This window comes from Bos javanicus, chromosome 8 (assembly GCF_032452875.1).
Source record: "Bos javanicus breed banteng chromosome 8, ARS-OSU_banteng_1.0, whole genome shotgun sequence".
NCBI classification, from domain to species: Eukaryota; Metazoa; Chordata; class Mammalia; order Artiodactyla; family Bovidae; genus Bos; species Bos javanicus.
This window is the reverse complement of record NC_083875.1, coordinates 85,435,728-85,724,085: the sequence shown is the minus strand read 5'-3', so window position 1 is coordinate 85,724,085 and position 288,358 is coordinate 85,435,728. Positions and strand designations below refer to the sequence as shown.

Here is a 288,358-nt window from a genome sequence, read left to right as displayed (position 1 = left end):
CAACCATCTGGTCCTCTGTTGTCCCTTTATCCTTCTGCCTTCAATCTTTCCCAACATTGAGGTCTTTTTCAATGAGTCGGTTCTTCGCATCAGGCAGACAAAATATTGGAGCTTCAGCTTCAGCATCAATCCTTCCAATGAATATTCAGCGTTGATTTCCTTTACGATTGACTGGTTTGATCTCCTTGCAGTCCAAGGGACTCTCGAGAGTCTTCTCCAACACCACAGTTCAAAAGCATAAATTCTTTGGTGCTCAGCCTTCTTTATGGTTCAACTCTCATATCCATACATGACCACTGCGAAAACCATAGCTTTGACTGTGTGGACCTTTGTTGGCAAAGTAATGTCTCTGCTTTTTAATATGCTGCTACGTTTGTCAGAGTTGATAAGGATAGCTGATAAAGAATTCAAGGATAGTTGATATACAATATTATAGAAGTAACAGATGTATAATATAGTGTTGCACAATTTTTAAAGATTATATTCTATTTGTAGTAATCAAATACTTGCTATATTCACCATGTCATACAATATACACTTTTCTAAATTTATTTTTATTGAAGTATAGTTGAATTACAATGTTGTATTAAGTACTTATATACAGTAAATTGATTCAGTTATACATATATACATTCTTTTTCATATTCTTTTCCATTACAGTTTATCACAGGATATTGAACATAGTTCCCTCGTGCAACAGGATTTTGTTGTTTATCCGTTCTATATATACCAGGTGCTGCTGCTGCTAAGTCGCTTCAGTCGTGTCCAACTCTGCGCGACCCCATAGACGGCAGCCCACCAGGCTCCCCCATCCCTGGGATTCTCCAGTTAGCGGCTGCTAATCCCAAATTTCCAATCCAGCCCTCTCGTATCCACCCACCTTGGTAACCTCCAGTCTCTTCTCTGTGTCCCTGATTCTGTTTCTGTCTCATAGATAGTTCATTCGTGTCATGCTTTAAATCCCAAGCATAAGTGACATGTATAGTATCTGCCTTTTCTCTTTTTGACTTATTTCATTTAGTATGATAATCTCTGGGTCGATTCATGATGCTGCAAATAGCATTCCACTGTACATATATACCACAACTTCTTTATTCATTCATCTGTCAACAGACATTTAAGTTGTTTCCATATCTTGGCTGTTGTGTATAGTGCTGCTATGAACATAGAGATGCATGCATCTTTCTGAATTACGGTTTGGTCTGGATATACGTCCAGGGGTGGGATTGTTGGATCATATGATAAATTCTATTTTTAGTCTTCTGAGGAACCTCTATACTGTTTTCCACATTGACTACACCAACTTACATCCCCAAAAGCAGTGTGAGAAGATTCCCTTTTCTCCACACCCGCTCCAGCATTTTTTATTTGTAGATGTTAAAGATGGCCATTCTGACCAGCATAAGTTGGTACCTCATTGTAGTTTTGATTTGCATTTCTCTAATAATTAGTGATATTGAGCATCTTTTTGTGTGCCTAGTGGCCATCTGTATTTATTCTTTGGAGAAATGTCTACTGAGGTTTTATGACCATCTTTTGATTGGGTTGTTTGTTTTTTGCTGTTGAGGTTTATGAGCTGTTTGTATATTTTCAAAACTAAGCCCTTGTCAATCCCTCCTTTGCAAATATTTTCTCCCATTCTGTAGATTGCCTTTCATTCTGTTTTTTTGGTTTCCTTTTCTGTGCAAAAGCTTGTAACAACATACTCTTGTAGCTTACTTTAAACCTAATAGATCTCTTACTTTCCTACCCCTATATTGTCCCTCCCCTTCCCCCTCCCCACTGGTAACCATTAGTTTGTCCTCTATATCTGCATGTATGATACAACTGGTGTGTTGTATTTTTAGATTCCATATATATGAGATGTTATACAGTATTTGTCATCATTAATCTGACTTACTTTACCTGGCATAATGCCCTCCAAGTCCACCCATGTTGCTGCAAATGGCAATTTTTCATTATTTTTTATGACTGAGTAGTATTCATTACTTTGTGTGTGTGTGTGTGAGAGAGATGTACCACATCTTCTTTATCCATTCATCTGTTGATGGACATTTCGGTTGCTTCCATAACATGGCAATTGTAAATATGCTGCTATGAAAATTGGGGTACATGGGTGTTTTTAAATTAGTGTTTTTATTTTTATTTTTTCAGATATATACCCAGGTGTAGAATTGCTGGATCATCAATTCAGTTTAGTCGCTCAGTTGTGTCTGACTCTCTGCCACTCAATGGACTACAGCACCCCAGGCTTCCCTGTCCATCACCAACTCCCAGAGCTTACTCAAACTTACGTTCATCAAGTCATTGATGCCATCCAACCATCTCATCCTGTGTCATCCTGTTCTCCTCCTGCCTTCAGTCTTTCTCAGCATCAGGGTCTTTTCCAAGGAGTCAGTTCTTTGCGTCAGGTAGCCAAAGTATTGGAGCTTCAGCTTCAGCATCAGTCCTTCCAATGAATATTCAGGACTGCTTTCCTTTAGGATAGACTGGTTTGATATTGCAGTCAAAGGGACTCTCAAGAGTCTTCTTCAACATCACAGTTCAAACGCATCAATTCTTCAGTGCTCAGCTTTCTTTATGGTCCAACTTTCACATCCATACATGACTACTGGAAAAACCATAGCTTCAACTATACAGACCTTTGTCGGCAAAGTAATATCTCTGCTTTTTAATGTGCTGTCTGAGTTCATCATAGCTTTTCTTCCAAGGAGCAAGCATCTTTTAATTTCATGGCTGCAGTCACTATCTACAGTGATTTTGGAACCCAAGAGAATAAAGTCTCTCACTGTTGCCATTGTTTCCCCATCTATTTGCCATGAAGTGGTGGAACTGGATGCCATGATCTTAGTCTTTTAAATGTTAAGTTGTAAGCCAGCTTTTTCACTCTCCACTTTCACTTTCATCAAGATGCTCTTTAGTTCCTCTTTGCTTTCTGCATAAAGGTGGTTTTATCTGCTTATCTGAGGTTATTGGTATTTCTCCCAGCAATTTTGATTCCGGCTTGTGCTTCATCCCAATGCTTGTACTTCATCTCAATGCTGAATTGGTGCTGAAACTCTAATACTTTGGCCGCCTGATGCAAAGAATTGACTCCTTGGAAAAGACCCTGGTGCTGGGAAAGATTGAAAGCAGGAGAAGGGGACGACAGAGGAAGAGATGGTTGGATGGCATCACCAACTCGAAAGACATGAGTTTGAACAAGCTCCAGGACTTGGTGATGGACAAGGAAACCTGGCATGCTGCAGTCCATGGGGTCATAAAGAGTGACTGAACGACTGAGCAACTGAACTGAACTGTGCTTCATCCAGTCCAGCATTTTGCATAATGAACCCCGCATATAAGTTAAATAAATAGTGTGGTGATACACAGCCTTGATGTACTCCTTTCCCAATTTTGAACCTGGATCATATGACAATTAAATTTTTAGTTTTTGAGAAACTGCCATACCATATTGTTTTCCACAATGGCTGTACCAATTTATATTCCCACCAAGACTGTAGAAGGCTCCCTTTACTCTCCCTTTATCCTCACCAAAATTTGTTATTTTTGTTCTTTTAATGATAGCAATTCCGAGAGGTGTGGTTTTGATTTGCATTTCCCTGATAATCATGCTATGCTGAGCATCTTTTCATGAGTCTGTTGACCATCTGTATTTTCTCTTTGGAAAAATGTCTGATTGGTTCTACTACCCATTTTTTAAATCAGACTGTTTGTCTTTTGATTTTGTTTTATGATCTCTTTGTATATTTGGCTATTAACCCTTTATTAGTCATATCATTAGCAAATACTTTCTCCCCTTCTGTGGGTTGTCTTTTCATTTTGTCTATGATTTCCATTGTTATGCAAAAGCTTTTAATTAGGTTCTATTTGTTTATTTTTGCTTTATTTCCTTTGCTCAAGAAGATGGATATAAAAATAGTAATACAATTTATGTTAAGAAGAGTGTTCTGCCTAAGTTTTCCAGTAAGAGTTTTATGGTGTCTGGCTTTACATTTATGTCTTTAATCCATTCTGAGTTTATTTTTGTATACAGTGTTAAAAAAAAAAAAACTTCTAATTTTATTCATTTACAGGTAGAGTTCAATTTTTTCAGCACCACTTTTTGAAGAGACTATCTTTTCTCTATTGTATACTCTTGCATCATTGTCATAGACTAGGTGACTATAGGTGAATGAGTTTATCTCTGAACTTTCTATCCTGTTCTATTGATTTCTATTTCTGTTTTTGGGCCAGTACCACACTGTTTTGATTACTGCAGCTTGTAGTCGAAAGTCAGGGGGCATGATACTTCCAGTTTTATTTTTCCTTCTCAAGATTGTTTTGGTTTTGAAGGTCTTCCATGTTTTCATACAAATTTTAAAATTATTTGTTCTAGTTCTGTGAAAAATACCATTGACACTTTGTTAGGGATTGCGTTGACTCTGTAGATTGCCTTTGATAGTACGGTCATCTTACTAATACGTTTTCCAATTCAATAACACAATGTATCTTTCCATCTGTTTGTGTCATCTTCAATTTCTTTCATCAGTGCTCTTACATTTCCAAGTACAGGTATTTTTCAACACAAGGTAAGGATATTCCTAGATATTTTATTATTTTTTGATGCAATGGTAAATGAGATTGTTTCCTTAATTCCTCTTTCTCACAGTTTTTTTGTTAGTGTGTAGAAATACAACAGATTCGTGTTTATTAATTTTGCATCCTGAAACTTTACTCCATTTATTGATGAGCTCTAGTAGTTTTCTGGTGGTATCTTTAGATTTTCTATTTATACTATCATGTCATCTGCAAACAATGCCAGTTTTACTTCTTCCTTTTCAATTTAGTATTTTTTATTTCTTTTTATTCTCATTGCTGTGACTAGCACTTCCGAAACTATGTTGAGTAAAAGTGATCAGAGTGGGCATCCTTGTCTTGTTCCAGATTTTAGAGAAAAGTTTTCAGCTTTTTACCATTGAGTATAATGTTATCTGTGGCTTTGTCATATATAGCCTTTATTATGTTGAGGTATATTCCCTCTATGCCCATGTTCCAGAGAGTTTTTATAGTAAATGAATGTTCAGTTTTGTCAAAAGCTTGTTCTGAAACTACTGAGATGATCATATGATTTTTATTCTTCAATTTGTTAATGTGATGTATCACATTCATTAATTTGCAGATATTGAAAAGTCCTTGCATCCCTGGGATAAATCTCATTTGATCATGGTATATGATTCTTCTAATGTATTGCTGGATTCAGTGTGCTAATATTTTGTTGAGGATTTTTGCATATATGTTCACCAGTGATATTGACCTGTAATTTTCTTTTTTTGTGTGATATCTTTGTCTGGTATTGGTATCAAGGTGATGATGGCCTCATAGAATGAATTTGGAAATGTTCCTTCCTCTCCATTATTTTGAAATAGTTTCAGAAGGATAGGTGTTAACTCTTTTCTAAATGTTTGCTAGAGTTCACCTGTGAAGCCATCTAGTCCTGAAATTTTGTTTGTTGGGAGCTTTTAAATTATTGATTCCACATCTTTACTGATAATTGGTCCATTCATATTTTCTATTTCTTCCTGGTTTAGTCTCGGGAGAGCGTACATTTCTAAGAACTTGTCTGTTTCTTCTAGATTGTCCATTTTATTGGCATACAGTTGTTCATAGTAATCTCTTAAGATCAGTTGTATTTCTGTGGTATCTGTCATAATTTCATTTCTGATTTTATTGATTGGGGCCCTCTCCCTTTTTCCTTTGATGACGCTAACTAGAGTTTATCAGTACTGTTTATCTTTTCAAAGAATTGGCTTTCAATTTCATTGATCTTTTCTGTTTTTTAAGTCTCTACTTCATTTATTTCTTCTCTCATCTTTATGATTTCTTTCTTTATACTGACTTTGAATTTTTTTTTGTTCTTCTTACTCTAGTTCCTTTAGATGTAAGTTTAGATTGTTTATTTGAGATTTTTCTTGTTTCCTGAGGTAAGTTTATATTGCCATAAACTTCTTTCTTAGAACTGCTTTTGCTGTCTCTGATGGCTTTTGGATCACCATGTTTTCACTTGTCTCTAGGTATTTTTTTAATTTCTTCTTTGATTTCTTCAGTGATCCATCAATTGTTTAATAACATATTGTTTAAACTTCCATGTATTTGTGTTTTTGCAGTTTTTTCTTATAGTTGATTTCTACTCTCATAGTGTTATAGTTGGAAAAGATGCTTGATATTATTTCAATTTTCTTAAATTTACCAAGACTTGTTTTGAGGCCTAATGTGTGATCTATTCTTAAGAACATTCCACATGCATTTGTCTCTTGTAATAGTCTTTACTTTAAAGTCTATTTAGTCTGTTGTAAGTATTGCTACTCTGGTTTTCTTTTGATTTTTCCATTGCATGGAATACCTTTTCCTATCCCCTCCCTTTCGGTCTGTGTGTGTTTCTGATCTGAAGTGAGTTTCCTATAGGTAGCTTAGATGCAAGTCTTAGGTTTGTATACATTCAATCACTCTGTAACTTTTGGTTGGAGTATTCCATTTACACTTAAGGTAAACATCAATATGCATGTTCTTATTGTCATTTTTCTGCTGTTTTTGGTTTGTTTTTGTAGGGGTTTATTCTCCTGTTTTCTTGTAATTTGATGACTATTTGATGACTATCTTTAGGGTTATATTTGGGTCTCTTTTTTATGTATACTAATTATAGATTTTTCATTTGTGCTTACCATGAAATTTTTATGTAGCAGTGTATGCATATATGTGTGTGTATGTGTGTGTGTATATATATATATATATATATGGCTTCCCAGGTGGCACTAGTGGTAAAGAATCCATATATATGTATGCAACCCCATAGATGGCAGCCCACCAGGCTCCGCTGTCCCTGGGATTCTCCAGGCAAGAACACTGGAGTGGGTTGCCATTTCCTTCTCCAATGCATGAAAGTGAAAAGTGAAAGTGAAGTCACTCGGTCATGTCCGACTCTTAGTGACCCAATGGACTGCAGCCTACCAGGCTCCTCGGTCCATGGGATTTTCCAGGCAAGAGTACTGGAGTGGGGTGCCATTGCCTTCTCCGATATATATATATATATATATATATATATATATAAAATTGCTGTTTTTAATATCATATTTTGTATCTAATTGCTTTCTGTATCCCATGACTGCTTATTGTTGTTACAGATTATTTTTATTACTTGTGTCTTTTAACCACCCTAATAGCTTTGTGTGTGGATGATTTCCTACCTTTATTATATGTTCACCTTTATAGGTGAGCTTTTTATTTTGTAATTTTCTTATTTATAGTTGTGACCTTTTCTTTTTTACCTAGAGAAGTTCCTTTAACATTTGGTGTAAAGCTGGTTTTGGGGTGCTGAATTCTATGAGCTTTTACCTGTCTGTAAAGCTTTTGATTTCTCTATCAAATCTGAATGAGAGCCTTTCTAGGTAGAATATTCTTGGTTGTAGGTTTTTCCGTGTTATTTTCTGCTTTTCCTCTGCTGTCCTCTGCTGTTTTAAACATTTTTCTTTATCTTTAATTGTTGTCATTATAATTACAATTTGTCTTGCTCTTTTCCTCTTTGTGTTCATCATGTATGGGACTTCTAGTCAAAGACACCAGCCTGTATATTCAAGGTGAGCAAATATTAAATAAGGTAACCCTAAGGAAATCCACTCTAAGACACAACATACTTAAAATTCTGGAAACTATAGGTATAGGAAAAAAAATCTTGAAAATGACCAGGAGAAAAGACACATTACTTATAAGAAACATAAATTTGAATTATAGCAGATTTCTCATCAGGAACTATGTAGGCACAACATTTTTCAAGTACTGAAAGAACTGTCAACAATGAATACCAAATTCAATGAAAGTATCTTTCAAGCAATGAAGGATAAAAGAAATTTAAGAAAATTTATTGTTATAAGACATTCTCTTAAATGATGGCTAAAGAAAGTTCTGTAAACAGAAAGGAAATGGTGAAAGAAAAATGTTTGGAATGTCAGAAAGGAAAGAACAACATTAACATGGGTAAAAATAGGAATGAATGTAAGAGACTATCTTACTTCTCATGAGTTTTTAAATCATATTTGATGATGGAATCAAAATTATAATGCAATCTGATGTTGTGCTCAAAATAGAAAAAAAACCACAAAAGATATATTTGTAAATGGGGAAGGTAAAGAACATAAAGTAAATTAAGTCTCCCACACTGCCCAATATACTGAAAAAACACTATATACATGAATCAAAGGAGAACGCTAAAAATTGTTAAGAAATCCATAAAAAGATATTAAAAGAGAAACAGAGGACTGAAAAATAAAAGAAACTAACAAATGAAGCATAATAAAGTGTTAATTAGACTTTAGTCATAATGTTATCAATAATTACCTTAAATGTAAATAGTCTAAATACACTGATTAAAAGACAGAAATTGGTAGACTGGATAAAATTGTGATTCCAACAATATTCTGACCACAAGAAACTCAATTCAAATACAATAACTTAGGTAAATTGTAACTTAAAGGGTAGAACTAGATGGACCATGAAAATATTATTTTCTAAAAAGTAGGAGTGGCTATTTGAACATTAGCAAAGAAAATAAAAGTACTAAAGAGAGAGACATTACATAGCAACTAAAAAACTGACCTGCCATGAAGTCATAGCGACCCTAACTGTGCATGCGCAAGACAACACAACCAAATTACATGAAGCAAAAAACGACTGGATCTTTACTTCCTTTCTTTAAATATTGGCAATGTTTATTCTGATGTTTACAAAGAAGGAACTAGGTCTTGCTGCCTGGAAATTTAAACTTATGCCCATTTGGAAATGAACAATAAAAAAAAGACAAAAATATAATACCTCCAACCTCAATGATTTCATATATATATTTTTTAACTTCAGAAGGATCTTTTAGGAACCCATAATCTGATGTTCAGCAATTTCTTCATTCTACTACAATATCTTTTTTTTTCTGTTAAATTTAAAGTTAAAATAAAACTCTGTAACTTTTAAATGTTAACAGTGATTTTGTTTTTCAGTTGATATTTATCTAGGTATTCAGTCATTGTTGGTAGAAGTTTGTTTTGTTTGATGAACAAAACAGATGAAAACACTAGGAGAGTTGTGTTCCAGTAGGAAGGGATAATAAGCTAAATTAACCGGGTGAAATAAGAGCAAGGTTAGTATGTAGATAATAATGCAAAGGAGAAAAAAAAAAGTCAGGGATGAGAAATAAAAAATGAGAATCAAAGAGATGGGTTCAAGTTTTAGTTAGGACATCCTGGAAGACCTCCTGAGAAGAACTTTTTCTGTAGGTCTTTTTCTTGTTTTGTGTTTCCTGCCTAAAGAAGTTCCTTCAGCATCTGTAATAGAGCTGGTTTGGTGGTGCTATATTCTGCTTGTACGGAAAGCTTTTGATTTCTCCATTAAGTCTGAAGCAGAATCTTGCTGGGTAGAGTATTCTTGATGATAGGTTCTTCCCTTTCATCACTTTAAACATATCGTGCCATTCATTCTCTTCTGGCTTGTAGACTTTATGTTGAGAAATCAGCTAATAATCTGATGGGAGTTCCCTTGTGTGTTATTTGTCATTTTCCCCTTGTTGCTTTTAATATTTTATCTTTGTCTTTAATTTTTCTCAGTTTGATTACTATGTGTCTTGGTATGTTTATCCTTGGTTTTTTCCTGACTGGGACCTTCTGTGCTTCCTGGACTTGGTTGACTATTTCCTTCCCCATGTTCAGGAAGCTTTCAGCTATTATCTCTTCAATATTTTCTCAGGTCCTTTCTCTCTCTCTCTTCTCCTTCTGGGATCCCTATGTGAATGTTGGTGCATTTAATGTTGTCCCAGAGGTATCTTAGGCTGTCATCATTTTTTTGATTCTTTTTTCTATAGTTTGTTCTGTGGCAGTGATTTCCACCATTCTGCCCTCCTGGCCATTTATCTGATCTTCTGCCTCAGTAATTCTGCTATTGATTCCTTCTAGTGTATTATTCACCTCTGTTTGTTTGTTCTTTAGTTCTTGTAGGTCTTTGGTAAACATTTCTTGCATCTTCTCCATTGTTTTCCTGAGATCCTGGATCATCTTCACTATCATTATTCTGAATTATTTTGGGGGAAAGTTGTCTATCTCCACTTCATTTAGTTGTTTTTCTGGGGAGTTGTCTTGTCCCTTCATCTGGCACATAAGTTTCTGCTTTTTAATCCTGCGTAACTTTCTGGAATGTGGTTTTTGTTCTAGCCACTGTGGGATTGTGGTTCTTCTGCTTCTTCTGTCTGCCCTCTGATAGAGGAGGCTAAGAGGCTGGTGTAAGCTTCCCGATTGGAGGGACTGGTGATAGGAAAAACTGGATCTTGCTCTGATGGGAAGGGCCTTGCTCAGTAAACTTTTAATCCAATTATTTGCTGATGAGTGGGGTTGTACTCTCTCCCTGTTAGTGGTTTGGCTTGAGGCAACCCAGCCCTGGGGTCTACAGGGTTCTATGGTAGGGCTAATGTTGACCTCCAAGAGGCCTTACACTGACAGGGACCTTCCAGGACCACTGCTTCCACTGCTCCAGTCCCTGTGGTGAGCCACTGCTAACCCACATCTCCACAGGAAACCCTCCAACACTAATAGGTAGTTTTGGTTCAGTCTCCTGTGAGGTCACTGCTCCTTTCCTTTGGCTCTTGTTGCATGCAAGATTTTGTGCCCTCCAAGACTGGAGTCCCTGTTTCCCCTAGTCCTGTGGAAGACCTATAATCAAATCCCACCGGCCTTCAAGGTCAAATTCTCTGGGGATTCCCAGTCCCTTTGTTGGATCCCCAGGGTATGAAGCCTGACATGGGGTTCAGAACCATCACAACAGTGGGAAATCTGGTATTATATTTCTCCAGTTTGTGGGTCATCCACCTGGTGGGTATGGGATTTGATTTTATCATGATTATGCCCCTACCATCTCATTGCAGCTTCTTCTTTGTCTTTGGACATGGTTTATCCCTTTTTGGTGGGTTTCAGCATCCTCCTGTCGATGGTTTTTCAACAGCTAGTTGCAATTTTGGTGTACTCATAGGAGGAGATGAGTGCACATCCTTCTACTCTACCATCTTGAACTGGAAGCAAAAAACTACTAGATCTTGAAAGAGCAATGGGAAAAGCTGGAATTACATCTGAAAACTTTAGCAAGTTTTACTCAGCAATTGATATGCTACTAGACAGGAAAACAGCATGAATACAGAAGAACTTGACAGTAAAACCAACCAACATAATCTAAATGACATTTATAAACCACTCCACTCAACAAGAGCAGAACAGACATCTTTTCAAGCACCTATAAGACAGTCACCAAAATAGACCATATACTGGGCCATAAAACAATCCTCAACAAATTTTTTTAAGACTAATATCATATATAATGTGTTCTTTAAACAGAATGGAATCAAACAAGAAATCAATAAGAGAAAGACAAGAGAAAAATCTCTAAAGGCTTAAAAATGAAACAATACACTTCCAAATAATCCATGGGACAAGGAGAAAGTCTCAAAGGAAATTCAAAAATACATATAACTAAATAAAATAAAAGCACATCATATTCAAATTTGTAGGATGCAGCTAAAATAGTGCTTACAGCAAAATTTGTAGTATTGGAAATATAGTGCCCATCAGTGGATAAATGGGTAAAAAAAAAAAAAAAGAGGCAGAATACATATATATATATATATATATATATATATATATATATATATAATGGAATATTATTCAGCCATGAGAGAGAAGGATATCCTGCCATTCGTGACAACATGGATGGAAATTGAGGGTGTGATGCTAAGTGAGATAAATCAGACAAAGAAAAATACATACTGTATGATATCATTTACATGTATAATCTAAGAAAAATCAAACTCATAAAAACAGAGAGTAAAATGATAGCTACCAGGGACAGTGGGTGGGGGATAAGATAGTTTCTGTTTAAGGGTACAAATTTGTAATGAATTAGTGCTATAAATAAGCCCTGGAAATCTAATGCACAGTGTAGTGAACATAGACAATGCTGTATATAATACGATTGTATAGCACAGGGAACTCTGCTCAGTATTATGAAAGTGAAAGTGAAAGTTGCTCAGTCTTGTCTGACTCTTTGCAACCCCATGGACCATACAGTCCATGGAATTCTCCAGGTCAGAATATAGGAGAGGGTAGCCTTTCCTTCTCCAGAGGATCTTGCCAACCCAGGGATTGAACCCAGGTCTCCCACATTGCAGGCAGATTCTTTACCAGCTGAGCCACAAGGGAAGCCCAAGAATACTGGAGTGAGTAGCCTATCCCTTCGCCAGTGGATCTTCCTGACCTAGGAATCGAATTGGGGTCTCCTGCATTGCAGGTGGATTCTTTACCAACTAAGCTATCAGGGAAGCCTGCTCAATATTATATAACAACCTAAATGGGAAAGAATTTGAAAAAGAATAGATACATGTATATGTATAATGAATCACTTTGCTCTACACCTGAAACCAACACAACCTTGTTAATCAACTAAGCTCTAATATAAAATAAAAGTTTTAAAAAATAAAATAAAATATATTTTATTATATTAAAGAAAATGACCTGAGGCAAAAGACCTATATTATGAAAAATATAAGGCACTGATGAAAGATATCAAAGGTGACACTAATAGATGGAAAGATATATCATGTCCTTGGATTGGAATAATTAATATTGTCAAAATTACTATACTACTCAAGGCAACCTACAGATTCAATGCAATCCCTATCAAATTACCAATGGCATTTTTCACAGAACTAGAACAACAAAAAATTTTAATTTGTATGGAAACACAAAAGACCCTGAATACCCAAAGCAACCTTGAGAAATTAAAATGGAACTAGGGGAATCAGGCTCCCTGAGTTCAGGTTATACTTTGAAGCTACAGTCATCAAAACAGTATGGTACTGGCACAAAGACAGAAATATGGATCAATGGAACAGAATGGAAAACCCAGAGCTAAACCCATGCACCTAAGGTCAATTAATCTACAACAAAGGAGAAAAAAACTATACAATGGAGAAAAGTCAGTCTCTTCCATAAACATTGTTGGGAACACTAGACAGCTACATTCAAAAGAATGAAATTAGAACATTCTTTAACATCATACACAAAAATAAACTTAAAATGGATTAAAGACCTCAGAGTAAGACTCAATAGTATAAAACTCTTAGAGGAAAACATAGACAAAACACACTTTGACATAAATCACAGCAATATCTTTTTTGATCTATCTCCTAGAGTAATGGAAATAAAAACAAAAATAAACAAATTGGACCTAGTTAAACTCAAAAGCATTTGCACAGCAAAGGAAACCATACACAAAATTAAAAGACAACCCACAGAATGAGAGAAAATACTTGCAAATGATGTGAACAACAAGGGATTAATCTCCAAAATAAGCTCATGCAGCTCAACATTGAAAAAGCAAACAACCCAATCAAACAATGAGCCGAGAACCTAAAAAAATATTTCTCCAAAGAACACATATAGATGGCCAACAAGCACATGAAAAGGTGCTCACTGTCACTAATTATTAGAGAAATGCAAATCAAAACTACAATAAGGTACCACCTGACACTGGTCAGAATGGCCATTGTTTAAAAGTCTACAAATAACAAATACTAGAGGTTGTGTAGAGAGAAGGGAACCATCCCTCTTACACTGTTGGTGGGAATGTAAATTGGTACAGCAACTATGGAGAACAGTACGGAGGTTCCTTTAAATGCTATAAATAGAGCTACCATATGATAGCTCCTGGAGAAATCCCAGGAGCTGGAGAAAACCATGGTTCAAAAGGATATATGCATTGCAATGTTTATGGCAACACTGTTTACAATGTCATGGAAGCAACCTAAATGTCTATGGATAGATGAGTGGATAAAGAAGATGCGGTACACAAACAACACATGCTGGAGAGGGTGTGGAGAGAAGGGAACCCTCCTACAGTGTTGGTGGGAATATAAACTTGTATGACCCCATGTTGAACGGTATGGAGGTTCCTTAAAAACTAAAAATAGAACTACCATATGACCCTGCAATCTGACTCCTAGGCATATATCTGGAGAAAAACATAATCCAAAAGGTTACATGCACCATAATGATTACTGCAACACTGTTTACAATAGCCAAGACATGGAAACAACCTAAATGTCCATCAACAGAGGAATGGATAAAAATTTGTTACATAGATACAATAAAATATTGCTGTTGTTGTTCAGTTGCTAAGTTGTGTCCAGCTCTTTGCTCTCTCCTGGGCTGCAGTACACCAAGCTTCCCTGTCACTGTCTCCCAAAGTTTGCTCAGATTCAAGTCCATTGAGTCGGTGATGCTATCTAACCATTACACAGCCATTAAAAAGAATTAAATAATTCCATTTGCAGCTATATGGATGGACCTAGAGAGTGTCATAGTAAGTAAGTCAGAGAAGGAGAAATATGGCATGACATCCCTTATATGTGGAATTTAAAAAGAAATTATACAAATGAACTTACTTACAAAACAGAAAGAGACTCACAGACTTAGGAAACTAACTTACGATTGCCAGGGGGAAAGGTTAGGGACCTTGGGAAAGTCATGTACACACTGCTGTATTTAAAATGGGTAACCAAAAAGGACCTATTGTATAGCATATGAAATTCTGCTCAATGTTATGTGCCAGCCTTGATGGGAAGGGGAGGGGGGCTTACAGGAGAATGGATACTTGTATATGTATGGCTGAGTCCTTCACTCTTCTCCTGAGACTACCACTACATTTTTAATCAGCTATATCTCAATACCGGAGAAGGCAATGGCACCCCACTACAGTACTCTTGCTTGGAAAATCCCATGACGGAGGAGCCTGGTAGGCTGCAATCCGTGGGGTCGCTAAGAGTCGGACACGACTGAGCGACTTCACTTTCACTTTTCACTTTCATGCATTGGAGAAGGAAATGGCAACCCAGTCCAGTGTTCTTGCCTGGAGAATCCCAGGGATGGGGGAGCCTGGTGGGCTGCCGTCTATGGGGTCGTACAGAGTCGGACATGACTGAAGTGACTTAGCATAGCATAGCATACCTCAATACAAAATAAAAAGTTTAAAGTTTGTATTAAAAAAATGTGGTATGTATACACCATGGACTATTACTCAGCCATTAAAAAATAATGAAACAATGCCATTTGCAGCAATATGGATAGACCTGGAAACTACCATACTAAGTGAAGTAAGTCAGACAAAGTAAGACAAATATATGATATTGCTTATATGTGGAATACAAAAAATGATACAAATGAATTTATTTACAGAACAGAAACAGGCACATAGATTTAAAAAACAAACTCTGGTTACCAAAGGGGAAAAGTGGTGGGGAGGGATAAATTGGGAGTTTGAGACTGATATACACACTACTATATTTAAAATAGATAACCAACAAGGACCTACTCTATAGCACAAGGAACTTTGCTCAGTATTTTGTAATAATCTAAATGGGGAAAGAATTTGAAAATGAATAGATACAGGTATATATGTATACATGTATATATGTATATTCTAGGGCTCCCCTATAATGAAGCAGATATGTCTCAGATGGTAAAGAATCTGCCTACAATGCAGGAGATCTGAGTTCAGTCCCTGAGTTGGAAAGATCTCCTGGAGAAGGAAATGGCAACACACTCCAGTATTCTTGCCTGAAGAATTCCATGGATAAAGGAGCCTGGTGGGTTACAGTCCTTGGGGTCGCAGAGATTGACACAGCTGAGCGACTAAAACAAACACACACATAGGTCTTTCCAGGTGGCACTAGTGGTAAAGAACCTGCCTGCCAACGTAGGAGACGTAAGAGATGTGGGTTCAATTCCTGGGTCAGAGAGATCCCCTGGAGGAGGGCACAGCAACCCACTCCAGTATTCTTGCCTGTAGAATCCATGGATGAGGAGCCTGGCAAGCTATAGTCCATAGTGTTGCAAAGAGTCAGACATGACTGATTGACTTAGTGTGCACACAAGCACGTATATTATAAATATAGTAAATAATATTTATAAGAAAAAATTTTAATAGTTAAAACTCAGTTAAAAAAAAAAACAAAAAACAAAAACTGAAAGCCTGTTAGGAAGCTGATCCCAAGGAAAACATTAGAATCTGCTCAATCAGGCTGATCATCATTGTGGTCACTAAGAAGACAATCATGGGGACTTGTTCACAAATCTCTGCTGCTGCTGCTGCTGCTGCTAAGTTGCTTCAGTCGTGTCGGACTCTGTGCGACCCCATAGATGGTAGGCCGCCAGGCTCCCCCATCCCTGGGATTCTCCAGGCAAGAACACTGGAGTGGGTTGCCATTTCCTTCTCCAAGGCAAGAAAGTGAAAAGTGAAAATGAAGTCGCTCAGTCGTGTCCAACTCTTCCACAAGCCCATGGACTGTAGCCTACCAGGCTCCTCCATCCATGGGATTTTCCAGGCAAGAGTACTGGAGGGGTTGCCATTTCCTTCTCCAACTATCTCCCAGCGTTTGCTCAAATTCATATTCATTGAGTTCATGATGTTATCTAATCATCTTATTCTCTGCCATCTTATTCATCTTACACCTTCAATGTTTCCCAGCCTCAGAGTCTTTTCCAGTGAATTGGCTCTTAACATCAGGCAGCCAAAGTATTGGAGCTTCAACTTCAGGATCAATCCTTCCAATGACTACTCAGGGTTGATTTCCTTTAGGATTGACTACTTTGATCTCCTTGCAGTCCATGGGACTCTCAAGAGTCTTCCCCAGCACCACAATTTGAAAGTGTCGATTCTTCAGCACTCAGCCTTCTTTAGGGTCCAACCTTCATATCTGTACATGACTCCTGGGAAAACCATAGTTTTGACCATACAGACCTTTGCAGGCAAAGTGATATCTTTGCTTTTCAATGTATTGTCTTAGTTTGCTTTCCTTCCAAGTAGCAAATATCTTTTAATTTCGTGGCTGCAGTCATTGTCCACAGTGATTTTGGAGTCCAAGAAAACAAAATCTGTCACTGGCTCCACGTTTTCCCCTTCTATTTGCCATGTAGTGATGAGATCAGATGCCATGATCTTAGTTTTTTGAATGTTGAGTTTCAAACCAGCTTTTTCACTCTCCTCTTTCACCCTCATCTGGAGGCTCTTTACAGCTGATCTCTAGAACTTATTTAAATTGCATAACTCAAAACTTTACCTCTGTTGAATAGAAACTCATTTCTCCCCACCCCACCCCTGGCAGCCTCCATTCTCTGAGTCTATGAATCTATTAGATATGTCATGAGAGTAGAATCATGAAGTATTTGTCCTTTTGTGACTGGCTTCTTTTGTAGCATAATGTCCTCAATGTTCATCCATGTTGTCACATGTGGTAAGATTTCCCTCTTAATTTTTAGCCAACATTGATTTGTTTATTCTCTATTTCATTTTTCTCTGCTCTAGTTTTATTATTTCCTTCCTCTACTAACTTAGGAGGGCAGAAACCAAAAGGAAGAAAGAATTCAAACTTGAAGCCTGGGAAAAGGAGACCTCAAGCACAGTAAGTAAAAAATAAATAAATAAATAATGAAAAAGCAGAGAAATACTACACAAATGAAGGAACAAACTAGAAACACAGAATTCCAAATAAATGAGGAAATAGGCAAACTACCTGAAAAAGAATTCAGAATAATGATAGTAAAGGTTATCAAAAACCTTGAAAACAAAATGAAGAAAATACAAGAATCAATTAACAAAGACCTAGAAAAATTAAGGAATAAATATACGAAGACAAACAACACAATTATTGAAATTAAAAATACTCTAGAAAGAATCAATAGCAGAATATCTGAAGCAGAAGAACGAATCAGTGAGCTGGAAGATAAAATAGTGGAAATAACTTCTGAAGAAAAGAATAAAGTAAAAAGAATGAAAAGAACTGAGGATAGCCTCAGAGACCTCTGGGACAATATCAAGTGCGCCAACATTAGAATTATAGGGGTCCTAGAATAAAAGAGGAAAAGAAAGGGTGTGAGAAAATTTTTGAAGAGATTATAGTTGAAAATTTCCCCAACATGAAAAAGGAAACAGTCAATCAAGTCCAAGAACCACAGAGAGTCCCATACAGGATAAACCCAAGGAGAAACATGCCAAGACACATGCTAATCAAACTGACAAAGACTGAACACAAAGAAAGAATATTAAAAGCAGCAAGGGAGAAGCAACAAGTAACATACAAGGGAAACTCCATATGCTTAACAGCTGATCTTTCAGCAGAAACTCTGCAGGCCAGAAGGGAATGGCAGGATATATATAAAGTACTGAAAGGGAAAAAATCTACAACCAAGATTACTGTACCCAACAAGGATCTCATTCAAAATGGATGGAGAAATAAAAAGCTCTTCAGACAAGCAGAAGTTAAGAGAATTCAGTACCACCAAACCAGCTTTACAACAAATGTTAAAAGGACTTTTATAGTCAAGATATACAAGAGAGGGGAAAAGATCTACAAAATCAACCCAAAACAATTAAGAAAATGGCAATAAGAACATATATATCAATAATTACTTTAAATGTAAATGGATTAAATGCTCTAACCAAAAGACACAGACTGGCTGAATGGATTCAAAAACAAGACCCATTTATATACTGTCTACAAGAAACCCACTTCAGACCTCATGACACATATAGACTGAAAGTGAGAGGATGGAAAAATATATTCCATGCAAATGGGAAGCAAAAGAAAGCTAGAGTAGCAATCTTCATTCAGACAAAATAGACCTTAAAATAAAGAAGATTACAAGAGATAAGGAAGGACACTACATAATGATCAAGGGATCAATCCAGGAGGAAGACACAACAATTGTAAATGTCTACGCACCCAACATAGGAGCACCTCAATACATAAGACAAACACTAACAGACATAAAAGGAGAAATTGACAGTAACACAATAATAGTAGGAGACTTTAACACCCCACTCACACCAATGGACAGATCATCAAAACAGAAAATTAATAAGGAAACACAAGTCTTAAATGATATATTAGATGAGATGGATCTCATTGATATCTTCAGGACATTCCATCCAAATGCAGACAAATACACCTTCTTCTCAAGTGCACATGGAACATTCTCCAGGATAGACCACATCTTGAGTCACAAATCAAACCTCAGTAAATTTAAGAAAATCGAAATCATATCAAACATCTTTTTCAACCACAATGCTATGAGACTAGATACCAATTACAAGAAAGAAACTGTAGCAAATACAAATACATGGAGATGAAACAACACAATTCTAAATAACCAACAGTTTACTGAAGAAATCAAAAGGGAAATAAACAATTTCTAGAAACAAATGACAATGAAAACATGACAACTCAAAATCTATGGGATGCAGCAAAAGCAGTCCTAATAGGGAAGTTTATAGCAATACAATCCTACCTCAAGAAACAAGAAAAACATTGAATTGACAACCTAACTTTACACCTAAAACAACTGGGAAAAGAAGAACAAAAAAAAATTAGTAGAAGGAAAGAAATTATAAAGATCTGAGCAGAAATAAGTGAAAAAGAAATGAAAGAAACAATAGAAAATATTAATAAAACTAAAAGCTTGTTCTTTGAGAAGATAAACAAAATTGACAAGCCTTTAGCCAGACTCATCATGAAAAAAAGAGAGAAGAATCAAATCAACAAAATTAGAAATGAAAAAGGAGATGTTACAACAGACAATGCAGAAATACAAAAGATTATAAGAGACAATTATGAACAACTATATGGCAATAAAATGGATAACCTGGAAGAAATGGACAGATTCTCAGAAAAGTTCAATCTTCCAAGACTGAACCAGGAAGAAATAGAAATTATGACCAACCCAATAACAAGCTCTGAAATTGAAGCTGTGATCAAAAATCTCCCAAAAAACAAAAGCTCAGAACCAGATGGCTTCACAGGAGAATTCTACCAGACATTTGGACAAGAGCTAATGCCCATCCTTCTAAAACTCTTTCAAAAAACTGCAGAGGAAGGAACACTTCCAAACTCATTTTATGAGGCCACCATCACCCTGATACCAAAACCAGACAAAGACAACACAAAAAAATAAAACTACAGGCCAATATCACTGATGAACATAGATGCAAAAATCCTCAAAAAAAATTTAGCAAACAGAATTCAGTAATATATCAAAAAACTAAAACACCATGGCCAAGTTGGATTTATTCCAGGAATTCAAGGGTTCTCCAATATATGCAAATCAATCAATGTGATACACCATATTAACAAATTGAAAGATAAAAACCACATGATAATCTCAATAGATGCAGAAAAAGCCTCTGACAAAATTCGGCACCTATTTATGATTAAAACTTCAAAAAATGGGCATAGAAGGAACCTACCTCAACATAGTAAAGGCCATACATGATAAGCCTATAGCAAACATTATTCTCAATGGTGAAAAACTGAAAGCATTCTCCTTAAGACCAGGAAAAAGACAAGGGTGTCCACTTTAACCACTATTATTCAACATAGTTCTGGATAGCTATAGCAATCAGAGAAGAAAAAGAAATAAAAGGAATCCAGATCAGAAAAGAAGAAGTAAAGCTTTCACTGTTTGCAGATGAAATGACACTATACATAGAAAGCCCTAAAGATAGTATCAGAAAATTATTAAAGCTAATCAGTGAATTTAGCAAAGTTGCAGGGTACAAAATCTATACATAGAAATCACTTGCATTTCTATATAGTAACAATGAAAAATTAGAAAGAGAAATTAAGGAATCAATCCCATTCACCATTGCAACAAAAAGAATTAAATAAGAATAAACTTAACTAAGGAGACAAAAGAACTGTACACAGAAAACACTGATGAAAAAAAGCAAAGATAACATAAGCAGATGGAGAGACATTCCATGTTCCTGGGTGGGAAGAATCAATATTGTAAAAATGACTATACTACCAAATGCAATCAACAGATTCAATGCAATCCCTATCAAATTACCAATGGCATTTTTCACAGAACTTGAACAAAAATTTCACAACTCATATGGAAATACCAAAGACCCTGAATAGCCAAAGCAGTCTTGAGAAAGAAGAATGTAGCTGGAGGAATCAACCTTCCTGACTTCAGAATATATTACAAAGCTACAGTCATCAAGACAGTATGGTACTGGCACAAAAACAGAAATATAGACCAATGGAACAAGATAGAAAGCCAAGAAATAAATCTATGCATCTATGGGTACTTTATTGTTGACAAAAGAGGAAAGAATATACAATGGGGCAAAGACAGCCTCTTCAATAAATGGTGCTGGGAAAACTGGACAACTACATGTAAAAGAATGAAATTAGAACACTTCCTAACACCATACACAAAGATAAACTCAAAATGGATTAAAGACCTAAATGTAAGACCAGAAACTATAAAACTCTTAGAGGAAAACATAGGCAGAACACTTGAGGACATAAATCAAAGCAAGATCCTCTATGACCCAACCTCTTAGAGTAATGGAAATAAAAACAAAAGTAAACAAGTGAGACCTGATTAAAATTAAAGGCTTTTGCAGAACAAAGGAAACTATCAGTTCAGTTCAGTCACTCAGTCGTGTCCGACTCTTTGTGACCCCATGAATCGCAGCACGCCAGACCTCCCTGTCTATCATCAACTCCTGGAGTTTACCCAAACTCATGTCCATCGAGTTGGTAATGCCATCCAGCCATCTCATCCTCTGTTGTCGCCTTCTCCTTCTGCCCACAATCCCTCCCAGCATCAGAGTCTTTTCCAGTGAGTCAACTCTTTACATGAGGTGGCCAAAGTATTGCAGTTTCAGCCTCAGTATCAGTCCTTACAATGAATATCCAAGACTGATCTCCTTTAGGATGGACTGGTTGGATCTCCTTGCAGTCCAAGGGACTCTCAAGAGTCTTTTCCAACACCACAATTCAAAAGCATCAATTTTTTGAAAGGCGGTCAGCTTTCTTCACAGTCCAACTCTCACATCCGTACATGACCACAGGAAAAACAATAGCCTTGACTAAACGGACCTTTGTTGGCAATGTAATGTCTCTGCTTTTCAATATGCTATCTAGGTTGGTCATAACTTTCCTTCCAAGGAGTAAGCGTCTTTTAATTTCATGGCTGCAGTCACCATCTGCAGTGATTTTGGAGCCCCCCAAAAATAAAGTCTGACACTGTTTCCACTGTTTCCCCATCTATTTCCCAGGAAGTGATGGGACCAGATGCCATGATCTTAGTTTTCTGAATGTTGAGTTTTGAGCCAACTTTTGCACTCTCCACTTTCACTTTCATCAAGAGGCTTTTGAGTTCCTCTTCCCTTTCTGCCTTAAGGGTTGTGTCATCTGCATATCTGAGGTTGTTGATATTTCTTCCGGCCATCTTGATCCCAGCTTGTGCTTCCTCCAGCCCAGTGTTTCTCATGATGTACTCTGCATAGAAGTTAAATAAGCAAGGTGACAATATACAGCCTTGACGTACTCCTTTTCCTATTTGGAACCAGTCTGTTGTTCCATGTCCAGTTCTAACTGTTGCTTCCTGACCTGCATATAGGTATCTCAAGAGGCAGGTGAGGTTCTCTGGTATTCCCATCTCTTTCAGAAGTTTCCACAGCTTATTGTGATCCACACAGTCAAAGGCTTTGGTATAGTCAATAAAGCAGAAATAGATGTTTTTCTGGAACTCTCTTCCTTTTTCCATGATCCAGTGGGTGCTGGCAATTTAATCTCTGGTTCCTGTGCCTTTTCTAAAACCAGCTTGAACATCAGGAAGTTCACGGTTCACATATTGCTGAAGCCTGGCTTGGAGAATTTTGAGCATTACTTTACTAGTGTGTGAGATGAGTGCAATTCTGAGGTAGCTTGACCATTCTTTGGCATTGCCTTTCTTTGGGATTGGAGTGAAAACTGACCTTTTTCAGTCCTGTGGCCACTGTTTTGTTTCCAAATTTGCTGGCATATTGAGTGCAGCACTTTCACAGCATAAGCAAGGTGAAAAGGCAACCCTCAGTATAGGAGAAAATAATAGCAAATGAAACAACTGACAAAGGATTAATTTCCAAAATATACAAGCAGCTCATAACAAGTTAATGCTAGAAAAACAAACAACCCAATCAAAAAATGGGCAAAAGACCTAAACAGACATTTCTGCAAAGAAGACATACAGATGGCTAACAAACACATGAAAAGATGTTCAGTGTCACTCATTATTAAAGAAATGCAAATCAAAACTACAATGAGATATCACCTGACACCCGTCAGAATGGCCGTCATCAAAAAGTCTACAAACAATAAATGCCGGCAAGGGTGTGGAAAAAAAGGAATGCTGTTGCATTGTTGGTGGGAATGTGAAATGATACAGCCACTGTGGAAAACAGTATGGAGATTCCTTAAAAAACTAGCAATAAAACCACCATATGACCCAGCAATCCCACTCCTAGGCATATACCCTGAGGAAACCAAAACTGAAAAAGACACATGTATCCCATTGTTCATTGCAGCACTATTTACAATAGCTAGAACATGGAAGCAACCTAGAGGCCCATCGACAAATGAATGGATAAAGAAGTTGTGGTACATATACACTATGGAATATTATTCAGCCATAAAAAGGAATGCATTTGAGTCAGTGCTGATGAGGGGAATGACCCTAGAACCTATTACACAGAGTGAAGTGAGTTAGAGAAAGATAAATATCATATTCTAACACATATATACAGAATCTAGAAAAATGGCACTGAAGAATTTATTTACAGGGCAGCAATGGAGACACAGACAGAGAATAGACTTATGAACATGGTGAGAGGGGAGGAGAGGGCGAGATATATGGAAAGAGTAGCATGGAAACTTACATTACCATATGTAAAATAGATAGGCAATGGGAATTTGCTCTATGGCTCAGGAAACTCGAACAGGGGCTCTGTATCAATCTAGAGGGGTGGGATGGGGCAGGAGATGGGAGGGAGGTTCAAATGGGAGGGGATATATGTATACCTATGGCTGATTCATGTTGAGGTTTGACAGAAAACAACAAAATTCTGTAAAGCAATTATCCTTCAATAAAAATAAATTAATTAAAAAGGGAAAAAATGTTTTTAGAAGAAATGAACAAGCCAAACTCACTATTTGTAGATCATGTGATTTTATATATAGAAATCCTAAAAAAACCCATCAATAAGCTAGTAGAACTAATAATTTAAGTAATACTGGGAGATACAAAAATGATACACATGAATTGGTTGCATTTCTGTGCACTAATAATGACCTGTAAGAAAGAGAAATTTAGAAAAAGAAAACAATCCCATTTACAAGTGCATCAAAACTAATTAAATACCTAGGAATAAACTAAATTAAGAAAATGAAAGATCTATAGTCTGAAAACCTTAAGACCCTGATGAAAGAAACTGAAGACAACACAAATTAAAGGAAAGATATACCATGCTCATAGCTTGGAAGAATTATTGTAAAAATGTCCATACTACCCGAAGCCACGTACAGATTCAATGCAATCCCTGTCAAAATAACAGTGATATTTTTGTCAAGAACTGGAATAAATAATCCTAAAATTTTTATGGAATCATGAAAGACCCCAAATCACCAAAACAATTTCAAGGGGAAAGAACAAAACTGGAGGTATCATGCGCCCTGATTTTGAACTATGCTGCAAAGCTATAATAATTTAAAGCGGCATGATACTGACACAAAAATAGACAATGGAATAGAACAGAGAGCCCAGAAACAAATCCACACTTGTACGGCCAATTAGTTTATGGCAAAGGGACAAGAATAAAAAGTGAGGAAAAGAGAGTCACTTCAATAAATGATGTTGGGAAAGCTAGACACAGTTTAATGCAAAAGAATGAAAGTGGGTCACTTTCTTATACCATATACAAAAATAAACCCAAAATGGATTAAAGATCTAAACATAAGACCTGACACCATAAAACTCCTAGAAGAAAACCTTGGCAGTACTGTCTTTGACCTTGATCTTAGCAAAGTATTTTTTTTGGATCTGTCTCCTCAGGCAAAGGCAACAAAAGCAAAAGTAAACAAATGGGACTACATCAACCTAAAAGTCAGATCATTATGTTGTACTTGAAACTAATATAATATTGTATGTCATCCGTAAGTGTTTGTGCTCAGTCACATCTGACTCTTTGCAACCCTCAAGACTGTAGCCCACCAGGTACTGGAGTGGATTACTATTTCCTCCTCCAGGGATCTTCCTGATCCAACCCATTTCCCTACATCTATTGCATTGCCAGGAAAATTCGTTATCACTGAGCCACCTGGGAATCCCCTGTATGTCATTTATTCTTCAATAAGACCAATAACAATGAATACTGTAATTCTAGTCAGATCAATTAAGCAAGAAAAGGAAATAAATGTTATCCAAATAGGAAAGGAAGACGTAAAATTATTTCTGTTCAAATATGACATGATATTATATGTAGAAAACACTAAAGAATCTACACACACATGCAGCTATCAGAGCTAATACATGAATTCAATAAATTTGCATGATACCCAATCAATAGGTTCAAATCAGTTGCATTTCTATACAGTAACAATGAAAATGGAATTAAAATAATCCTATTTACAATAGCATCAAGAAAGAATAAAATACTCAGGAATAAATTTGCCAAAGTGACTAGAGATCTCTTCGAGAAAATTAGAGACACCAAGGGAACATTTCATGCAAAGATGGGCTCAACAAAGGACACAAATGGTATGGACCTAACAGAAGCAGAAGATATTAAGAAGAGATGGCAAGAATACACAGAAGAATTGTACAAAAAAGATCTTCACGACCCAGATAATCACGATGGTGTGATCACTCACCTAGAGGCAGACATCCTGGAATGTGAAGTCAAGTGGGCCTTAGAAAGCATCACTACGAACAAAGCTAGTGGAGGTGATGGAATTCCAGTTGAGCTATTTCAAATCCTGAAAGATGATACTGTGAAAGTGTTGCACTCAATATGCCAGCAAATTTGGAAAACTCAGCAGTGGCCACAGGACTGGAAAAGGTCAGTTTTCATTCCAATCCCAAAGAAAGGCAATGCCAAAGAATGCTCAAACTACCACACAATTGCACTCATCTCACACGCTAGTAAAGTAATGCTCAAAATTCTCCAAGCCAGGCTTCAGCAATATGTGAACCATGAACTTCCTGATGTTCAAGCTGGATTTAGAAAAGGCAGAGGAACCAGAGATCAAATTACCAACATCCGCTGGATCATGGAAAAAGCAAGAGAGTTCCAGAAAAACATGTATTTCTGCTTTATTGACTATGCCAAAGCCTTTGACTGTGTGGATCACAATAAGCTGTGGAAACTTCTGAAAGAGATGGGAATACCAGACCACCCGACCTGCCTCTTGAGAAATCTGTATCAGGTCAGAAAGCAACAGTTGGAACTGGACGTGGAACAACAGACTGGTTCCAAATAGGAACAGGAGTACATCAAGGCTATATATTGTCACCTTGCTTATTTAACTTCTATGCAGAGTACATCATGAGAAACACTGGGCTGGAGGAAGCACAAGCTGGGATCAAGATGGCCGGAAGAAATATCAATAACCTCAGATATGCAGATGACACAACCCTTAAGGCAGAAAGGGGAGAGGAACTCAAAAGCCTCTTGATGAAAGTGAAAGTGGAGAGTGCAAAAGTTGGCTCAAAACTCAACATTCAGAAAACTAAGATCATGGCATCTGGTCCCATCACTTCCTGGGAAATAGATGGGGAAACAGTGGAAACAGTGTCAGACTTTATTTTGGGGGTCTCAAAAATCACTACAGATGGTGATTGCAGCCATGAAATTAAAAGACGCTTACTCCTTGGAAGGGAAGTTATGACCAACGTAGATAGCATATTCAAAAGCAGAGACATGACTTTGCCAACAAAGGTCCGTCTAGTCAAGGCTATGGTTTTTCCTGTGGTCATGTATGGATGTGAGAGTTGGACTGTGAAGAAAGCTGAGCACCGAAGAATTGATGCTTTTGAACTGTGGTGTTAGGGAAGACTCTTGAGAGTCCCTTGGACTACAAGGAGATCCAACCAGTCCATTCTAAAGGAGATCAGTCCTGGGTGTTCTTTTGAAGGACTCATGCTAAAGCTGAAACTCCAGTACTTTGGCCACCTCATGCAAAGAGTTGACTCCTTGGAAAAGACTCTGATGCTGGGAGGGATTGTGGGCAGGAGGAGAAGGGGACGACAGAGGATGAGATGGCTGGATGGCATCACCGACTCGATGGGTGAACTCCTGGAGTTGGTAATGCACAGAGAGGCCTGGTGTGCTGTGATTCATTGGGTCGCAAAGAATCGGACATGACTGAGCGACTGAACTGACTGACTGACCAAAGGCTTATACATTGAAAACTACAAAACATTGCTGAAAGAGATTAAAGAAGACATAGAGCTAAAGACATCCTGTGTTCATGAATTGGAAGATTTAATATTGTCTAGATCATAATGCTGCGAAAAGTGACCTACAAATTTAATGCAATCTTTATAAAAAATATCTACAGCATTTTTTGTAGACACTGAATAACTGTCTCTAAAATGTAAATGGAATCTTAAATAACACAAATAGCCAGGGGAATACTGAAAAAGAAGAGCAAAGTTGGAGGATTCGTACTTTCTAATTTCAAATTTTACTTTTAAAAAAACACAATAATCAAAACAGTGTGATCTGGGCTTCCCTGGTGTTCAGTGGTAAAGAATCCACCTGCCGATGCAGGAGACACTGAATCAGTCCCTGCATCGGGAAGATCCCACATGTCTTGAAACAACTAAGCCTGTGTGCCACAACTATCGTGCCTGTGCTCTAAAGCCCATGCTCTGCAAGTGACTTCAAGAGAAGTCACTGCACTGAGAAGCCCATGCACCGCTAGAGAGTAGCCCCCATTCTCTGTAACCAGAGAAAAGCCCGAGCAGCAATAAAAACCATGCATAGCCAATAAATTAAAAAAATATTTTTTTAAAATAATGTTATCTGGCATGATGGACATATAGACCAATGGAATAGAATGAATACCAGAGAAATAAACCCTCATATATGTGATTAAATGATTTTCAACAAAGTTGCCAAGAACATTCAGTGGAACAAAGTTTCTTCAACAAGTGGTACTGGGAAAACTACATATCCACATGAAAAATAATGAAATTTACCTTTACTTTATCCCATATACAAAAATTATCTCAACATGTATCAAGACCTAAACATAAGCATTAAAATTATAGAAATCATAGTGAGAAAAATAGGGAATAATCTTCACAACATTGGATTTATCAACGATTCCTTAGTTTTGACACCACAAACATAGACAACAAAAGAGAATAACACTGAAACATATACATTACCATATGTAAAATAGATAGCCAGTGGGAGTTTGATGTAAGATGCAGGGAACCCAAAGCCAGTACTCTGTGACAACCTAGAGGGGTGGGATGAGGAGAAAGTGGGAGGCGGGTTCAAGAGGGAGGGACATATGTATACCTAATGCTGATTCACGTTGATGTATGGTAAAAACCATCACAATATTGTAAAAATAACTATCTTCTAATTAAAAAAACAAAATATAAGAACAGAAAAGTAGATGAATCAGATTCATGAAAATTAAAAACTTTTGTACATCAAAGATCACAACCAGGAGAGTGAAAAGACAATCCAGAAAACAGGAGAAGATATTTTCAAATCAGATATCCGATCAAGGATTAATATTTAAAATATAAAAACAACTCCTACCACTCAATAACAAAAAAACATAAAGCAAAAATAACAAGTGTTGATAGGATGTGAAAATCGCAAATATTACACATTATTGATAGGAATGTAAAATGGTCCAGCCATACTGGAAAACAGTATGGCAGTTCTTCAGAAAGATAAACATAGAATTACCGTATGATGCTGGAGAAGGAAATGGCAACCCATTCCAATATTCTTCTGGAGAACCCCATGGACAGAGAATCCTAACAGGCTACAGTCCATGGGTTCGCAAGAGTTAGACACGACTTAGCAACTAAACCACCAGCACCACCATATGGTGCAACATTCCCACTTCTAAGCATATACCCAGAAGAACTGAAAGCAAAGACTCAGACATTGTACACCCATGTTCATAGAAGCATTATTCACAATAGCACAAAGGTAGAAACAACCCAAGTGTTCACCAACAGATGAATGGATAAACAAATGTGATATGTACATACAATGGAATATCATTCAGCCATTAAAGGAATGAAATCCTAATAACGCTACAACATGAAGGAACCTTGAAAACACTATGCTAAGTGAAATAAGCCAGACACAAAAGGGCATATATTGCATGATTCTACTTATATCAGATTCCTAGACAGAGAATAGAAAGGTGGTTTCCAGGGGCTGGCAGAGTGGGGAATTGGGGAGTTATTGCTTAGAGGCTATGGAGTTTCCGTTTGAGACGATTTTTTAAAAGTTTTAAAAAATCACTACCACTAGCTATCACCACAGATGGTAGTGATAGGTAGACAACATTATGAATACACTTAGTTTCATCACTTTAGAATTATGTATATTTTAAAATGGGTAAAAAGGTAAATTTTATGTTATATATATTTTGCCCAATAAGATATAATCAGGAAAGGGAAGGAAGGGAGGGAAGGAGGGAGGAAGGGAAGAAGGAAGGGGAAGGAGAAGGAAAGGAAGGAAAGATGAAAGAGCCTGGCTGTTATCCGTGCCTGACGGTGCCAGTGGACTGCCTTTCCTGATCCAGCCTCCTTACAAACTGTCCTCTTAGGCTGGGTATGTATACTTCCAAAGTAAACAGAAGGATAATTTAATCCCCAAAGAAAAGAGTTGAAGGAGGGGAGAAATTTCTCCTATTTTTGCAGTCTTAATTTTTCAGGTGAAGAGGAAATACTCATTCTGTTTCCAGATGGAAATCCCAGCATTTCACAAAGGGGACTCTGCGTTCCAAGTGGAGTAGCTCTAGAAATATCCCAGGGTTATGAGTGATAGGATAGAACTAATCACACATGAGCCTCCCACAGTCAGAGCTAATCCGCCCATGTTGTGAATGGAGTGTGCTTAGCCCATGTTATTAACAAAGAATCCCAGGCTCAGAGAGGCATTGAGATTTGCCCATGTCTCACAGTTACAGTTACAGTACATGGAATAGTCTATAACAAAATCCAGGTTTGCTTGAATCTTTTCCTCTGATTTCTAGGAATAGAAGGAGAATTTATCAGACCAGAGGTGGCGAAATGCAGGATTTGAAAGCAGAAGGTTTAGCTCAAGTCTTTGCCCCCCAACTCACTGTATGTCTTTGGTCCAGTTGTTCCATCTTTCTGTGCCTTGTTTTCCTCATCAGTAAAAGGAGGATCAGAATCTGCCTCAATGGACTTATAGCTGAGCTCTGCTGAGTTGCTGTGGTGCATAGTCTATAAGCTTCTTTGGGGGAGATTTACTGGTGACTGGCCTGATTCCTTCAATGTGTTTCACATGGACACCTTGAAAGAGGCACATTCTCTTGGTCTGATATATTTTTCCTCCAGAAATGTTAAGATGGAAGTGTAAGAAAATAGGCTCTCAAAGCAGAGTGATCACCCAGAAGGGAAAGCAAGGGATTTGCTTGTAACTGGACAAGCAGCCACTTGACGGAATGCACAGAGGTGATTTCTCCTCTGGAAAGGAGTAAGACTAAGTTTTTGGAGACCTTACAAAGCCTGATGACCTTTGAGGAAAGTAAGTGGAGAAGCAGGAGTGCTTTCCGTTCCCCAGGGGAGCTGCACAAGGAAATCCTGTGAGCAAATGTAAGCATTGGCTTCTGGCCAGCCGCATCCTCTCTGCACTAACTGTGTGGCTTTGATCAGGTCACCTAGGAGCCTCTTATTCCCAGTGTCTACCATCTTCCTCTGAGCCCTTAGAATAGAATCTGCGCAGGCTGACAGTAGAGTAGATGGCCATGGGTGTGGTCAGACTTCCACGTGAGGGCAACTCCCTTCCACTGATTTTGTCATTTCTTGAGCGCAGGAGTTCGTTAGTAGCAAACACAGTATAAGCATCTACCATCCCAAGCTGCCAAGCACTGGATGCCAAGGTCCCTAGAGGGTAGTTTTCCCTCCCACATGAGGATGTCTGAGTCTCCAAGCATCTCTTTGGAGCAGAGGTTCACAGTAGTGGGAGACTCAGAGTGACGGAGGCCTATAGCGTGAGTGAGTAAATGGGAAACTGAGGCAGAGTGGGACAGTCTTGCCCTCCAATAAAGCTGTCACTCAGCCCATCCCCTCAGGGCCATGTGGGAAATTTAGCCTCATGTGGCCAGAACTCCCAAGTTTTTCTAAAAATTCAGACATCTGGATAATTATGTAAAATATCTATAGCACACAGGACAGTCTTGGTTCTGCAGCACTAGAAAACAACCTCAAATCCCAGGGGCTGGAAACAAGAGAGCTTTTTTTTCCAGCTTGCTCACTCATTGTCTGTGTCCCACAAAATCTTCAGGAGCCCCTCATTCCCATTGTTTACCATGATTTTTGTCCTGTGTGACTCTTGGAGAGGACTCTTTCTGTGTGGCTGGAGGAGCCGCCTCCATCCCAAATGTCTCCACACCAAGGAGAAAGCACTGTAGAATCACCCTCCCTTACAGTCAAATGCTCAGACCCAGAAAAGACACATCACCTTTGCTCATCCACAGGGCCCCATGGGCCATGGGGTACAAGTCAGCCACAACCTTTGGAGGCAGTCCCAGCTAACACCACAGCTAGCCATCCCATCTCCTGGTGAGTCAAGTCTGGCATCAGCCTGCAGGCCACACAGAACCCATCTCAGGTAGGATGTGGCCCAAGCGCATGGGGTTGTGTCCAGGGACTATGAGATAGTAAGGAGAGGTGCTGGAAGCCAGACATGACAGATAGCCAAACACAGAGTCTGCCCACCCCACGTGTGCAGGGACTGGTAAACACCATCACCTCCTGCCCTGACCATTCCTCCTCTCCCCTGAGAAGGTACCTCTCAAGAATCCCGTCCCTCGGGCCTGTGAGTATATATTCTCAGCAGGCTCCCTCCTGCCCTTTGACCTTTTTGTCTGGGATCATCCCATTGTTCCTCTCCTCCTAGCTGAACTGCAGCCCCCAAGAAGGGCCAGCCCCGTCCCAATTTCAGACTCACAGGAGAGGTACTCAATAGTTTGGAAGAAACAACAAATGAGCACATGGGATCCCCATCTTTAGATAAAAATTATTGTAGCCAATACTGTTGCTCATTTGCACATGTTGAGTACTGAGGCAATTAGTCAGTCATTTCAGTCACTCAGTCGTGTCCAACTCTTTGCCACTCCATGGACTTCAGCATGCCAGGCCTCCTTGTCCATCACCAACTCCCTATGTTTACTCAGACTCATGTGCATTGAGTTGGTGATTCCATCCAACCATCTCATCCTCTGTCCTCCCCTTCTCCTCCTGCCTTCAATCTTTCCCAGCATTAGGGTCTTTTCCAATGAGTCAACTCTTTGCATGAGGTGGCCAAAGTACTGGAGTTTCAGCTTTAACATGAGTCCTTTAAAAGAACACCCAGGACTGATTTCCTTTAGGATGGACTTATTGGATCTCTTTGCAGTCCAAAGGACTCTCAAGAGTCTTCTCCAACACCACAGTTCAAAAGCATCAATTCTTCGGTTCTTGGCTTTCTTTAAAGTCCAACTTTCACATCCATACATGACTACTGGAAAAACCATAGCTTTGACTAGACAGACCTTTGTTGGCAGAGTAATGTCTCTGCTTTTTAATAAACTATCTAGGTTGGTCATAATTTTTCTTCCAAGGAGCAAGCGTCTTTTAATTTCATGGCTGTAGTCACCATTTGCAGTGATTTCGGAGCTCCCAAAAATAAAGTCTCTGTTTCCACTGTTTCCCCATCTATTTACCGTGAAGTGATGGGACCAGATGCCATGATCTTAGTTTTCTGAATGTTGAGTTTTGAGCCAACTTTTTCACTCTTCTCTTTCACTTTCATCAATAGGCTCTTTAGTTCTGTTCTTCTTCACTTTTTACCAGAAGTGTGGTACCATCTGCATATCTGAGGTTATTGATACTTCTCCCAAAAATCTTGATTCCAGCTGTGCTTTATCTAGTCCAGCATTTCTCATGATGTACTCTGCATAGAATTTAAATAAGCAGGGTGACAATATACAGCCTTGACCTACTCCTTTTCCTATTTGGAACTAGTCTGTTCCATATCCAGTACTAACTGTTACTTCCTGACTTGCATACAGATTTCTCAAGAGGCAGGTCAGGTGGTTTCGTATTTCCATCTCTTGAAGAATTTTCCACAGTTTGTTGTGATCCATACAGTCAAAGGCTTTGACATAGTCAATAAAGCAGAAGTAGATGTTTTTCTGGAACTCTCTCACTTTTTTGATGATCCAATGGATGTTGGAATTTTGAGCATTACCTTACTAGTGTGTGAGATGAGTGCAATTGTGCATTAGTATGAGCATTCTTTGGCATTGCCTTTCTTTGGGATTGGAATGAAAACTGACCTTTTCCAGTCCTGTGGCCACTGCTGAGTTTTCCAAATTTACTGGCATATTGAGTGCAGTACTTTCACAGCATCATGTTTTAGATTTGAAATAGCTCTACTGAAATTCCATCACCTCCACTAGCTTTGTTCATAGTGATGTTTCCTAAGGCCCACTTGACTTGCATTTCAGAATGTCTGGCTCTAGGTGAGTGATCACACCGTCATGATTATCTGGGTCATGAAGATCTTTTTTGTAAAGTTCTTCTGTGTATTCTTGCTACCTCATCTTAATATCTTCTGCTTCTGTTAAATCCATGACATTTCTGTCCTTTATTGTGCCCATCTTTGCATGAAATATTCCCTTGGTATCTCTAATTTTCTTGAAGAGATCTCTAGTCTTTCCCATTCTATTGTTTTCCTCTATTTCTTTGCACTGATCACTGAGGAAGGCTTTGTCATCTCTCCTTATTATTCTTTGGAACTCTGCATTCAAATGGGTATGTCTTTCCTTTTCAGCTTTGCCTTTAGCTTCTCTTTTTTCTCAGCTATTTGTAAGACCTCCTGAAATAACCATTTTGCCTTTTTGCATTTCTTTTTCTTGGGGATGGTCTTGATCACTGTCTCCTGTACAATGTCACGAACCTCCATCCATAGTTCTTTAAGTACTCTGTCAGATCTAATCCCTTGAATCTATTTGTTACTTCCACTGTATAATCGCAAGGGATTTGATTTAGGTCATACCTGAATGGTCTGGTGGTTTGCCTTACTTTCTTCAATTTAAGTCTGAATTTGGCAATAAGGAGTTCATGATCTGAGCCACAGTCAGCTCCTGGTCTTGTTTTTGCTGACTGTATAGAGCTTCTCCATCTTTGGCTGCAAAGAATATAATCAATCTGATTATGTCCATGTGTAGAGTCTTCTCTTGTGTTGTTGGAAGAGGATGTTTGCTATGATCAGTGTGTTCTCTTGGCAAAACTCTATTAGCTTTTGCCCTGATTCATTCCGTATTCCAAGGCCAAATTTGCCTGTTACTCCAGGTGTTTCTTGACTCCCTATTTTTGCATTCCAGTCCCCAATAATGAAAAGGACATCTTTTTGGGGTGTTAGTTCCAGAAGGTCTTGTAAGTCTTCATAGAACCATTCAACTTCAGCTTCTTCAGCATTACTGGTTGGGGCATAGACTTGGATTACTGTGATATTGAATGGTTTGCCTTGGAAGCGAACAGAGATTATTCTGTCATTTTTGAGATTGCATCCAAGTACTGCATTTCAGACTCTTTTGTTGACTATGATGGCTACTCCATTTCTCCTAAGGGATTCCTGCCCACAGTAGTAGATATAATGTCATCTGAGTTAAATTCACCCATTCCAGTCCATTTTAATTCACTGATTCCTAAAATGTCGATGTTCACTCTTGCCATCTCCTGTTTGACCACTTCCAATTTGCTTTGATTCATGGACCTAACATTCCAGGTTCCTATGTAATATTGCTCTTTACAGCATCAGACTTTACTTCTGTCACCAGTCACATCCCACAACTGGGTGTTGTTTTTGCTTCGGCTCTGTCTCTTCATTCTTTCTGGAGTTATTTCTCCACTGATCTCCAGTAGCAAATTCGGCACCTACCAACCTGGGGAGTTCATCACTCAGTGTCCTATATTTTTGTCTTTTCACACTGTTCATGGGGTTCTCAAGGCAAGAATAGTGAAGTGGTTTGCCATTCCCTTTTCCACGGGACCACATTTTGTCAGAACTCTCCACCATGACACAGCGTGGCTCATAGTTTCGTTGAGTTAGACAAGGCTGTGGTCCATGTGATCAGATTGTTTAGTTTTCTGTGGTTGTGGCAAGCACTAGCCTAATAACCCAGCACTGGGTACTGCGTGCTTCCTGTGTGGCAAAACCTGCTCTCATTTACTCCTCACAGCAGCCCTTGAGGTTAGCATCATCTTCCCGGTCTACAGATGGGGAGACTGAGGCATGTAGCTTGCCTTTAGCCACTGCCTCCACCAACTCCCAACAGCCACCTGAGAGCCCTAGAGTGAGGAGGGGGCTGGGCTGGACCACTGTGGGCCACATCAACCTCTGGGGCCATGTTCCTCCCACCTGCAGGCTCAGAATCCAACCCTGGGTTCCACCTTCTTCACCCCCTCTAGAAAGCTCTTGATGCCCTAGGTGTCAGCAGCGGGGATCAAACTCCCGGAAGCCAGGCACGTCCAAAGACAACGTCCACTCAGCTCAGTCCTTAGTGCCCCCATGTTGATCCTGGACACCTGACGGGATATCTGTTCCATTGTCTCATGCTGAAGAGAGGCAACGTCCCAATCTACAGATGAGAAAAAACAAGTCCACAGGGCCAGCAAGCATGGGGGCGCATCCCAGCCAGACCACCTCCCCCAGGGGACAACTTTGGATAGAGCCACTACACCAGACGGGACAATTGATTTGGCAACGTGGAGATCACATTGTCAAATTATTTTTAATTGTGGTAAAATGTACATAAGAAGAAGTTGACCATTTTAACCAATTTTAAGTGACAATTGAGCAATGCTAGGTACCTTCACTGTGTTGTGCAAACATCACCACCATCCATGTCCAGAACATCTGCGTCTTGCATAACTGTAACTCATTGTTAAACACTAACTCCCCAGTCCCTTCTCCCCCAGCCCCTGGCACCCACCTTTCTACTTTCTGTCTCTGAGTGTAACTACTCTAGTAACCTTGTATAAGTGGGATCAAACAGTATTTGTCCTTTTGTAACTGCCTTATTTCACTTAGCATGATATCCTCAAGTTCCATCTGTGCTTTAACTTGTGTCAGAATTTCGTTTTTAAGTTTGAATAGTATTCCACTGTATGGCTATACCATATTTTGTTTATCCATTCATACATCAGTGAGTTGCTTCCCCTTTGGGCTTGTGAATAATACTGCTATGAATATGGGAGTGAAAATATCTCTTCAAGACCCTGATCTCAATTCTTTGGGATATATTTATCCAGAAGTGGAATCATTAGATATATGACAATTCTATATACATTGTTTGAGAGAGAGAGAGAGATTTTTAATGAATTTTTTAATAATTTACATTGATTGTAAGAAAGTGGGAAAATATAGTTGAGAAAAAAAGAAAATGAAAAATGATCGCTTTTTTCAATTTTGTGGAAGAAACCCACTTTTAACATATGTGTATGCTTTCCTCCAGAGGTATCAACACGCTGTCAATCCGTCCCTCAGTTTACCTCCTGTAGGCGTCGTTTGCAGCTGATTGCCCTGGGCTCAGCTGCACTGGGTGGTTCTGCTACCTCATGGGTGGACATTAGAAAGAGCACCTTGGCCTCCAGGTGCCACACCAGGTCTTCCCCCAGCAGAGGCCAGTGCTGCTCAAGGGCATCCACCCACAGGGCCTCGGGTCCCCAGCACCTCCCCCTCTGCCCACCATAGGCCAGGCGCCAGGCTCCGCGTGCCTTGCAGGTGCTGGGGGCCCAGCCTGCCCAGCCTCCCAGCGGCTCCAGAGTCATCTATGGAGTATATTCGAGCTGTCGTGTGGAGTTGAGTTTCTCTTGGCAAACGCTGGAGACTGACAAAAATATTCACGTCAAAACATTTCTGGTGCAAAATTTATGAAAGCATTTGAATTTGGCTTGGGCATTTTTTTCCTTTTTCCTTCTCCCCCTCCCCCGCCTTGTCCTGAGTTGGGGGTGGGGAGAAGAGATAGAGTCCAGATGTTGGTGGGAATTAACTTCTCTTTTCTCCCTCCCCCCAACCCCTCTGGCCAGAGGGACAGTGGAATCAATGGCCGCTGTGTGTCCACACGGCACAAAAGGCCGTGTGGCTGAGACCTGGGCTCTCCCTGCCTTGCGAGCACCGAGGAAGTGCCCCGGCCTGGAGTTTGCCCCCTAACCCCAGGGTCTGGGGTAATTGTCTGCAGAGGCAGCCCGGGGCCGGGCGGGCCATAATGATTTAGGCAGGATCTATTTCACTTCAAGCCTTTTCTACTCCGAAGAGGCCTAATCGAAAGTAATCTGAAAATTAGGGAAAATAAAAACCATGCCCACCGTTACATAAATACCCATTTCCTCGCATCGGCTGCTCGAAATCACCTCATTCCAGAGCAATGTGATGTTTGCCTGATGGGCAAGGCCGAGCCCCCAGGGGGCTTTTGATCCACACCGCCTGTGCCCTGCTCCCTGACAGGGACCCCAGAACAGAGGGTGGGAGCGGGAGAAGGAGGAGAGCATCTGGCCACAGGGCTGGCCCAGTCCCCATGGGGCCAGCCCTGCAGACATCGAATGTGGCCTGTGGGTAAAGAGGGTTTGGGTTTGAGGTAGCCCCGTGGACTGTTCATGTATTCCTCCATCCCATTTCCTCCTCAAGACTCAAGACTTTGCAAGGCCCTCATGACAGCTCCATACCTCTGCACTCATACCCTCTCCTTCTCCTGACTCATTTCTTTCAGCCCTCAGATACTCCCAGCTCTGCTGCCCTCTAGGGCCTTTGCACAAGTTGGTCGCAAAGTCTAGAGAGCCCTTGCCCAGGTTTTCACTCACCTCAGGCCTTCTTTGCTCTGCCATCTTAGATGGAAAGTCACTTTCTCAGAGTCGCCTTCCCCGGCTCTTTGCCACAGGACACCTCCTCACAGCACCCTCACTCACTCGACCCAAGCCCAGCATGTCGTTGCTGGGTCCTTGTTTTCTGAGCCCTGTGCGTGAACTCCAGGAAACAGGGGCCACATCCAGCTTGGTCACCATGACTAGAACTCAGTAAACATTTGCTGTCAGAATGAAGAAGTTTTTCATGCAAGAATGAAATTCAATGTTTACAGAAGTGGGGCGGGGGAGGGATCTAGAGCTTAGAAGGAAACCAAGTTAAATCTACCTGTACCACCCACCTCCTCAAGGGTCTGGCTGGAGACAGCAGCGTCCTGAGCCTGCAAAAATTCCCAGACCAGCATCCAACACTTAAACGGTAGTATTCAACATGGCTACAAAACCTCTGACATTTCATCAAAAAGTGAGGTCTTCTCTTGGATGTGCTGGGCCTGTGAGGAAGAATCTTCCAGATGGTTCTGGAGGTCTGCAGTCATTTGAGTCTTCCAAGTTAGGCCCCACATGGAATGTGTGGGCTCCATCTCTGGGCCAAACCAAGTGCTAGGCATGGAGATGTGACAGGGAGCCAGATTCTCTGTGTCCTTGAGAGATGGACCAGGATCAAGTGCCCCTTTGCTGACAGGAGTGGCAGTAGATGTGCCCAACTCACTCGGGTGGGGAAACTGAGGTTGGAATTGTACGTGAACACCTACAAGGGTGCTGGCCAGAAGACACATGCTTTGCTGGGCTCTTTCCTCCCTGCCTCCCTTCCTCCCTCTTCTGGCATTTCCTGGGGGCTCCTCCTACTCATTGCTGCACTCAGACCCTTGATTGAGGCTGACTGAGGAGGAGCCAGCTCCTCTGGGCCTCCATCTCTTCACTGAAATGAAGGACAATTGTCGATGGTAATGGATGATGGGATATCTGTAGACCAAGATGAAGGACATGGACTGCCACAGCCCCACAGCCAGAAAATCAGCCATTCTTCCCCAGCACAACTATCTAGCTGGTTTGAGTTTTGCTCCTGGCAACACTTATAACAAAAATAAGGTGACTGGGGTTCCCCATAATAGAGTCAAGTCTGCTCCCTAAGGCCTTGTCTGCCCTAAGCTGCAAAGATTCCAGAACACTGTAATATCAGGGGCTGAGGGCCACCCAGTGCCACCAGGCAGGTCAGAGTCTCTGAATGCCTGAGAATGAAAGTGAGCCCCTGCATCTCAGGATAAGAGTCACCAGGACCAATGCCCACAGCCAGCTGTACCCATGACTTTTCAAGCCCCTCAGTCCCACGTACCTTAGAGGTGGGGCCCTGGCTCGAGAGTGAGGGCATTTCTAGAATCGATAATTGTGTCACTAACTCATATCCATCACATGCTCAGAGGTGGTAAGAATTTCCCATGTAACTATCCTTAATACTCAACACAGTCCTACAAGTTCAAGACAAACAGCCCCATCTTTTTATAGATGAAGAAACTGAGGCATAATGAGGCTGAGTGACTGAGTCCATTGTGACTCCCGAAGCCACAGAGAGGCCTGACACCCAAATACTAGCAGTTCCTTTTCTGCCTCTCAAGACCCATCTCTGCACTATCTCTGCCTCAATATCTGCCCAGTTGAGACCTCAGTGGTTCTGTGGGAGGCACGTCCTCCCAGCTCAGGCAGGATGAGGGGAGATGTCTGGGAAGGGGTGGGGTTGTGGCAGGTCACCCTGGAGCAGGACAAAGCTTCCAGTCTTGGGTGGAGGCTGGACCAGGGGGCCTTCAAACCCTCTGACCTCCAAGTTCCATGGGCCTGTGCGCCATAGGAAGAAGAGGCCCCTCCCCTGGCCACATGCAGCCCCCACCTACACCACTATCATACCGAGGCCTTTGTGTTGTCCCCCACCTGGAGCACAGTATCACCCACTGCACCACCCCCCACCTGGCCAGCCCCCTCTCAGGTCCTACCTGGGCTGGGCCAAGGGTTCTGCTGGACTCTGAAGCTCCAAAGTTCCTCTGGGGTTGCATGCATATCTGCTTCAGCCTCCCCACCAGCATGGGCCCCTCAAGGATTCACACTGGATCAGAGCAATGCCCAGCAGAAGGTGCTGGTGGACAAGAAGGGGTGACTAGTGAATAAATAACAAAAGGGAAGGACTCTTCTCTGGGTTCTGGTGTCCAGCTCCTCACAATGTTATGGGGGTACAAACACATAGCTCCCTGAGGCCATCTCATACAGGCACACTTGCCCCCTCCATCCCTTTACATGTGCCTCGTGCACCCCCATGCCTGCCCGGGATGGACACCAGCCTATCCAGACTTCTCCAGGTCCTAGAGGGTGAGCCATCATACAGTTACTCTCATTTCTAATCTAGAACCTGATGCTACATAGAGTGTGTGGCAGGGCAACCATCAGACCCACCCAGAGTATGGCCTAGGTTCCAGGAGACAGAGTGTGGTCCCCATGCTAGTTGCCATTGCAGGCCCAGAGATAAGGCTTTGTCCAGCAACCCCTGGTGACCCTCTCTGCTCCTCCAAGCTAGGGGTCTCTCAACAGAAGAGACAAGTCTCTATAGGTCCCACAGGACCCTGACCCCATTCCCTGGACCGTGCTGGTCAGAGTTTCAGAAATTCCAAATCTGCCTCTGGAATGTTCCACTTAATGTATCAGGGGACTTTGATTGAAACTTCCATTTAACAGTACTGAACCCTGGCCCCTAAAGGAAATCAATACTGGCTATTCATTGGAAGGCCTGACGCTGAAGCTGAAGCTCCAATACTTTGGCCACCTAATGCAAAGAACTGACTCATTGGAAAAGACCTTGATGCTGGGAAAGACTGAAGGCGGGAAGAGAAAGGGATGACAGAGGATGAGATGGTTGGATGGCATCCCTGACTCGATGGACATGGTTTGAGCAGGCTCTAGGAGTTGGTGATGGACAGGGAAGCCTGACATGCTGCAGTCCATGAGGTCGCAAAGTCAGACACAACTGAACTGAACTGAACTGAACCCTGGATAAGGCTTCTCAGGCAGGCATGGGACCCAACCCAGGGCCTGGATATGCAGGCAGAACACACACAAGACCCTGAGAAAGTTCAGGAAAGCTGTGAAGCAAGAGAAAGTCATGTAACTGGGAGCACTGGAAGGGCTGTGCTGAGGTATAGCAGGAGGTGAGATTGCAAAGAATTGCAAATGGCCAGTTCCAGGCAACAGCCTCCCCGGGAGCTGGGCAAGGAGAGCCAAGCAGGCTGGGGGCACATCGTGGGAGCACCAGGCTGGAGTGTCCTCCAAGCTGAGGTCGGAGGGGGCAGGCCCAGCTGGGGAAAGCTACAAGATAGACCTGCAGGAGTGGGCCTGGAGGCTGGACACCATCCAGAAGCTGGGCAAGAGCTGTTCAGACCTGAGCCAAGGCAGGAAAGGATCCCCAGGACTTGACTTCGTGGATTGGAGTTGAGGGGTAACAGAACTAACCAGCAGAGGTGGGGAGACAGTGCTTCCCGAGGCCAGAAGCCCCAGGAAGGTGGAAGCCTCCTTTCCCCACAGAGAGAACCCTTCTAGAAGCCCTGCCTCTCAGACTAGGGTGGGGACCAAACTGTCTCATTTTCGACCCTTGAAGCTTTTGGGAGGTGGGTGCTTTGGGGGCAGGCAGGGGCTCCCAAGGGTAATGTGTGTTTACCCGCAGTAGTCGGGGAAGGCAGGCCATGTGAAAGCTCCCGGAGTGGAGCCGGTGCTCTGTTGCAATTACCCGTAAGCCTGGTGTTTACATGGGGGTTTTACAGAGAATTCAAAGCATATCTTCCTGTTGCTTTGGCAGCAAAGGCGTATCAAGTGAGTGTTCAAAAGGGCCGAACTGCGTTTGCAAAAATAAAAACCAAATGGCTGAGTAATTTCCACCAGAGAAGGACTTACTCTCACAATTCCACGGTCTATTTAGCATGCTTTCATAAAACCTTTTAACAAATCAGCCCTGAACTCGAGTACCAGCCCAACCCACCTGTCGGACTTGCATTTCCAATCACAGGTATGGGTGCTCAGGAGAGAGGATGCAGGTTTCTGTCTCCCACGTGGAGTAGAAGCCTGGAGCAGGAGGCAGGCTCTGCGTGCCCAGCAGTAAGCATGTGAAGACCCTGTGCCAGCCAGGGACAGAGGTCCTAGCCCAGAGGGAATCCCAGGAGAGGGGGAGACAGAGCAGTAGGTCAGTGCTGTGACATTGCATGGACACGGGGGGACCCACGGAAGACCTGACTCAGCCTGGGGAATCAGGGGAAGCTTCTGGAAGGAAGGACTCCCTGAACCAGACACTAGAAGGATAAAGTAGGAGGCGACAGACCAGGAGTGAAGGAAGGCCCTGTGAGAGGAGTGTACCCTGAGAGAAGGCCAACCAGGACCAAGGAGGGTCAGTGGTTTGTATGTAGTCACCTAAAGGAGACAAGAAGAAAAATGCTTTCACATGGAAGATTCCATTCCAGAAGTACACAGTGAGCCATTCAGCCAAGCTGAGCCAATGGGGGCTGTTAAAGGAGCAGGATCTCAGCCTCCGATGAAGGGAGACATGTAACATGTTACTAAGTCAACCTTACTGAGGTATTGGGTCTTAGGGTAACTATGTGTTCAACTTAACAAGAAACTACCAAGATGTTTCACCCAGGGTGACCCATTTGATATGCTACCTGCAGTGTATACGAGTTCCAACATGCTCCACATTTTCTTCAAAATATGGTATTGTCAAAGTAATATCTGCATTCTAATGGATACCTAGTGAGTGACAGCTCATTACAGTTGTAATTTGCATTTCCCTGCAGAGACATTACTTTGCCAACAAAGGTCCGTCTAGTCAAGGCTATGGTTTTTCCAGTGGTCATGTATGGATGTGAGAGTTGGACTGTGAAGAAAGCTGAGCGCCAAAGCATTGATGCTTTTGAACTGTGGTGTTGGAGAAGACTCTTGAGAGTCCCTTGGACTACAAGGAGATCCAACCAGTCCATTCTGAAGGAGATCAGCCCTGGGATTTCTTTGGAAGGAATGATGCTAAAGCTGAAATTCCAGTACTTTGGCCACCTCATGCAAAGAGTTGACTCATTGGAAAAGACTGATTCTGGGAGGGATTGGGGGCAGGAGGAGAAGGGGACGACAGAGGATGAGATGGCTGGATGGCATCACTGACTTGATGGACATGAGTCTGAGTGAACTCTGGGAGCTGGTGATGGACAGGGAGGCCTGGCGTGCTGCGATTCATGGGATCGCAAAGAGTCGGACATGACTGAGCAACTGAACTGACTGACTGATGAATAATACGGGCTTCCCCAGTGGCTCAGTGGCAAAGAATCTGCCTGCAATGCAGGAAATGTGGGCAGGAGACATGAGTTCTCCTACATTGGGAAGATCCCCTGGAGAAAGGAAATGGTAACCCACTTCAGTACTCTAGACCTCTCCAAGTGCTTACTGGCCATCCGAATATCTTCTTCTGAAAAGGATCTTTCAACTCTTCTGCCTATTTTTGATGTTTGTCTTACTACTGATGCGTAAGAGTTCTTTGTGTGTTTTGGTTACACACATTCTATTTAGATTTTTTTCCCTTCTGAATTTTAGCTTGCCTTTCTTTTATACCTTTTTATTTTGAAATAACAATAGATTTAAAGCATGTTGCATAAAAATGTATGAGGAGTCCTATACATTCTTCACCTCACTCCCCCGCAAACGTAGGATATCGCATGACAATAGTGCATAATCGAAACGAGGAGATTCACATTGATCTGATCCATGGAGTTTATTCAGATACCTCCAGTTATAGATACACTCATGCGTGTGTGTGTGTGTGTGTGTAGCTCTATGCAATTTTATCACATGTAGCTTAACGTAACTGTTACCCAGATCAAGATACTCCGTAGGACTACCTCATGCTACTCCTTTATAGCCACTCCCATCCCATCCCTACCTCATGGCAACCAGTAATCAGATCTCCATCTCCATAATTATGTTATTTAATAAATGTTATATAAAAGGAATCCGCAGTATGTGTCCTTTTGAAGTTGGCTTTTCTTCACTCAGCCTTGTTCCCTGGAGATTCATCCATATTTCTGTGTGTGTCAATATTCATTCCTTTTTCTTGCCGAGCAGTGTGTTTCATGCTATGGATGTACCAGTGTTTCCATACTCACTCACTGAGGGTCACTGGATCCTCTCCAAACTTCAGCTATTACAAATAAACATTCCTGTCCAAATTTCTGTGTGAAAATACATTTTCATTTTCTGGGATAAATGCCCAAGAGTACAGTTGCTGGGTCTTCTAGTAACTCCGTTAATAAGTTTAAAAGGAACTGCCCAAGTATTTTACAAAGGGGCTGCACCATCATGCATTTCAACCAGAACCATAGGAGGGATCCAGTTTCTCTGCATCCCACAGGATTTGGTGTTGTCACACTTTTTTGTTTTAGCTGTTCTGATAGGCATGTAATAATATCACAGTTCCCTAGTGATACTGCCTTTGAGTATCTTTTCACAACCTTATTTGCCATCTGTGAATCATCTCTGGTGAAATGCCTGTTTATGTGTTTTTCCCATTTCCTAATGGAATTGTTTGTCTCTTAGTGTTAGATTTTGAGAGGTCTATATGTATTGCAGGCATTAGTATTTTGTCATGTATGTGGCTTACAAAATTTTTCTCCCAGTCTGCAATTTATCTTTTCATCCTCTCAATAAGGATCTTTCACAGAGGGGCAAAATTTTTTACTTTTGATTTATTTTCCTTTTATGGATCATTCTTTTGATGTCAGGCCTAAGTAGTCTTTGCCTAGTCTAGGTCCCAAGGATTTTGTCCTGTTTTTTCCTAAAATTTATTTAGTTTCACATTTATATCTATAATCTGTTTTGAATTCGTATTTGTACAAGGTGCTACATTTAGACTGAGGTTCACTTCTTTGAATTACGGCCCACCTCAGTCACCTCATTTTGACTTGATTACTTCAGTAAAAACTGTCTCCACTGAGACTCGATTACATGAGATCACTGAGCAAGCCACTTGGTGTAAAAAGGCGGCTCTTTCAATGGGGTCTTTCTTTGACATTTGATTTTGATTGGTTTGGGTCTTGCAGACCATGGCTATAAAGTAATCTCCAGTTCCCCTTGACGTGTTAGATGAGATGCTGCCTGATTCATGAGTCGTTCAATAAAGCCAATTAGATCTTTTAAATTAAAATAAAAAAGACTATATCACCAAATAAGGTCACAAATCTCCAAATACAGGGAGAACTGACTTGTTTACCATGTTAAGTCATGCAGTTCATGAACATGGTTTGGGCCTGCATTTGTTTAGGTCTCCTTTGATTTCTTTCATCAACATTTTATAATTGTCAGCTTTTCAGATTCTGTACATGTTTTGTTACACTTGCACCTAAGGGTTTGATTTTTTTTTGGCATAAGTATAAATGGTATTATGGCTTTAATGTCAATTTTCAAATGTTCATTGTTAGTGTATAGAAATAAAGTAAATTTTTGTTTTTTGATCATTTATCTTTTAACCTTGCTGAACATGCTTGTTACCTCTAAGAGCTTGTTCTCATATTTTGTAGATTTCTTTGGATTTTATACATATACCATAATGTTATCTGCAAATAGGGACAGTTAAATTTGTTCCTTTATAATTTGTGTGCCTTTTCGTATCACAGTGGCTAGAATTTCTAGCACTATGTGAAATAACAGTGGTGAGAACAAGCATCTTTCCCTTGTTCCCAAATTCAGAAAGAAAGAATTTAGCCCTTACGTGGGAAAACAATCCAAAAAAGAGTGGATATATGTATTTGACAACAGATTCATTTTATTGTACACCTGAAACTAACAGAAAATCGTAAAGCAGCTGTTCTGTGTGTGCTTAGTCGCTTCAGTCGTATCTGACTCTTTGCGACCCTATAGACTATAGCCCATTAGGCTCCTCTGTCCATGGGATTCTTTAGGCAAGAATACTAGAGTGGGTTGCCTTGCCCTCCTCCAGAGGATATTCTTGACCCAGGGGTCAGACCTGTGTCTCTTATGTCTCCTGCACTGGCAGACGTGTTCTTCACCACTAGTACAACCTGGGAAGCCAAAATCAACTGTACCCCAATAAAATTTTTTAAAAAGAAAGTATTTAGTTCTTTAACATTAAGTATAGCGTGATATTAGCTGTAGGTATTCAGGTAGATTTTCTTTAGCAAGTTGAATGAGTTTACCTCTCTACTTAAGTTTGTTGAGGCTTTTGAAAATAATAATTGGCTATTGGATTTGTCACATTCTTTTCCTGCATCCATGGATATAATCATATTTTTTTGCCTTTGACCAGTTGATGCTGATGGTATTGGTTGATTTATAAAATATTAAACCAACCTTGAATTCAAAATAAATTCTACTATGAGTATATAAGGTTTTGCTTTATACTCCTGGATTTGATTTGCTTATAGTTTGCTGAAGACTTTTGCTTCTAGGTTCCCAAAACATATTAGTTTTTCATTCTATTTCTCTCTACTTGTACTTTCTCTGGTTTTGGTATAAAAATAACATTGGTCTAATAAAATAAGTTGGCAAGTGTTCCCATTTTTGTATTTTCTGAGATAGATTTTGCAGAAGTGGTGATAATTCTCTAAATGTTTTCTAGAGCTTTCCACTGAAGTAGTTTTGGCCTGCAGATTTCTTTTTCAGGAGTTTTAAATCTGATTCATTTAACAGTTACATTACTATTCAGTTTGTCTCATTCACCTTGATTGAATTTTGGTTGTTGTAATGTTTGAGGAATTAGTCAATTGGTTTTTTCTAAGCTGTCAAATTTATTCTCATAGAGTTTATTGTATTATTCCCTTACTATGTTTTAAACGGCTGCAGGATCTCTTGTAATATCTCCTGTTTCATTCTTGATATTAATGATTTGGGTCTTTTATTTATCTTTGTCTTGCTAAAAGATTATCAATTTTAATGATATTTTTCATTAATTTTCTGTATTGTTTTATTTCTTTTCAGTGTCATAAATTTATGCTCTTATCTTTATTAGTTCTTCCTTTAAATTGCATTGGCTATATTTTGCTCTTTTCCCCCTAACTTCTTGAGGTTTGAGCATGTATTATTGTTTTGAGAACTTTCCTCATTCCTAACATAAGCATTTAGGATTAAACTAAGATCATGACATCTGATCCCACCATTTCATGGCAAATAAATGGGGAAAAATTAGAAACAGTGATAGATTTATTTTCTTGGGCTCCAAAATCACTGCAGATGGTCACTGTAGCCATGAAATTAAAAGATGCTTGTTCCTTGGAAGAAAAGTTATAACAAACATAGACAACATATTAAAAAGCAAAAAGATCACTTTGCTGACAAAGGTCCATATAGTCAAAGCTATGGTTTTTCCAGTAGTCATGTATGGATGTGAGAGTTGGACCATAAGGAAGGCTGAGCACTGAAGAAAAGATGCTTTTGAACTGTAGTGATGAAGAAGACTCTTGAGAGTCCCTTGCACTGTGAGGAGGTCAAACTAGTCAATCCTAAAGGAAATCAGTCCTGAATATTCATTGGAAGGACTGATGTTGAGTCAGAAGCTCTAAAACTTTGGCCACCTGATGCGAAGGGCTGACTCACTGGAAAAGTCCCCTATGGTGGGAAAGACTGAAGGCAGGAGGAGAAGGGGGCGACAGAGGAGATGATTAGATGGCATCACCAACTCAATGAACAAGTGTTTGAGCAAGCTCAGGGAGATGGTGAAGAACAGAGAAACCTGGAGTGCTGCAGTCCATGAAGTTGCAAAGAGTCAGACACAACTGAGAGACCGAACAACAACAAGGGCTATAAATTTTCCTCTTGGCATGGCTTTTGCTGTATCTCACAATTTTTGATATGCCATGTTTTGATTTTTATCCAGTTCTATTTATTAGTATGTTTTCTTTGAAATTCCCTTTTTGCTCCATGGGTTATTTAGAAATATGTTGATGATTACTTTCCAAGTGTTTGGAGATGTTCCTTTTGTCTTTACCTTATTGATTTCTCTGTATGATTTCAGTTCTTTTAAATAAGTTGAGGTTTGTTTTATGGCCTAGATTATAGCCTGTCTTGGTAAACATCCCATGGCTGTTTGAAAGGAATGTGTATTCTGTTGTTGCCTGGTGATATGTTCTGTGTTCTCTCACTTGCTGAGAGTGAGATGTTGAATTCTCAAGCATAATTATGGCTTTGTCTATTTCTCCTTTCATCTCTATCAACTCACATGAAAGAATTGTTGTTTCATGCATAATATTTAGGATTGCTGCATCTTCTTAGTGGACTGGTGCTTCTATTATTATGTAATGTTCCTCTTTGTTTCTAGGAATTTTCTTTGCTCTAAATTCTACTCTATGTGATATTAACATAGCCACTCATCCTTTTTAAAATTGGTGCTTGGAATGTATATGTCTTTTTCCATTCTTTCACTTTCAACCTATGTATGCCATTATGTTTGAAGTGATTTTTTTTTTTTTAATTCATGAGATAAGTTTTACTCTGTTTGCTGTGAGAAAAAAAAGAAAGATCAGCTTCTCTGAAACCCAAATCATTATGGTGGAAAGATTATACTGAATATGTTATTGGCTTATAGATGACCCTATAGGAAGTCAATATGTATACAGTTCCCATTAACCTGAAAAAAACACATTATTTAAATTTAGTGTCTCAAAGAGACTTCTTTTTTCCTCTTTTTTTCTTTTTATGGCTCTGATCAATATTTTATGGTATCTGCTGTCTTGTCCTCCAGTGCAAACGAATGCATATCAGTCATTTGTATATTTAACGTGATAAACTCAGAAAGGTTTTCTGAACAAAACTTTGGTCCTGCTTTCAGATGTTTCATCTACCAGAAGTGAGGTGGTCTTGTATTCAAGGAGGTATCTTGTTTAGGTAAATTGTTTCTTAATTTCATAGAATATTCTCATCCCTACCTTCTAATGTTTATGGTCAGCCTTTCACCAGAAACATATATGAAGTGAATTTCTTGATGAGAGCCTATAATTGGAACATTTTTAATCACTTTATCAATATCTGTCTCTTAATTGATGTACTTGTATCATTTACATTTAAAGCAATGATTGACATGTTAGTGCTTAAATCTGTCATTTTATTATTATTTTCTGTTTGTTCCTTTTGTATCTATCCCTCTGTTTATTTTTTCTTGGCTTCCTATAGGTTATTTGAACATTTCTGAGATTACTTTTTTAAATAATAAGGCTAACCAGACTTATTTACAATAGTTTTAAATAACTAAATACACTGATCTGTATAGTTTCATTAGTGGTTGCTCAAGGTATCACCACACCAGATACTGCTCATCACAGCCTAGTGGTATAGCTATTTTACCAGTCTGAGTGATGTGCAGAAGCCTTTCTTCCATCTAAACTTTTAAAATATATTTATTTATTTGGCTGCACCAAGTCTTAGCTGTGGCACCTGGGATGCCTCATCATGGTGCATGGACTCTAGTTGTGGCGCACAGGCTCAGAAGTTGCAGCACGTGGGCTCCAGAGCACGTTGACTTCAGTAGTGCTGCCAGAGGGCTCTCTAGCTATGGCTTATGGGCTTAGTTACTCTGTGACACGTAGGATCTTAGTTCCCTGACCAGGGATCCCCAGCATCCCCAGCATCCCCAGCATTGCAAGGCAAATTCTTAACCAATGAACCACTGGGGAAATCCTTAGGCTTTCTTTATTGTATTTATTTTTCTGAATTTTAAAATTATTTTTTCTTTAGGGAATTCCCTGGTGATCGAAAGGTTAGGACTCTGTGCTTTCACTGCTGAGGCCTGAGTTCAATCCCTGGTCAGGGAACTTGGATCCTACAAGCCATGCAGTGTGGCCCCCAAATAAATAAAATTTTTTCTTTGTCTTTGCTTTTCACAAATTTAACTCTGACATGTTTGGTTGGTGTGGATTTCTTTGGATTCATATTGTTTGGAAACACTCAACTTCTTGAATCTGGATGTTTATATCTTTCATGTGGCTTGGTTTTTATTTTTTAAATGGAAACTTAGAGAAAACAAAACATTTTTATTTTGATATAATTCAATTTGCCAATTTTTATTTTTGTCCATTCTAAAAAATCTTTACCTATTCAATGTCATGAAGGTTTTCTCCTATGTTTTCTTAATGATGTATGTGTTTTATCTTTTTAAGGTCTCTAATCCTTTTGACCTTAATTTTTGAGTGTGAATGAGATAAGGATCAAAGCCCTTTTTTTCCTGGTAGACATTTAGTTTGTCTAGTTTTCATTTGTTGAAAAGAGTTTTCTATTCATAGTGAATTTTCTTTTCATAGTGAATTTGAATTCATATCAAAGCCTTGGTAACTTTGTTGGAAATCAATAGACCATATACATATGGATAAATTAATTCACTAGTAAAGCAATCTGGGCCTGGAAATTTTTTTTTTGAATGGGGGCTTTTTAATTATTAATTCAAAAAAATTTACACACAGAAGACTATCCAGATATTCTCTTCTTACATCAATTTTGGTTGATTGTGCCTTTCAAGGAATTTGTCCATGTTATGGCACTTGTCAAAAATTTATATAAAGTTGATCATAATATGCTTTTGTTGTTTTTTTTAATGACTGAAAGATCAGCAGTAATGACCACCCTTTCACTCTTATATTGGAAATGTGTATCTTCTCCATTTTCTTATCTGTCCAGCTAGAGATTTATCAATGTTATTGATCTTTACGAAGAACCAAGTTGGGAGTTCATTAATTTTCTTTATGTTTTTTCCATTTTCTATTTCATTGTTTCACATAGCCATTTAAATGTAAACTTAAAAGTAATTAAAAGTAAATAAAAATTAAGAATTCAAAACTCAGCCACACTAGCCATATTTCAAGTGTTTAACTGTACTATATGAACATTTTCTTCATTGAAAATAGTTTATTGGTCAGCACTGGTCCAAAGGGTGGAAGGTCTTTTTTCTCAGTTGATCTCATCTCTCTTAACTAGACATTTTCTAAGCTTCTTGAGGGTCTTGGGAGGGCCAGGTGGCTCTTGAAACCACCCTGTCCTCTTGATGACTCTGGCCTTGGTCCCATCTCAGGCTTTGTGGCCACCTCCCTTCTTCTTGATCCCTTTTCCTCCTCTCATTCTCCACCTTTGCTTCCAGAGGGAGCCTCCAACACAGTGATATGTCCCTATACCACATTTCTCAAATCACAGTGCTCCCATTACCTGGGCCCCACAGGACTTCCCAGCAGAGCATGATCTGTTTCCCTTATAGGCCTGAGTTATGCTTTCTAGGAGCAGCCCCCACTTTTAAATGGGCCACCAAGAACATCCATGTCACTTGCACCACCTGGCTTCAGTCACCCAGTGGACTACCAGAAAATGGAGACAGGGAAAACTGCCCCTGAGCTGTAGGGCTCCTTCTCTTGGACCTGGTTTATGACATAGGCCCCAGAGCACCTCCTCTCCAGGGCTTCCAGAGCCAGCCTAAGAAGGCAAGTTCCAGATCTCTGAGTTCAGCCAAGTTTAAGAGTGAGACAGAGAATCCAGGAAGATGTGCGTGCCCCACCAGAGGTATCAGGGGTGTGGGGTTAAAGGCCAGACAGCACTTGTCTGAAGTGGGCTCCCAGGCTATAGCTAGGGGATCTTGCACTCTGCCACCCAGGCTCCCAGGAGCCTGGTCCTGCCTGCACAGGTCAGGCCAGTTCACCACAATAGGAATGTCCATGACCCCTCCCTGCTAGTCTAACCATGCCCCTGACCACCTGCCCATCAGCCCTCAGGCCATGAATCACCAGCAGCCTTACAAGAGGAAGCAGTGATAACCCCAGGTCCCAGAAGGGCTGCCCTGGCTGCTTGTCTGTCTTAAACCACCCCTGCAGGGCAGGAATTAATAGCCCTGTTCCACACACTCCATGAGTTTCTCTATCTGGAGCTCTCTTCCTTGTAAACTCCCTCCCCCTATTTGAATATCCCTCTTCTCAAAGTCCCCTGTTGTCTCCCTCCCACCTCTCTGTTCCCTCCCTTCTCTGGGGTCCCTGATCCACCTTGCTTTCCCACCATGTACCAGTCACTGGTGCCCTTGCCTGCCCTGGACCAGGGGCTTCCCATGGCTCCAGGGCCCAAATCAAGGACATAAACTACCTTCTGGAGTGAAATAGGTCAAGAGGGGGTCCATTTGACCACACAGAGCATCCCCTGATGGGGCTGTAGGAGTTGAGCCATGAAAGAATAGAAGGCCTGGGATGTGGGGATACTGCAGGCAGTTAGTGGCTAAGCTGAAGAATGACCAGAGGAGGTAGTGTTTGGGGCTGAATTTGGGGACTGTGAAGAAGGGAATCAGGGAAACAGAGTCAACGCAGGTCTAGTATAAGGCATTCTGGGGAAGGCTAAGATGCGGCCAGCAGGGCCATGAGACCTGACGAAGCCAGAACCAACCCATCTAAGTGTGTTGGCAGAAGGACAGAAAGGACCTCTGAAGCCCAAGGCAGTGAGAAATGAGTCTGGAGCAGCTGAGTGAGCACAGCTGAGGGTCCTCCAGAAGACTGCAGAGTGGAGCCTGGAGAGCTAAGCCCAGAGAATGTCAGCATCTGGGGAGAGGAGGAGGGAGGGTTTGAACAGACAGGGAGGGAGCCCCTCCTTCCTGAGTGGAGACTGTAACTGGAGCACAAGCCCCTTTTCCCCACCTTCAAAACTGCTTCACACATTGTAGCACAGTAATTCAAGAAGCAAAGGGAAGGTCTGATAGATTGGAAATACATCCTAAAGCTGCAATCATGAAAACTTTATGGTCTGAGTCAGAACAGATGAAACAGAGACAAAAAAAGAAAAAATTCCCTCAAAAGCATCCTTATTCACATTTGCCACACACCCCCAGATGTCTCCTTCTCAAGGAACCTCTCCCACCACACACACACACACACACACACACACACACCCCTAACCCTAACACTTCTCCTGGTAACCCCATGGGAAGAGCAGAGAACAGACACCAATAAACTTTCCAGAGCTTAATCCACAACCACTGAGAGACAGCCACCAATAAACTTCTGTGTGATATGGGTCACAAATTCCTGTATGTCGATGGAGGATAAACTCAGGATCTTAACTCTTGGCCATTACAGTTCATCGCAGGGGGTCACAGTTAGGTGGTCTAAAAAGAAAAGGAAAAGAAAATAAGACTGGGTTTTCCCCCAGGTTTGAAGATGAAGTAAATGACATTTGAGAGAAGATACTGACCTCAGAACCCATTGCAGGAACCCATCGGTGAGCCTGGCATTGGTTTACCCTATGACTCCATCAGAGGTAAGATATCTGTCCCCATGTTGCAGCTCCCAGAGGTGGCATCTCCATCAGCTGCAGGTGCAGAGCAAGGAGTTCCTGAGGCCCCATCACAGGCAAAATCATGCAGTTTTCCTAAACTCTAAGAGAAATGAACCAAAAAGGGAAAAAGGAAGGAAAGATGAATGTGGCAGACCAAAGCTTACTCTACAAAATGTGTAGCCCATTTATATGGTATTTCTCTTTGAAAAGCAGAAGTATTTGTGGTGTACCTATACACACTGATTGTAGACCACATTCTAGAACAGCAGTCTACAAAAATCCTCCCTCTTCAGGCTAAAAAATCACATGTTGTAACACATGTGGCTTTACACACTTACTAAATCAGTCAAAATGAGTAGAAAAGATAAGCGGCAATGCCAGGCGCGTTGAGCGCACATCCGGGGCGTGGAGACCCCATTGACCCGTGGAGGCCGCTCGCTTAGCACCTGATCCACTCGGGCCAGGCAGCAGAGACAGTGTGCCTGTGGGTGTGCGGATGCTCGGCCCAGCCTGAGCCAGGCACAGGCGCCCCATTCCCCTGACTGTCGAGGAGGCCAGGACGACGCCTCTGTTTTGCAGAGAGGAAGTCGAGGTCTGCAGAGCCAAGGCCATCTCCGTTCTCCTTCCTACAAGCTCCGGCACAGCCGCCGTTTGGTGAATGCAGTTTGGGAGCGGGGGTGGCAGGAGGGATTGAAATAACACTGGCTGGAGTGTGGGTTCAGGCCGGTGGGCCGGCAGGCGGACAATTAATTACGAGGATCCCGCTTTGAGCCGGGCGAGGGCCCAGCTAGGCCGGGTGTTTACATGCACGCTCGTCTGTTTGGGGCCTGCAAATCCGTGTCAGATGTTAATGGAACAGCATCATTTTTCTGCCGAGGTGGCATCCCCTGGGATGTTTGGATGAGGCAGCCGATGGGACTCGGCCTGGGAAAGGCGGACTAGCGTCTAAGGAGGGAGCCCATTTGTCAGGCTGCCCGACAGCCCACAGAGCACCCCTCCCACCACCTCTCCTCACGCAGCCCTGCCCGGCGTCCTTCCATCCAAAGCACTCTGGGGACGCAAAGCCCTGGGTCGTGAGAAGTAAGGATTCACTCCAAAATATGGGAGGGAGACTGCAAGCTAGAAGTGAGTAAACATTTAATTGAGCGTGGACACAACCACCTGGGTTCACACCCAGCTCAGGGCGCAGCCTCTGCTCCACACACCTCTGCAAGTTGGGGTGTGCATGGCACGTCCATTGGCAGACCTCTCGGGCCAGGCCTGGCCACCTGAGGCCTGGCTGTGTCTTGTGTCCTTGTGTCCTTCCCTCCCGAGTGGGCAGGCGTCTGCGGGCCATAGCAGAGAAGATCTGGGGGAGACCAGGTGGGGACATTCCACCCCTTTGTCTCCAGCTCCCTGCTTCATCCATCTCCTCCTCATCAGGAAGGCCGATGGAAGAAGAGGCCCAGAGAGGGGAAGTGACCTGTCTGAGATAACACAGCCAACAGGCTGTCAGGTCAGACAGGTGGAAGAGAAGGTCCAGCAGAAGGTCAGGTGGGAATGGTGACCCATAGGGAGAAGTTGGCCCCATAGAATTTCTGTGGGTTTGAGATATCAGTCACTCAAGATGAAGAAGCTGAAGCCAGCCCCAGGTTTCCACAGCCAGGCAAGGTGAGGCCTTCCACAGGCTCCTTGGGTCGGGAAGGGGCAGGGGACACAGCCCGGACCAAGGATTGGGGCAGAAGAAGCCTTGCTGGAACCCTGGCCCTGCCAAGCTCTCAACTCACACCATCCCCACTGTTCTTCACAAAGCTTGATCCTGCCCCTGGGCCTTTGCTCTACTGTTCCCTTGGCCTCGGCACTCTTCCCCCACGATCTCTGGGGTCTGCCCAAAGGTCACCTCCTCAGAAAGGCCTCCCAGCTCCAGGACCCAAACCTGAGGTGTAGGGGGAGGTGGCAAGTGGCAAGCCTTGGGAAACCACATGGCACTCTGTCCCGCACACAGTAGGCACTCAGGAAAGTGTACCACACTGGCAGCATAATCACAACATGAAACCCATGGAATTTAGCACCAGCATCTAATGTCTTTGACATGAATTTTATGTACCATTATCATTACTGCTAAGGAGGTTTTTTCCACAGGGCTGGGAACACAGTCTTAAGTTTTATATCAGCAGCATCTTTTTCTTTAAACCTTGGATGGTAAGCACTCTTCACTCTTTCTCCCACACACTGTGCAGCCTCTCAGAACCATGGGCAAGGAAGCAGAGACCCCCGGTAGCCATGTGTCCAGCAGAAGACCTGCCTCAGGGTCTTCATCTGCAAAGAGGGCTCCTTGTTCAGGGCTGTGCACAGAGGGAGGCTGGGCTGGGTCCAGCGGGGAACGTGGGGTTTGGGGAGGGGGGATTCGAAAGTCTCTGTGCAGCCTGGGAAAGGGAGAGACCCCCGTGATGGAGCGGAGAGTCAGGCAAGAAAACTGCTGCCCTGCCTGACTTCTGTCCCCTCCCCTGTGCTCATCCTCTACTCCAGCCATCCTCAAAGATGGCACTTCACCTTGTCCCCACCTCAGGGCCTTTGAATGGTAGCTCCTTTCTGCTCTGGCACAGCTCTTTCTTCTGCATCTTGGGGAGTCTGCAGCAGGGTGTCTCTCACAAGCTCAAGGGCCCTATAACTGTCCTGCCTAGACTTGACTTGCACCATAGCTCCACCAGCTGTGAGAGTCTGTACCTCAGCTTCCCCCTCGGCAAGACAGAGACAGTTGTAGGACCTTCATCAGAGGGTAGTTGTGAGGCGTGAATGTGCTAATAATATATGCCAGATACTTAAACAGGCCCTGGCACACCCAGCGCTTAAATAGTTCAGGACCAAGGTGAACTGATTATTATCATCTCCCTCCCAACCCTCACAGCATGCTGATGACTTCTCTTTGCCCACATCAGTCCCTTCTGCCCTTAGCCCCAGGGTCTTGCCCGAAGGACACCTAGCACAAAATGAATTCAGGTTGCTATCGCAGGAGGACAAGTCGTTCCTGGCCCTCCCCTGCCCCCTGGTGGTCACTCTCAGTATTGCCCCAAGGCACCACACGGGACCCTTTCCTGCAAGTTTGGGGACTGGCCCTTGGGTTGGTTTAAGGCTCTGAGCATCTAAGCAGCACCATGCAAAGCAGACTGGGCTGTTGGTGGTGCTGAGCTCCCTCTCCAATTGCACAATGGTAACGTGTGCCTGATGGGCATAAGGGGTGGAGGGAATAGGGGGGCAGATGTCAGAAGGGGAGGGAGCCCTAGAAGGAGGGGGACCCTAGGGAGACAGGACCCCGGGTGGAAAGTAATCCTCTTTTCCTCAGCCTATCCTGCAGCAGGCTGCTTGCTCACCTGCAGGGGCTCCCCAGGGCCTGCCACATCCCTACTGTGTGGACACCCTCTGTGGCTCAGCCAGCTGCTACCCCACCTCCCACCATCTGATCACCCTAAGGTCTGGTCACCTGCCCTGAGGCCTTTGCTTGTGTTGCTGAAGACATTTTCATCTCATGGGTTGCTCCAGGGAACTTCCCAAACTCCCTTCTTTCACCCGGAGTATAAGACGACACGATGGATGTCTCATCACAGACTGTCCCACCGCACAAGGGAGCAGGTGACAGTGAGCCGCAGGTGAGGCAGAATTTCCCCTGGCGAAATCGACCCTGAGGAAGCCTCTGTAAGTTTCTCAACATGGAGCCTGGAACTCAATGGGTGCTCAGGAAAATGACTGTAAAATTCAGCTCAACTTTGTAAGCTGAGTTGAGGCAATTTGTTATTTATGCCATGTTCAATGCACAGGACCCCAGCCACTCATGAGTCGCAGGCAGAGCTAGGGCAGCCTGCAATAACAAACAAACAGCTCCAGCATCTCAGGCTTAACATGCAACCCTTTGTTTCCTTTTGAGAAGTTGTTGCTGGTCAGATGGCTCTTCAGGACCCTGCTGCCAGCATCCTGTGGCCCCCTGGGGCTGCCTTGATACGATGGTGGTGTTCCACTTACATGGCCAGCCACCTGTTGCCAGGAGGTTGAGAAATAATGATTGAGCAAGGGATGATCCCGGAGCACTCAAGTCTCATCCACAGAGGGCTTCAGTCTGAGCCTTAGTTTATCTGTCAAATGAGGGCTTGGGTCCGTAGGGCCAGGCAGGGAGCTTTCTCAGTGGCCTTGCATGAAGATGAGAAGACCCCGGAAGGGCCACAGTGAGCACCAAGCATGGAGCAACACAGGCCCCTTGCTGCCCCTGCTACAGGCATACCGAGAAATGCACAGCCTGGGTCCACCTATAGTCATTCCTGGACACCTGGACTGCTGGGGTCAGAGCGAGGGCCCAGGGCTCAACTAGGCCAGGCTGCCCCAGGATGATGTGGGTACAGCCCAGGACAGGGCCTAGGGCCAGGGAAGAGACTCTGGGCACCTTCTGGGAGCCCTCACCAAGCCCAGGGCCCTAGGTCCCAAGTGGCCCTCTGAAGACACAATCCCCACAGCCATGCTGGGGTGGGGAGACCCAAGGAGCACCCAGATAACTCAGCCTCAAGGACTCCAACTCAGAGGCTGGGCAGCCAGAGCCAGTCCTGGCGGGCAGGATGCACAGAACAACCCAGGGCTCAGCCCAGTCCTTTGGCGGCTATGGGATGAGGGTGTGGGGACCCCTGGAGGATCCTCAGGGCAGAATCTGGCTGGATCTGGGCAAGGACAGGAGAGCTGCCAGACAGGGTGAGTGCCTAACCTGGGAGTGTGCAGAGGCCCCAGCAGAGCAGATTCAGGCTGTGCAGCTGAACACTTTATCCCAAGGCCCAGCAAAGTCTGAGATGCCAGGCAGCTGGGGCAGCCCCAGCGTGGGCCCAAAGTCTCCTCTGGCGGGCCCCTCCGGCTAGCTGCTCTTTCTCCCTAATCTTTGATCTTCACTGTGCCCTTCACTGTGCATCTGTTAGGGTGGGATGGGGGATCTGCTTTTGTTCATCTGTTGTAAATAACATCAGATTTAGACTGAAATCCTGCACACATTCTCGGGTGCCTATCACTGGACTCGCTAAACTGCACGCCTGTGAACACTAAGACACCAAGAATGTTCTACGGGCACCTAAGGATGCTTGGTGCTGGGGCTGGTATTGCCAGGGTCTCAAAGGCTGCCCACTCTGACCAAGGGTCTCTTCTGCCTGCTCCTACAGGCTGGCTCAGGGTGCTGTAGCTTTGGGGTACAGGGAAGTACCTATGCCCTGTGGGCAATCCAAGGGCTTTCCAAGGGGAATGTTGGCAGCCAGGGCCTGGGCCTTGGTAGGGGGCCTGGCCTGACTGCCCACCCTTAAACCCAGCCCACCACACTGGTCCACTCCTCTCCCCAGTGTCCAAGACCCCCACCATCTTCACTGCAGAGTGGACAACAGTGAACGAGGCAAAAACGACAAAGACGTGGTTCTGTACAAAACCGGAAATATTTTTACTCTTTTAAAACTTTGATCTAAGTTACCTTAGACCTCATGGACTCGATACAAGAGTAATATGAATTGGGAAATAAAACACTTTAATAGCCACAATAAACTTTGTTAGAAATGTACATGTTGCCAAAATAATAATAATAAAATTAAAAAAATAAAAGAGAGGAAGAGAGAGAACAGCTTGATGGCCAGGTTAGATTATATAAATGTTCAACAAGGACAGGAAAGGAAACCTTCAAAACGCTGGGTCAGAATAGTCAGGGCCCCGTGAGGCTCGCCCCTTCCAGCCTCTGGGCCCCGGGGCTGTGTCCCCCAAACAGGATGAGCAAGGATGGCAAGGCCCACACAAAGCTGCCTCTCCTCATGGACAGAACACCCAGGGATGGGCATATAAACAAAGCTCATAAGAAATGTACAAATATAAAAAGCTACAAACATTAATAAATTACAGCATCACAAAACACAGAAACACTTCACAAGGTGCTAGTAAAATAACTGTACCCCACCCCCTTCATCAACAAGAAGGAAAGAAAGAGCTGGTATTCAAGTTGAAGATTCCTCTTCAAATGTGTCTGAAATAGATCTTTTGTGTACTGTTTGCTTCTGTCAAGACAGATATAAGGCTGCACAGACATCACTTGTTTTTCAGGCAATACCTTAGTTCCTAAAAGAAAAAATAATAATAATAACCATAATAATACAAAGAAAGAAGGAAAAGGAAAAGCATCGGAAACCCAACTGTTCATCATACTCGGCAAAAAACTCGTATAAATGTTAATGAAGGACTCTATAGAAAGAAATTCCTAAAGATACTTTTACTCTTATAAAAAAGAAGTTATTTAAAAAGCTATTTACACGCTACATTCTATGAAAAATATGCTTCAGGAAATACATCTAAAATTAAAATACAGGATTGCCTGAGAAACAAATCCAGCCCCTCCATGTCGATGGGCAGACGCGTGGTCCAGGAGCCACCCGTGCACTCGACAAGTGACAAGATAGAAGTGCCTGGCCCCAAGTCCTCGGCCACCCGGCCACCAACTGCCCCACCAGGCATATGGCGGAGTGCTTTGGCTGGGAAGTGCTTCTCGGAGTATAGATGGTCAGGCTGGATGAGGCCCACCCACGTGGCTTAGCCTGGGCCCCCGGGATGCCACACTGTGGCTGGGCCCAAGCCCTTCCCCGGGGACCCCATGATGGCTCCAGTTCGCCCCCACTGACACACTGACCCTGCTGCCAGCCCCAGCCGGCCCCAAGAAATGCCCCAGACATTCAGGGCACAATACCCACCATCCGGCCCACCACCCACTATCTGGAGAGCACAGAGGCTCCTCTCCTAACCGGACAGAACACTCTCTGGACTTGTCTGAGAATCACTTGGGAAGAAAAGGGGGGCACATACACACCCCGATTTCTCCTCCTCTTCCTCTCTAGTGTTCTTTGCCTTTTTTTAAGCCTCTGGAGGCTACCAGTCTGTGGCCAGCTCAGACTCTGGGCCTGGTGAGCATTGGCTCACTCCTCCTTCCTTGAAGGACTCATGCTCCCAGCAGAGCTGCAGAGGCCCTGCAATCACACCCATGCTCGGGGATGCCTGGAGGCTGTCCTGAAACTGGAATGGTCCTCAAACGGGCAGGGCCACGTTTCGGGAACTGGTCACTCTAAGCAACTTGAGAAAGGACGTCTGTCCACATTGGCAAGCTCCGCCTGCTGAAGCAACAGATGCTCATGTGAGGGGGGTGGTTGCTGGGAGGAGGCCAGGCCCTCCCTGGGTGAGGCAGCAAGGCCACCCTCCTGGGGGCTGATGTTCTAGCGGGGCTCCGGGGGTCCTGAGTGGAGCAGAAGGATCCTGGCTTTCCAAACTTTAAAGGAGTAGTTTTCCATTCCGATGAATTTTCAAAATTTTCCCAAGCCTCTGTTTGGCAGTGGCCATGCCCTTTTTTGTACGTTTTCCTGGTGGAGGTGGAGACACAAAAAAGACAGGTGAGTGAGAGGAGCAGCATATGGGGGGGTCTGTAATCCCTCACTGAGCCCACATCCTTTCTGTAAGATGGGCGTGCAATGCCCAAGCACAGTGAGCTCTGCATCCCTCCAAAACCATCAACTGTCGACAAAATGCCCCACTCAGAGACTGTGTCGACAAGGGGCTGGGGCATGGCGTGTGCAGCAGGGACAGTCCAGGGATGGCATTAGGGCAACCTGGAGCTACCCACCCCCCCCATGTCCATGGCTGGCTGGGGCTCACGGCCGGGGCACAGTGGGCCTGGGGTGACAGTGGGGGTACCATAGGACCCAGCCAACTGTCCCACCCCTAAATCACATGGAGGAGCCTGGGTCACCCTAGGCCACTCCCAGTGAACCCTCAACAAACCATCAACCACACTCTGTCTCCAAGCCAGGACCCAAAGCCAAGGCCCTGGTAGTCTAAAGGAATGGACCTAGCTCCAAGGTACCCAGAACCAGCCCCCACCCCCCACCCCCCGGCGAGTAACCAGAGGTCTCAGTCTTGAAAGGAGCCATTTCTTTCACACACTGACTGAGGGCCTGGCCACAGAAACTCATGGCTGCAGGGACAGAGACCTATGGTCACTCACAGGCAACTCAGGGTCAGCAAGCAAGGTACCTTTGGCAGCGGTGTTGTTGGGGGATGATGAGGAGGGCCTCCTCTGCGTGAGGAAGACCCCGGGGGCCATGGGCTGAGAGGCACGGCCGGCTTGGGCCCCAGTGAAGGTGCCAGCTGCTGTGTACTCATGGTCGACCAGGCTGCTGCTGTGGGACTCTGGCGGGGGCTCAGGTGAGCTGCCCTCCTGTGAGGCCTGGCTGCTGGCCGTGCTGGTGGAGGCCGGAGTGGTGGAGGCCGGGGTGGTGGAGGCCGAGGTGGTGGAGGCCGAGGTGGTGGAGGCCGAGGTGGTGCTGGCTGAGGTGGTGCCGGCAGAGGCGGAGGCAGAGGGGGAGGTGGTGTTGGGAGCCAGCTTCCTTTTGGTGTTCTTTTTCTTTTTGCTTTTCTGCTCCTCCTTTGAACAAAGCATGCAGGTGCGTCACCGCACAGGGCTGGCCAGACCCAGACCCTGGGGAGCAGACTGCAACCTGGGAGCAGCCTGGTCTACTGTGGACAAGGCTTCTCCCATGGAGCCGAGCAAGTCAGCACTGCAGGAGCAGAAAGGGCTGGACCATGCCCAAGCCCATCTCCAGCCACCACGAGCCCCGCAGAACAGTTCTGGGGTCTGTGGAGGGACCACCAGGCCCCGCTCTGTGAGGCCAGCCATCCTGGACATGGGGACGTCCAGGACACAGCATCAGCACTCAGCATCAGCACTCAGCTGTAGTGTGGACAGACCCGCCCAATCTGAGCTCACCTACTGGAGGACATGTAGTATGGGCCCCTCCCCCATCTCCCGAACCCCCCATTCCCCACCACCCCACTGTGAGCTACCATGGGACTTCTGACACCAGTTTCCAGCTTCTCTGCTTCCCACTAACATGGACCTGGGAGCCTGAAGGAACCAGGCCGTGACAGCCCCAGCCTGGGTGATCCCCGTGCATGACAGTGGGGGGAGCAAAGGCATCGGGGAGCCTAAGCCCAGGGGGACGCTCCCCGTGCATGAGAGTGGGGGGAGCAAAGGCATTGGGGAGCCCAAGCCCAGGCGGACGCTCTCCTCACCTGCTGCGACAGTTTGGCTGCGGCAGCTGCCAGCCCAGTCTCAATGGAGGCCACTCTGGTCCCCTCGCGCACAGGCCTGTCTTGCCTTGGCACCGATGGGCCAACCCGCGCTGTAGGAAAGAAGGTCAGCCTTCCTCGAGTCGCCACCCAGTGCCTGAGCACCCTCCTGGATCTCCCAGCCTTGCCCTAATCTGTCCCTGAATCCCAGGGACAAGTCACATTTGGGGGAAGGTCAGCAATAGCCCCAACCTCGTGTGGGGGTGGTTGCCCTCCACCAGCAGGACAGGATGGGTCAGGAAGGGAGTGTGTTAGGGGAACCAGACCCCACTCTGTTGGCTGCCATGATGGGGGCCAGGGGCAAACGGGACCTGCCCAGGGATGCTCGTCAAGGAGAGTCAAGGCAGAGGGCCAGCGCACCACAGCGACATTGCACTGCCCTACTGGCAGGAGCTGGGACGCCTTTGAGTGTTTGCGAGAGCACTTGGCTGAGGTCCTGGGATTGAAGTGGAGCCCCAGTCGGGGCTCAACAGACACCCTGTCTGAGCCACAGAGCCAGTGGGTGTGCAACACGACTGCTGGCATTCCGTGTGGACAGAGCTCCCCTCCCAGCCCCCAGCGCTACCTGTCGGGCTATAGGGGGCGTCATCCGAGCCTTTCCTCTTCTTAGACCGGGACTTGAAAACAGGACTGTCCTCATCCGACTCCAGGGAGGGGTAAACTAGAGGCGGAAAGAGGAGGAAGGACTGAGCTGCTGGTGTGGCCCCAGCAGGACGGGAGCGGCAGGCTGCTGGCAGACCCTATGACTGGCACCCCTGGGGCCGTCTTCAGGCTCCATAGCACCAGCCCTCCCGGAGTGGCTGCCCCGTGCACAGGCACAGCTGGCCTCTGAAATTGTTCAGCCCAGGCACCCCTTGGGGTCCAGAGAGGCCAGACAATGGGTTCCATCCAGCCCCCATGGCCACCCAAGCAGCCATGCCTATGCCAGCCTGGCCGCCACACCCACTTGAATGCCCAGTTCTCAAGACATCTCTTCTGTTACTGTCAGAGAAGGGAACCTCTGATGTCCATGGAGCCAGCTGGCTCTGAAGGACCCCAGACTCTCCTCGACAAGTCTCTAGAGCAGGGAGACCCACACAGCAGTCCTGGGTGACTCACTGGGTGCCTCCTCCTATTATCAATAGGTTTAACCCCCAGGACCTGACCCATGTCCCAAGGGCACCCCCAAAATGGAGTTCACCCCACTGTCAGACCATGACAGCCCCCGCCTGTGAGGCCTGAAAGTGTCCACCAGATAGGACAGGCCCAGCGTCACTGCGGGAGGGCTCTCTAGGACAGAGGTGCAGCCTCACACCATCAGGACTGCACTGAAGACAGGCCCTGCGCCATGCGGGCAGCACATGGCCCCTCGCCCTGAGAAGCACACCACAGCCCGTGGGGACTAGGACATCCCGGGCAGTGGGCCAAGGCATGGAGGTGGGTCCTTGCTCCAAGTCTCCTCCCAGGCAGCCAACAGCAACTCCTTCAGATCGTATTGGAACCTGAAGCGCTGGGCCTGGAGGGGCTACGGTGTGAGGTGAGGGGCCATGCCCCTGAGCAGAGGCCACAGCTATGGCCCAGTTGCCAACTTACTGCCCACCTCAGACTCAGGCCACAGAGCCACTCTGGGCCTTGGTTTCTGTTTACAAAGACACAGAATGGATGTGGTCTCAACGTGTCTATGAAATGGTATAGCCACTTCATAGTGGCTATACCTTCTCAGAAGGTGCCTTAGGCAGCGACCCAGGCAGACACCACAGATACAGGCCACACAAAACCCCCCGCAGTAGCACTATTCACAGCTGCCGAAAGGTGGAAGCCATCCAAGTGCCTGGGGATGGACGAAGGGATAAACAAATGTGGTGTGTCCACACAGTGGAATGTTATCCAGCTAGTAAAAGGAACAAAGCTGACATGTGCTACAATGTGGATGGAGCCTAAAGAGTATGCTAAGGAGGACTTCCCTGGTGGTATAGAATCCATCTGCCAATGCAGGGGACACAGGTTCAATCCCTGGTCCAGGAAGATTTCACATGCTCTGGAGCAACAAAGCCCGTGTGACACAACCAATGAAGCCTGCACGTGCCAGAGCCCACACACCGCAGCTACTGAGCTTGTGTGTTGCAAGTACTGAAACCTGTGTGCCTAGATGAAGCCTGCGCGTGCCAGAGCCCACACACCGCAGCTACTGAGCTTGTGTGTTGCAAGTACTGAAACCTGTGTGCCTAGATGAAGCCTGCGCGTGCCAGAGCCCACACACCGCAGCTACTGAGCTTGTGTGTTGCAAGTACTGAAACCTGTGTGACTAGATGAAGCCTGCGCATGCTAGAGCCCACACACTGCAGCTACTGAGCTTGTGTGTTGCAAGTACTGAAACCTGTGTGCCTAGATGAAGCCTGCGCGTGCCAGAGCCCACACACCGCAGCTACTGAGCTTGTGTGTTGCAAGTACTGAAACCTGTGTGACTAGATGAAGCCTGCGCATGCTAGAGCCCACACACCGCAGCTACTGAGCTTGTGTGTTGCAAGTACTGAAACCTGTGTGCCTAGATGAAGCCTGCGCGTGCCAGAGCCCACACACCGCAGCTACTGAGCTTGTGTGTTGCAAGTACTGAAACCTGTGTGACTAGATGAAGCCTGCGCATGCTAGAGCCCACACACTGCAGCTACTGAGCTTGTGTGTTGCAAGTACTGAACCTGTGTGCCTAGAGCCTGTGCTCCGCAACAAGAGAAGCCACCACAATGAGAAGTCGGTGCACCGCAAGGAAGGGTCGACCCCGCTCACCGCAACTAGAGAAAGCCCACACGCACCAATGAAGACCCAGTGCAGCCAAAAAAAAAAAAAATGCATAAATAAATGAATAATGTGTTACTATAAGTTTAAAAAAAAAAGAGTATGCTAATGAAAGAGGCCAAGCACCAAAGACCAAGTACTGTGCAATTCTGTTCACATGACACATCCAGATGAGAAAAATCTATGAGTTGGCATAAATCAGTGTAAATCACGGAGAAGGCAATGGCACCCCTCTCCAGTACTTTTGCCTAGAAAATCCCATGGACAGAGGAGCCTGGTAGGCTACAGTCCATGGGGTCGCTAGAGTCGGACACGACTGAGCGACTTCACTTTCACCTTTCACTTTCATGCATTGGAGAAGGAAATGGCAACCCACTCCAGTGTTCTTGCCTGGAGAACCCCAGGGACGGGGAAGCCTGGTGGGCTACCGTCTATGGGGTCGCACAGAGTCGGACACGACTGAAGCGACTTAGCAGCAGCAGCAGTAGCAGCAGCGTAAATCAGGGGAGGCAAATTGACTCTTAATGGACAGAGGGCAGGGTTTCCTTTGATGAAATGTTCTCCAGTTGGGGGTGCTGACGGCAGCAGACCCATCCCTCTGAATACACTAAGCACCACTGAGTTGCATGCTTCTAAAGGGAAACATCTAAGGCCTGTGAATTATATCCGCAAGAGGGTCTGGCTCCCAGCACCCAGGACAGGCACCTCTCCCTGCACAGCAGCACTCACCATAGTCCGAGTCCTTGAAGCAGGCGTCCAGGTGGTCCTGCTCCTCCTCATAATCGTCCAGGTCCACGCTGTTCTTGGCCGCCCTCTTCAGCAACCGCTTGCCTGCGCTCTTCCCACCAGCCCCGTTCTTCCGGGCACCATGGGCGGCCAGCGAGCTGCCCTTGGCCTGGCCAGCACCCCACGTGGTCTGCAGGCAGGAGTCGGAAGCCTGCAGGTTGGCCATGGACAGCATTCCCTGAATGGCTTCCTGTGTGCTGGGGGAGGCGGGGGGCTGGCTGGAGGCACAGAGAGACAGGCACTCAGCCCATGGCCCACACATCCTCCCTCTCAGCAGCCAGCAGAGGGCGTGGGGGGAGGACGGTGGGGGCTGATCATTTCCCCATGGAAAGGACCAGCTACCCGCTTCCTCTACCCTCTGCCCCCCATCCCCCAACATCGAAGGGAGAGCTGGAGGCCTTGGGACAGAGAGGGGCATAAATAGAGAAAAAAGGGAGGGGGAAGTGGAGGGAGGGGACGAGGGAGAGGCAGACAAAGGTGCTCCTGATCTCTCCCATCATGAGGTCAATAAGCAGAATCCCCCCAAGGACCCAGGCCACCTCTCCCTCCCTCTTCCATTCTCTGTGCACCCCTGCGCCCACCATGGGCTCCTGCACTAAGCCCCAGTCGTGGGTGCTTCCCCCACATCTCATCCAGCACCTGAGATGGAGCGGCTCAGCCGGCTCCCTCCCATGGCACTCGATCTCCCCAGGTGACCCACACCATCTTTTTATGACTGCATCTGCACCCACACCCTCACCCTTGCCCATCACCCCAGACATTTTTCCACCTGGGTCAGGAGAGTCCACCCCAGCCTCTGGGGAGCCTGGCCATACCTCTCACTGCCCCCTGGTTCCTGAGGAAGCAGGGCCTGGAATGGCGCAACGCTTGGCTCTCCTCCCTGGTCACAGACCCAGGAGGCCCAGGAGGCCCAGCAGTGGGCCCGTCTTGCATGTGTGACACTCAGGCCCCCTCCAGCCTGCCCCATGTGCCCCTGGGGGATGGACACACCCACAGACCTGCCAGAACACAAAAGCAGCACCCAAAAGTGTACCCACAGAACCACGCTGGTGGTTCTGCATGGTCCCTGCCCCCTCCCCAACTTCCAAGAAGTGTTTGAAGCATCTCTAGTAAGACATTAAAATGAGAAGAAATCCCTGCTCAGACATAAAGTTCCCAAGACTGAGGTTGGAGAGTATAGGGAGATAGAGCTGGCCCCAGGAAGCACAGACACAGAGGGTGGTCCCCTGTGTTCCTGGGGGCCCACCGAGACAAGCTTGGACAAAAGTCATCCTGCGAGGGGTACTGCTGGGCTCCAGGCCAGGGACTCTGCCCTAAGCCAGGAGGCAGCGACGGGCGGGCGCCTCTCTGGGCAGTCCTCCATGAATACCGCTTCCCCCAGCCCCACCCAAGACGTACTGGACCGCAGTGTTTTGGGCTTTTGCTAGAAGCGGATGGATTATGGTTCCAAAGCCACAAACAGTGGGAAAAATCAAGTATGATCAGACCGCTGTGGAGAGTTAGGAGCTCTCCACCAGACCTTCCACCTGCCCCAGTGTCCTCCCAACCCCCACTGTCCTGTGCCATGAAGGCAGAGGGATACCCAGACCCAGTCAGGAGCACATGGCGTTTGGGAGCGGTAGTATCATTGCTATACCATCATCACTGATGCTTTCTGAGCAGGGATGGACCCCCCCCACCCCCAGCCCGGCCAAGTACGAGAGCCAGCAAGAGCTGATAGATGGCCCCCCACGCTCTGCACCAGGCTCTCCAGTGCTCTGCAGATGAGGCCCTGAAGGTCCCAGGCATCCTCACCCAGCCTTATGGCCTGGACAAACGCCAGGCTTCCTGCAGGGATGGCAGGGTGGGGGCCAGGACACCCACCACGAGGGTCCTCCGGGAGCCAGCATGGAAGCCAGCCGCCTGCCTGTGCCATCTGGACGTCGTGGTCCCAGCCCAGCTCCGCTGCAACTGAGAGGGAGGGGCCTTGGAGCCCAGGGCTGCAGACTGGCCACGTGGGCCGGCAAATCAAGGAGCAAAGTCTAACCAGTGTGCATGGAAAATAATACCTTAATCCTCCAATTATCATACCAAAATCCTCTCCTTCCCCCCCGGCGGTAAACACTAAGCAAACCATCCACAAGAAATTAACATATTTTCCTCCATTTTCTTCAGCTGTTTTTTTCCAAAAAAGCAAATACTTAAAACAGAGCAAATGGACCATCAAACACTGACCTACACTCCAAATGGGAGACTTGGGAAAGGAACTGCCTGCGGCGGCCAAGGAGGCCAGCCCCGGCAGGCACACGTGCACGTGTGCAGGCGTGTGTGAGCACACACGTGTGTACCTACAGATCAGTTCACAGCGCGTCCACAGACTGGCCGCCCTCTCCCAACAGGCCATGCCCTTGCTCAGTCAGGAGCCCAGGCTGCAGGCCCTGTGTCCCAGCTCCGGGCAGAGTTCTGGCACCAGCCTCATCTGCCCTCATCCAGTTTTGCGGGGAGCTCTCCATGGAGCTCACAGGGGACCCGGGTGAGCATCATTCCGTCACTGAGGTGCCAGCTAGCCAGAGCATTCCCAGAAGAGAGGCACCTCTGAAGAGATGTGGGGCCAGCCCGGGCACCAGCCCCTCCAGCAGAAGGGGGCTCACAGCCAGGCTTCTCCTCCCGGCAAAGGGATCTCAGGCCAGGGTCCCTCCTGCCACCACCGAGGCATCTCTGCAGTTGAGGGGCTTGGGTCTGCCTTATCTACAGAAACCACTTCATGCTGAACAGGAAATCTGTACCCCACAGCTCTGTAGCAGCCTCCAACCATACTCTACTCCCATGAGAAAAGGCACCTATGGCTATCTGTGAGCATAACACTGCACAAAAAATGATAATCAGTGAAAGAAAATACAACCATTTGATTTAGGAAGAACGCTTTTCAATCAAGCCCTAATCCTCCTGCTGGGGCCCCACTGTCTGAGATGGGGCAGACATGTGCCTCCACTGGCCCAGGTAGCCCTCAGACCTTAATCCTGGTAGCACGGGCTGAAAGGCAGATCTGGAGGACCAAACCCGGATCAGACCACGTAAGCCCTGCCTCCCTCAGGCCAAGTCACCCCCCCTGGCTGGATGACACCATCTAGCAAGGTCAGCCTTCCAGAACCCCCACGCTTAGGCTCCATCATTAGCAAATGGAGATGCTAGTCTTGCCTCTGCTGCCTCCTAGCTGTGTGGCCTTGAGCAAGTCACCTAAGCTCTCTCAGCCTCAGTTTCCCCATCGATGCAGCAGGAATCTCCTGATGACTCAAGAACTAGGAGGGGAGCCAGCCCTCACCATGGTAGCAGACACTTCCAGAATGGGGAGGCTGCAGGGGACACAGGCCCCCGTCCCTTGGTCTGTCTGTGGTACTTGTAGAAATTCCATGTGGGAAAAAAAAAAAAAATGTCCCATGATGCTTAAAAGCAAGAGCCAACTGGGGCCAATTGGGACCAAAAGGGAATTTAACTGGGACCATCCTGAGAAAAGGGGCTTCCCTGGTGGCCCAGTGGTAAAGAATCCACCTACAAGGCAGGAGACTCGGGTTCAATCCCTGGGTTGCGAAGATCCCCTGGGGAAGGAAATGGCAAACCACTCCAGTATTCTTGCCTGGGAAATCCCATGGACAGAGGAGCCTGGTGGGCCACAGTCCATGGGGTGACAAAGAGTCAGGTATGATTGAGCAACTAAATAACGACAATCATGAGAAAAACAAGCCCCATGGCCTCCCATCCAATGCAAAAGCCCAAGAGAATTAATCCATTTCTCTCAAATCAAAGGATTGAAACTGGGCAGGCCTAGGCAGGGAGGACTACCTGAGCTGAGCAGACACATGTCCTGGCCTGCCTGATCGCCTGGAAGCTCAGGGCCTCCAGGAAAGGGCAGCATATACACCAGCAGTGAGTGGGCTCCTGAGGCCTCACATGTGGACTCAAACAGGTCTCAAGGGTAGCCTGGCTTAGCTCCCACACACTCCCAGTTGGGGTGGGAATCTGGGACCCTGGCCTATCCAGCCCTTTCTCATGGAATGGGCTCTCACATCCCAAGCTCTGAAGCCATCATCTCCCTTGCTGCAGATGACGGCTCTGCAGGGAAGCCAGCTTGGAGTCCCAGAGAGGCCCATGAATGCTCTTTACCCTAACACCAGGCAGACACTGTGGAATTTTCTTAGGTCATTTTTATGGCATTTGGGAAATGACGAGGCAGAGACAGCTGGACGTCCCAGTCTGGAAAAACCCTGATACCCTCCAGGTACCCAGCCTGGCCCTGCTTTCCCGCAGGCACACAGATATGGAGGCCCCACAGACTCCTCACACAGGAGGTCTGCAACACGAAGGACCTACATAGCCAGCCCCCGCTCACCTCCCTGGCAACCTGGCACCACCTCTGCCAGGCAGGGGTCCCACTCTGACTGTCCAGCCTCCAGGACATGGGCTGATGGAGCCCTGTTTGGCCCAACTCTGTGGAAGCACCCAGTCCCCCCAGTTCCCTGAGGGCACTAGGCCTACCTGTTGGGGTTGTACTCGAGTGCGCCAACCTCCTCACTGGCCTGAAGCAGGTCCAGGATGCCCGCGGCTGAACCCCCGCTGTCCTTCTTCACTTTGGCATTGCGGGCGGGCTTGGTGTCCGTGTCTATGTGCAGTGAGCCCTCATCAGAGGAGTCATCGCTCTGCTGTAGGGACAGAGCAGCCAGTCAGAAAAGGGCTTGGGGGTAGGGATGGGACTGTTTCACTCCAGTGAGAAAAAGAGGTTTTTAAAGAGCTTGTCCTTGTGCTGAGCACCGGGAGGCTGACTGACCAGACACACACTGCAGAGCATGGGCGCCTGAGCTTTGTGCTGGGAGCCTGCAGCCCCAACTGCACCACTGTGCCAGATGAGCCCTGGTTTACAGAACCTTATGTGAGAGCTCCAGTATTGAGCACAGATACAAGAAGAGTTGCCGTGGTTGGACAGGGATCAGGTGGGTGAACCTGCGCCTGAAGGACACCTGTTAACAGCCCCTGGCAGGTGGCTCCGCAGGGACACCCTGGGCTCTGCAGGTATGGTATCACCCATCTTCCTGGAACTTGGCTTCCTGGGAGATGGCCATCACATCCTGGGCTGGACACGCGTGGCCTTGGAGGCCATCTAACTTAACCACCATACCTCAGTGCAAGACCCACCCCCCAGCAGCCTGGCCTGCTACCCTCTGTACCACCATCCTCAAGCATCAGGGAAACTCGTGGATCTGACTGAGGAGCGCAGCTCCAGAGGCCCCACCACTCAGACACCTGTAGACCTTCCACGAGTCCCGACTTTGCTTCTGCCCCTTTGTGCAGGGCCCCAGGGCTCACAGTCCCACATCTGGAGCCCAGCCAGCTTCCCCAGGAAAACGTCCCCCTCTGCACTCCACCCAGAAGGCTCAGTCAGAGATGCCCCACCAAGTGGTAGGCGGGCCACTGACTCAAGAACAGCCAGACACAGAGATGGCTATCTTGCTCACTCCCGTGACCAGTGTCCCAGAAGGCAGTCGCTTACCTTGTAGAGCGCCGAGTCCAGCTTTGGCTTTGTAACGGGCGTGGGCAGCGGCTCCTTCTTGTCCAGTAGGACTGAAAGCAGAGCAGATGGGAGTCAATGGCAACTTTGGAGGGGCACAGGGGGACCCTAGTCCAGCCACATCCAACGCCCACTCCACATGCCCGGGATGGCTCCTACGGGGCTGGGTCTGCCCCCTCCCCGTATTCCCCCAACTCACAGGACAAGTCCCTCTTCGGAGCATTTTTCTTTCTCCTAATAGGGAATTCGTCAATCTTGAGCTCCCCATCATCCGACACATATTCATACTCATCCCGCACCGGCTGGGGCTTGTCCTCCTTGAAGTTCTGCAAGGCCCCGAACACCCCTGGGCCGGGCTGTGGCTTGAGGGCCTTGGAGCTGGGGTGGGAGAAAAGGGCTGGTCAGTGGGCATCTGCACAGCCTGGCCAGTGCCCCCAGCACTCCACCCCTCAACAGGCCTTGGAAGACCAACAGTAAGCGCTGGACTCCTCCCAACCCCACAGCCTCCTCTCCAATGCCATGACCCCAGCAAGGACAGCACACAACCCACGAGGTACATGCCCGGCCCTTTCTCAGGCTGTGTGAGGTTGTGCCCCTAACTGCCCCCTGATCCTCGCTGCTGGACGAGTGCTGGACTTCCGTCAGCCTGCTCTGGGCCTGATACAAGCTCAGAGTCAGACACAGCCGGTGCCAACTGGCCTGGGTTTTTTATTCACACAGTTATTATGGAAAAATAATTTCAGGGCTGAGGTGTAGGAACAACATAACAAATCTCCCTCCTGGGGCCACAGGGCTACTGCAAACGAGCAGAGTCTGATGCTCCAGCTGCTGCCCCCGGGGTCAGCTGAGGGCACAAGTGCACACTCAGCAGTGGGGAAGAGCAGGCAGGGCACAGGCGTCTGCAATTCCCAATGGGCACAGCTCCGGTTCCCAACAGTGGAAATACCGAGGACAGCTGGCAGTGAGCCCTGCTGGGTGTGGGCATGAGTTACATCATGCAACACACACACACGTGTACACACACATACCCGTGTACACACACATACCCGTGTACATACACATACCCGTGTACACACATGGTTATAGAATCATGTCTCCTTTTCTCCCTTCCATTTCTAAACTCTAGCATGGTCAGTCAGTCATACAGTTAATGCTGTCAAAAGCTCCCCGGGACCCACCAGCTGAGCTTCAGATAAGTCAAGGACATGCCCAGGGCCGTGAAGTCATGGCAACAGATCCAACCCATCTGTTTGCCAAGAGGCCTTGGCACACTGCCACGAGCTCTTGGGAAAAGCAGGCCCACCTGTGCCGGGCCCTGCACGCACACCAGACACTGATGGCTGTGTCCCGCAGCCTGAAAGTGGCCTTCTCCCATTTTGCAGATGAGAAAACTCAGATCCACAGGCGTAAAGTGGCCCCGTTCCCACTGGGATGTGTCTACCTCCTGTTTGTTAGGCACCCACGCTGCACTTTGGATTTAACATACAACTGCCAGACCAAGGCCAGCGAGGGGCTTCTCGGTGGGTACAGGGCTCCTGGCCCACCCACCTCCCATCTGGCCAGCCCACCACACTGGTCAGCCGACCGAGATCCCTTACACAGTCTGGGACCTAGACACACCAGCTCACACACACAGACCCACCCAGGCTGGGTGCCCCACCTCTCAGCTTAGGGCCATCTCCTCCAGGAAGCCCTCCCACCAATTCCCTTGGGCACCCACGGACTCCATAGCACCCCAGGCCCCACAAATCCTCCTTCCATGGCCCCAATCACAGCCATAATTTCAGGTGGATTTGAGAGTACTGGGCTCATACCAGCCTCTCCCCACTGCCCTCTGGACTCCTAGGCCAAGATCCTGACCCCTACGATGTCCTCTGTGACAGCCCAGGACAGCACTTGGCTAATATCTGCCCAATCATACCCTCCCCTCCTTGCCGCACACACCACTGCTCCCTGCCTACCTACCTGAGCTCTTTGGTTTAGGAGGCAGGAAAGGGGTCAGCCTGGTGAGGCCCTCATGAGGGGTGTGCCTGTCCTCTAGCTCAGGACAGAGGCTCATCTGCAGAGTCCTCCAGGCGAGTGTATGTGTGTGTATGAGGTGTGCACAAGCAGGGCATGTGTGTGTGTGATGTGGAGAGGAGATGCTCAGGGTATGTGTGGCAACATGTGGTGCGTGTACAACCAACCCCTCCTGGCACAAGCATTCACGTACCCAAGCAGTTTCTTGTTGGAGAAGGAGAAGGAGAACTTGGTGTCCTTGTTCCCTGACAGAGGAGACTTCTCCAACTTCTGCTCTTCCTCCATCTTCAGCAGGGAGTCAGGTTTGCTGTTCTGAAAAGCAAACCCAGGACCGTCCCTGAACCCCATACAGGTGCCCAGTGGGCAGAGGCAGCAGGACAGGCCAGCCTCCTTCCTCTGACATGTCACCCGAGGACCCAGGCCCACCACAGCCCCAGGTCCACAGGAACTGCCCTTGGATGCTGACCAGCTCCAGGACTGCCAGCTAGAACCAGGGCAGGCCACTAAGGGCAACAGCGTCCATCCTCTTAGGCTAAGATGTGCCCACACCAACCCTCAGAAGGTGGCTCCAGGAGGCCACGTGCACACCCAGACCCTCAAAGACCTTCACAGCACACACCCTGACACACCCCACACGCGCCACCAAGCCCACACCTGCCTCACACACCACCTTCTTTCACTAACAGCCCTCCCTGAGGGTAGACTCACTCACCAGCACACCTGCACACACACACACCTCACCTTATACTTCCATTTGGCCTCTGACTTGCTCTTAGTTTGCTCTCGGATTTCCAACCGCTCCACGTCATTCTGCGTGCTGATCACCTCCTTGTTGGGCACACTCAGGACATTCTTTGTGGCCTAGAAAATACTAGCCATGATCTAGTAGCAGACATGGGAGGGCAGCAGGGTCCATCAGGCTACAATACAAAGTCCCTACAGCACAGAGTCCCCACCTCCTGCTGGCCTACATACATCAGTTCATCTATCCATCAATATACCCAACCACGTATCCAACTAGCCATCCGTCCATCTGCCCACCCATCCAATTATCCCCCATCCATCTATCTACCACTCACCATCCACTATCCACCCACCCACCATCCACTATCCACCCACCCACCATCCACCCACCCACCCATCCATCCACACCATCCATCCACACCATCCATCCACCCACCCACCCATCCAATTATCCACCACACACCTATCCACCACCCACCATCTACCTATCCACCACCCACCATCCACTATCCACCTATCCACCCACCCACCCATCCAATTATCCACCTCACACCTATCCACCACCCACCATCCACTATCTACCTACCCACCCACCATCCATCCACCCACCCATCTAATTATCCACCATCCACCTATCCACCCATTCACCATCCACTATCCACCAACCCACCCACCCACCATCCACCCACCTACCCATCCATCCACACCATCCATCCATCCACCCACCCATCCAATTATCCACCACACACATATCCACCACCCACCATCCACCTATCCACCACCCACCATCCACTATCCACCTATCCACCACCCACCATCCACTACCACCTATCCACCCACCCACCATCCACCCACCCACCCATCCATCCACACCATCCTTCCATCTACCCACCCATCCATCCACCCATCCATCCAATTATCCACCACACACATATCCACCATCCACCATCCACCTATCCACCACCCACCATCCACTATCCACCTATCCACCCACCCACCATCCACTCCACCTATCCACCCACCCACCATCCACTATCCACCTATCTACCCACCCACCATCCACTATCCACCTATCTACCCACCCACCATCCACTATCCACCTATCTACCCACCCACCATCCACTATCTACCTATCCACCCACCCACCATCCATCCACACCATCCATCCATCCACCCACCCATACACTCATTCATTCACCAACCATTCATCCATCCACTCACCCACTCATAAATCATTCACCCACCCATTCATTCAACCACTCTTCCTCCTCCTACCCTTCCTTCCTCCCTCTCTTCTTTCCATCCACTCATCCATCTATTAATTCATACATTCATCTGCCCTCTTTGCATTGAGAAAAGGAAAAACCATGTGCCCCACTTAAGCCCTGAAACATCGGGTAATGATGTTCCACTAGCAGGAAACCATTCAGTATGGCCTGCTTTCAGAGACTCACTGTTCCCAAAGTCCATACCTAAGACCCTCTACTCACACTGATGGGACTTCAAGGCCAGGCCTGCTCTCTTACTGCCACAGGGGCTCAGGGCCCCAAGGAAGCCTGGCCCATCATCACCTCCACTCCTGCCTCCCCATTGCCCTCCACTGGGTGCCTCACCCACCTTTAGGTTTCAGCCAATGTCTAGGCCCCAGGGAAGACTCAGCTGGCTTGTCCCCCCAGGTGACCCTTGATGGTCTGACCCACCCTGACCCAGGTGGGTCTGACCCACCCTGACCCAGGACAGACTCCGCTGCCTTTATCATGAGGGTCTCTCCCCAGCTGCCCACTACACCAAGCTTGCTGGGGCAGAGCCCAGCTGCCCTGGGTCTCCAGCACCAGTCCACAGGCCCGCTCCACGGAGGTGTCTGCAGGCCCACTGACTACAGGTAGGGAGGTCAAGACCACCCACCTTGCCCTTCTTAGGAGGCTCGATCTTGGTCAGTGCCTCCTTGGTGTGGGCCTCCAACAGGTCCAGGTTGGGGATGGTGGGTGATGCTGAGCCCCTGCACTTCTTCCCTTTCTTCTTGCTCCCATCCTTGAGCTTCAGTGACTTGGGAGGCTTGGGGGGCTTGGGGGGCTTAGGAACTTTGGACGGCTTGGGCATCTTCACGGTTTTGGGAGTCTTTTTTTTGGACACTTTCTCCAGGAAGGACCGCGGAGGGCTGGCCTCAATGGGGGATGGGGGCTCCTCCTTTTCCCGGTCCCCAAAACAGACCTCGTCTGAGGAGACAGCCGCAGTTACTTCAGGTCGGGAGGCCTTGGAGGCATTCTGGGAAAAGGACAGGAAGAGGTGACCAAGAGTGCCCTGCTAGGAGGGTCTCACAGCCCCAGGCCGTGGGGAACAGGCAGAAAAGGAGCATCTGTCTGCATCACTGGTGACACGCTCACACGTATCCTACACCATCTGTATAACAGGCTCACACCCACCTACACTATCTATGAACACAGTCACACCATCCATACCATCTGTGTGACAATTTCACACCTGTCTCACACCATCCACATCAGCAGCCACTTGACCCCTCTACCTCCTTGGTGGGGACTGCTGTCCCACCCCAAGGCACGGGGAGGCTGGGGGCTGGACAGGCTCGCACAAGCTGAGCCTCAAGGGGCTAAAGCAGTCCTTGCGGCAGAGTCATCCCCCCGCACAGGGGGCTACACAGCATCCCCACACTCTCTCATTCCCGAGGATCCCACCAGGAGACTGTGAGTCTGCCACCAGGGCCGAGGATCCAGCGTCATCGTGCAGCTGACCCTGCCCCAGAGGGCTGGGGGAGGGGATGCTTCCCATGTGCCCGACCCTCACAGGATAACCAGGGAAGACAGGCAGAGACATCCCTCAAGCAGGGTCAGCAGGCCACCAGGGTGAGCCCTACCTCACTGAGCCGGATCTCTTTGGCGAGGTCTTTGATGAGCTGCGAGGGTTTGAAGTGCTCTGGGAGCTCGTCCTCATGTTCTGCCAAAGCCTGCAGGACAGCCCATGCACAGGGTCAGCTGCCAAGTCTGGGCACAGATGCCCACTCCCTCTCCACTCGCAGGGGCCCCAAGCAGGCTCAGCTTCTGTGGTTCCTGACTCATGCCCTCTGTCCCTCCAGGCTGTCCCCCATCTACCCAGCCAGGACCTCCAGCCCCACTGCCACCCAGACAGGCAGAAGGGAAGGCACTGCCACAGGCCTGGACTGGCTGCTGGGGGCCCCAAGGGCGTTAGCCCACTCTAGCCAGACACTGTGCTGACGAGGAGGCTCTGCCACGATCCCACTCTTACAGATGGACAGTAAGTCCCAGAGGGGAGGGGGTGCCCAGTGCCACTACCAGCTGTGACGTGAATGTAGGCTATCCCTTCTTCCTGGGCGTGAGGCCACTTCACCTGGCCAGACAACTGGTGTGAGTCAGGGGGCACACCCTGCCCCACTCCAGGCTTTGAGAACCGAAGGACGGCCCTAGGAGGGTACCTACTGCCCCACCCCACCCAGCTCACCCGTGAGAGACGCACAGTGCTCCCCTCTTGGACTCCCCACTTCCTCAAGACTTTCTGGGGGCCTGGTGGGATCTGCTCAGACTATGCTGGCACCCCTGACTGGCAGGGGTTCCCAAGGCAGTAGACAGGGAGCCCTGAGGCTGACCAGGCCTCTCCCCTCCCTCTGTACCAACAATCCAGGCAGGATGCCAAGGGAAGTTGGAAGTTGCTTTTCTGGAGCCTCCCTGAGGAGAAGTAGCCACTGCATGGACGCTAGTGAGGGTGCCGATGCTTTCAAAGCGGGGGGACCCAGAAATGCTGCTTCAAGGGAGTCAGGAGGGGCACAGGGCAGTGCTCCTATGGTCGGGGGGGATGGAGGCACGTAGGGCAAAGGGACTGTCCTAGTCATAGAGCAAAGCCAGCTCCTGAGGTGACGCCTGCACCAGTCAGTGGGACAACGAGGACATCTCCACTCTCCTATTCAGAATGTGACCCTCCAGCCAGTCACTGAATCGAGTCCTCCCCGCTCCCTGGCCTTCAGGGTCCACGCAGTGCCATCTCTACCACCTCACCTCTCACTGAATCTCCCTGCCACCCAGCCCCCCCGCTCAAGCCAGGTCCCGAGGTGGTGGGCCCTCTCCCGCATCTGCCCCCACCAACAGATATGTGACTGGCCAGGTGCCCTCCACCTGCCTCTCACATGCTAGTTCCCACCGAAGGAAGGACAAGCCCGAGGGATGACGCCCCGCCTGCCGCCCTCCCTTCTGCCCTGGGTCATGCCTAGCACACTTCCCTACCTGCTTTCTCGTCCATGATCTGAAAGCACCATTGAGAATTTTAGCTCCTTGGACTAAATGAGGGGGCAGCTGCTTCCCAGATTTGTGAGAACCTGGGGGAAGACGGACGGGTTTGCTCAGGAGGGTACCCACTCTCCCCTGCCACCTGCAGGTGACTCAAAGCCCCGGTGGTGGGGGATATTCAGGGCCAGAGCTTTCAGAGGCATGTGCCCACCACCACCTGCCCAACTGCCAACGGTTCCTCTTGGAACCCAGGGGATGCCCATCTAAGATGCTCTGCAAGGGGCAGGACTGGCCTTCCCACTGTCCACCCACCAGGCCCCTCAGGCAGTGGGCTGGCTCCCCCTCCACTGGGCCCCAGCCTGCGACAGTGAGGGACCACAGTCATGCCCCAAACCAAGCGTCCCCGATGCGGATCCCACCCGCTCACAGCCCCCTGCATAGCTCAGGCAGTGTGCCCACTTCCCACTGGGGTGGCCCAGGGCAAGCACCACCTCAATCACATCCTTGGGAGCCAGAGCTGCCCCCAAACAGAAGGGACAGAGCATTCCCCCTTCAGGCAGAGAGTTCACCATGGAGGCAGAACAGCCCTGAGCTCTGACACCACCAGATGACCATGTCTGGCCTGTGGCAAACCCCTGGGCCCTCTCAGCTCTGAGGCTGCTGAGCTGTCAGCCCCATCACAGAGGAAGGCCCAAGGCAGAGAGGCAAGGGCATCCCAGCAAGGCCCAGCTAGTCAGCAGTCACCCTAGCCAAGCCGTCCCCAGGTCCTTAGGGTGTGATTCTGCCCATACAAACCCCATTCCATCTCCCCAGCAAGAAACCCCAGAGCAGGGCAGTCCTTCTGCCTGGAGTACAGGGCTGAAGTTTAGAAAATGATGGATGAATTTCACTGAAACCTAGCCAGCCCAGGTTAAGAACCATTTTCAGCCTTCTGATCTCAAATTAGAGTCAAAGTACAAAGGAGTCCTGATAAGGAGGTCTCTACTTGAGACTCTTATCAGAACACAAAAGAGCAGCTTCCTGGAAGGCAGGTGCTGCTGAAAAAGGAAGCTCTCCATGAAAGCAAATGCTCCTCCTGCATCCCTCACATGGCTGCAGAAAGTCTGGAGACCTGAGCAGGAGCTGGCCACCTCGAGTTGATCCCAAAGGCAGGGCTGGCAGGACGTAGGATGGAGGGCCATGTTCATGGAGGGCAGGGACCCAGTAAAGCCCATCCCTCCCCACGGCCTTCCCCGGGGGACTCTGGCATCCTCACTCCCCCAAGCACAGCAGGGGTGCTACCGGGGTCCCTTGGCTGGTAGCCAGGCAGACCCCAGGCCTCTCGATGTCCCAACTGAGCCCTGTCAGTAACCACACAGGGCCACAGGGACCAAGCAGAACACACACCAGGTCTGGAAATATGTGGCCAGAGCTCCTTCTGCAACACCAGACAACCCTGCAGGCAGGAGCCCCCTCCAGCCCCATAGCACACAGACAGGGAAAGCAAGGCCTGGGAGCTGAGGGGACTTTCTGCTCAGGCCCCATGAGGGCAGCGCTCAGCCTGTGCCCCAGGGCCCAGCCGCCCTGCTGCATGATGGCAGACCTGTGACCACTCTCCGGCATCCCTGAGCTCCGCCCGCAACTAACTGCCCACAGCCACAGGCAAAGACGCTGACCAGGAGATGACGTACTTTTGAACGCCTCCAGCAGGTGCTTCCCCATGTACCAGCAGGCAGTTTCGAAGTTGGGAAACTGAGTCAGGCTGCCCAGTTTCAACCTTCTTTCCACTTCGTATGCTCTGGAAGCCACAGCAAAGAACTATTCAGTGTATGAAGCTCTGAGCAGGTAATGAAGGAAGGTGAACCCACGCCACAGCTGGAGGCTACACTGCGGCCATGCCCACTCGGGCCTCCCTGCTGGGCCTTAACAGCAAGGTGAACCAGGGGACCACCTCAGGATGACCGCTTGGTGTGAAGGTGAGCCCCATGGGCCACGGCTGCTAGAGCTCTGGGTCAGTGCTCAAGGAGTAGGCGGCTCGGCCTTTAAGTTCCCCCCAAGTCTATTACAGGCCTGAGGCTGTCCAGCAACCAGGCAACTCAGGGGCCCTGGTAGGATCACAGCTCATCTCCTCCTTCCTCCCCACCACGCGGACGCCTGGCTAGGCAAACAGCCGTGCCGAGGGTCACCCATGGGCTGGGCCCGGCCAGGACTCAGGGGAGGCATCATCATACCACGGTGGAGCCGGGGAGTCAGGTGAGGCCCTACCTCATCTGCATCTCCACACTCAGGCTGTGGAGGAAATGTCCCGCGAAGGCCAGGCAGTCCACAGGCGTCAGAGTGGCGTAAATCCAGCCTGTGGGGACAGGGATGAGGCCACCTCTTCACAGTGTTCTCACGCCAGGCTCTTGGCATACCTGGCCTGACTCCAGCCAGCATGGGCTCAGGCTCCTACCAGCCCTTGCTCTGTGCCCCCATCCATCCGGAGCCCTGGAAGGTGCTCCGGCCCTGGCTTCTATGTAATGATTGGGTGCGCCCTCCCAGAAGGATGGCCTATGTTCGAACTGGCCCAGTCTGTTCTATCCAGCCCTGTGCGGTATAGACAGGGAAACTCAGGCCCAGGAGCCCAAGAGACTTGCTCAGACCCAACCCAGGGGTGGGCTGCCTGGCATTCCTGATCTCCACATGCAGGACGGACGGACAGGCAGAGCTGCCACAACTCCCAGGAGAGCTGGGTTTGTCCCCCCAGACTCTGAGAAATAGCTGTGGTTGTAGGAAACAGGAGTAGGGGCTAGACCAGGAAGGACTCGGAGGCACCCAAGTCAGTGGAAATGTGAGGGCCTCCATATATGACAACTAGAAAATCTGAACACTGATTGGCCATTGGGTAATACTGGCATGGTTAACTGTTCATTTTTAAAGCATGATGATAGTATTGTAATTATGTTATTTTTAAAAAGAAGCCTTACAGAAACCTTCACCTTAAAAGGTGAAGTATTTACAGGTGAAGCAAAGCGACATCTGTGAAGAGCATTATCTGCTCGTATCCTGCTTTCCCCTTTGTGTTTGAAATGTCCAGATCAGCAAACACCACTCTGACAGTGTGACTGGGATCTCTGGGCTGGGCTCTCAGGGCCCCATGCAATCCCACAGGCCTGGCCTCCAGAAGCACAGCCAGGCTGGAGGCTACAGGGCCTCATGGCCCCGAGGTGGCCCCAGAAGTAACCACAGAGCAGGACTGACCCCAAGGCAAGGCAGCACACACCCAGGGCGTGACCTCCCAAACATCAGAGGTGGGGCACACAACACAGGGGCAGGCACTCACCCGAGGGAATGAAGAGGGTCTGGCCCTGTTTGAGGGTGCACTTGTAGCATTTATCCACCTGATCGGCAAAAAACATCTCGCTGTGGTTTGAGGCTGACTGCCAGCGCTCATACAGGGAGATGTTGGCTGAAGCTGGCTTGATGAGATAGAAGATCTTCTCCCCCTGCCAACAAAAGGCCATTGGCAGAAACTGTCATATGCTGGGATGCTGGGGGTGGGTAATGCCCACCATGTCCCTGGCTGGGTCCCAGCTTCACCATTGTCCTCCCAGGCCCACCATTCCTCCCCTGAAACACTGGGACCACATGTGCTTTGCAATCCAGAAGTGTGCCTGTCAGGAAGATCCTGGGCATCGGTGCCTCCAGCACGTTTGGGGCAACCCCTGCCACTCCACACTCCATATCTTTGCAGCACTATGGATGCTGTACATGCCAAGGGGAACAAAGTTGTGACCTGCAGTCTGACGAGTTATAAGAAAGCTCTTCTCTTGAGAGTAGCCTGGGTCCCACTGGTGATGGAAGGATGGTACCCCCTGCCAGCTATAGCCCAGCTCTACGCTTGGTCTAGGGAGATCGACAGGTCCTCACTCCCAGGGCAGACAGGCTGAGGGCAGGAGATGCACAAAGGGTGGCAGGAGTGGGTGGCAGGACTTGCTCAGAGCCTCAAAGGGCTGGGACCAGAAGTTGAGCCACCTATCCTAGCCCAGGCTCCAGCAGGTCTGGTCGGGGTGGTGAGCCCAGTGCTCAGGGTCTCCTTTTGTGTGTCTTTTTACATCTCCCTTTCCCTCTGGCTGCCCTATCTGTTCCCAGCCAGAAGTCCCCTAGCTCTCTCTGCTGCTCAGATGCCAGCCACCGCAGCCTTGCTCCCTGGCCCCCAGCCAACCCCTCATTCTCCCCATGGGGGATATTCCCTCACCCCCTCTTTCAGGATGGCTCCCCAGCACTGTTCTCCCTTCCCCAGACACCGCATTTGGTCACCACTACAGTGGGCCTCCTCCGATTGCTTCATGAGCCTCAATCTTTAGAAAAAGCACCACACATGCGCTGCTCTGGGCCTCAGTTACTCCCCAAGGGCCCAACATCTGTGTCCTTCCTGTGAAGAAACATCTTGTCCCTCCTCCTACCTGATGCTGGCCACTTTTAAGGCCTGTGGGGATACAGACGGTCCTGCCGGCTCTGGTCAAGAGCAGGTCTTGCCTCGGGCTCAGACAGGGTCCCCGTGGGGAGCAGAGGCCCGCGCTCACCTTGAGCACATGGTACCAGGCAGAGGCGCCCCCGGAGTCGATGTGAAAGTCGGTGTAGCTGTCCTTCACACAGATCAGGCAGTACTTGGCCACCTTGGGCTTGGCCAGCAGGGCATCGTCAGGCCAGTAGTTTTCCACCCAGGACAGTTTCTTCACGATGTCAGGAGGGTCCACAAAGCTGGACATTCTGGGGTCAGGGACAAGAAGGGCGGTCACAGTGACAGGAACCATCAGCACATTTGTTATGCCCCCTGGGGAGGCAGGGCAAGGTGCTCTGCGATATGAGTCCCACACCTATTTCTCCACCTCAGGCTACATGGCATTGCTCCCATTCTACCGGGCAGCAAACCGAGGTCCACAGAGCGGGCAGAAGGAGCCCAGCTGCTAGGTGGAGCTACAGCAGGCATCTAACACTGGGCTCTCCTCCCGAAGAGAAGGCCCGAGAACTATCTACCCCAGAAACAACTCCCTTCTTGGAGAGCTGGAAAGAGACTTTTCAGGTGGGCTCATGCTAGTGTCACTGAGCACGATGGGGCCTTGAGAGTAAACGTCATTGCTCATAAACAGCCCGGGCGAAGGGAAAGCCACTGCCCTCCAGAACAGACAACAGGGTGCAGCAACTTCTCGCCATGCTGGGCCATGTCAGACCAGATAACTCATCTCCAGGGAAGATGAGACAAGGCAGAGACAGCCTGTGATTCTATTAAATGTCACTGTCCTGGACAGAACGCACAATACTGCATCGAAAACGCCCAGCTCAGCAGCACCTGTGCGGTGACACTTCAGCCAAGCCGAGAACAGGGCTTCAGTGTTCCTGCTGCCTTGGGCACATCTCTGCCTTCAGGGTCATGCCTGCTCAGACAAGACAGTCACACATCATAAACTAGGCCACCCTGACCTCAACAGCCTCAGTCACAGGCCCTCCTCTTTAAATCTTCAGCATGTTCCAAACCAGTGTTTCTATCCCTCCGCCCTGGCCCCACTCACCTGGTGTCAGAGAACTCAAGGTTGGTGAGGTTGAGGACCCGCTTGCGGTTGGTGCTGTAGTAATAGTCCACAAACTCCTTCAGCTTCATCTTGCAGTCCTTCTGCTTGGTGACGTCTGTCACATCCACACTTCGCTCCGGGCCTGGGGAGGCAGCAGGGGAGGGTGAGTGCAGCCAGGATGGTGACGTGGCCTCCCATGAGGTCGGGGGCCAGGATGTGCAGAGAGAATGCTCACTCACCCTCTGAAGACAACCGAGGGAAGGGCAGAAAGCTGAGGCTCTAGGCTCTGAGATCTGACCCTCCTCCCACCTGTCCTGCCCACTCCTTCCCCTGGGTGACCATGAAGATCCCCTGGTGCAGTGGGGTGGCACAATCAGGACCCTCAGCTAAGCTGGCCAGATAAGCAAATAAAAATACAGGACACCACATGAACTTAAACTTCAGCTAAACAATGGAGGTGTTTTTAGTGTAGATATGTCCAAAATAATACATGGGACATATTTACACTTAAAATTTTTTTAAATCAAAAAAACTGCATTTCTAGGACATCAACTCCACATTCTGAAGGTTGATAAATAAAAGGAAAAACATTTTTCCTACATTTTCTATAGTTGATGGGGCAAGTTCAAGGTAAAAATATTTTAGTGATAGACATAGCATTCTGGATAACCAAGTAAAGAGGAAAAGTTCTTTACAGAAGACTCACAATAGAAGAAGAGAAAAGGACAGAAGTAGTCAACTCTTCCTTTGCAACAGTCCTCACCATGGCTCAGCCAATGAGCTCAAAGGCTGATGGAGCTTTCTGTGGACAGTTGAGGCTGCACTGCCTAGACCACTGAAAAGAAGTGGGTGGCAGCACCCCTACCCTAAGGAGTCCTGCCAACAACATGAACTCAAATCTAAGCAACCTCCAACCACCTGTTACAGGAACTACTTGGGACAGAAGAACACGTTAAATGACACCACAAGGATGCTGTTAACCAAATCCCCAATATAAGATTTTCCCAAGTCAAACATGAAAGACTCTCCAGGAGAGTCTTTCTCCAACAGACCAAGGGAATGGGAAAAGGATGGGGGCTGATACAGAAGAGACTACTGCTGCTGCTGCTGCTGCTGCTGCTGCTAAGTCGCTTCAGTAGTGTCTGACTCTGTGCGACCCCACAGACAGCAGCCCACCTGGCTCCCCCGTCCCTGGGATTCTCCAGGCAAGAACACTGGAGTGGGTTGCCGTTTCCTTCTCCAATGCATGAAAGTGAAAAGTAAAAGGGAAGTCACTCAGTTGTGTCCGACTCTCAGTGACCCCATGGACTGCAGCCTACCAGACTTCTCCATCCATGGGACTTCCCATGCAAGAGCACTGGAGTGGGTTGCCATTGCCCTCTAAAGGGATATAAAACCTAAAATCCAGTGTGAGGGTCTTGTGCAGATTCAAACATCCAAATACAAAAAAAGGTGTTTTTGAGGCATGTGGGGAGAATGTAGGTGAGCCTTAGGTGATTTTGAGGAATTATTATTAGTGTAATAAAGGGAAATAATGGAACTGTGATTATACATTTTTGAAAACTGTTAGTGCTGTGTACTGGAATCTTCATGGGTAAAATGATGTTATGTACCAGAAATTTGCTTTCAAATAATTGGAGGAAGACAGAGTTGGGGAGATGAATTAACACCTCAAAGCTGGTGGGTTCTCTGACCAGTACTGGATACATAGGGGTTCACTGCTTACTTCTCTTATTCTGTGTGTGTATGAAAAGTTGCATTAAAAAAAAAAAAACCCAAGAAGTGAAAGAAAGACCTTTAGACCTCTGGACCATCTCCTCCCTTATTCAGTAAGCCTCTTCCCACTCCTGCAGGCACAGCTGATCGGGCAGCAGGGGAAGCAGCATCCAAGGCAGGGCTGGCCCTACCCTTTGCAGCTGGCTGATCCTGGGGCCTAGGGACAGAGTTGTGAGCAGGACAACACTAGCTCCTACGTAAAAATAGCTTATAAAAATGCCTGATACCTGGTAGGCACTCACTAAATATTATCTGTTATTATAGGTGCTACGACATGGCAGAAACTCCCCTGGACAGCTGTCGCTGCCAGAATGAAAATGTGAGTCCTTTCTTCCTCCCCAGCACAAGCTGGTCATCCTTGGGCTCTCCCCTGGTGGGCTCCAGAGAAAGGGTGTTTCCCATCCCAGCCCCATTCTCCAGAATGCCACTGACTTCCTGAGTAGCTTGTACAGATGCTCTCCCTGAATTCTCATACCCATCTGCCCCCCACCCACAACTCACAGCATTAGGGATGCAGAGGCTCAAGAGCTCATAGACTGAACAACTTGTCTGAGGGCCTCAAGTTCCTGTACCCTCCCATCCGGTATGTGGCCAGAGCGGGCCAGGGCATTTGCCTTTTCAGGGTCTTTCCTTTCCCCTCTCCGCACTGGTCACCCAGGCATCCCTGTGACCACCCCAAGCCCTGGCAACCATGAGAGCCTCAGAGCCAGGGCAGTGTGGCCACCAGCCCCTCCGAGGTCACTGCAAGTGCATGCTGGCCTCTCTGTGCCAGATGATGCTGGGCTACATGGAGAGAGGCTACATCTGGCCTCTCTGTGTCAGATGATGCCAGCATGTACAAGCACCTGCTCCACCCAGAGGTGTCCTGATCAAGTGGGTCCATAGCACTGAAAGCTGCGGGGAACACAAGACAGGGCACCAAAAGTACCAGTGAGAACCCAAAGGGGTCCAGAAGGACAGGAAGCCCTGGGGCCACGGGAAGGCATGCCTGGGGCAAACGAGGGAGGTCAGCTGGGGAGGACATGGCACAAAGCTCAGGGGCAGAGGGCCACACAGTCGAGGCCCTCCCAGGCATGACTATCATTAGCGCCCAACAATATCAAAGCCAGGGGACGCCATGCAGCCTCCATTCTGTGGGCACAGTAACTGAGAAGGGAGGAGGCCTGGGTCACACATCATTTGCTGGGGCATGGGGTCTCGTTCTAAGAAGAACCCCCCTAATGGAGCCTGGGAAGGGACCGGGAGTCATACCAGCTCACAGTGTATACAGCGACTCCTGGCTCAGGGAACCCATAACTCACTTGCAGGAGAGGACACTTACCCACGTAGTTCTCGACGTCACTGACGTAGAAGGTGGGGGCTGGGACCGCCAGGCCCAGCCCCTCTTTCTTGGGGACAAGGATGGGCTCGGTGAAGCCATGCTCTTCCATGTAGCCCAGTGTGAGCTGGCTGCCCGACACGCGGGCTACCACATCTTCTGCACTGCAGGGAAGTACAAGTCGGAGGTCACGTCAAGCCCAGGTCCCAGCCTCCATGACAGGCCTGGATAGGGCCTCAGGGCTGGAGACATGGAGCCTGAGCTCTGCCCCCACGCCCCAGAAGGAACGCCTCACTCAGTGGTCACAGGGCAGCTACAGGGTAGACATGGCAGAGTCCCACACACACACTCATCACAAGACCCTCGAGGTCCAGGAGTCCAGGGCCGTGGCGAGTGGAGAATGGGGACACGCCACACCTGTCCCTCTTACTGTGACAGAGTGAGGCTCGAGAGGTGTGAGCAAGATCCCTCCTCAACCTCCCTGCTCTCCACTCGCCCCTCATTCAATAGTACTCTTCTTGAGTGCTCAGAGGTCAGACCGCTGCACAGGGGTTAGATCCTAAGGGCACAGCTGATGGAGATAAACCTCTTTTCACAGAGAACCTACCCCCTGGACAAGCTAAACACAGGACCCAGGGTGGCTGAGGTGTTGTGGTCAGCAGCTCTCCTGTCTCCTGTGTGCTGGATGCCACCCTGGGTGCCAGGGACCTGTGGGGCCCAGCTGCAAAGACCCCTGTAGGCTGATGCTGGAGAGGGGTTTTCATCAGGTAAGCATGAAATGCCATTAACCCACAGCTGAGAGCAGTGCTACAGCGGAGAGGACAGGAAGCAGGATCAGACTGGGCCTGTTGAAGCCTGGGGGAATGGGAGTGAGAGGGGCAGGGCTCCGAGTAGAGAGTACGTACTAGCAAAGGCCTTGGGGAGAGGAAAATGTGACAAGTGTGATGAATGAGAAGAACCAAGGTGGCTGGGGAAGGGAGGCAGAGGGAAGCACCCAAGTCAGTGGTAGGCCAGGCCACCTCATGCCAAGAGCACTGGGGAGCCACTGGACAGCTTGAGCAAGGCAGTGACAGTCAGAGGTTCATCTGGCTGCTCTGCAGACATACAGTGGACAGCAGCAGGACCAGGGTGGGGCAGGTGACCACAGAGGAGGAGGCTCAGCGTGCAGTGCCTGGACCAGAAGGTGACAGTGAGAGGGAGGTGGCAGACTCAAGAATCAGATGATGTCTGGGCAAAGGTGAGCAGCCGAGGGACTGGTCATTGTGATCAAGGGACTGGGGCAGGAGTAGGGTTGGAGCAGACCTAGAACTGAGGAGGGACACACTTGTTGGGACTGGCCAGTGGATGCAGGTGCACATCCAGACAGGTCAGGAGCTCAGAAGGACCAGTGGCTGGAGAAAGAAGCTGAGGAACCGCTGGCCAAGGGACAATCTATGAGGCCAGAGAAACAGATAGTGGGGACTGAGAGGAGTTCCCAGAATCCCTCAGAAGAGCCGTGAGCAGGGGAGATCAGGCAGGGAGGACAGCCAGCACGGCATGGTGTCACGGCCTCTACGGAGGACATCTGACTCCAGGTGGGGGGCCCGCACCACTGCCATGTGTTAACAAGGGCCAGTTAAGTGAGGACTGAAGAGTGATTCTGGGGTTTGGGCGGAGTGTTAGGGATAATCCAGAAGGACTGAGCAGAGGGTGAGGAAGAAGGAGGAGTGTGCTGGGCAACTGCTGTGAGAAGCTCTGGGAGCACTGGGACAGCAGAGTCAGCCACGGAGGCCAAAAGGCAGTGGGAGGTAGAAGGCTGCCCTTGACAAGCTGGAATCCCAGGCTCTTTTCTAGTCACTAGTGAGAGTTCTGGATTCACACAATACCCAATGGATTGGGTCTGGAACTACAAAACCCATGGGGGCCCAGCAAGAGGCAAATATGAACCATTGTGTGGGGATACCTCAGAGCCCAGGGCAGACTGGCTGCCATGGGCATCTTGCCCCACACAAGGAGGTAAACCCCCAGGAGGAAGGGCCAGCAGCCTCATCTGCCCAGAGAAGTAGAGCCCAAGGACTGAGGATAATAGGATAATCGTAAAGAGGATTTTAAGACAAATACATTAAACCCATTCAAAGGGATAAAGAGAAGATAAAGCAAAGATCAGAGAAGGAGGGGAAAGAATAGGCAACAATGAAAAGGAATAGGAATTATAGAAAAGAAAAATATGATGATTGAAATGTTTACAACTCAGCAGATACATTAAATGGTAGCTGGCTAAACAACATTGAATTTGATTTAAAAAAAAAAAAAGATTTCAAACAGTAAGATAGAATGGGGAAGAAGTGCTATTAAAACAGAAAACAGAACATGTTTCAGAACTTAGATAAAATATGACACCTCAAATTAAAAGTGCTTACTGAATCCTGAGAAGGATAAATAAAAGCAAATACACATTAGAAGCTCCACAGTATACTTATGGTATATCAAAAATAAATTAAAAAAAAAATCTCAAAAGTTTCCAGACAGAAAAACAGATTATTCACCAAAAATGAAAATGAAACAAAACAAAAACTCCAGCAACTAGGCTGATAACAGTAGCAAGAAATGTCAAAAGAAACACAATATTATAATATCTCCGGAGTTAAAGGAAAATAACTTATAACCAGAATTTTAGATCCATTTTAGAAAATTAGAATCATGTAAAAATAAAGATGAAATAAAAATATTGTCAGACACAGAAGATATTTTTATAGAGCTTTTTTGGAAGAACTACTAAAGGATATAACTCAACAAGGAGGAAACCAAATTTTGAAGGAAGGAGTGGGATTCAAGAAATAATGGAAAACTGATCTCCAGATTCCACACAATCCCTCTCTTAATACCACCTGACTACTCTGCAGAAACCGACACGATGAACTTGAAATACTGAGGAAATACAAGGCACACAGATGACCACAACATTTTTTATGAAGAACAAGTTGGAAGGTACTTTCCAATTTCAAGATTCACTACAAAGCTATAGTAATCAAGATTGTGTGGTACTGGCATAATACGAGACATATGGATCAGTGGAACAGAATTGAGTGTCCAGAAAAAACCTAAACATCTATGGTTAACTGCTTTTCATCAAGGGTACCATGATAATTCAATGGCAAATGAATAATCATTGTAATAACTGGGAGAACTGGATATGCACATGCAAAAGCATGAAGTTGGACCCTTACCTCATACCATATACAAAAATTAACTCAAAATGAGTTAAAGTCCTAAATATAAGAGCTAAAACTACAAAACTTTTAGAAGAAAACATAGGCATAAGTCTTAATGACCTTAAATTTGGCAATAGTTTCTTTTTGTTTTTGTCTAAAAACACAAGCAGCAACAGAAAAAATAACTTGGACTTAAAAGCATCACTACGAGCAAAGCTTGTGGAGGTGATAGAATTCCAGTTGAACTATTCCAAATCCTGAAAGATGATGCTATGAAAGTGCTGCACTCAATAAGCCAGCAAATTTGGAAAACTCAGCAGTGGCCACAGGACTGGAAAAGGTCAGTTTTCATTCCAATCCCAAAGAAAGGCAATGCCAAAGAATGCTCAAACTACCGCACAATTGCGCTCATCTCACACGCTAGTAAAGTAATGCTCAAAATTCTCCAAGCCAGGCTTCAGCAATATGTGAACCGTGAACTTCCTGATGTTCAAACTGGTTTTAGAAAAGGCAGAGGAACCAGAAATCAAATTGCCAACATTTGCTGGATCATGGAAAAAGCAAGAGAGTTTCCAGAAAAACATCTATTTCTGCTTTATTGATTATGCCAAAGCCTTTGACTGTGTGGATCACAATAAACTGTGGAAAATGCTTCAAGAGATGGGAATACCAGACCACCTGATCTGCCTCTTGAGACATGTGTATGCAGGTCAGGAAGCAACAGTTAGAACTGAACATGGAACAACAGACTGGTTCCGAATAGGAAAAGGAGTTCGTCAAGGATGTATATTGTCACCCTGTTTATTTAACTTATATGCAGAGTACATCATGAGAAACGCTGGACTGGAAGAAACACAAGCTGGAATCAAGATTGCAGGGAGAAATATCAATAACCTCAGATATGCAGATGACACCACCCTTATGGCAGAAAGTGAAGAGGAACTCAAAAGCCTCTTGATGAAAGTGAAAGTGGAGAGTGAAAAAGTTGGCTTAAAGCTCAACATTCAGAAAACGAAGATCATGGCATCCGGTCCCATCACTTCATGGGAAATAGATGGGGAAACAATGGAAACAGTGTCAGACTTTATTTTTTTGGGCTCCAAAATCACTGCAGATGGTGACTGCAGCCATGAAATTAAAAGACGCTTACCCCTTGGAAGGAAAGTTATGACCAACCTAGATAGCATATTCAAAAGCAGAGACATTACTTTGCCAACAAAGGTTCGTCTAGTCAAGGCTATGGTTTTTCCTGTGGTCATGTATGGATGTGAGAGTTGGACTGGGAAGAAGGCTGAGTGCCAAAGAATTGATGCTTTTGAACTGTGGTGTTGGAGAAGACTCTTGAGAGTCCCTTGGACTGCAAGGAGATCCAACCAGTCCATTCTGAAGGAGATCAGCCCTGGGATTTCTTTGGAGGGAATGATGCTAAAGCTGAAACTCCAGTACTTTGGCCACCTCATGCGAAGAGCTGACTCATTGGAAAAGACTCTGATGCTGGGAGGGACTGGGGGCAAGAGGAAAAGGGGATGACAGAGGATGAGATGGCTGGATGGCATCACTGAGTTGATGGACGTGAGTCTGAGTGAACTCCGGGAGTTGGTGATGGACAGGGAGGCCTGGTGTGCTGCGATTCATGGGGTCGCAAAGAGTCGGACACAACTGAGTGACTAATCTGATCTGATCTGAATGAAAATTTAAAACTTTTGTGCTTCAAAAGACAGCAAAAAAGTGAAAAGACAGCCCATAAAATTGGAGAAAGGATTTGTACATCATATATCCAATAAGGAGTTTGTATCTAAAATATACAAAGAATTCTTACAACTCAAAAAGACAAAAAACAACTTTCACTGGGCAAATGACAGATACCCAACAAGAACATGAAAAGGTTCATGTTCTCAACATCACTAGTCATCAGGGGAATTCAAATTAAAACCACAGTGAGAGACCACTTCACACCTGCAAGTATAGATAGATAGAACCACCCTGAAAATGAAGGTCACTCAGTTGTGTCCAGCTCTTTGCAACCCCATGGATAATACAGTCCATGGAATTCTCTAGGGCAGAATACCATAATGGGGAGCCTTTCCCTTCTCCGGGGGATCGTCCCAACCCAGGGATTGAACCCAGGTCCCCCAAATTGCAGGCAGATTCTTTACCAGCTGAGCCACAAGGGAAGCAACTCAAAAAGTCAGATAATAGCAAATTCTAGTGAGGACACGGAGAATGTTTTAAAACCCTCAGACACTGCTGGTGGGAATGGAAAGTGGTGTGGGAATTTGCTGTATGACTCAGGGAACTCAAACCAGGGATCTATAACACCTAGAGGGGTGGGGTAGGGAGGAAGGTAGGAGGGAGGTTCAAGAGGGAGAGAACATATGCAGATCTATGGCTAATTCCTGTTGACGTTTGGCAGGAACCAACACAGTTCTGTAAAGCATTTATCCTTCAATTAAAAAAAATTAATTAATTAAAAAAAAAGAAAACAGCCTGGCAATTCTTCAAACAGTTATATATTGTTACCCCTAAAAAAATGAAAATATATGTCCAAACAAGGTATTTTACAAGAACATTTATGGTAGAATTCTTCACAGTAGTCAAAAATCAGAAATAACTCAAATTTCTATCAGCTGATGAATGAATAAACAAAATGCAGTCTATCCAAAGGGAATATTACTCAGCCATAAAAAAGCAATGAAGCACTGACACTTGCTACACTCTGGATGAACCTTGAGGATATTATGCTAAGTAAAATAAGCCAGTCACAAGGACGACATATTATATAATTTCTTTTAGATGAAATGTTCATAATAGGCAAATCTACAGTGATAGAAAGCATGATTAGTGGCAGGACTTCTAGGAGGAATGTGGATCATAAATTTATTTTTGAGGTGATGGAAACCCTTCAAAATTAACTGGTGTGGTGCACAGAGCTGTGAATACACTGAATTGTACCCTTCATATGGATGGATTATATGGTATATGAATTATATCTCAATAAAGATGGGAAAAAAGAAAATAAGAAAGAAGCCAGAGAGGAAAAATACCTTATCCATAGAGGAGCAAGGAAAGAAGTTGCACTGAATTTCTCACCAGAAACCTTGCACTCAAGTAGAGAATGGAATGAGTCATTTAAAATGTTAAAAGAAAAACCCCGCCAACTTAGGAATCTGTGTCCATCAAATTATCCTTCAAAAAAAAGGAGTAAAGACTTTGTCAGACAAACAGAAACTGTCTTCCAGCTGTGAAGGGCCAAGGGTGGTTCAGAGCCGCTGTCTATACAACCACTTGTCCACACAGTCAGGGTGCCCCCCCCACCAGAAGTGATTTCCGTGAGCCTGATCCTGCCCTCTGCCCTCACAAGGACAAGGGTGTACAGGGGGAGGGGCAGTCTAAGAAGAACCAGGGACACCCCACCAGGACATGCGCACAGAGGAAAGCCCATGGCTATGATACCAGGACCCGCCACATCCACATCAGGCTGGATACCAGCCCCCACTCCTGGTCCATAAAGTGGGGACAGTGGCTCTCTCTCAGGAATGTGCCGTCGGAAGGGCCATACCAGGTGGGGGAGATAAGACTCTTCCCTCCAGGGCTGTGAAGGTCACAATCACCTATTTGGGGAGGTGCTGAGAAGGGAGAGATCAGCTCCCATACTGGGAGCACCTGGAGTTTCTGGGACTTTGCTGCTTCCCCTGGAGGGAAGCCCATGGCCCTGGAGCCCCAGTGCGGGGTGCGTATCCAGCCTCAGGCTGGAGAGGAACAGGCTGCTCACCTGGGAAAGGTCCGGCTCCGCAGCTCCTTGATGAAGAGCTGGCTGCCATTCTGCACGGGTTTCACTTCCGGCGTTTGCCCGGGACCATGTTTATGCCAGGTTCGCTTCTTCTTCACTGTGGGGGAAACAGGAGGCAGGTCGTCACCTGTAACACCCTCCCCTCCCCATTCCTGCAGAGACCCAGCCAGGAGGGCAGCCACCATGAATGCTGCAAGACTCAGACCTCTCAGAGGCAAAGAAGTTGGGGTTCCCTGGACCCCGAGTTGACACATGGTCAGGAACTCCCACCTCTCACATCCTGAGTCACAGCCCCCACCTCACCTCTTACCCCATACTTCCCAACCTGCTGGCTCAGTCAATGGCACTCAAAGCTGGGGCTTCCTAGGCCCCCACCTCACTCAGCACTTAAGTCTGCTGAGAACTCTTCAGAGGCGCCCCCTGAGAAGCTCCCACCCACGCTCATTTTTCAGGACCCTTCTCACCTGTCTTACCCTCAGACTTGCCCTCAAATAGCACAGACCGCTGTCCTTCCCCACTGGGATCTTAGCTGCCATGACAACCCACAACTCACAGGCAGAGCAGCCCAGCCCCATCTTCTATGCCCACTGCCCTCCCCACTCCCTGCCCACCACTGCCTGCCCATCCTCAGGGTATCGTATTGTCACACCTGCTCCCAGGGCACTGGACACACACTTCTTGGACTTTTACACGTGAGAATGCACACCTGTGCCTCCTGGGCTGTGACACATGCTCACGCACATACACACATGCATATCCACACGCAACCACACATGCCCTTACGGGACCAGGACAGGCACGTGCACACTAGGACACACACACACATAAGAACAAATATGCACACACACTAACATACGCTCCTACTGGACTTCGAGCTCCCAGAGGGAAGGAAGCTATTTCCTTGATACCTTCGGCCCCATTCAGGGCAGCCATGGATAACTCAGTGAGTGAAGATGGGCCAGGCATGGAGACCCATCCTGGGGGGCTGCCTCGCAGGCTTTTAAACACGATCCTCAGGCAGAGATGTGACTGGAGGTGAGGGAGAGCTGGCAGGGCCCTTAGAGTGTCTGTCCTTCACAGACAGGGATAGGGTAGGGGCTGCAGTCCTCCTGCATTTCAGTGGTTGTGGGGATGAAGGGAGCTGACGACTGCTCCTGGGTGGGACCTGCCTAAAGCAGGAAGCGGAAGGCACTGGGTGCGGGGTGGCTGAGCTGACCTCTGTTCCAAATTGCCACCTCGTCCCTGTCTCATCAAGTCATAGTTCCTTGAGACTGTCTCCTAAAACAGGTGATATATATATCTTGCTTGGTCTCCCAGACCAAAGTGCAAGTGCATATTATGGAAATCAGGCCAGGTCCTACAAAGGAGGGGCTGGAGCTAGAACTTCCGGTGGCAGCACCAGACACAGTGAAAGTGAAAGTCGCTCAGTCGTGTCTGACTCTTTGCAACCCCATGGACTACACAGTCCATGGAATTCTCCAGGCAAGAATACCGGAGTGGGTAGCCTTTCCCTTCTCCAGGGGATCTTCCCAACCCAGGGATCAAACCCAGGTCTCCCGCATTGCAGGCAGATTCTTTACCAGCTGAGTCACAAGGGAAGCCCCACCAGACCCAGAGAGGAGTCCAAATCTTTCTTGCCCACCTATCCTGTAGCTGTGTGACTCTAGGCAAGTTACTGGGTGTCTCTGTGTCTCATCTTTAATGCTGGTCCTGGTTTCCTGGGCTCCTCTTGAGTATGGAAGACCCTGTGCCAGGAGACACATGGGGTGACCGAGTCTTGGAGGAGACATACAGCCCAGAGACAGCAGACATGCAGGGCAGCAGTGGGCAGCAGAAGAAAGAAGCAGCATCTCCTCTGCTTGCCAGGAGCCGGGCCTGGGGCCCCTGCTGACCAGGGGCCAGTGGCAGTCTTGGGCCATCTGGGCTTCCCGGGCCCTTACTCAGGACTGGGCAGCTTCAAGCACCTCGTGTAGAGGCTGGAATATGCCTGATACTGTGGCTGGGGCAGGTATGCTGGGACAACAGCCAAAGATGAAGCTGTGAGGCAGGTCTGAGCTCACAGGGGCTACTCTTGAACCCCTCTGCAGCCCTGACTGGTGGGCTCCTCCCCTCTCCAGGGTCTAAGACCCTCCTGAGCTCTAAGGCTGAGCCTTCCCTGCCTATGGGTGGCCGAAGACACCCTCTTACAAGGTACCCAGGGGACAGCTGGAAGCTGGCGGGGACTCAGCAGACCCCTCTGGGTTACAGGGGCAATATGTATCCCTAAGACATTTGGTAACACAGCTCAGCCCACCCTCCTAAGCGTAGCTTGCCCCATCCCAAAGGTGTGACAGCAATGCTTGCCTCAGGGAGAAGGAAAAGATAAGAAATTAGTAAGTAACCTCTTAAAAGTCTTTTGGACTCTGTGGGAGAGGGAGAGGGTGGGATGATTTGGGAGAATGGCATTGAAACATGTATAATATCATATATGAAATGAACTGCCCATCCAAGTTCGATGTATGATACTGGTTGTTTGGGGCTGGTGCACTGGGACGACCCAGAGGGATGGTACGAGGAAGAAGGAGGGAGGGGGGTTCAGGATGGGGAACACGTGTACACCCGTGGCAGATTCATGTTGCTATATGGCAAAACCAATACAATATTGTAAAGTAATTAACCTCCAATTAAAATAAATAAATTTATTTTTAAAAATTTTCCTTAAATTCTAAAGGAAATCAATCCTGAATATTCATTGGAAGGACTGATGCTAAAGCCGAAGCTCCAGTACTTTGGCCACCTGATGAGAAGAGCCAACTCATTAGAAAAGACCCTGATGCTGGGAAAGATTGAAGACAGGAGAAGGGGATGACAGATGATAGATGGTTGGATGGCATCACCGACTCGATGGACATGAGTTTGAGCAAGCTCCGGGGGACAGTGAAGGACAGGGAAACCTGGCGTGCTGCAGTCTACGGGGTCGCAAAGAGTCAGACTCGAATGAGTGACTGAACAACAAAACCTCTTAAGCAGTCATGGAGCCAACAAGAGGAAACACTAGGATTCAGAATCACTTTAAGGGTCATGTCACTTGCCTTCCATGAGCCTTCATGGGAGCCTGTGGGCCTGAGAGTCACAAACCAAAGTCAGTCCAAGGGGCAGATGGCAACAGCATGGACAGGGAACCCTGCGAGCTCGCAAAGACAAGGCAAAGCACGAGGGGTGTGGCCTCAGGTCCAGCTCGCTCCGGGAGCCCCGCCTCCATCCATTCCCAGGGCTCCATCCCCCGGCCCCACCCTGTCCTGGCCCTCTCCCTGCTGTCCTCACCTCACTGTGCCCACCACAAACCCCACCCAGGCCAGGACAGGGAAAGGAGGCAGGCGCGTGGGCTTGGGTGGTTCCCAGGGGGCACAGGGTCATCAAGGGGCCTTCCCGCAGAAGGTGTGACTGGAGTTCATGCAGCAAAAACCAACCAGTGTGTCACAGACAGGCTCTGGTCAGGGCACACACATGTAAAATGATCGGTGATAGGCAGTGTGGGAATGCCCACTGGCGGAAGCTGCTAGAATCTGTGCTTTCATCCCTGATGGACACACAGCCCATCAGTGGAGTCTGAGTCACAGAATTTATAAAGCACATACGCACGCACACACACAATGCACATATGCACACACACAGTCAGGGAGGGTTGGGTCCCCCCAGGCGGCAGTCCCACACTGCTGATCTAGGACAGTGCTATAGAGGCATCCTGGCCCCCCAGCCTCCCTGAGCACACCCCAGGGTAGTGCCTATCATCAGCTGGGTGGTGTCTCCCAGCTCCAGCCCTTATCAGCCCCCCATCCCACTCCCGGGGCCACGAGGTGCAGACCCGGGTGCACACCCTGTTCATCTACCCTAGCCTCCTGGAAGTTCATGAGGTATTAGAAATGTAGACTAAGCCACGGGGCGACAGGCATCCTCCTGTGTCTGCTGTGAAGCCATTACCAGAAGGATCGGGTACTTTAGGGCAGACATATTGTGAGCAGCGGTGCTGCCAGCCTCTAGGGTTGTGAGGGTAAGTTAGGAATTTGAGAACCTTCATGCCTGGGAAGTTCAGAAGCCACCAGGCCTTCTTGTCTTCTTCTCATGCATTTACCACATGCCCACAATGTGCTGGAAAGTAGGGCACAAAAGCCAAAATAAATACAGTTCCTACGGTCACTCAGTGATGATGGAGCACAGGCTAGGCAAAAAGAGAGGCCCAAGAAAGGTCGAGGTGAGGCAAGACGACTCTTCACCCAGCTTCCCAAGGGGCTAGGTTGGGCTTGCTTTGCTGGCCTCAGCCTACAGAATGGGACCGCTGGGGATGGGCTCCGGGTGGGCTCCTACCCCACCCTGTGCCAGTGGATCTACAGGACTCCATACCTCTATGCCCACTGGATCCACTGGGTTACCCCACCAGGGCTACAGGGCTCCAGCCCCGGCAGATCATGGTTCTTCTCCCATGTGGACCTGGCCTTGGAACTTGCCTCCCAGCCTTGATGTGGGGCCCTTTAGAGCCACCCTGGATGAGCCCATGCCTTGGAGAGCACCCACTAGGTGCCCCCCACACCCTGAAAGGGCCACATGGAAGGGGAGGGTGATAAAGTCATTGTGATGTACAAATAGTAGTGTGAGAATGAGAATTCTTTTGCATTTCAAAAATACAAAACTCCTTGGCCATATACTTCAATTAAGGAAAAAAAAAAAAAACTATTAGTTGTCCTCTCTGTACTCTTACTTATTAATAATGTAGAACTGACAAGAAATAAAATGCTTTGCATTGCTGAAAAAAAGATAGAGAAAGGGGATCACCTAAGATTCCAAGCAAGGAGTTCTGGAGATAGGAAGGAGAACAGGTTCCCAATAATGCACATTCCTAGAGCGCTACATAGATAAGAAGCAGCCAGCTGGGCAGAGCTGCGATGGATGGCTCCTTGGACATCTCCCAGGCTATGTCCCCATCTCGCATTGCCTGGTCACTGCGAATGCTAGAGTTTGCAACCCCTGTCCTGGCCTTTGGAGGCTGGTGGGCTCTCTGCAAAGGTCATGAGGGGCCCTAGATGCATCTGCAGGCAGGAGATGATCAGGAGGAGCCACAACCAGCCCACTAAGGCCATGAGGGGCAATAAATGAGACAGAAGGAGGTCTCTAGGCACCAGAGACCCCTGGCTGCAACCACACAGGGCAGTTGACTCCAGCAAGGTAGGGTCCAGTTGGGGCTGGGATCAAGGTCAAGCAGAGACCTCACCCCCATAGTCAGATCCAAGGGGCAGCAGAATGGTGCTATACTTACAGGTGGACTTCCCGTGGGTTTTCTCACAGTTTGGGCAGTGGTATATGTCAATGTCTGGGGCCTCCTCCTCTTCCACTCCAACACAGCTGAAATGGAGGAGAAATAGATTATCACCAGCAGTCAGCAACGCCTTAAGTGCTTCCCCTGCAAAGCTCGGCAACACCCTGGGAGAAAGGGAAGGTGGTATGAGGGCAGTTGGGGCAGAGTATGTGTGACGACAGTAACTCACAGGTATGGGATGGGGGACTCAAAATGGAGAGGGAGGGTCAAGGAAGGCCTCACCATGTGTGACTGGGAGAGGCAGAGGGGACTGGCCAGACTTTAGGCTTGCCTCTAAGAAAGCCATCACTACCTGTCACCACAGAGTCCAGAGAGGCTGAGGCAGGAGGCGGGAGATGGGGTGTCTCACAGCCCAGGCACTCCCATCATTTCACCACAGACAGTCTGCAGCCATGGGCAGGGCCCCTGCAGACCCCAGGGAGCTGTACCATGGTGCTAGGACAGCTAGATATCAGAAGGGTGAAACTGAACAATTACCTCACACCACACATAAAATTAACTCAAAATGGATTAACAATCTAAATATGAGAGCTAAAACTATAACACTCTTAGAAGAAAACACAAGGGTGAATCTTCATGACCTTGGATTTGGGCACAAATAGGACATCAAAAGTACAAGCAATAATGAGAAGGAAATGGCAGTCCACTCCAGGATTCTCACCTGGGAAATATCATGGACAGAGAAACCTGGCAGGCTATCTCCATGGAGTCACAAGAGAATTGGACATCCAAGCCAGGCTTCAGCAATATGTGAACCGTGAACTTCCTGATGTTCAAGCTGCTTTTAGAAAAGGAAAAGGAACCAGAGATCAAATTGCCAACATCTGCTGGATCATGGAAAAAGCAAGAGAGTTCCAGAAAAACATCTATTTCTGCTTTATTGACTATGCCAAAGCCTTTGACTGTGTGGATCACAATCAACTGTGGAAAATTCTGAAAGAGATGGGAATACCAGACCACCTGATCTGCCTCTTGAGAAATTTGTATGCAGGTCAGGAAGCAACAGTTAGAACTGGACATGGAACAACAGACTGGTTCCGAATAGGAAAAGTACGCCAAGGCTGTATATTGTCACCCTGTTTATTTAACTTCTATGCAGAGGACATCATGAGAAACGCTGGGCTGGAAGAAACACAAGCTGGAATCAAGATTGCAGGGAGAAATATCAATAACCTCAGATATGCAGATGACACCACCCTTATGGCAGAAAGTGAAGAGGAACTCAAAAGCCTCTTGATGAAAGTGAAAGTGGAGAGTGAAAAAGTTGGCTTAAAGCTCAACATTCAGAAAACGAAGATCATGACATCCAGTCCCATCACTTCATGGGAAATAGATGGAGAAACAATGGAAACAGTGTCAGACTTTATTTTCTTGGGCTCCAAAATCACTGCAGATGGTGACTGCAGCCATGAAATTAAAAGACGCTTACCCCTTGGAAGGAAAGTTGTGACCAACCTAGATAGCATATTCAAAAGCAGAGACATTACTTTGCCAACAAAGGTTCGTCTAGTCAAGGCTATGGTTTTTCCTGTGGTCATGTATGGATGTGAGAGTTGGACTGTGAAGAAGGCTGAGTGCCAAAGAATTGATGCTTTTGAACTGTGGTGTTGGAGAAGACTCTTGAGAGTCCCTTGGACTGCAAGGAGATCCAACCAGTCCATTCTGAAGGAGATCAGCCCTGGGATTTCTTTGGAAGGAATGATGCCAAAGCTGAAACTCCAGTACTTTGGCCACCTCATGTGAAGAACTGACTCTGGAAAAGACTCTGATGCTGGGAGAGATTGGGGGCAAGAGGAGAAGGGGACGACAAAGGATGAGATGGCTGGATGGCATCACTGACTCGATGGTCGTGAGTCTGAGTGAACTCCGGGAGTTGGTGATGGACAGGGAGGCCTGGCGTGCTGCGATTCATGGGGTCTCAAAGAGTCGGACATGACTGAGTGACTGATCTGATCTGATCTGATCTAGCGACTAAAGAAGACCATGCTAAAAATATTTCCAAGAGTAAAAGATATTTTCTTACCTCCTCTGTTGCTTTAAAAATAGCATTAAAAAAAGGTAAAATTAATATGCCCAAACATTGTGAATAAAAGACTAAAAGTTTAAAAAAAAAGTACAAGCAACAAAAGGAAAAAGAGATAAATTGGACAATATTAAAATTTAGAACTTTTCTGCATTAAAGGACATCAAGAAAGTGAAAAGGCTTTTCACTGTACAGAATGGGAGAAAATATCTGCAAATCATATTCCTAATCACTGAAATGAATAAAGAACTTCACAACTCAACAACAAAAATGACACATCAATTTTAAAATGGTCAAAGGTCCCAAATAGAAATTTCTCCAAAGAAATACAAATGGCCAACAAGCTCATGAAGAGATGCTCAGCATCGTTAGTCATCTGGATGCCATGAAATGCAAATCAAAACCAAGAGATACAACTGCACATTCACTAGGATGGCTGTAGTTGAAAAAAAGAAAATGGGAAAAGAGCAAAGACTGGTGAGGATGCAAAGAAATTAGAACGCTCTCGTATCACAGGGCTTTCCTAGTGGCTCAGACAGTAAGGAAACTGCCTGCAATGCAGAAGACCCGGGTTTGATCTCCAGGTCAGGAAGATCCGTTGGAGAAGGGAACAGCAACCCACTCTAGTATTCTCACCTGGAGAATTCCATGGACAGAAGAGAATGACGGGCTACAGTCCACGGGGTCACAAAGAGTCAGACACAACTGTGTGACTTTCACAGTGGTTTACATCTCACAGGTAGGAATGTAAAATGATACAATTTCTATGTAAAAACAGTATGGCAGTTCCTCAAAAAGTTAAACATAAAAGTATCAGATGATCCAGCAATTCCACTCCAAGGTATAGACCCAAAGGAACTAAGAACAGTTTCTCAAACAAATCCTTGTACACAAATACTCACAGCAGTGGTAGTCGCAATAAACAAAAGATGGAAGCAACCCAAATGTCCATTAACTGATGAATGGATAAACAAATTGCAATGCTGCCATACAACGAAGTACTATTCAGCCTTAAAAAGGAACGAAGTGCTGATACACACTACAGCAAAGACGAACCTGAAAAGCATTGTGCTGAGAAAGGAAACCAGATAGAGGAAGCCACATACTGCGATTCCATTCAGATGGTCACACCCAGCAGAGGTAAATGTAGAAAGACAGAGACCTACTGGTAGCGCCACTGCACTTCCAATTCCCAGCTTCCTCCAATGGACTCTGTTAACAGCAGCTCCTCCCAACTCCCCCTTTTCCTCTATAAAAGAATGGTCCTCTCCTTTGTTCCCTGGACTTGCCTGTGCTCACCAGAGACCATGTCTCAAACCGTAATTCTTTGTTGTGCCTGAATAAACCCATTTTGCTGGTAAAATAGCTGGCTGTGTCATTAGTTTAGATGAACAGTGCATACTGCAAGTCCACACCGGGCAGTGGCTCTAGGCTACTTCTCATTGGCAGCTCCTGGAGCTCACAGACACTGAGGATGGCAACCTGCCCTGAAGGGCTTTCCTCTGTTCCAGCAGAAGTCATGCATACCCACAGCCCACTGGGAACCCCTGCCTGCCCCAGGACCCAAGGACAAACGAGAAGGGCTGTCATGGTTCTGCTGCAAGGCCTCTATGTGCCAGCACTGACCCTGCAGGCAGGCAGAAGGTCTCAGGTCAGATGACACAGGGCCCATTCAACAGGTCGGGAGTAAGGTATACCGTGGAAGGCCCAAGGGGCTTCTCCAACGTAGGCTCTAAGGGCACAGGGGGGACCACTCCCACCCAAAGGCCTCATAAGGGTTGAGTTTCAAGTCAATCAAAGGGAAGGAAACCAAAGCACCTTAAAATACAAACCCCCCAGTTGGCATTTCTCAGGCCTAGTTCCTCAGACTGGCTCCCCCAAATACCACCTACTGGTCCCACACATCCCTGAAGCCTCATCATGCTCTGGAAGGCCCACAGCAGGGGCCTCTATGACAAATGGGGAAACTGAGACCCAGAGGTCACAGCCATGTGCACTGTGCATGCGGATACTCCCACCTCAGCCCTGGGAGCTCGCTCTTTAGAACACCACCATCTGGGGGGCACAGGGCTCACATGGTCCAGGATGGGTCTGGCTGTTTGCTGTGTTGTGCAGGAAGGTCCTGGGACTGAAAGGGAAAGTGAGAGACAAGGAAGGTGGGCCCCGTTCTGCTGGGCACACCTGAGGGCTGCCCCTCACCCAGGAGAGCCACCCAGGGCTTGGGGCTCCCAGGGAGGTGACCCCAGGCAAGCCTGCCCTCTCCTAATGGGAAATACCAGCAGCAACCCCCCTCAGAGCGATGCATCACCGCCCTGTCTGTGTCCATAACCCTAACAAGGCCACCTGTGGAAATGAAGTCCCCAGATCCAGCCCATTGGATGTACCGTGTGCAGGGGGGAACCACCCCAATCCTGTCTTAAAGATCCAGTGACCCACTGCCCAGTTCAAGATCCTGTGTGCAGAGCACTAGACCACACCTGCTCACTGCCATTCTGTCAAGGTTGCTTACTGAAAGCAGCTCGTTTATTTTATTATCCCAACGTTAAGCCTTTCTGAGTGCTCCTAAGAAATTATTTGAGATATTATAAAAAATCAGAACAAGAGAAACATCAGAAGCATTTTTCTTGCCCCAAAGCCAGAAGCAAAGACACTGCGGCTCTTAGGGAGACTGTCACCCCAACATGCATCTGGATCAATCACCTAGGTGATCGTTTAGTGTGCGTGATCAACGCCATCCATGGTGAGAAGAGAAATGCAGATGTATTCACATTAAGTGGCTGCTAGTGTGATGAGTCATCATTTAAAGACAAAAAAAGAAGCACACATTTCACATTAATACACACCAATCCCCTGCCTTGCTGTACTTAAGTACAGTGGGCAAGTATCAATAGTTAAAGAGCATCCAGCCTGGACGTTAAGTCACTTTGGTTTTGTCTGACTCTTCGTGACCCTATGGACTGTAGCCTGCCAGGCTCCTCTGTCCATGAAATTCTCCAGGCAAGAATACTGGAGTGGGTTGCCATTTCCTCCTCCAGGGAAGCTTCCCAACCCACGGATCGAACCTGAATCTCCTGCAGCTCTGGGCACTGCAGGTGGATTCTTTACTGCTGAGCCACCAAGGAGCATAAGTTTGAAGAAAATTCCAATTATGCACGTGTCTGCACATGCATGCCCTCTACAGGCACCCTGTTAAGGGCCACCTGAACCCAAGCAGCCAGACTGTACTGAATACGGAAGATACTCTCCCCACTGGAGACCCCTGCTGGCTCACAACAAGAGCTGGACACCCAAGGACTTCTCTGGATGGACACTGGGGGCTCAGCAGGCCCAGCCTGCTAGTCCTCCTGCATCCACAGCAAGGTGCCCAAGGTCCTCACCTGTCCCTGCCCCTTGTGGGACTGCAGCAAAGGCTCTCTGCGGACACAGTGAGCCAAAGAGGCAGGTGAGAAGGGTCCTCACAGCAACCAGCCCCAGACTCAGGGGCTTCTCAATGGAAGGTAGGTATTGCCCTCCTGGGAAGTAGGCACTGGAGCTTGCCACACACTCCAGGCCCAAGCAAGGGTTCAAAGTTACCTGCCAATGGTCCAAGAGAAAAAGGAGGATGAGGGGCATCAGCTACAAGCTGGGTCCTGGACATGGCCAGGCCCAGCTGCATCCATGTCCCCAGGATCATCACAACCACTCAAGGCAGTCCCAAGTGCAGCCTGGGAGGGTCAGCTCTTTGGGCAGAGCTGGCCAGGGGAGCACACTGGGGAGAGCATGAGGGTAAGGTAGGGGAGGGGAGCGAGAGAGAGGGGAAGTGGAGGCAGGTAGCTCAGGGAAGAAGAGGGAAAAGACCAGAAGCTGGGAAAGGTGCTGTGGGACCAAGGCAGGGGAACCGTACATAGACCTCAGAGGCTAGATGGGGACAAACGTCATCCAGGATATCCGTTCAAGAACAGAACGACAATTTCAACAGCTCTGACACCTTGGCAAAGACACAGGCAGCCAGATAATTGTAGCATTTGTCCTTTTTAATGGAGAAGGCAATGGCAACCCACTCTAGTACTCTTGCCTGGAAAATCCCACGGAAGGAGGAGTCTGGTAGCCTGCAGTCCATGGGGTCGCAAAGAGTTGGACACGACTACGTGACTTCACTTTCACTTTTCACTTTCGTGCACTGGAGAAGGAAATGGCAACCCACTCCAATGTTCTTGCCTGGAGAATCCCAGGGATGGAGGAGTCTGGTAGGCTGCTGTCTATGAGGTCGCACAGAGTCGGACATGACTGAAGCGACTTAGCAGCAGCAGCAACAGTCCTTTTGAACTCTGATGAGAATGCTGCTGCTGCTGCTAAGTCGCTTCAGTTGTGTCCAACTCTGTGCAACCCCACCGAGGGCAGCCCATCAGGCTTCCCTGTCCCTGGGATTCTCCAGGCAAGAGTACTGGAGTGGGGTGCCATTGCCTTCTCCATCTGATGAGAATAATGGTTCCCCAAGCACCCCACAGGCCATATTTCTTAAAGGACAGGAAGTTGTGAGGGCCAAATCCAGCCTGCCCAGCCCCAGTGCCCAGGGTGGAAAGCTGTGGTCCACCCAGGTGGTAGGCAACAGGCAGAAGCACAGACTGCCAGGACCACCTAAGACATCAACATGGACCCTGTTGACCCCAAGTTCCCTACATTGGAGAGAATCCAGGTCATCAGGACCCAGGACCCCAGGTCCCTAGGAGAAGGCTGAAATGAATGAGTGATGTTTCTACTGCATTTTCAGGGGCTCATGACCTGGTGAGGCTGGGAACTGGTTTGATCTGAGCTCCCAGGGACCCCAGCATGCCAGAAAGTCTACCCCAAACAAATGTTAAGTTCATTTGGTCCCCAGAGCCCAGTAAGTAGAAAGACAACAGAATTTTCAAAGACAGAAGTGAGCGGGAGATAAGACACCAAAGATAACCAAGAAAAAGAGAACTGAGGATTTGATGCTGCAGATTTCAGACACTTGCAAAGGTGGCAAAATCAGGTCAGAAATGCCAAAGCAGCCATCCACCCTCCAGGAAGTCCTGCTTGCAAGGAAGCCTGGGTTCCCTGTTCTTTGTACAAAATCCAAACCTACCCCTTGGAGATGCTCCGGTTGTGAGACCAAGGGCCAAGGGGGATCAAGAGAGGAATAGCTCTTCTATGGCCATCCCACAGGAATCCCAGCTCTGCCAGCCAGTAGGGTGACTTTCAGTAGCACGTTCTAGAATCCTACCCCCAAGCATGCAGGGTACAACCTCATGGTAACGGCCCTGCCAGAGGAGCTCCCCAGAGCACAGGCTCCTGGCACGGCCTGGACACCCCACCACTCTCCTCTGCTCAGTCTTTGAGAATCAAGGTTGGAATTTTCTCATGAATCCAAAATTAGACTGCATTGTGGTTTTTTCCTATTGTGTTGTCAAGGATGTTGATTTACCATAAATCACAACTTCTGTAACACTGTTTTGATTTTTTTAAGTTAGAGGAGGAGCCTCAAAAAAAGGAGGTGGCCCCTTTTAATTCCAGAGGGAAGGTGGAGCCCCCGCACTGTGAAGCACCGAGGAGGTCAGAGGTGGCACAGCTGATTTGTCAATAATGGTCACGGCACATGGGGCCACTTGGACTCATCCTGCCCGTGGAGAAACTAACATGGGAAGAAGCCTCCCCAGATACAGTCGTGTTGCCCAGGTTTAAAAAAGGTTTCCATCCTTTGGGCCAGTAATTCCACAATCTCAAACCTAGTATAAGGCAGAAAGTAGAAATGCACACAAGATTCACATGCAAGATGGTCCACCCCATGATTATTCACAATAGTGAAAAATTAAGAACAGTAAACTTTTCCAGCCAGGAGGTCAGAGACCCAGGTCATGCTTTGCTCACACAGCAGGATATCACACAGTCACCAAAACTCAGGTTTTACACATTTTTGAGTTTACGTGTTTACAATGTGCAGACACTAAACTACAGCCCTGGCACACAGTGACACAAGAGGGCTCCACCCTGGTGCCAGGCAATGGCATGCTTGTTTTCTCTTTACACTTTTCTGTACTTCCCTAAATCACTGAAATGAGTGTGTATTTCTTTTCATAACAAGTAGCAAAAGTCTTGCTTTATTCAGAAGATCAGAACGATGTCCCTTCCTAGCTCATCTCCTCTACATTTCTCAGGTCCTGGTATCCCACTGAGAAGGGTTCCTGAGCTGTCCACCCTGCCACAAGGCTAGGACACTCATCTCAGGGCCCCTGGGTTTCCCCTGGGAGCCTCGCAGAGGGATGAGTCCACGCTGCAGACAACAGGGAGAGGCAGGGTGGGTGGATACTGTATGGAAGCCTGGGTGGGCCAGGGAGCCCCAGAAGGCCTGGGGGTGCCCAGCAATTCCCCTCATGATGACTTCATCCCATGTCAAGCCAGCCCCACTTCAGGGCCATCCCCTTCTTCCTGCATTCTCCCACATTTCTGCCTGCAGTCTCCAGAAGGCGCCCAGAAACGGGTCACTGGCACATTTCCACATGACAAAGCCATAGGGATCACAACGCAGTTACAACTTTGCTTCAAGATGGTCACCAGCCACATATCATCAAACTTAAGGTGGTCCTTTAGACCCTAATCACGTGAGCAACCACTCACTGAGTGCCCAGCCACTAGTCCAGGAGCCACACAACCTCTATACGACAGGGGAGAAATCACAGTGGGAGAAGGGATTTGACCCCTTCAGAGCCATACAGGGGCTCAAGACAGTGTGTCTGGTGCTCCCAAGATGCTCCCAGGCAGCAGCTGTCCACAGGTTTTGTGGTTTCACCCTAAGACCCTCAGGTATGGTGTGCGAGGGGAAAACGAAGGCCCAGAGAGGCCCACATTCACCTGGACCACATAGAAGTGGGGCAAGAGCAGGTGAGGTCAGCCAGGTCTGTCTGCACCCCACACCTCATATGCACCTCAGGAGCCCTCACAGCTCCCAGTCAGCCAGCCTGCTGTGCAGAAGCGGGTAGCAAACACTCTGCCACAGAAGGAGCTGGGGGTGCAATAAGGATTGGACCCCTGGTGCAGCTGAGCCCTCAAAGGACAAGTTCATAAAGAGGAACAGGAAACAGGAAACCACCAGACCTGGCCCAGCTGGATGAGCCTGCCAGTGGGTTGCCTGGATGCCTGGGATGACAGAGTGCCAGCCATGGCCTGGGGGGGCAGCGGAAGACACTGAGCCACAGAGGAGGGTCTCACTCCCAACTCTGGAGGGTAGTCAGCCTGAGGACTCAGTATATCAGGACCCCCAAGGGTCACACATGCAGATGACACCACTCTAATGGCAAAAAGCGAAGAGGAACTAAAGAGCCTCTTGATGTGGGTGAAAGAGGAGAGTGAAAAAGCTTGCTTAAAACTCAGAAATCAAAAAACTAAGATCATGGCATCTGGTCCCATCATTTCATGGCAAATAGAGGGGAAAAAGTGGAAGCAATGACAGATATTTTTCTTCTTGGGCTCCAAAATCACTGTGGATGGTGACTGCAGCCATGAAATTAAAAAATGCTCGCTTGCTCCTTGGAAGGAAAGCTCTGACAAACCTAGATAGCATATTGAACAGCAGAAACATCACTTTGCTGACAATGGTCCGTAGAGTCAAAGCTATGGTTTTTCCAGTGGTCATGTACGGATGTGAGAGTTGGACCATAAAGAAGCCTGCACACGGAAGAACTGATGCTTTCAAACTGTGGTGTTGGAGAAGACTCTTGAGAGTCCCTTGGACTGCAAGGAGATCAAACCAGTCAATCCTAAAGGAAATCAACCCTGAATATTCATTGGAAGGACTGATGCTGAAACTCCAATATCTCGGCCACCTGATGTGAAGAGTCGACTCACTGGAAAAGACCCTGACTGGGAAAGATGGAAGGCAAAAGGAGAAGAGGGTGGCAGAGGATGAGATGGTTAGCATCACTGATTCAATGGACGTGAACTTGGGCAAACTCCAGGAGATAGTCAGGGAGGCCTGGCATGCTGCAGTCCATAGGGGTGCAAAGTGCTGGATATCACTTAGAGACTGAACAACACCAACAAGGGTCACACAGACCATGTGGCTTCCATCCGGACCTTGTGGGGACCCAGTTACAGAGCAGTGACAGAGCTTTGGTGCGGGCAGGTCTGTCTGCTGAGCCCAGATGTAGACTCGTAGAAAAAACCCAGGCAGGCATTGTCAGAAGCCACTACATTTGGGGGTGGCTATTACACAGTCACAGATAACTAGGGCTGTGGGGAGGGATGAATACTCAGAAGAAATGAAAAGAGGTTCCAGAACGTGAAGGACAATTGTTCTCCTAGCCCCTGCTGAGGAGGCAGGTAAGCTTAGAAAGGACTGTATGTACAATGCCCAGCGCCATACCTGGCACAATGCAAGGGCCTGCAAAGACAGTTTACTGCTTGCTGTAGTCATCACCACCTTCACAGTCATAATCACCATCATCATCACTACAACCATCACCATCATGATCAACACCATCACCACTATCACCCACCATCACTATCACCCACCATCACCATCACCATCACCATCTTGGTCACTACAGTCATCACCATCATGATCAACACCATCACCATTATCATCACCACCATCACCATCACCATCTTGGTCACTACAGTCATCACCATCATGATCAACACCATCACCACTATCACCCACCATCACCATCACCATCACCATCTTGGTCACTACAGTCATCACCATCATGATCAACACCATCACCATTATCATCACCACCATCACCATCACCATCTTGGTCACTACAGTCATCACCATCATGGTCACTACAGTCATCACCATCATGATCAACACCATCACCATTATCATCACCACCATCACCATCACCATCTTGGTCACTACAGTCATCACCATCTTGGTCACTACAGTCATCACCATCATGGTCACTACAGTCATCACCATCATGATCAACACCATCACCATCATCATCACTGTCATCAATTTCTCCTGATGAGCTGATGGATCATGACACAAGCTCTCCCTTCTGTCAGCAAGTGGCTGAGAAAGAGCAAAACTCCAGCGCAAAACAAAGAATCTGCATGGTAAGAATGTCAACATCTATTCCTATTCCCAGATGTGTCATGTCCACTCCTCCAGGACTCAGAGGTGAATGGACTGCAGCCCAGCCCTGCCTGTCTCCAAGGAGAGAATAAGGGGCCAGTGGCCTCTGCTCAGCTGAGACCCACCCCATCATGCCCACAGCTTTTCCTTCCTGGCTGTAATGTCTTTGTTAGTACTTTTCCACACTTCCCTCAGCAGGATGGGACACCCAGGGGAATATAAGCTTCCAAGGGGATGGAAGATATGGGGGAATGGAAGCCATAGGGGACAAAGCCATGATGGGGGGATAAAAGCCATAGGCAGACATGCTGGACAGGAGTCTCCCTCATTCTCCAGGCCAACCCAAGAGCACCACCCACAGCAATCTGGAGGAAGCACCACTGTAGGGGAAGAAACCCCTCTCTCCCAGTTCAAAGGTTTAAACAAGGTGGGTCATGACCTTGTAAGTTGATGTCACTCAGTCTAATGGGTGGAGGTGGAGGTCAAGGTCCTCCATGTTCACATACCTCTTCGGCCAGCCACCATGAGGCAAGTGACTCGTGTCCCTAGTCTCCTTCATCTGGTATAGGCACAAAGGCAGTGCGAGGGGCAGTGAGAGGGCTCACAGGACAGAGAGGAGCAAGCATAGGGGCCTGGGAAGCGTCCCAAGTGAGGCAGAGTGAAGCCTTGGGGAGTCTACACACAGGTTCCACTCTGGGACAGACAGGACCCTCCCTGGTGAAGGTAAGAGACACAGGCAGAGGCGGACAGGCGACAGTGTGCTGTCCACTCCATGTCACCATCACCTGAGAGGGCTCTCCCAACCCACTTCCCATTTTGAAATTGTAAACCCTACAGAAAAATTGCAATGGATACCTGTCTTCCCTTCACTCAGGTTCTCCAATGGTTAACAATTCCCCTCATTTGCTTTATATCTCTGTAGTTTCCTTCTTTTTTTTTCTGAAACATTTGAAAATCTGTTACAGACGTGAGGACTGGCCCCCTAATTCATCACCCTGCAGTCTCCTAAGAACTGAGCTGTCTCCACCATAACCACAACATCAAAGTTAACACCATAAGACATATCCTAAAGCACGTGTCTACATATCCATATTTTCCCAGTTGTCTCAACAACATTCCTCACAGCTGTTTGTATTTGACCCCAGATCACACATGGCACCAGCTGCCCAGCCTCTGGCTCCTGAAATGGGGGCGCTGCTGTGTGTGCTTAGGTGCTCAGTTGTGTCCAACTTTGAGACCCCATGGACTGTAGCCCATTAGGCTCCTCTGTCCATGGGGATTCTCCAGGCAAGAATACTATAGTGGGTTGCCATGCCCTCCTCCAGGGGATCTTTCCAAGCCAGGGATCAAACCCAGGTCTCCCGCATTGCAGGTGGATTCTGGATAACCAGCTGAGTTACTAGGGAAGTCCTAGTTGGGGTAGGGGTGCTATTTTTCTCTGGTGCTGTGGCCTTTTGCAGGCTCCAGGCTGGTGGTCTCCTATGTACTCTGCGTTCTGGATTGCCTGGTGTTTCTGCATGACCACACCTGAGCTGCGTTTCTGACACAAATGCCCCATGGGGAGTGTTGGCATAGATCACAGACTTGAGTCAAGCTGTGCCCCCATGGGTCAAGCTGTGCCCCCATGGACATGCAGACTGGAGTCTCTTGGGTGGGACAGGCCCACTATCAGGTCAAAAAGAAGGGACTCTGTTGTGGGGGGGGGGGAGGTCACTCTGTTGCCCCTGCAATGTCTGACCTACAGCCTCAGTGTCCAGGGCTGACCCAGTTATTGCCCTGGGATTTCCACTTAACAACATGTTCTAGCAAATATATTGTCTTGGCAATATGTCTAGACAACTTTTGGGAAGGCTTTGAAGATCTGGACCCCAAGCCCCACCTAACTTACTGGATCAGGCCCATTTCTAAAGACAAGCTGGGGCCTAGGAGCTGCGAGAACAGGGCCTATTTTAGGAAGCCAGGTGGGGCCAAGCCTATGCTCTTTTCAGCTCTCACCTGGGGTTTCTGTGAGCCATCGGAGCTATAACTTCCTTCATTGGGGCTATAACCCCTTGCAGAAAAGCAGGCCACATGCACAGCATGAGTCCCAGGCTCACTCCTGGTCAGCATCCTTGGCCCTCGGCCATGGTCTCCACCCAGGTGCCAGCTTTACCTAGGAATTCACTGTTCAACCTCATTTCTTGACTATATTTGCTAAATGAAAACCCCCAGAGCGACTGACTGGAGGAAACCACAGATGGAGCAGACCCCCTCCACGTGAGACATAAGTCACTTATCCTCCATGAACCCTGTTACTCAGCACTAAGCAAACTGCTTTGCCCAGCGCATCTCCAAAGTCCCAACAGCGCTAAAATTCCATGACCTAGAAACTTACAGGCAGCCCCGTCCCAGAGAAAGCAGGGAAGTCCTTGATTTCCAGTCAGCCCAGAGACTCCAGTACAGAACCAGCACTGAGCAGACACCCCTCGACCCTGCGCAAACAAGAACAGGAGGGGACCAGAGGGAGGTCAGCACTTAAGGTCCCATAATGTTCAAGCAGAGTTAGCTAAAACAATCCTCCTAAGGGCTGCCTTCTTAAAATCTTACCCCTAGAGCATGTAAAAGTACAAAACCACATCTGCAGGTTTGGGTAGGTAAGTATTTGTTGGAGAGAAGCAAGCAGGACACAGAGGCTCCTGACACTAATTAATTAACCTAGGCCACAGCAGAGCTGGTCACGGGCCCCAAGGGAAACCTGGCCCTTCCCACACCCCACAGAGATGCAGCTGAGGGGAACACCTCCCCACGGCCCTGAATGGGTGCCTTGCTTCTGGCCTCAGGGACACAAAAATCCAAATAACTCCAAACAATGAACAGCAGCACCAGGAGTAAAAAATACCAAGTACCCAAATCAATGACAGCTTTCTGTGGAGTGCTATGTGCCTCAGGGAGACCTCAGTTTAGGTCTGGACCACATGTCAAGAATGGTGGAAACAGTAGGAAGACTTTTTGCAGGGAAAAAAAAAAAACAGTGAAACTGCCTGACCAGTGATTCAAATCATGGCTTTAAGTAAACAATTTACAGAAAAGGACAAAGTGGTTTTTCAACATATGGAAAGGGATGCAACAGCACTTGTAGTAAGACATGCAAACCCAAATGCAAGGTTTCCCACCTATTGCCCGGCACAGCCCTAAGACGCTGGAGAGTACCTGGTGAGGTGACACTGCAGACAGACGAGCATTCAACGTCTCAGCGAAAACACACACCGGCAAAGCCTGTAGGATGGGAGCTGCCAATACTGAGAACGTGTGCATCCTGTCTGCGATTCTCTCCCAAGAATGCACAGGTACACGAGCGAAGGTGTGCACAGGGCATTGACTGCAGCAGCAGCCAGGTCCCCATCCAGGGGAGACAGGCAAATGTCTGGAGCGCCAAGAAATACAAACTCTACACTTGCTATCTGAGCAATCTCCAAGATATACTGTGCAGCAAAGAGCACAAATTTCAGGAGGGGGCACAGCCCACACTCATTTTGGAGGGCACTGAAGGAAATTAAAAGACGCTTACTCCTTGAAAGGAAAGTTATGACCAACCGAGACAGCATATTAAAAAGCAGAGACATTACTTAGCCAACAAAGGTCCATCTAGTCAAGGCTATGGTTTTTCCAGTAGTCATGTATGGATGTGAGAGTTGGACTATAAAGAAAGCTGAGCGCAGAAGAACTGATGCTTTTGAACTGTGGTGTTGAAGAAGACTCTTGAGAGTCCCTTGGACTGTAAGGAGATCCAACCAGTCCATCCTAAAGAAGATCAGTCCTGGGTGTTCATTGGAAGGACTGATGTTGAAGCTGAAACTCCAGTACTTTGTCCACCTGATGCGAAGAACTGACTCATTTGAAAAGACCCTGATGCTGGGAAAGATTGAGAGCAGGAGGAGAAGGGGATGACAGAGGATGAGATGGTTGGGTGGCATCACCGACTCAATGGACATGAGTTTGGGTAAACTCTGGGAGTTGGGGATGGACAGGGAGGCCTGGTGTGCTGCGGTTCATGGGGTCGCAAAGAGTTGGACATGACTGAACAACTGAAGTGAACTGAACTGAAGGAAATGCAAACACATGCTCCTCTGTAATCAGAATGTTCTGGAAAGACTCAGAAACAGAACCCCAGTGGCTACCTTTGGAGAAGCCTGGTGGTCAGTAGGGAGGAGACAGACTTGTCACTGAAGACAAGTTTTGTCCTGTGTGTGCTATGCTGCTGCTGCTAAGTCGCTTCAGTCATGTCCGACTCTCTGTGACCCCACAGACAGCAGCCCACCAGGCTCCCCCATCCCTGGGATTCTCCAGGCAAGAACACTGGAGTGGGTTGCCATTTCCTTCTCCAGTGCATGAAAGTGGAAAGTGAAAGTGAAGTCACTCAGTCGTGTCCGACTCTTCGAGACCCCATGGACTGCAGCCTACCAGGCTCCTCTGTCCATGGGATTTTCCAGGCAAGAGTACTGGAGTGGGGTGCCATTGCCTTCTCCATTTCCTGTGTGTACATATTGCTATCTCCGTTTAAACATTATAAAAAACAACTGTAATCCCAATAAACTGACTTGATTCACATCAGAGCTATTTGAATTTCTTAAGTATATACAAATAAACTTTCAAAGAAATACTCTTCTGACTCTTGAAAATAAATCTGCATAGAATGTGGGTCATAAACAAGTGCTGGCGTGTGCTTATGGTATGTGCTCAGAACTTTCTGAGAGCTGCTTGAAGCAGGTAGGAACTAAAGGCTCTTGTAGCATCAGAAATGAAGGTACTCTCAGCAAAAATCAATCCCATCCAGCCTCTCACTTGTGAGACAAGGACAGTAAGGCCAAGTATGGTCAGCAGGCCTGCCCACTCTGCTTTAATTCCTTTTACAAATCTCGTTTAGCATTGTTCTGGGACACGGCGGGAAGCAGGCTGCCCAGTGCACAGGGACAGCCTTCCCTGACACAGCTCTAAGGACACAACAGAAGCCTGGCGCTCACAGGTCTCCACGCGGCCGGCCCTCAGACACCCACCACATGTCTGCACGGCGGGGATCTGAAGGTCATCCAGAACAACCCGCCAAGTGGGCCCTGACTGTGCACAGTGGACACTGCAGGCGGGCCACAAGGCAAAGCGAGCAGGTGCAGCTCAGCTCAGCGAGCAATGGAGATGAGGACACCACAGCCCAAGGCCGAGCAGGCCCGTGGGGGCATCTTGTGGATGCGCACTGAGCTGTCAGATCTCCCAACTGTTCAAGAAAACCTAGGAATGCGCATCTTTATGTGACCAGCGAACCAGTGGAGTTACTCAGTCGTGTATGACTCTTTGCGATCCCATGGACTGTAGCCTACCAGGCTCCTCCATCCATGGAATTTTCCAGGCAAGAGTACTGGAGTGGGTTGCCATTTCCTTCTCCAGGGGATCTTCCTGACCCAGGGATCAAACCCAGGTCTCCCGCATTGCAGGCAGACGCTTTACTGTCTGAGCCACCAGGGAACTCATGATTTTAGTATGTTGTAGCTAACGGAACTGTTTTTGAAAACCCTGTGTGGACCAACATCATGGGCCCTGCACACACCTGTGGTCCAGTGGGCAGTTTGCAAGCCCCACCCCTACCCCAGACACAAGGTCAAAAGGTACCCCCTTGCTCTGGGCAACTGAGCCCAGCTGAGGCCCTCCTGCACAGCCCAGTGTCAGGGTAGTGAGAGGTGCCCCTAGCCTCTGAGGCCTTCCAGTGATGTCCTTGACCAGGCCTCAGTGATGTCTGGGGCAGCAATCCCTCCTTCCCCACCAGCATGGGGTCTGCACACATTCTGGCTGAAAGGCAGTACAGCAGCAAAGGGACTGCATCGGTCCTAGAAGACTCTGGGCCTGGAGCTACCCTGGGACACTGACCTGCCGAACTAACAGCACAGCTAGTATGTGGAAAGCTACGACACCAGGATGCCAAGAGTCCTAGTCTAACCCAGGCCTGCAGCAGCATCAGGGTGAACAGGATGGAGGAGGGTGGCTGAAGGGGCTGCCCCTCTGGGCCTCTCTCAGCCTCCGTGTCCATAAACTACAGCAAGAAAGTCTACTTTTCAGCTTCCCCAGGTCAGGAGAGACAAAAAAACTCACAAACTAAAGTACCCAACAAGAGGGGAGCTGTTCAGTTTCCACCTATCAGATCATTATGTATCCAAAGGTTTGTACCGACAGTGACACGCTTATGCCCTAATACAGGAAGCAGTACACTGAGTCATCCTGAAATCCACACACAGGAGAGACGGGAGGGAGGTTACTGGGAACAGTGGTTACAAGTAAGCATCACTGCAGAGGGGACAGTTTTCTTGTCTTTAAAATGTTTTTTTGAACAAAAAAATTAGCATATTAAAGGCAAAAAAAAAAAAAAACCCGTCTGAAGAAACAGAGAAAGCATGAGATATGAGAGAGATAGAAAGCAGGGATGTTGGAATTATCAGATAAGGAATTAAAATAACTATGATTACTATATGGGCTTCCCTGGTGGTTTAGATAGTAAAGAATCTGCCTGCAATATGGGAGACCTGAGTTCAATTCCTGGGTGGGGAAGATCCCCGGGAGGAGGGCATGGCAACCCACTCCAGTATTCTCGCCTGGAGAATCCCCAGGGACAGAGGAGCCTGGCGGGCTACAGTCCGTGGGGTCACAAAGAGTTGGACACAACTGAAGCGACTAAGCACAGCACATGATTACTATGTTAAGGGTTTTAATGGAATAAACAGAAAACATGTAAGAACAGATGGGCCATGTAAGCTCAGAGGTGGAAATCCCAAGAAAGGAACAATAGGAAGTGCGAGGACACTGGTTTGATCCCTGGTCTGGGAAGACTCCACATGCCTCAGAGCAACTAAGCCTCTGTACCACAATCACTGAAGCGTGCATGCTGCAGCTACTGAAGACTGCACACCCATCTTATTTGTTCACAACAATAACAGCAACAATGAATTTATGGATAAGAGAAACGAACGATGGCCACATCACAGGAGATGAGAGGGAGGAATAGGGGACACTGTCATAAGGAACTTGAGCTATCCATAAGTGGTAGAGTGTATTTGAAAGTGGACTTGGCTTAGCCATAAATATATATATTGCAAACTCAAGGGCAATCACTAAAAAAAAGTTTAAAAAGAAGTATATACTAAGAGAGGAGAAAAAATAAAATCATATAAAATGCTCAATTAAAACCAGAGAAGGTAAAAAAAAGACTGGAAGACAAAAACCAATAGGAAGGACAACAAATAGAAAAAGACAACAAATAGATCAATCCAACATTTTCAATAATTACTTTAAACATCAATGGTCTGAATATACAAACCAAAAGAGAAATAAGGGGGGGGGGGTAATAAAACATGTATTTTCTATCAGAAACTCACTTTAAATATTAAGAGAGAGATTAAAAGTAAAGGGACAATGTGGGGGTGGGGCAGTATGGGAGCTCTCTGTGCTTTCTGCTCAGTTTGAATCTAAAACTGCTCTAAAAATTAAAAGTCTATTAGGAAATAAGTAAAAAAAATTTAGATGAAGGGGAAAATGCAAAAGGATGAAGAAATATATATTGTTTCTTACACTACTGAAAAAGAAAGCCAGAGTAGCTAAGTTAATTTCAGACAAAATAAACTTCAGAGGAAGAAAAATCATCAGGATAAAGAAGGGCATTACATAATGATAAATGGGTTCAGTTTCCAGGAAGATATACCAACCCTGAATGTGTCTATGCCTAATAACAGAGCATCAAAATACTAAAGGCAAAAACTGATAAGCTGAAGGAGAAATATACAAATTCATTATTATATTAGAGATTTTCACATCTTCTAACAATAGTTGACATATCCAACAGTCCGAAACCTAAGTAAGGACATAACTGAACAGAACACCACCCACAACAAACTTGATCTAATTGACATTTAAGGAATACATCATCCAACAAAAGCAGAATAAACATTCTTCTCAAGTCACATAGAACATTCACCAAGAGAGATCACATTTCTGGGCAATAAAACACATACTAACACATTTTTTTAATGTAAATTTATTTAATTGGAGGCTAATTACTTTACAATATTGTATTGGTTTTGCCATACATCAACATGCATCTGCCACTGGTGTATACATGTTCTCCATCCTGAACCCCCCCTCTCACCTCCCTCCCCATACCATCCCTCTGGGTCATCCCAGTGCACCAGCCCCAAGCATCCTGTATCCTGCATCGAACCTGGACTGGTGATTCGTTTCACATACGATATTACACATGTTTCAATGCCATTCTCCCAAATCATCCCACCCTCGCCCTCTCCCACAGAGTCCAAAAGAGTGTTCTACACATCTGTGTCTCTTTTGCTGTCTCACATACAGGGTTATCATTACCATCTTTCTAAATTCCATATATATGTGCTAGTATACTGTATTGGTGTTTTTCTTTCTGGCTTACTTCACTCTGTATAATAGGCTCCAGTTTCATTCACCTCATTAGATCTGATTCAAATGTATTCTTTTTAATGGCTGAGTAATACTCCATTGTGTATATGTACCACAGCTTTCTTATCCATTCATCTGCTGATAGACATTTAGGTTGCTTCCATGTCCTGGCTATTATAAACATTGCTGTGATGAACATTGGGGTACACAAGTCTCTTTCAACTCTGGTTTCCTCAATGTGTATGCCCAGCAGTGGGATTGCTGGGTCGTATGGCAGTTCTAGTTCCAGTTTTTTAAGGAATCTCCACACTGTTCTCCATAGTGGCTGTACTAGTTTGCATTCCCACCAACAGTGTAAGAGGGTTCCCTTTTCTCCACACCCTCTCCAACATTTATTGCTTGTAGACTTTTGGATAGCAGCCATTCTAACTGGAGTGAAATGGTACCTCATTGTGGTTTTGATTTGCATAACATCCACTGGATCATGGAAAAAGTAAAAGAGTTCCAGAAAAACATCTATTTCTGCTTTATTGACTACGCCAAAGCCTTTGACTGTGTGGATCACAATAAACTGTGGAAAATTTTGAAAGAGATGGGAATACCAGACCACCTGACCTGCCTCTTGAGAAATCTGTATGCAGGTCAGGAAGCAACAGTTAGAACTGGACATGGAACAACAGACTGGTTCCAAATAGGAAAAGGAGTACGTCAAGTCTGTATATTGTCACTCTGTTTATTTAACTTATATGCAGAGTACATCATGAGAAACACTGGACTGGAAGAAACACAAGCTGGAATCAAGATTGCCAGGAGAAATATCAAGAACCTCAGATATGCAGATGACACCACCCTTATGGCAGAAAGTGAAGAGGAACTAAAAAGCCTCTTGATGAAAGTGAAAGAGAGTGAAAAAGTTGGCTTAAAGCTCAATATTCAGAAAACGAAGATCATGGCATCTGGTCCCATCACTTCATGGGAAATAGATGGGGAAACAGTGGAAACAGTGTCAGACTTTATTTTCTTGGGCTCCAAAATCACTGCAGATGGTGACTGCAGCCATGAAATTAAAAGACGCTACTCCTTGGAAGGAAAGTTATGACCAACCTAGATAGCATATTCAAAAGCAGAGACATTACTTTGCCAACAAAGGTCCGTCTAGTCAAGGCTATGGTTTTTCCTGTGGTCATGTATGGATGTGAGAGTTGGACTGGGAAGAAGGCTGAGTGCCAAAGAATTGATGCTTTTGAACTGTGGTGTTGGAGAAGACTCTTGAGAGTCCCTTGGACTGCAAGGAGATCCAACCAGTCCATTCTGAAGGAGATCAGCCCTGGGATTTCTTTGGAGGGAATGATGCTAAAGCTGAAACTCCAGTACTTTGCCCACCTCATGCGAAGAGTTGACTCATTGGAAAAGACTCTGATGCTGGGAGGGATTGGGGGCAGGAGGAGAAGGTGACGACAGAGGATAAGATGGCTGGATGGCATCACTGACTCGATGGACGTGAGTCTGAGTGAACTCCGGGAGTTGGTGATGGACAGGGAGGCCTGGCGTGCTGGGATTCATGGGGTCGCAAAGAGTCGGACACGACTGAGCGACTGAACTGAACTGAACTAATTATGAGTGATGTTGAGCATCTTTTCATGTGTTTGTTAGCCATCTGTATGTCTTCTTTGGAGAAATGTCTGTTTAGTTCTTTGGCCCATTTTTTGACTCGGTTGTTTATTTTTCTGGAATTGAGCTGCAGGAGTTGCTTGTATATTTTTGAGATTAATTCTTTGTCAGTTGCTTCATTTGCTATTATTTTCTCCCATTCTGAAGGCTGTCTTTTCACCTTGCTTATAGTTTCTTTTGTTGTGCAGAAGCTTTTTAATTTTAATTAGGTCCCATTTGTTTATTTTTGCTTTTATTTCCACCATTCTGGGAGCTGGGTCATAGAGGATCCTGCTGTGATTTATGTCAGAGAGTGTTTGCCAATGTTCTCCTCTAGGAGTTTTATAGTTTCTGGTCTCATGTTTAGATCTTTAATCCATTTTGAGTTTATTTTTGTGTATGGTGTTAGAAAGTGTTCTAGTTTCATTCTTTTATAAGTGGTTGATCAGTTTTCCCAGCATCACTTGTTAAAGAGATTGTCTTTTCTCCATTGTATATTCTTGCCTCCTTTGTCAAAGATCAGGTGTCCATAGGTGTGTGGGTTTATCTCTGGGCTTTCTATTTTGTTCCATTGATCTATAGTTCTGTCTTTGTGCCAGTACCATTCTGTCTTGATGATTGTGGCTTTGTAGTAGAGCCTGAAGTCAGGTAGTTGACTCCTCCAGTTCCATTCTTCTTTCTCAAGATTGCTTTGGCTTTTCAAGGTTTTTTGTATTTCCATACAAATTGTGAAATTATTTGTCCTAGCTCTGTGAAAAATACTGTTGGTAGCTTGATAGGGATTGCATTGAATCTATAGATTGCTTTGGGTAGTATACTCATTTTCACTATATTGATTCTTCCAATCCATGAACATGGTATATTTCTCCATCTATTAGTGTCCTCTTTGATTTCTTTCACCAGTGTTTTATAGTTTTCTATATATAGGTCTTTAGTTTCTTTAGGTAGATACAGTCCTAAGTATTTTATTCTTTTCGTTTCAATGGTGAATGGAATTGTTTCCTTAATTTCTCTTTCTATTTTCTCATTATTAGTGTATAGGAATGCAAGGGATTTCTGTGTGTTGATTTTATACCCTGCAATTTTACTATATTCATTGATTAGCTCTAGTAATTTTCTGGTGGAGTCTTTAGGGTTTTCTATGTAGAGGATTATGTCATCTGCAAACAGTGAGAATTTTATTTCTCTTCCAATTTGGATTCCTTTTATTTCTTTTTCTGCCCGGATTGCTTTGAAGCACACACTAGTAAATTTAGAAGACTAGAAGTCATACAAAGAATGCTCACATACCACAATGGAATTATACTGGAAACAAGTAAAAAAAAAAAAAAAGACATCTAGAAACTCCCCTCCCTCCAAATACTTGGAGATTAAACAACTCACTTCTAAGTAACACAGAGACTAAGTCTAAGGAGAAATTTTAATATATTTCTATCTAAATGAAAATGAAACACAACTTGAGAAAATTTATGGGATGTAGTAAAAGTAGTGCTTAGAGGGAAATATATAGCACTGAATGCAAATACTACAAAAGAAGATCTAAAATCAGTTATCTCTGCTTCCACTAGAGGAAACTAGAAAAAGAAAACTAAATCCAAGGTAAGTATAGGAAAAAAAATAATAAAAATAAGAGCAAAAATTAATGTAATTTAAAATAGCCAATAGAAAAAAATCAAAGAAAGCAAAGTATGGTTTTGGGGAAAAATTAATCAATTGATTAGCCTCTAGCCAGGTTAACAAAGGAAAAAAAAAGAGACAACACAATGTAGAAATGAAAGAGGGGCCATCACTACAGATCCTATGGATACTGGAAGGTTAATGAAGGAATATTATGAACAACTCTGTGCTCAAAAATTTGATAACCTAGATTAAATGAACCAATTTTTTGAAAAGTTCAATCTACCTCACACAAGGGGAAATAATCTGCTTATGACTATATAACTATTATATTAAAGAAATTGAATCAATATTTTAAAACTTTCCAAAACAGAAAGCATTAGGCCCAGATGGGCTCTCTGATTAATTCTACCAAACATTTAAGGACAATATTATACCAATGCTCTACAATCTCTTCTAGAAATTAGAAGCAAAGGAAATGCTTCCAATCTCATTCTATGAGGCTATCATTACTTTAATACTAAAACCAGACAAAGACAGAGAAAGGAATAGCAGACTGACAAAGACTAAAGAAAGGAAAATGATGGACCAATATCTCTTTTGAACATTGACGCAAAAATCTATAAAACATTAGCAACAAATTCAACAGTATATAAAAAGACCAAGAGGGATTTATTTCCCCTATAAGTAATATTGGTTTAATATTTGAAAATATAACACAGTCCACCACAAAACAGGCTAAAGAAGAAAAATTATATAATCATATCAATAGCTGTAGAAAAAGTATTTGACAAAATCCAACATTCCTTCATGTAAAATTCACAGCTAACTAGGAATAGAGGGGAATTTCCTCTACTTGGTAAAAAAAAGACCTAAAAAAACAAATAAACAAAAAACAAACAAACAAACAAAACCCCCAAAACTTAATATCATACTTAATATGAGAAACTAGATCAGGAATAAAGCAAAAATATTAATTACCACCATTCTTACTCAACATGGTACTAGAAGCTCTTAAAATATAGCTCATAATATAACACAAGAAGAAGAAATAAAAATATGCAGATTGGAAAAGAAGAAATAAAACTATCCTTGTTTACACATGATATGACTGTCTATGTAGAAAGTCCTAAGCAATCAACAAAAGAATCTCTGAAACTATAAGTGATTAGAGCAAGGTTGTGTGATACCAATGTTAATATACAAAAATAAACTGTTTTTTATATACCACAATGATAAATTAAAATTAAAAACACTTTACAATTTACATTTGCACCCCCAAAAAATAAATACTGAGATATAAATCTAACACAACAGGTACAGGTCTATATGAGGAAAACTGTAATATAAAACTTTGATGAATGAGAACTAAATAAGTGGGAAAGTACTCCATATTGATGGACACAAAGAATCAACACTGTCAAGATGTTAGTTCTTCACAACTTGCTTTACAGATTTAATGCAATCTCAATCAAAAAGAAAGCAAGTTATTTTGTGGGTACTGACAAACTGATTCTAAATTTTAAACAGAATAGCCAACACTAAAGGAGAAGAAAGAAGTTAGAGGACTGACTACCCAACTTCAAGACTTACTACTATTAAACAAAAGTGTGGTATCAGTGAAAGAATGGATAAACAGATCAATTCAGCAAAAGAAAGACCTCAGAAATAAACCCACATATACATGGTTAATTGATCTTTGATAAAGAAACAAAGGTAACACAATGGGAGAAAGATGGTCATTTCAACAAACAGTGTTAGAACAACTGAACACCCACATGCAAAAAGAAGGGGGTGGGGGACTTTCTTGGCGGTCCAGTGGTCAAGAATACACCCTTCAAAGCAGAGGATGAAGGCTGGATTCCTGGTTGTGGAACTAAGATTCCATATGCCAAAGGGAAACTAAGCCTGTGTGCCACAACTGTGCCCACGTGCCTCAATTAGAGAGGCCATGTGCCGCCAACTACCAAGCCCACATGCTCTGGAGACCACGTGCCACAACTAGAGAGAAGCCCACAGGCCACAGCAAGAGTCACATGTCTCAACGTGCCTCAATTAGAGAGGCCATGTGCCGCCAACTACCAAGCCCACATGCTCTGGAGACCACATGCCACAACTAAAGAGAAGCCCACAGGCCACAGCAAGAGTCACATGTCTCAACGAAGACCCAGTGCAGCCAAAAATAAACAAATAATATTTTTTTAAAGGAGGCGGGTGGGAGACCTAAGTATAAAATGCAAAACTATACATTTCCTAGAAGATAACATACAAGAAAACCTAGATAACCTTGGTTTGGTTACAACTTTTAGATACAATAAAAAGCATGATTCTGAAAGAAAAAATTGATAAACTGAACTTCACTAAAATTAAAAACTTCTGCTCTGCAAAAGACACTTTTAAGAGAATGAAAGGATAAGCCACAAACTGAAAGTCTTTGAAAAGCATATATATGAAAAATTACTAGTATCCAAAATATAGAGAGAACTATTAAAAATTCAACAATGTATGACAAAAACCACCACAATATTGTAAAGTAATTATCCTCCAATTAAAATAAATTAATTAAATGAAAAAAATAAAAAAAAGAAAACAACCCAATTTAAAAATGAATCAAAAACATTAATAGACATCTCACCAAGAAAGGTACACAGCTGGTAAATAAGTACATGAAAAAATGGTCCACATCATATGTCATCAGGGAAATGCAAATTAAAACAACGAGATACAGCTCCACCAGTTAGAATGGTCGAAATCCGGGACACTGATAACACCAAATGCTGGTAAGGATGTAGAGCAATAGGTGCTCTCATTCATTGCTGGTGGGAATGCAAAAGGTATAGCCACTTTGGAAAACAGCTTGTCAGTTTGTTTGGAAACTAAGTGTACCCTTCGCTATTGTAAACAGTGCTGCAATAAACATAGGGGTGCACACAGAAGCAACCTAAACGTCCATCAACAGAGGAACGGATAACGATGATGTAGTACATATACACAGTGGAATATTACTCAGCCATTAAAAAGAATGAAATCATGCCATTTGCAGCAATAAGGATGGACCCAGAGATTATCATACTGAGTGAAGAGAGGTTAGAGAACCAGAATACCATATGACATCCTTTGTATGTAAATTCAAGAAGACATGATACAAATGAACTTACTTACAAAACAGAAACAGACTCACAGACGTAAAGAATTTATGACTACCAGGGGTAAGGGATAGTTTGGGAGTTAGGGATGGATATGTACACACTGCTATATTTAAAATGGATAACCAACAAGGACCTACTGTACAGCACAGGGAACTCTGCTCAATGTTATGCAGTAGTCTAGATGGAAGGGCAGTTCGGGGGAGAATGGATACATGTTTATGTGTGGCTGAGTCCCTTTGCTGTCCATCTGAAATTATCATAACATTGTTAATCAGCTAACCTCCAATACAAAACAAATAGTTCAATTAAAAAAAAACTCAGTGTACTCTTATCATTCAATCCAGAAATGGCACTCTTTGGTTTTTATTCAAATAAATTGAAACCTTAACATTCCCACAAAAACCTACACATGGGTGTTTTTAACAGCTTTATTCAACTTAGAAGCAACAAGATGTCCTTTAGTAGTTGAACAGATAAATAAGCTGTGGCATATCCATGCCATGGTGAATACTACTTAGCACTAAAAAGAAATGAGCCATCAAGCCATGAGAAGACATGGAGAAAACTTAAATACATATTACCAAGTGAAAGAAACCAATCTAAAAAGACTACATATTGTATGATTCCAACTATATGACATTCTGGAAAAGTCAAAACTATGGAAACAGTAAAAGATCAGTGGTTGCCAGGGAGTATGGATTGGGGGAGAGATCACAGAGGATTTTTAAGGCAGTGAAAATACTCTATACTATATCTATAATGGAGAATACATGTCATTATACATTTGTCCAAACCCATAGAGTGTAAAATACCGAGAGAATCTCAATGTAAACTATGGACTGTAGTTAGTAATAGAGTATCAATACTGGCTCATGAATTATAACAAATATATCACACTGTCAAGATGTTAATAATAGGAGAGGCTGGAGGTGGGTATGAAGGGATACATGGGGACTCTATACTTTCACACAATCTTCCTGTAAATCTAAAATTACTTCTAAAAAGTCTTTTTTTAATCACATGGAAAAGTTCCACATGTGTCCACATGCTTACTAACAAAAATCCCAGAGAGATGTGGGGAGCCATCCAGTGAGAATGCTGGAGAAAAGCTATGAAAATCTTATGAGAAAATCTTATGAAGGAAATATTAATAAAAACCTACAGAAACAATATATATCTCACAGATTACCTAAAACAACTTAAAAATGAGCAAGAAAATAGACAAAAACTAGGATATAAGAAATGCTGACTTACTGGGTAATGAGATAGTGAAACATGCTGCTGTTTAATTTTGGAACCTGATACAAATGTAAATCATCTCTCTAGATTGAAAAGCAAGGCCTAGGCCTCCTGTTCACCCCCATTAAGCTCACTCTTCTCCCTGATTCCCTGATGCCAGAAGGAGAGCTCAGGGCTCCAGGCTCCAGGCTGAGGCCCCCACTATGCCTGACCCTCAGCACCCACCTGGTGAAGGGGCTCTTCCACCCACCACCCACCATCTGCCTCTTGGTCTCATATCTGGAGCACCATCTGTCTCCCACCTCAGAGGAGCCTCCTTATCTCAGGAGCTTCTCCTTCCCCCTCGCAAATGCTCCCCCATACGCTCCCAGGTCAGGATCAGAGTGTCCTCTCAAACAGCAAAAATGCCCCCTTGGCCAGCAGGCTTCTGAGATAGCCACAGACACTCTAGCAGGGTTGAGTGAGTGCAGGATGGGCCACCCCAGATTCTGAGCCCATCAGGACCAGAACTGGCTGTGGCCTGGGGATTCAGAGGTGGCCGCTGGGCAGCCTCCAGGTGCTGACTAATGGGGCAATGACAAGGTGAGCATTGAAGGCGAGTGTACTAGGCCAGGCCCAACATACAACCCCATGGGGATGCCATCAGATAAAAGTTCCAAAGAACCCAGGATGTTTCTGATGTACTGGGCATCCCACACAGGAGGCCTGAAGCACAGATGCCACTAACGAAGGCAGGCACGGGGAGCCACACCCTGGGGAAACTGAGGCCATGGAAAAACACAGGGAAATGTTTACAACATCAGGACATGTCTCCAACCGTGTGGAAATGGCACCCACAGCCTTGAAGTATCTAGACTGGGCCTTGTCCTAACTGGGCACCATGACCCAGGGCACCACTATGAGGCTCCCAGCACCAGCACCATCACCTGGGCCAACTGCCTCTGCAGCCTTGGGCCCCTGGGAAGGGAAACCACAGACCTGGGAGTCCATCTCCATGTCTCAGCTCCCTCCCCACATCGGTGCCCCTGCTGGTCCAGGAGACTCAGGGTCGGTCCTTCATTCCTCCCTGATGGAAAGACTCTTAGGCAGGGCCCCCAGCCCCGGGCTTTGGAAGAATTAGAAAGTTCTATCTCCCTATGGCCTCACCAGTCCGTCACAGCACAAGAACCACTCCTGTGTGCCCCTGAGGGGGCAATATTGCAACAAGTGAGCCATACTGCCAGCCTCAGGTCCTTTCCTTTGATCAAACAAGTTCACTGCTGGGACTGCCCCCCAAGAGGTGATTCCAAAGAACCCAGGATGTTTCTGATGTACTGGGCATCCCATACAGGAGGCCTGAAGCACAGATGCCACTAACCAAGGCACTCACGGGGAGCCACACCCTGGGGAAACTGAGGACACGGAAAAACACAGGGAAACGTTTACAACATCAGGACATGTCTCCAACCCTGTGGAAATGGCACCCGCGGCCTTGAAGGCCAGGGGAGCAAACACAGGGCTGCAGACCATGGTAGACTATGAGTGGGCCTGCTGTTGGGCCTTGTTTCTCCTCATGACGCTATAGGTGTCTTTACTGATCAGTAACTCTTCTCACAGTCCTGCACCGCTCAGTCACGGCTCCAGTCCCTTTCAGGCCTTGCCAGAGAGGCAAATCAACACAGGACCGGCCCAAGCCCACAGAATAGCAGACAGGAGCTGGCTAAGCCGCTGCACAGGCATGGCGTTTCCAGAGCCCAGCGAGCAAGGGAGAGGGGGTACACTGTAGGGGGCCATCTCAGATGCTCCAACAGCCCCTAGAAACTACACTGGGGGGCAGGTGCCAGCCTCACAGCCCCTTGGAGCGGGGGGAACAGCAGCTCCCCGAGGCCTCGGGAGAACAGAATTTTAAACACAGGCGATGACCTACCCTGAGGGAAAGGAGGACTAAACCCCCGAGTACATTATATAATAGTCATCTAATAGAAGACATAAAACAATTTTAAATAATTGGAGGGGGGAAAAAAAGATTCAAAAGCATGAAACACACTCACACATGCTGGGGAAAAAAATGATCAGACAAATCTGAAAAACTCCAACTTCTAGAAGTGAAAAATGATATTAAAATTTTAAATTCCATGAACAGCTTAAGCAACCAACTAGACACATTTTTTTAATGTGTTCATAGGGTTCACAGAATTGGTGAACTGGAGTCACCAAGAATGTAACACACAAAGAAAAAGACATGGGAATACGTGAAAACAAAGTTAAGGGCCATGAAAGAGAATGAGAAGGCCCAACACAAGAGAAAAACTGTTGCAGGGAGGTGAGAGGAGAATGGAAGGAAGGCCAAGAGATGGAGACTGAGGGCTGTGCGGAATCTAAGAAAGGCCTAGCTCAGCTCTAGGAAGCAAAGCCAGGGCAAGATGGAAAGTAAATAGCTGGAGAAGCCCAACATCCACCTTGGTGCCACTTGCAAAGCCCTGCTTCCCTTTCTCCAAGAACCTCTTCCCACTGCTGCCATCATGTTCATAGGGAGTGGGGGGACCAGTTGCTTCGATACCTGGAACATCCTAGGGAACAAACAATCCCTCCTTCGTCCTCCAAAAACAATGTTTTGGCTTTGCTCCCACCCTCCTGGGAGCCTTTCTGGTGTGCCCATTAGGCACTGGGGCTCTCACTGGGCACTGAGCTACCTCCCGGGTCCTCTCAGGCCCATGCAGACCCTCCTGGCAACAGTGAAAGGGATGAGGATGCCGATTCTCCTGCCAGCCATCAATTACCCCTTCCAAAATGCCAAGTAACCCCAAACTCTGGTTTTTAAAGTCCATTTGCCTAATTTGCCTAATTTCTTCTCTAATTTTTACCAAATAAACATATCAAAAAAAAAAAAAAAGAAAGGATTAGACCCCCTTTGTGTGTTTTCCACCAGTCAGAGCCTGGCTGTAAACTCAGCATGACTGTGGTGTCATGACAGTCTTTTCCTCTCTCAGGCCCGAGCAACACTTAACTCTTTCATGACATAATGCTACTTGAAACTTTCCCTGCTGAGCCAAGGGGGCTCCAGCTAACTGCCTCCAGGCTGGGGGGCTGAGACCTTGTCCACACTGGCCTGGGTTTGACAGGTCACAGGATGTGATCACAGCGTGCTTGCTGGCCTGGGACTCAATCTGCATGACAACCTTCAAAGTGGCCCTCCCACTTTCACTCTACAGGTGGGAAGCGGGGACAGGTGAGGGGCTCACTCAGGCCAGGTGCTGAAGGAGGCTGTACAGATCCGAAGGTGCAAAACCATCCCACCCCATAGGAAGGCCAGGTGGTCTCACATCAGTGGAGCACTGTGCCGGGCTCGAACAGTGAGGACAGATTTCTGACTAAGAGATTCACAAGGTGATGCTCTGGAAAATTCTTAGACTCTCCTCCTAGTGTGTCTGCTTTTTCCCCTCTGGAGAAAGCATGTGCAGCATCCATGGCCTCAACGTTTTACAAGGGCCCTCCCAAATTCTCAGGGTGCTGACACAGGTGGCCATATGCTACTCCATTGCTCTGTGGCTGCCACACACACACACACACTCACATACCATACACATATACATGCAAACACACTCACAAATACACCACACACATATACAAAAATACATATACACATATACACACATAAATCCACACACAAATACACTGCAACACATATACACATACTCCACATGCCACAGACTACACACACACACACTCTACACATGTACACTGCATCCCCCACATGTACCCCATACATACACACACACACACCTCTGCAAGGTTCTCCTCTCACTGGTAAAGCAGGCTGGATCAATCTGGGGGACACAAGGCACCCCAGTGGCCAGGTTCCCTCCCTGCAAAGTGCTGGGAGCCTGGGAGTCCCACCTTTCCTGGCTGACAAAGATACAGGTCTGGGCTACAGGGTGGCCAGAGTTAGCAAATGAAAATACTGGACACCGGTCAGATATGAATTTCTGATAAATAGAAATTCAAGCTATTTTTATCTAGCACCCCTACCTGCATGTCTAAATCCCTTCTGGCTCTGAACCCCACAAGGTGTGAAATGATGGTTGGACCCCATCTGTCTCAGCTGAGACACTGCATGCTTTGGTGGAGACCAGGAAAGGTGAAATGCAGGCGTGACCATCAAACACTTCAGGTGGCAGGCTGGCTCCCTCGTGAGCTGTTTACTGGTACTGGGTCTTGTTTTGAAACACTGGCATTCAAACAATGAATGTAGACACTTCTTTTATTTGGCCTTTTATCCTCTGGGCACCCCCATCTCCTTACAAAACCTTGACCATCGCTCACTCAGAATTTGTCTGAAACTCCTCCTTGATCCCTTTAGAAACTCACTTCTTGGACTTACAGATTAGAAAGGCTGAGCCAGAGTTGTGGAGGAGCAGCAGCAGCAGTGTGTGCCCCATGAGCCTACTCCGGGGCAGTTCATGTCTGCTTCCCAGGCCAGCCCAGTGCCACCTGATCCCCTGCCTGCCACTGCCCCAGGAAGGTGAATGTACCGGACATGAAAAGTAACCCTGAGGGCAGCCCCAGCCCCACAAGCCACCCCTGAAACTGCCCTTGAGATCCTCCGCAGGGCCCATAGGAACAGGTGTCTAAGCGGCTCTACCTTCAGGCGGGGGCTGGTCAGCAGACCTCACCCTGGGCTCTGGGACAACCAAGGGTGTCCAGCAGGGCTGGCTTGCTGAAGCCTGGACTGAAGGGAGGCAGGGGCTGCAGAACAAAACTGGTACAAATGAAATCATTTATGAAGAACATGCACAATAAAAACAGTTTCTGAGGGCACAGGCAAGAAGCACATGTGTGGAAAGGTGGAGGCTCATGCTGGACCCCCAGCAGTGCACAGGCAGAGTGGGGCCGCAGGGAAATGCCCTCCTGGAGATGATCACAGTCCCCTACACAGGGGCCTCTGTGCCGGACCTCTCCTGGGGTCAGAGGCGGCTGACCCACCAGGACACACTCAACAGCACACGCCTGTGGTAGAATTCTCCGAAGGACAACTGTACTTTCTGGGGCTCTGGGTCAATAGGACACCCTCCTGGGCTCTTCTCTGGATCACAGCCAGTCCTGGGGCAGAGAGGCCTAGGCCCACAGGGGCCAGCATTGAGGGTGCCACTCTTGGGGACACAAAACAAGGATGAGACCTGAGCACATGGCAGCCAAGACTGCCAGTTGTGGAACCAGCCTGGCCTAAAAGGCCTGTGGTGCTCCTCTTCAGCCCATCTTTCCAGCCAAGGGGACCCCACCCCAAGCCTCAGGGCCACCCAGCTGGGCCTTCTCAGAGCCTGAAAGGTGAGCGGGGGCCTCCCAGAAAAAGCCAGGATGCAGGGCCGTGCCTTCCTCCAGAGGACAGCCGCCAGGGCCAGGACTAGCAGGGCACAGCACTCCGACTGAGACTGGTGGCTTTCCCTGCTCATCACCACCACCTGCGGAAGTTCCATCCAGCTCATGAGGTCTCTGCTGGATGACCATCCCTTGCAAATACCCAATGCCCCTCGTCATGGCCTTTCTGGTGGGATGGGAGCCGAGTGTCAATGATCTGGCAACAAGGAAGTCAGCAAGGCTCCCACGAAGCGTAGCCACATTCATAGGGAATTGGCGTCATCATTATCAGTCAGCCTGATTCTCACCTGTCAGAATAAACAGGGTTCACAGTGGGTTTTGTGCCTGAAGGGATCAGGCTCTCCTGTCTTCTCTTAGGGGCCTTTGGACTTTGATGGTCATGAGACAGGCAGCAGGCCTCTCACCAAGGCTGAGCAGCCAAAGGCCACAGGGGCAGACCGGCTGACCCTCTGCAAAGATGAAATGTGGGGGCCTGTGAGCTGAGCTGCATGAAGTGTTGAAACTTAGAGGGTGCTCCTGAGCACCATGGTACACATCAGTCATCCCCCTTCTGGGTGCTTAGAGGAGGAAGATGCCAGGCTGAGGTGCCCTCCTAGAAAATCAGAGAAACAGAGAGCTAGGAAGAGAGGAGTTCTTTAAAACCCCCTGCTGCTGCTGCTGCTGCTAGGTCACTTCAGTCATGTCCGACTCTATGTGACCCCATAGACGGCAGCCCACCAGGCTCCCCTGTCCCTGGGATTCTCCAGGCAAGAACACTGGAGTGGGTTACCATTTCCTTCTCCAATGCATGAAAGTGAAAAGTGAAAGTGAAGTCGCTCAGTTGTGTCCAACTCTTAGCGACCCCATGGACTGCAGCCCACCAGGCTCCTCCATCCATGGGATTCTCCAGGCAAGAGTACTGGAGTGGGGTGCCATTGCCTTCTCCTAAAACCCCCTACTCATAGCTATATGCATATTTCCCACACTGAATAGAAAGGGAGGTTGAAAGAGTCCACAAATGCAGTAGGGGACGGATGACAGGGCTTCAGCAGCTGGGAAACTGAAATGTCACCTACAGGCTAGGTCCCAGACTCCCGAGAGGATGTGCCAGGTTCCTCCGAGAGACAACACAGGCCTTTCCCCAGCAGACCTCAGAACACTCAGCCATCTCTCACGTCCCAATATAAGCAGAGCTGTTAAGCCACACCATGCTGGGCACTGCCTGTCCACCGCCCCACACACCCAGCAGCAGCCGCTTCCAGCTCCGCAGGTGGGGAAACTGAGGTTTGGCAGCCTCTGCTCTCCTTCCTTCCAGAGCTCTGTCTTCCCCCTTCCCGTGGCCAGCAGGTGGGGGTCCAGGAGCAAAGAGGAACCAGAACAAAGGTCCAGAATGCACACCTGCTGCACACCACCCAGTACCTCAGAGCCAGGCACTTTTTAATTTTTTTAGGACTCGGCAGAAATTCTGAGACTCTCAGGCACAATTTCCCTAACTCCGTCCAGAGACACACCTTCAGTTGTCGGCATCAGCATCACCCCGGGAGGGAAGCCCCCAAGAAGCTAGAACAACTCTACCCATTGGCCCTGCCCACCAGCTCCTCAAAGCTCTAGGGGCCAGCTGCGATGGTCTGAAACCCTCTCTCTCCCCAGGATAGACCCACCCAACCATAGAAAACAATCACATTCAAGAAGTGCAGGACTTTAGGGCTGGGAAAGTATTTGACATCACCTTCTCCCGGTAGCATGGACAGTAAAGTATCTGCTACAATGCGGGAGACCTGGGTTCAATCCCTGGGTCGGGAAGATCCCCTGGAGAAGAAAATGGCAACCCACTCCAGTATTCATGCCTGGAAAATCCCATGGACTGAGGAGCCTGGTGGGTTACAGTCCATGGGGTTGCAAAGAGTCGGACACGACTGAGCGACTTCTCTTCACTTCACTTCACTTCTCTAGAGGTCTCAGCCACACCTGACAGCCTGCTCATCGTTTCCAGAGCCCCAGTATCTGCCAGGTGCAACACAGGGTTGGGCTAGGTGGAGAAGGCAAGGCTCAACAAGGCTACCAGTCCCAACAGGGTGGTCTCTGCTCTGGTTCTCAGTGGGCACCTCCAGACCCCTTTGGGTTGCTGACCCAGTGCTACATGCAGTTTCCCTCCCTCCTGTTCTGGGAAACAAGCAAAGCTCCTTGACTTCTCCTCACCCACAGCTGTTCAAGGTTGCCCCCCAAGACAGCCACCCACTCAACCTGGTTCTGCCTCTTCTGCTTCAAGAAAACAGGAGAGGAGGAGCCTGGCTCAAAAGAAAAGTCAGGAACAGCTGGGTTCAGCTCACCCAAAAGGATGGACGGTCAGAAAGTGAGCAACTGGGAAAACATCCACTCCTGCTGGCTGCCACAGACACAACTCAAACAGAAACCAGTTATCAAATCTGAAACAGTACAGTATCACCTGTGTGATGGGAGTAAAACTAACAGTAATATGAGCTCGGTGAAGTAGAGAAAGTGAGTTGACTTAGGGATGTGGACTTTCTGTTTGATGGGGTCATCTTGGAATCCCAGGTCTACCATCCCTCCAAGACAAGGCATCTTTGTGGGGAGTGGGGGAGGCTGGTAAAGGGCAAAGTCTGAGGATCTAATGTATAACATAGGACTAGTGTTCATAATACTGTATTATATAACTGAAATTTGCCAAGAGATTAAAACTTGTGTTCCAACCAAAAAAAAAAAAGAACTATGTGAGATGATGGATATGTTAATTGACTCAATTGTAGGAATCTTTTCACAATGTATACCTATATTAGATCATCACATTGTACACTTTAAATACATTACAATTTTGTCAATTATAACTCAATAAAGCTGGAAAGAATAAAACTGAATTTTGTAAAATGTATAAGAAAAAAGAATAGGGCATCTTTGAATAAGCACATATTTGGTGCAAACCAGCTGTGTGGACACACGGACTTGGAAAGGACACGTGCCCGGCAGGTGCATCTGTAGGATGTTCTTCCTTGTGCACTGCAAAGTGCCACCTGGCACACTCAGAAAGGACATGTGCACAGACACACAGATGCACATGTTCTCAGGGTATTCCAGAATTGGCGTTTTGAAAATGAATGGTCACACACTGAATGTGGTCAGGAAATATTTTCTATAACACCAAATCCTAAAGGTTTACATTGTATTTTCAGAATTCTTTGCTATCATTCCTAAAGTAGATCCAATTGAAAGTAGCTCTCCATACCTTTGGCCCTAGGTTACTCTAATAATTTAGTATCTGTTAGTATCCAAGTGTGAAGAAGGCGATGGCACCCCACTCCAGTACTCTTGCCTGGAAAATCCCATGGATGGAGGAGCCTGGTAGGCTGCAGTCCATGGGGTCACGAACAGTCGGACACGACTGAGCGACTTCACTTTCGCTTTTCACTTTCATGCATTGGAGAAGGAAATGGCAACCCACTCCAGTGTTCTTGCCTGGAGAATCCCAGAGACAGGGGAGCCTGGTAGGCTGCCATCTATGGGGTTGCACAGAGTCGGACACGACTGAAGCGACTTAGCAGCAGCACAGCAGTATCCAAGGATATATGAGTAACTATCTGGCATGTCTAAGTAATGGCTTAAAGCTCTGTGCCTTTAGCATGTCTGATAAGGCTGGTGTCCGCTGGTATCTCCCCAAGGGCCCCCTCTTGGGTCACACCCCCATCAGCCTTGCAAACCACATTTGGGGCACTAAGGCCCCACTTGCTCATCCCTCACATGAAGCGCAGTAACTAGGGGCTTAGCCTAGTTAGTCTAAAGGAGAGAAATGTGAGGACAGACCAGAAGGAGCTTGGCTTACAGGCTCTGCCCTCCAAAGCTGGCTGCACTCTTGGGTCCCCATCTAGAGTGGGACACTCCAGCATAAGAGCAGATGGTGACAGGATGGTCCTGCTGCTTTGGGAAGTGGTCACAGGGCTTCAGTCACTGCGCCTAGTTAGCTGAGGGGCCTACCTCAACCTATTAGCCTGAGGCCCCATCCCTGGGAGACCCACAGTGGGTACAGGGTCCTATGAGGCTTGAAGTTCCACTTGCAGAAAGATGCTTGGGGGTGATGGGGCTCTTGGGTGGCAGATGGAGCCCCTTCTCAGCAGACAGGTTGCAGGCCAGGCTACTATGCATTACTGGGGGCTAGGAGGATAGCATCAGAAGAAAGGTTGCTTGAAGGACCTTCAGAGTCAAGGGTCCTAAAGAAGGCTGCCCTCAGCCTAGCTTCTGGGTGGCTGTGAGGTTGGGAGACACTCATTCCCAAGTGTCTATAAAACCTATAGAGTAAGTCCCCTACATATGAACCTTCAACTCGAGAACTTTCAAAGATGCGAATGTGCATTCTCACGTACAATCACACAAGTGTCACGTGCGTGCATTCTCTACAAGCAGTTGTACTTTTGTGTACTTCACTACAGTACTGTATAGAGTTCCGTAGCACAGTGTCTGTTTCAAGCCCAAGGTGTCTGGAAGCAAGCGTAAAAGCAGCGGCAATATAGCTGGCACGACTGTACTTTTTAAGGGACTGTACTGTAAGATTTAAAATACGGTATTTATTTTTTGTGATTGTTTGTTATGTATTGTTTGTGTGAAAAGTAATATAAACCTATCATAGTATAGTACTATATAGCCAATTGTGTTAGTTATGTACCTAGGCTAAATTCATTGGACTTACAAACCTGCTCTCAGAACAGAGCTTGTTCATATACAGGGGCCTTACTATAGTCTACAAAACCTGTAAAATGCGAGGAAGGGCAGGATGACCTCTACACTCTGACAACCTTATTTTCATGCTTATTTTAGTTCTGCTTATAAAAGTAACCTTATGTTCCTAGAAAACAAGATGAAAAGTACAGATGAGTATGAAAGCAACAGGAAAAAAGACACTCTCAACCCTCTTAACGTTTTCTTCCAGCATGTCTTCTGTTTTAATTGATTCATACCAACTAACATCCTATATAGATGATATAGCATCTTGTTTTATTTTCCTATTTAATATTATAGTGTAAATGTTTTCCCATATCATTAAAATCTTGTCATAAACATCTACTGTTTGAGACTGAATAATTTCCTATTGTGAGTACATTATAATTTATTTAATCATCCCCTCAATCTAATAAGAGTCTAGAATCCTTGATATATTAAATAAATATTCAAAATGTCTCTTTATATATTTTTAAACCTGTCCCGGTGAATTTTTAATAGATATTCCAGATAAATGGCATGTTCTCTTTAAAAATCAGAAGCAGGTTCTGGAGCATTTATTCCAGCAGTTTCTAAGGAAACCAATTGTATGCAGATATACAGCAAACACAAGCTCTGGGAATTACAGCCTTCCATCTGGATAAAATCCTCAGAGACTCACAAGGTGGCTGGGAAGACAAATTTGACCTGAGAGCAAATGCAATCCAAGGTCATATCAACAGAAATAACACTCTAGGCCCAGGGAGGTGAGGTGCCTGTCCTCAGCCCCTAACATATCCCTTGGAAGGTGTTTAGGGGTAGGGCCTGGGATCCAGCTCTGTGCTGTGACCCTCCAGGTGACAGCGCAGATGAAGGATGTGCTCTGGTTGTAGTGTGGCCACATCTGGATGGAGGACTAACTGGTGTGCTTCTATCCTGGTGGAACATTCTAATATCTGTCCTTTGCTTTTTTTTTTTTTTTTGGTGTCTGTGTGTGTTCATGTGTTTACCATAGAGGACAAGAAAAGCAAAGATCAGGCTATGGAAACTTGGATGGGCTCCAGTGGGCCCTTGCTCAAGACTCTCAGAAGGCACAAAAAAAGGTGTGGGCCTGGAGCAGACGTGTGCTGCAGCCCTCTGAGATGAGCATCTTATGATACGCCTTTTGATGGACCCTATCCCAGAGGGGACCAGGCCATGGGGCTAGGATGGTACAAGTTGGGCCTCAAGGGACACTTTAACAGCAGCCATCATAGCCACTGGGCAGTGAGCATGGCAAAAGGACACTGGCTGCGCTTGACCACATCCAGCCTAAGTCAGGGGCCTCACCTGGCTCCTGGAACAGGCCCTGCGGACGAGATGAGGCACACAAGACCTTAGATCTCACTGTACAGGGGCGCCAGGGTCCTCTGTCCATCCGACGCTGACGACACCAGCAAGCACAAGCACACTAGGCCGTGTCCATAGTTCCGCCCTACAGACAGGACATTTCCGGAAAGGCCTTTAAGATTCTCCTGCCAAGCGACTGGTCAGAATGGCAGGCTGCCAACTGCTGCTGGGTGGCTTCGCCAAGAGCCTTTTCCTTCACTAACTTGCAGTGCGTGCAGATCACGGTGAACAGGCCAGCACCACGAGGTGACTGTCCGCTCCCAGAGGACCCCCGGTACAACAGGGTGCTGTGACCGTGAGCCATCATCCAGACCCGCGGCCCCAGCACAGGGACCATCTGTACAGGGACTGCCCCAGGAGTTTAAAAATGAACTGAATCCTGGAATCCCAGAGCGTCAGCAGGGAAGTGGCAAGGACACAACCAGGCCCAGCTCTGCCATCCCTCAGGCCTCTAGTGACCAGCTCTGGGGTGGCAGGGGATGTTGAAGATAGGCTGGATCCTGATCCATCGTTCCAACAAGGGACCTCGGGGAGCTGGCCAGGCCTCCTAGGTGATAGAGGCTCCACGGACAGGGCAGGAGGGCAGGTAGAGAGGGGAGGCTCCAGAAGGACAACCCAGCAGCGGGCAGGCCTCTACCAGAACAGCATCGGGCCACGTCCTACTGACCCCAGAAACTCAAGGCCAGTTGGTCACAGCCTCCCACTGCAGATAGGCAGCCCGACCACAAGGCGAATAGGGGCTCACGGTCATCAATCACTCACTGAAGTCACAGAGGATAAAGGGCTTCCAGCACTCAAACGTGTGCTTCTTAGCACTGGAGGCAGGGGGGCCTTCCCCAGGGCAGAACCAACCAGGAGGGTTCCAGCCCATCTGTGGGAACGCCCCAGGGTCTGGAAAGAGCTTCATTTTTTGTTTGCAAAAGAGAGGGCTGGACCAAATGCTCCCTGGGACACCCCCACTCGCACACCCTACTCCAATGGTGTGTCCAGAGGGCAGGAGCCACTGAAGTGTCTGGATGGTGGTAACATTGGTCCCCAAGGCAGAGCACAAGGGTTGGGGAGCGGCCACTCTCTCAGTCAGCTTTTCAGAGGGGAGGTGCAAAAGACCACCCTAATTACATCTTTCTTTTCCAAAGAGTAGTTTGAAATCTAATAAAACAAAACAAGTCTGAGATCTAGAAGAAACTGTGAAAGGGGAGCAGCACCATGATCCTTAATGGCAGCCTTTGTGATCAGGACCACGTGGAATACACCCCATGTCTGTGCTGCAGGGACCACCATGGGGCTGCTGAGTGATGCCCAGCTCTCTCACAGGATCACAGACAGCCCCAAGAGCAGTTAGAGTGCCCATGTTGGGGCTGGGGTCCCAGGTTTAGGGGTGTGTGAAGGTGCCACAAGGAAGTCACACAAGCCGGAGACATGGTTCCTCAAAGGTACACAAACTCTGGAGGGTCTTCAGTGTCAGGATCAGAGGACAAAGGGATCTGAGAGGCCACGACAAGGCACGCAAGGCCTAAAGCAAACCTGGTTCTGTGGGGAGGACCAGGAGTTGGGAGTGTATGGCAATGGAACAACATGAACTCCTGCTCTGTGACCAGGGTAGGGCAGTGATGTGAGACGCTAACAATCAGGGAAACTAAGCCAGAGTATGCACAAACTCAACCAAGGCTGCAAATTTTCTACAAACCTAAAGCAAGTCTAAAATAAAAGTTCTTAAAGAAATAAAAGCAAATGAGGCTGACCTCACAATAAGACTCAAAAGGAAAGGAGAGGTGGCAGGGGGTGCTTCCCTGGTGGCTCAATGGTAGAGAATCCACCTGCCAGTGAAGGAGACATGGGTTCGATCCCTGATCTAGGAAAAACTCACATGCCACAGAGCAATTAAGCCTGTGCATCACAACTATTGAGCCTGTGCTCTAGAGTCCGGGAGCCAAAACGACTAAAGTCCGCACGCCCTAGAGCCTGTGCTCCGCAGTAAGAGAAGCCACATAATGGGAAGCCCATGCACTGAAACTGGTGAGTAACCCCTGCTCGCTGCAACTAGAGAAAAGCCTTCGCAGCAACAAAGACCTAGCACAGCAAAATAAATAAATAAAATTACTTTAAAAAGGAAGGGAGAGGGGATATTTAGCAAACAAGTGGGCTTTCACCCTCTGCCAGTCCTAAAGGTTTGCAGGGGCTCAGAGTACTACTGGAGCAGGAGGACGGAGAGCATGGGAGTGACACCCATCCCACCCTGCCCTGACCCAACAGAAGAAGGCTGCCTCTCATTTTACTTCTCAGATTCAATCTGCTCTTTTTGTCTTTATTAGAAAGCATCAGGGCCATTTCCAAAATCCTACAACTGCAGGGCAAAAAGAATTTAAAAGTGAGTTAATAACTAGACAACTAGAAATTGAAGTAATAATGTATGAAAACTGCACTCTAAAACCACAGTGAGATAAACAATTTTTCACCTTCTAGACAGAGTTGACAAAAAAAAATCAAAAAGTTCAGAAAATGTGTTGCTAGTGTGTAGAGAAATCTGTACAACCTATCTGGCAATTTTAAAACCTATAATGCATTCCCCTTCAACTCAGCAGCCTTATATCTTGGGATTTATCCAACAGATAAAGTTGTACATGTGACCACATAACTGTATGTACCAGGATGCTCCCTGCGCAAAACTGCAGTTGCTACAGATGAGAAGAAAGCTTAACGCCAACCAGGACCTAGGAGTCAGGAAAATGCATCCCTGAGCGCAGACAGCACAACGGAGCCCTCGGTGAGACCCCTGTCCCAGGCAGAACCGTGCCCACAGCATGCGCCTATGCGCCTGTGTGCCTGAGGAAAGGGAGGGGGGCGGCTGCGCCACACAAATGCTGTATAAACAGAAATCTCCCTGGAGCTTTTCTTAAAGAGCTGCAATCGAGTTGGTTCTGGAGAGAAGATAACTTTTCACTACCGATTCCTTCACACTCCTTTTTAAAAAGCCAGATCCTAGTATTCCACTTGCAAATTTGTTCAAATAACTATTTTTAAGTGAATAAATGCAGTTATTCCTATCACAATAAACATAAAGAAAAGGGGTCAGAAGCTCCATTTTCCAGCCAACGAAAGTGAATATGTTTCTGCAGATGTTCAGTCACCTCTTCTCCTCCACCAGGGACAACTGTATCTCCCGAAGGACATCGGCCTATGCCTAGAGGCACTTTTGCTGTCACAACTGAGGGGCGGTGCTCCTGGATTAGTAGGCAGAGGCCAGGGTTGCTCCATATCCCGCAAAGAACTTTCTGGTCCCAGTGTCCACAGAGCCCAGATGGAGAGATCCTGCTTTAACGTGCATGGTATATTTCCCCAGACAGTCCAGTCTAGGGCCAATTTCAATTATCAAAAAGTTTTTTCTCAAACTGAATGCAGATCTGTCCGCCTCTTTCTCCAAGCTTCAACCCAGCACTTGGTTTTTTCACAGCCCTGAGGCTGGCACGGCTGCTCTGCAGAAGGATCAGGCAGGGCTGCACCTCTGGACCTCGGCCGCTGAGCGCCAGGAGGAGCACAGCCACATGGTGCTCTCTGGTCCCACCAACACCCACCTTCTATTCCAGAGGGTCACGCTGTCTGTGGAGCAAAGGAAAGGAACCACGTGCCCTGGGAAGCTGGAGAAGGGGACTGGATGGGCAGGACTGGGACATGGCGTGCAGGGTCTGGGAAAGCACAGCTTTTGAGGCAACCTAGGTACAAGTCTTCAGAGCCCTAGTCCCACACCTAGCAGTGGCCCAGTGAAGTGAGAGGATATAATACAACACGGCCCCTAGACTCACAAAGATGCCCACCCCCACTTTGTGAGTCACGCCCAGGTTCCCCTGTCCACCTCCACTTCTGGAGCCAGGGACCGAAATGCAAGTACCTAATGCTTACACACTGGGCAGGGGGCAGGGGCTCTGGCAGACAGGGGCCCAGGATTCTGAGAGGGACGCTGGAGAGGTCCAGGGGCAGTACCAGGACAGGACGGGGGTCGGCTACATAAGAACCCAAACTGGGATCAAAAGGTCACCACGACAACAGGGTATCATGAGAACCACAAGACCGAACAGCAGCTAAGACTTTCACCCTCCAACAGCACAGGTGAAGCAGTGCCTGCCAGACTTTCAACTTGCCAAGGGGAAGGCAGGATGGCAAAGCCCCACGTGCCACTTACCAGCCAGTGACCCAGGCTGGCTGCTGGCCCTCTCCAAGCCAGATTCTCCTAAGCAGACCCAAGTGTGGTGCCCTCGGGAAGCTGCTGAAAGAACAAGGGGATGACAGAAAGTATCTTGCTGGGAGCAATGAGGCATCACCACCCCCAGGCACCCCCTTTTTTATGAGCAATAGCTCCAAAACAGCTGGGAGATTAGCCATAGTTATCTTAAATTTCCAGGAAAGAGATTCCATAAGTACCAACAAAGGCAACTAACCCTGGAGTTTTGCAAATGTCAGCAGAAGGATGTTTAGTGAGAACCCATCCCAGCTCTGATGCACACCCCCTGTGTTGCTTCCCAGGGTGTCATGGGATCTCCCTCCCCACAGGGTCTGGGGAGTCCTCTTGGGGAGCTCACTGCACACCTCTCTGGGCCTTGTTCATCTGGCAGGCAGACTGGATCAGGCTGCAGTTTCTTGATTGTCCCAGGATGCCTAGAGTCATACTGCACAGGGCCCCAGGCCTCAGCCTCTTCTGCAGGAGATGGGGGCTGAATACCTATTCCTGTGACATCTCTCCAGGTGACAGCAAGTCAGCCCAGGAGGGTGGTGAGATGGAGCCTGGGCAGGGAAGGGCCTATGTGCCCCCACAGTTCCCAGAAAGCACTTTCTCACTCCCCTTCCAGCCCAACTTTGCTGGAATTCACATCCAGACTCTGATCTGGGGGCAGTTCTTAGGGGCTGGATAAAATGAGAGGCAAAGTCACAAAGTTACAAAAAGATTTTCAAGTATCAGAGTCCATGTAGCTGGGCTGATCATGCATCAGTCTGGGATTACCAGCGTAAGTCTGGCTGTCCCAGGGGGAGGCATCTATGAGCTCAGACCTGGCCCCAGGGCAGTCTCCAAGGCCTATCCAGCCACTCACATTTATCCAGCACCATGGGACCTGTGCCCAGCCCATGCTGTGTAGAGCACAAGAAATGAGTTCCACCCTGCACTTTTATGTGAAGCAGAAAACGGCACCCTACTGGAGGGACCCAGACCCAGATGCACCCAGCCAGACTGTGCCCAAAGTTTCCTGGGCAAGCAGCCTACCCCAGCGTAAGGCTCATGGTTTAGTCAGCAGCTTGCACTACCATCCCAGGAGCTTACTCGCTGCCCTCATGCGCTGCTCAGCCCAAGGAGCAGGGCTGACCCAACCCACAGCTTCACAACTGCTGGGAACTCTCACCTTCTGGGGTCCCAGGCACTGAACCTTGTCATTAACATCAATGAAGGGGCATTGGTAGAGGGAGCTGCTGTCGTCCCAGCCTATCATGTGGTAGTGTTGACCTCAGAGAGCTGATCTTTCTAGCCTCAGCTTGCTTGCCTCTCAATCAGAAAGGCCCACCACCACCAAGCACTCAGAGGCAGTGGGAAGGTCAGCAAGGCCACATACACTACAAGCCCAGCAGCAAGCCCTGACTACTCAGTTGTAACTCCCTTAACGGTCACCATAAAGGATACAGAGACCTGTATGGCAATCCCCAGACAACACAAGAAGCACCCCCACCACATGTGTATGAAAAATGCCTAACCCAGGATGTGACAGAGGGAAGGCTCAATGAACACTTAAGATTAAAAAGGAAAGTAGCACTCCTCCCTGGGCATGCAGACACTCTGGACACATGACATCCAAAGGCGAGTAGCTGAGCGTGTGCATACCTCAGCACCTGCACCCAAGCATGTCTGGTTCAGGAAATTTCACCACCACATGTTAAGAGGTGATTTAAAAAAAAAAAAATTAAAATGTGTAAAAGCACTAGCAACAAATACAAAAAAGATATTAGAGAGACAATCCTACTTATAGTTGCATCCAAGAAGATGGGGTACCTAGGAATAAACTTAATCAAGAAATTTAAAACTTGCACACTGAAAACTACCAAAAAATTGCTGGAAGTAATCAGGGAATACCTAAATCTAAATAAATGGAAAGACACCCCATGCTCATACATCAGAAGATATAATACTAAGATGTCAATACTACCCAAAGCAATCTACAGATTCAACGCAATCCCTGTCAAAATTCCAAAAGCCCTTTTTGCAGATATGGAGAAGCCAATTCTCAAATTCATATGGAATTTGCAAGGAGTCCCAAAAATTCAAAAAAATTTTTTTAAAAAGAACAAGGTTGGAAGTCTCCCACTTCCAAATTACTACAAAGCTACAGTAACCAAAACAGCGTGGTGCTAGCAGGAGGACGGACACACAGACCAGTGGAATGGAAGAGAGTACAGAATTAAATCCTCGTGGATATGGTCAAACGATTTTCAGCAAGGCCACCAAGACTTTCATAGGGAAAAAATAGTCTTTCCAACAAATGGCTCTGGGACAACTGGACACCCACATGCAAACAAATGATGTTGGATCCCTATTTCAAATCATATATAAAAATCAACTGACAATAAGTCAAAAACTAAATATAAGAGCTAAAACTGTAAAACTCTTAGAAGAAATCAAAGGGGTAAATCTTCATGACCTCCAGATCTGGCAATGGATTCTTAGATAGAACACCAAAAGCACAAGCAACAGAAGAAAAAGACAAATTAGACTTCACCAAAATTAAAAATATTTGTGCATCAATGGGCATTAACACAGAAGTGAAAAGACAACCCATCGAATGGAAAACACGTGCAAATTTTGTATCTGATAAGGGTCTATTGTCTAGAATATATAAAGAACTCTTAAAATTTAAAAAAAAAAATTCAAATGGGCAACCTGTTTCAACAGACATTTCTCCAAAGAAGATATGTAAATGGACAAGTGCATGAGAACATATTCAACATCATCAGCCATTATGGAAATGCAAACCAAAATCATAATGAGATACCACCTCTCACCCACTAGGATGCCCATAATTTTAAAAATAAAAAACAACGTGTTGGTAAGGATGAAGAGAAACCAGATTGCTCCCACATTGATGTTAAGAATGTAAAATGGTGCAGCTGCTGTGGAAAAACAGTTTGCTGGTTACTCAAAAAGTTAAACATAGACTAATCATATGACCCAGCAATTCCCTAAACAATTGAAAACAAGTCTTCAAACAAATATTTGTACACAAATGTTCACAGCACCACTACTGACAATAGCCATAGGTGGAAAAAGCCCAAATAACCCTAAACAGATGAATGTATATACAAACTGTGGTATATCCTTACACTGGAGTATTATTCAGCCATAAAAAGTCAACGAAGTTCTGATACACACCACAATACGGATGATCCTAAGAATACATTATGCTAAGTGAAAGAAGACAGACACAGAAGGTTACATATAGTATGATTCCATTTATATGAAATGTCCAGAATAGATAAACCCATAGGGACAGGAAATAGATGGGTGGTTGTCCAGGACTGACGGGAGGAGGAATGGGGAAGTTGTCTAATGGGTTTTCTTTGGGGGTGATAAAAATGTTCACAACCTAGACAGAGGTGACAGCTGCGAAATGTCCTGAATGTACTAAATGCTATTAACTGTGCACTAGGAGCTTCCCTTGTAGCTCAGTCAGTAAAGAATCTGCCTGCAGTGCGGGAGACCCGGTTTCAGTCCCTGGGTTGGGAAGATCCCCTGGAGAAGGAAATGGCAACCCACTCCAGTATCCTTGCTTGGAAAATCTCATGGACAGAGGAGCCTGGTGGGCTACAGTCCATGGGGTCGCAAAGAGTCAGGCACGACTGAGCGACTAACACTTAAATTTATAAAACAGTTAATTTCATGGTATGTGAATTTCACCCTAATTTTTAAAAAAGGATGAAAGGCTTGTTTCTCCATTTGCCTGGACAAACACCACAAGGACCTTCAGTTCTTATGCTTAGAGGCAAAGCCAGTCACTGGCTGGAATTCTAACTACGTTTGTCCACAGATGACCCAACACTTTGGAGGGAAGTGAAGAGACCCTGTGCCCTAAAGCACAGGGCCAAGACCCATTCCAAAGAGCGCTGTTAGCCTCACCACCAAGCCAAAAAGCTGAGAACTGAGACAGACAGGAGTAGGGAATGGAGCTGGAGTGAGACATGGAGGCAGGGTGCAGAGATGGAGACGTGGCTCTAAGTGGGAGGCCGGGGGGCTGCTGGGTACACTTGAGGCACCAAGGGTGTGCAGAGAGCCCAGCTTCCCTACCTGCCACCGGATGTGGCCTTTCCGCTGCGAAGATGTCTCTATCCACACTGCATTTTCAAACCCATGGACAGGTATGGAGTTTTCAGCACACCTGAGCCAGAATATGCCAAATGCCACTTCTGCCCCCACCCCTGGCAGAGATGCCTACACCAGCAGTGGGTGAGGAGACAAGGGCCCTCTCCCTGTGCTAGAAGTAGGAGGCCAAGGTGGCCTGCCTGGCCCACCACCATCCAATAAAAAAGGATGATTGGGAACTAATCCTGACACCACAAAGGCCAGAGTGTGAGCCCTGAAGTGCTACTAGTCACACCAGTCACTTAACAGCTTTGCTTTACCCACACAGGAATCTTAGCAGTTGGATTCTTCTAGCATACTCTGTTGTGGAACATTATTTTCTGGCCAACACTCCCTCCTAACAGCAAAACTTCTCATTATTTTGGAAAAAGGCCCTGCACATGGCCAGGTGCCATGATCACAGAGGTGAGGGGATGGACCCACAGATGGTACCTGAGCGTGGCAGGGTCCGCTTCAAGTATCCCAAACTTTGCCCGAACTCAGGCCATCTGCAGCCGCACCTAAGCCCAAGAGGCCCCAAACAAATGCAGGCTGCAGTGCAGAGGCTCGCATCAAGCATGCTTCCAGGCCAATATTTTCAACAAAAGCAAACATTCTGATGATTACCATGAGCTCCAAGTAGCTTCCTTTGAGTTTCATCTCATTTGGAAAGGATCGATGGACAGGGGATATCTGTTCTGCCCTCTATAATTTGGCAGGACATTCCCCCAACCTCCTCTGGAACTTCTTAAGCTCATTCAGTGAGAATTCTTCATTTTAAAATGACAAATCATTATTCCTAACCACGTCAAACATGCCACAACTCGGTCGCCATGTGAATGGCACTTCCCACTATATTAAGGGATCTCACATTAGAAGATTTAATTGTCAGCTCTGCTCTCCCAGATTGCGGCACTGAGGCCTGAGCCCTGGCAAGCCCTTCTTTCTCTCCAAGTTCACACAGTTCGCTGGCCAACAGAGCCACCCACCATCCCACTCTGTGGTACTGAGCAGCCATGAGGGCCAAGGACCCAGGAAGAGGATCTGCCCTAAAAAGCTTAAGGCTGGGTGGGGTGAAAGACATGGCAAAAGCCCACAAAGGTCAACCAGTCCTGGGGAGGATGGGCACAGAGATAGGGCCCTGGCGAGGAGGGCACGTGGAGTCCAGATGGCAGGACAAACACACAGCAATCAGAGGGGATCTATAGCAGGCAAGTCCTGCCAGCCCACCTTAGAGTACCTGTAGAATTCAACCCCTTCTCCCCACCCCAGTCCTCACCCCAGGTCCTGCCTGTCCCCTCTCATCTGGGCAGGGACCCCTGTCCCCGTCCTCTTCCCCAGCTGCGTGCACAGCATCCAGAGGACCCCTGTCAAGTCCTCAGTCCCCTCCTACCACTGCTCTGCTCAGTGCCCCAGAGTGGTTCCTGTCTCTAGCCACACCTGCAGGCTGGCCCTGATGCACCTCCCTGCCCCACACAATGCTTCCTCCGGCTCTGAAACACTCCCCAGGCTGGGATGGAACTCCCAGCCCACAAGTTTGACTCTCACAGAAGAAAACCTGTAAGAGGCAAGGGGATCTGCCTTGTTACCCCAGGAAACCACAAAGCTAGCACTGCACCCCATACAGAACACGCACCCCATAGTACTTGCTGAGGAATAAATGGAACTTCCGCCTCTAAAGGACTGGCACAGCACCTCAGCTTTCAAACTCTTTAAAATCAACTTTACTGATTATGCTTCCAAAAACCCTTCAAGCTCAATACAACAGGAACTTAGAGAGGGTCAGGAAGCTTCAGGATCTCTAATATCTCACAGAGACTCTTCACGTCAAGATGGTAAAAAGGTGAGATGTCCAGGTCACTCCCTAGAGCTACTTACTGGTCTAGAGTTAGACGACTTGCCAAAGGCAGACACACAGGGTCTGGCAGGAGGCACAAGCATGAGAAGCCCCCCATCTCTTGGCCCCCATTTCTGGCTCTGTGGCACCCCAATTGAGGAGGAAGGTTCCCAATGCCTGAGTGGTGCCATATCTGCTCAGACAGATAAGACAGCTCTGAGGACACCCAGCCACAAAATCTATCCCTTCCCAGTCAATCAATTTCCAGGTGACACTGCAGTGGGTGCAAGGAAGGCAGACTGGGTTGACACGTTATCCTAGCCCCAGGAGTGACCAGTCATGGTCAAGATAGGGTGGAACACGAGCTCCTGCCTTCCTGGCTGCCCAAGTACCAGCTCGGTCCAGCAGAAAGACTGCCGCAGAGAATGCCAGAAGGGGTAGTCAGGGTTCTCCAGGCTTCCTGCCAGGGTGGACACATCCTGGGAGCAGGTTCTTCCCCTATGGAAGGAGACTGCCTCAACCATGATCTCAGCCGGCACTGCTACTAGAGTCCTACCAGCAAAGAGTTGGCCACTGGGAGTGAAAGTAACTTCAGAGACCCCCTTCCAATCCATCCAAAGCGGGGTTCATTGTAGGGATGTGATGGGTCACAGGTGGAACAAGAGGGAGCCTGTTACTTTCACAGTTATGTTTATTTTTACAAGTACTGTCTACAGCAAGTTATACTAATGTTCTATTTCAGGGAATGATACGAAGTTTCCTTGGAACAGAAAGATTCAGGAGAGTAAGGAGACACCAGAGTGAAATGCAATGTGGGGTCCTGGAACTAAATAAATCTGCCCAAGGCCTGAAGTTTGGTTAGCAGTGTGGCCCCAGTGTTTCTGCCTGTTTCTATGCTTGCAACATAATTTGATAAGATGTTAACTTCAGGGGAGGCAGGGTGTGGGGTACAGGGAAACTGTACCTTTTTTTGTAACTCTTCAAATTCTCTCAACACAAAAAAGTTACAAAGTATTCAAACTTTTAGAAAGTGAGTTGAGATGTTTGAATATGAAGTGAACAACAGTACAGATGGTACATGGATCTGAAAAGAGTAGAGGGTCATCCATCCAGGAATATCTGGAGATTTGGAAACATTGTGGATCATGTCATACACATTTCTGTCACAGTGGAGAAGGGTCATGACAGGAGAGGTGGGAGGTTTGCCCAGGGGTGTGAGGGCCGCATATAGCCTTGTCCAACCTCGCCAACAATGGTCCCAAACTCTGACCCTATGTTCTCCCAGCACAGCACCTCCCCTGAGCCACTCAGGGGACGAAGCACTACAGGAGGTGCTCTGGCCCCTCAGGGTTCACTCACTTCTGTAAAGGACCCTTGATTACACACAGAGAAGATGTGCCCCATGGCACGAGGGAAGCACAGCCCCTTTCAGACCGTAGGGTGACCCCACATAGGTGGAAACGAATCTGTGCTGGTCAAATGATCTGTGTGTATATCAGATTAAATCAAAGACTTCACATGAGAAATAAGAAATAAAGAGAGAAGACTTCCCCAAAACATCCCCTTTGAGGTGTCAGGGCACATCTTTCTCCCTGTCTCTACCTAAGCCAATCCAGTAAATGCCACCATCCCAGCCCTCAGCCCCTTTCCCCTGCTCGCTCTCATTCCCAGGTCTCTCCCTACCCACTCCGCTCCTCCCACTCACTACGCCCCTTCTCAAAGTCCAGCTCAGAACTGGCTTTGCCTGCCCAACTCAAAGGAGGGAAGCCACACAAGGGTCCTCCCAGGCCCTCACACTCCTCCAGCCTGGGCACCTTGGGCAGGCTTGCAGGCCCTGGGTAGGGGTAGGGGAGGAGGGAGAGGTCCCACCACTTTCAGGGCACTCCCGGCCAGCTTCTCAGCATCTCTGGACCTAAGGAGCCATGAACCATCATATGGCAGCCCTCACCCTTGATCCAGCCATGAACTCTGAGAGGATGCCAACTGGTGGGTGTGCATAACAGCACTGTTCTGGGCAGACCCCAATGCCCATACTCCAGCCTCCACTGCTCTGCAGGGTCTCCACAGTCCTGGGAAGGCAGCCCAGGATCCCCACGATCTCAGTGGGAGTTCCTATCCCATGGCGGCTCAGCCCTCCTCACTGGTGTCCCTGGCACAGGCACTGAGCTAGGACTCAGGCTTGGCACTGACCAACCTAAGCAAGCCCTGTCACATCTGGCTGCCTAGCCCCACACATGCAAACTGTCAGAAGTAGATAACACAACCTACCTTTAAGGGCCACTCGCCCATCCAGTTAAAACCGGGGTTGGGGGTGAGGGGCTCGTCTCTCTGGAAGTTGAGGGACCACGTACCAGCACACACACAGCCTCTTGCCCCCAGCCCTGCTCCTGCTGGGTCTAAGACTGGAGCCTAGGAGGGCACACTACCCTGGCCAGCCTCTGGCGGTTCCGCTGAGGCCCAAACACAGGAGAACCTGTTGGAGCAGTTTGGGCACCAGGATCACCTCCTCTTCCTCCTCCGCCACTTACTTCTGGGTGGGAAGGGGCCTCTGGCTTTTGAAAACTCGGCACAGGGCCAGGTCATGGTCACGGGCAAAGGCCAAGCCTCACCTCCCCCCACCCCATCTTCCTCTGAGAGCAGAAGGTCAAGTCAAAACCAGGGTGGGCCTGTGTCTGGAACACAGAGGAGGGGAACGGGGAAACGTGACGGCCAAAGAGGAGGCGGCAAAGCCACAACACCCACACAGACCCACCATTCTGTCACCCACACGCCTGCCGGGGATGTGCAGGCCGGCCGTGTCTAGGAGCCCCGCTGGGGCCGGGCAGGGGTCCCTGCCTCCCGGACAAGGTGCCGGAGCTCCGGGCTGCGGCGGAGGGTGGGCGCGCCGCCGCCACCTGGCCGGGCCCCACGTCCGTCCCAGCCCCGCCGGCGTCCGAGCCCGCCACTCGCGCGTCTCCCGGGCCCGCGCGGGGAAAGTTCCTGCAACTTCGCGGGGGAGGCGCCGGGCCTGGGCCTCGGGAGCCCGGCCTCCGCGGGCCCGCTGTCAGGCGGTCCGGCCTGCTCGGCGCCCCAACTTCCCGGCCCGGCCCCCGCCCGCCGCCCCCCGCGGACCCGCTTTGTGCGCGGCGGCAGTGAGGGGCGCCCGACCGGCCCCGGCCCCCGGCCCCCGCCCCGGGCACAAAAGGGCGCGCGGCCGGCGGGAGGCGGCGGGCGGGGGCCTGCAGGGCGCTCACCGGACCGGGCCGGGGCCGGGGCCGGGGGCCGGGGGCCCGAGGGACGGGGATCGGGGCCGGGGCCGGGGCCGGGCGGCTGCGCGCTCACCTGCCGTGGAACCAGTCCTTGCAGGCGTCGCACTCGATCATGAAGCGGGTAACGTCGTAGGGGAGCCGGCAGACGCAGTACACGGGCACCGTCGCCATGTTCGCGCGCCGCCCGCCCGCCCCTCGGCCCGCGCTGCGCTCCCGGGTCGGGCCGGGCGGGCCGGGCCGGGCGGGGGCCGGGGCCGGGGCCGGGGCCGGAGCCGGGGCCGGGGACGGGGCCGGGGGCGCACGACAGCCCGCGCGCACCCGGCCGGCGCGTCCACACAAAGCGGGGCGCGCGGTGCAGGGCCGCGCCGGGAGCCGCCCGCCGGCCCGCGGGGCGCAGGGCGCGAGTGTGCGCGGGGAGCGGGCCGCGCGCGGGACACAAAAGGGAATGGACGCGCGGGGGCGGCGGGCGGGGAGCCGCGGCCCCACCGAAGGGACCCCCGGCCGCCGAGCGGCCTCTACGTCAGCGCCCCGGGTGGCGCCGCCTCCGCCCGCCAGCCAGGGCCGCCGCTCCCGCCGCGGGAAGGCGGGCCGGGGACCGCGGGGAAGGCGGGCCAGGGTACCCCTCTGCCGGGGGAGAAAGTGGTCCGGGGGAACCGTGCTGGGGGAGAAGAGGGACCAGAAGACCCTGCCCGGAGAAGGTGGGTCGGGGGACCTGAAGGGAGAGAGAGTGGGCTGGGAAGACGGAGAAAGTGGGCTAGGAGACCCTTGAAGGGGAGAAGGTGAGCTGGAAGACAGTCACCTGGAAGAAGGTGGGTCAGGGGATTCCCCGAGTAGAAGGTGGCCCGAGGATGCAAGGGGAAGGCAGGTCTGGGAGACCCCTGGGTGTGGGGTGAGACCCTGGAGGAGGAGAAGGAAGACGTCCTTCCTGGTTAAGAAGGCAGAGGAGCAACTACTTGACTCTTAAGTTTCTTCTGATAAGCAGCAGAGCAGGGGGGCAGCTTGGGGGCTGTTCCTCCTGTTGCCTCCTCCCTCCTACCTTCCCAACTGAGTTTCTGGCTGGAATACAACTTCCCTTTCTCCCTTATTCCTGGCTGGGGACTGCCCTCCCTCCTTCACAAGATCTGTGGACTTCCCTTGATGCTGAGCCCTCAGAGGAGGACATAGTTCAAAGGATCCAGAAGCATGCCGGCACGAGTCAGCTCTGTGAAGAGGAAGAGGTTACCTGGTATTTGAGCTGCCCAGGAGCCCTGGTGGGAGCCCCCAGGCCTGGGAGACCTAACGCACAGGAAGGACATTAGGCCCCAGGCCTCCTGTCTGTGTCCCAAACTGCTGAGTTCTGCTGGTGGCAACAAGGATATAGGAAGACGAGAAACAAGGATATAGGAGGAGAGGACTGCCATGTTGCTCTGGACTAGTGGTCATCCATCTCACCTATGACGGTCAGGGTCTTTGGCGGGTGGAGGGTGAGGGGTTCAGGCCCTGGCTCTGAGGAATCTTTTCCCAAGGCATTCTATAGCAGACTGTCCCCGGCCTGCTACCCAGCTGCTGTATACTTTGGGGATCCGAGATCATTTCAGGATGCTAGAGCAGAGCTGGCTCCTAATTCAAAGTAAGGAACCTGTCTGTGCTCCCTCACTCTCTTGGCCTTCCCCATCCTCTCTGTATGGTGCTAGGAGATGCAGGCTGCCATAAGCATAGAATTCCAGATTTGGGGCAGGAAACGGTCCAGCTCACTTCACAGAAGCATCCCTGACAGGTACCCTACCAAGGCCTACAGCTCCTAAGAGTCACTTACTCCACTTGTAGGCAGCTCAGTTGAAGCCCTCTCTTCTGTTGAGTCAAAATCTGCCTTCACATTGTTGCCCAGCTTCCCTCTACAGATGACCCCTCAACTGCAGCCTGACCAATGCCCAGAGCTGGGCCTTAGCTGGGAGGGACTAGGTGAGAGTGGGGAAAAGAAGCTGGAGAAAGGGGAAGTAAGGAGAAAGGAATTATCTCCCCCCCCACACACATACACACACACTCTTACACATTGGTGAGCTGCCCAGGATCTGGACTACCTTCTTATCTGAATTCCAGCTGTTATCCTCCCTTCCAGAGTCCTTCCTTCTGATCCTTCTGATGACGGCCTGGATGGCCCTGGAAAGGGAGTAACTATTAAGCATTGTCCACAATTAACACCCTGATGTGAATTGGTGCAAGTAAACAGTGCTCAGCCAGTAGATCAAAGTCTGCAAGGAAGCCCAAAGAGCCTGGCCTGGGCACTGCTGAGTTACCTTCTCCCATGGCACTGAATGGGCTTCCCTGGTGGTTCAAGTGGTAAAGAATCTGCCTGCAATGCAGGAGACCTAGGTTTAATTCCTGGGTCAGGAAGATGCCCTGGAGAAGGGAATGGCTACTCACGCCAGTATTCTTGCCTGGAGAATCCCATGGACAGAGGAGCCTGGTGGGCTACAGTCTATGGGGTCACAAAGAGTCAGACACGACTGAAGGACGAACAGTTTCACTATTTTTCACTTTTCATGTCAGTACTGAAGCACTTAAACCAGCAATATCCCCATTCCCCCCACTTGTCATCTATTAGAGCCAGAAACTTCTGGAGACCAACTTGACTGTGGTCCAGGGGAAGCCAACCTGACTGTGGGCAGTCCTCATCTCTAACAGTTCCATTTCCTACTTTACAAATAATGATAATAGGTACCCAGCATTTATCAAATGCTTACCAGGTACAGTACACTGTGTTTAGTTCTTCAGACATGGACCAGAACTCACCCAGCTGCTTGTAAAGCACTTAGCATATCCCCTGGGTAGTGATTATTACAAACTCAGCACTCACATTGACACCTTAGGTGTGACTGCTGCCACTTTAGAGATAGGTATATAAACAGGTGTTGTAGAGAGGGTACAGGGCTTCCCTGGTGGCTCAGATGGTAAAGAATCTGCCTGCAATGCAGGAGACAGGGGTTTGATCCTTGGATTGGGAAGATCCTCTGGAGGAGAAAATGGCAACCCACTCCCATATGCTTGCCTGGAAAATCCCATGGACAGAGGAGCCTGGCAGGTTACAGTCCATGCAGTCGCAGAGTCAGACACGACTGAGCAACTAATAGACATGGTATAGTATTGATGCCATTTTCTGAAAGTGAAAACTGAGGCTCAGAGCAGTTGAATGGAGAAAGTCAGCTGACTAGTGAGAGGAAGGAGCAAGCCAGGAGCCCAGACTTCTCCAGGGCTTGAGCCTGCACTGCCACCCCTTGGTCGCCTCCCAGGGCACCCCGAGCACATGCAGTAGGCGTGGGAGCCCATCCTCCGCCCCCAATCATTCACCACCGACCTCTGGGATGGCTCTGGCCACCCCACCCCACCCATCTCCACCCCCTGCCCTCCAGCACTGCCCTGTCTACATCCATAACCTCTTGTATCTGGAAGTGTCTATTGAGATACTTTCCTATTACTCAAAGCACTTCCAAGGCTGCCTGCCAATTATGGGTCCCAGACTCTTCTCTTTGGAAGAGACTTTCTCCCTATGACTTCTCTCTTATCCTCTGTCAGAAAGCCTGCCTTATCTTTGTGTCCTCCCTCTCTGTCATTTATTTCAAAATATATTTATGTCAACATATATTGAACACCTGCTGTATGCTGAGCAGTGTTGTAGCCATAGAGCACTTAGCAGCCCCAAGTGTTGTGAAGCTCATATGGCAGTAAAGGAAAACAGCAACACATATAGTGGGCTGGGCACCACAGTGACCTATGGAAACTGGCACAGTGTCAGGGCTGGGCAGAGGCAGAGAGCTTCTGAGGTGACTTGAAAGCAGAGGCCTAGAAGTGGTGAGTTAGGGAAGGAAAACAAAGGGAACTTAGATGGAAGGACCTAGGAAAAATGGGGGGTGACCTTGGTATTCTTCCACCCTAAGATCAGTGGCCCTCCATGTGGTCTGCCCCTTGCCTCAACAACCATTCCCCCAAGTTTGCCCCATTCCTCACGGCACATCACCCGTGAGTCTGTGCAAGCATCCAAGACTTCACAACTCACCCCTGCCATACTGTGGGGCGAGGGGGTGGGCTGCCAAACTACATGGCCCACGCACTGCCCCTCCACCCCGGCGCTCTGGTGAAGCATGACTGCAGTGCTGCATGCTCTGCAGAAAGCATCTGAGGACAAGACGTGCTTTATTCACCTTATTAGCCAGTGGAAAAGCAGCATCTTCCAGTATGTGTTTATTCATTCACCTACTACTCAACAAAGTGTACCGCATGCAGGTGCAGGATTTTCCACTGTGGTAATGTACATAACATAAAATTGACCATTTTAACCATTTTTCAGTGGACAGTTCTGTTGCATTAAGTATACTTACAATATTGTGCAGCCATCAACCGTATCCATCTCTACAACCATTCTCATCTTTCCAAAGTGAAATTCTGACCCTAACTCCCCAATACCCCTTACCTCCAGCCCCTGGTAACTACCATTCTACTTTCTGTCTTTATGAATTTAATTACTCTAGGGACTTCATATGTGGCATCATTATTTGTCCTTTTGTGATGCTTATTTCACTGAGCAAAATGTCCTCAAAGTTTATCCATGGCATAGCATATGTCAGAATTTCCTTCCTTTTTAAGACTTTAAGATACTTCGTTGTATGGATATGCCACATTTGGTTTATTTGCTCACTGTCGTTAGACACAGGTTGTCCCGACCGTTTGGCTAAGAGCACGGGTATACAAATATCTGTTCAAGTCCCTGCTTTCACTTCTGTTGTGTGTATACCCAGAAGTGAAATTGCTGAATCATGTGGTGATTCTATTTTTAACTTTTTAAGGAACCACCATACTGTTTTTTCACAGCAGCTACAGCATTTTAAATTTCCACCAACAGTGCACAAGTGTTCTAATTTCTCCACATCTTCATCAGCATATTGTTCCTGATTTGGGTTTTACTTGTTTGTTTGTTTCTATTTTTTATAGCCATCCTAATGTGTGGGAACTGGTGTCTCATTGTGGGTTTTTTTTTTTTTGAAGTACATTTTTTTCTATTTTGATTGATTTCTCAATGTATAGTCCAATATAATACCAATTTTTAATGGCAAAAATTTAGTTCCACTGAAACTCCATGATCACTGTGGTCTTGATTTACATTTCCCTAATGATTAGTGATATTGAGTATCTTTTTATGTGCTTAGTGGCTATATATATATATTATTTGGAAAAATGTCTATTCTAATCCTTTCTTCATTTTTGATTTGAGTTGGTTGCTTTTTGCTAAGTTGCAGAAGATTTTTTAATATATTCTGGATATTAATTGCCTATCAGATATATGATTTGCAATTATCTTCTCCCATCCTGTGCACTTTAAGTTTTTAATTTTGATGAAGCCCAATTCATCTATTTTTTGTTGTTCTGTTGCCTATGCATTTGATGTCATATCCAAAAAATCTTTGCTAAATTCAATATCATGAAGCTTTCCTCCATATGTTTTCATCTAAGAGTGTTGTAGTTTTACATGGATGGACCTTGAAAGAATTGTCCTTAGTAAAATAAGTCAGAGAAAGACAAACACTGTATGTTATTACTCACATATGCAATCTAAAAAATAAACTAAGAATATAAAAAAGAAAAAAAGTATTGTAGTTCTTAAGTATAGGACTTTGGTCCATTTTCAATTAATTTTTGTATAGGACATGTGAAGTAAGCGTTCATCTTAATTCTTTGATATGTGAATATCCAGTTTTCCCAGCACCATTTGTTGAAAGGGCTGTCCTTTCCCCACTGAATGGTCATCACACCCTTGTCAAAAATCATTTGAGCATATGGACCAGGGTTTATTTCTGGGTTCTCTGTTGTATTTCATTGGTTTGTGTATCTTTATGCCGGTACCACATTGTTTTGGTTAGTATGGCTCAGTATTAAGCTTTGAAATTTGGTAGGATGAGACCTCCAACTTGGCTTTTCTTTTTCAAGCTTGTTTTATCTTTTCTGGGCCCCATGCAATTCCATATTAATTTGAGGATTGTGTGTTAGTCACTCAGCTGTGTCCAACTCTTTGTGATCCCATTGACTGTAGCCTGCCTGGTTCCTCTGTCCATGGGATTCTCTAGGCAAGAATACTGGAGTGGATTGCCATTTTTCTTCTCCAGGGGACCTTCCCAACCCAGGGATTGAAGCCAGGTCTCCTACATTGCAGGCAGATTCTTTACCATCTGAGCCATGAGGATTGGCCTCTCCTTTCTGCACAAGGGCTATTGTAATTTTGACAAGGGTTGCATTGCATCTGTAGAACACTTTGGGTAGTATTGACATCTTAACAACAGCAAGTCTTCTGATCCATGAACATGGGATGTCTTTTTAAATTGCTTTCAGCAGTTTTATCATTTTCAGTGTATAAGTGTTTTGTCTCCTTGGCTAAGTTTATTCCTAGGTATTTTATTTGTTGGATGCTATTGTAAGTGGAGTTGTGTTTCCAATTTCCTTTTTGGATTGTGCTTTCTTAGTATATAGAAACAAACTAATTTTTGGTATTGATTCAGTATGTTCTGGAGAAGGCAATGGCACCCCACTCCAGTACTCTTGCCTGGAGAATCCCATAGACGGAGGAGCCTGGTAGGCTGCAGTCCATGAGGTCACTGGGAGTCGGACACGACTGAGCGACTTCACTTTTACTTTTATGCATCGGAGAAGGAAATGGCAACCCACTCCAGTGTTCTTGCCTGGAGAATCCCAGGGATGGCGGAGCCTGGTGGGCTGCCTTCTATGGGGTCGCACAGAGTCAGACACGACTGAAGTGACGTAGCAGCAGTATGTTCTATGTTTGCTGAGTTTGTTTTTTAATTCTGTTATTTGTAGAATCCTCAGAGTTCTTAAATATTGATGATTTTACATGACATAAGATCATATTATCTATGAACAGAAATAATTTTACATCTTCCTTTCTAATTTGAATGCTTTTTATTTTTCTTTCTTTCTTTTTGCCCAGTTACTCTAGCTAAAACTTCCAATAGCACATTGGATAGAACTGATGAAAGTGGACATCTTTCCCTTGTTGCTGATCTCAGGGGAAAAGTTTTTTAATTTTTTAGTCTTTCACCATTTGTAGGTGAAAGTATGAGTATGATGTTTGGTTTGGGCTTTTCATATATGACCTTTACTATATTGAAGAAGTTTCTTTCTATTCTTAGTCTGTAGATTTTTTGTGTGTTTGTTTATTTATTTTTTTGTTTTGTTTTGTGTCAAATGCTTTTTCCTGGCATCAATTGAGATCATCATATGGTTGTTTTTCTCCCCTTCATTCTGTTAATGTGGTCTGTATTACACTGATTTTTTAAAATTGAGTTTAAGGATATTGAACCATCCTTACATCCTGGGAATAAATCCTATTTGGTTAGGGTGTATGATCCTTTTAATATGCTGTTGAGTTTGGTTTTCTAGTAGTTTGTTGAGGATTCTCCATCCTCAACATATGTTTATAAAGAATATTGTTTTGTAATCTTCTTGCAGAATCTTTGGCTTTTGTCAGGGTAATCCTGACTTCATAGAAAGGATTAGGAAATATTCCCTCCTCTTCAGTTTTTGGGAAGACTTTAAGAAGGATTGATGTTAATTTTCCTTAAATGTATGATAGAATTCAGTGAAGCTAAATTATGAGTTTTTCTTTAGTTCTATTCAGATGTTCTATTTCTTCATGATTCAATTTGGGTAGGCTGTGTGTTCCTAGGAATTTGTTCATTTAATCTAGATTATCCAATGTGTTGGCAAACAACTAGTGCATATGTTATAGTAATGGACAAGGCATACACCATCCCTACCTCCAAGGAGCTCATATGCCAGAGCAAGAAACAGACAAGTAATAGATGTCATGGGGAGATGTCAGAAAGGAGACACTAATTCAAGGTTGGGTGTGTGCTTTCGTTAGTGGATGAGTTCATGTGATGAATGCAAAGAAAGTTCTAAGAGCAGGCTCTTCTTGGACTACCTAGACCTTGGTGATCTAAACGAAAAGCAGTTGAAATGAACAGTAAGCCATGGGAACTTTGGAAGCCTTCTGGGTTTTTCTGATAGGTATGAAAGTGTGCCTATTCATACTGTTCATGGTGTTCTCAGATATGCAGATGACACCACCCTTATGGCAGAAAGTGAAGAAGAACTAAAGAGCCTCTTGATGAAAGTGAAAGAGGAGAGTGAAAAAGTTGGCTTAAAGTTCAACATTCAGAAAACTAAGATCCTGGCATCTGGCCCCATCACTTCATGGCAAATAGATGGGGAAACAGTGGAAACAGTGACAGACTTTATTTTGGGGGGCTCCAAAATCACTGCAGTGGTGACTGCAGCCATGAAATTAAAAGACGCTTACTCCTTGGAAGGAAAGTTGTGACCAACCTAGACGGCATATTAAAAAGCAGAAGCATTACTTTGTCAACAAAGGTCTGTCTAGTCAAGGCTATGGTTTTTCCAGTAGTCATGTATGGATGTGAGAGTGAGAATTGTAAAGAAAGCTGAGCACCGAAGAATTGATGCTTTTGAACTATGGTGTTGGAGAAGACTCTTGAGAGTCCCTTGGACAGCAAGGAGATCCAACCAGTCCATCCCAAAGGAGATCAGTCCTGAGTGTTCATTGGAAGGACTGATATTGAAGCTGAAACTCCAATACTTTGGCCACCTGATGCAAAGAGCTGACTTATTTGAAAAGACCCTGATGCTGGGGAAGATTGAAGGCGGGAGGAGAAGGGGATGACAGAGGATGAGATGGTTGGATGGCATCACTGACTCAATGGACATGAGTTTGGGTAAACTCCAGGAGTTGGTGATGGACAGGGAAGCCTGGCATGCTGCAGTCCCTGGGGTTGCAAAGAGTTGGACACAACTGAGCAACTGAACTGAACTAGTGAAAGAGTGGCCTTCTTTTTGTCCATCTCTAGGATGGTCCAGTGATGTTCGGAAGTCGTGAGTTTGTAGATCAAGGTCCCTCAGCTGGGTGACCATATAATTTACTATCCAAAAATGTGCTGGTAATAAAGCACCAGAACAGGCACAAACAAGGCTATTCTGGTCAAACTGGGACCAAGTTGGCCCTCCTATAGCCCACACTTGAGTTAGTCAGGTCTGCAGAAATGGACATGCAAAAATGCCAAGAGGTGGTGTGAACAGGTCTGGCCAGGTCTACCATGGGTGCCAGTGCCTGCCAGGCACAGTAGGCTAAGGCCAGCCAGGATACCCACCCTGAAGCAGCTCAAGCTCATCTGGGTAATTCCCACCTGGCTTCCACATCATTCCTCAGAGGACTCCCTGATACCCTCCTCCATCATAGTTAAGTTCCTACTTTCCTCTGCATTTTCCTTCATAGAGTGTATTATCATTGCTATTGCATTTCCACGTGGGTTTAATTTTTCATTGCATTTCCATGTGATTGTCCACTCAGAGGAAGTGACAGAGCATGGAGATGTCTCTATTCTACTCATGGCTGAGCCTTCAAGCAGCCAGATGACCAACAGATGGATAAAGAGTCCAGTAAAGATCCAGGAATCTCTCTAAGCAAGAAAGACCTAAGATCTTCAGCCTGAATTTAGCCTCTGCCTGCCTGAGAGGCAGGGCCATAGTTCTTGCTACCAGGAAGGTTCATTCCAAGTGGAACCATTTACACTCAGCTCTGACTGGGCCATTTCCCGTCACTGTTCTGGGTGTCAAGAAAAAAGAAATACATGCATCCAGAGCTAAGTCACACCCAGCTAAGGGTCTGGGATGGTGGTGTTCCCCCCATGGTTTCAGAGACCCTTGGACAGAGCACAGTTTGCACTTACCAGGACAGCAGCATGCAGAGTATATCAGCTTCCTGGGGCTTCCTTGTCAAGGTACAACACTGGGTGACTTAGGACCACTGAAATGTATTGTCTCAGGGTTCCAGAGGCCAGAAGTCTGGGATCAAGGTGCCAACAAGGCCATGCTGCCTCTGAAGGCCCCAGGAAGGGTCTGTTCTAGGCTTCCCTCCAGCTTCTGGTAGTTTCTTGGCTTTTGGTAGCATCAGTCCAGTCTTCATATCGTCATTTTGTTCCTTTGTGGGTGTCAGTTTCTGTGTCCAAATTTCCCCTTTTTATAGAGACAACAGATTTGTTGGGTTAGGACCCACCCCACTCCAGGATGACATCATCCTAACCTAACTAATTACATTAACAACACCCCTATTTCCAAATAATGTCCCACTCCGAGGGACCGGGGTTTAGGGCTCCAACATATGAAACTTGGGGGGACACAGTCCAGCCCATAGCACAGGGTAAAGCATCTAGGGCAGAGCTATTTTAGCTTTGTGTACAGGTCCACTGGTCACCTGTGGCCCAGGCTGTCTACAGCAGCCAACAGGACAAGGAGCATAGAACAAGCATTCAGTAGTCTGGGCCCACATGGGGAGGGCAAAGACAGGGCTCCAGGCAAAGTGGCCTCTGCAAGGGTCACTCTACCAAGTGGGGATGAAGGAGTAAATGACTACATAAATTTAGTAATTCTCAGGAAATTTTGAGGGTAGAATAAGTTCCCTGGAAGTGAGAGCTACATCAGGAAAGAACTGGCACCCAGTGTACACACAGACTCTCTCTGAGGCCAAGTATGAGAGGAAGAGTGAGGAGGGAGGTGTCTGAAACTCCCTTTGTCCTTACAGGTGATTGTATGGATAAGGTACAAAATAGTGAATTCTTAACATTCTTGCCTTGGCCTGGCATTTTAGAATCATAAAAGAGCCAGGACATTAGACATTCTTTTGCAATTAGAACATGGTAAACTGAGGGCACAGTAAACCTAAGAAGGTATATATTACCCTTGCTGGCAATCAAAGCAATGCAGATGAAAACCAGAAACCCATCTTCTGCTTCATTCTAGCAAAGAGTCAGGGTCTGGCCAACACCAAGGACCAAGACAACCTGCCCTCACTTCCCACCTTAGGCAGTCCTTTTGGTAAAATGCTAATCACCTGTAGGGTTTGCATGCCTCCCAGGCTGTGACCACCTGGAGACTGGTCACAACCTCAGAAGGGCCACCAGCATGCCCAGAACCCTCACCCTGCAGCGCTGCTCTTCCCCCTCACTCATGGAGCCTCTGCATCCATTACTTCCTTCCCTGGGCCCAAGCCTGACTGCATTCTCCACAAACCATTAACCTTCTCATTCCTCATCCCAGAGGTCCTCCCTGCCATATAACCATCACCCCATTTTATTTTCCTCATCTTCTCTATCATAATAATGTCATAATAATGTAAAAATCTGTACACATGTATACTTCCCCCAGTCCCCAGTTGTAAATGCTCTCAAAGGCAGGGCCCTTGCTGCCCTCTTTGAGCCTGCAGGCCTAGGGCAGTACCCAACACAGATCCTCCATCAATACTGGAGGATGCCAAAGTAGAGCCATGTCCAGCCACACTGGACAAACAGATACATCATGGAGCAGCCACCCATGGAACTGTGGGGCTATGGCAGAATATGAAACGTTAGAGAGCCATAAAATTTTTCTAGGTAGGGAGAAAATGTGACAAAATACGTATGATGATTTTATTATTTTCTGTAAAAAAAAAAATTATACATTGCATGGAAAAAGGAAAGGTAAAGGCTGAAAATTAACAGTTTAGTAATTAACATATTAACAGTATTTTGGCCACCTGATGCAAAGAACTGACTCTGGAAAAGACCCTGATGCTGGGAAAGATTAAAGGCAAAAGGAGAAGGGGGTGGCAGAGGATGAAATGGTTAGATGGCATCACTGACTCATTGGATATGAATCTGAGCAAACTCAGGGAGATAGTGGAGGACAGAGGAGCCTGGAGTGCTGCAGTGCATGGAGGTCGACTTAGCAACTGAAAAACAACAATAAACATATTACTTTGGAAACAAAAAAATCAGTAGAAGCTATTTTTTCAAAAAGAAAGAAAGGGAAAAGTAACCGTCAGTCCAGGAGATTGTGTGGATTGTCCAGGGGTCAATGCCAGGGTCAGAATCCAGCTGCCCAGAGTCCCAGCTTGGCCACCCACAGCTGTTGGCTCTTTGCATATATCCGGATGCCACGCAGGCCGTCCCTGTGACTCTTGATGTGGGACAGTCGGCCAGCCTATCCCCAAGAAAGCATGGGGTCTTCAGTGGCCCTTTGCTTCCTGCGCCTGCCCCTCTCCGTTTTCCAAAACACAGGGTTCTTCTTCAGCTGGGAGGACCTGCTCCAGAGAGGAGAAACGCGGCGCGGGTGGTGGGGAAGGAAGGGTTGCAGTTGTCATGGTGGGGAGCTACCGCTGGCATCTGGGGGCAGAGGCCAGTGGCACTAAGAATACAACCCTCCCCGAAGAGAACCTCGCCAGGCATTTGCAATTGACACTGTATTAAAAGTGCTCCGGGTACAAAGTCAGGGGAGCCGTATAGCGAGTCCTCCCTGGAACTGTCTTTCTGTAAAACGGAAGCCCTCCCTGCTCCCCAGTGTCTCTCTCAAAAAACGAGGACTAGCAAGGACGGGGGACCGGGAGAGGGGGTGGCGGGGGGGCTGTACAGTAGCCCTTGGTACTGTGGAACAGAGCACGATACGAACGCAGAGGAGCTCAAATCCAAGTCCCTGAGGAATTGTGGGGCCAGCACGACTGACCAGACAAGAGTCAGGGAGAAGTGTGGGTGTTTCCTTTATTTCCTCCAAATCTCAGAGCCACAGTCTGTAGGAGCAGAGGGTTAACGGTACACCCATCACGACCAGGGCTTGCCTGGAACAGATTAGCTGAGGACAGTGCCTGGTCAGCCCCGGGGATCGGGGACCAGGGACCGCGGTCCGTCTCACAGAAGCGCAGAGCCCCTGGCTATAGAAAACGCGGTGCCGGCGCCCAGCCCCAGGACAGGCGGGGTTTTCTGCGACCGATCGGGTTCCAGGAACGAACTTGAGTGCTGACCGTGTGTGGAACCCCGGCCCAACCCTCGCGGTCCCCGAGGATCCTGTCGGCGCTCTGAGCGCGGATTTCGGTCCCAGTGCACGCTGTGTAAATACCGAACCGGCCCTCGCAGGCTTCTAGCGGTCGCCTCGGGCCTCGCCTAGGGAGCTCCAAAGGCTCGCACCGGAACGTGGGCCTTAAACTCGGGCGAGGTGCGCGCGCAGTCAGCACAGGCCAAGAACCCGCCGACCCTGCCAAGGCCCCGCCCCGCCCCGCCCCACGCACGGCCCCGCCCCGCTGCACGCAAGGCCGGAAGCGCGCATCCCGGGAGCGTCTTCCTCTGACTAGGAGGGCGGGCGGGGCCCTGAGACGGCCCGCCCCTCTCCGCCCCGGGGTTCCGCGCGGTAGGTCCAGAGCGCGCGCCTGCAGTCCCTGTATTTTTGATACCGAGTCTTCTAACATCGCTCCTCCTCCCCACTGCTCCTACTCTCCCTTGCGGCTCCTCCCCTCGTGCCCACCCGGTGGAGACGGGGACGCAGCCCCACCTCCCCGCCAGGCCCGAAGAAAAGATTCCGGAGGAGCCGGGAAGAGGGGACTCAGACCACCGGGGTGTCTGCAAGGCTCCGAACATAGGCTCGGACGGGCACAGACTCAGATCCCTTTCCAGCGTTCACTAGCAGTGTGGCCTCCAATAAGTTAAAAATCATCTTTGGTGGTGATAATGTCATACCGATAGCACTGTTGTGAACATTAAAGAATCTGGGAAGAAAAAAAAACACCCAAAAACCTAGAGTAGTGCTTCTAGAAAAGCATGTCCTGTTTTAGTGTCATCATTTAAGATATAACCTGAGAGGTTTGCAATGGATGTTCACAAGGACCAATAATATGTATTAAATGCCTGCCATTCGGTGCTAAGCACTCAGAACTCGATGGTGTAAAAACATATGGAGAAATAAAAGAAGGGACAAATTTGCCACTCACAATTCCAAATGATTTACTAGATAACTCAAGCATGACTTCCCACTCTGAGGGTTGAAACACGGTGGCTCTTTCAAAGAGTACAGTACAGAAAGGAGTGCCTGCCTGCTCAGTCGCGTCTGACTCTTTGTGACCCCATGGACTGTAGCCCGCCGGGATCCTCTGTCCATGGGACTCTCCAGGCAAGAATACTGGAATGGGTTGCCATGCCCTCCTTCCTCCAGGAGATCTTCCCCACCCAGGGATCGAACTGGCATTTCTTAAGTCTCCTGCATTGGCAGGCGGGTTCTTTACCCCCAGGGCCACCTGGGAAACCCATGGAAAGGAGATGGGGCTGGTCAACTTTACAGTGAGGAGACCTGACAACACTAACTCAGTCAGTTGATTAAGGTCACCATCAATGGTGATAAGGAATGCTAATTTTACATAGTCTAACCCCAGTCCATTCATGAAAAAAAAAAAAATCAGACAAATAACAGTAAAGGTACATTTGACAAAATATCTTACTACTCCTCAAGGCTGTCACAAGGTCACCAAAAACAAAGTCTGAAACCCTGTCACAATGAAGAGCCTAAGGAGACATGGCAGCTAAATGTAATGTGGTAGAACAAAAAACGTGCATTAAGTAAAAACTAAACAAATACAGTATGGATTTGGCTTTTTAAAAAGTGGTTTAATCAAGATCAAATGTATTTCTTCCTTGGGCTTTTAAAAAAAAAAAACATTTAAATTTCTATTTCTAAGGCTGCTCTATCAAAGAATGTCTTTTTTGTAATTATGAAATTCAGACATCAGCATCAACATAACTTGCACTTTGACAACACATGTTCCTTTAGAGCAAGACATGGAATGGGCAAAATACTTCTAAATTTTGGTTAATTGACTAAGCTCTTTAGTAGCTGTTTCAATTGGCATTAAACCTCAGTAAAATGGATGTTCTTACAAAGAATTTAAAGCCACACCATCTTTATACTAAAAGAATAAAGATTTTTATTAAGCAATTGTAAGTTGCATTCAATAGCCTTCAGATACACCACACCACAACCCATCTACAATCAGTCAAACCCAACAGCAGTTCATTCTTGCACAATCCATGAGTTAGGGCAAAACTCCCTTCAACTTACAGTAAGATCCTACTCAGGTCTTGCGGGCAGGGATTGGGGAATTACATCTCATTTCTGATCACTAATGTGTGATGAAGAGCATCAGGAGAATTATATGAAAACGAATAAGAAGTGATTCTGATTTCAAAGTACATTGTTTGGAAACATTAACAAAAACATCAAAATGATATAAGTATACCTGCTTCTACTAAATTCTTGATGGGAAAGTTCTCAAGAACAAGCAATTTGTTTCCTGCTACAGAAGGGGGGGTTGTTTTTTTTTTGTGTTTTTTCTTTTAAAGATCAAAGGGATTTTTTTTGTTTTTCACAGAATTTCATATTTTGCTAATATGAAGGCATAAAACAGCAACAAAGAACAATAATGCATACAGCAGTGAATACACCAGGGTAATGTTGATATTTGAAACAGCTAGATAATTTGGGGGGTTTTAGAATAAATGCAACAGAGGTCAATAATCACAAAATTTTAAGGTTAGAGCAAGATCAGTCAATGACTAAACAGAGTTAACATCTTTTATAGGACTATTACTGATTATTAGCATTTTTGTTTTGCAAATGGGCACATACTGGTAAGAATGGAAGAAAGGACAATAACATGCATAATATTAACTACACACTTTAAAAATTATGAACCATGCAGAAGTTTAGCTCAAGTAAGTAGCACTAATGGTCTACATCCGATTCAAAACCACATAGTTCATTGATCACAGATGCATGGTATTAAGTCACGAAAAGTTTCAGAACACATTGTGTTGATTTTGAAAGGTCATTTGCATCTTCTATGATTTCAACTTTATCTCCATTTAACTTGCTTGTAAAGTATGTATGATGTACTGTATATTTAAAATCAGCAGAACGGCAATATTACTCTATAATTTTTTGTTTTGATAGTTGCACTTTTTTTCTTAACACAAAAGAACCACATCAACAGTGATGAATTTTAAGTAAGAAAGAAAAACTGTGGTTGTGCCTTATTTCTTTCATAATCATAAAATCAAAGCCTTAGACAAAGCTTTCTTGTGAACAGTAATGCAAAATCAAAGATAATGGCATACATATGGTGCCAAATGCTAAAAATGATATTTTAAGCTATATATACTTAAAGACTGCCAAAATTTGTTTTCTTTATAGTTCAAGAAACACAACTATAGGCTTTTGTCATTAACCAGTTTAAACTTTGTGTGTACTTCATTTTAAGTGTGGGAGTCAAATGCTCTTCATTTTCTTTCTCTCTTTTTGTTTTATTGTAGCATTTTGACTACAACTGGTTAAAACTAAAAATGTGTTGTTTAAATCTCTGATATCAAAGAGGGATCCGAATTTCCAAAGTCCTCATTTTTCTCTTACGGAAAGGAAAAAATGTACATAACTGTAGGCTCTCTTTCTCTCCAGATATTCCTAAATCCTTACCCTTCCAGCATCCTTCACCCTCTATAAAAAATAAGTTTACTCTTCTTTCTTTAAGACAGCTGCCTCCAGAGCATCAGCTCTACGGCAACCACTGTCTGTACTTAGTGCATTTAAGTGAGGATTTGTATTGCACGTCTTAGAGTCATTGTTCAAGGCACTTTCCGAGTGGCTGGGGGCCCTGGTGTCGCCCGCGCTCCCGTTCATCTGGGGAGCCGGCTTCTCCTCAGCCACCGCTCCGTTTTCAGCCAGGGACCCGTCTGAAGACATAGCGGAGGATTTAGATTCCCCGGATCTCGACTTCAGTTCTTTGGCCACTTCTTCTGCTGAAGCAGCATAGGGAGGCTTGCCCTATTAAAAATGAAAGACAGCAAGCAATAAGGCAGTGTTTGATAAACAGCGGGAGGGAGGAGACACCAACTGAGGCCTGGTAACTCACTGCAGATTCAAGAATAGAATGCAGTGAACGTGTGGCTGTGTCCCTCATTGTACGTACTCTCTACCCTATGCATGTTATACACTATAATATACTCTATGCACTCTGTTATATACTCCATATATTCTCTATACAGTTGACCCTTGATCAACATGGATTTGAACTGCCCAAGTCCACCATTATATGGATTTTTTTTCAGTCGATACGTACTATAGCCCTAAAATGAATCTGCAAATGTGGAACTGTGGACATGGAAGAAAGGCTGACTATAGAGTTCTTTGCGGATTTTTGACTGCATGTTGTCCAAGGGTCAACTTCATAGTCCATATACACTCTGTAATACATATACATTCTATATTACATACTCTGTATCTGCTCTTCATTCTATTATATACTCTCTCCACTCTGCAGTCTATATACAGAGTAGAACTGGCAGTACCTATCACCCTTGCTTCTAGAGACACCCTCTTGTACACCAGGGTTATCATGTTTCCCAGCTGGGGCCATTTTCACACAGTGTCTTCTCATTTTAGTTTTGAATCCTGCAGTTCAGAAATACTCATGTAAACTTTTCTAGAAGTCAACACTTCTGTCATTCTCTAGGAACCTTGAGGAAAGTAATTAATATAAAAATACAGGAGGGCCAAAAGGGAAGAAAAATAATACTGACGATTTCAAGTACATGCTTTCAAATCTCAAAGCCCTCACTCTCTTAAGGAAAAAGTCCACTTCCCAGACTAAACACATACGTGGTGCAGTACGCCAGTGGTGATGAAGCAGTTCCCTCACAGATGCCTGCTACAGGAAATGCTTCGAGGGGCCTGCTTATTAGGGAGCCGCCATATAGTTATGAAGGATGCAGGAAGACTAAGAAGGAACGACAGCCTGTAGCTGTTTGGAAACAGACACTCCCTCTCTCTACAGCAAATTCTTCCCATAAGCCCAGAACACCGCAAGGAGTCGCCCACCACTATAAGCACCACGAGCAGGGGGCAGCCCTGCCTCTTGTCCCACTGACCCAGCCTCTCAGAACTGCCCCATCAGGATGGCAAGAACAGAGACAGGAAGGCCAGCGACTCAGGAAACAAGGTGCCAGTTATCATCTGTCCTTCTCAAGGGGCAAGAGTACTACTTTCACTTAAAAATGAGCAACAGGAAGTACCACAGTGAATTCACACATTATACCAATAAAAGATGGAACAGCATCCCCAAGGACAATGAAATACGTCAGAATGGCACGCCAGTAAATGATTAAGACTTCTTCCTCTGATTTTAAAACAGGCTATGACAGGACAGGATGAACAGGAACACATATTAACCCAGGAAAAGCCATCAAGTGAGGTGAAAACCTTAGGGAAGAATTAAAAATAAAAAATAATTCCAGAAAGGAACACTAAACTAAAAGAAACACCACTAAGTAAACATCATATAATACCTGAAGGTTAAAGAAGAAAATTTTTTAAATCAGAGACAAAGAAAGGGAAATGCAGATCAAACTCACAATGAGATCCCATTTTACACCCACGAGGACGGCTAAACTCAGTAACAGAGAGTAGCAAGTGTTGCCATGGATGTATATAGTATTGGGATCTTCATACACTGGTAACAGGAATGGAAAATGCAGTCACTTTGAAAATTTTGTGGCGCCTCAAATGCTTAAACACAGAGTTACCATATGACCAAGAAATTCACTTTTACATATATACTCAAGAGAACTGAAAATGTGTCCATACAAAAACTTGCACGTAAAGACTACAATTAGCAGTGCTCTATTATATATTTAAAAGTTGCTGAGAATATCTTTAAGGATACATTCCCATCACAAGAAACGAAATCTGTAATTATGTGCAGTGATGGATGTTAACTAGACTTTGGTGATCATTTTGTAAATACAAGTATCAAATCATTATGTTGTATAAATGAAACTGATATAATATTGTGTCAATTATATCTCATTAAAACTTTGGGGGAGGACACAAAATATATGTGTTCTGTATATATGTGTTCATACGACTGAAGCGACTTGGCAGCAGCAGCAGCAGCATTATTCATAATAGCAAAAAAGTGGAAACAATCTAAACGTCCATCAACTGATGAACAAGTAAACAAAATGTAGTATTATCTAGACAGTGGCGCATCACTCACAATAATAAAGAATGGAGTCCTGGACTGGGGCACAGCAGGTGCATTTGTACAGAGGGCAAGTCCAGACAGAAAGCAGATCATCAGAGTCTATGAGGCTGGGGTGTGACTGTTCATGAGTAAAGTTTCTTTTGGGGTTCTTTTGGGGTGATAAATGTTCTGGAATTAGTGGTGATTGCTGTATGACCTCGAGAATACACTGAATTGTACACTTTAAACAGATGAACTGCATTAGTATATGAGTCACATCTTGAGACAAAAAGGAATCGAGAGTATGCCAAACAATGAAGACAGAGAACCAGAGATGAAAAGAAACCAAAGCAAAAGAACTGAAATGAAAAACAAGTAATTCAAGAAAATTTTCTGGGGGAAAAAAAAAAAAATTGAAATTATGCCTGGAAAGAAAGTATTGCATATTGAGTGCAATGACCCAAGAATGACCAGCACTAAACTTCAGCGAAAAAAAATGAAAACTGGGGTTGTGGCGGGGGTGGGGTGGGGGAGAAAACAATTTAGGCATTTAGGTCTAAACAGCAAATGACTTCAAAGGGAAAGACAATTCAATTATTATTAGTCTTTATTAGTCATAAAGCAAAGCTTTATGACAGAAGAAAATCGTATAACATGTGTAAAGTCTCTTGAGAAGATGTAAACCAATATTTCTGATTACTGGGAAAATAAACTACTTTCAAATTACTGTTATCCTAAGTCCTCCCTAGGAACTCACTAAAGAAAAGAGCCTCAGAGGGACAAAATGGACCAGCAGCCTCAAGGCTTATGGGGCACAGGACATAGTTATCTACAGACCCTGGACAAATGTAGCTGAAAGGATAATGTACCCTGGACAATGTAGACAGTAGTAGCATAGCTTCTTTTTAAAATGTGAGAATGGTGGGGGAAAAGGGGAAAGCATATACCAACACTTTAATTGTCTCCTGTGATTGTGCTAGTGATAGAAGTATTAGCTATTCCTCAAGGTAAGAGAAACCCAAGTAAGACGGTAGGCACTGAGAGAGGGGATCAGAGGGCAGACTGACTGAAACCACAATCACAGACAACTAGCCAATCTGATCACATGGACCACAGCCTTGTCGAACTCAGTGAAACTAATCCATGCCCGTGGGGCCACCCAAAATGGATGGGTCATGGTGGAGAGGTCTGACAGAATGTGGTCCACTGGAGAAGGGAATGGCAAACCACTTCAGTATTCTTGCCTTGAGAACCCCATGAACAGTATGAAAGGCAAAAAGATAGAATACTGAAAGATGAACTCCCCAGGTCGGTAGGCGCCCAATATGCTACTGGAGATCAGTGGAGAAATAACTCCAGAAAGAATCAAGGGATGGAGCCAAAGAATTGTGGGCAGGAGGAGAAGGGGATGACGGAGGATGAGTTGGTTGGATGGCATCACCGACTCGATGGACATGGGTTTGGGTGGACTCCAGGAGTTGGTGATGGACAGAGAGGCCTGGCGTGCTGCGGTTCATGATGTAGCAAAGAGTGACACGACTGAGCAACTGAACTGAACTGAACAGACTGTGTATGCAATGTGGGATGAAATAAATGAGGAGCTACGGGATGTTCTAATTTAATCATTCTCTGGGTTCTTAGGAACCAAGATTCTCAGGAGGGAAGAAAGGACACACTGACATAAATAGTAAACGTTAAGTCAAATTCCTGAAATTCTGAATTTGCATTAGAAGAGTCAATTTAATTGGGGTGGGCAGGAACAGCAGATTATATGTATATATGTTTGCATGTGCATTATACATGAGTGTGCATGGGTACACCTCTTCCCTCTAGATCTGTTCATAGGAAAAGCCCAGAAATGGTGACTTGGTCTAGAAGAAAGAACATACAGATTTAACAGAGATGAGACTAAATACAAGCCTTATAGTCTTCAGTTTAAACTGAAAACATCAGTGTGAATTCAAGAGAATCCTACCTTTAAAAAATATAATAAAAAGCATATCGTTTGTGTGTGTGTTTATATATATAAAGAAATAGGACTGTGTGTGTCTATGTACACAGAACACTAGGAACTGTGACTGACACTATGGCCACTTATGTCCATCAGGGAGTGCTCTTACTGTGGTCTTGAAATGCTGTTTCTCACTAAAGAAACCAAGAAACAAAGAGAAATGACTGTCACTGGTTTGCTGGGCTGGGTGATACACCAGACAGGAAGTTACTGAAGACTAGAGGTCACAGCAAAGGGTCCCAGTGGCCAAGGACAGGTGAGTTGAGCTACAGAACCATGTGTTCATCTATAGCTTTCCTGAAGGGCTGTAACACTGAGGCACCAAATGGAAAGCGAAGGGAAGCATCTCTTTATAAAAATATCCTAATAAAGAAAAACAAATGATGGAATGAGAGTCTCTTCATTTTTCAATCTGCAGTACATAAATGGATCAACAGGTTCTAACACATAAAAAACGATAAGCAGACAGGAAAGCACGCGACTCCACTGCAGTCTTGCCACAGGGACAAACCGAAGGACAATGAAGCATCCAGATCCAGCTACGAGTGGGCAAGAAAGGTCAGAGTCACACAAGGACGTGAGTGTGCACTCAGCAAAAGCCAGGATTCTGAAGGTGACATAGCCTGAGTTGTGCTTCAGTTGATAAATGAAGGAAAAAGGGAGGGAGGGAAACCTGGGGATTCAGAGAGACTTAGAAGACATAGCAAACTAAAGAAAACGAATACAATTCATCAAGCGTCTAGGAAGGCACATACGAGTGGTAAAAAACCAGAAAGTGACAAGGGAGAAATAAGTGTAAAACTCCAAGGTCGTGGTTATGTTGTACAGAGGGAGGCAGGAGGTTAGTGTTGTGACTGGGCCTGTGAGGCTCTTGGAAAGAGCTGGGAAAATGCTACTCATCACATGGGTGATGGCTCCATGGCTATTTGCCTTATATCTCATTTAACTACATTTTGATATAGTTTTTTTTTTTGATATCTAGGTGTGTGTGGTTTTTTTGGTATCTAGGTTTTATAATGAAAATGAAAGTGCTTAAGCATTATAGGGATACATATTTCCCACTACTAGCTCAGGAAAGGCCCTTGTACCCACCAAGGATGACTGTAATGAAAAACCAGAGGCATTTTATAGGACAAGCTCCAGGCTGGAGAAGTAAGAAAGAAGTTCTCCTCCTTCTCATCTACCCGCTAAGAGACTGAGAGTACCTCTGGCTCAAAAGAGCATTTTGATGAAGGCTGAGGACGGTCAGGGCGGGACAACAGGGGAGCCGGAATGAGCTGAGGACCTCCCCCTTGCTGGATGCTGCACGGCAAACAGGGGCTGCCTGGATCTGTTTTCAGGCAAGAGACTGTTTCTGTACTTGACTTATTTGATGTATTTCATCAAAATACAGAAGCTATCAAGATGCTAAGATCACCTGGCAAAGGCAGAAGTTTTATTTTCTCTTGGCCAACTATTTCCAAATAAGGATTATTAATTAATAAATGAGTCACACAAGTGTACTCCTCTTAATGTTTACAAGGATGCTATGAGAAAAAAATTGTGTACTTTAATTAAAGCCATAATTCAATAAATGAGACAACGTAATACAGTGTTAAAGTTGACTGGTCTTTTTAAAACATCATTCTCAAGGGGAAATGCATCAGAATCCAGGTCCTAAAATGGAGTATCCAAAGCAGAAGAAAGTTCTAGCTCTTTCATGAAGACAGACAGTCTGTGACTTTATTTTCTCATGAGCTGATCCTTTCATGGAAGAACTAGTCAAGATGGTGCAGGAGGAAAAAAAAAATGCACTGTTCTAGCACTTACAAAGTCACAACTTCTTTTTAAATCCTAAATGATTCACCTAAATGATGGTTTATAATATAGATAGCATTAACAGCTTCTGGATTATTCTCAGCTAAATTCCCAGGTACAGCACGCGAACACAAGCTCACACGCTTTACCCCACACGATGCTAAAACGGTCTGGGTTTGCGGGAAGGTGGGTTTGAGGGAAGGTACATTTGAAAACCACCAGGTGCCACTATTGGGTCAGAAGCCTTCCAGCGCCCCCCTCTCTGGTCAGGGGCCCTGAAACACTGGCCGGGCAGAGCAGGCGCCCAGAAGTGAGCTGGCACTAGCACTGCATGGTGCTATTACCTGAATCGCACCCTGGTTTTTATAGCCTCTGCCATAGTACCTTCCACCTCTTCCAAATGTTCGGATCACTGGAGTGGAAATAACGCCTCTTGGACGCCTAAACACATAAAAGAGAACAAAAGCAAACAGACTTGTATCTCTTAAAGATAACATTTAAAATAATATCAAATGGATTTAAAGGTGTCTAGTCTATGCTATAGGAAGCACAGACTTTAATTTCTGGATAATTCTTTAACAATGGTTTACATAATTACATACTGTTGTATATAATGGAATCCTACATAACCAATAAAAATATATTTAATGATATAAAGATGTTACCAGTAAGCTTATAATTAAAGTAACAGGTAAGAGGTTGGTTTTATTTACACAAATACATTTTCATGGTTCAGAACTCACCCTCTTGCTGGTCCTCCAACAGAAACTACCTGCAGGGGGAAAGGCCCACGGCCGCCTCGGCCCCGTCTGCTCCCAGCCCAGTGGCCAACCACGGTGCCAGCTATTTCTAGCTTCCCTCCCTGAGAAGGTATAGGTTGGATTCCTGCACAAAAGTAGATGAAAAAAATCTTGACAATCACAGAAATAGCAAAGAGAAACAAGCAAGCAATTTCTTTTCAAATGTGGTTTCTACTTCATATGAAGCCCTTTCTCTTCCTTTCTAAAGACTTCTTGTTTATTATGTGAACTATCTTTGCAGACAGTTTGATTTTAATGATTTTAAGTTGTCATTAAAAATATATCTGAAAGTAAGACAACTGTGTTGGCTACTGGAAGAAATCACAACTGAAATTAAGTTATGGCTGAAAAATGAGTACAGCTATTAGGAAGAAACAGATCCAATAAAGTACTGGGTATACATGGCACACCTTCCACATTATCAAGATAGAAATCTGCAAATTCAAATGTTTTTCTCTTTGGGTAATTACTTAGACTTTACTACCTTAACAAAACATTACAGAAATTAATCAGTAAAGCTAGCCTGTTAAGTCTCATTGTGTTATTAAATGATAATTTCCCTAGGCAGGGTTACAAATATTCCTTGTATTCACTAACTTCTATTAATTACTGGTAGCCTGAATATTCCAAAGTTTTCTAACTTACCTAAGAAAATGCTTAGACAATTAATTGATACCAAAATTTCTGATAAAAACAAAACAAAACAGAACCTCAAGCATCTTCTTTTTTGGGAGATGGAAAGGATTATAATAAATTCTCCATCATCCGGATGTTAGCCATGATCATTAACAGCTAGGTAGCGCTGTCCAACAAAACCTACAAATAAGTCTTACATTTTCTAGTAGCCACATTAAAAAAGTAAGAACACATAAAGTAAATATTAATAACATATTTTATTTAACCCAATATACCCAAAATAACATGTAATCAATATAAAAAACTACTAATGAGACATTATGCATTCTTTCTATGTTAAGTCTGTAAAATTAGGTGCGCGCTTAGGACACAGCTCAGTTTGGATGAGCCACAGTTCAAGTGCTTGAAGGCCACATGTGGCCAGCGGCTACCATACTGGACAGTGGAGATCTGAATTCCAGACACAATTTGGTAAAAGTTAGGAAGCACGTTCCTACTGTCATTTCAGACTAAACCACTGATAGAGCAATGTTCACAGTCAGGACTCCTCCCCACCCCCCCAACAGTATTTTATCACAACTGCAGGCCAGCATGAGTTTCCAGGCAAGGGTTGCAAAAAGCTGAAGCTGATTGTAAAGCAGAGAACACACATTACTGTGCATTGTGTGATGCGCAGTAACAGGAGGAAAGCACCCTGGAAAGCCAGGAGAACTAAGGGGAGGCAGGAGCAGGCATGCAAGTACAGCAGAAGAAAAGTGGCTTCCACAGCTACAGAGAGAGGGCAGCGTTCACCCAGAAGAGTATTACTATTACAAAAGATGTCTCTAGTAGCTTCTGTAAGAACCCAAGTAACTCAACTGGAAAAATATTTCTGATCAAGAAAGGCTTGCCTATCCTAAAAGTTCTTCAAAACTGTATTTGAGTAATCCTGTAACACTGACTTGACAGTCAGGTTTAGATTTGCAGTCCCAAAATGTGGCATTTATGACAAAGTTACAAGTCATGGGCTTCAAAGTACAGCAAAATCACGAGATAATATTTCAAAACTCAATGTTCAGACTTTTTCTCACCCTCACAAGCCTAATATGAATGAGAAGAGAAGCAATGGAAATTTAAACCAGACTCTTTTATTAGACTTTTCTTCACTAATATTTCTCTGAAAAAAACTATGAAAAACTCTTTTATGCCAAGAACTGTACAATGCCCTTAGATTCTTCTATACAAGCATGATCCTCTTTACCTAGAGAGGGCTGTTAGAGAACACGAAAGCAAAAAAACGTCCCTGGGAATGAATGGGCAACCTGTCTATCACAGGAGGCAATGATTAGGAGGCAGGTGCACAGAAGGGCTGTGTGTGGACACACTGGTCCCGCTGGAAGACAGAGGTGGGTCAGAGCAAAGCTGCCACAGAGACCCGGGGGGAGGCAGAGGCTGGCAGATGAGCAGCAGCAAATACCAGAGTGGGGGGCCTATCAGAAAGGACTTGGTGCTGGAGTCAGGACAGACAAGGAGGAAGAAGAGCCAGAAGGAGCGGGAAGCTGCTGGTGGAAAAAAGCTCTAGGAGGAGTTGTGGCATAATTACCGCCCTGTGACTTGCTAGTCCTGCTGCTGTCACTGCCTGAGAAGGCTCCACAGTGTCCTGTTGCTGTCGCCACTCGGAAGGCACGGTAAGCGCCTGTCGCTACAGTTTCCCCATAGGGGCTTCCAAAGCCACAGACTCCTGTGGGACCCAGGTGGAGAGAGACGGGAGAAGCCATGAGGAACTGGGTTCAGGGAAAGCCACCAGTGGGCTTTCAGGCAGAGAGACCCCCGTGCCCTTCAGTTGTTCTTACACCATTAACTGCCAGGGAAGAGCCTCCTGACTCTTCTGTTCACAAGCAACACAGGAAAGTCACCTTGCCTGCTCTTTGAGGAGCCTCTGGAGACCAAACACTATTGCTATGGGCTCTGCCACAGGCTTGGGAGGCAGCCTTAGTGGAGGACAGCTCCGCTGACCCCACAACATGAGAAAATCTTAAACCACAAATGTCAGCAGAGTTTTGGCTACACTGACCAATTTAAAAATCATATCTCTGCAATAGCTTCTGCTCCCACTCCCTTTCCCATACGTAATCTCTTCCAGGATCAAGTTTATTCCTTTCTAATGTGAAGAGCTGTTGCTGCAAACTTCATAACTAAGGCTGAGAATTATTTACAAGGTCTCAACACAGCAGGATACAGCTCACTGAGAAGGCCTGCATGTTATGTATGTGTGTCTGTCTCCCCACACTAGCAAGTCCGTACCTACAGTGGTGGACACACTCACCTGCAAAGCCCCGCCCTCGGCCCTGGGCCGGGGGGACGGGCCCGAAGTGCCGTGGGTACACAGAGGTGGGGTAGAAAGGCAGCGCCGCTGGCGGTGGGAAGGGGAGTGGGTGGCTCTGCCGGGAGAAGTTCAGCCCTTCCAGGATGCTTTGTCGCATCTTTTCTACCTTGGCAGCTTGCTCGGCCTGGAAGTCAAGGACTGGCATGTGAAAACTTCATTCACAAATTCAATTCAATTGAATTGGAATGAACAGGAAGAAATAAGACATGCTGACCACTATGCTACGCCTACATGTGTGTTAACCACTTAGTCATGTCCTACTCTTTGTGACCTCATGGACTGTAGCCCGCCAGGCTCCTCTGTCTGTGCTTATTTACCCATAAATAACACAGCCACAATCTGCTCAGTGAATGCAATGTTACTGTTGTTGTTGTAGTATAGTCGGTAAGTCCTGTCTGACTCTGTGACCCCATGGACTATGGCCCACCAGGCTCCTCTGTGCGTGGGATTTTCCAGGCAAGAGTAACTGGAGTGGCTTGCCATTTCCTTCTCCAGAGGATCTTCCTGACCCAGAGATCAAACCTGTATCTCCTACATCTCCTGCATTGTCAGGCAGATTCTTTACCACTGAGCTACCAGGGAAGGCCACAAAATGCAAACATGACCACAAAAGCAAAAAAAAAAAAAAAAAGCCAAAAACAACAAAAAAAAGATACTTTATCTCATAATCTTATAAAACAAGAATTTAAATTTCTACCTTCTCAACATATTTTTAGATGAGAACCACTTAGTATTAACTGAAAACAAATTTGGTTCTCAAAATCAATGACTAAGTCCAGACAAGTCATGCTCGCAGCCTTCCTTCCGCTCATGCACCAGGGAGTAGACGATGCCGAGTTCACGTCTTTAAATTTTACTTTCCTAACCAATTCAATTTTAGGTCAAACATTCACTTTACAGAAAAGGAACTGAGGCAAAGAGTAGTAGATGCTTCTTAAGAGATGCCTGGAGCTCTCTAATAGAGAAAGGACAATAGACCAATTGACCTGTCCATGGGGCTACCAGTGAGGTAGCCTGCACAAATGTGAGCAATACAACTTGTGTGTGTCAAATTATACTGCAAAAAAACACTGAGTGTCTTTTGTTGATAAATACATAAATATGTATGTGCTAAGTCGCTATACCAGCAACAAATCTTTAATCAGAGAACCTGAAAATCTGCTTACTCTGTAAATTTGTCTTTAAACTGAGCTGAACTTAAGCAGCATGTGGAAGAATACATGTTTTGTAGTCTAAGGTTAAAAAGCAAAAAGCTTGCAGCATATGTGAACTTCTTTTATATACAAAGGGACAAGATAACCCGATGACCTACTTCACTTTATTTTTAAATTAGAACTGTAACAAGTACAGTCAATCCTGACTATTCATGAGTTCCACATCTGTAAACTCAGCCACTTGCTAAAATTTATTTATAAACTCAAAATCAATACTCCTAGCATTTTCACAGTCATCTGAAGACATTCACTGAGTGGAATAAAGCTTGAGTTGCCACCTAAGGTTAAAGAAAGCACAGCACTTCCTTCATGCTTCAGTTTTTATACTGTAAACATGTGTCCAGTCACCATCTCCTTAGTGCCACAATTTTGTGTTTTTGTGAATGATTTTGCTGTTAGAATAGCACAGTGCTGAGTATTGGCTAGTGTTCCCAAGTGCCAGGCTGTGATGTGCCGTACAGACAAAATGCGTGTGTTAGTTAAATGAGCTTTGTTGAAGCTGAGTTATAACGTTGCCAGTCATAAGTTCAATGTGAGTGAGTTAACGATGTATATGCATTAAGAAGTATTTAAACAGAAATATACATAAGACAAGGTTATTGTCTTATTGACTGACTGATGAAGACGATGCAACAGAAGGCTTGCAGGACCCTAACCCTGTATTTTCCCTAAGTGCAAAAATTCAGTATTTGCTAATTCAGTGTTCAAGGTGAATTCATACAGTACAATTACTGTGAATAATGAGAACCAAGTGTATGTTCTGGGCTCAGCTCATATGGGCACTGAATTGACATTTAGTTACACACTGGGCTGGCTCAATCTAAATTAAATTCTTGTTGCATGGGCTCATTACAAATTCAGTAGGAAAGACAACAGATTAGCTAGTGAACATTATTTCGTTCTGGTTAGAAGGGGCCACCCCCTCCTCCCTGCCCCACCCAGCCTGCTTTCCTGCAACTGACCTGACCATCACAGAGGTCGATGAGTGGGGTCTTTTCCCGGCTTGCTTTGAGGAGTTTGGACTGGAAGAGCTTCCCATCAAAATACATCCAAGGACAGCAGTGTTCCCAGGGTACTGGCTGGCCACATGCGTCGTTTGCAAACAGGGCCATGTCCACGCCACTCATGAAGAGAGCTGACAGCTGAATGCCTCGGGGGTCGAGGTTCTCAATCTTTAAATGGAAAAGAATTATTTCTATGGAGTAAGAGTACTACAGCATCCAACTCTTGCAATGTCTGACTATAACTCTCCATGGGTCATAAGGACACCCCTCAACCAAATGCCCCCTAAGTAGCTCTATCACTATCTTACAGTGACTTAACACTGACCTGTCTGAACAGAAAGACTTTTTATGTTATTTAACAAATTTAAGTTTAAGAGGCTGTTTTATAAACATACTGAAATATTTCAATTTGAAATTTGTAAAGAGTTATACAAGTGTAAATCAATAGTGTTTAAGGTGGACACATGACAAAGTAACAAATCATTAATGGTCTCCTTAGCAGTTAAGAAGCCCACAATTCATTTATGAAATAAAATTTTATACTGCAGATTCTAAACACTGGTAATATATTAACAGAAATGTGGTAAAAAGGAATATTCTATTAAGATTCTGCATTTTTAAAGTAGTTATCTTAAAAAAATTATTTGGAAAGAAATTACTTGGTATAATTTCATTCTAAAGCTTATATTTTATGTCTATTTTATATGTTAATGTTTTAGATAGCAACTTATTAATGAGACTGTCAAAATGTTTTAGGAGAAATGGATAGCTTATAAATGAAAGAACACAACAGCAAAAACACTGTATCTGAACCATGCAGACTATCAGAGTCTAGAGACTTGCATTTCTGGGTTCTTTTCCCTCAAGTCATTGGTGCTGTGAGCCTTCCTTTGTACACATAGCCCTTTCTTCTAGCATCTAATGCACAGGACAAGAAACACTGACAAATACAGTCAACTCTTGATTATCTGTGAAGGACCTAGTTTGTGGATTATCCAGGACTGAGTTTTAACTGTCCTGATGTCTGTCTTCCCACCGTGCATGTTTATTTTCTAAGGTTATGGTATCTTGCGAATGCAGTCTTTATGCGTACCAAACTAAGCAATGCCTAACTGTGGCAGGTAAACGAGCTTTTCATTAAAGAGAAAAAAGATGATTCCGGTGCCAAACACTAATGAACTTATGATTATCTGATGTGTCGTGCTGTCGTTGTCAACATTCCCCATTATCAGCTAACACCATATTTTTCAACTTAAAAAAAAACCAAAACAACACAAAAAACAAAACTTGAAGTCAATGCAGTGAAGAACTTCCTGAACCTGAAGAAGTCTGTCCCTCCCAGCCCACGCCTGCTGGCTTCTGCTTGTCCAATGTAGTGCTGGAAAGAGTAACTAATAAGCATATTCAGTTGAGGGCATGTGGGTTCGGGATGATAGATGAATTTTTACATTTATGAGCAGAAAGCGGGGCGGGCACAAAATGGAAATAAAAAAAGTCCCGTAACTTACTTAGATCCCTACTGATCCTGCCTCTCTCTGCACTGCAGAAAGGAAGTGGAAATCCCTTTCTTCTGAGTCTCGAGGCAGAGAAAGAGTTTCTCCTTCCTAAACACTGACGCTGTGGGAAAGTGTCACAGCAGCGATGCCAGCCTGAGCTTGGGGGCTACCCGTGCAGCACCCATCTCCTGGCCTCTCTGCAGGGATGATGGCAACCGGGCCTCTAGCCACTCTCTTGCTGCCAGTCCACAGTCTTCTAGGCCGGGAAGGGAGGGCCTGGTCAAGGCGGAGGGGAAGGCAACGGTGATGCTGATGCTGCTCTGAAGAAAACAAAGTGGCAGCAGCGTCCTTCGGGGAAATTCGATGCTACCGTCATTTCTTAGTGACTGGTGGCGCGGGCCATATCCACCCTCAGGCCTCACTTAACTAACAGGGCTCAAACCCACTTTGGCAGATGCCCATCTGAGTGCTGAGGCTAAGAAATAAGAGCCAGAACACAGAGGCACCTCAGTTAAAACAAGTAACTTCCCAGTGATCTGATGGGAGGAATGGCTAAGTCTACCTTATCCACACACATATATATTTATTTTAAATGACTTTATCATTACTTAATGAACTATGTTTTTATGGGTTTAAGAAATGATTTTCAAGTCAATTAGTTTTAGAAATAGCAACTATTAATTTAATAAAGGAAAGTTCTTAGAAACTGTCTAAATAAAGTGAATAAAATCTCAATTACTGTATGATTTCACTTGATTCAAAAAAATTTTAGTTATTTTACATGGTACTTTATACTTCATTCCCTAAATGTTAATTGTACATATAACACTATCTAATATTTATGGGGCACTTACTAAATATGTATCTGATACCGCACTAAGTATTTTTTCATGTATTATTTCATTAACATCTCAACAACTGTATGTGTGATACTGCTGTTAGAACTCCATTTCATGGATGGAGAAACTGAGTCACAGAGAGCTCAAGGTCACAAAATTGATAACTGGTAGCACCAGAATCTGAACTCTTGATCATAGAAATGGCTGTAATATTCACATTTTAACCTCATTCTCTTATACCACAGAAGATAAAATATTCACCATTATTCAAAGTTCCTTAACTAGAAAAACAGTGACAAGATTTTGTAATCTTATAGGAAACACAAATATGGAACGTATCTCCAGCCAATTAGTTGAAGAACCAAATTCCAGTGAGGTTTACTTTGTCCAACTTCTAATTACTGGGCAACAGACTCTTACTTTGATTTGGCATATTTACCTATATGCACAACAATTCTTACAGGTATCACAGACATGCTGCACGTCCCTAATACTGTCTTTAAAGCTCTTCATTTTCCATCTTTTAATGCTGCACTTGGCATGTGAAACTGTTAAAAGAATTTAAGGCAATTATAGGGATGTCAAGAGCAAGGGAGAAAGAAACTGGATAAATATTAAAACTGTACAAAGATCTTTCTCTTCATCCTTTACCCACCCTCCTTCAAATACAGCATCAGTGCTGACTTTACCTTAGTCTTTATGTTTGTGCTGGTAACCTAGGAAAGGTGCCAAAAAATAAAAAATAACAGGGAAAAAGTGAGGGCTGTTAATCACTGAGCCACGCAGAACACTCATCAATTGTTCAGGGTTGTGGCGGGAGGACAGAGAATGGACAAGATGAAACTCTTGCAAATTCATTTAAACCAATGGTTTCAACATCTTTTCCCAAACCTCCCATCAGAATAGCCATCAAGAGGGCAAACTGTCAAAATTAGGTCTTTCCCTTCTGTTCTCCTCTTTATTCTCAAAGCACATGATGGGCAAAAATGGGAGAAGAAAAACAGGATCTGGGCAATCCACAAACTGGATAATGGCCTCTAAAACAACAACAAAAATCAAGAGTTGACTATATCCTAAGCAGGAAAATGGTGTTTTATAGAAAAGCACTGTCACTGCTTTTGAAATATCAAAACAACTTTAACGGTTAAGTGAAAAAGCCATTTTGAAATTTACTTTTCTATCACTGAATTTTGGGACTCTCAGTCTCTGCATAGGGATTTTTGTTCATTTAAATGATGATTAGTTCTCAATCTGATAACTGAGAGGATCACTGATCTTAAAAAACAAAACAAAACACCCCAACTATTTCTCCCCCCAATGAACGCTGTTATTTTCCCTTCCAGCTCTCTCAGGATTTATGGTGCTCGTGAATGAAGCACTAATGATGCAGGCTGTCCTTGGTGAAAGGAACACAGACCTCCAGACCAGCAAGACCCAAAGGGACAGTGGTGGGCTTGAAGTAACTGCACATAAAATGGGTCTTTCTAAACACAGCTCTAGAAATGCCTGGCTTTAGATGAAGAATCAGGAGAAAATCATGAAAGCACTAAGACCTCAAAAGAACCAAAATGAAAGCTTAGAGTGTGACTATCTTTCAAAAGTTATATCCTATGTGTTGATCCAAAAATGAAAAGGATATGGGAGAAGATGAACTTTGAGTAAAAGCAAGTTGATGGTGAATAAGGCTTGGTGGGCATACCTGATACCTGGCGGTCTGATTTTCAGAACTGGGATGTCAATACTGATGTAATAATCTAAATAAGAGAAACAGGAAGTAGAGGTAGAGGGATGGCACCACACTCTAGTCAAAGTATTTACCACACCCCTGAGCACAGTCTGCTGATGAAGATGGTGGTGATGGCACCACTCTAGGACACAGGACGAGGGGCCTGCACTTAGTGCCAGCCTCTCAGGGGACACCCGGCCAAATATTCTACAACGAAAACTTAAACTCAGAACCATTAAAAAAATTTCTCTCTAAACTACAAAGTAAAGAATATAATTTGAGGTAGACTCGCCTAAGTTTGGTTGTCTTTAGTTTAGCTTGTTTCAAAGTCATCAGAAGCCTAAGGTGATCACAAATGACATGGGGTCCACACGGTTGAGGGCCAACACTGGATTACTGAATTTAACTCAATAATTTAGGGGCAACCACAGATTTATTGAGCCCCAACAGTAGAATACTGAAAACCCATCAAATGAGCCTAAAATTCTTCTGCAGGGTAAGAACGCCTTCATAAAGAATGGTAAAAAGATCTAATAAAAGTGAAGGCAATTTTGTCAAAAGAGATTACTTGATTACAAATCAAATTTTGTAAAAAAAACAAACAAAAAACACAAACCACAACAAAAAAAAATCAAACCAATGGCAAAGAAAAAACCAAAACCCTGTACATTAAAAAGAAAAGGCAGATCCACTAATTTAGCTAACTCTGAAGTCTTGAACTTTCTAAAATTTAGTGTAGAAATTAGAAAGCAAGTACAGCCATGTGGACATAGTGACTAATAAAAGTGCACTGAAAAGATAAGCACACCAAAAAACCAGGTGACAAAATGGACAAAATTAATACTGTCAAAACAATCAAAGGAAAAAAAAAAGAATACTAGAAGGGAAAATTAAAAGGAATACGATGTTAAATGCTGACTAGAAGGGCACAGGAATGATGACATAATATTGTTCTTCAAGTGGTTTTTTAAAAGGGATTTATAATACCAGGAGGGCAAAGACTATTTTTTTTTTTTTTTTTTTTAGAGAAAATGAATGTTGTATTTAGGAATAATAGAACGAAATAAGAAAAAGACTCCTGGCCAGATGTTAGTAAACTCTTAGGACCAAGCCCTCCCAGGGTTTGGGATCCCCACCTGAAATAAAAGGCAAGTTTACTTCCTGATGTGAAAAACAAGAATAAATACCCACTGGTAAACAAGGGAAAAATCTTTATCACACAAAAGTAGACTTGACTGTTTCTATAACCGGGAAGGAAATCCCTTTTGCCCTGAGGCTCTTAAGTTCACGTCATTAGTATTACTAGTTTAGTGCACTGAGTGACTGCTTGGTGAGCCATGGCTCCAAAATAAGACCTCCCAAAACAAAGAATGAGGTTTGTAGATTACCTTGAGCTCCTGCAGCTGATCAGGCTCATAGAGTTTGGGGGACAGCGCCTGAGCCAGGAAGGCATCCAGCTCCTGGCGACGCAGTATCCGTGCTCCAGGCCACTGCACCATATACCTACAGGGGGTGGACAGAGAGGGTCTGGTGTCAGGATGGAGCAGTCACCAGTCACACACACAACCTGGTGGTCGGCTTCTAGGGAGAGTCAGGATGACACAAACCAAGGAGGCCTCTACGGACTTCTTAGCCAGCTTCTCTAGTTTCACTGGATGATGCCAGTTACAAATGGAAACCTAAACATTAGCTGGGCTGATCAGAATGTTTGATTTTGCAATAATTAACAATAGCATACTAAATAAGAACACACTGCAAACCAGCTGGTAATTTTTTTTTTTAGTATATAACTTATATATTTTTCTGAGGGGTTTAAACTCTGAAAATACATGTTAAGCACCAATTTATATGATTTATCTATTTTAATTCAATACACAGTACCTGGGAGGTAGGTCCTAAGTCCAAATAAGCAAGATTTACCTCCTGATAAAGAGTTAAGTCTTGTGTAAACTGTCTGCACGGAAGGGGCTCTGGTGGTGGCAGGTGAATGCCCTGCAGTGGAATAGGAAGTGACAGCAGGGACAATAAAGCTTCAGGCTTCAGAACCGGCACCTGAAGAGCTAGTGCCAGCCATCCCTGGGGTCATGCAGGTGTACTGGGGCCACCCTGGTGTGAGCACCTAAAGGGAAATCAATTTCTAAGTCTCCAAACTTCCATTTGTACTATCTGCCTGAGAACTGGCAGGTGTCCATAGTCCCTTTTCTCTACTGATCACTTCCCTTTACTCACCTTGCCGCTCAGCACTGGCCCAGTGACAACCTCCAAAGCACTAGGTAAAGGCACAACCCCAAACAGTATCTGGGTGTGAGAGCGAGGGGCTAGCCAGTAAGAACTTCATCATAAGCCTCACTGCATATCCAATGGTTCCTAAGTCTGTATTCAGCAAACTTGAAGGATGACCTAGTCAAGTTGCCAGCTGATACCTCCAAATAACTCCTGGTCATCCCTATGTGATCTCTGGCAAATAGCTTAAGAGGAGTCTGGAGAACTGTGACATACCTAACAAAGCTCTTTTCCAGTACTGTCTGCTGAGAAAGGTTTCTCAGCGCTTAAAATTTAAGTTGACAAAATTAGAATCAGAGTTAGTGCAGAGCCTTCTCTCATTTCGGTAATAATTAATATTCATCCACAGGAATGTAAACATAAAAGGGGAAGGAGGAAGTTCTATCCAAATGATTAAGAGGGGTATTTTCAATAAAAATCCCAATAGAAAAATGAAAGTGCTCACTGGTGCCAGGTGCTAGTATTTGCACACAACCGATTCCTTAAGTGGTCACAGCCACTCTGAGGCAGGAACCATTACTGTCCCATTATAGAGACGGTGAAGTGGAGGCACAGAGCTTATGTACTTCACGGTCAAATTATGCAGTAGAAGCAAAAAGGAAGGTAAACAAACAAGGTAAACAAGGTGGGTGTTAAATCTCTATGGTATTTAGATTTGATCAGATATACTTAAAAGAGTGATGTAGAAGTTTTACTTTATTAAACTGCCAACACTTACAAAGATAAAAATAATACCCTATGTAACTGGTTGAGTGCCAAACATCTTAAACAAAAGTCTTACTGAGTTTTAACCACAATTTGATGCAAGAAACAGCAAATCTGAACAAAGTCTCCCTACTTTTCTCTGAAAAAAATTATTGTGGAAAGATTGTGCTCAATATAAAATGTTCCTTGCCTAAGTATCCATATTTTGCATCCCTTTTATTTTTCTTATTTTTTAAAAACTGTGGTAAAATACACATAACATCTGAGCAGCTAACACTTCAAAATACACATAACAAAAAATCTAGCATTTTAATCACTTTTAGATTGACAGTGCAACGGCATTAGGTATAATCACTGTATTCCAACAGACATCCCCCACCATCCATCACTACAACTCTTTTCATCCCACAAACACTAATTCCCCTCTTCATCCCCTAGCCCTAAGGCTAGATGTTTCTTTAAATATGACGATTCGGGAAAGACTGTGTCGTGGACAGGGCGTTTTTCTCAAGTTCCTTCCTGGTTTTCCTGGCAGCAAAGACTCTCGGCACCCAGTTTAGCTGCAACAGAAAGTCTTTGGGGTTAGTGGTGGTTTAGTCGCTAAGCTGTGTCCGACTCTTTGCGACCCCATGCACTGTAGCCCGCCAGGCTCCTCTGTCCATGGGATTTCCCAGGCAAGAATATTGGATGGAGTGGGTGTCCATTTCCTTCCTCACAGGATCTCCCGACCCAGGAGATCAAACCTGGGTCTCCTGCATGGCAGTCAGATTCTTTACCAACTTAGCTACGAGAGAATCCCAATACCTACCATTTCCTCCATCTGACTTTCTATTTATATTTTAACAAAGTTAACCTTTATCTCTTTTTCAATTCAAGTCCTCAGAAGGAACTTCTGTATATAGAAAGAGCATGATGTGCGTTCCTAAAGATATGCATATATACAGACAAACAGCTTAAAGACCACAGAACATGGACAGTACCACCGGCACTGCAGTGAACAAAAGCTGACCCTTCGATCTCCTGTGTCCACACTATCCTTATCTGTGCATGACAGTGTTTTCAATCCCTTTATGTTTCTCAGTTTTCTCCAGACACTTTTTCCCATGTCTTCCTCCTGGGCCAGGCTTTAACGTTTTCTACCACTGGAGTCTGAGGGTATCTGAGTTCTCTGCTAGTCACCTCTCCTCACACTGCCCTTCAGAAGCACGGAAGCTGGACTACAAGAGGTCTCCAAGTCACTTGGTGGACAGAACCAACGTGGTCTGCCTCCGACTGGCACAACTGGGCAGCTGAACCCTGGCTATGTTCCTGGCTATGTTGCAACAACCTGCACTTGTTTGGGGGGCTCAAACCCTCTATCTAATTTATTAAGTTCCTCCAGAAAGTAACTCAGTTTGTCTTCTCAGAAGCTCTCTTGGAGACGTCATCGGTCTGGTCTCAGCTGTCCCCCAGGAAGGCTGCTTTCTGTTTCGTTCTGGATACATACTTGACCCTCACACTGAACCTCTGCTCAGATGCTAGTCCCTCCTTGGTGTCACTACAAGGATTCTAGAGATTTGGCTGTCATTCTCCCCCTTTCTGATTGCTCTATTCATTCACTCATTTATTTATGGCTATGCTGGGTCTTCCCTGCTGCGCACTGGCTCTCTCTAGTTGCGGCTTGCCAGCTTCTCACTGTGTCAGCTTCTCTCCTTGCGGAGTACTGGCTCCAGGGCACGTAGGCTTCACAAGTTGTGGCACACAGTATCTGCTGTGAATGGGATTAGTTGCCCCGAGGCATGTGGGATCTTTCCAGACCAGGGATGGAATCTGTGTCCCTTGCACTGGCAGGGAATTCTTAACCACTGGATCACCAGTGAAATCCTGACTGCTCTTGCAATGTCACATTTGGAACATATGTAACATATAGGTACTGACATCACTAGTGAAAGCATAGAGAAGATCACCACCTCCTGCCCCAAAGGCAGAAGTTGAACCTCATCACGAAAGAACATCAGCAAATCTAGACTGAGAAAAAGTCTACCCAGAGATTGACAAACTGCACCCAGGGGCTGGCTGGCTGTTTTTAAACACAATTTCCTAGAGCAGCCACACCCATTAGCTCACATGTTGTCTAAAAGACATAATCTCCAGATCCCTGATCTATAAAACACACCAGTGTTTACTCTTCAGAAACATCTCTGCATCAACCCAAAGAAACCTGAGAAATCTGGAGGAGACAAGGCACCTGAATGCAAGAACAAGGCAAGATTTTGTTGCTAATAAAGGATGTTACTGAGATAAAAAGAAAAATCTGAGTATCTGTAGATGAGATGTATCAGTATTTTTCTGATTTTGAGGATGTCTTTAAAAAAAAAAGAAAAGAAAGAAACAAAGAGCTTAGGGATAAGGGTGGTGTTATACTCACAGCTTCCATTAAACAGCCAGGAGAAGAGAAAGCCACTGCAGTAAAAATTTAATATGTTGGGAAACTGGGTGAAAAATAGCCACCAAATCTTTGTACTAATTTTGCAATTTCAAGTTTAAAATTATGTTAAAGAAAAAAAAAAAATTAAGGAAGGGAAGAGCCTTTGGGATGACAGCCTGGCCTTGTGGCTGCTGACATTTGCCCAGTTCAGCCATCAAGGCCAAGGGTCACGCTGTGTGGCCTCCAACAGGGCCTTACCATCTCGGGGACACAGAAGCTGCCCTTTGGTGCCTCTCCCCCAACCTCAGCAGACTGCTGTCACACAGCTGCAATTTCTCTAGAGAAAGACCACTGGGCCCATTGGCCCTAGACTATAGCCTGTCCTTGGCAAGCCCTTGGAGAGACACACCAACCTTCTTACGCATCTGCACCTGCCCCTGCCCCCACCCCCATGCCCTTCATCGCACATTCTTAGCAGGCCATACCCATCAATCAAACAGGCCGTACAGGGTATACTCCTTTACCTACTTGTCCCTGTGGCCCAAAACACTCACGAAGGTAGAACAAATTCTCTTCGCAGAGATGGACCAACCCATTTACTGATGTCCTGACCCCAAATCCTGAGACTTGTGCCACAAGCCACTCTCTCTCATCTCTTCCCAACCAGCCCCTCCTCCTCAGGATCTGAAACTCTGTGAGTCTTACCAAGTGGGAAACTCCACGGCTTCAAGCCCACGCTGCACACAACAGTCTCTGCACACAACAGTCTCTGCACAACCAAGCATGTCTTCTGGCTTCTACCCAAGTAGCAAGTATGAGGGAACCTGTGCTGTACTCATGGTACTCATGTACTCTTGACACCACAGAGATGAGCATGGGAGGAGGCTCAATCAAACTCAAGATTACTAGTTGCATTTGTTAACCTTTTCAAGTTCTAAAATGAGTATGATTTTTATAAACAACCACAAAACAAACAAATAAATGGGAGCCAGGACAATCATGACTTTCCAAAGGCCATCTGAACAGTGCCTAAAAGAGGCAGAGCTGTTTCTGGAGTAATGGCCAAGGAAGTCATGAGGACTGAGCCAAAGACTGGGGTCTGATCACTGTCCAGTCTGCACTTGCTAGGTATCCCAGTACCCCATGAGGTCCAGTGAATGAACAGACAAGACGTGAAGGCACCACAATCCCAAGCGTCATGAAACACTATGAGCACCGTGCAAGCATCAACAGAGGCTGTCCCCCACTAACATATGGGTGCTTCTGGCCAAGGGGCAACCGAACAAGCCTCAAGTGCCACACACATCGTTCTTACTCAGGGCCCAATGCGACCTTCAAGTCAGGCATACAGTAGACAGTTAGCTGTCTACCCAACACATGAAATGCCACACATGATTTTAAACTTGGAAGAGAGAAACACAAAGTAACCAAATTCACTACTGCTATTTAATCTTCCAGTAACCCAAAGTCTTAATGTTTTGGCTAATATAAAATGAATTCCATAGAGGAAATCAGAAGAAGATTCTAAAACCAAAATGAAAAAATTAGTCTCTCCCATTAGGCTAATCCTCAATGGAGATAAAGATAAGAAACTGATATACCACGCTATACTGTTGTTGTTGTTCAGTTGTTAAGCCATGTCTGACTTTTTGCAACCCCACAGACCATATCCTGCCAAGGCGCCTCTGTCCAGGGAACTTTCCAGGCAAGAATACTGGTCTGGATTGAGATTTCCTACTCCAAGGGGTCCTCCTGACCCACGGACTGAACCTGCATTGTGGCTCCTGCACTGGCAGGGATTCTTTACCCCTGGCACCACCTGGGAAGCTCAACAGCATTGCTTTTGCACTGGCCGGGAGCTGAACCCGGGCCTCCCGTGCAGCAGAATTCTACCACTGAACTACTCCAAACACCAACAGTCTCCACACAGGCGTTTGTGGCCCACTGACTGATAAGAGTCTGGAAGAACACAGTGCACATATTTGGGTTTTTAACCTTCTCTCCAAGGCAGGAGTCAGCCCCTTAGAGACAGCAGGTTCCAGGGCAGGGCAGACACAGGACGAACCTGGGCATCCTGTGGTGCTAGAAAGCAAGGACATGCTGGAGGGTCAGGGGGGACAAAGGACACAGGAGCCACTTAACAAGCTCCCAAGGCCGGAGCTGGAACAAACTGAACAACCAAATAACAAGGCTGTATCAGGTTATAACCCTAGAAAGAGAGATAACCACAAGTCCATACTGATCTACATATGATTAAATAAATGAAGGAGGAAGAAGAGACACATTTTACCAAAGAAAAATTACTAATATATAAACATATAATACAGTCCCCCAATAGTGATCAAAAGCTTTAACATTTAAAGGATAAACTATGTTTAAAATCATTATGATATCTACATAAAATATAGGTTCATCAAATGTTACCTATTCTATAAACACACTATATAGCATCAACTCAAACTCATGTTGTATTTACATGACCTATATTTCTATAATATATGAAAATATTAGATGGGAACAAATTCAACTGACAACCTGATTCATCTGGAATAACCCCAGGTGAATCTGGGGTACTGAACTGTAACTTCATACAGTGCACTTCTTTGAGAGGCATTTGTACAAGCCCCTGCTGGAGAACGTGCAGTGGCTGAAGAGGCGGCCAGTGGCACCTACCGTAGGACGCAGCACAGCACCGTGAGATGAGTGGGCACACTGGCTGGGTTGAGCATGGCTGGTGTGTCTGACCTCATGCAGGCCAGGAAGGCCCTCATTCTGCGGTTCTTGTCCTCCACCGCCTTCCCCAGCCACAGCCTCTTCAGATTGGGGCAGGTCCATTCCCTGAAGGCAAGAGCTTCCACCAATTCCGGGGTTTGCGGCGATTTCCCTTTGTAAGCTGCCCACTCTTTAATGATCACTGGTGAAACTACAGAAAGGAAAATGAGAGACCCATTTATGCCCTATCTTAGCTACTTTAAGCCTGACAAAAACAGCTCTAGTAATTACAGTATGAAGATGTCACTTCTTGTGTAACAATGCATTCTCTCATTAGTAAGCCATCAGTCATCAATCCTCAACTCTAAAATATTTTGTTTTCTACTCTATGCACTTCAGAGACTCATTCAGAATTTCAGTCAGACCATCAATAAATTTCTTCTCAAAGATTCCCCATAAAACTAGTATGTATAAATCAAGGATGTTAGACAAAATTTGCTTTAATATTATAAATTCATTAATAGTTTTAGTAATAACAATGGGTACAACTTACACATATTTTGCGATCATCACAGAAATCAAGGAAAATCCAATTTAGATAGCTGATCTTTTTCTCCATGTTTTTACTAATTAGATCTGAGAAATAACTTGCACTTGGCAGCCACTTTACTTAAGCATCTCCTACTATATAACAAGTATAACTGTTAAACTCCATAAATAACCTTTTATCCACAGTAGTTTTACCACTATTAGCAGGAATTAACTCTGGAAACACAAACATGCATATTTCCCCACAAAATTCCCAAATACTTTAAGGGAAAAACGGTGATGGGGAAAGGAGAGCAATAGAGATAAAGCACACTGCACAGAAGTATGTTAAAACTTCTCCCCAAAGTGGATTGATAGAAACAGTCAGATGGTAAAACGTGGGCGTGCATTTTGTAACAAATAGCTTACTCTGGTCAATAAACATGAGAGCTGAAGCAGGGCCACATGGAGACCCCATCCTCCCCTCACATGGCTGACAGCAGGTACAGAAGCCAGGATGGTGCTGATTCTAATGCAATCTTGGATACGTCAATTCTATCCAAATAACCATACCCCCTTCCTGGGCTCATTTTCCTTAAAGTAACACCTGAGGCAAACTGAAGACTATGAAGAAGCCAAATCCCGACAGAATTAAATGATTAACTGGCTCATCTCCAGCTCCACACCAAGTCTAGACAATCATCTCTTTCAAGGTCATGAAGAATTTTAGGAGTTAGATATGTGGATAGGCATGATTGTTAGCAACAGGAAAAGCAAGCTTTGCACAATCAACCCCAGTCAAGTCAGATGGTAGTGTGCTGCAGAGGAGCGCCATGACCAGCCATTCTGCAGGGACCCCAACTCCCAGAAGCAGGCTGCTTGAGCAGGGGTGCAAAATCAAGACAGTTTCTGAAAATTCTTTTACAAAAATGTAACTGTTTTGTCATTGAGGGAATCCCTTTAATTCACATTTGAATATCTTAGTGTTTAAATGTGTAAAAAAAATTCTAAACTTAAAAGGTTTAAAGTCCATCAAGTCAAAACAGAAAGACACATGTATATATAAATACATGCATCTTTAAATGTATCTATTTTAGGTGCCAGCCACACACTCATATGGTCCCTGCTGTCCAGCAGACCCTGTCCTTGGACTCACAATCTAAGCCGCCCACCCCATTCCTGCTGAACTCCAGTGCACACAGCTCCACAGATTGCCACCTGTGTGCAGAGGGCAGGCGCCACCACCACAGTGGCCTCCTAGGGGCAGCACACCCCACCTCCCTTTGTTCCAACTACATTCACAGAGGCTGGCACACTGTCAGCCCCAAGAAAACAAGTGAAAGGAGGTAACAAGATAAGCCATTAACCAGTACACTGTGTTTCCATTAAGTCAGTCCACAAAGTTTATTTTCATGCCCCCCCCCCCCACAGTAAAAATGAATAAATCTATTTCTCCCATGTAGCATCTTCATTTTGGTGACAAAGATTTATTTAATGGGACTAATTATATTTTATCTTTGGTTTTTAATCTGGGTTAATAACCTAGTTATCTAAGGTCTCTCATATTCTTTCCCCAAAATAGACACACACACACATGTGTGTGTGCAAACAAAGCTTAAGCTTACTGTATCTTAAAAAACTCAGTTTATAATGCCAGGGTCTCCTTTGAGTTTTCTCAACAGAAGCATTCTTATTAAAACTATCTTCATCTATTTATATCCTTCCCCTTTGTCATCTCTGCTCTTGCTTCTCTTTAATAATTTTTAGCAATTGTTTTATTATATTGTTTTCATTCTAGAAATAAATTTTTGGTTGAGGATTTTCATTCTCAAGGTCAAAAGGCTTAGACCTGTATATGCTTTATGCTTCAAACCCTACACTAAAGTTAAGTGGAGGTCAGAGATGCCAACAGTCCCTTCACAAGTTCTCCTGAGTGTTCCCTGAAGCTGCCTTAGACAGCTGCTTACACTAGTTGGGGCTCCGGGTGTGCCTGAATTTACCTGGCCTGATGCTGTGTGCTCAGATCCTATTCAGCCTGCAAAGGCTGCAGATGAGCACACACCTGTGCCTGAGAACTGCCACCTCACGCTCACCTGACCATCCCTCCCACGTCCTGGTAAAAGGACTTCCCCAGTACAGGCAGGCGACACTGGAGCTGCAAAGAAGTATTAGATATAATAGCTTCCTCTTATATTCTAAGCATTTTTGTTGCTATCTGCACTATTCATGACTAGAATGTTCAAGTCTAATTTGGGAAATACATGTTCTCAGAGAAAATAAATGTGCAGTAACAAAAAAGCTTTGTTCCGAAAGCAAAGATTCCCTGATTTGCTTTATTTTTCACATGTATCTGTTTTTAAACTGAATACTTGGAGATCTTTTGTGTACACCACCACTTAAGTGCTGTGGAATCTTTGGCCAATCGCCCAACAGATATTTATTGAGCACCTACTATGTAGTGGGTGGGGCAGGAAAGGCATCCAGGGCTCAGACGTCAACCACCATGTGTCTGTGTGAAAATAAGGGTCTTCCTAAATTCTGAGGCCTGGGTCCCTCACTGACCTTGCCCCAGCCCAGCCCTAGAACCAGGCATTGAAACAAGGGGGGCCAACAACTCACTCTGTAGCACAGTCCAGTTGAAATGCAAAGACACCCTGCACCTCTGTTATGTGCTTACAACTATGTGAGGTCAACTTATATTTACAGGCTTGTAACATTAGATTAATTAAAGGTCAGTGTTTTATAAATTAATGAATTCCAAGGGACATCCCATTTTCAGGTAGACACACAACAGCAGCCTCTGTGTTATAAGTTCATCCAACGGGGTGGCTGATGCACACAGGGTACCTTCTCTCCCTCTGGCTCTGCGATTCTTCCCAAGTTGCTGCTGCCCACTGTTTTACTCCCTGAGCTCTCCTGAAGCTCACAGGAATAAGCCGATGCAAAGCAGCCAGCTAATAGCAAGTAATCTGGGCTCTTATCATTTTTGCAAAAAAAAAAACAAAACTAGTTATACAGGGATTATCCAAGTGGTATGGAACAGCTGGATTATGGAAACACGCTGCGTGCAGACAAGAGTACTGGGGTATAAAACCTTCTCTGTGAAGGCACCATTTTAGAAAGACATGTTCGTGCCTCCTTGTTAAAACAAGAATAAGAGAATCCCAGAGGTCAGCTAATCTAGCTACTGTCCATGAATAAATCTTCTGTGTATCACCATCAATAAAGATTTATCCTGTCTTTTCTACTGACAGGAAAAACTCATGATTTCAAGTGGACTACTTTGAAAAATCTGAACATCAGGTTGTCTTCCCTACCTGAAACTAAACTGAATTTTCACACTGGCAAAAAGCAACTCCAGGGTACCAGTTTGCTGTTATTACCAACGGCTAAATTTATAACACAGTTTCTTTGCTGGAAGCACCTCTTCAAAATACAATTTCGAGACATAAAACACTGCTGAAGACTTAAGCTGTTAGTAAAAACCCAATGTTTTCCATCACTCGTTAATTTTCTTCTATTTTCACATTTATACATATGACAACCAGCCATCTCAGGAGTCTGTTATAATACTGATTTGGGGATCCATCCCAGGCCAGGAATAATGAACATGTTTCATTTTGTAAGCCTATTTCAACTGACTGGTAGTGGCTGCCTACAGTGCCATACAATGAATTATGTCTCTAAGCTCACTCCAGAGCACCATGAGCAGTGAGAGTTATGGCACGCACGCAGTGTGGTTAGAAGGTAAGGAAAAAGGTGGATACAAACAACTCCCAAGGCTATGGCCAACTGGACCTTTGGTCTGTGTCTGTGCAGTGTGTATTTGGGGAGGAGCCACTGTTTTACTCCCTGAGCTCTCCTGGAGTTACAGAAAACATACACACACAATAAATAAAAACAAAACTTCAACTCCTTCACATCAGAGTTTTATCAGAAATGGGGAAATGGGCGCAATGACAGCTGGTCTATCCTCCTTATGGGAAAACTGCCGGTTAACTTCCAAGCAGCTCTGTGTGCAGGCTGGGGGTCCAACTAGCCCCTCATTTCCTCATGCTGACACATGTGTGAGTATCCTCCATGATTCTGAAAAGTAAAAGACTATGAATTTTCTCCCTAAACTTTTTATATCTGAGGCTGGGAGTATCTTACTGTCCACAAACATATACATGCTCAGTAGGCCACAGGGCTTGTGGAACACAGTGTCACATGGTGTTACAGACGCTTGCTAAACCACTTACGTCACTCCTACTGTTCTAGAAACTCCGAAGTTCAAGGACATAAACATTAATCCAAAAGAGTACCATCAAACAACTCCTGCCACACAACACTGCTTTTCCCACAGATGTCTCTTGAGCTCAGCCACTCAAAGTTCTGTGAGGGAAAAGCAGTTTGCTAATGCTACGCCTGAAAAGCTTTGAGGAATAAAAAAATTCAGATTAATATACAAACAGTCTTCACAGAATCGTAAGAAAAATGTTTACGACAACCAATTTTCACACATATGAAAACAGCACACTAATTAATATTTGTCATGTTAAAGTATTGTTTTATAATGTGATTCACAATGAACAAATTTATTTTCAATCAGCAATCCCAATGACTTGGCACTAACAAAATTTCTAAAGCAAACTGGATCAGTGGTGGTGGGGGAATCAATGTGTTCCTTTTGGCTTTTCTTGACAGTTTAGAAAGAAGAGAGTAAATATAGGGAAATACAAATGCAGTATTTTGTGATTAGTAGCTCAGTCATGTTTGTTTCTTTGCAATCCATTGGACTGTACCCGCCAGGCTCCCCTGTCCATGGGATGTTTCAGGCAAGAATACTGGAGTGGTTGCCATTTCCTTCTCCAAGGGATCTTCCTGATCCAGGGATCAAATCAGCATCCCCTGTCTCTTGCAGGGAGATTCTTTACCTGGTGAGCGATCAGGGAAGCCCTAAATATAGTATAAGTATAGTAAATATAAGCATAGTATATAAACTTGTTATTTGGGGGCAGGGAGGACAACACCATATTGCTTGTGGGATCTTAATTCCCGGACTAGGGGTCAAACCCTTGCCCCCTGCAGTGGAGACCTAACCACTGGACTGCCAAGGAATTCCCAAGCCTGCTTTTTTCTCTTCAACTATAGCTGAGGTGACTGATCATCCTGTAGTCTTTATAGAACCAGATCCCGTTCTTCTGGTCCTTCCCCTTCATCACTGGGGAGTACCTGGGTGGCTGAGGAACATCCCCCGGGAGAAGAAAAGTCACTACGGTACTAAAGGTCAGAGCTGCTTCCAGGGCAGAAGTGCCTGTGAGGAGCAGCCACTCCACCTGGATCTCACGCACACAGGCCTGGAGGCCAGGGGCAGCTCAGACCAGGTGCCTGGCTCCAGGCCCAGCCCCTATTCCAGCAGCTGCAGAGATGGCTAGCTCCCTGGGCCCATCTCTCCCCAGAGAAACTGCCACCATCACCATTTAGCCCATATGGGTGAGACTGTTTGTGCTGGGTCAACAGTCTGCTGCTTGAGCCACTGGTAGGACCGTGAATTCCACAATAGTGACTTCAGTAGCATTCTCCCACAATAAAACAAGTATTCTTATTACTCTCCTAAAAGCAAAATAATAGAACCTTGGAATGGACAGGGAAGAACAGAAAAATAAACTGCCAGCATATAATTCAATATGATTTTCAAAGGCTGAAATTTTTTTTCCCCTTAAGTTTGTATTTCTTCTAAATTACTTTTGGAACTGTCAAATGACAATAAGTTGAATGTTTCGTATCATCTAAACTTAATTTTTTAATAATTTATTCTTCAACAGGAGGAAAATTGCTTTACAATGTTGTGTGGGTTTCTGCCATACAACAACGCAATTCAGTCATAATTGTGCATATATCGCCTCCCACCTGAGCCCTCCTCGCCCCCCTCACCCCACCCCGCTGGGTCATTGCAGAGAGCCAGGCTGGGCTCCCTTCGTTACACAGCACCTTCTCACCACCTATCTATTTTACACACGATAGAGCATATATGTCGATGCTACTTTCTCCATTTGTCCCACTCTCTCCTTTTCCCACTGTGTCCACAAGTCCATTTTCTCTAAATGGCTGTGATTTTTTTTAAGGATTCGATTGTAGATATCCTACTTTAGCCATATTTCTAAAAATGAAACTTTGGTAAGTCATATGAATATTCATTGTAGATTATGAACATTTTATCATATGCCTGAATCAAGAGAAATAATTCCAAATGGATACATGTCCTACATCTAATGAGAGCTAAGTATTTTTGAACAATCCTATAGGCTTCAATATGCCCTTTGACTAGTTCTGACAACAAAGCCCTCTTGGGAAAATTCTTGACTGTCACAGTGACCACACCAAGAACATGCATCTGTATGCACAGCATTTTGAAGCCATGTTAGATCAAAACCCTCACATTCAGAAGTAGCTCCATCACCCACATGAGTAGGAGGGTTTACCTGGAACCCACACAGCTCCGATCTGGCTACCAAAGTGGAAGGCAAAGGCAGCAGGCACGTGGAGAACAAATCTGTCCCGAGGACCTCATCGTGCACTTTCATGTGCCAAGTGCCACTGACTTCAAAATTCATCTACATACGGTCTATGAATAAATGTAGGTCAAATCTTATCAACCAAGAACTCCTGAGAAACTGCTCCAGGTTAGCCTCTTTGGCATTATCAGACATTGTTATTTTCCCATCTCTTCCAAATCATAAAGAAGCTACAATATTCTCTCCATAAAATAGTCACTTAGTAGATGTTTCAGGTATGGAAACCTAAACCAGTGGCATTGTAAGAGTCAGTGTTTTCCACCGGCCAAAAGTAACAGAGCAATGACAAACAACTGTGTGCCATCCTTGAAAAGAAGTCAGCAGAGTGGGGAGGGGAGCAGAGGCAGGAGGAAAGGAAAAAGACATGCCTGCCAAATTCTCTTTGAAGTTGCGGTTTTCTCCCACTCACCCACCTTTCCCCCATCCACCTCACAGCGGAACACTTTCCTCCTTTCTTTTCTATTCCCTGTGCCTCCCAGCCTCCAAATGAGGTCAAGACACGTCCATCCAGAGTCTCGAAGAGCTCATTTGAGTCCCCTCAGGCTTTACCACCCTTCTCCTTCCCTTGGGCATGCCATTCCCCATGCCCTCCAGCCCTAGCCAGAACTGGCCTGCCATAGGCAGGCTGACGTAGTCATTTCTCTGTGAGGGCTGCATTGGGCCCTATGGTGTGGTTTGTACATTCAGCTCTTTACCACAATTTGCCTCCCTCTTGCTTATGCTTAGAGGATGCTAGTCTATTTAGTCAATACTCTCCCCTGGCTTCTGTTTCCCCTATTGTCTAAAAGGCCAGCCTCTCCCAGGCCAGTAAGACACCTGTATCAACTGGGTACAATTAACTGATGAGGGAGTGGAGCATGCAGGGTGCTGTCAGCTGTGTGTTTCACAGTGTTTTAAAGGCACAGACTGGCAGCAGGGCAAAGGAGACCAAGACTCTTACTTCCCAAGAGCACCTAGCACCTGCAGCTCACCTGCGACACAGAGAACTCCCTGAAACAGGCGAGGGATGCACAGTGCCCACTGCTGACGACATGAACACAGCACACCAGCCATATGCAGGCTGCTCTATGAAGCTATGGATACTGCTAAGGGGAGCCCACCCTAGGACATACCTGAGGGTATTCAGGTTTTGAGCACTGAAAACTCTTGAGGATTTTCTGCATAAAGATAACTGTGTTTCTGGAACACACAAGCAAATGAAGAACAGCCTTTCACCATGAAAGCCAATATGGTGTTACGGGGCTAAGGACACAGCAGCAAGTAGGGCCGCATGGGACCCTGTAGCACTCAGCATTCCAGGACCAACAGAGACCCAAGAGGCTACAGGGACTAAGGTGCTCAGGGCTGGTGGTGAACTGGAGGTCACAGCTGTGGGGCCAGGGTGGCCTGGGTGGGCCAGCACAGAAAGCTCGCCAATCCTGTGCAAAGTTAAAAAGGTCTTCTTTTCTGAGCAAATAAATCACACAGTGGGAGAAAAGGATGAGGATTTGTACTCCTGGAATGTACTGGGCCTTTGAAAAGTGTCCACTGACACACACGGTGTTTCACATGGTGCCTCTGGCCTGATCAAGGTGGTAGAAACATCAGCTAGAGAAGGCCCTGTGGAGCCGGCATCACCTTCTCCAGCTACAGTCACACAAACAGCTCAGCAGCCACACTAGGTATGACTATCTTCAAGTAAGGGAAGTGACAGATGGCTTCATTCTAAAGGCTTACAGAATCACAGTTTTGTCACAGTAATAGAAACAGAAAACAAGAATCTATAGAACTGTTTAGATAAAATTGCTAGACCCTCTCTAGTTTTGAGTTCCAAAGGTAAGATCTACTCCCATACTTGTCCTTGAGCTCAGCTTCACCCGTCACCAGGGCTGCAGTGACCTGCCATACAAGCAGGTGATCTGTCACCAAATATCCTCAGTTTAGAGGAAGACTTAGTAATCTACAATTTCCACACTTCATAATGCTCTTATTTTAGACTGCACATTTGGGGAAACATTTTTGTATTTCCTACTAAATATACAGTGACTTTTATCTTCCCTACATTAGTAGATAAAATCACCTAGAACAGAAAGGCATGATTTTCTCCTCCAGAATCACATTGGCCCACTGAAGATGGAAATACTTTGACCTCAACTTTTGCCCAAATTTCAAACAACAGTTTCTGTCTTCCCACTTCCCCCTCCACCCCTAGAATCGATCAGCTGGAGGCCTCTAAGGGAAATCGTTACAAGTCCCCTCTTGGCCTCAGGGATGTGTGCAGCAACTGCACAGAAGCAGCCCAGTGGACAGCTGGTGGGACCTCCCCAGGAACACTGATCTCTGCAAAGAGGGAACCACATCTCGTGGACACCACAGCAGAAACTGCTGTCAATCTGCCCAGGACATGTTAACCACGAGGATGGCGACCGTCAGGACTGTTTCCAGATCAATGTTCAGTATGAAGCGCAAACCTGTTGTTTTATCATTTTAGTGAATAAACACCACTGCTGGGATGTTACTGAGGAAAACAACCTGTGGCTTGTCCTCCTTTCGTAAGAGCCCCGATGGAGCCCATCTCCTTTATGTGGGGACTCTCAGGGTGAACTCAGTCACGATTCTTCTAAGGCTTTAAAAATGCACAAGAGATTACGAGGTACCGAGGAAAACAAACAATGGATTTTACAGTACATACATTCTGGTGGAAGTCTGTTCTTTCTAAAAGCAAGTCTCTCAGTTTTCTTTCTGCTTTCTGCCAAGCTAAACAGGACTCCGTAAACATACTGACGAACTGGCCTATAGAGCAGGGCGGCGGGAGGCAGGTCTTTGCTGGCTTCATCTTCAATAGAAACAGCAATTTTGATTTCACCCTTTGCATGGAAGAAAGCAGAATAATATTGCACATTTTTCATGTTGAATTTACAATAAACTCACAGAAATATACTGTATTATCTCCAGTTAATGAAATTGCAATTCTATTCCAAATCAATTGCTTAACAAGTTGCCTATATCAAGATGTTTAGGGAGAGTTCATTTAGCAGGTTTAGTCAAAATATATGCTCAAAGAGTCAAAATAAAACCTACATTGTTTTATTTTTAACCTGGAACAACAACAACAAGAACAAAAACCATGTAAATGCTTCCAAAGTCTTCCAAAAAATCTAGGTCGGTAACACCAGACAACAAATAGCATAGAAAATGCTGAGAACTGGCAAATTTTATGAGTCAAGATGGTCATATGTAATATAATTCGTAATTTTCAATGACCTATATGAAATCCAAGAAAAGAGCACCCTAAAAATAAAATGGTCACAAATTTTCTTTACCAAGCTCTTTCATAAAAAATTATCATATACAAAAAAACCTACCTAAGAGAACTCTTTTAAGTGGTATTCGTTTTTAAAGTGTTCAGCATGTATCAAGCCTCTGCCCCAGTGCATCAAGTAACTCAACAGACGAGTCCCACTGAATGAGACAGCCACCAGGGGCTGGAAATGAAGGAAGCCCTGTTCTGTTCCTCCCCACCCCCACTCCTCTCCGCCAACACAGCAGGGGCTTCCTTGTGGCTCCAGGAGACAAATGACTCTGTGACCGCCTGCACCTGAGATCAGTCCAAACATTCTGTGGTCCATGTTATCAAGGCACATCTCAAGAGACTTCACAAGGAATTTAATTATGCATATTCTTAATATAAGAATATATTTATGACCCCAATGTTTAGTAAATTTATTGATATGTACTCTTTTAATCATGTCATAACATTTATTCTTTCTTTCACATGAATTTAATTTAGAACTGATCTTTTCCCTTATCAGAACCTTCATACGTATTAATCTAATAGGTACACATGTGGTTAACACTCATCTAGTGAGTATTTACTCTCCCAAATTATGAGGCTTTGATGATTCTCTACATTCTCACTTGAAGCTTGAATTCACAGCAAATGTCTCAGCCTGGAAAATTTAACACCAGAGCCACTCAGCTCGCAGGAAACAGCACACATTTCAGTCTAAACTTTTCCCAAATATACTGAAAAATTTTAGGTGACACCTTAAAATCTGAAGATAGTCAAGTTCACTTTTCTCAACCACAGTCATTTCCTCAGTCTTTGCCCTTGAAATCAGGGAGTACTAAAGAGGAGGACAGGCAGTTTTGCATCACTCAGACTGATTTAACCAAAAGTCCCTAAGTCAGACCCACAAGCATGGCAGGGCACAAACAGCAGGGAGTCCAGGGACCTCATATCCCAAACAACCCCAGAGTGAAAGGGCACAACCTTCCCAAAGCTTGAGTCCCTTTAAACTTAGCAAAATCCTTTTCCCGCAAGAGTAACCCTCACTTACCCTTATAATCTATGTTGGACCTGAAAGATAAAATTTTTACTTTATAACCATAATCTGAGAAGTGATACCACACATGCATACCCATATCAAATAACAGATGAGACTTGGAGGCAATTACAATTCAAAAATACATTAAAGGGCCCAAATGATAGCACTCATTTTCCTGTCCTTTATTTTATAAAATATAAAATTAAGCAGTCAAATTAGTCAATTAACGGTTAAAAGTGCAGCTCGAGAGTGCTGTGGAATGGAAGTCACTTGTAATTACTGACTCCATTCTATAAACCATACATGGACTGTAGAAAATAAGAAAAAAGCTTGATTATATATGGTGGTACATATACAGATGAAAACATGATAAAATACACATAGTAACGAACCAATGTTACACCAGAAATCTGGTCACCAAGTTAAATTGTGCATCTATGATTATAAATATGACAAGTCACTGAGGAAATTTAAATAAACACACATCTATTCAAAACACCAAGATTCAGAAACAATTAATGCCACACTGTATATCTATTTAAGCATACATTTAGGAAGATACTAATAAAGTGACGAAGCCCCATATTCCATTGTTTGCTGTAAGTACTCAATGAGGTAGGGGAATAAGTCAAAGTATGAAGTGCTATCAGCCACTCAGAAGTTGGGAGCTTCTAGGACAGATGATAAACCAGATATAGTATGTGACATCACAATTAAACTTGACACTATAGCAAAAACATGTAGGAAGTTTTGAAATCAGAAATACAAATAAAATTACAAACCAGAGAATAACATGAAGTGCCATTAATTAGAAGCTTCAAAAATAATTTTGTGTGAAACTGACGAGAAAAATAAGACTTTCCCCAAGTTCTAATTTTATTGTGATTATAAATATCCATCTTTTTTCTCCAAGTTTAGAAAGGGGAAAATGAACTTCACTTCAAATACCTTGTAAGATAAAAAGCAGTTCCAAAAGGAACAAGGACACACCCCACAAGAGTGACCACTGTGAGACGAAGGCCACACGACAGCCCCAGGGCATACCTTCGTCAGCACGTGGAAGATGTAGGGGTACATCAGCCCCTTCTTGTGCCGGTGCTCGGCCACTCTCAGCACCTCGGGCGCGACAGGAGGCAGGGGTGGGGTGGTGATGTCCATGTGGTTCCTGGTGGGCATGGACAGGAGGCACGGAATTGGCTGAACACTGCCAATCTGGTTCCCCTTTCCTTCAGCAAGCTGGCTGCCAGAAGAGGCAGTGGACGAACCTTCTGCCTGCAGAGCAACGGGCAAGCGGAGAAAATGGGTTTGTGTCACATTCCCATTCCTTTAACCTGTCTGTTCAACTGTAACACAGAGAGATGTGATTAACAACTTCAAGGAGGACAAGAGCTGTGACCCACTCCTCCTTGAACAGAGGAAGTGTGAATGGACGCCCACTGTGCCTGTGTCAGGGATGGGAACCCAGAGAACTGCCACAGCTTCCGCTGGGTGACCCCACTCATGGCTCCTCCCTTGGGATCCCCATGAGATGAACAGCCTTCTGTAGTTGCTAACCCAAGTTCCATCTGGCTCCTTCATGTGACCAACTCTTGTGATTCTGCTTTCCTGGGAGACCCTTCCTCAACTCAATGGGTAGCATCCTCTCTACAGATGAAAAAACTAATTCTCCAAGAGGGGATGTCTCTTGTCTGTGGTAATAAGACCAGTAACTAGTGAACTAGGACTAAAACTAGATCTCAGTCAGGTCTGCTCCTCACCACCACCACAGTTCTTATTTAAAGAAGAAATATAAACCAATCCTCAAGTATTCTCTTAGGGTACTTAAAGTCCCAAATTAAGTATACACAGGGAACTGCCTGCCAAAAATTAAAACCAAAGAACAAGCTAAAACCATTAAAACTGATGAGTCAGATCTACATAAACTGACACAGAAATATGTGCATGGTAAATTATTAGGCGAAAAACATCCACTCTGTACAACCAATCACCAAATACAGAATATATGTACATGAATGGACGCCAAATGACTAGCTCAGTGCTGAAGGGAGATTCTCAGTTTCTCTTTACAAATTTTAGCAAAGTCCTAATTGTTAACCAAAAGTGAAAGTGAAGTCACTCAGTTGTGTCCAACTCTTTGCGACCCCATGGACTGTAGCCTACCAGGCTTCTCCGTCCATGGGATTTTCCAGGCAAGAGTACTGGAGTGGGTTGCCATTTCTTCTCCAGGGGATCTTCCTGACCCAGGGATCAAACCCAGGTCTCCCGCATTGGAGGCACATGCTTTACCCTCTGAGCCACCATTGTTTACCAAGAGCAAGTATTATTTTTGCAGCAAACTTTTTTCCTCACAACAAATCCTAGAAATAATAATTGCTCACTGCTTCTGCGGCACCTTAAAAAATATACAAAGAAAGGCAATGCCAAAGAATGTTCTAACTACTGTACAACTGCACTCATTTCACATGTTAACAAGACTATGCTCAAAAATCTTAAAGCTAGGCTTCAGCAGTACGTGAACTGAGAACTTCCAGATGTACAAGTTGGATTTAGAAAAGGCAGAGAAACCAGAGATCAAATTGCCAACATCTGCTGGATCACAGAAAAAGCAAGGAATTTCAAAAAAACATCTACTTCTGCTTCACTGACTATGCTAAAGCTTTGACTGTGTGGATCTCAACAAACAGTTGGAAATTCTTAAAGAGATAGGAATCCCATACCACTTTATCTGTCTCTGAGAAGCCTATATGAGGGACAAGAAGTAACAGAACTGGACATGGAACAACAGATTGGTTCAAAATTGGGAAAGGAGTACATTAAGGCTGTGTATTATGCCCTGCATATTTAACTTCTATGCACAGTATCTCATGGGAAATGCCGGGCTGGATGACTCACAAGCTAGAATCAAGGCTGCCAGGAGAAATAAAACAACCTCAGATATGCAGATGATACCACTTTAATGGCAGAAAGTGAAGAGGAACTCAAGAACCTCTTGATGAAGGTGAAAGAGGTGAGTGAAAAAGCTGGCTTAAAATTTAGCATTCAAAAAACTAAGACCATGTCATCTGGTCCCACCACTTCATAGCAAATAGATGGGGAAAAAAATGGAAACAGTGGCAGATTTTATTTTCTTGGGCTCTCCAAACCACTGCAGCCATGAAATTAAAAGACACTTGCTCCCTGGAAAGAAAATTATGACAAACTTAGACAGTGTATTAAAAAGCAAAGACATTACTATACCAACAAAGGTCCATCTAGTCAAAGCCATGGTTTTTCCAGTAGTCATGTATGGATGTGAGAGTTGGACCATAAAAAAGGCTGGATGCCCAAGAGTTGATGCTCTCAAGCTATGGTGCTGGAGAAGACTCTTGAAAGTCCCTTGAACAGTCAATCTTAAAGTAAATCAACCCTGAATATTCACTGGAAGGACTGATGCTGAAGTTGAAGCTCCAATACTTTGGAAAAGACTTGATGCTGGGAAAGACTGAGGGCAGGAGAAGGGGATGACAGCAGATGAGATGGTTGGATGGCATCACTAAACTCAATGGACATGAGTTTGAGCAAACTCCAGAAGATAGTAAAGGATAGGGAAGCCTGGCGTGCTGCAGTTCATGTGGTTACAAGAAGTCAGACACAAGAGAATGAACAACAATAACAACAAAAAATATTGATTTTTCTGTTCTGAAACAAAATGTATTCTTTTAGTGGTATGCATTGAGTGCTTAATTTCATCCTTTAAAATACAAAGTGCCAAAATTAGCCTTAAGAAGAATAATCCATGGATAACTCAACGAAAGTTTTCTACGCTTTCTGTTCCATAGCATGTAGACATAAACAACTGAAAACGCTTTGGAGTATGAATCCAGAAAACATCTCTGTTATTTATTTTCAGGATAATCATTCAACAGTGAGAATATTTCAGAGTTTTAAACATATTTCTAACATTCCATTATCCTGTATAAAAACAAGCCCTCTTCCAGCCAGAGACCAGCTCATCCTAGGTGACCAAAGGTGGAGACAGATGTGGCTTTGTAAGTTTAAAATATTCATCTAGAGATGAACATTAACAAGTAGAAATAGAAAAAAGGGGGGGTGGAATAAAATTTAGTTTATTTTTATTTTTTCATTTTTAATGTGTACATCAACAAAACTTTTCTCACCTAATCACCACAAAACCCTACAAGAAATGAGGGCTCTGAAAGGCTATGTAGTGAGCAGAGAGAAGAGGATCTCTATTAGGTCACCACCCTGCTCTGGGAGAGAGAGCAAACGGGGGGTAGCCCAGCCCTTCCCCGCTCACCCTTGCCAATGTACTGCTCATAAATAACATGCGTAAAAAAAGAGAGAGAGAATTTCACTTTAAATCAATCCCTGGCACTACATGCTGAGACAATGAGAATTTGAAAGAATAAAAGGCACAGACTTATTACCTTTGTTTGGTCTCCTGGGTCTCCCCGTGCTTGAGGTTCTGAATGGCTTCCTGTCTTCTCCCAGCCAATCTTGTTCCCACTGATATGGCTGAACATAAAATAAACAAAAATACCAATTAGTGTTGACCACTTCCCACATGTACTCATGATGATAAGAAGGGCCTGCCCTGAGCCTACAAACCAAGGATACCTTATGCTTTACTGATCCCACTTTGTGAAACAACCTATGTCCAGAGAAAATCCTATCACAAGAACACTTTCCACCTACTTCAACGGTAACTACCCACTGGCGAAGAGAAATCAAGCACCTAACCTATGCCTCACGGCTCGGCTTAAAGATGGTCTAGGATGTGCTAGTGCTGCGGGTATACAGGAAACAAATGCAAGGCTTGCCTTTGGGGAGCTCAGTCATCTTGGAGAAATAAGACATCACATTCAATTGACAATGATCAGGCAGTAGAAGATTAAATGTTATCCGGGTCAAGTGTTACTCATAATTTATAAATAAATGTAAAGTATTATATGCCAGTGACAATTCATGGGGGGCATTCCTATTCATGGTAGGGAGCATGGGAGCTAAGGCTAGCGATAACTCACTCAGAGGTGTGCGCCTTGCAGGCCTAAGGAGAGGCAATGGATTTGTGAGTGCAGAGAACAAGAAGTTACCTGAATCTTACTTGGGGAATGATGTTCTTTGGTAAAGTAAAAGTGGGAGAAAAAGATGCAGAAGATTACAATGTATCTTAAAATACCAGAATGAAGTATTTTTCAATCAGTATTCTTAAAAACTGTGGGTTGTGACCAATTAGAAGCCTGAGAAAACAATGTAGGGGATTTAACAAGCATTATTTTTTTTTTTTTTTTTAAAGAAAACGGGGACTTTCCTGGTGGACCAGCAACTAAGACTCCTCACTTTCACTGCAGGGGGCATGGGTTTGATCCCTGGTCAGGGAACTAAGGTTCCACCTGCTGGAGGGGACAGAGAAACAGAATAGACTGGATGCAGCAAATGTGATATGAATCAAGTTATTTCAAAAACTCTTTTTCCATTTGTATATTTGGGGCCACAATGTAAAAGCAAATTTACTTTGGTACCCGGGCAAACTTTGTGAAAAGAGTATCCTGGAGGGAGTGGGGAATCTAGAGGGGCTCAAGTAGGGACGAGCTACTGACAATCATGGGGATCACCTGAGCCACTACACACATCCGCCTTCGCCTGCCCCTCTCCCTGCAGTGCTCCAAGCCAAAATTATCTTCTAAAACCAGTGCTGGCCACAAGACATGCCAACACAGAGAGCTTTTATTTGGCTTGCCTTATCTGACTCATGAGACAGAAATTTTAAAACCTGGTAATTCCATCTTCCAATCAACTTCATTTTAGTTTTTTTTAAAAAAAAAAAGCCATTGCAAAAAGAGGGGAGTGAGACTGACCCATCTTAAACCAAGAATCATGTCCAATGTTGTGATATTCTGGAGTCTCATTCCTTGATGTGAGTCACCCCAGTACCTCCACATCAAACAAGGTTATCCAGCATCCAGGTTCCTAGTCTTCAGTGAAGACTCAGAGAAACCATTGCTCTGCCCAAGTTCACTACTCACGTGTACAATCTCAGGCTACAACTTTGCAAAACCAGAGGAAACTCTAGTGATGAGAAGGCATAAAAACAAATACAAGTATTCTAAGAGCATAGTGATCCATCCTATTTGAAATCCAAGAGAAGAGCAGCTACTACATGAGTGAGCAGATAAGAAGCTGGACAAACTGATTAGTCAATCCATTATTCATTGAGTATCTACTGGTCAGGACATGTTATGTGATAACTGTGCCAAGACCTGTGAAATAGGGAATTAGAAGGTATATAATCTTGTCATATACATGTCCAAAGTGAGTATTTCAAGCAAAGGGGAGGAAAGGTAAGTAGCTCTGAAGTGGTTTATTTAGAAGGTGGTATAAATAAAGTTGTTTAAAAAGTCAATAACATTTATTGTGTGAAATTTTAGAATATATTACTTGACACATGTTTTATACAGAAATATAACATTTATTACCTACAATTTTATATATTTAAGGATATCCTATCTACAAAATGCACACATGAACAGCTTAATGAATGTCTACAAACACACCACATAAGCAACACAGGACTGACATCCCAGAATCCCCTTCTTGACCTGCTCCTCAGACTTCCTCAAGGGTAACAGTTATTCTGACTTCTAACAGCAAAGACTGCTTTTACACACCATATACACAGAATCATGCATTTGTACACTTTTTATGTCCAGGAGTTTTGGCTCAACAATATGATTGCAGTGCTGGTTCTGTCTCAGGGCCACGTGCACTCAGTGCTGTGGAGGCACACCACAGCTGGGCCTACAGTCCAATCCTACAGGAGATCCCCTCCCCAGAAGCATTTAGTGTTTTCTGTTGTTCTTCGGTTGGCCTTTTGGGAGGAAATGCAGTGAATCTCAGCACAGTCTACCCTGCACTTCTCTGACAATAATGAAGATGAGCACCTTCCCATGTGTGTGTGCCTGTTCAAGCATTCAGTAAGCGGACAATGTGCAGAATGCTCTCAAGGACTTACAGGAAGCCATCATCTGTTTTGGATACAGGTTCTCGGTCAGGTGCATGGACTGCAATTATCTTCCATGTCCTGCTGGACTAACACCCCTCCCTCTCTATGACAGATTTAAGCTTTTATAAGTGATGCCCTGATGCGAAGAGGTAACTAATTGGAAAAGTCCCTGATGCTGGGAAAGACTGAGGGCAGAAGGAGAAGAGGGCACCAGAGGATGAGATGGCTGGATGGCATCATTGATGCAATGGACATGAACTGGGGCAATCTCCAGAAGATGGTGGGGGACAAGGAGGCCTAGTGTGCTACAGGGGTCGCCAAGAGTTGGACACGACTGGGTGACTGAACAACTGCCACATGTGATGCCTTGTCTTGTACAAGTTGGCTGCGACTGGGTGCAGCCTTTCCTAACCACCCTGTGCTTGCTATTCTCGTTTCTGTGTTTCATGGTATGTATCACATTCAGCACTAATGTCTGTCTGTATCACTCAGTCATGAACTCTACAAAGATAATAAAACCATACAGTCACTACAGAACAGGTGTGCAATAGCTGAATGACTAAATCACGTAACTGTAGCCTAAATGGATATGGCAAAAAAGGCGTAAAATTTTATATGGATACACTGTAGTGGGGAGATCATGCCATGTGACGAACATGGAAGCTTGTCCCACTTAAGATCACGTACAATTTTTATTTATAAATCTTAGTTTTGTTTTATAAACTAAACTAAAAAGTTACCAAACTAAAAAGTTATCATAACCTAAATGTTTGCAAGATCTTTTAATACTGTACTATAAAATCTAAAATTCTGCCTGAAAAACATTCTTGACAGTGGCTAATTTTATACAGTTCAGAATACTTCAATAGGATAATTATATTACTTTATAACTTAAGAAAACAAAATATTTGATGCAACAAATGCTGTGCTTTGAACAACAAGATGGATTAGGAATTTCTGGATATTTGTATATTCAGTTAGGTTCCATTTTGCACAATGGCTCCCACCTTATAATCACACTTGGAACTGCTAATGGTGTCATAAGTTTCATCAGCTTTGCCCTGAGAAAACCTGCTCAGACCCAGGCAGGCCACAGGGAAGTGGACGGGGCAGGGCAGGAAGCCTGCATGTGTTCTGGATTTGAATTTTCCTGCTCAGCCAAACGCACAACTCTCTGTGGGTAAACTTCAGGTTCAGGGATCCATTCACAGCCACAGCAACAATGACTGGATTCAAACCTAGACCCACCATTCCAGACACTACCCCATGCTATTACCAGAAAGCCATGAAATGCATTTATGATGCAGCAGGCAATCAACAGAAAAGAACTACCTTCATACCCAGACAGGTGGCAAGGAGGAAGGCCAACACCACACAGAACTCGCCAGGATGAGAATCTGTGGATTCTCAACAGGTGATGCAAAGCCTCACTTCACTCCAGGACACGTGGGACTTTTTCTGCACTAAAGCTGGTTGAAAGCAGCCAACTGTCCTAACCACTAAATTCTCTCAAACACATTTTTTTTAGTTAGCAGGTTGGTGATGCTAGGATGGAAGTAGACTGGTGTCCATATTTATACCAAGTGTCTGACCCATCACAGTGACTTCTCACTCACGCACAGCTGTCCTGGGTGTGGTTTGCTCTTGTGGAACAGAAAAGGAAGATAGCATTGACCACAAGCTGACTTATTTGTCAACAAAAAAGGAAGAAAAGGCAAATAAAACCAAAAGGGGGGACTTCCCAGGGGTTAAGCATCTGCCTGTCAACGCAGGGGACACAGGTTTGATCCTTGGTCTGGAAACTAAGATTCCACATGTGGTGGAGCAACTGAGCCCATGTGCCACAACTACTGAGCCTGCGCTCTGGAGTCCTTGAGCCGCAACTACTGAGGCCTGAGTGCTCTAGATCCCTGCTCTGCAACAAGAAAATCCCTGCAACGAGAAGCCCACACATTGCAACTAGAGAGTAGCCCCCACCTGCCTCAACTACCCACATGACAAAGAGCTAGTACAGCCAAAAATTAATTAATTAATTAATTTAAGAAAAACAAAAGGGAAGAAGTAAAACATGAGCAAGATCAAATCCTCAGTAGCACTATCTAGTGTATGTGGATAAGGTCATAGATATGGTTAAACCATGTGAAAGTTTCAACAAATGCACATACATTTTCATTTTCATCTGCTCCCTAACCCAAGAACGGAAGGGAGATTTGACCGACAGCCTGCTCTCATTCAACAGACCCCCAAGAGTTCTGATTGCCAGGTGTTCCTATTACAGAGAGTGAAGACTTGAGCTCCCTGATAAGGGAAGCCACAAGAGTATCACATACATAAATATCCTTTCTAGGTACATCTCCCTATGCCCCAAATTAAGCTAGGGTCACACACATTCAGATTCTTTCAGAAGTACTTGTCTCATTCTTATGCAGCAGTCAAGATGGAGCTCTTGTCCCAGACGCTCCTCTTATGGGTTTGTCAGAGGACTTCTCATGGCTTTTCCCACCCAAGTGAATGTTCAGAAACACCCGAGTCAGATGAGCTCGACATAAAATGCCTACATGGGTCAGTAAGTGGCTAGAACTTACACAGACCCTCCACCTAGGATGGCAAAGATAATAATTAATTCTAACCAAACATAAATATAATTCAGAATAGCTTTTCTCAAAAGATATTATAAGTGTTGCTGCTGCTGCTGCTGCTAAGTCGCTTCAGTCGTGTCCAACTCTGTGTGACCCCATAGACGGCAGCCCACCAGGCTTTATAAGTGTAACCTGGTACTAAAAAAAAAAACCCTCAAAATATAAATGTAAAGTAGCCATTTGTCTGACACAACAGTGTAACAATCTGAAAGGGAAACTGAAGCTTATTTAGCCTATCTGGGACTGGGTACCCTAGGGCCAGGGTAAAATGTAACTGTCTTTGCAAACAGTTTCCCTGGAAAGGAAGCCTGACAGGACTTCAATCCCAGCTCCGCATAAAAGGCCTGCGTGGGTCAGTGAGTGGCTAGAACTTAGACAGACCCTCCACCTTTGATGGCAAAGATAATAAGTATTTTCAGCCAAGCACAAAAGTAATTCAGAATAGTTTTTCTCAGCAGATATTAGAAATGTAGAACACCAATACCACTCAAAGGAAAAAAGATGCATTAGAAGAAGCATGTTTCCTGGGACACTAGATGAAGGGTGCTAAATGAAATTCTTTAGGTATTTACATTAAGAATGAAGTAAACGTTTTGGTATTTTATTGCCTCCATGGTTATTTTTTAAATAATAGTGATAGCTAAAACTTACTCTGGTCACTCATCAACTAATTTAAACCATGTACAACCCAAAGACCTCCTAGTCACACTGGGAGCACTGGGCCCATGGAGCTTCAGGCCACACTACCACAAGTGGCAACTGGTACCTGGCAAGACGAACCACAGGAGGCTGGGGGACTGGGTCCTGACAGCTCTGGGCCTCTGCAATGGTCAGCAGTCCCTCGGGCACTGACAGCAACCTTTTATAGGTTACACAAAGACCAAGGACATGCCAGGAAAGCCCAAATCTCATGCCACACCAACTCCACCAATGTCCCCCTCTGAGCTTTATCTTCAAAAACCAGTGTGGGACTTTCCTGCTGGTCCAGTAGCTAAGACTCCATGCTCCCAGTGCAGGGGGCCCTGGTTCGATCCCTGGTCAGGGGATCGCGTACCACAACAAGGAGTCTGCATGCTGCAGCTAAAGATCAAAGATCCTGCCTGTTACAACTAAGACTTGGCACAGGAAAACAAATAAGTACACAAAGATAAATATTAAAGGAAAAAAAAAATTTGCCAATTTCATGGGTTAAAAAAAGGTACCTCATTAGGTTTTAAGTTACCTTCCTTTTTCTTTTCTTTAAATCAAAGTAAACAACATACTTTTATGTTACTGACTATCTGTTTCCTCTGTGAATCCCATGTTTATATTCTTTTTAATTTGTAGGAAGCTGGGTGTTTTGGCGGGGGGGGGGGGGAGGAGAGGCTTCTTTGGGGGCTAATTCTGGGGTGGGGTATTTTGGGGAGGCATACTCTTATATAACAGTCCCCATTACCTGTCCACACCATCTTTTAAAAAAAAAAGCCATTGCTTTTCCATTGGGGAAATGAGGTCACTTATTGTGTAATCTTCCACGTTCAAGATTATTTCCCAGTACCATGGGGAATATGGTGGAAATGCCTGAGGGAATCAAACAGGAAAGGGCACACCCAGCCAGGGGCAGTTCAGGCCTCCCTCCTCTCTGCTGTACAACTCAGTGTCTTTCGGAAGGGCAGTTACAAATGCTTCTACAGTCAATCTGCAGAAGCTGGTACAAACAGTGGCACTTCACTTAAACTGTACAGTAATCTCCCAGCCAAATGGCCTGCTGACCCAGACACATGTCTGAAACTCTGGGATCTTTACAGCCCCAGGATCATTCCAAGCAAATACTGGATGCTTTCTGTCACACTTAGAACTCAAGACTCCACACCAACCAGCCTTCATCTCACTTGACATCGCAACCACACTGGCTTCCCCTTCCTCCACCCTGCATTCTCGTCCAGCTTTCTCCCCACTGTCATGGCTCAAATCCTGCCTCACTGGAAGCACGCTCATCCAGGCCCACTCATCTGGTGCTTGCTTCACATGCTCATCACTTGGGTGCTGCCTACCACCATGCTCACTGATAGACAGCAAGTGCTCAAGTGTTGCTTGGCTAAATGAACTGATGATTTCTTTCCCTCAAGACCATCCTAAGAGCACCATGTAGACCCAGGAATTCCACCCTAAGTCCAAACCAAAGGTAAACCAAATCTTAACTGACTTACTGCCCCTACTTAGCTTCTAAACTAGGAAAGGAATCCTCTGTCCTCTGCATGGCCTTAAAAGTGCACACACAACTTATTCAACCAGAATCCTCACCCTGAAATAATGAACAACTGTCCTTCTTAGCAAGAAAGGGGTGCCCATAATCAGGGTTGATCCCAGGTCCTACTCTGCCTGGCTTATGACCCTGAACCTCTGGTACAAGTTCCTATCCCCTTTTCCTTCTGTCCTTCCTCTCAGTTTTAACATGTCTACCTATTGTGTGTTGTTCACTCAGGCATGTCTGATTCTTTGTGACCCCATGGACTGTAGCCCACTAGGCTCCTCTGTCCATGGAATTCTCCAGACAAGAATACTGGAGTGGGTTGCCATTCCCTTCTCCAGGGGATCTTCCCAACGCAGGGACTGAACCTGAGTCTTCCACACTGCAGGCAGATTCTTCACTGTCTCAGCCACGTCTACTTCTTATTTGTTATAATAAATGGAAAAACAGATTCAAAGAAATGAAAACATTCCGAAACCACATAACTTGATCCAATCTCAGCAAGCTTTCAATTCCAGATTGTGGACGTGCTCTGCCTTTTCTACCGCAATTCACACCATGAGAGGGTGAGACGCCCACGCTACTCCCACATATGGAGACCTTACAGAGGCACTTCCAGAAAAACGCAATAAGAATGCCCTCAGTTGGGGAAACAGACAGTTAAGTGCTACAGAGCTTAGAGGTAAGAGAGACAGCTAAGACTGAGAAAAAGCTCCAGGAAAGGCAACTGATCAGAACCTTTGGGAACAGGCCAGAGCTGAGTATGCACAAAAAAAAGGGAGTCACTCTCAATCTTATTCACTCAAGTTCAACTCATTTCCTAACAGGGCAGTTTGCCAAATTAAGTAGGTAACTCACATTACCTCTGCAACCCCAACCATAGGAACAGGATCAACACTGGACCTCCCCAGACCAGGGCCTATCCTTGCTCACCGTGCTTGTCATCTGCACGGGACTCTGAGCCACAAAGAGTGGCTCTGTGTTTTATTTCTACCTGTATTTCAGAGTCTAGAAAGAATTTGCTCTTGTTGCTTAGTCACTCAGTTGTGTCTGACTCTTTTGCAATCCCATGGATTGCAGCCTACCATGCTACTCTGTCCATGGGACTTTCCAGGGAAGAATCTGGGAGTGGGCTGCCATTTCTTCTCCAGGGGATTTTCCCAACCCAGGGATCAAACCTGCATCTCCTTCAAGCAGGCAGATTCTTTACCATTGTATACTATAGATACTTTGGTCTTGATGACGTGAGTCAATTTTTAAAAGAAAACTTATAGTTCCTTAGAGAGCGAAAGGGCTCCTGAGGCATATATCAGCTGTTCTCAAACGTCCTGCGCTAAAGAGTCACATGGTCTCGTTTACACATGCAGATTTCTAAGCCCCAACATAGCAATTCTTATTCGGTAGGTCTTCAATGTTACCTTCCTAGAAGGTTAATTTAAAAGTTTGAATAATAAATTACAACGTTTTGCTTTATTTTTATAATTTTAGGACTGCACATACAGCAAGTAAACATTTGGGCACTTTATGCTTCTCTGTTTCACAACAGCATACATCCCTGGATGGCAGCAAACTCCTCAGGAACTGCCCATTTGGGGACTTAGTGGTGACTAAGTGGTGACTTAGTGACCTCCCTGCTGGAGAGGTCAGCAGACTTAGTGCCCATTTTACAGATGGAGAGAAAGAGTGCAAAAGAGGAAAAATCTCTGGCTTCAGGTGGCACACCCATAAGAACTTGCAGGAAGACTGGAAATTGTGTCTCAATTTTTTTTCAGCAGAAACTGACATAGCAATAACTAGCCTTGGGCATCTACTGTGAATCAGAGTTCAAACCGAGGAAAAGAGATGCAGATGCAGAGAGAAAGACTGTTCCTTTCCTTTCTTCTTTCTCTTTTTGAACCAGGTTTCTTAGAAACATAAGGTTATGTAAGGGGAGGAGGAGGACTATGGATTTCAAGACTTTCTCCATCAGATTCTAACAAATATTTGAAAATTCATTTATTCAGGGACACACATTACTTAAAATATTCCTCTCTACAGGGAGAATTTCAGCCTGGGTCTGGCAGCTTTCTACGATTTTGGTTAGGTGAACAGTGTTATGTCAGAATAGTCCTATGATCTGGGGAGTTGGGATTCAAGTTATTGAATTCAGAACAAAAGGAAATTCTAATTCCCCTTCAACCCAGCAGCCAAGAGACTGAAAACCATAGAAGTCTAATTTAAAATGCTTTCTGAGGGTGGGAGTAGGGAAATCACAGCCCAAATAGAGTCAGGTAGAACTTGATCAGATAACTTTACCATATTTGGTGGTCACACAAACTAATTTCCCTAAAATTACACCCAAAAAAGAGGGGAACCCAAGAATTTGGGCTGGCATAGTACACACTTTCAACCTTGGAAGGCCATAGGAAATGTCTAATCTTTTCTCTTGGTCTGAGGAATCCCAGTCAAGCAAAGAGTAACTGTCACCTACCTACAACAAACAGCATCTTTGAACACAACCATCAGTGCCATGGGCCGGCCAGCCAACCAGCCAGAAGGCAGCTTCTCTGGGGACTACAAGCTACTTAAGTAGCCTAAGGCAGCTGCTACACTTTCAGGAAGCACCAGCTACTCCATACACCACTCACTTTGCAGCTCCTCCACTGCCTTCATCATTGTCTGAAGATGATGACGTAGAAGAACCAGGAAAGTATGCTGAGTCCACGTGATTGGGACTGCCGCTTGGAGCTGGGTTGATTGGGGAGGACCGTTCATACAGTGGGGTATGTTTTCCTTCATGAGGAATGTTACTGTAGTTCTGCTCAGTCAGATTCTTTCCGCTGGTTTCCAAGGTGAGAGCCGGCTCAGCGAGGTTGTACGGGTGTGGACCCTGGCCCGGAGCACCTGGGCTGGGCACCTGGGGGGCCTTAAACAGAGCATACAAATCACGTGTGCACACATACTGCATGGCCCAGAACACATTAGCATAACCCGGTCTTGGCTAAATTTTAATTCAACAAACTCTGGCACCTGCTTCACATATTATGAGTGTTAAGAAATTATCTTAGCATTCAATAAGATTTGATTCATATGTAGCTTTCAAGGCAGCTGTCCCCCACGCCAAGGCTGAGCAGACCAGCTGCGGATGGACAGGAAAGGCCTTACCACAGGCTTTGCTTGCAGAGAGGTCTGTGGAATGTTGAGCATCTGGGGGGGGACATACGGTGGCACTATCCCAGGCATTCCAAACGGATTTGGTCTGGCTGTTTCATCAATACGGAAAGAAAACAATAAACAACTGTGAGCAGGACATTCCCCAAGACACAGCACAGCTAACACACATTGCCATCTGACTTACACCTCCAGGTGCAAGCACGTCACTGGCCCCGCTTCCCGGAAACCTTTAGAAATTCATGCTTAATATTAAAAAATATTTAATCTTATGATGATCAATTTCATACACTAGAGCTAGATTTCTAACTTTCAAGAATTTTCAATTACTATCTGACTGTTTCTGTTTAGGTTCATTTCCTTGAATGCCTGGTTTGTCTCTGTCTGTAACCTAACATGTTCTCATTCTCTGCTCATTGCTGACAAAGCTGGAAGCCCTGTAGTACTCTAGGTTCAAAAGGAATAAAAGGACACAGCACTTCCCCTACCGTATGTGAGGCAACAGAATTCTTCAATTTAAACTAAAATTAAGTTTTAAGCCACTAGCACACTTTTAAGTATAAAAAGTGAAATGTGGTAGTTGCTATATATATTCCTGTTATTGTTTTTTTTTTCATTGTTAAGGAAACCATGATCAAGTTACACATGCATTACACAGGCAGTGCAGAGTCAGTAACTTGGGATTTTGTGCTTCCTTAGATGACTTTATAAACCTGGTGTTTGTTCTTCATTATCCTCATTCTAACTTAAAAAAATTGAAGCACAGAATGGAAAACATGTAGAGAACTAGCCTCAAACACAGCGTTAGGCAGGATTGGGTCCCCTATCAGCTTAAAGACATGACATAAAGCAATCAACGCAGTCCAAGGTCCAGAAAACCTCAGGTCCACAACATTCGGTCTCCTGGCAGATCTGAGGAGAGGAGGGGCTAGCATGAGCAAGGCCGGCAGGCCAATGGCCTGAGCGTGCAGTGACAGGGGATTAGTGTGGCCCTTGTGCTAAATACACTTCAATATATCATGGTTTACTGATGTGATAAAAATGAGGAGACTCCTCAGGGTTTAGTGGGGTGCCTGACAAGATAGCCTATGAGGGAAAGCACGGATACTACAAGACCCGAGGGTGGCATCAGGACTCAGACTGCATTAGACACAGAAAACACACCCTGAGAGAACACATGATAGACACTACTGAAACCCCCACGGCCACACGATCTCATTAGGTTTCATTTACAAACAGAACAAGACCAGCTCTAGAGTTACCACAACGCAAATGCCACTTGGCAAAGGAAGAGTGCTTTTCTTACCTCAAAATCCAAGTGACACCAGGTGAAAAACAACCCACCCACAAATCACAATTTGTCAAGAAAAATAAACACACATTTAATTAATAAAAAAATAACTTGCTGTGCAGTGGCTAAGTCACGTCTGACTCTTTATGACCCCATGAACTACAGCACACAGGCTTCCCTGTCCTTCACTATCTTCTGGAGTCTGCCCAAACTCATGTCCATTGAGTCAGTGATGCCATCCAACCATCTCATCCTCTGCCACCCCCTTCTCCTCCTGCCCTCAGTCTTTCCCAGCATCAGGGTCTTTTCCAATGAGTTGGCTCTTCACATCAGGTGACCAAAATATTGGAGCTTCAGCTTCAGCATGAGTCCTTTCAATGAATATTCAGGGTTAATTTCCTTTAGGATTTACTGGTTTGATTTCCTTGCTGTCCAAGGGACTCTTGAGAGTCTTCTCCAGCACCACAGTTCAAAAGCATCAATTTTGGGCACCTAGCCTTCCTCATGGTCCAACTCTCACATCCATACATGACTACTGGAAAAACCATAGCTTTGATTAGACAGATCTTTGTTGGTAAAGTAATGTCTCTCCTTTTTAATAAGCTGTCTAGGTTTGTCATAGTTTTCCTTCCGAGGAGCAAGTGTCTTTTAATTTCACGGCTGCAGTCACCATCCGCAGTGATTTTGGAGCCCAAGAAAATAAAATCTGTCACTGTTTCCATTTTTTCCCCATCTATTTGCCATGACGTGATGGGACCAGATGCCATGATCTTAGTTTTTTGAATGCTAAGTTTTAAGGTAGCTTTTTTCCCTCTCTTCTTTCATCTTCATCAAGAGGTTCTTGAGTTCCTCTTCGCTTTCTGCCATTAAAGTGGTATCACCTGCATATCTGAGATTGTTGATATTTCTCCCAATGATCCTGATTCCACCTTGTGATTCATCCAGCCTGGCATTTCACATGATGTACTCTGTACAGAAGTCAAATAAGCAGGGTGACAATAAATGCCTCCATGTACTCCTTTCCCAATTTTGAACCAATCCATTGTTCCAGGTAAAGTTCTAACTGTTGCTTCTTTACGTGCATTCAGGTTTCCCAGGAGACAGGTAAGGTGGTCTGGTATTCCCATCTCTCTAAGAGTTTTCCACATTTTGTTGTGATCCACACAGGCAAAGGTTTTGGCATAATCAATGAAGCAGAAGTAGATGTTTTTCTAGAATCCTCTAGCTTTTTCTATGATACAATGGATGTTAGCAATTTGATCCCTGGTTCTTCTGCCTTTTCTAAATCCCCCTTACACGTATGGAAGTTCTCGGTTCACATACTGCTGAAGCCTAGCTTAAAGGATTCTGAGCATTACCTTGCTAGCATGTGAAATGAGCACAATTGTACAGTAGTTTGAGCATTCTTTGGCATTGCCATTCTTTGGGATTGGAATAAAAACTGACCTTTTCTAGTACTGTGGCCACTGCTGATTTTTCCAAATTTGCTGGCATATTGAGTGCAGCAGTTTGCCAGCATCATCTTTTAGGATTTGAAATAGGTCAACTGGAAATCCATCACCTCTACTAGCTTTGTTTGTAGTAATGCTTCCTAAGCCCACTTGACTTCACACTCCAGGATGTCTGGCTCTAGAGTAGTGACCACACCATCACTGCTATCTGGGTCATTAGGACCTTTTAAATACAGTTCTATGTATTCTTTCCATCTCTTTTTCATCTCATCTCCTTCGGTTAGGTCCTTGTAGTTTCTGCCCTTTATTGTGCCTATCTTTGCATGAAATTTTCCCTTGGTATCTCTAATTTTCTTGTAGAAATCTCTAGTCTTTTCCCATTCTATTGTTTCCCTCTATTTCTTTGTATTGTTCACTGAAGAAGGCTTTCTTATCTCTCCTTGCTATTCTCTGGAACTCTGCATTCAGTTGGGTATATCTTTCCCTTTCTCACTTTGCCTTCCTTTTTCTTTGGGACGGTTTTGGTCACTCCTCCTGTACAATGTTAACCTCCATCCATAGTTTTTCAGGCACACTGTCTATCAGATCTAATCCTTTGAATCTATTTGTCATTTACACTGTATAATCATAAGGGATCTGTTTTAGGTCATACCTGAATGGCCTAGTGGTTTTTCCCTACTTTCTTCAATCTAAGGCTGAATTTTGCAAAAAAAAGAGCTGATGATCTGAGCCACAGTCAGCTCCAGGTCTTGTTTTTGACTGTATAGAGTTTGTCCATCTTTGGCTGCAAACAATATAATCAATCTGATTTCAGTACTGACCATCTGGTAATGTACATGTGATAGCCACCCGCCCCCCCCCCCCAAATAATAACATGCCCCAAATGCACCCTCTCGTTCACGGAAAGAACACTGGGAGCACTGAGACCTGGGCCATTGCTCACTTCTTACTACCCTAGAGAGTCAGGAGCCTCAGAAGTCATGATCTGTTGGAAGATCCCATCTCCTAGTTCCTGGAGCTCAAGTTGGAAATGCCACAATTCTCTGATCCCAGCTCACACGGACAGAAACGGTGGCCCAGCTTCCACCTTTTGCTGAACAGAGACAGCTGCAGGACAAACAGCTGGGAATTGTGACATTGGTACATGAGCATATGGGCCTGTTGGCCCATCTACACACATGTCCACATGCTCACATACAGGCAAATGTTCACCTCACACACACACATGAACACATACATTCACCACACATACATGCACATTTTCGTGCACTCGCACACACAAGGAGACACTCATGATCAAACAGTTAAGTCCACAAGTTAACAAACCTCCATGTATGAGATACATGATGCTCTAACTGTTAAAGTCCCTTAACTGGTGATCATGAATTTTAGCCAGATTTTGGGTGAGAGTATTAGGAAATTCACTCAAGCTCTAATACTATAAGTTAAATCACTGTAAAAAGTCTAGTTTACAATCCCTTATAGCTGACCTGCCATACTTAACTTCCAAGTAATAAGAATGGGAGACTGGACCCTTCAATTATGCAGCATTTTACAAGTGAAGATGAACACTTATGTTTCACTCTATTTTTGACCATCATATGCTACAAACTTCCTGAAAGCACACACCTTCCCTAAAAAAAATGAAAGAGAGAAAGAAACCCTCCAATATAAACATACACAATTGTAACTTAAAAGCAAAGATTCCCAAGGAGAGAATATTTTCTAAAGTCATATTTCAATCACTGACCTAAAACAAACTTTGGAGAACCCACAGAACTAGTTACTCTTCTGTCATAACCTAGTCTATTAAGTGAATTAATTTGTCTACATTTCTCTGATGGCTGCAGAAATGCCTGATACGCAAGGGCCTGCCTCTGCGTATTGCATGCCTTCTTGTAAATCAGTTCTTGTTCTCAATGCCCTCATGCAGCTAAGCAGAATCATTGTCTGTCTTCTGTGTGACAAGGTGTCTTTCTCAAAATTGACACCAGTGCACAGAGCAGAGATTAACATCACCAGTTCTCATTCTCCTCCTTTCACAAATACTTACTAAAAGAGGTAGACTTTTGTTCAAGTATGCAGAATGCAGACAGATGAAAGGAGAAAAAAGTGTTCAATTACTACATGAAAAATATTTTAATTAAAAAATATGTAAATATCAATACAGTATACTAACGCATATATATGGAATTTAGAAAGATGGTAACGATAACCCTGAATGCGAGACAGCAAAAGAGACACAGATGTACAGAACAGTCTTTTGGACTCTGTGGGAGAGGGAAGGGGGATGATTTGGGAGAATGGCATTGAAACATGTATAATATCATATAAGAAATGAATCGCCAGTCCAGGTTTGATGCAGGATACAGGATGCTTGGGGCTGGTGCACTGGGATGACCTAGAGGGATGCTATGGGGAGGGAGGTGGGAAGGGGTTTCAGGATTGGGAACACGTGTATACCCATGGCGGATTCATGTTGATGTATGGCAAAACCAATACAATATTGTAAAAAAAAAAAAAATGTAAATATTAAATACTTGAGAATAAGAGAAAGAAAGCATGCATTGCAGCCCTTTCAATCATTCTGAGTTAGCTTAGAACTCTCATACATAGGATACGTTGTGTAGTATCCACTCTCTTGAATTACTCACTGTGCCTGTATGAAGCTAACCAGTTTTTCTCTAGATTAAGATTTATTCATCTATTACTAGGCATGTTACTGTGACGATGTTACATTAAATAAACAACAGTAACAAAGTAATATTCTAAAAATATTTGAGATGGGTGCTGATACATGATTTTCAAGTGATACACAAAAAACATAACTTTGAAAAATTAAAGATGAAATAAATCAGTATATTCCCTACCACCAACTAGCTTTCAGTGCCTGTAAAAAACAATGTGAAATTTTCAAACTATGGTAACCATTTTGACACATTTATTCAATACCAACATTCTACAGAAGTTAAGGCACAAAGTTATACGCAGGAGAATTTTACATAATTTGTTTTCATCCTTGGGCTTCCCTGGTGGCTCAGACAGTAAAAATCCACCTGCAATGCAAAAGACCTGGGTTCAATCCCTGTGGTTTGGGAAGATCCCCTGGAGAAGGAAATGATAACAAATTTCTTCTGTCCCTGAGTTTAAACAACATGTGCATGGACCTCAAAGGCTACATAATGATTTAAATTCACTTGTTACCCGAGTCTTACAGAGCAGTGACAAGTTTATCCCAAATTTTACTCAAATCTATTAAATTCCAGGAGTTTTACCTGGAGAATCCCATGGACAAGAGGAGTCTGATGGGCTACAGTCCATGGGGTCACAAAGAGTCAAACATGACTGAGCAACTAACACCACTCCCAAATGAATGACTTCTGAAGGCAAGTTCGGGAAAGGGACAGTGGGAACCAATAAGACACTGGTATGGCCTATGAAGCCTGGTAGTTCTGGCTGGATTGAAGACCAGGCTTGAGGGCTCAGCCAAGGGAGTCATGGGGCTTTTTGGGAAGGGGGAGACAGAAATCATCCCGGGCTTTTAGAAGACTGAACTTAGTTTCCACTCAGTACCAACTCCCAAGAGCTCAGAGCGGGGGCAGCTGATGCCAGCCTAGAGCATCAGCTGGCAAGACCACACAGTTAAAGTCAGAGGTCACCGTTCAGGAGAGAAGCCCCCACAGTGGAAGATTAAGTATGGGGCCAAGAAAAGTAAGATCATGAATAAAGAAATAGGTACCTGAAAGAATTATAAGCAATGAAAAACAACCTGGGGAAGCACATTTCAGGTCAACATAAATATAAAGATCTTTCTGAGAACGAGAGCAGTTCATCAGTGACGACACTGCTTTGAGTGCTTAACTGCTGTAACAATATTCCATGGTCGGGAGATAGCCTGGTGCTTATACAGAATTCCTGGCTATCCAAATTTCTTCTGTCCCTAAGTTTAAATAGTATGTGCATGGACCTCAAAGGATACAGCATGATTCAAATTCATGTGTTACCTCAGTCTTACAGAGCAGTGACAAGTTTATCCCAAATTTTACTCAAATCTATTAAATTCCTGGGTTCACTTAATCAGGTTTGAATCATAGGCACTAAACAGCAAAATCTCATCTAGCCACCTACACAGTTTATGGTAAATCAAGACAAAGCAGTTTCTGTCCATCTGTGAATTCTAAAAAGCACAACCTCAAAGAAGAGTCTCAAGGCCTTTATTCGGAAGTCACTGATAAACTGCACTGGCCGCCCCCTTCTGTCACTGAATACTGAGAAGCTATCCACAGACCTAATGACAAGCTGTGTCCACCTCAGGAAGACACCTGTGCAGTCTTTTAAACCAGACAACAACTAAAAGGAGACATATTTTCAGTTCTTCCAAAATGACTGATTTTCAGGGTTTTTTTTTTTTTTAATGACCTCTCAATAAACCACAAGATCAGCCAGCCTATAGCACTTCATACCACATCAACTGAAATAAACTCACTAAGAACTGAATGAAAGGTCACAGGAATGAACTGAGAGACTCCCATGACCTGCATGAGAATTAACGAGAAAGGAGGAAAAAGAATAAATGGACTTTCTATTTAACATGATAGCATGTTAGCTGTCTCTCTGGCAGCATCTAGTCTGTCAGACCCCTGGGGGCTTGACATCAATGCCATTTGCATTAGCTTTAACAAGATACAAATTGAGAAAGATGAGCATGCACACATCTCAAAAAAAAGAAGGGCAAATACAGAATGGCAGATACAATAGAGCATTTAATTAACAATCAAAACACTATGATTTATTATTCCATATATGAGGTAAAGAAATATAAAAAGCTTAAGAGGGGGACAGACATAACTTTTAGAAAAGCCTAATGTATTTCTTTGAAGACATCTGTTCCACCTGATTAGTGGGTACCCTAATGCTCATGATACTATACTATCCTCTGTATTTTTTAGTTACATTTAAAGCTTTCCATGGTAAGAAAATTTAAGCAAAAATACTGGAAAAAGTGTGTTTAGTAAACAAAGTTTTAAAGAATGAATATTATATAACTTTGTAAAGAATGCCAAATTTCAGGAGCTTATTATTGAAGTATAGCAACAGTATAATGTCAAATACTTGGTGACAATAAAAAGAATTTTTTTAATGATCACTGTAACAGTAAAAAAAAAAAAAAACCCTTAATATTCTAGATGATGACCACATGACATGGTTAAGTATATTACATACAGCACATCCCTACTGTGAAACATTAGACAAGCTTTAAAAATACTAAGGCAGGAAAAAAAAAACCTACTACGAAAGCAAACCTTTGTGAAGTCACAACCAAGTCCCAAAGGTACACTGTTGGTGGGAACAAGGCAAATTGCCTTATATGGATCCTGTGGCCTGGCTATAGCCAGCGCTTGCAGCAGGAGGCCCTGCCTAGTGAGCCTGGGTGCATGGGCAATGGCAGCAGGTGGATGAGGTCCTGAGGGCAATGTTACCTGGCGTGCAGTGGCAGCTGAGGAGCTCAACAGAGCCACAGGAGCAATGCCATCACCCTCTATTCTGGTCAGGTCACACTATGCACTCTGTACAGCTACTGTGTCCTGCAGTGGACCTGAACGGGTGACCCTGAGACCTGAAGACCTAAGAGACTCTTCTCATCAGCCAAGGAAGCCCAGCAGGCACCATATCTTTCTTCACAGACTGTCTTCATGTTCAGGGGGGACATTTCCTGACCATTCCCTCCCATGCTGAGAGTGCACGTTGTCGGGGAGGTAGAGCTATATTTTCAAAAAGATTGTCAACACAACCTAGAAAGCCCGGCAACAAACAACAGAACAGTTTGCTGAGCACCGTGCAGACTGTGCATCCACAGGAAGCCACCTTCTCAAGACATCAGAAAGTGATGCCTTCCGGCAAAGTCATGGTCCAGAATGACAGCCCACTGAATGGTTCTTATTTTTCCCTTACACTGGAACTTGCACCTTTCTGAGCCCCAGTCCCAAGAGCTGGGGTCCAGGAGCACCAACTACAGTGTCTAATTATTCCTGTTAAGACAGGAGGCATTTATGATGTTCTGTAGATGGGTTACCAGTGGTTGGAACTGAAGTTTGCCATTCAGCATTTTGTAAGTCAGGATCTTCTGACCCAGTCTGGAAGAATGTGGCCAACCTTGAGGGCATGTCAGGACACAGGCTGGTGCAGGCCCCTGACCTGGGCAAGGCTGTCCAGATAAAATGCCCATGGGGCCTCTCTACCAGCACCTACAAAGTTTCTATAGCCAGAGGTCCTTTCTTTGGGGACACTATAGAATGTGTTCTTTGCTCTAGTGGTGACAGCTCCTATTTCAATATGGTTCTCTTTGCACAATTCTCTATTATTTGCACATGCACTGCTGCCCTGACGGATCCCTTGGTCTCCACCAGACGCCCACATCTGTGCTCCAAGGGACCCAGGGCCACAATCCCCTCCCAACTTCCATCTCCCTTCACAGCCCCCCTCTCAGATTTCATCATCCACCTAAAAGTTTAAGTATGTTCAAACCTCCCTCCCATTTCAAGTCCTTTATGGAAACAATTCAGGTAGATTTGGGGGACTGGTGCTGGCCACCTACCCTACCCTCTTCCATATTTTACAGTATAGAAGAAGGTGCAAAGCTAAAACACTGTTTTTCCTAGGATCCCTCACACCTTGCTGAGAACCAGGCAGCCACATGTACCTGCACAGGGTCTGGGAGCTCTGAGTGCCACGGGTACCTCCTCCTCCCTTCTTCTGACAACTGTTCTTGCCACAGCTCCTCTGGCTGTTGCACTGCTCTCCCTGTGTCCCCAGCTCCACCCCCTGTCCCTGACCTGAGGCACACTATCTCAAGACCTCCCTACAGAGTACCCTCCACAAAAAACTTCCCCAAGGAATCCCACCCATTTCCATGGCTCTAATTAGTACTCAGGGCACAGACACAATAAAGAAAAGCAAAGAGACCATTAATACAAAATTCACAGTGCTGGAGTACAGGGGAATGTGTCCAGGGAGAGACAAGGATAGGACTCTGATACTAGTAACACTCCACTGATGTCTGTTTTATTTACTGTACAAATATATTGTGCGTATGATAGTTTCAAAATAATTTCAAGTTTTTACGGTAAAAAAGCCTTCAATGAGTTTTCATGGTCCAAAGAGTAAGTCTCAAGTCTAAGGTCCTACATGGCCACTGCACTCCTGCCCGACAAGCACCACCACTGCTCCTCCCCTTGCTTTCCTGTGTTCCAACTACATTGTTTCTTCTACATCCTGGCCTCCACCTCAGAACCTTTACACATTCTGTCTCCTCTGTATATATTCTCCCTCTCTATTGTAATTTTGCTAAATTCCTACTTTACACGCAAACCTCACCTAAACATTAATTTAATTGAACAGAACCAAACACTGGTTTAATCAAGTATTGTTTTAACCAGGTTGGTATTCCTTGACTGTCTTGTTATATTCCTGTATGACTCCTCCTCTCAGCCATCTAAAAGGGCAACAATGACATATGTCCTGTCTACTACCTTGTTCAACACTCAGCACAGTGCCTGGTAGGAAGTCAACATATCAAGGAGCTCATCTACTCTTTTTTAAAAAATTAATAGACTATTTTTTGAGGAATTATACTTTATAGAAAACATAAGCAGAAAGTACACACCTTGCATTACTATGGTACATCTGTTACAACTCATGATCCAATATTGATGCAGCACACCAGGCCTCCCTGTCCATCACCAGCTTCTGGAGTTTACCCAAACTCATGTCCATTGAGTCAGTGATGCCATCCAACCATGTCATCCTCTGTCGTCCCCTTCTCCTCTCACCTTCAATCTTTCCCAGCATCAGGGTCTTTTCCGGTGAGTCAGCTCTTCATATCAGGTGGCCAAAGTATTGGAGTTTCAGCTTCAGCATCAGTCCTTCCAATGAATATTCAGGACTGATTTCCTTTAGGATGGACTGGTTGGATCTCCCTGCTGTCCAAGGGACTCTCTGAGAGACTTGTCTTCTTGAGACTCTTGTCTTCTCCAACACCAACAGTTCAAAAGCATCAACTCTTGGGCGCTCAGCTTTCTTTATAGTCCAACTCTCACATCCATACATGACTACTGGGAAAACCATAGCCTTGATTAGACAGACCTTTGTTGGCAAAGTAATGTCTCTGCTTTTTATTTACTTATTTATTTTTTAACTGTTGAACTTAAATTCTCCTTAATGTGCCTTTTTTTTAATATAATTTATTTTAATTGGAGGCTAATTACTTTACAATATTGTATTGGTTTTGCTTTTTAATATGCTGTCTAGGTTGGTCATAACTTTTCTTCCAAAGAGTAAGCGTCTTTTAATTTCATGGCTTCAGTCACCATCTGCAGTGATTTCAGAGCCCAAGAAAATAAAGCCTGCCACTGTTTCCCCATCTATCTGCCATGAAGTGATGGGACCAGATGCAATGATCTTCGTTTTCTGAATGTTGAGCTTTAAGCCAACTTTTTCATTCTCCTCTTTCACTTTCACCAAGAGGCTCTTTAGTTCTTCTTTGCTTTTCTGCCATAAGGGTGGTGTCATCTGCATATCTGAGGTTATTGATATTTCTCCTGGCCATCCTGATTCCAGCTTGTGCTTCATTCAGCCCAGCGTTTCTCATGATGTACTCTGCATAGAAGTTAAATAAACAGGGTGACAATATATAGCCTTGACATACTCCTTTTCCTATTTGGAACCAGTCTGTTGTTCCATGTCCAGTTCTAACTGTTGCTTCCTGCCCTGCATACAGACTTCTTAAGAGGCAGGTCAGGTGGTATGGTCTTCCTAATTCTTGAAGAATTTTCCAGTTTGTTGTGATCCACACAGTCAAAGGCTTTGGCATAGTCAATAAAGCAGAAATAGATGTTTTTCTGGAACTCTTGAGCTTTTTCGATGATCCAACGGATGTTGGCAATTTGATCTTTGGTTCCTCTGCCTTTTCTAAATCCAGCTTGAACATCTGGAAGTTCACGGTTCATGTACTGTTGAAGCCTGGCTTGGATACATTACTATTAACTAAATTCTATAGTTTACATTAGGATTTCCTGTTTGTGGTGTGCATTCTGTAAGTCTGGACAAATGTACAATGACATAAACCCAGCATTACATTTTCACTGCTCTAAAAGCTCCACGCTTTGCCTATTCACTCCTCTCTCACCCTCCAACCCTGGAACCCCTGACTATCTTACTGTGTCCATAGCTTTGTCTTTCCCAGAATGTCACAGGTGGAATCAAACAGTATATAGCCTTTCAGATTAGCTTCTTTCAATGTATATTTAAGGTTTTTCCATGTCTTTTCGTGGCTAAGTAGCCAATCTCTTTTCAGCACTAGGTAACAGTCCATTGTCTGGATGTGGCAATTTACTTATCCATTCACCTAGTTAAGGATATCCTAATTACTTCCATGTCTTGGCAACTATGAATAAAGCTGCTATAAACATTCACGTGCAGGTTTCTGTGTGAACATCAGTATTCAACTCCTTTGGGTAAAATCCACGCAGCAGGATTACTGGATCTTATGGTAAGAGTATGTTCAGGTTTGTAAGAAACTGCAACCATGTCTTCAGAGTGGCTGTACCTTCGTATTGTATTCCTACCAGCAAGGAGTGAGGATTTGTGTGTCCCACGTCCTCACCAGCATTTGGTGGTGACAGTGTGTGGACTGTGGCTACTCTAGTAGTGTGCAGTGGCAGCTCATCTGTTTTTCACTAGGAAGGCCATGAGGACACACTGCACGCTTTTGCTGACACAGCGGGCCTCTGTGTCAATTGCATGGCTTTTAACAAATAGACAAGGATTGGCTGATGCCTACAGAATCCATATGCACGGACCTGAGGTGGCTTCTAATATCTCTGTGTTATTTGTTATTCTTAAATTCTGCCAATGATTCTGGAGCACAGCTAAGGTTTAAGAACTACTTGTTCAATCAGGGAGCCAAATACTACTGACAACTCAATTTTGACATATGTTATTTGTGCTTACATGTAGACTGAGGGTTCTCTGGCGATGGTGGGCATTAAATACAATGATGGAAAGAGAAAAAGTATACTCATCTCTAGATCCCCAATTCCCAACACAGTGTTTCTGATACAGTAAATGATTTAAAATTAATATTAATCTCACCTGTAACTTACTTTAAAAATCTACCTGGTAGATATAATTCATAAATATATATAATAAATACAGATGGGTATTATATATATCCATTATTGTATATATCCATAATCTATACTATATAATTTCTGGGAGTCCACAGTATAAATACAGTATGGACTGGAAAAAGAAAGGGACTGTACACTATGCAGATGAGGCCTCCCAGCAATGGGACAGGGAGCATGTGCACTTCCTTCTATAAATTCCACACCATCCAATAACGGTATGGAGGTCTGAGGTTTTTTTCCTCAATCCTGCAGAAAACTAACTAGACTCAGAAGGAAAAGCATGGAAGACACAGCAGTCACCTCCCAATGCCAGTCCACATGGATCTGGCCAGGAAGGTTTTTCTTTTGAAAATACAGAATCCTGAAGCCAATTAAGATTCTGAAAACTATTCTGTGCTAGAACCTAAAATTCTAGCCAGATTAAGAACTCAGGGTAGAATCAACTCTCCCCATTTTTATTCTCAGTAGTCATACTCCTGAGCTTCTACAGTGATTCTGTAACATTTTTTCCCAAAACTCTACACATATTCTAGTTTCTAAAATGATTAAATAGAGACAGGTTCTAATGAACAAGAAAGTTATGTTCCGCTATTGGTTGTTCAAAATTCTGAATGTGTTTTCTTGTAGAATAACGTAACAAACTATGATTTGAAAAGACCACTTACGATCAACCTACTGCTTTTAGGAATATTTTTTGTGGAAGATATGTCTTAGGTGCTCATGTGGGATGCCAAGAAAATATTTCCCTAACTCAAGAAAGCATTTCCCTAACTCTTCTAGGCTTCTGATTTCCATTTCAGTCATCACTCTCCATTTAGTGGGTCCCTGCAAAGAAAAAGAAAAGCAGGAAGGCAAAATGGTTTTTGCCTTCTGACGAGGCTTTACAAATAGCTGAAGACAGAAGGGAGAAAGGGAAAGTTACATCCAACTAAACGCAGAGTTTCAAAGAATAGTAAGGAGAGACAAGAAGCCTTCTTCAATGAACAGTGCATAAAAATAGAGGAAAATAACAGAAGGGAAAAGATGAGAAATCTCTTCAGGAAAACTGGAAATACCAAAGGAATATTTCGCCCAAAGATGGGCACAATAAAGGACAGAAATGGTAGAGACCTAGTAGACGCTGAAGAGATCAAGAGATGAAAGGATTACATGGAAGAACTGTACAAAAAAAGATCTTAATGAACTGGATAACTCTGATGGTGTGGTCTGTCACCCACAGCCAGACATTCTGGAGTGTGAAGTTAAGGGGGTCTTGGGAAGCACTGCTGTCAATAAAGCTGATGGATGTGATGGAATTCCAGTAGAGCTATTCAACACCCTAAAGGATGATGCTATCAACGTGTTGCACTCAATATGTCAGCAAATCTGGAAGACCAGCAGTGACCACAGAACTGGAAAAGGTCAATCTTCATCCCAATTCCCAAGAAGCATAGTACTAATGTTCAAACCATCAGACAATCGCACTCATCTCCCATGCTAGTAAAGTGAAAGAGCAAGTCACTCAGTCCTGTTTGATTCTTTGCAACCCCATGAACAGTTGATGAAGTTCTGGAGTGGGTAGCCTTTCCCTTCTCCAGGGGATCTTTCCAACCCAGGGACTGAACCCATGTCTCCCACATTGCAGGTGGATTCTTTACCAGCTAGCCACCAGGGAAGTCCCATGCTAGTGAGGTCATGCTTAAAATCTTGCATCCTAGGCTTTAGCATTACACGAACAATGAACTTTCAGAAGTCCAAGCTGGGTTTAGAAAAGGCAGAGGAACCAGAGATCAAATTATCAACATCTGCTGTATCACAGAAAAAAGCAAGGGAATACCAGAAAAGCATCTACCTAAAGCCTTTGACTGTGTAGCTCATAACAAACTGTGGAAAACTCTTAAAGAGATGGGAATACCAGACCATCTTACCTGTCTCGTGAGAAATCTGTATGTGGGTCAAGAAGCAAGTTAAAATTCTGTATGGAACAAACTGATTGGTTCATGATTGAGAAAGGAGTACAACAGGGCTGTCTGCTGTCACTCTATTTATTTAACCTGAGCACATCATGAGAAATGCCGGGCTGTATGAGTTAGAAGCTGGAATCTAGATAGGCAGGAGAAGCACCAATAACCTTAGATATGTGGATGATACCACTCCAACAACAGAAAGCGAATTGGAACTAAAGACTCTCTTGTGAGGAAGAAGGAGAAGAGTGAAAAAGCCGGCTTAAAACTAAATATTTCAAAAACTAAGATCCTGGCCCCATTACTTCATGGCAAACAGAAGGGTAAAAGGTGAAAGTAGTGACAGATTTCCTTTTTGTGGACTGTAAAATCACTGCAGATGGTGACTGCAGCCATGAAACCAGAAGACTGCTTCTTGGCAGGAAAGCTATGACAAACCTTAGACAGTGTGTTGAAAGTAAGGACATCACTTTGCCGACATAGTTCATACATAGTCAAGGTTATGGTTTTTCCAGCGGTCATGTACGATTGTGAGAGCTGGACCATAAAGAAGGCAGAGCACCAGAGAATTGATGCCTTCAAACTGTGGTGCTGGAGAAGACTCCTGAGAGTCCCCTGGACAGCAAAGAGATCAAACCAGTTAATCTTAAAGGAAATCAACCCTGAAAACTCATTGGAAGGACTGATGCTGAAGCTGAAGCTCCAGGATTCTGGTCACCTGATACAAACAGCCGACTCACTGGAAAAGTTCCTGATGCTGGGAAAGATTGAGGGCAGAAGGAAGAGAAGGCATCAGAAGATGAGACAGCTGGATGGCATCATCGATGCAATGGACATGAACTTAGGTAAACTTCAGGAGATGGTGAAGAACAGGGAGGCCTTGTATGCAAAGAGTCGGTGACTAAACAACAACAGCAGCAGCACATATAGACAAAAATCAGTGAGCACTATTTCAGATACTTTTGCTTCTTTATACTTATCAGGAAAAAAAAATAGTGATTTTTACATTTATCTGTTTCTGCTGGTTCTACTTGAAATAAACCTTGCTTCCCAATCTTGCCTCACCCTCTCTCAATTTCAGTATATGGTCATATACTGAACTCTACACTGTCCCAAACCATCTGTGCCTGTGCTTTGTTAAGTCCCTTGCTGTACGATTAAGATCATTGCAATAGTCAGAAGCAATAGGAAATGCTTTATAGAAGGATGTTGTAGGTGGTTATCACCTACATTAACCTGCTTGAAAACATCACTCTAAATATCCCTAGTTCTTTACCAATCACACCACTGTTCTCCATAAACCACTGAGTGAAAGTGAAAGAGAATTCTAAGAGTATTAACTTCTTTTATAAAATACTTACCCCATAATGTCCTTTGATGATTTAATAAGAACACAAAAGCACTTTATAGAACAGTAAATATTTTTAAGAAGCTCAAATTTAAACCTAATTTAAAATTCATCTTCCTCTTCAGAACATCTTCCAAACTGTTATCAGCTCAGGTCAATGCCAAATGTTAAGTCAATCTATCCTGTCTCTATCCTTCTCCCACCTATTTTCCTTCAGGAAGGGATTAGAGTAAATGCTCTAATCCCAACCACAAGTGCATGCTGTCACTTCAGTTGTATCCAATTCTGCACAACCCCATGGACTGTAGCCCACCAGGCTCCTCTGTCCATTGGATTCTCCAGGCAAGAATACTGGAGTGGGTTGCCATTTCCTCCTCCAACGGATATTTCCAACCCAGGGTCAAATCTGAGTTTCCTGTATCTCTTGCACTGGAGGCAGATTCTTTACCAAAATAAGCCAGCTGGGAAGCCTGGTCCCAAGTATATTATAATGAATGTTTAAAGTACAACTGTCAAATGAGGAGTAGAACATCACTACAGATACATGAGGTACCAAGTACGTCTTTGTGTTAACTTCTTTCAGGCTATCTGATCATTCAACATTCAGAGCTTTTGCCAGGCATCCTTCCTACAAGAGTAAAAATGACAGTATCTGCTTGTAACAAGCACTCCTTAAAGCACTTTACCTATACTTACCCTTTTAATATTAACATAAGTATCCCATTTTAATAAAACAGGAAAAACGAAGCCAGGAGGCAATGGAAAAGAGATGTCACAACCTGGCATCAGTAGCCCGGCCACTCACCTGTCTCAACAGCATCTATTCCTGTGCCAGCAGTAAAACCCAGCCACCACCATCTGCCCCTGTTATATCTCACCTTAACTGAGGAGACACGTGGTATCGAGTCCCCCTGCTCAGCACTCCCTGTCTGCCTTTCCAAGAGTCACCTTAAGTTGCATCTAATCATTTCACTCTGCTAATTCAACAGCTCTTCATGGATTAAGTCATTTGGGCAAATACTTCCCTACTCTTGTAAAGGGTGAAGGTGGCAGTTGAGACCCTGGGGTTGTCCATCCCTGGACCCCTGACACTCTTAGGGGTTGGGAGGGCGTGTCTGAGGAGATGTGCAGAGGATCATTTGACAGGATGGCCTTGTGGAGCCAAGAAAGGTGACCGTGAAGCCTGGACAACAGAAATGGGAATGCCCCGGGCACAGGAAGTCAGAGAGAGAGCTCTAGGTCCACAGCCAGTGCCAAGACCCCACAGCAGGAGCCAGTGAAGGGCATTTCACATAGGGAAGAAGGCAGGGCCTGAGGGTGAGGGGCAGAGGCCAGCAAGAGAAGCAGCTTGGTGTGGGGGGAGGAAGCAGGTATGCAGCTGGGAGTTTGTTACAAGCATGAGAGGAATGGAATAGGCTGACTGACATTTTTAAACACTACTCTAACTGCTGGGAAGAAAAGAAGTGGCTAAGGACAGGGGGGTGGGTATCCCATGACAGGGAACTGGATCATCAGATGAAATGCCTGTACCCTCCTTGATCACACAGCATATTCACTTGTCCATAGTCACAATCCATATGCACTTGTTGTTACCCACGCACAGAGACTGCCATCAGGAGCCAGCACTTACCTGTATCCGTATCGTGCCCCCCGCCCCCGCCAACCACATACACAGCACAGTCACACTGTGCTTAAACGGGTGAGTGAATACTATCATGCAGAGGACACTGTTAGGAACATTTTCAACCGCAGGGTTAATATGAAGTCAGTTACATCCCTCTGACAGTCTCATTACATAAAACAAGCACAACTGAAACAACAGGTGGCAGGATGATTTCTCAATAGCTTTACTGATCTGGACCCTAAAAAATGCAATCTGACTTAGGAAGGAGGTTGGTACTTAGGGTTAGTGCTTTACAACCTCCCATGAGATATTTACTATCAAGCAGCCTTCAGGCAGTTTACAATTGTTTTTAATTCCCCAATTTCAACTCTCTGAGAGAAATCTGATCTTTTGCCAAAAAAGGCAACAAGGAGGAGACATCAATCCACTGCACGGAAGGCACCTAAAGATCGGTGGGTCTTCTGTGTCCCTGGCGCACTCTATAAGACCACACCTCACAAACACAGATTTAAGCATCACCATTACTGCCAGCCTTAGTCCTTATGGCTGCATCCTTTTTTCTTCCAATCTCTTAAGTCTCATAAGTTTGCTCTTGCTTTTCAACACTTCCAGGAATTACTACTGAGTCTGCCCAGAAGTTCTGCTAGTACTTATTTGTATAATGATAGAAATCTTATTTCAAAACAATAAACTCACAAGATTATTGGCTGAATATTTAAATCTCTTCGGTTACTGCATGGTTAGCATCACAGAGGCCCCGAATTACTTACCTAAGTAATGTGGTGGGTGAAATGCCATAGGCTTGCTAGTTGCTGAGTAATATCCAATTGCTCTCTTAAATCGAATAACTTTGTCATCTGTTCTAGACTGAAACAAATGCACGAAAACCTTTGTAAATTAGTATGCCACTGGTCATGTGTATATTAATATAATTCAACACACGTATAAGTCTGTAGCCTTTAAAGCTAGATGAGAGTTTAGAATATACATTAAAACCGTTAAGGAAAATCAACAGATTATCATTAAAGAAACAAGTTAATTCTCTTAGAACACTGTACTTATCAGAGTCTGACATGGCACTCAGGAGACCTGAGTTCTGGGATGCAGTCCTCCAACTTTCCCTTGGCAAGGTCTCTGATGCTACCTGCAAAGGTTTTACTTTCCATCTCTAGCAAAGTGGAGGTAGAATTTTAGCTCTTCAGAGAGCAAACAGGAAGTCACACAAACTTCATCGCTTCTACTAAAGTCCAACCTCCCTTGAATTCCTTACTTTCCAAAAAAGGAAGAAGAAATCCCTGACCATCACCTGGAGGGATGGACAAATCAGAGATCCACATATTTTGTTTGCCCATTTGATACATCTGTCTTAGTAGAAATCCCACTGAATTATGATGGAGGATCTAGGAGCAGCAGAGGCCTTACCATTTGTCTACCTCTGTGCAGGCTGGAGGGGAGGCTGGAGAAGCTAGGAGAGGGGCCAGCCCTCCTGGCTGGCACCAAGGCCTGACAGCTGGAAGCACTCCTGGGTATGGCTGGTGTGTGCCTCTCAAGACCCTTCCAAATTCAGCACACACCAGAGCACAAAGCATTACCCAAGAGCTTGCATTTCTACCTGAGAATGCTGGAAAACATCTTTAGCTATGGCATCCAAGTCCGAGGTATCCTGGATGTTGCGGACATAGTCAGCCACAGCCTTGATCACCACATCGCACGGTGGCAAGACCAGCTGGTGGGCCCGGACCTAAGAAAACAAGCACACGTGTCAATTCACTAATTCCAAACACGGGGCCCAGAAACTATAAGTAATGCTTTCCTTAGAAGGGCCTGCTTATCATCAATTTGTAAGTTCTTGTCCCTAAGACTTTGAAAGTCTGAGGGTTAAGCCCTGGATCTCCCTTTCAATTGAAATACAACTCAGCGGCTTCAACCTGACTATGTTAAAAAGCATCTGACAGCCTTCCATCACTTCAGAGATCTCTGCAACCTGCTCACGTGAGCACAACACAGACGCCCTGGGCCACAGGTGCCTCTCATTTTTCAACACCAGCCAGCTGGAGGCTATGCAGCCCCAAGCTCCCCAGTCCACTAAAAGAGCCAAGGTCAGCTTGGAATGGATGGAAAACAGTATCCCTGAGTGCTGAGGGACACATCTGGTGAAAGACACATGGAATAAAGTTTAGGAATATATTACACTTGACACCAGGAAATGGTAAGTAAGAAAATTTTTTTAAAAAAAGGTTTCTTTTGGACTTTTTCATGAAAACTTAAAAAAAAAAATACATGAAAGATATTCTTAGAAACAAAGATGAATCACACACGAACTATGTTTATGAAATTTTTTTTAATTTAATGATAGCATGAAATGATGTTTTATGTCCTATTTAGTCACGAAGATCATAAAGATAAATAAGATGGCAAAAACTTCTAAAGGCCATTGTTATAGTTTCAGAGCTGTGCACTCCTGCCCACCACACCTATAAATGTGGTACATTACACAGCAGGAGGGAAGACGTGGGCAGACTGGTAACCTCAGGCCAGGCTGTTCCCCTGGATGATGCAGATGGGCCCAGAGTCATCACAGGATCCTCTAATGTAGAAAGGAAGGCAGAGGAGCAGGTTTCATACATGAGGGAGTGCAGGACTCTACTGGCCATTGACAGCTTTGATGATGAAGGAAGGGCCATGAGCCACAGAATACAGCCCCTACATTAGCTAAAAAGGCAGGAAACACTCTCCCTGGAGCCTCCAGAAGAAACGTGGCCCTCTCACACCTTGCTTTTAGCACAGTGAGACCCACTTTGGTTGTGATCTCTGTAAGATTATTAACTTTGTGATATTTTAAGACATCAAACATAAATAATAGAGGAAAAAATGAAAGAAAAAACAAATGAAGAAAATCAGAGAAACTCAACATAAACAGAATGGAAGAACCTCTAAAAAATACTTACACTATTACGGCATCACACAAATTTTCAGACGCATAAAAGCATACTCAATTTCGTTTTGGAAAAGCAATCTTTTTTTTTAAATAATGTTTTTCATGTTTGAAAAATGTTAGCTGCTCTGTCTCCTAGAGAATGGTTTCTTTCCTTGTTCTGGTCAGTGTTTGATAAAGGTCATCATAATGAACTCCAGGGAACTAGTAAGATGTCCATGGCTGCAGACCACAAGCACGTTCCTAGAAACCCAATTCCCCCTCTGTAGAATGAAAATCTCTTGACATACACATGCTCCACGGTGAAGAGGTCCCTGGAACAGCACATTCCAGTCAGTCTGGGAGAAATGGAAGCTCTGTCCACTCCCTGTCTTTGGGGTGTTTAACAGTCCCACAGCCAGGGCAGGGAGGAGGGCCAGTTGCTGGCGGCCCCAGGAATGAGAAGTCAGAAGAGAAACCCTGAGCCCTCCTACCATCAACATTTCACTCTCAGTGAGCACAGACTACAGGGAAGGGGACAGCCTGCAACGGCCACCAGACTTGAGGCCCCTGGGCGACCCCTTCTCTGGGCCTCAACCTTCTGTCTCTGACCACGGTTTGAGGCTAGTTGGCCACAGAACACCCCTTGGCAGTCTGAAAGTCTATGGTTACCTCATTATGCTGCACAAAGTACTGGAAAAGCCAGCCATTGCAGAGAGAGTTTATACAGAGAACAAATGACAATTCACATAGTGGGAACAAGAGTTTATTAGAAATAAAAATGTCCACAATATGAAAATGGCTTTTCTCCAGGAGGTGGGAGCTAATGGTATGGTGCAGGCAGCCTCTCCCAGGGGATGCACAACAGACTGGGCAGGCGCACACTGCCCCCTCCCACCTCAAACGAAAAGGACAGTCTGTCGCTTTTGTTCCTATGGATCTCCTTGGCTTCTCTACCCCTACCTTCTACAACACGAAGGCTATATAATCCTTGAAGTGAACAGATTCTGTCATTAGAGGGCCCCTGAATCCTTCTGAGCGGCTAATTTAACACCACCGTCAACTATATCCTTTATAATTTCCTTTGGAACAGACTCTTCGCTCACACCTCACCCCCTCCTCGTTCGCCCAGCTTCATTCCCAATCCAGCCCTCCAAATCTAGCTCAGGGTGAGCAGCCACGTCTTCCTTTGAGACTGTTGCTGCTACTGCTCCCAAACTATCTCTTGACTGCTTTTTAAATGCAACTCAGTATGAACACGGTTCAGTTCAGTTGCTCAGTCGTGTCCGACTCTTTGTGACCCCATGGACTGCAGCACGCCAGGCCTCCTAGTCCATCACCAACTCCCGGAATCCACTCAAACCCATTTCCAAGGAGTCAGTGATGCCATCCAACCATCTCATCCTCTGTCATCCCCTTCTCCTTCTGCCCTCAACCTTACCAGCATCAGGGTCTTTTCCAGTGAGTCAGCTCTTCACATCAGGTGGCCAAAGTACTGGAGTTTCAGCTTCAACATCAGTCCTTCCAATGAACACCCAAGACTGATCTCCTTTAGGATGGACTGGTTTGACCTCCTTGCAGTCCAAGGGACTCTCAAGAGTTTTCTCCAACACCACAGTTCAAAAGCATCAATTCTTCGGCGCTCAGCTTTCTTCACAGTCCAACTCTCACATCCATACATGACCACAGGAAAAACCATAGCTTTGACTAGATGGACCTTCGTTGGCAAAGTAATGTCTCTGCTTTTGAATATGCTATCTAGGTTGGTCATAACTTTCCTTCCAAGGAGTAAGCGTCTTTTAATTTCATGGCTGCAATCACCATCTGCAGTGATTTTGGAACCTAGAAAAACAAAGTCAGCCACTGTTTCCCCATCTATTTGCCATGAAGTGATGGGACCAGATGCCATGATCTTAGTTTTCTGAATGTTGAGCTTTAAGCCAACTTTTTCACTCTCTTCTTTCACTTTCATCAAGACAGTCTTTAGTTCTTCTTCACTTTATGCCATAAGGGTGGTGTCATCTGCATATCTGAGGTTATTGATATTTCTCCCAGGAATCTTGATTTCAGCTTGTGCTTCATCCAGCCCAGCGTTTCTCATGATGTACTCTACTGCTGCTGCTAAGTCGCTTCAGTCCTGTCTGACCCTGCACAACCCCACAGATGGCAGCCCACCAGGCTCTGCCGTCCCTGGGATTCTCCAGGCAAGAGTACTGGAGTGGGTTGCCATTGCCTTCTCTGGATGTACTCTGCATATAAGTTAAATAAGCAGGGTGACAATATGCAGCCTTGATGTACTCCTTTTCCTATTTGGAACCAATCTGTTGTTCCATGTCCAATTCTAACTGTTGCTTCCTGACCTGCATACAGGTTTCTCAAGAGGCAGGTCAGGTGATCTGGTATTCCCATCTCTTTCAGACTTTTCCACAGTTTATTGTGACCCACACAGTCAAAGGCTTTGGCACAGTCAATAAAGCAGAAATAGATGTTTTTCTGGAACTCTTGCTTAACATCACTGCTGAAACAGAAAAACCTCACCCACTTCACTGCCATTTGGAAAACAGCAACATGGAAATTATTTTGGCAATTTTGCCAAATTTTGGCAAGTTTCAGGAAGAAAACTAGAAACCTGATTTGATCAACATTCACTTGTGAGTAAGGCATTGTTCTAGAAACGAGAACATGGAGCAGCTCCCCAGTACTCGACTTCAAGAAGCTCACATTCTTATTGGAGAAAAAAATGCTGACCAAACTCCAAGAGACCTCAGAGGAGAGCCCGGAGGAAAATCATGGCCCAGCTGAGGAGGTAGAAAGGTTTCTGCATCATCTGTGATTCTCAAAGTGTAGCCCTGAGATTCAACTGAGTGCAGCCTTGGTGCCCCGAGACCAACGAAAAGAGTAATGTGAGGGGGCTAAGGCAATTTGTTGTAATAAGCCCTCTAACCATTGCATCACTGAACACACCCTGAAGCCTAGTAGTTTCTAGAAGAGTCAAGAGTAAGGAAAACATTTAAACACTATAATCATTAAGTAACTACCAGTGGCTATGTCTTGAGATTCTTAAAAAGTTATGACATTAATCAATATCTTATACATGTGTGCATGCTAGGTCACTTCAGTCATGTCCGACTCTTTGTGATCCTATGGACCATAGCTGACCAGGCTTCTCTGTCCATGGGCTTCTCCAGGCAAGAACACTAGAGTGGATGACATGTCCTCCTCTACAGGATCTTCCTGACCAAAGCATCGAACCCCCATCTCTTTCGTGTTCTGCGTCGGCAAGCAGGTTCTTTACCACTAGCGCCATCAAGCTTGAAAAGGATGCTAAAATGCAATTAATCACACACAATGCTAAATGAGAGCTCTGCACGTGGAAACTGTTATGCAGACATACCGAAGACTTCAACAGATTTGAGTTTAAAGTGTTAACTGTAAACAAAGAAAAGTTTCATCAAATTTTGTGAGCAAGGGTCCCTGGAGGCTCTGATGGAAAGGCGGGCAGGCTCGGGCTCCCTCCTGCAGAAGTGTCTGCATCCAGCTGGGGCTTCAAGGTCCTGTGACTGAGTTCCTCTGGACTGTATGCCACACACTGCTCTCGGCAGGCATTGCTTCATTTAATCCACAAATCAGTGCTGTGAGGTACACTCTTAAATGTACTTCCCATTTGACAGAAGCTCATTAAGGCACCCATGGGAGCCAACAAGGTGAGCAGCTGGGCCACTACCCGACCTGCAGACTGCACACCTGACCACCACACTCTGGCCTAGTCGTCCTCTAAATTATGCCTCTTTTAGCATTAAATGTCCTTTTCTGTAAAATAATGGTCAATAGTGAGCTCCTTGTTCTTCTAACATTCTTATTTAGAAAAATTAGAAGTTGGCAAGACAACAGTAGCCCTCCCAACTTTTTCCCCCTGCCAAGAGATCCATGAAATCCAAACTCCTGTTGTCGATGAAAGGAGCTACGGAAAGACTGTCAACAGGGGAGGTATGAGATCAGGCCTGGTGTCAGACACATGGAGGATGGGCATGAAGGCGAAGGAACAGAGGAGGAAACATTAGCGGCTCCTGCTCAAACTCAAGCAGCAATAATACAGGGGGTAGAGAAGGACAGGATGAGCAAGCTGGGAAAGGTTAGAGGAGTTAGACCCGGAGAGGGGAAGAATCAAATATAATTCCCAATTTCTAACCTGATGACTACAGGGACAGTGGTATCACTAGCTGAGAAACATAACACAGGAAGACAAAACCATTCAGGCAGGGTGATGACATTTTTAGAAACATGAAATTTGGTGCACAGGTGGAGTGCCCAAGTGGAGATGACTTAGTGGACAGTAGGATACACCGTGCAGTTCAAGTAAGAGGTCTCACTGGAAGAAGTACACTGGAGAATCATCAACACAGAGATGGTACTTATAACCTTAAAGGCAAATGAGACATGCCAGAAAGAAAGTGTGAGGATTACAGCGAGGTACAGATGGACCCTAGGGAATACACATGCACTCAAGGGAAGCCAGCTTACAGGAGAGTCAAGGAAAGGATGCAGAAACAAGTAATACAGAATGAAATTGGGGTCTGGGAATCAAGGCAGGAATTTCCCAGAGAACAGGTGAAGAGAATAGGATGACTGACACTGTCAAATGCTCCAAAGAGGTTGAAAATCATTTGACAAATCATTTGTCAAATCCACAGCCTTGGACAAAAACCTACCTGTGTCTGCTAGAAATAGGTGGGGAGGGGCACAGCGGGCAGTGAGGGTGGGTTAAGCTATTGGGGACACTATGGAAGACTGCCCTTAGAAGATTCGAGGATGAAAAAAGAGAGTTAGGAGAACACGGGAGACTAGACCACATTTACAAACTAAGGATCAAGGACCAAAAGAGGGAGTGTCTACATAGGAGCAAGGAGTTGACCGGATGAGGCAAGGAAGGGCTCCCTGGATGCATTCAGTGACATGGGCCCAAGAATGTCAGGACAGTCTAGTCTCAGGCTGGAAAAGGGAAGTAAAGTGAGTCTGGATGAATAAGAAGGCAAACAGGGGAACGAGAAGCTGAGGACTCTCATCATCCTTAGATAAAGGACCTCTCTGTAAGAGAAAGCACTGTGAAAGTGAGGAGAGGTCCGAAGACATGATGAATGTTTAAGATAAATATTAAGGAGAATAAAAAGATTAACTGTTGATATTGATAGCTTGGGTTGCCATTTCCTTCTCCAATTAGTGAAGCCACTACCACAATTATGAAATACAATTTTTCCATCACCTCAGTTTCCTGTTCCCCTTCCCATCATAGCCCTAGGCAGCCACTAACCTGCTATCTATCACTATACTTTTGCCTTTTCTAGGATTTTACATAAAACCAATCTATTTACTTTGTTTTCGACTCTTCACTTAAGATAATGCTTTAAGATTCATACATACTGTAAGAGATTAGTTGGTCCCTTTCTCTGCTCTCAGCATCTCATTGTGACTGTGCCACAATTCATTCCCCCATTCGCCAGCTGAACTGCTGCCTAGTGTCTTTGAGACGACAATAGATAAAGCTGCCCGGAGACTCAGACTGAACCATTTGTGTGAACAGAGGACTTCATTCCTTATGAGTAAGGAATGTGCAAATGGAAGGTCATAAAGATCTTCTCTTATATCTTCTTCTAGAATAATTTTTACATTTTTAATTTTTGCAAATGAATATCCAGCTATTATAAAGACTAACCCCTTCTGCATTTAGTTACTTATGGACTTCTGGTGAAGGTAACTAACCACGTATATACAGGTTTATTTCTGAACTTGCTCTGTTCCATTGATCTATTTGACACCTTTATGTCAGTACTACACTGAGTTGATTATTATAGCTTTAAAGTCATACTGAAATTAGGTAATGCTAAGTCCTTTAAATTTGTTCTTCCTTTTCAACATCTTTGTTACTTTTCTAGGTCCTTTGCAGTTCCACATAAATTTTAAAACCTGCTTTTCAATTTCCACTTTAAAACAAAGCTTGATTGGATTTTGATGTAAAAGTGAAAGTGAAGTGAAAATCATTCAGTCGTGTCTGACTTTTTGCAACCCCATGGACTATACAGTCCACAGAATTCTCCAGGTCAGAATACTGGAGTGGGTAGCTGTTCCCTTCTCCAGGCTGGATTTTGATGAGGATGTAGTAAATCTATATAACAACAGTCTTTTGAACCATAAACACATACATTCCCTCATTTATTTAGATCCTTCTTTAACTTAGATCATAAATTTGCAGTGGCATCCATCAGCTGTGTGGTTCTCAAGATATTCTCTAGATAGTATTATCCAGGGTGGAGAAGTCTGCTGGGTGGTTGAGATGGAAGAAGGAACAACAGAAGGGTGATGCTGGTACACCTGGCTCGAGATGACCCATCAAGAGGTCCAGGCCAGCTGGGGAAGAAAGAAACAATGAGTAAATGGGCAGACAACCCCAGGGTGGGTGAAAGAGTGAAGTGTCAGCTTGTGAGAATAGTAAAGATAGAAGCAACAGAGACAAAAGGATAGTAAGTGTAAGATAAGAATCAGAACTCTTCTGGGAGAAGACCCAGTGTATGACTCGGCATAGAAGGCTGCAGTATAGTAGACACCGCTGGAGACAAAGAAGGAATATGCAGCCAAGTTATCTGTGGGCAAACTCTAGTACATGACCGTGCCTCAGTCTCTGAAGAGTTATCAAAGGACACCATCATGAAAGTGAAAAGACAACCCACAAAAAGCGAGAAAGTGTTTGCAAATTATGTATCTGATAAGAGACTTACATTTCAGAATATATTAAAAAAAAAAAACCAACTCATATACCTCAATAATAAAAAAATTTTTTCAATGGACAAAAGATATAAATAGATATTTATCCAAAGAAGGTATACAAATGGCCAGTGAGCAAAGAAAAAGGTGTTCAACATCATTAGTCATCAGAGAAATGCAAATCAAAACCATATCACATCCACTATGACAATTAGAAATAAAACAGACAACAACAAGTGTTGGTGAGGACATGGAAAAGTCAGAACCCTCACACATCGCTGGTAAGTGTGAACAGTATAGCTGCCGTGGAAAACAGTGGGGTAGTACCTCAAAAAGTTAAGCATATTATTACTAGATGACCAGCAATTCCGGTCCAAGGTATACACCCAAGAGAAATGAAAACATGTCTATACAAATACTTGTACCTAAATACTCACAGCAGCATTACAATAGCCAAAATGTGGCTAACAATCTGAATGTCCATTGACTGGTGAACAGATTGAATGTGGTAGGTATACCCACACAACAGATTGTTATTTGGCCATTAAAAAAAATGAAGTACTGATACATGCGACAATGTGACTGAACCTTGGAGGGGGAAAAAATGCTCAAAGAGGCCAGACACAAGAGGTTATATAATTCCACTTATATGAAATGTCCAGAAGAGGCAAATCCATAGAGAAAAAAGGAGACTAGTGCTTGTCAAGGGGTGGAGGAGGGAGAGAAGCAGGAAGTGACTGCTAGCAGGTGAGGTACTGGGTTTCTTTTTGGGGAATGAAAGTATTTTAAAATTAGACAGTGATGATAGATGCATAAACTTTGTGAAAGCTAAAAACCGCTGAATTATACATTTTGCATACATGCTCTATCACTCAGTCATGCCCAGCTTTTTGCAACCTCATGGACTGTAGCCCGCTGCTGCTGCTAGGCTCCTCTATTGACGGAATTTTTCAGGCAAGAATACTGGATTGCTATTTCCTTCTCCAGGGGATCTTCCCACCCCAGGGATTGAACCCACGTCTCTTGCATCTCTTGCATTGGCAGGTGGATTCTTTACCACTGAGCCACCTTGGAAGCCCTGAATTGTATTTTAAAGGAGTAAATTTTATGACATGTGATTGTATCTCAATAAAACTGTTATAAAAAGAAAATTTTAAAAACATTCTAATCAGGAAAGGCAGTTTGGAAGTAAATTGCCAGCAAATCCCAGTTTTGTCACATGTTCCTGGCCCCAGATTGCGCTAGTATCAAGAAAAGTGACCTCTTTGGTTGAGTTGCCTAGAAGTGCCCAGGGCAGAGACCACTGGCAAGGTGAGGGGTATACATGCACACACCCAAGACACAGGGTCAGGAAGCTGCCAACTGAGCCACATTTTCAGAAGAAGTGATCTCTTCTGTTAGAGAGATGGAGACGACCTATTTAGGAACAATGCTGAGGTTCTGGACCCAGAGGGGAGAAAATACACTTGAAAGTGTCTTCACACATTTTAAAAACCTGAGGATATGTCACTTAATTAACATACAACTAGAAGATCCCAGGTCAAGAGAAGAAACAGAAACCAAAAGTACTCCAGTAAGCTTCCTTTTGTTTAACTTACCCTACCACTCACCACCGCAGGCATGAGAAGTCAGCCACTACAAACACTGTATCTTTCAGACGGCTTTTGGACCATGAATCTCTCTCTCGTCCTGACCAGGTTACGCATTTCTACTCACTCAGGAAGAGTTCTGCGGGCAGGCACAGTCCCTACAGAAAGGAGCTAAGCTAAAAGTAACCCTGCAACTAGGAAACACAGACTCCTCCCATGACTCTGTCCCTCTTTCCCAGCAAAATGACTTCTGTCCGAAGACAGAAAAGCTATTGAGTCCCAGTGATCCCAGAAGATTCCCTGGAACACCAAGCTTTCCATCTTTACTCTAAAAGCAAATGGGAACAGGTAAAGAAGCTCAGATAAGATACAAATAAGCAAACATCTTTTGAGTTCAGTCTCGTATTTTCCATCTAACGATTCCTTACATAAATTTTAAATGAGCAAAGAATAAAACTTCTTACCTAAGTTTCCACGACCTAAAAGCTTACATCCCAGCACCATGAACCTGTGCGCTGAAATTTCATAGACTGTTAATAATGTGCAGCTCACTGAATGCATGACAGTGTAATAATAATATTAGTAGGGTGTACATTTTAAAACAATTTTAGAGTACAAATATCAATCTGTTAAAAGTGGTTCTCTTCCAAGAGTGAAATTATAAATAGCTCTCATTTCCACACTGCATAATGGTTGAGTTTTTCAAGCTTTTGGGCCCCTAACAATATTTTCTCTAGAGCCCCCAAAGTCCTTGGGTTTTAGGAAGTACTTTTTAGCTCTTATGATACAATGACTTTTTGAGGAAAAAAAGGTATGAGTTAACTTCAATTAACACTAATATACAAGCAGGAATTCCTTCTTTAGAATGTCCTATAGTGCCCATGCTGCCACCTCTTGCAATGCCTTAAAAGGTAGAACTCTTAAAATAAATGAAGCCCATCTTTCTCTTCATGCACAATTTATATTCAACTTCCTTTCAAAAAAGATTCCAGAAAGTCCGATCACCAACCTCACTCTAGTAAAGTTGCACAGTATGTTAGATATACCATAAAACTTCAAAAGGCCTGAAATCATGCTGCTCTTCTCTCTGGAAGCTGGCTCCATGATGTGAAACCCAGAGAGGGGCCATGCGGAGTGGAGATGAAAATCACTGCTTAGCTGGACACTGGTCAGCAGGTGCTACCCACAGAGCCCCTTCCGGGAAACCAAGAGAGAAGAGATCCTTCAAGTCCTGGCTTCATTCTGAGGGCCCACTGCAAGCCGTGTCATTTGCCATGACTTGGAGAATGCTGGGGTTGTGTGGCCTGCACGATGAGACATGACGGCTCTTCTGTCCACCTCCACATTCCTGGGGACCCTGACATGCTACTCTCCCAGAACCAGACTCCCTCCTCCCCAGGGTCAAACGCCACATCTTGTCCCTAAAGACATTTGTAAAAAGGATTACTCAGTGACTTTGGGTGGCAGACAGTAAGATGTAAACATATAGAGATAACTTTTAGTAAAATTCTAAGTAAATTGAAAACAAAACGTTCCTGAGGTGACCTGCTAGAGTGCCGTGGTATACAGCTGCCTCAGGGAAAGAAACTGCTGGTAAAGGAAGGTGACTAAAAAGTAAATCCAAAGGCAGAGGTATAAGCACTAAAGACTGTTTAAATGAGAAAGAGACACGCACAAGAGCTAGGACTCAGATTTTGAGAAGAGCCAGAAGCAAGCAAGAAGTTTTCAAGGAGACATTTTAACTGGACGCACACAGGGAGGAGTTCAAGAGAAACCAGCACCTGCCTGGCCTGTGGCTGATGGGCAGAGCTGGGCTGGGGCAGTGGGGTGGTGATGGTGGCGTGGGCAGTTGTGTCCAGGGGAAGGTCTCCTCTGCCCACTTGCCACAACTGGGGAAGTGGTATACAGAGATCAAAATAGAACCTGAAGAGCTATACAGGAGAACAACACTTGTAGGAGATCTAAGGAGAGGAAAGGTGAGCACAAAACTTGTAAAGGGAAATGACAAAAGGACTCTGGGGCAGGAAATACTTGGGGGTCATGAATGACTGACAGGGATAAAACTCAAAATACATGAAACTGAATATGAAGTTTGGGAACACAAAAAGCATCAAAATGAATACAAAGACCTGCCAACTTATGATTAACTTAGGAAAACACTTTCAGTTAAAAAATTCAATGCCAAACCCAAATAAAAAGTTCCATAACTTTCAAGGACTCAAAATCATAAAACCATTTTTAAAAATTCAAAAAAGCACATATAAAAAAGGCCCTCATTTGGCACATGCTTATGGCCAGGAGGTGCTCCTAAGCAGAGCTGATCACCTAACATCCCAGAGGACTCCCACTCCTGCTTCTAGAATGTGATGTGACTTAAAATGGGCTCCTGCTGTCCTGAAAACAAACGAAATATACTTTACTTCCAAAACAAAGAAACTTTACTCCCAAAACTAAGAAACTAGAAGTTCTTAACATGTAAACAAGTATTAAAAAGCTTAAAAACTTGACTGGCTGCCTTAACTTCCTCTTTTCTACTGCCCTAACTTGATTTTTAGGTTTTTAAGTATGTTTAGTATTGCATGCCTACTCTAATGAGCACTATCCCTGATTAATAAGACAGCACAAAACAGAATTCTGCTCCCTTCCTAGCCTTCTCTGTGGGGATCGCCTCATGATCCAACTGCCTCAGCTGTTCATCACCAGCCACTCCAGGTTCTGCTTGTGCTTCTGAATCCAGAGCCCCAGCCATGCTCTCCTATTGGCCCAACCAGCACTGTGGATGGTGATGGCAAAATGTTGACAGGGATAAGATTATGACATTACACATTAAGGGGGGAGTTGAATTTATTAGATAATAAGTTCATATAACACCAACCCTCTGTGAATAATAAACTAGTAGATATGAACTCAGTGAAACACTTCGGCAAAATAAAGTAGGAGAAAAGGAATGCTTGAAATCGGGGAAGCAAAATCAAGTATCCTTAAAAACTGTATACAACATACTCTGTTGAAAAGGAATAAAAATCATAAGAAAGTTTTATAATCAACAACTAACCAAATTTTCAAAAGATGTAGTTAATTTTATTACTGGGAAAAAGAAGCAACTGAAAAAGCAGATGGGTACACACAATTCTGAACAGTAGTAACGTTCATGAGGGAAAAAACCATATTCAATATCCCACAGTCTAGTTACACAGAGTGAGGTCAGAAAAACAAATATCACATATTCATGCATATATATGAAATCTAGAAAAATGGCACTGATGAACCTATCTGCAAGGCAAAAGCAGAGACACAGACAGAGAACAGGCATGTGGACGCAGTGGGGGGAAGGGCGGGCAGGAGGGATTGAGAGTAGCACTGAAACACATATGTTACCATCTGTAAAAGAGAGAGTGGGAAGCCGCTGAGTTATACAGGGGGCTCGACATTGTGCTCTGTGACAGCCTAGAGGGATGGGATGGGATGGGGTCGCGGGTGGCTGGGAGGTTTGAGAGGGAGAGGACATATGTATGCTTATGGTTGATTCACGTTTTTGCATGGCAGAAGCTGACACAACATTATAAAGCAATACTCCAATTAAAAAGAAAAAAAAAAATCCCAGTTTTTGTTAAAATGATACTACACACAAAAAACTATATAAAAGGTCAAAACACAAAAGTTTTGCAATTTTTTAACTCAAAGCCAGACGTTTCACTTTTCGTAATGTCACTTTAAAAAATCCTACAACTTATCAAATCATTGAAAAATTATGTTGCACTGCTTTGCTATTATGCTATAAAAATACCTAGCTAATATTTAAAATACACATGTTGACAGTGCAAAAACTTTGATTTTTTAAAAAACCCACAAGTGGATAGGAATCTGCTGCCAATGCAGAGGACATGGGTTTGATCTCTGGTTCGGGAAGATTCCACGTGCCCAAAGGCAACAAAGCCCATGTGCCACAACTACTGAGCCCACGGCCTCAACTACTGAAGCCTATGCGCCTAGACCCTGTGCTCCACAGCAAGAGAGGCCACTACAGCGAGAAGCCTGCACACCGCAACGAAGAACAGCTCCTGCTCACCACAACGAAGAACAGCTCCCGCTCGCCGCAACTAGAGAAAGCCTCCGCTCACCACAACTAGAGAAAGCCTGTGCACAGCAACGAAGACCCAACACAGCCAAAAATATGAGTAATTTTAAAATACACACATACACAAACAATCCTACAAACAACTTCCAGAGAAAACAGAAAAATGTCAATGTGGACTTATATTAAATGACATTAATTTAGTTGATGTGATAACAGTAATATAATTAAGACATTACCCTTATTTTTAGGTGGTGGTGTTGATATAAACCAAGATATTCCCAGGTGGCTCAGTGCTAAAGAACCTGCCTGCCAATTCAGAAGATGCTAGTTCAATCCTTGGGTCGGGAAGATCCCCTGGAGTAAGAAATGGCAACTCAATCCAGTATTCTTGTCTGGAAAATTTCATGGACAGAGAAGCCTGGCAGGCTACAGTCCACAGGATCACAAATAGTTGGATACGATGGAGCAGTAGCAGCAGCAGATATAAACCAAAGTTTTCACAAATAAAGTGTTATGATGTCTGCAACTTCCTTCCAAATAGTTGAGTTAAAAAACAAACACACAGATACAAATATACTTTACAGCAAACTGTTAACAACAGGTGAACCAAGGTGATGGATATATGAATAGATATTTTCTATTTCAACTTTTTATATATTTTTATTAACAAACTTAGGAAAAGTACGTGATAATGATGCTTGTGACCTATCAGTGGATTGAGTTGGTTTTCCAATAATGCTTCAAACAGTTCCTCACTTCTAACCTCTGACACACTAAATAAGGCGAGTTCAATTTAAACATATGTATACAGTCTGGGGATCCTGGAAGCCTCTCACTCACCCCTGCTACTCAAAACAATACAAACCTTATAAAAAACAAGCTTTCATTTTGTATCAACTTATAAAAGCATACTGTTTAATAAGCTAATGAGCATAATACTTCTGAGTCTACCTGATTTCAGACTCTACTTTTCTCATTCTGCAAGTCATTAATGGTATCACCAGGAGCTTGGAATCAAGTTTACAAATTGCAGTACTTTGTAAATGAAAACACACATGAAGAACATTCTGGCCAAGAGCAAATAGAGAGCTGTTTTCCTTCAGGTGGGGGAAAAAAAAAAAGGCAAAAGAAAACAAGTAATCTCAAACAAAAGGAGAAAAACTGACCTTCCAACAGAAGCTGAAAAGCCCCATACCAAGAACTGTTAGGATAAAAAGGAAAACATCAGGGCCCATCAATAAGAAATGGAAAAAATAGGGTTCTAGGCACCAAGGAACAAGATAAAAGAGGCAAGAGAGGAATGTCACCTGAATTCCAAGTATCACAGTTTGCTGTAAGCTAAACACTGAAAATCCTATTTGGAGGACAATTCTGGCAATAGGAAAACACGCATTCAGAAACCACTCCATGCAACCTCCCCATTAGCACAAGGAACTGAGGCCCAGGCTGCCGGCCAGTCTAGGTTCAGAATTCCCAACTCCCTATGTAATCAGTGGCAGCTATGACCACAACGCTGACAGCAGAGAACACCACACCAATTTACCCAGCAAAGGGAATTCGGAAAATCACAGGAAGCCGCTCACAAATACAAGTTCCCTAGTGACTCACAGCATTCCACTACTATGCTCACATCACACTGTAAACCCTCCCACGTTAGAAAATCAAAGTTAAGTGCTTCTTCTTGGATGTTCATTACTTCCACAAACAGGAAGGGGAGAAAAATAAGAAAATAAATATCGACGAAACAGTACAAATAGACCATTTTTCTAATGAACTTGGGTCTCCTCAATCACTCAAAAAGCGTTAAAACTATAGATTTTTACAATATTAGAAAATCAGTAAGAAAATTATGAAATTTATCAAACTCTGCTAAGATATTGATCCATAACAGATGATATTATCTATTGAAAAAATAATATTTGTAAGAAAAGAAAATACGTAAAAACTTTAGCTAAGAAATTTACACCTATCATGAAGAATTCATCTAAGGAAATTTTAAAAAACATTTATATATATTTCCCTAAAATATAAGTGCTGGGAACAATATAAGGTAGGTTCTTTGTTTTTTTTTAAGGCAGCACAGATTCTGAAGTTAGGCAGAAGCATGATATTGCTAATTTTGTGGTATATTTCCTTCTACAATAAAGAAACATTACTTAGAGTATGAAAGTAAAAGGAAAAGCAACAAATGTTGGAAATAAAATGAATTTGTACCTTAAGTGAAGCTAGTGGATGTTCTGGACCAAGTAAACTCCAATGAAAGGAAGCCAGATCTTCATCAGGTAGAATGTGATTTCCTAAAATACAAACAGGGATACCACAAAAGCCATTACTGACACAGGGGAAACTTAATATCACTGCATGTTATAACCTGTAGATTATCTTTGTTAGTTTTAGACTTTGCAATATAACTCCTTAGGACCACCTCATTTAATACACCGCACAGAACTTCCACACAGACACTGAGAATATTTCTTCATCTTTTAACACAAAACATACAGCAGACCAATCTCTTGAAGCTGCTTCAAGTACATTTCCATTATAGGCTTAACAGCATTCAAACTGAATAAACTGCATAAAAACCTAAGTAACTCCCCAGCACAGTATTAAGGTCAATCTGACAATGCCAGATGCCAAATACCAATCTGATATAAGTTTTCAAGTGTTTATGAGAGACTATGGCTCAAACTGCATTCTGTGAAGTAGGTTCGACAGCAGATGCAGAATCTACACAGTTATAAAACCTAAGGTTAAGTGACAATGCTTGCAGTTTGTGACACGGATCAACACCCTCCTCCTCAAATTTCTAGCACCACCCACAAAATAGATGTACAAAGCACGGACTGCACTACCCCCAAGAAGTGTCCGTCAGCTCTCTGCATATCCCCGGGGCTATGTCACAGGTAAGAACTATATTCAGCTGAGGAACTACATTTTTGGGGGTAAACATTTTCCCTTCAATATAATGCTTGGATGCCTGATATACTAACATATTTGTTAGTTGTTTTGATACAATTTAAAAGCAATAATTTCCTAAATAATTCTGTGATTTGTATATTATGATTTAGTTACCTCCACACTAAGCAGATGCATTACTGAGCTGCTAGCAGAAGGCAAGACAAGGTGAGCGCGTCTCAGCATTGCTACTCCTAATATGCTAGACACAGAACGTGACACAGGCTTGCCGAACTGTCACGACATCCACGAGAGCAGAGCCACGCCCAAACCGTCAATCACTGAGTTCTGTATTGCCTTCCTCTGCTCAAAGACAGTGCAGAACATCAGTGTGAAGTATAAAGCATCTGAGATTTGTTTTTGAAGCCACTATCTGAAAAAATATTAAGCCAATTCCAACATCAAGTATAGTCTGTTAAAACTTGGGCCACAGACTTAAATGAGTATTTCACTCAACTTTTCTAAAACAAAACATCTTATATTGCTATGCTTTCTATTACAAAAAGGAGAAATTATACTTTCTATTTTAAAAAAAGGAAAAATAATATTTCTCATATGAGGACACTGAAATTTTCACACAAAATCTAAACTAAAATGCTCTAAAAATGCTCACCCAACTAAGAGTTTATAATTCGCCTAAATTTTTTGAAGAAATTTCAAGCCTTAAATTAATTCATTACTAAATTATTCACAATGTTATTATTTTTCATTTCTTTTAATATTTCATAAACTATTAGTTGGTATTATCTCCCAAGAAATTTATTCAATGTTTCTTAAATAAGATAAACAAATGCCCTTCCCAGGGTAGCTAAGGTATCCATATTCTAAAAGTATGCAATATTCCCATTCATTTAAAGTCAATTAACATGCCCAAGTCAATGGGTATAACATTTAAGCAAATACGAAACTTTTCATGTGTCCATCCACTTCATCACTTTTTAACATTTGAGGAAATATCCCTTTATATTTTAATATCTGAAAACATAAAAGTACTATATGCATTTAGAAATTAGGTTTTAATCCTCTGAATCCCAAGTCACAAGAGTTCAGTAAGAAAATGGACAGAAAATAGCCAAGTACTAACTTAAAGACATGTATTTGAGATTGGATCCAAATAAAGACAACTTGTAAAATCAGAATTTTTTTTTATTAATTTGTAGTTACACAATTTGAAATGTTATCACCAAATTACATATGAAAAATTATGGCTCCCTCACTATAATTTCTAGTTGTATAAAACTCTTTTGGAATGTTTATTGAAAAATCTGCTAATTAGAAATTTCTAAAAGAACCCACAATATAGTCCCCCTTGTAAGCACAACCAGATCCTGTTGCTAAGCATTGCAGAATAAAAACAGAGAGTGCAGTAAGATCTCACTTTTTCTTAAGACCACACATCTCTCAAAGAGGGCCTGAGTACTCCCAAACAGCTCTCAATCTCATCACTGAAGTTCTTGGGTTTTACTCACAGAAGGGTTTTGCTCAGAACACACTTCACATTTTTAACAAACTCTCAGCAAACTAGAGCCAGATACTCAAGTAGCTAAGAGACATGCACAAGAAAGGGAAGCTGACAGAAAAGATAGAAATAACTATAAACTACAGACATAAAGTGATAAATGGATTACCTATTACCAAGTTGGACTTCCCTGATGGCTTACCAAGTTACTTTAAAGAGAAAAATTTATATATAAAATCTTAGTTAAAACAAGATTTCATCCCTTCTAGATATTCAGCATAAAGAATTTCTCCAAGGGAGTTTTTAAAGATATTTATACATTTACTTGGAGAAGGCAATGGCACCCCACTCCAGTACTCTTGCCTGGCAAATCTCATGGACGGAGGAGCCTGGTAGGCTGCAGTCCATGGGGTCGCTAGGAGTCGGATACGACTGAGAGACTTCACTTTCACTTTTCACTTTCATGCATTGGAGAAGGAAATGGCAACCCACTCCAGTGTTCTTGCCTGGAGAATCCCAGGGATGGGGGAGCCTGGTGGGCTGCTGTCTGTGGGGTCACACAGAGTCAGACACGACTGAAGTGACTTAGCAGCATTCATTTACTTAAGATGCAGCCTTTGGAAACAAAGGTAGGATAGTTTATTTCTGTTGTTTTCCTTTTAAAGTAGTGAGAATCCTGAAAACAAGGGGAACACAGAACAGTGCTAACTTCACAGCAAATTTTCTTCTGTAATTTGTGTCAAAGGTTTAAATGTTTTTCACAGTGAGAACATATTAGCATTTGTGATTTTTAAATGTTATTTCCCCGAAACTTTAAGAGCATTTTATCCCCAAAATTAGTTTATTGGCCTAGACAAAACAATACATAAACAAACACTTAAGAACAAAAGAAGCACATACATTATCAGCAAAAAATAATGAGTAAAGAATGTTACTGAAGAGAAGCCCATTCCCTGGTTTTCTAAAATTTAAGACACAATCCAAAATATTCTAGCACCGAAATTAAAAAAAAAAAAAAATCAGTATGTTCCTGATACACAGAACTTGTTCACAAAATGAGAGAGCTTTACACTGCCACTTACCTAACAGAGCGGCAAAGATAGGGAAGCGGTTTGGGTTCAGGTCCAGCTGCTTGGCAACCTCATGCATCAGGTACTGGCTCGTGGTGAGACTCTTCCCATTCCGGCTCAGTTTTAGGGCGTGGGCACTGAAGTAGTAGGGGATGTTGCACAGTGCATAATCAGAGTCGTATGCAACCAAGCCATGGAAGCCGTTTTCTCTGCAGAAACCGATCACTTCTTGATGATGGTCCTCAATGCTCTGTGCAACCTGTGCAAGTAAGAAGAGCACTTCATCAGAGGCCAGTACCACTGCAACATGCGCTCTATATGCAGACATATTTGTACAGAATCTGCAACTGCCAGATATAGAAGATATGCAAGAGAGCCAAATAGTCAAAACTGCCATAATAAAGTATGAGGCACATTGCTCAAATAAGAATTTCAGTAAGAAACATCTCTGGTCAGTAACTTATGATCCCAACCATACCGCAGATTAATTTTCAATTCTTACCAAATTTGAAGATCACCCCATTTAAAATTATACAACACCAGGTGGCCCCTGCGACAGTATTTTGAAGGAAGGGGATCGGGGGGAGAAGGGGAAGACAGAGGAGGAAAATGAAGTGAGAAAGAAGGAGACAAAGGGAGAAGTCAGACACTCTCAGTGAAACCAAAATAATTTCTTCAAAGAAGATCACAGCAAATAGGTGAAATGATCAGAAGGATTTTCTAAACAAAAATAAAAGCCAAGTATTATCCATCACCTATCTGTCTACTAGTTAATATAGATCCTGAAGCATTGAGCATATGGGACAATAACAATGAACATGTGTTCAGTTCAGTTCAGTTCAGTCGTGTCTGACTGTTTGTGACCGCACTGACTGCAGAACGCCAGGCTTCCCTGTCCATCATCAATTCCTGGAGCTTGCTCAAACTCATTTCCATTGAGTTGGTGATGCCATCCAACCATGTTATCCTCTGTCGACCCCTTCTTCTCCTGCCTTCAATCTTTACCAGCATCAGGGTCTTTTCCAAAGAGTCAGTTCTTCCCATCACATGGCCAAAGTACTAGAGCTTCAGCTTCAGCATCAGTTCTTCCACTGAATATTCAGTACTGATTTTCTTTAGGACTGACTTGTTTGATCTCCTTGCAATCCAAGGGACTCCCAAGAGTCTCCTCCAACACCACAGTTCAAAAGCATCAATTCTTCAGCACTCAGCTTTCTTTATGGTCCAATTCTCACATTTCTTTGCCGACAAAGGTCTGTCTAGTCAAAGCTATGGTTTTTTCAGTAGTCATGTATGGATGTGAGAGTACAGAAAACTATAATTTAAAAAATTCTAAAATTAGGCCAGCTGCATCTAGAAATGATAATCTTCGAGTCCATGCTCTCTACCTCAAATCACTTTATTATGTAGAATTTTATATTTACAGCAATGTCTTAAGGCATTTAAAAATCACCAGTGATTCCTGTTTTCCAGACATCTTTAACATTAAGTCTGCACAATCTCCTAAGAGGTTTTTGAAATGAAAAGAGATTGTAAGTACCATTCCCTTGCTCCACTCCCCTCACAGATCTAGAAAAGGCAGCATGGTTCCTTGCTTCATAGAATCAGATATCCTGTAAAGGAGATTATGGTTACATAGTTGCTAAGTCATGTCCAGCCTCTTTTTGACCCCATGGACTATACAGCCTTTCAGGCTCCTCTGTCAAGGGGATTTCCCAGGCAAGAATATTGGAGTGGGTAGCCATTCCCTTCTCCAGGGAATCTTCCCGACCCAGGGATCGAACCTGTGTCTCCTCCTTTGGCAGGCAGATTCTTTACCAATGAGCCACCAGATGGGGCAGAATTAAAGGTATGAGTTGAGTCAGTGTATAATGTATGTTTTGCAAGAGAGTTTATTAACCTATTCTTCTGGGAAACTGAGGCTAAGAGCAGTTCAGAACCTAGCTCTGCCCAGCTCTAGGACGAGAGCAGTCCAGAGACATCCTCTCTGAGCACCCTTTGTCTACATGCCTCACAGCATATTACCTCATTACCCTCATAATAACCCTACAAGGGGAAAGGAGCCAGCCCTGTGTGGTCACTCAGAAGGGTGTTCAACAGCAGGGGAAGATCAAGTGTACTGGCTCAGACGTGAGTGTGGTATCTGCAGCCCCATCCTAGTGACCCAGGGGTAAGCAGCAGGTGATGGAGTCACAGCAGGCAGGACAGGTCTATGGCAGGTTTTCAAGGAAGGCTACTGGCAATGCAAAACAACAGGCAATACATTTCCAGAGCTGCAAAGCACTCATACTCTTTGATGCTGCAGTAATCTTACTCCAGGAAATACAGCCTAAGAAACCAACCTATCAGATAAAAAAAATGCTGGGAGCATAAAAAGGATGAAGGTAGCCTTCTATGGGAAAAATAATATTAAGGAGCTAGGCAAAGACAGAAACTACACAATGTTGTGAAGAAACTTGAGAAAAGCTTGGAACAAAATATTAAACAAAACCATTTCAGAACACAATATTCGGTACATACAACCACAAAGGAATAAGCAAAAACTGACACGGTGGTTCAGGGTGGTGCAATTATGCTTTTTTAAAGAAAAAAACTTTTTTTCAAAGAAAAAGGCCACCTCTATGCCACTGCCCTGGGGTCAAATATTCCTCCTTTCATATCCATCGCTCACCAGACAAGGCATACAACTTGCTCATCTGTGTATCAAGGGTCTAGGTTGGTGCCTGGCATACAGTAAAAACTACTTAAGAAATGAAAAACTCTGGGGGTTCCAGTTCAGAGGCCCCCAGTCTTTAAATTATTTATAAAGGTTAATAGGATAAACTCTAATCAGTAGAAACCAACATCCATCAGAGCCTTATAGAGTAGTTTCATCTATCTGGAGAGAGTGGGATGTAGCACTTTTCACAGTCATTTCCTTCTTCTACAGACTCTTTCCCAAACACAATTCCCTGTTCATTCTGAACACTTGATTTCAGACTGGCATTAAAAAGTGAGGTAAATGAACTATTAATAATTCACTACAAGACTAATTTGCAAGTGATTAAAAATATCTTTTTTCTTTTTTACTTTTTATTTTGTATTGGGCTATAGCCAATTAACAATGTTGTGACAGTTTCAGGTGAACAGCTAAGGGACTCAGTCATACATACACAGGTATCCATTCTCCCCCAAACTCCTCTCCCATCCAGGCTGCCAGATAACATCAATCAGAGTTCCATGTGCTATGCAGTAGGACCTCGTTGGTTATCCATTTTAAATATAGCAGTGTATACTGGTCCACCCCAAACTCCCTAAGTATCTTTTACCCCATCCTCCTCCTTCACCCTAAAACCATAAATTTGTTCTCTAAGTCTGTGAATCTGTTTCTGTTTTATAAGTTCATTTGATTAAATATCTTAATCCTCTCCCAAAGCACATCTAACATGAAACAAATAGTTGTCTGCTAGAATTAATCCCCTAAAACAAAAGATAAAGGAGCCTGCTCAGTCGTGTCTGACTCTTTGCAACCCCATAGACTGAAGCCCTCCAGGCTCCTCTATCCATAGAATTCTCTAGCCATTACCTTCTCAAGGGGATCTTCACAACCCAGGGATCAAACCCAGGTCTCCTGCATTGCAGGAGAATTCTTTACCGTCTGGGCCACCAGGGAAGGCCGATTAATCTCCTAAAACAAAAGATAAAGAAATCCCACCCTTAAGAAAACACAGACTTCAAATCTAAAGCACGGTATATAACTGAATCACTTTGCCGTACACCAGAAACTAACACAACACTGTAAAGCAACTGAAAGTCACTCAGTCTTGTCTGACTCTGCCACCCCATGGACTATACAGTCCATGGAATTCTCCAGGCCAGAATACTGGAGTGGGTAGCCTATCCCTTCTCCAGCAGATCGTCCCGACCCAGGAACCAAACCAGGATCTCCTGCACTGCAGGCGGATTCTTTACCAACTGAGCTATCAGGGAAGCAAATCAACTGTACTTCAATAAATAATAAACATAATAAAGCAAGGTCAAGCAATCTGTGCCCTTTGTTCATCTTTCATCCTGTTCATCTTTCCTATTTCAAGTACCGTGAGTGATGGGGAGGAAAACCAAAAAGTCCAAGTTCCGGTTCTGGCTTGATGCCCAACCTATCTGGTGAGGAAGGTAAAATTCATGAATCTTCAAGGTTCTTTCACCTTCTAAAATTCTAGTATTCTTCCTTACTAGTTAACATCTATTATGCCTTTATCTGAGGAAAGGCTACATGGCATTAAGAGCCACAGGGTAACAGAAATGCAAACTTTCCTAGTGGCTCAGTGGTAAAGAATCTGCCTGCCAATGCAGAAGATGCAGGTTCGATCCCCAGGTCAGGAAGATCCCCTGGAGTAGGAAATAGTAACCCACTCCAGTATTCTAGATGGGATAATCCCACAGAAAGAGGAGCCTGGCAGGCTACAGTCCATGGGGTTGCAAAGTGTCAGACGTGACTGAGGACAGAACATTAAACATAAAATCCTTTTCAGTAAAGGAACAATGGAAGTATGGTCTAACAGTTACTCAATTAGGAAAATAAAAGCCTCACAGAACACCTAAATGAAAGAGTCTGGTTGATGAATACAACATGACTCTACATTTGTACAAGCGCACATCACTGTACACCTCATACACGGAATAAACTTTAATATGCACAATGTAAAAAAAATTAGCCAGCAGTCAGGAACGCTAGGCCCGATGCAAACTGACAAATGTACTGAACTGTACTGTAAACTGTCTGTCACAGCGGTGCCCGTGAACAACTCTGCAACCATTTTCACATGTGTCAGGTTGGGGTAAAGGAATGGGAGATGATCTGGGTATCTCCCTGTCAGAGAACGGGGTTACAAATGTGCAAAGGGAGGAGGCTAGCATGCTCCTATGGTGTTGGGCTAGCCATGGAGAGATCCACAGATGACAACACAGTCACAGAAATCATCAGAGGTAAGCATGTGCACGTGGGCTGGTCTATAAACACACACATACATCTCCTATCTGTCAGCCGGGAGCCAAGAAGCAGTCACTCCAGGAGAAAGAACATCTATACTCCAATCGGGTTTCTAAATACCATTCTCCACTAAAAGGGACCAGAGCCTTTGGGAAAAAAGTGGGTAACGCCAGGGCAGAGAAGTCCAAGATGAGCCTGGGACATCTACCTTGTGGTGCCAGGAAGGAAGGTAGTGATCACAAAACAAAGGACAGGGTATGTCAGCGGCACACAAAAGCCCACCTGAAAGATGCCCAATGATCAAAGCTGAAACAATCTGTGCTACAAAACAAATAACGTAGTGCTGGGTATAACCAAAGTGTACAATGAACACGTGAGTCGATACTGATACAAATACATGAAATAAAAGAGACAACTCTTCCCCCAGAAGAATTCAAATAGTAATGTAAAACCCCTTCCCAACAGGTGCCATTTAACCCCACCCCTCCCTTGAATGTATGCTGCACTTTATGACAGCCTCCAAAGAACCAAACCAGCAAAGGGGACAACAGATGTGACACCGAGCAGATGCCTGTAAATACCACTGTACAGGCACTGCGTCCTTGCAGCATTCTCCCCAGATCACAAGAACACATCGGACAGCTCAAACTGCAGGCCAGCCTACAAAATGCCTGATCAATTCTCCCAAAATGTTGAGGTCACACAGAGACTAGCAGAAGCCAGAGGTCACTAAGGGAGACAAGATGCCTAAAGGCAACAGGGAATCCAAAACGGATACGGGTGGAAAATGGAAGATATCTGAATGAAATACATAATGCAGTTAATGGTACACTTGTTGTTGTTCAGTCACTCAGTCATGTCTGACTCTTTGTGACCTCATGAACTGTAGCACGCCAGGCTTCCCTGTCCTTCACCATTTCCCAGCGTTTGCTCAAACTCATGTCCATTGAGTTGATGATGCCATCGAACCATCTCCTCCATTGCCCTCTTCTCCTGCCCTCAATCTTTGCCAGCATCAGGGTCTTTTCCAATCAGTTGGCTCTTCACATCAGGTGGTCAAAATATTAGAGCTTCTGCATCAGGCCTTCCAAAGAATATTTAAGGTTGATTTCCTTTAAGATTGACTGGTTTGATCTCCTTGCAGTCCAAGGGGCTCTCAAGTTTCTTCTCCAGCACCACAATAAGAAAGCATCAATTCTTCAGTGCTCAGCCTTCATGGTCTCACATCCATACATGACTACTGGAAAAACCATAGCTTTGACTATACAGACCTTTGTTGGCAAAGCGATGTCTCTGATTTTTAATACACTGTCTAGGTCTGTCATAGGTTTTCTTCCAAGGAACAAGCATCTTTTAACTTCATGGCTGCAGTGACCATCCACAGTGATTTTTGAGCCCAAGAAAATACAATCTGCCACTGTTTCTACTTTTTCCCCATCTATTTGCCATGAAGGGATGGGACCAGATGCCATGATCTTGGTTTTTTGAATGTTGAGTTTTAAGCCAGCTTTCTCACTCTTCTCTTTCACCCTCATCAAGAGGGTCTTTAGTTCCTTTTTGCTTTCTGCCATTAGCAATGGTATCATCTGCATATCTGAGGTACCAATGTTAATTTTTTTAGTTTTAATACTTTTAAACTATTAACTAGGATGTTAACATGTATGGAAGTTGAGTGAAGGACATTTAGGAACTCTCTGTACCATTTTTGTAACTCTTCTATAAACCAAAATTATTCCCAAGTAAGTTTATTTTTAAAAGAAAAGAAAAAAGTCTGCAAGACACCGGGAGACTGTTTTAAACTATTTCATCAGGGGAACAAAGCACTGAATGGCATGAAAGGCAAAGTCTCCAAGAGTCTATCATATGAAAACATAACTCTGGGTCCCCAGACAGTCCAACTGAGGGAGGTAGGAAAGCCCAACGCAGATGGCATAAACCTATGAATGGATGGATAAAATCCAACAACCAAGAATATCTGTAAGAGGTCCAGTGAACAACTCTTCAAGACTCACATCAAAGAGCCTGGTAAAGAATCTGGGGCAGAGAATTGGATGGGATGAAAAGAAGACTCAATGCAAGGTGTGGGTGAAGATAGGAAAATGCCTGGGTTGTATCAAAACAAAGCCTGAGAGGCAGTTATTTAATTAAAAATAAAAATTAAATTCTAGAGACTAAGCTTCTGAGAATCAGGGTCTAACAGGTATCTGTTGTTCTTTCTGCTCTGAGTGTGTCTCTATTCTGGTCCGAACATCTCCCTCTCCCGTTTCCCGTCTTATCTGCTCTATCCCTGTCCCTCTGTCTGTCTCTCCAATTCCCTAGCCTTCCAGCTCCTGGCTCAGACTGGGCATGATGTTTAATGAACACGCTGTGCCTAGTTCTTAATTCTTATTTTAGAAATGAGTAAAAACTATCAAATACAATTGGGAAGATTATTCAATTTGAATTCCCAAAGAGTATAAAATAAGCTAAAAAATTAAGCCCTGAGACCTACCTACTTCCAGGTGATAAAGAAGGGGTTAAGGCCTCCTGTCAGAGTGAGCCAGACTTGGAATTATGCATACCTTCTTACAGAAAACCCCAGGCTAGGAACCAAAGACCACCCACCACCTTAAAAGGCACTAGGCCTTGACTGATCTTTGCCATGGCTGCCATCACCACTGCATCAAAATGCGACTCCAGATCAAGGGTGTGAAACCCTGGAGCTCCTGTGTACACAGCATAGAGCAGTCAGTGTTGACTTTTGATACGTGTTTTGGTATCACAACCAGGCTGGGAACCACCAAACATCTCACCTCACCTCTCCACCCAGAAACACGGCGTCACCAAGAAACACAGTATATACAAGATCTTCAGTAGAAGATCTTCATGTTCAAGATCTTCAGTAGTTGGCAAAGCGCCCTATATTTGGTCCCAATGAAGTACTTCATATTTAGCTAGGGGTAACTTTATGCTACTATATTTTTGCCACAGAATCTTAGGTAAATCTTTTTATCTCAACAGTTTTAATTTTCATTATTAAAAAGGCAGATATATCAAAAATTCACTATTTTTTACAAAGAATAATGACTAAAGAATTCTCAAGCTACTTTGCAAATGTATTTATTTATTAATGCTGAAAGCAGCTATGGGGAAAGTCCAGTAAGAATGAAAAAGTAACACTGTTCCTTACTCCTAATCTCCAGTGAAGAAGCACTTGTACAGTGAGGTTTTGTATCTCTGGCACCAGGTAGGTGAACTCCACTACCTACTTCCTGTACTTCCATCTCTTCATCTGTAAAAATAATAGTACTCCCCTACCTTAGAGGGTAGCCGTGATGATTAAATGAGTTACTACACATAAACAGCTCAGAATCATTCACAAACAATAAGCACTCAACAAATGTCACCTACTATTTACTTTTAGTAAGCTCTGTGAGAAAGGATCTGCTTCTTCATGCTTTTCATGCAGGACCTAAGTTCTTAGATTTTCTAACACAAAGGAAAAAATACCCTATGTTGTTCTTTAGAATAATTTTCAGCTCAGGGGATAATGTGACACATCCTCCAACCAACTGCCAGATTTAAAAGATGTAACTTAACCTGAACAGAAGAGGATATAAGTTGAGCTAAATTCTGAGGGGGGAAAAAAAAATCAGGCTCTGACCTTTATCCAAAGAATTCTAGATGCTAGGTTTTAGATGCGTAAGACTTATTCAGGCTATTTACTACCTACTCAAGTAGAGCTGTTTCAAGCAGACCCAGTTTCCCCCTCAGTCAGTCTCTCCCATCAGAAGTTTCCATAAGCCTCTTATCCTTATCCAGAGGTCAGACAGAATGAAAACCACAATCACAGAAAACTAACCAAACTTGTCACATGGACCACAGCCTTGTCTAATTCAATGAAACTATGAGCCATGCCATGTAGGGCCACCCAAGACGGACGGATCATGGTGGAGAGTTCTGACAAAACGTAGTCCACCGGAGAAGGGAATGGAAAAGCACTTCAGTTATCTTGCCTTGAGAAACCCATGAACACCATGAAAAAGCAAAAAGATAGGACACTGAAAGATGAACTCCCCAGGTCAGTAGGTGCCCAATATGCTACTGGAGAAGAGTGGAGAGATAACTCCAGAAAGAATGAAGAGATGGAGCCAAAGCAAAAACAACACCCAGTTGTAGATTTGACTTAGGAACCTGGAATGTTAGGTCCATGAATCAAGGTATGTTAGAAGTGGTCAAGCAGGAGACAGCAAGAGTGAATATCGACATTTTAGGAATCAGTGAACTAAAGTGGATGGAAATGGGTGAATTTACCTCACATGACCATTATATCTACAGCTGTGGACAAGAATCCCTTAGAAGGAAAGGAGTAGCCCTCGCAGTCAACAGAAGAGTCCAAAATGCAGTACTCAGAATGGTTGCAATCTCAAAAATGAAAGAATGATCTCAGTTCATTTCCAAGGCAAACCATTCAACAAAACAGAAATCCAGGTCTATGGCCCAAACACTAATGCTGAAGAAGATGAAGTTGAACAATTCTATGAAGACTTACAAGACCTTCTAGAACTAACACCCAAAAAAGATGTCCTTTTTATTATACAGGACTGGAATGTAAAAGTAGGAAGTCAAGAGATACCTGGAGTAACAGGCAAATTTGGCCTTGGAGTACAGAATGAAGCAGGGCAAAGGCTATCAGAGTTTTACCAAGGGAACGCAGTGATCAGAGCAAACACCCTCTTCCAACAACACAAGAGAAGACTACACATGGACAACACCAGATGGTCAATACCAAAATCAGACTGATTATATTCTTTGCAGCCAAAGATGAAGAATCTCTATACAGTCAGCAAAAACAAGACTGGGAGCTGACTGTGGCTCAGATCATGAACTCCTTATTACGAAATTCAGACTTAAATCAAAGAAAGTAGGTAAAACCACTAGACCATTCAGGTTTGACCTAAATCAAATCCCTTATGACTATACAGTGGAAGTGACAAATTGATTCAAGGGATTAGATCTGATAGAGTGCATGAAGAACTAAGGATGAAGGTTTGTGAAACCATACACAAGGCAGGGATCAAGAACATTCCTAAGAAAAAGAAATGCAAAAGGCAAAACGGCTGTCAAGAGGCCTTACATATGGCTGAGAAAAAAAGAGAAGTTAAAGGCAAAGGAGATACCCATTTAAACGAAAGATATATCCATTTGAATGAAGAGTTCCAAAGAATAGCAAGGAGAGATAAGAAAGCCTTCCTCAGTGATGTATTCAAAGAAATAGAGAAAAACAATAGAGCTGAAAGACTAGAGATCTTTTCAAGAAAATTAGATACCAAAGGAATATTTCATGCAAAGTAGGGCACAAATAAAGGACGAAATGGTATGGACCTAACAGAAGCAAGACAGATTAAGAAGAGGTGGCAAGAATACACAGAAGATCTATACAAAAAAGATCTTCACGACCCAGATAACCACGATGGTGTGATCACTCACTAGAGCCAGACATCCTGGAGTGTGAAGTCAAGTGGGCCTTAGGAAGCATCACTACAAACAAAGCTGGTGGAAGTGATGGAATTCCAGTTGAGCTATTTCAAATCCTAAAAGATGATGCTGTGAAAGCGCTGCACTCAATATGCCAGCAAATTTGGAAAACTCAGCAGTGGCCACAGGACTGGAAAAGGTCAGTTTTCACTCCAATCCCAAAGAAACGCAATGCCAAAAAATGTTCAAACTACTGCACAATTGCACTCATCTCACATGCTAGGAAAGTAATGCTCAAAATTCTCTAAGACAGGCTTCAACAGTATGTGAACTGAGAACTTCCAGATGCTCAAGCTGGATTTAGAAAAGGCAGAGGAACCAGAGGTCAAAATGCCAACATCCGTTGGATCATTGAAAAAGCATGAGAGTTCCAAAAAAACATCTACTTCTGCTTTGACTATGCCAAAGCCTTTGACTGTGTGGATCACAACAAACTGTGGAAAATTCTGAAAGAGATGGGAATACCCGACCACCTGACCTGCCTCTTGAGAAATCTGTATGCAGGTCAAGAAGCAACAGTTAGAACTGGACATGGAACAACAGACTGGTTCCAAATCGGGAAAGGAGTACATCAAGGCTGCATACTGTCACCCTGCTTATTTAACTTATATGCAGAGTACATCATGCGAAATGCCGGACTGGATGAAGCACAGTCTGGAATCAAGATTGCCGGGAGAAATATCAATAACCTCAGATATGCAGATGACACCACGCTTATGGCAGAAAGTGAAGAAAAACTAAGGAACGTCTGGATGAAAGTGAAAGAGGAGAGTGAAAAAGCTGGCTTAAAATTCAGCATTCAGAAAACTAAGATCATGGCATCTGGTCCCACCACTTCATGGCAAATAGATGGGGAAACAATGGAAACAGTGAGAGATTTTATTTTCTTGGGCTCCAAAATCACTGCAGATGGTGACTGAAGCCACGAAATTAAAAGATACTTGCTCCTTGGAAGAAAAGCTATGACCAACCTAGACAGCATATTAAAAAGCAGAGACATTACTTTGCCAATAAAGGTTCGTCTAGTCAAAGCTATGGTTTTTCCAGTAGTCATGTATGGATGTGAGAGTTGGACTATAAAGAAAGCTGAGCACCTAAGAACTGATGCTTTTGAACTGTGGTGTTGGAGAAGACTCTAGAGTCCCTTGGACTGCAAGGAGATCATACCAGTCCATCCTAAAGGAAATCAGTCCTGAATATTCATTGGAAGGACTGATACTGAAGCTGAAGCTCCAGTACTTTGGCCACCTGATGGGAAGAACTGACTCACTGGAAAAGACCCTGATTCTGGGAAAGATTGAAGGCAGAGAAGGGGTCAACAGAGGATGAGATGGTTGGATGGCATCACCAACTCGATAGACATGAGTCTGAGTAAACTCCGGGAGTTGGTGATGGACAGGGAAGCCTAGCATTCTGCAGTCCATGCGGTCACAATGAGTCAGACACGACTGAGTGACTGAACTAAACAAGTTGAGCTGAAAAGTGAGAACATGAAAGTCAGTGCCAGTTTGGTGGAAGATTTTACTGTTGTTTAAAGAGCAATTTCAGTGTCATGACATACATTAGCAATGTTTCTAAAAGTAAATCTCTCCTCCTCAGGAAATCTGAAATTGTAGCTGAACAAAGTTTTTTACCTTATACAGCTCTTGGTTATTCTATAAGAATTGTTTACAGTGGTCTTAAAAGCAAGGAAAAGCAATTTCTTTTAAAATAAGGGAGTAGCACATGAAAAGATTCTCAACTTCATTAGTCATAGGGAAATGTATATCAAAACCACAAAGAGATATGATTTCACACCAATTAAGATGGCTACTATAAAAAAAAGAGAAGTAAGCAAGTGTTGGCGAGTATTTGGAAAAACCTGAATCCTCACACACTGCTGGTGGAAATGTGAAATGATGCAGTTGCTAAGGAAAACGGTATAACACATCTCAAAATATAAAATCATCATATGAACCAGCAATTCCATTTGTGGGCATATACTCAAAAGAAATGAAGGCAAGGATTCAAACAGATATTTGCACCCCCATTTTCACAGCAATATTATTCATGATAGCCAAGAGGTAGAAGCAACTTAAGTGTCCACTGACAGATGAACAGATAAGCAAAATGGGTCTATCCACACAACACATTATTATTCAGCCTCAATAAGGAAGGAAATCCTGACAAATGCTACAACACAATGAACCTCAAGGACATTATGCTCAGTGAAATAAATGCAGTTAAAAAAAATTAATTCTGTGTGATCTACTCACATGAGGTAGTCAGATTCATGGAAACAAGAAAGTAAAACGGTGGCTGCCAGAGGCTGGCAGAGGGGAACGGGGAGTTAGTGCTCAACGAGCACAGTTTCACTTGGGAGAGACGAGGAAGTTCTGAAGATTGACGGCAGTGACGACTGCATGACAGTGTGGAAGTGGTTCCGCATCCACTGATACGGAGGGCTGACTGCACTCACTGCACTATGTCACTGCACATCAGGGACTTGAGCATCTCTGGATTTTGGTATCTGAGGGGGATCCTGGAATCAGTCATCTGCATATATACGCAAGGGAAGTTTGTACTTAATTCCATTTAAAAATAGTTAAGATGGTAAAACTTTTGCTATGTACATAGCTTATCACAATTTAAACAATAAAAATATATAATGATAAAAAGAGAGTGGCACCCCATCTCCCTGTCTTCTCAGGAAACCTAGGCACTTGGTGCCAAGACATAACTTCCTACTTGTCAAAAGAGAAGTTTTATCTTTCCTCTGAGTAATGACAATATATATGTAACATATAATATCTGCCAGCTTACATAAAAGGGTGAGATTTCTTCTTTGCAATCTCTTTAGCATGTTGTCTGTGATGCAACTGCAATCTGGTTCAATGCTTATTCAAAATAAAACTCTTTTCTTTCTCTGCTTAAAAAAAAATTAGAGTAAATGTCATAAAAGAAATGCAAGTTAAACTTCATAAATTTTTAAAATAAAAAATAAAATGATAAAAGGAATGTAGAAATACCAACATCATTTGTATTCAGTGTTTATTCAGCCTGCTATATTAATCTAATGATTCCGTTAACTCCTAGCAATACTATTCTTTTTAAAAATCCAGTTTCAGAACATCAAAATTCAAGTTTTGGAATTTAGAAAAATGAATCTCAGATTGATGCAATCTATTTTACGGGGGTGACACCTGCAAACTCTTTTATTTAAAAATTTTATGGCTCATATAAGTACACAGGCATGGTTCACAGGAGTGAAGGTGAAAGTCACTCAGTCATGTCCAACTCTTTGCAATCCCATGTATGAGAATCCGCCAGGCTCCTCTGTCCTTGGAATTCTCCAGGCAAGCATACTGGAGTGGGGAGCCATTCCCTTCTCCAGGGCAATCCTCCCAACTTAGGGATCAAACCCAGGTCTCCTAAACTGCAGGCAGATTCTTTACTGTCTGAGCCACAAGGGAAGCCCCCACAGAAGTACAGGAGATTGAAAACCCATGGAGCCTATGCTTATCCAAGCAGTCAAGTGAGGCCCTCCTTGTCTGGACTGGCTGGCACTCCTGCTCATGGAGATGAACAGTACATTCCAGAGCCATGAAAACTCAACCCTCCAGTAATATCCCTTTCAGTATATCTCCCCACAATACTTAGCCTAATATCAACAGGGTAGCTTCGATTTTTTCCAAAGAAATAAATTTATTCCAGAGACAAGTGGGAGGCAAGTAACCAGGGTACAAAAGAAACACGCTTCTAGATCACAGATCCTTAATTTCACAGATTCACCATCACCTTTGCAGATAAATCAGTGTGCCAAATTCAACTCTACACTAGTTCTAAGATGCCCAGAAACAAGGTTTGATAGAAGTCACGTATAAGAAGGGAGAAATGATGGCTAACTTCAACCAATTACCCTAAGCAGTCACCCCTTTTATTCTTCAACACGACTCCTAAATTAAGCAGCATAAAGGGTTTACTCAAAGATAAAGCCTCTGCACCAGGTAACCAAGCTGAGACTACTTACCTATGGAAATGACAAGACTCTGGGTTTGAATACAAACTTTCTACCATCTTTCTGCTAACACTGTCTCGCAAAGGGGACTGCGTAACGGTGGTCATTCATCAAAGGACTTTCTAGAGAAAATGTTGTTGTTAGGCAGACTCTTTGGGAAAACATAAACATAAGTTAAAAACAAACAATGTCAGCTATACAGAGACATTTGCAGGATTTTAGAGTATTTCTATCTGAACTCTGATTAATACATTTAATTGTTCTATTTATAAAATTCTTCCTATAAATCCATTGGAAAATTAACTTTCCAAATCCTAAAGCATCACTTTCCTAGGGTAAGGGTTGAGAAAATAGGTAATGGAAATAAAAAGGGACAAACTTCCAGTTATAGTTGACCCTGAACAACCAGAAGGGAGGTGTTTACGGGCACCAATTCTCCACACAGTCAAAAATCTGTGTATAACTTTATAGTTAGTCCTCCATTCGTGGTTCTGCATCCACTGATTCAACCAACCACAGATTTGGTTGTAGGACTGTAATATTTACTATTGAGGAAAAATCCACATATATGTGGAGCTGCACTGTTCAAACTTGTGCTCTTCAAGGGTCATCTCTATTTGGAGGAGGGCATGGCAACACACTCCAGTATTGTTGCCTGGAGAATCCACATGAAGAGAGGAGCCTGGCGGGCTACATACAGTCCATGGGGTTGCAAAGAGTCGGACACCACTGAGAGACTAAGCAGAGTATACTTGAAAGTTGCTGAGAAGGCTTAAAAATTCTCATCATAAGAAAAAAAAAGAATAACTATGTATGGTGATGAATGTTAACTAGACTTACCGGGGTGATCATTTCAAAATATATAAAAATAACGAATCATTATGCTGTGCACCTGAAACTAATATAATGCTGAATGCCCACTACATCTCAACTTTTTAAAAAAGTAACTCCTCTTCATATTACAAGGCATTTATTCCTGTAGTCAATTTCATACTAAGACTGGAATGTGTAGTATGTTTTAATTAATTCCTGTCCACTGTATGAATTCTCACTGTATAAAACAAAATGTGGGTCTAGAAATATATTAGAGAGAAGGTACGTATATTTATGTATCTTATTTAGAAAACTAAGTTGCAACTCTTTTTAATTACTTCTCTTCCTGTTTCAAACATTTTATGGCTTCACTAAGGCCCAAAGCCTAGAATTCTCTGACTTGTTATCACCAGGATTTCCTAGTACTGGCACTGCTGATATTTGGGAATGGGCAATTCTTTAGTGCGGGGCTGAACTGTGCATTGTAGAACATTTAGCAGCATTCCTAGCCTGCAGCTGAAATGCCTTCAGTTGTGACAATCAAAAATGTCTCTACACACTGTCAAAACCACCAGTCCTCAGCCCCAGTTGAGAACCACTCACTGCTCTTCACTGACTAAACAGACTGTCCTATGGCATCCAAGAAAGTTCCAAACACTGACTGGGGAAAAGGAGCCCCAGCTTCCATTAAACGCCTTAAAGAATTCCATTTGTTTCTGTTATATTCACTCCTCCATGCCTGGCCTATAACAGGCACTCAATATTTGCTAAAGGGAGAGTGAATCATCATTGGGAACAAGTCAGAAAAGAGAGTATAAGAAATTTAAGGTGAGAAAATAAATCTTACTTAATGGCCATTGATCCAGGTTTTAAAAGAAAATAATTACATTCGTCTGCCTATATAAATAGAACAAGGCAAATATATGATTAACAAGCTGAATGCCTATACTAAACATACAGGAGGAGTAAAATTAGTCCCCAGTCTCAAGTAGCTTATAGTTAGTGGGAGAGATACATACACAGGTAGCTATAATAAAGCTTTTGAGATGGGCTTTGTGGTAGAAGTAAAATTCTAACAAGCAAAAGTGGGGTAGACAAGAGGGAGCAAAATCAGTCAGGAAACAGTGAACAGTCTGGTTGGGAGCATTTTAAAAGTATAATAGAAGAACTGTGAATGTGACAGAAGGTAGAATGGACTCAGACTGCAGGAGGGTCTAAAAGCCTAAATAGTAAGTTTGGATTACGGGTTCCGTTCTAGTCACTGCCAGGAGTGACTCACCCGACGACCCTGCAGGCTGCTCTGACACTGTGTACAAGAGGAGTTCCCCTGTTGACACCAGGCGTGGGGGCCCAGTCAGATCCAGAGGCGATCCAGAGACCACCCACAGTAAAGACACACTTTAATATAATGATACTTACCCTTAGTATATGTCTTGTATTCTACTTTTTATTCTATTTTATTCTGTGTCAACTTTTTAAATGCCAATAAACACCCAATAATTCGGTTTTACAACCCACCAGCACGTTTGCAAGGACTTATGCCTTTTTGGTAAATTTGGTGAGTTCACATGTTGGGGATACTAGAAACGAGGAAGAAAAGTGTGAGAGGCTGCTGGGCTAGAACTGACGTGTCATACTGCAGGGAGTGGAGGATGGAATGATAAAAATGCCAAAGATGATTCTAGGGTGGTTAAGTGTAACTTTGAAGTGGGTAACCATGGGGTTCAAACCAGTTAGGGCTAAAAGTGAAACCAGAACAGACTGGGAGAAGGAAAAATTGTGGAAAGTGAAAAAAGAATGAAGGATACATCAGTAGTGCTCAGGTTGGCGGGGCGGGGGAGCATGCAGTTTGAAGTCTTATCATTCTTCCTGATAATCATGGGGAACAAACTCCAGGGTAGCTAAAGTGAAATTACAACAGTCACTAGAGGTGAGTAATCTGAGGCCAGATGAGAGATGAAAATAATCAGTTTGTGTGCTGAACTGGATATTGTAGAAATAATCTCCAAGTATATAAAACTAGCTAAACTAGCTGCTCATGTCTTTAAGAACAGTAAAAGGGTGCACTGGAATCTCTCAAAAGCTGAAAAAGTACGTGCATAGTTTCGTTTTTAGTCGCTAAGTCGTTTTCAACTCTTTTGAGACCCCCATGGACTGTAACCTGCCAGGCTCCTCTGTCCATGGGATTTCCCAGGCAAGAATACTGGGGTGGGTTGCCATGTCCTTCTCCAGAGGATCTTCCCAACCCAGGGATTGAACCCACAATTCTTTGCCACTGAGCCATCAGGGAAGCCCTCTCTGTTATATACTCTTCTCATAAACCCCAATATTATCTCTTTTGAGGCTGATACTATGCACATATAGACTTCCCTGGTGGCTCGGTGGTAAAGAATCCTCCTGCAGTGCAGGAGATGTGGGTTCAATCCCTGGGTTGGGAAGATCCCCTGGAGAAGGAAACGGCAACTCATTCCAGGAAATGGAAGTGCTTTGATAAACAAAAAGGGTTCAGCAAGGCAGAAGGGAAGAGGCAGTGGGCTTTGATAAGTCTAACTTTAATCGTAAAAAAGGCCAGAAGCGGGGTGCAGGGGAGGGGTTTAGAAATGGGTGGTAATTGTTGATAAATATCAGTGCTTAAAGTCACAAATCGGTGTCTTAAGAGCTGAATCTAGCCTGGAGTACATTTTGCTTGGCTCAAAGGTGTTTTTTTAAATGGGATGATTTCAAATAAAAATCTGGACTTCTGACTTCCTTGAAAAATCTCAAGGTCTGGCAAAGTTACCTCCATAGTTTTGTAAGGCTTTTAAAATGTGCACACTCTTGGACCCACCAAGCATATGTATCATACCATTTGTAGGAGATGGATAAATTATGGAACACCATGGCATTAAAAAGAATCAGAACTGTAAGTATAGACAGGAAAAGACTGTTTATATACTTATAAAGAAAGCAAAATTGCTGAATAATGTAGCGATCACATTAACGTTAAAACTAAAACTACTATGATAATATATGATATATAGAATATACATAGGGAGCTGCTGTGGAAAACAGTATGGTGATTCCTTGAGACATAGAAATACCAAATGACCCAGCAATCCCACTCCTGGGTCCATATCCCAAAGGACTGAAAACAGGGACTCCCAAAAGATTTTTGGACAACCGTGTTCACAGGAGCACTATTCATCAGTGCTATTCACTTGGCTATTTCACAATAGCCCAAGGGGAAAGTAACCCAAGAATCCATGACGTAAATGTGGTTCATCCACACAACAGAGACAGAAAAAAGGAAGGAACTTCTGACCCAGTGTTATAATATGGATGAACCTTGAAGACATTAGGCTAAATGAAATAAACCAGTCACCAAACTGGCACACTTGAAGAAAATAGGTAATTTTAAATGAGTATTTTAAATGGATGGCTGGTTTGACTTATAATGTGGTCAACTTAGAGTTCTAAGTATTCCCTGATCAATTCAGTTCAGTTCATTTCAGTCGCTCAGTCATGTCCAACTTTCTGCGACCCCATGAATCGCAGCACACCAGGCCTCCCTGTCCATCACCAACTCCCAGAGTTCACTCAGACTCACATCCATCGAGTCAGTGATGCCATCCAGCCATCTCATCCTCTGTCGTCCCCTTCTCCTCTTGCCCACAATCCCTCCCAGCATCAGAGTCTTTTCCAATGAGTCAACTCTTCGCATTAGGTGACCAAAGTACTGGAGTTTCAGCTTCAGCATCATTCCTTCCAAAGAAATCCCAGGGCTGATCTCCTTCAGAATGGACTGGTTGGATCTCCTTGCAGTCCAAGGGACTCTCAAGAGTCTTCTCCAACACCACAGTTCAAAAGCATCAATTCTTTGGCACTCAGCTTTCTTCACAGTCCAACTCTCACAGCCATACATGACCACAGGAAAAACCATAGCCTTGACTAGACGGACCTTTGTTGGCAAAGTAATGTCTCTGCTTTTGAATATGCTATCTAGGTTGGTCATAACTTTCCTTCCAAGGAGTAAGCGTCTTTTAATTTCATGGCTGCAGTCACCATCTGTAGAGATTTTGGAGCCCCAAAAAATAAAGTCTGACACTGTTTCCCCTGTTTCCCCGTCTATTTCCCGTGAAGTGATGGGACCGGATGCCATGATCTTAGTTTTCTGAATGTTGAGCTTAGTGATCTTTAAGAATAAAAGTATATTGCTAGTTTTCAGTGTCTCCTGGATAGAAACTGTGCTATCTAGCAAAAGCATTTTTGCTATCAGATCTGACCTGAGAGTGAACTGCAGGTAGGCACACCCCTATAGCATTCTTACACAATGAAACTGAACTTTGACTTCAGCACACTACTTCCCTCTTAAAGAGGTTACTGGTTACCTTTCCCCAGACACTGCTCAATCAGCAATCCCATTTCTTGCCATATAAAATTAGCAACAAAACACTGAGGGCTAAAAGAGACAGCACCATGAGAGAGAACCTAGCATGGAACTGGAGCCCTACAGAGTAGTCCCTCTACCCCCATCAAGGACACAAAGAAAGAGCATCACCACAAGATCTCAGGCCATAGCCTAATCTCACATTCTTCCAGTGACTTAAAACACCAGCTTGGCTTTACGAGAGATCTCAGTGAATACACAAGGACTTCATTATAAACCTGCACACCAACACCACCACAAGTCTTGAGGGAGAAACATTTAGGAAAGTTCCAGGAACTTAATGCCACCAAGATTTTTAAGTAAACATCAGTCCTCACTAAGTTTCAAAGGTTATGATGACTCAAGGCACACAAGAGGAAATGCTCCTCGTAACGAACAGAAGCCAAATTCAGGCCAGGCAGTTTAATGACCTGAACAAAATTAGCTGATGTGTGGGCCAACTTCTAATGGTTAAAGAAATACAATTATTACTCTAGTGAAGACATACTCCTCTAAGCCAAAAAAGATTTCTCAAAGCAAAGCTGACAGGAAAGTAAGCCTTTCTGCCAGTTTACAGAACCCTGGAGGTCAATACAATGGTAGATTTTTATAAGAAAAATGCTTCATATGCCCAACATTATATACAGTAAGATGCTTGTGTAAATTGCTTTGCCAATTTTTACTTAACCTTTTTTTATTTAAAAAAAAATTATACAACAAAATTAACTTTAATTTACTTTTGATGTATGGTTCTACAATTTTAAAACCATGCTACCACCACAACCATCAGGGTACAGAACAGCTCCATCACCTCAAAAAGCTCTCCCTTGTTGTCCCTTTATATTCACATCTTCGTGTGACCTGTCATCTGGTCCCCATTTACAGCCTTATCTGCAAGAGAACGTCATACAGATAGAATCACACCTTTTGAGCCTGGCTTCCTTGTGTCTATCAGTAGTTTCTCCCTTTTTACTGCTAAGTAGTACTGCACGGTACCATCGCTTAACTATTTACCTCTTAAAGGATATTTGGTTGCTTCCAGTTTGAGCTATTATGAACAAAACTACTACGAACAATCAAGTATAGTTTTTCTGTGAATAATAGTTTCATTAGGAAAACACCCAGGAGTACAACTGCTGGATCATTATGGTAAACCTATCTTATAAGAAACTAAGGGAGCTATCTTTCAGGGTGGCATACCATCTTGCATTCCCACCAGCCATGTGGGACGATTCCAGTTGCTCAGCATTCTTGCCAGCATTCTGGCATTGCCGGAATTACTTATTTTAGCCATTCTAACAAGTATGTAGTGATATGCCATCATGGTTTTAATTCACTTAACCATTTTAATAGGCATTTTTCTAAAAAACAGTATATGCTGTTTCACTTCCTTAGAAAATGCTGAACATACATTTTCCCCCAAACCATCCTCATGGAGTAAACCATACTACCCCTCAGGGGCTACTGAAGTACATAGGGTTGTTTCATTTGTTTCTAAAGATGCCTCAGAATTACGTGTGCTTTTTATAGCATTTTCTATCTTCTCCCTTGTAAAGTGTCACTTCTTGCTATTAATGGTGCGCTTGCCTATGGCAGACTTTCCTCTGCACCCTTTTCTCAAGCTGACTTTAGAAACAGGTAACTAAGTTTATCAGAATTACATCTGAAAAGGAGAGGGCAGTCTACAAGGGAGAGTAGTTGATTCTTCAATGAGGAAACAGAAAGCTTTTTTTTTTTCTTTTCAGATCACTATACCAAAACTTCCTGACCTCTCGTTTGGCTGCTGAGAAATTTTTAGCAGCTAAATTTCTTAGGCATTTTCCAAAAAGGTGAGCCTGCCTGGTAAGTGTACACCAGGGAATTAATTGAGTCACTACTATATTAAACTGTAAAATTAACATTATATTGTGATTCTATATCAGGAATTCAAAGTTTATCTAAAGCAAAGTGATTATACACTCAATTATATCTTGAGTCCAGAAACCTAAATGGAAGTAATGATCTTAATTCTAGTTTCTTACTCAAAATTCTAAGCACCTAGCAGGTGAGACATTTATAGGGGCGCAAAGACAAATATCAAGAAATTTTACAACTAAAAAAGTAGATAGCAGTTCTTTCAAAAGATAGAGACCATGTTCAAACACTGAATCTTATCCTAAGTAAAATTTATGATGTTCCTTGGAAAGCCATTTGACTAAAAAGCTCATCGTCTTTTCAGTAGTAAGTAGTTTCCATCTTTGTACAAGACAAAAGTGTTAACACTCAAAGCATCTTCTGGAGGTGGATCACACCGGGGAATTCCACTGTCTTACTTCTCAGAGAGCCCTGGCTCCAGGGCAGAAAATGCCAACAGCAGTCCCTTGCTCTCACCCGATCTTCCCCAGGGACGCAGGCTAGGTCTCTGCCATATTCACAGACCAATAGCAGCTTTTCCAGCAGCCTCGACCCGCAGACTTAGAAACCCTGTCACCAATTGCATTAGGATCGGGGTGGGACTTCCGCTATCACTTTAGGCTTAACCACCACCATCTCAGCACAGGCAAGAGCAGTCAGGAAGTTCGAATTTCACAAACTTTGGGATCAAACACAGTTCAAGCAGAAATAAAGGAATAATAAGCACATTGGAAGGCAGAGTGGCCAAACTCAGAAAAATAAAACGAAGAATTTAAGAACTGTAAACGAAGAACGATGAAAAACGAAGCAATCAACACTCAAGTCAAGGGTCACTGGTTTGCATGTTATCTCTGCCCTAGCTGCTAGGTCCTGAAGCACTCCTTGGCCTGAGTTCAGGGAGGAGCCCTCTGCCAAAAGGAGAGCAGAATGCTGGACAGCCAAAGCTCTGATTACCTGAGTGCACAGCCCAAAGTGGTGGAGTTCTTACTGTGCAGAGAGAAATAAATCCTGGAAACTCTGATTCACTGACTTTGCCTGATCCTGGACCACTCCTTTCACATGAGACACACAGAACCAAAGACTTTTTCACGCAGACTAAATCGTAGCACCGACAATATTCCATCATGTCAATCATGTCAAACTATGATTCTTTGAAATCCAACACACAAAAACCCGACAATTTCTCTAAAAACTGTTACCTTACTGGGAACCTGGACCTAGCCTTGCGTTCTCAAGAGAAAACCAACTCCACAGACCTTGCCCAGGTCGAACCGGGGTGACAGCAGTAGGCAGTGGCTGGAGACCCCTTCCTGTCGCCATCTAGTTCACTTGCTCCCACAAAAAACCTGTTGCTGTTCAAGCCTTCCAAAATCGAAAAAGGCGTCTCGTAAAAGTTCAGGTTAGTAATATGCCTGCTTCAAAGTGTGGAGGAATACTCGGGATCTCCGCGAGTGGCACTGCACCTTCCAAGCTTGCAGCTATCCGCTGGTCCTACGGTTCTCGGCCGGCCTGGTGCAGTCGAGGTTCCCAGACCCCGGGCACCCGGCAGCCGGCCGGGCTCCAGGCGGCGCGTCCATTTTGCAGCAGGTCAGACCTGGAGGAGAGAGGCGCCTGCGGTCCCCCGCGCCCAGACCCCCAAACCCGACCCAGCTCCAACTTCAGACCCTGGCCTGCCCAGAGCCCAGACCCCAACCGAATTCCAGACTCCGACCCAGGCCTGGACCCTGGCCCCAGACCCCAAACCCGGACTCAGGCCCAGACCCCTGGCCCATCCCTGGTCCCCCAAACTCTAGTCTAACCCCGACCCACCCTCCCTTAAATTCAAGCGACCCCTTAAATTCACGTAGACCTACGCCCGGCCCCAGTCTCCAACCCCGCCCCCGGCCCACGCGGACCCCAGTTCGCCTGCCCGCCCGGCTGGCCGCACCTTGACGTGGAAGCGGATGAGCGCCAGGCGGATGCAGTGCGCCATGCAGACGGGCGGCAGGAACCAGACCTTGGGCGGCGGGGTGCCCTTGTTCTGGACATGGCTGACGATCTGCTGCGCCGTCTGGCGCTCGTTGCCCTGCCGCTTGACCCACTCGTGCAGCCGCGCCTTCTCAAGCGCGCCGTTGAAGAAGACGAAGAGCTCGATGTTGCCGCCGAAGCAGGCCTTGGCTAGCGCGGCCAGGTAGCCGAGCATGTGGTTCCACTGGCCGCCGCTCACCCAGTCGGTGTAGAAGCCGCCGTAGAGGCGATGCAGGCAGTTGTCGGCGTCCACCAGCAGGCGCAGCGGCGTGTGCGGGGGCCGCTGCCGCCCGCCGCCCACCAGGCTGCCCCGGGCCAGCTTCTGCAGCTCCACCGGCACCACGGCGCTCGGGCAGTGCTTCTCGATGTAGTCTTGGAAGCCCTGCACGCCCATGGCGGCGGCGGCGGCGGGCGCGGGGCGGCGGGGCGGCGGGGCCGGGGGCGGCGGGGCCGTGGCGCGGGCCGGGGCCGGGGCGGCGGGCTCTAGGGGGGGCCGGGCCGAGCCGCGGGCGCGCTCATGGCCGCTGCGGCCGCCATGTGCTGCCGCCTCCCAGGGCCATGGCGGGGAGGGACCTGCGCCGTGCGCCGCTCCAGGCCCAGGCCAAGCTGAGGCGGCCTCGCGCGGGCGGGCGGGCGGGCGGGCAGCGGCGGGGCGGGGCGGCGCCAGCTGACGTACGCGGGCCGGCGGAAGGGGCGGAAGAGGCGGTGCTGCGAACTGAGGGGCCGGTAACCAGAAGAGGGGCCGATTCCCGGCGGCGCAGCACTCGGACTCCGGCTTCGAACTTCGGTCCCAGCCTTGGCAGAGTCCGCGAGGCCCAGCCCAGGGAAAGGAGCCCTTGGGCCCAAGGGACGCAGCTGTGCCTGCGCGAGTTCCCAGGAGATGTCGGGGCGGTAGCTTCATCTCGTCCCCTTCCTGGTATCCCAGAGCTGGTCACCGAGGACCACATCCCGGCTCCAGGATCTGGCCACCCCGGGACGGCCTTATCCGCGGAAGCCGGTCAGGCAGCCCTGTCCCCGTCCACTATCGGAGCCGGTCACCTCAAGGAGGCCGCGTTCGGACCTACGGATCTGGTTACCCTGAAAGAAGCCTCATCCCGGAAGTCAGTCACCCTAAGGAAGCCCCATCTTCTTCTCGGGTCCCGTTATTCCGAAGAGGCCCTGTTTCGTTCCCAAGGACCGGTCACCCAGAGGAGGCCCCTTCCTGTCCCTGTGCCCGGTCACCCCCGAGAAGGCCTTATTCTCGGGAGTCGGCCACCTGAGGAGTCCCAAGTTCCATCCCCTGGAGCTGGTTCACCCTGAAGAGGCCTCAACCCAATCTTGGGATCTCGTCAACTCGGGGAGGCAGCGTTCGTTTTGAGAGCCAGTCATCTGAGAAGGCCTAATGCCTGGGGTCTGATCACCCCAAAGAGATCCCGTCCTGGTCCCACAGGGCCAGTCATCCCGAGGTGGGACCAGTGCTCTGGCCGAGGCGGCTGCAGAGGGAAAGGTGGTCAGGACCTGGAAGTCCGGATGTAACTAGGGGGAGGAGTGAGCAGAAGTCCCAAACGGAGAAAGGAATCAGTTTCTGCGCTGTGTGCCCAAGTGTAGTTACCGGGTTTTAGAAATGATCAACCGCTCTCTCACCTTAATTGCATCGGTATCTTTAACTTGGGAAATAACTCTCCAGAGTTTCGGTTGTTCACAAGGAGTAGGGTGGTAATTCTGAGGAAGTTGGAAAAGTGGCAGATTGACCCCACTGCCTGCTGGGTTTACTGCTTCACTGCTTTTTTGGGAGTAATCTAAGAGCCACATGAGCAGAACCCTCATTGGCGGTTCCCTTTGAGGTAGCAGATCTCCCTCCAGATAGATCTGACTCAGCCCACTCAAATTGCTTTCACTGTCTGAAGGAGCCAAAGGCTCTGCTTTTTTGTTTTCACACTAGTAACATTTCATGGCCCAGACACTGAAATGACAATCTATAATGTAATATACAAGTAGCCTTAGTGTCAGATATCACCAAAGAGACTTTAAAAACAGTAGATCTGTTACAGCACGTGAAATGCCTCCTTTCTATTTGGTTCCAACTGTGAAATATCTATCTTCTCTAACTCTCGCTTTCTGGAGACTGTGCAGCCCCTCCTAAGGAAAATGATTTAAATCCTTCTTGCTCTAGTAGCATCTTCTGAAACGAGGTCCTTTCAGGACTTCTGTCCCAGAGCTCTGCAGTAATAACTTTTTAAATGAGATTAATATTGTAAATATATTATGCATCAATAAAATGTTTTTTAAAACAGGTTAATGTCTTATAGAATAAAGCATTTATAAACTCAGAACTCTTAGGAGTTTGGAAGTGGTGTTTTTACTTACCTCCAACTCTCCTGTCCTTTTCTTTTCTGGAGAAACCTCTGTAGAGGAGCAGGCCCAGACAGCAGGTGCAGAGCAGATGGAGCCTGCACCCATGAGGTTCCAAGAAGCCTCCATACTCTATTGTCCCTAAAAAGGCAAGTTGAGTTTTTTCATTTCTTATAACTTCACCTCAACTATAGGCCAGTATGATACATACATAAGTAAAATGCTCTTAGTATCTTGATAAGTGTGTTTAATTTTTAAAAAACAGACTAGCAAGTTAAGCCACTAACTCATACACAGTTAGTGATGAAGCCAGGATCATATGTTATTTAGAAATACAGTTAGTCATTTAAAGCCACATTAAATACTGACACCCAAAATATTCAAATTTCCTTCTATAATCCACTGTAGGCTCACACGTTTAGGAGTAGTAGTTTTAATCAGTCATTGTAATTGAATCTATAGCACTGTGCTCCATATTTACTCTTCTATGTACTGTTTTTGTTTTCTTTTAAATGTGCTTGCTTTTAAATACTTTGGTGCCAGTGTCTGGGGTTCTGAGAATTAATTTATTTTCACTTTAAGGCAGTGTAAAGGACTAAGGTTCTGGAATCAGATTACCAAATCTGTCTGGTCCTATCTCTGGGCCCTTGAGTAAATTACTTAAACTTTTAAAACCTTGGTTTCTATCATGTGTACAATGAGAGTATTAATAGTACTTACCTTCCAGATTTTTATAAGGATTAAATGAGATAATTTGTGTGCTTGCCACACAGCAAATTTTCAATAAATGTTGACTTTTATAACTATTACTTCCACATCCTATAATTGTATCAACTTTATCCTTGAGAACATGTAACAGTTATCTTACTTTTTGAAACTTTAAAATTCATTTTCGTAAGTATAAATTCATTTAGGGTTATTTTCCCTATTTAAGTATATGTTCTCATTTAAAAAAAAACTAATTCTCTTATGTTTTGAGTAACATTATTAGTGGCTGGCAAAATGTTTGGCTGACCCATATTTTATATAATCTTCAAATTCAGAAGTTGGTTGAAGCTAAAATTTTTAAGTGTCAAGGTAAAAACAAACATCTGTATTTAAAATTTAATAAAATTATAATATCTTCTTGGATTCACAATATATAGTAACTAGTGTTTGGGGACTTTCCTAGTTCCAACCACCTGTTATCTTTGGACTTTTCACTTAGAGCATATGAGAAAACTTTTTAATTTCACCAAGAGATTGCCCTACAAGCAAGAAAAAAAATCTGAAAAATAAAAATGGTAAAAAAGACATGGCTCCATGCTTTATAAAAATTAAAAAAAGAAATTCCAGAAAAAGTTATGATTAAGAGACAAAGAGAACTAGCCCATGGTGTGCAAAATTTACCAATATGTGGAAAACCAATCATAGAAATACTTATTTTTAGCTGTTTCACTATTTCAGCCAATTTAGTTTTGGTCAATTCATCTACTGCCCGAAGGAGGAAAATATTACTTATTTTACTTAGAAGATTCTTTCCAATTTAAAATGTCTTATAGTAGAATGATAACTTCAATATTAATATTAAATATTCTTAATATTATGCTTAGTTGAGATTTCTATCCAATAATAAGGGGGCTTCCTTGGTGGCTCAGATGGTAAAGAATCTGCCTGCAATGCAGAAGACCCAGCTTCGATCCCTGGGTCAGGAAGATCCCCTGGAGAAGGGAATGGCTATCCACTGCAGTATTCTTGCCTGGAGAATTCCATGGACAGAGGAGCTTGGATGGCTACAGTCCATGGGGTCAAAAATTGTCGAACACAACTGAGCAACTAAGCACAGCACAGCACATCCAATAATAAAAGGTTAAGCTTTCAGTGTTTCAAGTAAGGTGATTGAGACCCATGTACTTATTAGCATATATTAGGAGAGCAGCAGGCTGGGGCTAAACGTGCAATCTGTGACCCTGGAAGAGAGCAAATTAATCTCTGCTTGGGATTTGAATGTGTAATGTTCACCTAGCACTAATCTGCTAATTGATTGTCAATTTAAATTACCTGGAAGAGCACACATGTATCTCTGCAGTTTTGAGGATTTTGTTGTCATTGTTTTGGCATTCTGGAATTTAAAACTGCTTTTTGCCTTTAATTATGTGGATTTAATCCTGTTCTCTTCAGAAGTATGAATTCATTTTCCCTTTCAAGTATATGTTGTAGTTTTAAATTGTACATCAATGGGAAAGCATAAGTGAATTTCATTAAGTGCAGATTTCTCAGGCTTTTCAAGAATAAAGGGAATTTCCAAATGTTTGGCTGACAAACATTTGATACAATCAATTGGTTACTATCTCAGCTGAAGAGCTGGTTACCATTGCTGTAATCACTGATTACTAATTTTCCCTTCCCTAACTCACAACAATCAGGAGTTTTTTGGTGTCCGTTCTTTCTAAAATCTGTAAAGAATTGTCTGTGTCCCCTCTCCACCACTGTGGAAATACACAGAGGCCTTCCCAGCACTTCCTGGGTATCCAAGACCTCTCGCTCTCCACATCAGCCATTACTGACCGGAGAGACTCAGGCATCAGTCTGCCTTCATGCCCACCCTCACTTCTGGGAGCTGCTAAAGAGTAAGTAGACAAACATCCACAGGGATACTTTGGAAGACAACACTCAGCTGGGCATATATTTTCTCATTTGAATAGAAGAACTTTATAGTCATCCCTTACCTACTGCCTTATGGAATCTTAAAGTTTTGTTTAATTTTTTTTTTTTTTTTTGGCCACACTGTACAATATGCAGGATCTTAGTTCACTGACCAGAGATCAAACCCATGCCCCCTGCAATGGAAGCTTGGAGGTCTAACTACTGGACCACCAGGGAATCCTTCTCTGCCCTCCACAATTTATTTAATAAACTAAATTTTATTTTTAAACAATATAAATCAAATGAAATTTTTATTTTTTTAAACCAGGAATTTTCATTCATAAGTACAAAACCGTTTAAAATTTTATTTAGAGACTGTGCTGTGCTTTGTTGTTCATTCATGTCCAACTCTTTGTGACCCTATGGACTCCTCTGTCCATGGGGATTTTCCAGGCAAGAATACTGGAGTGGGTTGCCATGCCCTCCTCCAGGGGATCTTCCCAACCCAGGGATCAAACCCAGGTCTCCCATGTGGCAGGCAGATTCTTTACCAACTGAGCCACCAGAGAAGCCCAAGATTACTGGAGTGGGTAGCCTTTCCCTTCTCCAGCATACCTTCCCAACCCAGAATCGAACCTGGATCTCCTGCATTGCAGGTGTTTTCTTTACCAGCTGAGCTACCAGGGGAGCCCATTTAGAGACCAGTTATCATTAAATGGTCTGTTGTGTTTAATAAAAATGTTTCTGGAAGGAGCAGTTCTCTCACACCAGAATATGAAAGGCACTCAGGCCTGACAAAGCTGGAACACATGAATTCGACTTCCTCCAGGGAATCTGGGGCTTCAGACAGGTGGGAGCACATAGTCATTCTCTGGAAACTGAGCTGAGACTCTCCACACTGAATCTACTGCCAAAGGAAAAGATGAGCTTGGTTTTAGAACTACAAGAATGCAAGTGCCACTGAAAGACAGGGAGAAAGTTCTGCCTTAAATGCAGATGCCCTCAGGGTGGAGCATTAGCCTGAGCCTGGAAAAGAACTGAAGGCAGGAACCCGCCCTTCCTCCCCCGCTCACTGCTCACTGCCTCTTCTCCGTCCCTTGCTCTTTGCAGATCCCAGGTAGGTGGTAAAGGCAACACTGGCCCCCGATGAGGGACTATCAGTGCAACCTGAAATAAGGATTTTAGCACAGTCATGAGACAATACCTGTTTATCTTATAACAGATACCTCTAGTTTTGTCAAACCAAGAAGCACTATAAATGTAATATTTTAAAATAAAAATTTCCATGTCACTAAAAAGATTATATACTCAATAATCTCATCCTAACACTTATGTTCCTTGAGCTCTACTATTCAATAGAACTTTCTATGATGAAGGAAGTGAGCTGTACTGTCTAACATGGTAGCTACTAGCCATAGGTGGCTATTGAGTATTTGATGTGTATAACTGAGAAACTAAATTTTTAATTTTATTTAACTTCAAGTTAAACAGTCATATGTGACTAGTGCATACTGTAGCAAAAGAGCTTAATTCCTAACTAACTGAGCAGTTTCATCAGTCTGGCCCCACATTAGATTACATTTAATGTGTAATTTGTCTCTAACTTGATGGTGAAAAGAATACGGCTCCTTTGGTGTTAATATGGGGAAGCAAGTACATGGATTGACCATGTCACGAAATCTATAGACAATTTCTGAGAAATATACCTGGGTATCTTTTGAAAGAGAAAATAAATGCTGAATTTCCAAAATACATATGTTCACGACATAAATTATAATACCCCTCCTGCTGCTGCTGCTACTAAGTCTCTTCAGTCATGTCCCACTCTGTGCAACCCCATAGACGACACCCCACCGGGCTCCCCCGTCCTTGGGATTCTCCAGGCAAGAACACTGGAGTGGGTTGCCATTTCCTTCTCCAATGCATGAAAGGGAAAAGTGAAAGTGAAGTTGCTCAGTCGTGTCCAACCCTCAGCGACCCCATGGACTGCAGCCTACCAGGCTCCTCCATCCATGGGATTTTCCAGACAAGAGTAATACCCCTCTTATACCCTGTTTAAAAGATATAGATACTATAACGCGATGCCTTCTAAATCTTAACCCACTGATTATATACTGTATCACTGGTGAACTACATGTCTAAAGGACATGTCCTATTTTATTTGATCCATTTTCTTTTATTTGCCTTTA

At 44.9% G+C, this 288,358-nt stretch overlaps 2 protein-coding genes across 7 annotated transcripts; both read right to left on the bottom strand.

Annotated features, from left to right (window-relative positions):
• Positions 1 to 58,734: 58,734 nt before the first annotated feature.
• PHF2 (PHD finger protein 2) lies at positions 58,735 to 152,152 on the bottom strand. 5 transcript variants are annotated; one of them, XM_061426239.1, is made up of 22 exons: positions 151,687 to 152,152; positions 99,481 to 99,566; positions 94,173 to 94,287; positions 87,213 to 87,373; positions 84,116 to 84,257; positions 83,129 to 83,315; positions 81,886 to 82,048; positions 80,829 to 80,916; positions 80,255 to 80,361; positions 78,582 to 78,673; positions 77,204 to 77,293; positions 76,237 to 76,596; positions 74,329 to 74,448; positions 73,781 to 73,899; positions 71,768 to 71,946; positions 71,551 to 71,621; positions 70,542 to 70,702; positions 65,973 to 66,247; positions 63,037 to 63,132; positions 62,415 to 62,524; positions 61,377 to 61,767; positions 58,735 to 60,706 (listed from the first exon to the last, which is right to left on the bottom strand). In XM_061426239.1, exons 1-22 carry the CDS (start codon positions 151,782 to 151,784, stop codon positions 60,618 to 60,620), a joined length of 3,300 nt encoding a protein of 1,099 aa, XP_061282223.1. In that variant the 5' UTR covers positions 151,785 to 152,152; the 3' UTR covers positions 58,735 to 60,617. The 5 variants fall into 5 exon arrangements, with proteins under 5 accessions (XP_061282223.1, XP_061282222.1, XP_061282221.1 ...); XM_061426238.1 differs by having other exon boundaries at positions 70,542 to 70,705; positions 151,687 to 152,151; XM_061426237.1 differs by lacking the exon at positions 151,687 to 152,152 and adding an exon at positions 142,338 to 142,708.
• A 14,273-nt stretch (positions 152,153 to 166,425) lies between these two features.
• Positions 166,426 to 281,822, bottom strand: FAM120A (family with sequence similarity 120 member A). Of its 2 annotated transcripts, XM_061426233.1 has the most exons (18): positions 281,134 to 281,820; positions 257,625 to 257,871; positions 254,343 to 254,425; positions 238,404 to 238,532; positions 237,562 to 237,658; positions 218,942 to 219,039; positions 218,425 to 218,702; positions 208,353 to 208,440; positions 204,970 to 205,197; positions 202,290 to 202,464; positions 192,495 to 192,744; positions 185,815 to 185,929; positions 180,324 to 180,533; positions 178,088 to 178,271; positions 177,365 to 177,502; positions 175,090 to 175,231; positions 174,691 to 174,787; positions 166,426 to 168,341 (listed from the first exon to the last, which is right to left on the bottom strand). In XM_061426233.1, exons 1-18 carry the CDS (start codon positions 281,605 to 281,607, stop codon positions 168,030 to 168,032), a joined length of 3,345 nt encoding a protein of 1,114 aa, XP_061282217.1. In that variant the 5' UTR covers positions 281,608 to 281,820; the 3' UTR covers positions 166,426 to 168,029. The 2 variants fall into 2 exon arrangements, with proteins under 2 accessions (XP_061282217.1, XP_061282219.1); XM_061426235.1 differs by lacking the exons at positions 166,426 to 168,341; positions 174,691 to 174,787; positions 175,090 to 175,231; ... (1 more) ...; positions 178,088 to 178,271; positions 180,324 to 180,533 and adding an exon at positions 184,129 to 184,454 and having other exon boundaries at positions 281,134 to 281,822.
• Positions 281,823 to 288,358: the final 6,536 nt, after the last annotated feature.

Excerpts from the sequence above, each read along its gene's own strand:
- FAM120A (XM_061426233.1), bottom strand. The coding sequence starts at position 281,607 with ATGGGCGTGCAGGGCTTCCAAGACTACATCGAGAAGCACTGCCCGAGC. Across the intron at positions 238,533-254,342 it reads ATCCACTAGCTTCACTTAAG|GTCCGGGCCCACCAGCTGGT; the intron begins GTACAAATTCAT and ends TTGTTTTCTTAG. Across the intron at positions 180,534-185,814 it reads ATCAGCTGCAGGAGCTCAAG|ATTGAGAACCTCGACCCCCG; the intron begins GTAATCTACAAA and ends TTCCATTTAAAG.
- PHF2 (XM_061426236.1), bottom strand. The coding sequence starts at position 142,570 with ATGGAATCTCTTTCCTGGAAATTTAAGATAACTATGGCTAATCTCCCA. Across the intron at positions 78,674-80,254 it reads CCTGCTGGAGGCGTTCAAAA|GTTCTCACAAATCTGGGAAG; the intron begins GTACGTCATCTC and ends GTCTTCCCCCAG. Across the intron at positions 74,449-76,236 it reads AGCCTCCTAAGAAGGGCAAG|GCCACAAAGAATGTCCTGAG; the intron begins GTGGGTGGTCTT and ends AGTATTTTCTAG.